We start from the raw sequence: 262,880 nt of genomic DNA, 5'->3' as shown, positions 1-262,880 counted from the left end.
TTTTCAATCCGCCGACATGCGCTGCGGTGAGTATCCGGGAGAGGCGTCTTGAACATTAGCTGGTTTATCCTCAGATCTCGCGTCTCCTTTTTCCCGATCACAAAAAATAGGAACAGAATGAACCCTTGGAACGTTGCAGTCGACACGAATAGATACGCCGCGACCACGTTACTTGCGAATAAACCGAACAGTAAATACCCAGGGCAGCCCGAACAGGAACCCCAGGTTGCAAGTCACTGAAGGCTCCGGAGCGCCTCCCCGTCGCCCCCGCTGGATCTCTGGACCTTCGAGATGAACGCGAAGTGGACTACCGGCGCCTGCAGCAGTGTGGAGATCATCGCGAGAATGACCGATATAGGCTGTCTAAACACTCAAAAGACACTAGGCCGAAGTTACGCGGCGTAATTTCCGCATGATTACGTCCGCAATGTCAAACGCATACAAAATACGGACGGAACGCGACGGAATAGTGTGTCATCGGTAATTTAAAATACATTGCAGGCGAAATCACGCGGAAATTACGCCGCGTAACTTCGGCATAGTGTGTAGACACCTAGACCGTGGGATAGCAAAAGTTTCCGGCGGGTGTCATCTGCTGGAATCGCCCCGTATACGAGAGCGGGAAGACGGACAGGAGCACTGTACCCCCACGACGACCTAGTCGGCCTATAAGTCCAGAGGAATGAGCAGTACGTCTGGGAAACTTTGTTATTATTACACAAAACAACGCAGAATAATTGGATTAAGATAAGTTTATTTTTGGTTCGCCTTCGTATTAAAATCATAAGGTTTATAAAGTCACTACACACTAGGCGACGCTCGCAACTCCGTTACGCCAAAATTCTTTTATCGCGCGGCAGCTGCACTGTATATTTTTCCGGGACAAAGAGTATCCTATGTCCTTTCTCGGGACTCAAAGTATCTCCAGACCCAGCGAAATCGGTTCAGCGGTTTGGGCGTGATGAGGTAACAGACAGACATGCAGAAAGGCAGACACACTTTCGTATTTATAATATTGTAGGTACGGTTTATTATTTTCAGCTTTCCCATCCCAAACACCTGCGAGGAGGCGTGAGGTTTGTTCCTGAGATACCTAGAAGCTCGTCGGAAAGAGCTACGAAAGATGCTGACACGGGACACCGAACAGAAAACTTTTTATAAAAGTTATGCAATTTTTTTTTATGAAATAGACAAGGAAAAGACGAGTCGCATGTTTTTTCATATTCTATCACTGACCTCCATTATACAAGTGTATAATGGAGGTCAGTGTATTCTATTGGTTGTTAAATATTCAGCTTTAAAAATTTCAGCTTATTAAAAGTATGTGATAATGTCACCTGGCCCAGAGCAGGGACAATAAAAAGAGGAAAGAGAAGAGAGAAATAAAGAAGAGAATTAAACAATTTAACAAATTTATTTAAAAAGAAGAAAGAAGAGAAACCTAGTCAGACGGAGAGCGGGTAAGGTGGGTACGAAGCCTAGTCTCAGTCTATTTCGGGGTTCTTTGAATTCACGGGTAGGGACACTACACTTATCTTGGGGATCAGTCAGCGACGTGGGGGACTCCAGCTCCTCAAGTCTCCGCGATCTACCGGACAGGCGTAGGGTCGACGGCCAGCTGTTGGTGCCGAGGTGTTTGGGACCCCGTCGGTGGCAGCTAGTTCAGTGTGCGGTAGGTGCGTCAATCAGATGGCATGAGCAGCACGTGGTCGGCTCCAGGCGACCAAACTCTGCTGCAAGATAGTAGTGGACCGTTGTCCGGGACAGAGCAGGGCAAAGTTGTCCGGGAAAGAGCAGGGCCGAGTAGAGTTGTCCGGGACAGAGCAGGGCAAAGTTGAGTTGTCCGGGACCGAGCAGGGCCGAGTAGAGTTGTCCGGGACAGAGCAGGGCAAAGTAGAGTTGTCCGGGACCGAGCACCCCTGGAATGTTCCGTACAAGAGGCTTAGGACAGGTGTTCACGCTGTTGATGACCCCCCGCAAGCACGTGTTCTCCACCCGAAGACTTCGAGCACGTGGTTGCGGAGTCCATCACAAACATCAATTTCACAAAAAAAACAAATTTTAAAAGAAACAATAAAATTTAGAAAAAGCTACAACAACAAAAGGTTAAGGAACTTTTGACAACGACAGCCATAACTAGGTCATGGCCAATTTTGTTATGACAATTAAAACATTAAATAGTATGACCACGGTAAAGAGCTTAATACAGTTAATATTTCAAATAAAATCTACTTTTACAAGGTTTAAGAGTTGAACTGATTACAAAAAGTTGAAACAAAGAAAGTTGACGAACACGTGGTCGGTCACAAGAAAAGATTTTACAATTAAGACAAAATACAATATGCTTTTCGCCAACAATTAAAACGAAATACAGAATAAAGCTGGATTACAAGAATAAAGGAATTAAAAGACAAATACCTTGGAAAATTCCACGGACACACACAAAACACTCACTCACCTATAACGGGGACCTTTAAAAAAAGGAATAAAAAGGAATATGTAGCGAGCTGGAGGGTTTTTATACCCCCGAGCTGGTATATTTTTTTAAAGTTGACAGTGCAACTGTCAAGGAACAAAGGTGGAAGGTCATTATTTTATTTAGGATATGAAAAATATATCTCAAGATAATAAAAAAAAACAATACCCTTTATTTACTTATTAAACGGTCTAATAAAAAGGAAAAATATCTGATAAAAATATCAGATATCTCAGCAGAGAATTAATCAGTCTACAACATTTGCTAAAAGATGGCGCTGCCAACCTCATTTTTTATTCAAGCGATCGCAATCGATTAGACGTAAAGGTAACAAAGGCGCCTAATAGATGTCGCTATATGACATATCCATGTCGCTATGCGACATATCCCCCCTCGCTAGCTAAGGATTTTTCATGATAAATGAAAAATCCTGAAATAGCTAAAGCTAGAAAGTGGGAAAAAGGGAAAAAAAAAAAAAATATTAAAAAAAAACAAAGGGGAAAAAAAAAAAATTGCCCTTTGGAAAAAAAAAGGAAAAAACTAAAATAATAACAGCCCTTTGGAAAAAAAAAGGCTAAAAGATCAAGAGCCCTTTGGGAGAAAAGAAACAGCTCTTTGGAAAAAAAGAGATTAACAGCCCTTCGGGAAAAAGGAAAAAAAAAATACAAACTAATAAAAGTTTGGAAAATGGGGCAAATGGGGGAAAAAAAAAAATTGCATTTGGGGAAAATGGTGAAATGGGAAAGAAAAAAAAATAATAATAATTTTGAGACAATTCTTGTGTCAGCGCGCGGATAATTTGACCAAAGATTCATAAATCACTTACATACATCAACTTTCACTTTGCAGCTCGGTCACAAAGACTGGACACGAGACGCCCTAGCACACGAGTATTATCCTACGAATACGAGAAGGACAACACCCAAAAGGTCGTAGATGGTACTGTACACAACTATAACGTTTGATTATACAAACGAAACAGCATACTAAGCAAGGCGCGAGACAGGAGGTCTTACCTAATGTAAAAAAAGAGTCAAACGAAAAAATAATTAAAATTTATAATTTTTAGATAATTTAAGGTCCTTTAAATGCCAAACGCCAAGGTCTTTACCTTGCATATCCTGCAATTCGTAAACTAAAGGAGAACGTTTACCTACAACTTTACATTTTATAAATTTAGGAGCTAATTTTTTACTAAAGTATTTATCTTTGTCGCTTAGAAAATAGGTTTTCTTAAAAACAAAATCTCCTACGTTGAATTCGGCAGGCTGGCGACGTAAGTTGTACTGCGAGGTGTTCTTAACGTGGGCTTGCCAAAGACGCATCTGTACGTTGTCAAATATGGATGACATACATCCCAGATTCTCCGCGTAGGCATCGCGAGGTGCAAAAATAAGGTCATTGGTGCTGTCGGTATCAAGATAGTGTGAACCGCAGGACACCAATTCCCTACCGAAAGTTAGAAATGACGGTGTGAATCCTGTCACCTCGTTAACCGAGTTGTTAATGGCGAATTGTATTTCTGGGATATGTACATCCCACGATCTATGATCGTCTTCCACGTAGGAAGAGATACAGGTAATAATCGTCCTATTATACCGCTCGACAGTATTAACCTGCGGAGTATAACGCGGGGTTAAATAGACTTTAGGAATGTTATATTTTTTAAAGAGCCTATTAGTTTCATTACTAATAAACTGAGGACCGTTGTCCATAATTACAGTTTGAGGAATACCGTGGACTAAGAAAACGTTTTCCTCTAAAATTCTAGTTATAATATCTGAAGTGGCACGCTTCATAGGAAAGATGAGACAAAATTTAGAAAAACAGCAAGTGACTACTAAGATAAAATTGTTACGCCTCCTAGTAACAGGTAAAGGTCCCATTATGTCCACAGAAATGACTTGAAAAGGTCGAGCACAGTCTTTAGGTCGGCCCATCTCGCCTAGGACTTTATGATTCTGGGACTTGTACTGTAGACACTTAGAGCACTGCGAAACATATGCTACTACGTCGCGATACATATTCGGCCAAAAGAAATTAAGAGCGAGCCGCCTATAAGTTTTAAAAATACCCATGTGACCAGCAGTGGGCTCATCATGGTTAGCACGAATAACATCAACACGAAACTCTTTTGGAACTACTTCTTTCCAAGAAAACTCAGAGGTTAAGTTATGTTTATTCTTAGATAGTCTAAACAGTTTATCATTTTTAATAGCAAAATTAGGGAAAGAAGTTGGCGAGCTATTACAGCCGTTAAAAATATTAAGATACCAAGTATCAGTGCCGGTATACTTAGACCAAGAGGTAGAAATAGCGTTAACCGTTACCGCGCGAGAAAGAGCGTCCGGAATAACATTGTCGCTGCCTTTACGGTGTTTAATTTCAAAATTGAATTCAGACAACCTGACGCACCAGCGAGCTAGTCTGCCAGTCGGGTTGGACAAGGACAAGAACCATTTAAGAGCACTATGGTCAGTATAGACAGTGAACTTTTTACCATTTTCTAAGTAACAGCGCCAATGTTCTAACGCTACTAAAACAGCTAACGTCTCACGCTCAGTGATGCCGTAAAGTCTCTCCTGCTTGGTGAGTGAGCGACTCATGTAGGCGACGGGGTGTTCCTTGCCATCGAACTTCTGGGTGAGCATGGCCCCTACACCGTAGCTACTGGCGTCCGTATGTACTTCGAAGGGCTCGTCGTACTTCGGACAGCGCAGTACCGGCGCGGAGACCAGGCACTCCTTCAGTTTAGTGAACGCCGCGTCAGCCTCTGAAGTCCACTCAAAAGGAGGGGCATCCTTACGCGTAGACGTAAGCTTATTTAAGGGCCCTGCCAAAGTACTGAAGTTAGGCACAAATCGTCTGTACCAAGTTGCAGTGCCAAGGAAACGTTTAACACTCTTTCTACAAGTGGGAGTAGGGAAATTAACGATCGCGGCGACCTTGTCAGGGTCAGTACGAAGACCGTTGCCGTCGATAACGTATCCTAAATATTTTAACTGCGGCCTAAAAAATTTACACTTTTCAAACTTTACAGTGAGATTTGCCTCTCTGAGAGTTTGAAGAACTCTCAGGAGCGTAGCTACATGCTCGTGAAAAGTTTCGCTAATAATGACAATGTCATCTAAGTAACAGAAGGTTTTAGGGCCAAAACTACCGAATAAGGAGTCGACCAAACGTTGTTGCGTGGCGGGTGCATTGGTCAACCCGAAAGCCATACGCTTAAATCGGAACATCCCGCGACCAGGAACGTAGAAAGCGGTCTTGTCACGGTCAGACTCCTCAATAGCCGTCTGCCAGAAGCTGTTAGAAAGATCAATTGTAGATAGATAATGGGCGTCATGTAAACTATCTAAAATTTCAGAAACATAAGGTAAACTATAGGCGTCCTTTTTAGTTACTGAGTTTAATTTTCTACTGTCTAGACAGAATCTAAATTCGCCAGACTTTTTAGGGACGACTAGAACAGGTGAACTCCACGCAGATTGACACGGTTCGATTACATCCATCGCCAACATTTCGTCAACCTGTTCAGCCAAAATCCGCTGTTTTTCAGGCGACATCCTATAATAACGTTGGCGAATGGGTAACGCATCACCGGTGTCAATCTTGTGGGTTATCAAAGAAGTTAACCCTAAACCCTTCTCTTCGAAAGAAATCGATTTAAATTGCCTAATTATATCGTCGGCAACCGAACGCTCCGAGGGGTTAAGATGTTCGTACCCATTGATAACTGGTTTAGTCACCGGATTACATGTGACGTCTTGTTCGGAAGCCGCACTAGAAATATAATTGAGGTATTTAGGGCAAGGCTTAAAAGTACGCCAAAAGTCGATACCTAAAATTAAGTTACTAGTAACCTCTGGTACTACATAAAACTTTAATATGTGAAATTGATCTTCAAAAGTGACAGGTAAGTTTATATAACCGATAGATTTCAAGTTCTGACCACCAGCTGCAAAAATTGAAATATTATTATTATCAGTGATCAGCTGATAACCTCTATTAATAATATTTAAATGAGAATTATTCCCCAGTAAAGAAATACAAGAACCGGAATCTAAAAGACCGCACATGCGAAAAGAGTCTATTAGTATATTGACATAAGGTCGAGAATCAGAGTTAATATCCCGGACCGTGTTCACTGAATAGTATTTAAAGAACATGCCTACAGTATTAAGCCATTGTTTCCAATCTTCAAGATCGGTAGAGTGGCTAGATGGCTGAACACGACCCGAACCAACTAGTTTTTTGGATTGGTAGGAGTTGGCTTCCGGCAACGAGGACAAGCAGGAAGTTTAATGCCTGGACTCCCACAGCCAAAACAAAATATCTCTGACCTATCTTTCGGACATTCTTTGAAAGTATGAGAGTTATTTTTACATCTAAGACAAAATTTAGGAACATACTGTATACTAGAAATTGATTTATTTAGATTATTATTAAAGCTATTAGAATTATTATTAGAATTTTTATTAAAATTATTAGAATTTTGCCGAAACTGTTTATTAAATTTGAAATTATTAAAAGGATTATTTGGTTTACTACTAGATTTATTTTCGCTACTACTACAAGATTTATAAGCTAGGTCCGGTGCCAAAGTCTCCGTTGTAACCTTTGGAGGTTCGTGGTACAATGTTAACCGAGACTGCACATCTTCATAACTTTTGCAGACTGACTTCAGCTTTTCAATAGAAGCAACCCCAGGAGACGAAGCTAGTATATTAGCGTAGCAAGGCTTAACATTATGGAGTAATATCTCCAACTTCTCACTCTCTTCGACCGGCTTAGTGAGACGAGAGAAGAGGCCTTCCATAATGGCTACATAAACAGTAATGTTCTCCGTTTCGCCCTGTGTACGACTACGAATCTCATTCATTAGCCTATATTCATAGCTAGGCTTATCGAAGTCAGCATATAAAAGATTTAACAGCTCCGACCAACTACCAACCTTTTGGTAGATGCTACGGTACCAATGTAAGGCATCACCAGAAAAAAGATCAAAAGCATGAGATAAGATTTTAGAATCATCAACATTATGTTGTGTACAGTACTCATTAACTCGAGAAATAAATGCACGGACACAAGACTTGCCATCAAATTTAAGTTTAAAATCTGAAAATAATTTTTTATTCTCACACTGAACTGTGATGTTCACTGGAGGTACAGTGGGAGAAGGGTTAGAGGCTGGCAAAACAGTACCGCTACTAGAATCTTTAAGTTGGTGAAGTAAACCCAAATGATTTTGAAAAGTTTCAAGGCAACTATTGTAACTATCTAGACAAAGATCGTTATTAGAAATAGAAATTCTATTAATCCTATACTCTAAATGAAGTAGGTAATTTTCCGCCCGGAGCAACGCGTTAGGAGCTGGGTGTGAGTCGAGCTGTTGTTTGACTTTATCGAGTGTTGCCTCAACTCCCAACAGGTCGTCCTGGACGGGAATAGTAGACTCTAAAATGTCCTCTGATGGGTATTCCTCGACCAGTTTTGAAATTTGTTTCCTAAGTTCAGCAACAGTAGCAGCTGGTGTATCATTACGAATAAGTACTTCATACTCCAACTCAGACTTTTGGAGTGAAATGAATTTAATTTTAGCAGACATTGTAAAAAGTTAATTTAAGAGAAGAAGAAAAAGTTTTAAGTTAATTTACCAAAGTCAAATTTAAGCAATAAAAAGAGAACCCTAATGTGAGTGAGATATTGTGTCCGTAGATTTCCAAAAAAAAAAACAAACTAATTTTGTAAAACAAAATTAAAACAAATTAAGTAAGTATAAAGTATTGTATAACCTAATACTTTACACAAAGACAATAAAGGACAAGACAAGTTACTGACTGACTGACTGTTTAAGTAAAATATAGTATTTAAATTAAAAGTTATAGCCACAAAAAAAATTAAAAGTTTTAAAAGTTAAAAGTTAATTGGCAAAGTATTTAGTAATAAACAAAGGCAAAGAGAATTTAGAATTTAGAGGTTAGATATGTTATCTTAACTTAGAATTCCTAAGTTAAGGTTAAATTAAAGCCGAAAAAAGGTAAAAGCCAAAACACATAAGTGTTACAGAAGGTAACACTGCTGTGTGCGCAAGAGAATGTATGTGTACGAGGGCTGCTATTTATGTATCCGGAATTAAAAAAAGAAACAAACATATATCATTTAATATGGTTTTATTGCTTTTCAAAATATTCGCCGCGATGATCGACACACTTTTGCATACGCTGGAACCAATTTTCATAGCACTTTTTCCATTCTGATTGAGGTATCTCCAAAACGTGCATTTTGAACGCATCAACAGCCTCTTCGCGGCTCGAAAAACGTTGACCACGTAATTTGTTCTTCGCGTATGGAAATAAAAAGAAATCGTTAGGTGCCAAATCAGGGCTGTACGGCGGATGACCAGTCAATTCGATCTTTTGACCCTCCAAAAACTGAGTTGTTTCAGCTGAGGTGTGACAGCTAGCATTGTCGTGATGTTATATGATTCTGCGTTGTCGGTTGTCCTTTCTTATTTCTTCAAAGACTTCTGGTAAACAAATGGTCGTATACCATTCAGAATTAACCGTTTTACGATTCTCTAATGGCACTGTAGCCACATGTCCATTAATTCCAAAAAAACAGGCGACCATTTGCTTCAAAGTACTTTTTGCACGAGTAACTTTTGTTGGTTTCGGCTCATCTTGGAACACCCACACCGTTGACTGTTGTTTAGTTTCGGGGTCATATGCATAGATCCAAGATTCATCACCTGTGTAGATATTATAAACGGCTTTTGACGTACCACGGTTGTATTTTTTTATCATTTTTTTGCACCAATCGACACAAGCCCGTTTTTGATCGATTGTCAAGTTGTGCGGAATCCAACGCGAACATATTTTTTTTACAGCCAAATGTTCGTGTAATATCTTATGTATGCTCGTCATACTTATGCCTAAGGACGCCTCTATCTCGCGATATGTAACATGACGATCACGCATTATTAGTTCCCGCACAGCATCTATATTTTGTGGGACAACAGCTGTTTTTGGGCGACCTTCTTTATTTTCATCCGTGAGCATAGACCGCCCACGATTAAACTCACTGTACCAGTGATAAACAGTGGTTTTTGATGGTGCTTCATCTCCAAAAGTTGCGGTGAGTTAAATAAAGCACTGTTGTTGATTTAGCCCACGCCGAAAATCGTAGTAAATCATTGCACGAAAATGTTCACGCGTTAAATCCATGGCAAATGAAGACACGCAATTTTCAAAATGACGCCACAATGGAAAAATAATTGACAGTCACATGAAACAAAATGTATTCTTCAACCAAAGAGTTCTATTTTCAAATGTTGTAATTACTTTTTAAATATTGTTCTTGTAAGTGGCCAGTTCCGGATACATAAATAGCAGCCCTCGTATGTGAGTGGGGGTGTGTAGGGGTGTGTAAATGTGTAGAGTGGTGTATAAAATATAATATATACAGTATTTAAATATTCAAAAGTAATTTGAAGGCAACAGTGCCACAAAAGTTAGGGGTATATTCCCTAATACAAAAGAGAAAAATTAACCTGTAAGAAGTTCAGGTAAATTTTTAGGAAAAGTACCTATACACCTTTTTAGCATAAAGGTATATATAAAAGAATAATATAAAAAGAATACAATAAATAAATATAATATTGTGTGCAGAGAGAGGTATCGGTTTCTGCCTCTTACACAACCTGGATACCAGCAGGATGCGGCCAATTCTTACCCCGGGCCGATACAGGGAATAGAAAAATAATTAAATAAAACAAGAAAAAAAAAAATAAATAAATAAAAAGAACTTACTCGAACAGTCAGTACAGCACGAGGACGGCACAACACACACACAAACTGAACCCGCAACCACGGAGAGACCGCGAAACGACTGAGGCTAGTTTTGGGAAAAAAAAAGAAAACCGAGTGGGCGCCAATTGTCACCTGGCCCAGAGCAGGGACAATAAAAAGAGGAAAGAGAAGAGAGAAATAAAGAAGAGAATTAAACAATTTAACAAATTTATTTAAAAAGAAGAAAGAAGAGAAACCTAGTCAGACGGAGAGCGGGTAAGGTGGGTACGAAGCCTAGTCTCAGTCTATTTCGGGGTTCTTTGAATTCACGGGTAGGGACACTACACTTATCTTGGGGATCAGTCAGCGACGTGGGGGACTCCAGCTCCTCAAGTCTCCGCGATCTACCGGACAGGCGTAGGGTCGACGGCCAGCTGTTGGTGCCGAGGTGTTTGGGACCCCGTCGGTGGCAGCTAGTTCAGTGTGCGGTAGGTGCGTCAATCAGATGGCATGAGCAGCACGTGGTCGGCTCCAGGCGACCAAACTCTGCTGCAAGATAGTAGTGGACCGTTGTCCGGGACAGAGCAGGGCAAAGTTGTCCGGGAAAGAGCAGGGCCGAGTAGAGTTGTCCGGGACAGAGCAGGGCAAAGTTGAGTTGTCCGGGACCGAGCAGGGCCGAGTAGAGTTGTCCGGGACAGAGCAGGGCAAAGTAGAGTTGTCCGGGACCGAGCACCCCTGGAATGTTCCGTACAAGAGGCTTAGGACAGGTGTTCACGCTGTTGATGACCCCCCGCAAGCACGTGTTCTCCACCCGAAGACTTCGAGCACGTGGTTGCGGAGTCCATCACAAACATCAATTTCACAAAAAAAACAAATTTTAAAAGAAACAATAAAATTTAGAAAAAGCTACAACAACAAAAGGTTAAGGAACTTTTGACAACGACAGCCATAACTAGGTCATGGCCAATTTTGTTATGACAATTAAAACATTAAATAGTATGACCACGGTAAAGAGCTTAATACAGTTAATATTTCAAATAAAATCTACTTTTACAAGGTTTAAGAGTTGAACTGATTACAAAAAGTTGAAACAAAGAAAGTTGACGAACACGTGGTCGGTCACAAGAAAAGATTTTACAATTAAGACAAAATACAATATGCTTTTCGCCAACAATTAAAACGAAATACAGAATAAAGCTGGATTACAAGAATAAAGGAATTAAAAGACAAATACCTTGGAAAATTCCACGGACACACACAAAACACTCACTCACCTATAACGGGGACCTTTAAAAAAAGGAATAAAAAGGAATATGTAGCGAGCTGGAGGGTTTTTATACCCCCGAGCTGGTATATTTTTTTAAAGTTGACAGTGCAACTGTCAAGGAACAAAGGTGGAAGGTCATTATTTTATTTAGGATATGAAAAATATATCTCAAGATAATAAAAAAAAACAATACCCTTTATTTACTTATTAAACGGTCTAATAAAAAGGAAAAATATCTGATAAAAATATCAGATATCTCAGCAGAGAATTAATCAGTCTACAACATTTGCTAAAAGATGGCGCTGCCAACCTCATTTTTTATTCAAGCGATCGCAATCGATTAGACGTAAAGGTAACAAAGGCGCCTAATAGATGTCGCTATATGACATATCCATGTCGCTATGCGACAATAATACTATTGGGTGTGTATGAGTCCCCCGTATACAGTTCACTGTGAAAGTAGCAGCGCTGAAAGAGCATATTTTTGTGATTTGTGTGGGCAAGCACCCTAGCGTCATGAGTTTTCCCATACGAAAGTTAAAAAAACTCTTTACAGGGGACTCATACACATTGTAAAGCATCACCACTTAGTTTTGTTACACCCTGTGTAAGTACTTATTATGTTAACAAAAAAATGAACCATACTTAAAAAGTATACCCCAAAACGGATACTCTTGGCCCTTAAACACGTAACAAACACGTCCAAACTTTCAAATTTCAATTCAATCGATACGGAAAATAAAACAAAATGTTACGAAATAAAAACCTGACCGAAGCTTTAGGTTACGTAAAACATTTCTCCAAAATCTGTTAAAGTGTGGACAGTCGCACGACCGCTCTGCTCGGACACTTTCGCTCGTAAATGGACATTCGGACAAAACAATTGTGAAAAAATCTGTGAAGTGAAATTGAACTAATTATAATAACATTAAATAACTGCTATGGGAGTTTGAAAGAATAACGGGCTTGGAATTTTTCTCGTAGCTATCAAAGTATCATTAGCATGTGTGCAAATAGAAGAGTCGTATTTGGTGTGATTCTGTTTATTATCAACACAAAATGCGACGATGTTGAAGTGACAAACGATAATTTGTACGACTCGAAAAACCTAGTTTCGAACAGCAATGAAGCTCTGATGAGACTGTTGAACGAAAATAAAATCACTAACGAAATATTAAAACTGAGTTCCGAGCACGATGTAGTTAATAATTACGAAGACATAACTATTTTAGACGACGATGGACACCTGAGGAATCTAAAATTTAAATCTGCCGCCAAACCAAAAATACCGGAGGAACTTAAAAAACTAGTCAACATCGGTAAAGACAGAAATATAACTGAGAAGGTGTTGAGTGCAGTGCAGACTCGAGACCACATGGAGAACTTGCAGAAATCATCGTTTTTCGCTGAACTGGGATGTAAGTATTAAATCTATGTAAACTTAAAATAAATAAATAAATATCTATGGACGCTTCACACCACGTCAGTCTGGCCCCATGCTAAGTACCTGAAGGACTTGTGATACGGGTACCAGACACCAGTCAACGGAAATATATTTACTTAATACTTTATACTATACATATTTATACTATACATACATAAGATTTTAATTATGTACCAGGAACTTTGAAAACGTTTTGTTCCGTCGTCGGCGGGATTCGAACCCGCAACCCCGGCTTGAGCTACCAACGCGCTCACCCACAGAGGTCGTCAATATAATATCTTAATCTTACTTAATGTAAAGATCGCTATTTGCGCATAATTATAATTGAAGGATCGCTGTTTGTCTGTCATGTGATTTTTCCATTTAGACAAGAAAAGCAGACCGAGTTATATATACAGTGTGTAACAAAAATAAGTGATAATAAGAAAATATTTTTTGACTTTTGTATGGAGAAACTCGTGACGCTCGGGCCCTTGCCCATACAAAAGTGAAAAAAATTTTTCGTCTTTCAGCGCTGCTACTTTCACAGTGAACTCTCTACAAGGAACACGTACACACCCTAAAGTATTATCACTTATTTTTGTAACACCCTGTATATTATATAGCTCGGTCAAATAGCTAGTAAAGAATAAATAGCCATTACTTATCAAAGAAGAATAAGAAGTAAATTATCTTTATCTAGAAATACTATATAAATAAAAATGAATTATCAATTTTGTTAATCTCGTTAGCTCGAGAACGACTGAGCCGATTTAGCTAATTTTAGTCTAAATATTCGTGGACGTCCAGGGAAGGTTTGTAAGGATGAGAATATATTATTATTATGTTAGAAGGGAAGTGATACGAAGTCCACCGGATCATCTAGAAGTAGTTAAGTGAGAGATTAAAGATTTACTCATCTAAATGTCGGGAGAGGTAAGATTTTATAGGCTCACGCTTGTACGCAGTGTAGTAACTCAGTAGCAGTATCTTCTTATCAGCTACTCTATCATTCCGCCAATTTAGATGTAAAGGCCATTTAGCCAAGACCTTTTCGTTTCGTTTCGATCGGCGATTGTTACATACGACTTTTTCGTCGTATAGAATCGCCGATCAAAATGCATGGAATTGACATAAGCGTTTGTTAATATGACGTTGACGTTCGACTCGTTTTATGTCAGTTCCATACATTTTGATCGGCAATTTTGTAAAGAAGCGATAAAGAAAATATTTTGACTCACTTGACTCACGCAAAACCGCGTTATACAACATTTGCTCCGCAAATCTAGTTAAAAGAAAGTAAGCTAATGCAAATTTTGACCTTCTTTAGACCACCGCCTGCGAATTACGCAACATTCGGCATACAAATTATACATTTACAACCGGCCATTCATAATTTGGGCTAATCATGGCATTCTTATAAGAATTAGTTCGTTATTATAAATAATTGATAACAAGGAATGCAATAGAATTGTGTAACGTTACATCGCCAGAGAAAGCTGCATCCGGCTTGCCGTTACTGTGGACACGTAATACCTACAGCTGCAGTGTATGTATGTATAGACTATAGATATACATATACATCCATACTAATATTGCAAATGCGAAAGTATGCCTGTCTGTCTGTTACCTCTTCATGTCTAAACCGCTGAACCGATTTAGCTTAAATTTGGTATGATCTTTGAGTCCCGGGAAAGGACATAGAATACTTTTTATCCCGGAAAAATGTACGGTTCCCGCGCGATAAACGAATTTAGGCGCAACGGAGTTGCGGGCGTCATCTAGTTATAACTTATACATAAGTTACAATGTATTGGATAATATTAAACATTAATTATTATTATAGGTCGGAAGATTTCGTAAAAAAGAATATGTCGTAGAGAAAAATCACATTAACTAAGAATAAGTGCCTAAAATGAAACAATGGAGTATGTAATAATATCAAGAAAACATACAAAAAAAATATTAAAATATATTATTATGTCCACATGCTGACATGACAGGAATATATTACAGCGTACATATTACAGAATAAATAAATGTTATATATTATTTTCCGCATCTAAAACAGTTTACTAGAGATGAGCCGACTATATACTCTGGCTTCGTAGTAATTAAACTACGAAGTCAGTTATAAAATAGGTTAAAGATTTATTTAAAAGACTAGGTGATGTCCCCAACCCGTTGCGCCAAAATCAAAATATTTTATTCTGAGTAAATATTTAAATAAATGTTTCTGAACGTTGATACTTAAAGGTGCCTACCACCGGTTCGGGAACTAACCCGGCGAGAAGAACCGGCGTAAGAAACTCGCACGGGGCCATCTTTTACTAAAAAGATAGAAAATTACAATTTGAACATATAATATAGTGCACCAAGGCTTTAAATGAATATGTCAATGGGCGCTGCTGGTAAAGAAGAACTGTTAAAAATGTCGTTTTTGTATGAAAACAGCGCCACGTTCAGATCGCGGGAACAGTCAATTTTTCTGGTAAAAAGTATCCTATGTCTTTTCCCGGGACTCCAAGTATCTCCATACTAAATTTCAAAATCAATTCAGCGGTTTGGGCGTGAAGAGGTAACAGGCAGACATACATAAATACTTTAGCATTTATGATAATAATAGTATGGAAGTAAAGATAAAATGAAAAACTACGGAGTCAGTAATTATAAAATTGATACAATTTATTTCACCATCACTCAATAGATATTTACATAATATGTACCTATACCTTGGGGGGTAATGCTTTATTAAATAATCCAGATTAAATTACACTATCATAATTATCTCTCTAGGCAAAATCAGAAAGCCTGAAAGTAGCACTTAGGTAACTATAAATTAGTGGTTTATTTCCTTAACGATTGCGGCGATATTTTATATCGGCTAGATTAATCCAATGCTTTACAACTTCATCCAATTAGGCCTAGGTGGAAATCGAAAACGTCAAGTTAAGATTTTATTAGTGACTTAGCCAATTTACAATAATGATCAGTTACAAAATTCCACTTTGAACTAGGACGAATTTAAACGTTGAAAAAAAATTAAGTGATCGCAACGACTTTAATACACGTACCTAGGTATTGTGTGTGTAGCTTTGGAGTTTGGCGTCATTTAACATTTTAATCGACTTCCAAAAAGGAGGAGGTTCTATGTTCGACTGTGGATATATTTTTGACAAACCTAAAAAAAATCGCGGGTATTCTGGATATCATGGTTAAGTTTGCTAAAATTTTAATATTATATTGAAATATTTATTTCTTTAATTTTTATAATGTAGCTACTAACGCTAGCCAAATAATATTTCATTGGAAATACATCAACGTCTGTAGCTAATAACATAGGTTAGATGATCAACATCAAAGTTCAATCAATACTTGTAATGATCTGTAATGTACCTGATGGTAAGTGTCAGTCTGCAGTTTCTACACGGATATTAGCCACTGACAGTTTGATATATTGTAATATCTACCAATCACCTTCTAGTTTATGGACAACTGTTTTTATTACAGCCTATCAACAGACTAACTGCCTTGATCGACAGTTTCTATCGGATAGCTTCCGATAAGTTAATACAGTATTGCTATCATGTAGCCAGTGCCGGTTTTAGCACTAGCATAATGTCTCTTTATTTTTGTTTGACTTCGGCGCCCCTTTTTATCCGGCGCCCTGGGCGGTCACCCGGTGTACCCCCACGTACATGAACATGATTGTAATGTAATATGGTGAGAGAAAGATACAACTAGACATGAATAGGCACAAAAATTAACGTATGTACGCTGCGACTAGACTATTCAATGATAAAACTAGGTATGTACAGTTACTACGTTTTTGTAGACAGAATCTCCGATTAAATAAAGACTTAAGTACTTTATAGAACCAAAGTTTTGCCTCAATAAACTACTGGATATAATATTATGCGCCTCTTCGTAAGCGGACGTTGGAATAGACCGTGTTTTTAAGTCATGCATTGGCCGACTTTTCCACCATGGTAATTCAATTTTGCGAAAATCGTTTGATAGTAAGTAGGTATTATATAACTTTTCTCTGTTTATTAGTTTTGTACACCTACACGATGTTTGCAATCTCTTTTAGACAATCCGATAAACAAAAGGTTGACTGGAAGAGATTGCTTGTTAGCAATAAGTTCGCCTTTTGTGCATCATCAGTATATGCTGTCATATGTAAAATGATTTTATTTTGTATTTTTTTGGTGTGCAATAAAGTGTTATTGTATTGTATTGTATTGTATTGTATTATAATTTCAGGGAGCCTGAGGGATTATCTAAAGCGTTTTAAGAACCCGCAACGAAATTAAACAATGAATGGATGTTGTAAATGGTCGATAGTGATGATGGACTGCATCTGCATAGGAAGTCGGGGTTAGTCTAAATATAAACAAACTAAAAAGTAACACCGCCGACAACTTTCAAGCCGCTCTCGCCTCTCTCTGGCGCCTGCAGGGCTCCACAACCTTTAACTATGATAATGAACTACTATTTAATTTCAGTGGAATGCATGAGCTCTACAATGGTGCTTTACAAAGCTTTAGGGCCTTAATTTAAAGAATTATTTTAGTATTACCGAAACAATCTTTTAATGACCAAGAAACAAGAGATGTTTACTATTTATACAATGGTATTTAAAATATGAGAAAATTGTCTGAGTGTCTGCTAGATTTAAAATAACGAACAAATATTAAGTGTTACTTCAAATTTGTGATAGAGCTCAGACATTTGCCTATGTAATATAAAAAGAAACTATACAATGGATAAATTGTAGTGCTAAAGTAATGACCTACTTAAGTATGTTTTAGTATGTTAGCGATAAGATGAAACATTCTAAATACATGGCATAATTTAACTTTTAAATAGTTGTCGTCGTTAGCTATAGGTAGGCGATAAAAAATGAAAAAATAATAAATGCTTAGTTTAAATTACGACACTTAAAAGTAGCTACAGTACCTATTAAAAACTCTACATAGTGTGTTTTATAGCTATATTATCGCTTGATCAGAAAAAATGTGACCTAGTCCTGAGTTATTGAGTTTTCTTTACTCAAAATATGTGCCTAGACATCCACGGGCATTTTCTCTCTCACTTACCGGGCGATATAAAAAATAAGAAAAAAAATTATACCTAAACATAACATAAAATGTTTGTATTCCCTGTCCTCTAGGTTATCGCCTTATCATAAGAAATCCATTAGTATCGCGATGTCGCTAAACACCTGAGCACGCGCTTACTACACAAAACATTCATTCTAAATAAGTTATTCATATTCATTCATTCAAAAATATAAAAAGATGAATAAGTAAAAACATAAAAAAAATTAATGTAAATATATTAGTGTGTTATCGGTAAGTTGTGGAAATAATAAGTTGTGGAAATCTTGCTAAAAACGTAAATGAAAAATGTAGAGTCAATCTATAGGTTTTTTTTTTGTAAAGCATTCAAGGAATTTGTATCTGTGTTAAAAAGATAGGTGACAAAAATTTTACAAAAGAAAATAAAAGTAAAATGAATTCAAAAACTTCAAAATCTGAAATAAAGTCAGAGCTTTATAGTTTTGTTGTAAAGAGTATTAGAAGCTTTATTTTTGAAGTTTCATTAACTCTCGTTTATAAATCTGTGCGTCTATAATCTCAAGAGCAGACTTTCCTTTTTCTTCCAAATTAATACGCGAGTAAATTATATCCGGTGTCTAATTCTTCTAATCGTCGCTCGATTTGCTCTATTTGGTAACCGTAAACGTTAATGAGTAATGACTGTTTAAAACAAATTGTTCAAAGTTTATTTGAACTTAGTACTTATTGCTTAACGTTCTTTTTCATTCTAGTTATGATTTGGACTTAACTAAAACGTCAAGTCTTAAACTTTGAGCTATCTTGCTAGCAGGCGCGGTCGCAGCCTGAAATATTGGGGGGAGGTCACTCAGTAGTCACCACACTATTTTTTTTTATCTGCGCCCTCAGATGGTTCTGGGTTCACAGCAGCTGTCTAAGGTCGGACGAAGTGGTGGTTAGGGGATAGCTAGACATTTCCTTTTATTATTTAGCAAGATTTTGAGATTTTTCAATTTTACCTTAGATTTTGGGGGGTCATGTCCCTCCCCTTGGGACCGCGCTGCTTGCTAGAAATTTTCCTACAAAAGCTTTTAAGTTTTAAGTATAGTAAAAATAGATGTAGCTCGTAACTGCGTTAGTGCAAAAGGAAATCTAATAGTAATCGCACCTTTCTACCGTAAATAGCAGCCTTATAATAATAATAGCTCCCACACCGGTTTCGGTGACGGTAGCCGGTTTCATTGAAACCAGGCCAGCTACGCAGGAGTCATTTTATAGTGCCCAAGTGTGTGCGCAGTACACAAGAGCACTCTCTATTCCTTTACTCTCATAACCCAGTGGGACGGAAGACCGACACGACTGGCGAGAGATCAGGCGTAGGACCGACTTTTTACATGCCCATCCGACGCATGGATCATCTTACTTGTCAGACAATCAGGTGATCAGCCTGCATTGTCCTAAAAAAACTTGGAAATAACATGTTTCCAACGCAGGAATCGAACCCACGACCTCCGAGTCAAGAGCCGCGCTTAATACCACTAGACCACGGAGGCGTTACGGTAAATAGCAGCCTTAAAAATATGCTGAAACGTGGTCAACTCTGCTCTATGTAAAATAAATCAAAATTTATCTTGTAATTTCGGAACTTTTCAATACAAGCGATCCTTGGCTGATGATCGAGTCGCAGATATTTTGTGTACGGGTACTTTTTTCCTGATGACAATCCCTTTTCTTTCTTTCGGTCCACTGGTTACAGAGCCTATGCAATTCTGCACTATTCTACAGATTTGCCAGCCGATCGACGCGGCGTCCATGGGCGGCGATAGTTGCTTTCCATAGGTGATCCGTTTGCTCGTTTGCCCCCTTATCTTATAAAAAAAACCATAACCGTTCACGAAATTGGGGTTAATTTCGTATTTTTTGCATCACGAGCGTACGGGTGATGAGAATGACGAAAACGTCGTGCGCGTTACGTTCTGTTTAACGCAAATTCTGTCCTCGTGACGATCGTGCCCTATTGCGAGATCCAGGTCTTGGGAAAGTACTTTTATTCGGGATGATTCGGCAGAGTTTAACTTTGAGTAAACTTTTACGTTGATTAAGGCTGCGTTTCCACCAGAGCTGAGCGGAGCTGTGTTGCGAGGAATGTGTTTTTGAGAACCAATAGCATCGCTGCGCTGAGCGATGTCATGGAATGTCATGTCAATGAAGCGATTTTATTGGTTTTCAAAAACACATTCCTCGCAACACAGCTCCGCTCAGCTCTGGTGGAAAGGCAGTCTTGCTCTACAGCTTGTATCCAAACTTATGTTACGTGTAAGTGTGCATGTCGATTGTTTGTCTGTTTCCTCTTAACGCTGTTAGTTGCTTGACCGATTTTGATGAAATTTTGTATAGGTCTTTATACCAATGGATGTTTTTGCGCTCGAAAAAATGTAGTGTTCTTAGGCGATACGTAGTTAAGTAGCGGGATACATCTAGTAGACTAATCATCATAATACATGCTATATTTTAAAATAAGGTAGGGTTTCTTTTCAATGCAACAAAATTTAGCAAAGTTCCGTGGAGTTTTTGAGAAGTTTTTTGATCATAGGCTCTCAACTCTCAAGACATAATAATTTTCTATCAATAATTTCCTTGAATGTTGTTTTGGAAAGCTAAAGCGAAAGTACCACGACCAGTGACTTGGTACTTGAATAATCCGTTAATACTTGATCTGACGACGCTATATTTCAATACTAAGATTCTCATGTAAACATTAGTTATAACAGGCTGTGCTTGCATTTCACCTCTACCGTTAGCAGAACATTACAAAATCACACAAAACTCAAAGCATGCCTAGTGCCTACTACATATTTCTAAAATTTCTAATTCTAAAATCTTTTACTAACACTACACTATTATAGAAAAATTAAAAACTTTAAAATATTATATTGGTATCTTTTATAAAGATACAGGGTTTTTTACGTTTTTCTTAAAATCTGTAAAAGTGGGGATAGCGACCTTTGCTTTTATACCCCTTATTTATATTGCCCTCTACAATTTGAATACATAGAGTCTCGGGAATAGGATATTGGGTAGTTTTTATCACGACAAAATGTTTCTGAGCTAGAACAAATTTGATGCGAAGTAATCGTAAATAACAAAGAAATTATAATTAAAAGTAACGTGAAACATTATTACAGTAACAGGCAATAATTATGCGCAATGTAATCGTAGAAACTTTTCGTAGATCGAAGAAGAAATGATGCAAGAAATTCCACATGATATAACCGAATTACATTAGGCCCGCAATTAGTGGGCTAACATGAATTAATGCTTATTTCAACGTACGTAATGGAGAAAATGTTACCCGAAGAGCTGTGAAAGTGAAACGGAACGTGACTTACATATACTAACGCTTACTTCCGATTTCTTTCTTCCCGCGGCCAGACGTCTCACGATAAACAAAACAAATAAAAAAAATAAAAATAAAAATGCTCTACAACAGTGTCGTGTGCCAGTGAAAATGTGTAACGTTAAAAAAATGTTCGGCGACGCGGGAATTCAAAATTTCAAAATTCGAAGAAGATTGTGTCATCTTCTGTTTATTTTCGCGCTCTTTTCTGTGTTTTCGTGTTCGGAGATCGAGAATGACGTTTTTACTTTGCAAGACGAGTTGGATTTGAGTGAGGAGCCGACGGACAGACGGAGGCCTTCCAACGGCCAGGAGAAGGACATTTTGTTGCTGGATGCCCTGGGGAGACGAAAGGGGTCGTCGTCGTACTCGAGTAGCGCTTACAGCTCCTCGCAGGAGGACAACTCGATAATGGATTTGTTGGGCAAAAGTGAGTATTTTAGTAGCCGCAGACATTGAACTTAGCAAACGTTATAAATTTAATTCCATACTAGATATTATAATATTGAAAAACGGTCAAGGCATATCAATAGAGGTTGATTTTGAATATTTTTTACAAGCTTTCTTCAATCGCAATTTGAGCTTTTCTTTGTATATTATTATTCAAATAAAAGCTTAAAATAATATCAAAATTGAAATCTTCAAGTGTGTGCAAGTTGACAAGGATTATTGAGAATGCTTTATCATTTTAAATTCACATTTTCTAAGGCTTTTCCTGTATTTCATAAATGTATAAAGTTAATCTACACCGGCAAAAAATCAAAATGATTCGATTTTATAACCTCCTCTTTAACCTACCTTGGTTTTATTCAAAATAGTTTTATACAAGGTGTAACAAAACTAAGTGATATAATAATAATTTAGGGTTTGTATGTGTCCCTCATATAGAGTTCACTGTGAAAGTGGCAGCGCTGAAAGAGCATTTTTTTTATTTGTATGTGCAAGCGTCATGAATTTTCCCATACAAAAGAAGAAAATAAAAGCTCTTTCAGCGCTGCTACTTTCACAGCGAATTCTGTATATGGGTCTCCCATACACATCCTAAAGCATAATTATTGTCACTTAGTTTTGTTCATAATGAATAATGCCCTGCCAATCCCACCACACTCACAGCATCACCTTGTTGCGAGTTAACTCGGGTTTCGCCACAGTCTGTGAAGCCTGACCGCCTTTGACCACGATCTTTTTCACACGTTCTTATCATACGTGATCCGTTTTTCATCACCAGTTATCAGCTTCTTCAAAAATGGTTCGGTTTCATTACGTCGAATAAGGAATCACAAATGAGTACACGGTTCATTAGGATTCTTTCAGTGAGCTCATAAGGCACCCAAATATCGAGCTTTTTTGTGTACCCAGCTTTTTTCAAATGCGCCAAAAACGTTTTGTGGTCAATCCCCAGTTCTTCAGCTACATGATAACTACTAATAGATATATGCCGATCTTGCTCCACTTTTTCAAAAATGACATCAGTTTTGTCCGTAACAGGGCGACCAGAGCAGAGCAACGTGCATCTTTGATATCAAAATTTCCGGATTGAAAACGCTTAAACCAAATTTGCGCTACTCTCACAGATACTGCATTAGGTTCCTAAACATCACAAAAAATTGTCTTGACTATATATTTTATCTCGTATTGTTTTATTCAAATAATAGTTTTAAAAGAATATTAATAATAATATTAGTGTTACTGTTACAAAGCCCATTCTTCCTTTTTGGTTCTTCGAACTTTAAACCTGGTTGGCAAATACCTTAAGCCTAAAGTGTGGAATCAGAAACATAAGCTTACAATACCTATCTTATTACATACTAGATGATGCCTGCATCTACGTTGCGCCAAATTTAGTTTATCGCGTGGGAACCGTACATTTTTCCGGGATAAAAAGTATCCTATGTCCTGTCCAAATTTCAGCCCAATCGGTTTAGTCGTTTAGGCGTGAAGAGGTAACAGACAGACAGACAGACAGACACACTTTCGCATTTATAATATTAGAATCTTCGATCACTAATATACATTAGAATGGATTTAAAAGTTTTTTGAATTTCTCAAATGTAATAAGGAATCTATATAATTTGTTATACTTTCATTTTAAATTCATTGATTGCTAGGTATATTTTTTTTCAGTAATAATTATTTATTTATTTTAATTGCACACTTTATATGCAAATATTCAAATCAGATTAGTAGTATAGGCAAGTAGTATAGAAATTGCTTCCAGCAGTAATACGCCATTTCAAACTGTTTTTTTTCCCTCTTTGTATCTGATTTGTTTCATTAATGGTTTGAATAAAGAGTTTTTTATTTTATTTTATAGGCATTACTGCATTACTGATATTTAGTAATTATTATATTATTGTCAAGCAAGAGCGTTAGAAGATAGACGGTGGACCTCTAAAAGCATTACCTTTTTTTACCTCAACTGTAGTTGGGTAAAATGTCCAGCAACTTTGATCTACTTCCCTCGAACACGCCTCGTAAAATCACGTCACACGGTCACTGCCTCTTACATAAATGTAATAGCGCACGCGATGATCTATAATGATCTATAGATCAATATTATGGCGGTGAACGGCCGCGGCCGATCAATTTCACTCTCCGAATCGTGCGCACTTTTACTCTTGTAATAAGATTTACTACATTATGACATGTTTGTTTATAATCTGATATTATGTAATGGACATTATTAAACTATGTTATTATGCTTATTATACTTACAGTGACTCCATTAACTTTTTAAAGTAAGTAGTTTGATTGAGTAGTTTGTAAACTGTTACATTTAATAATGGATTGTCTAAATATATTGATGAAACTCTTACTATTGTCACAGAATATATTATATTAGTAGTACTATAATTGTCGACTATACTCGTAATGTTACCAATTAAAATTTTCCGCGTAGTGAAAAAATGCAATGACAAACTAATTCGGTACAGTTCGAATTTTTGGTTAACATACTATTGTGTAATTTTTATGGTAACTGTCAACTTATGTAGGTCCATTCTGGCTATCCGTGGTATTTAATCCATACAAATACGTGCTAAAAGTATTATTCAATATGTATTTTTAATAATTAAAATGTTGATTTAATGATCGCTCGTAGCGTAGTATTTGGCGCTCGTAGCATCAGCAAATACACAAAAAATAATACCGTAAGCTTCGGTAAGGCAGCAAGACTTACAATGTGAATGACTTTAAACGTATAAGTTAATTTTACTCAGCCGTTTATGGTCAGATTTTAAAAATTCTTTTTGTGTTGTATAGGGTTTAGCTCAAATTTGGTACCATGTTCACAAAAGTGGTGATTTGAGGACGGGATCCATGAGGAATCGAGGGAACTCCTTGAAATTTGTATGGAAACATAATATAGTGATGTATTTTTTCTGAAGCATTCGAGGTACGTGCTACCAAAAAGTAAGATTTTGCACCAGGTTAAACCCTGGATCCAAAGGTGCCCAACAGAACTTTTGTAACCTTATAGATACAGGTTTGGGGATTTTGGCGTTGTTTAAACCACCGAAAGGATAAGCCAATATATCAATTTGATTAATCATTATCATCACAATTAATCTGTTCTCAGTTTTCATTGTTTTGAAGTCGGTACTGGCTAAGTTCTGTCAAGTATCTCAGTTCTGGGCTGGTACCGACTTCAAACGAATTAAAATGAGAACAGAATAATTGGTTGAGGTTTAGTCGAATTTTGAAAAAGGTGCTAATGAAGAATAAGAATTATTTCATACTTTTTAGATCATATTTTTTTGGGAATAGTGTTTTTACCTACCTAGGAAGTCGGTTTAAATTTTTTGTTACAAAATAATAATATATTTTCCTTTCAAGTATTCTGATTGCTACAGCTACGAAGTCTTATAAGTTTTTAAAAATATAACGTGTTAGTTACTTACGAGTAGTCTATACAATGTTATAAAATAATATGTCGACGTAAAAATTAATGAGATAATATAACATTATTAATATTTAGGTGCAACTGAGAAAAATGGGCCAAAACTGGATCCCTGTGGTCCTGTGTCCTTTTTACTATTTTTCGGTGGAACTTTTACTATATTAATTGATATCTACCCTATAAGTTCCAGGTTTAGGGTTCTTTTTTCTTCTAGGGTTCTTCGTTCTTAGCGTTCTTATAGTTTCGGTCTGTCAGTCCATCTGTCCGCCCGTCTGTCCGTCTGTCTGTCCGTCTGTCTGTCTGTCTGTCCGCGGTTTTGCTCAGACACTATAGGACTTACAAAGCGAAATTCGGCATGAATGCACATATTAATGGTGCCGGCAAAATGGTATATAAAATCTTTAAAAAATATTATTTTTTATGGGACCTCCCCTACACATCAAGCGGGGATGAATTTTTTTTCGCACCTATCCCACCGTGTGGGGTGTCGTTGGATAGGTTTTTAAAAAATATTACAAGTATTCTTAGATCATTTTCCGATTTAGTCATTAATTTGTGAAATATAAAGTTTTAAAGTGGCAAAAATCGTTAGAGTCCAGTGTCCTCCCCTTCTACCAGCTAAACGGTTGCTTTTGGAAATGTGAAAAAATCCACGGGAGTAGGAAATATGCTGAATTTAAAAGGAAAACTATCACGGCTAAGAGGACTTAATAAGTTATTGAGTAATAGTCGATCAACTAAAAAAAATGTATTCGTAGAAGTACTTAAAAAGGAACTTTTCGTTCACAATCCTTTGAACGTAACTGAGATGATTTTGTTTTCAGTGACCATACAAAAATTATTAAAAAAAACTAACGGTACTACGGAACCCTATAGTGCGCGTGGCACGACACACACTTGGCCGGTTTTAAAGTAATATATCAAAATGTTAAGTGCTAAGTCTTTTATGCTATAGTAGTTTAAATTCCCTATCAATATAGCGTGCTCAACACAATCAAAGGCCTTGAAAATGTCGCTAAACCCACCTAAGGCATCCAACGGCTTTATTGACCTATTTATCGTTTTTTCCAGTGATCCCGAAGACCTGCAAGTACCGGGGTCTGCGTCACTCCTGCAGTCTGAGTCTGACGTGCGTCATGGGCGGCGGCGAGCCCCTGGACCTGTGCTCTGGGGGCATGATCTGGTCGTGCTGCGTCAAGCGTGACGCGACAGAGAAGCCAGTGGAGATAGCCCCCATCGTGCATAATGCTAGTGAGTAGTGTCATTGTAGAGCCTTGTCATTGAGATCCTGACGTCCATCAAAGTCATTGTAGCATCAGCCTGATGTGTCATGTGCTGTAGAGTCAGTGTAGCTTCAACTTGTCGCGTCATGGACAGCGTCAACCTGACACCATGGGCAGCTTCTGCATAATTTGCTTTCAAGCATAGCGATTAGTTAGTTCGATTATTATCTAATCAATTAAAGGCCAGCCACAGGCTAAGTACGCCTGCTACCACATGTGGTTAGGGTGCTCTTTATATGCATTTATAATATAAACAACACAAAAATATAACGACATAAAACAGAATAGTAAAAAAACGTTTATTCCAACAATTATTGACCCTTACATAAGGACGAACTTAATATTGTCATACAGCTAACGAAATATGCATCCATTAATAACATTAGACGCATACCGTAAAGAAATCTCGACATTTTTGACTGCCACAATCACCATTGTTCTGAATTTTCGTAACGCGATAAAATGTGCGGCGTTTTTGGACCAGGTTGCGTCATTTTGACCTGGCATCTGTTGCGCCATACATTATCATACAATACACTCTCTCTGTCAGGTTCAGGCTCAATTTGCTTTCATCGAACCATGAATTAATAAATTAGTTCGGTTTCACCTTGTGATGTCACCTTACGGCTTGTTTAGTCAAGTTGACATCAAAGATCGACGCAGAGCAATAAATTTTATGATAGATTGTTTTTTGTATTGGATGGATTTTAAAGAAATAGGACAAATAATAACAGAGTAGATAGATTAACTGCTGCAATAAAAATCTGCTTCGTCCTTCCACAAAGCAGATTTTTATAGCAGCAACGAGTCGCGGTAATCACCTTTATTTGCTTGCAGCAGTTTATTTTAATTTTATGTAAGTGTAGAATGATTATTGTGGTTTGCAATCATATTAACGCGTGAGACAATTTAACAAAAGAGTGTTGCATTGCAATGGATCACCATTCCATTTAAGGACTAGGGTCCAGTATTTTAACTTTGTCGGACACGCGATAAGCGTAGCTTGCATAGTGTCGTCTCATTGTCATTATAATCAAATTGTTGGGATGACACTACGGGCCAATTGGTATGCTTTTGGGACAGCAAGTGGTCCACGGACCACGAAGATGACGAACTTACCTTGCAATCAAACCCGCAAAAAGATACGCTAACCGGACATTTTGCTGTCATGTAATTCATGCTAATATGTGTGACAGCGTGTGCATCTGATTCGGGTTTTTAGTATAATGTTAGTCTACTGTAAACTATTAATAATGTGGTGCTATAGTCACACTAGTGCATCAACAATCGCGATGTAATAGAGACTTTTACTGATGTACTTTTACATGGGTGTGTTTAGAAAGTGTATGCGATGCACGTGGCTCGGTCATAACACGTGCATATCTCAAGATATATCTTGAGATATACATTATATGTGTTTATATTGTTATAACAAGGTGGTATACGTGAGTTTGATATCAAGATTTACCTATAAGCTGTTTTGATCGTAGCACCGAGCATGACAAAACCTCAATTACATAATGTTAATAACAAATAAAAATATGTTACAAATAACAAAAATATTTAAGTATAAAATTAGATGCGAGATTCCTGCATACCATACTTGCCCTTTTTGACCGACTTCCAAAAAGGAGGAGGAGGAGTTTTTTTTTTTGGTATGTTCAAAGATTACTCAGCCGTTGGTGATCCGACTTTCAAAATTATTTTTGTGTTGTATAGGGTTTAACTCGAATTTGGTACCATGTTCACAAAAATGGTGATCTAATGATGAGATCCTTGAGGAATCGAGGGGACTCCTTGAAATTTGTATGGAAACATATAATGATTTCAATTTTTTCTGAAGTATTAGAGGCACATGCTAATAAAAAGTAAGACTTCACACCAGGTTATACCCTGGATCCGAAGGTACCCAACATAACTTATGAATCCTTATAGATACAGGTTCGGGGATTTTGGCGTTGTTTAAACCACTGAAAGCATAAGCCAATATATCAATTTGATTAATCATTACCATCACAATTATAATTATACCATGGGTCATCACATTATGACCCAATTAGTGGTAGTTTTCGTGATATTTTGCATCGAAGCTGATGTTTTTGATTATTGTTTCGCTGTTTGTGTCTATAATCTAAATTTTGTATAACAATTACGAAAGTGGTGATCTATGAGCAGTCAAGGTAAATCCTTGAAATTTATTAAAACACACATGTGTTAAGAAGTTGTTTCTAGTGACTTAAACATAATTTGTTACAAATAAGTGAAATTTCATACGAAGGTGTCCCTGGACCCAGAGACACTGAACAGAACTCCTTCCATCATTATTTAAAACTAGGTAATTTAATCGTGAGTTCAGTCAATGTCAGAATATCTGAAACTTGGGACTGGTACCGACTTCAAAGTAATGAAGACTGTAGTATGTACAGAAATAGTTGAGATTTAGACGAATTCTGAAAAAGGCAATATTAAAGAGTAAGAGTTATTTAATACTTTTTGTTAATAATAATAATTACCATACTCCGTTGCGCCAAAATTCGTTTATCGCACGGGAACCATACATTTTTCAGGGATACAAAGTATCCAATGTCCTTTCCCGGGACTTAACGTATCTACATACCAAATGTCAGCAAAATTGGTTCAGTGGTTTCGGCGTGAAGAGGTAACGGACAGACAGACAGACACACTTTTGCAATTATAATATTAGTATGTAAGTATGGATATAAATGCTTATGTTTGAACTGATATGAAACTATGATAAAAAAGGAAGAACGAAGTTTTCGACATATAAAAAAATCCGCAAAACGAATTGCGGGCGACACCTGGTATAGCCTAGTAAACGAATGCCCAAAATGGGGGTCTGCTTGGAAAAGTCGAAAGCAGAAATTTTAACTTTGGTACTTTGTATAGAGTAGTTAGGAGATATAGGGATTTCGGGATATCCCTGATATCTTCTTTTCCCTGTGACAGATGTCAAGTGTTAAGGACAAAGTTGTAGAGAATTTAATAAACTTTTATTATGTAGTAGAAGAGAATTTCGTACGAAGCACCGTTATTGATGAGTAAGCAAAAAAGCAAAAAACGGGACCTTCTTTGCCCCCCCCCCCCCCCTCCCTCTGCTTTCTGCCTAAAAAACTGCCTTATACGTGACACTTCACACTTTACAAGATGAGAATTGACTTGATTTTGGTCAAGTGTATAAACAGTGATGTTTCTGTGTCTAACGTGTAATCAGTGTCATGTCAACATTTTTTCATGACACACTTGTTATAATACCATACCATAAACGATCAATTTGAAAAACCATAATATTATTTGAAATGACTACTTAGTTATAGAGTGTGTCATAACTGCAGCGGCTTTAAACGAAATACCAACCCAACGAAATAAGGACAATGAACATATTATGTATTATTTTACAATATGTAGCCTGCATTTTGTTGTACGGAAATTCGTTTATCGAGCTGTCGCCGTACATTTTTCTGTGATAATAACTATACTAGGTCCTCTTCCAGGCCTGAAGGTATCTCCACACCAAATTTCATCTAAATCAATCCAGCCGTTTAAGCGTGAAGAGCCTAGAGACAAGTGTCAAGCGGTTATCGTAAACGCCAACAAAATGTATGGGATTTGACATTAGTATTCGCTAACGAAGTCATGACTTATGTCAAATCGCATACATTTTGTTAGCGTTTACGACAATCGCTTGCCACTTGTCTAGTAGGACAGACAGGCAGATAGTCGCACTTTGGTATTTATAATATTAGTATGGATATTAGTACCTAAATAATAAATATTAATTTCACTATATCTATACCGTCTACACATGATCAATTAGCTAGTATAATATCTAATTCATGTCTTTATTGTACAACATCATTGCTACAAAGTTTCTATTTTATCGCATTTCTGATGTCCAAGTAGTCTTTGTTTTACATTTTATAAAAATGGTGTGAAACTTACTTATTTTTTATAATAAAACAAAATAAATATATAAAAAATGTTTCGTAATACACTTTCACCGGTTCCCACGGTATAAAATAGTATTATGTTCTCACTTTAACATATTTATTGTATTTTATGCAAAATTTAAAATAATAATATGCGTACATTTTAATTCATAATATAATGCACCTTTGTAAACAAAATAATACTCGTAGTAATACTCCATCAACATATTATACAAGAAGACAAAGCTGGTAGCTCCATACATCCTATCCTACAATAATATTATAAAGGCGAAAGTTTGTTTGGATGTATGGATGTGTGGACGTATAGATGTATGGATGTATGGATGTTTGTTACTCTTTCACGCCAATGGATTTTATTAAAACTTTACAATAATTACATCAGAATAACACGTAGGCTACAATTTTAACCAACTTTCAAAATGGGGGACGAGCTATGTTCGTTTTTTTTATATTCAAAGATTACTGAAAATTTTGAAAATTGGTTCACAGACGGCGGTCTTTGGTCGGATTTTCAAAATTTTTCTTTTGGCGTTCAGAGTGTCATCCCAATTTGGTACTATACTCACAAAAGTGGTGATTTGATGAAAGCATCCATAAGTTATCGAGTGAATTCCTCAAAATGTATATGGAAATATGTGGTGACTTCGGTTTCGTGAGAAGTAGTCTTAGCATATGCTACCAACAAATAAGATTTTGCACCAAGGTATACCAATTACCATGGTTCGGAAGGCACTGAGAGAACTCCTTATTTTTTATAGATACAAGTTTGGGAGTTTCAGCGTTGTTTTAAGAACGGAAAGCATAATATGCTACTATGCAAATTACATTCATCAACATCATCATCACTACCATATTATACTATATATTATGCATGATGTATCCCATGATTATGAGCCTATTATGACCCAATTATTGGTACTTTTCATAGTTATTTTAGATTGAGATTCGATTTTGTCAAGCGATTTAAGAAATGTTTGTTTGATTGAACGCGCTAATCTCAGGAACTATTGGTCCGATTAAATAAGATCTTTCAGTGTTAGATAGCTCATTTATCAAAGAAGGCTATAGGCTATATATTACCACGCTGAAACTAATAGGACCGAAGAAATAGAGGAAAATGTGGTTAAAACGGAAAATTATTAGAAAGGGTTTATCTCACGAACTACTGAAGCAATTTTATGTTATTTGGCACAGATATAGTATAGAGCAGACTAGGTACGTGAAGATACATATTATCTATACTTTATAATATTATAAAGCGGAAGAGTTTGTTAGTTTGTTTATTTGTTTGAACGCGCTAATCTCAGGAACTACTGGTCCAATTTGAAAAAATCTTTCAGTGTTCGATAGCCCATTTATCGAGGAAGGCTATAGGCTATATTTTATCACGCTAATACTAATAGAAGCGAAGAAATAGATGAAAGTGTGGAAAAAACGGGGAAAATTATTTGAAACGGCCTTTTTGAACGCGCTGATCTCAGGAACTACTGATCCGATTTGAAAAATTATTTGAGTGTTAGATAGCCTATTTGTCGAGGAAGGCTATAGGCTATATTTTATCATGCTAAGAGTAATAGTGGCGAAGAAATAGAGGAAAATGTGGAAAAAACGGGGGAAATTATTTGAAAGGGTTTATTTGAACGCGCTCAGGAACTACTGGTCCGATTTAAAAAATTCTTTAAGTGTTAGATAGCCCATTTATCGAGAAAGGCTATAGGCTATATTTTATCATGCTAAGAGTAATAGTGGCGAAGAAATAGAGGAAAATGTGGAAAAAAACGGGGGAAATTATTTGAAAGGGCTTATTTGAACGCGCTAATCTCAGGAACTACTGGTCCGATTTGAAATATTATTTCAGTGTTAGATAGCCCATTTATCGAGAAATGCTATAGGCTATATTTTATCACGCTAAGACTAATAGGAGCGAAGAAATAGAGCAAAATGTGGGAAAAAATGGTGGAAATTATTTGAAAGGGCTCATCTCACGAACTACTGGAGCAATTTTTCTGTTATTTGGCGCAGGTAAGAAGTAGACCACGTGAAGGATCATAGGCTATTTTTTGTGGACTAATTTGTCTGTGAAATATCTAATTTACGCTGGCGAAGCCGCGCGGAACGTTATATTTCGTGTGGTCACCACGACATCACGCGTAAACGGCTGGACCCATTTTGCTGAAATTTGGTATAAAGATACTTTGAGTCCCGGAAAAGAACATAGGATACATTTTGTCCCGGAAAAATGTATGGTTACTGCACAATTTTATACTTTTATTATTTGCGCGTAAACTATTCAGTCTATTTTGATGGAATTTGGTATGGCAATACTTTCAGTCTCGGGAAAGGACAAGGAATACTTTTCGTCCCGGAAAATATACGGTTCCCGCACAAAAAACTTTTATGATTCTCGCCTAAACTATTTAATCTATTTTGATGAAATTTGGCATGTAAATTGGAGATACTCATTTGAATCTGGGACAAGGAATGTTTCTTGTCCCGGAAAAATGTGCGGTTCCCACACAATATACTTTTCTGATTTGCGCAACGATTCAATCGATGTATGGGAACAACTATTAGTAACCTATTTATTCATAGACCACTATATTTATTGTTTATAATAAACAAGTCCACGCGGACGAAGTCGCGGGCAACAGCTAGTAATACTTTAAACTATTTGTTGCGGAGAAATGTACGGTTTCCGTAAAATTCCTAATTTACGCGGGCGAAGCTAGTGGTCTATGAATAAATAGGTTACTTATAGTTTCAAAAGTAGAAGTTGCATATTAATATGTTAGAGTACGTAAATAATTTTATTATTAAGCAAACTGTTTTCTGTCGGCGCAAATGTACAGTTCCTAAGGATTATAAAAGGTATAGACAGTGCGGGAAATCTCAAGGAAATAAGATATACTCGTACCGTATACGTAACTACAATAATTGAAATCTATACCTGAACTTTGTATTCTACGAAAAATACTTTACTCTAAGTGCGTCACTGCCGGTTGCCGCTAGACAACATAATATCAGTTAATCGTCATTTAATTTAACTCTCGTTTAAGAATTAACCAGCATACACGCAATCGTTTGGGCGCAGTCCAAAGACCTTCGCAAATATCTGAGATTGAGGAGAAATTGAGTGAAAGTAACTAGTGAACCGTTGAAACAATAAGACACATGAAAAACTAATATCCGTAGAAAGCGCTGTTACGTAATGTGCAGTACTAAATTAGGTTATGTTTCAGTTAGTATTGTTTTGAGATAGTTATAAGTAGTTATTTTCTGAAGTCTCTGCGAGTTTCTTACGCCAGTTCTTCTCGGCGGGTTAGTTCCAGAACCGGTGGTAAGCCTCATGTAGACGTTCTTAAAGTGTTAACTTTGTTAACCTACATATTTAGAAATAAATATTTTGATTTTTTTTAACCTACATACACGAGGGTTTCAGATATTTGTTCGTGAAAATGTTATGATATCTCTTTTATGAAGTCAATTTAGTTAATTTTGGTTTGTTTGTTTGCTTGTCAAAACTTACGTTTAAAATTTTCGCGAATACTCAGATTTACATATCATTATGTCCATAATTTTGTTATTTTAAAATTTGCTTATCGCGGTCCGCGGAGAAGCCGTTCGTTTTTGGTTGATAAAAATTATAATATTTTTATTTCTATTTTGAATATACCATTCGCATTCACCTCTTAAGCACACCTCTTTAGGTTTTAGCCACAAAGTAAGGCATACTTTAATTAGATAGAGCCGTTAAAAAGAATAGGAGGAAAATTTGTTAAAAAAACTCGCCATGTTTATATAACACCTTTATGGTGGATAGTTTCGAGTGTACAATCTACATTTTTAGTTTGACTTAACCAAATTACTTGGGGCATTCATTTGGAAAATTAAGAGCGGAAATGCTTTCCGTTACGCGATCTTATTGTGCTGGCGAGGAAATAGATGTTAATGTTAGTCTTCTTTGAATTGATAGACATGGTTATAAATAGGTGCTCTTTCTTACAAGACTTTGAAATATAAATTGTATAGTAAATATAATATTTCTGTCTTCTTAATTTTTGTATCTTCCCAAGTAGCATTTTACTCCATTTAAGAGTTCACATTTAGTTTACACGTATACGAGTACTTTTAGCATTAATGTAGTGTTATTGTAGATCATCCGTGATGTTTATGCTGTATTATTGCGATAAATTCACCTAAACCTGTCTAAAGGATTTATATAAGACAAATTTGATACATAAAAACTACTATTGGAAATATAATAACACTATAAGTACTCCATTAGTCAACTGGCTGATTAAGAGCATAATATAGGGGCATATAATTATTTGTAGTAATATACTGTTATTAGTAATCCAACTTCTGTATAAATAAACGATTCATTTCATTTCATACATCCATTCTACATTTTGACTGTCTACCACACATTTATACAATTATTTTTACAACAGGTGACCTTATACAATTGATCGGCTCATTCCCACACGAATACGACTACCAAACAGACACAAACCAATTTGAGGACCCAATCATCATCTACACGGAGCCAAACCGGCCCAAACCGCACCGGCCGAAGCCCGACCCGGATCAGAACCGCCCGAAACCGGATTACAGCGGCCAGAACCGCCCTAAACCGGATCACGGCGGGCATAACCGGCCGAAACCGGATTGGGACCTCCAAGACTACGACCTACACTCGTTCTTTCACGTGAAACCATCGTACCACGAGAGCACACATAAACCGGACGAGTTGAAACCGGACGGTGATGATGATTATGTACCGGTGCACACGAACGCTCATTACCCGTCGAGTCACTCGAGACCTAGTTACCCTGGTGAGATATCGTAGAGACGCTTGTAGAGGTAGTGGAAGGAGATGTAAAAGGGGGCATTGAGGTATAAATCTTAAAATGAAATTACACCATACATTCTAAAAGCAATGGTACTGAAACTCAAATTGTTTTAATCAACTTCACTGAGAACGCATGGAAAACAGTAACGACGAACATAGAGTTTGTGTCATCCAAAAAATTCATTAAGAACTAAAGCGAAGGAACTTTTACATCTCCTTGTAGCAGCCCAGTTGGCGAAGGCTTATAGTTTGCACGGCGGCGTTCACGTAATCATCACGCACCTTCTGTTTGCACTCGCTTTCAGCATGAACATTTCTGTACACCTCTTTATTCATAAATCATTACTAAATATTTGAAGCAGTCCTACATGGATCTTTTGGCACTTCTATGACACTGACATGGGGCCTTGGATGCGAAACAGCTGCCAATTCTGATGATACTGACTTTGTTCGCCATGTGTAAAATGTTAACACGACAGGGTAGAATAATTATATTTTTACTGTGACTTCAATGATACTGACTGGAGGATGTGACTGTGGAATACTGACAAGGCATTTTTAAAATTGCATTTTTCAAGATGGCGGCGTAAAATTTTGGATACGTACCAAAAGATCCTTGAAGTACTGTGTCATATTATGATTTATGAATAAGGGGGTTAGTTTACATTTTTTCGGAGCATTGTACTTGTAATTTATTTAGCGATAAAACCCCATCACCTGCGAATATTAGTAGAGTATAAATTAATCGCAGTTGTTATATTGTATTGTCAGGATTTCTGTAATATTATCATCAAACCTAGTAAGCTCAAATTATTACTATTATCATATAATATACAAGTATATTTTAATTTTTCATTTGTAGTGCTTTGTCACCTGTCAACAAAGAGTTTTACACATTAGAAACAGTGGCATTACAATCGCTTTTAAATAAAGTAGAATAGTGGTGTTGGTTTTAAGAAACGTATTGTATTTTACTATTATTTTTGGTGTAATGTGTTTTATGAAGAATTATAATGTATTGAATCAGAAACAAAATCATTCACAACTACAGCATCAAAACTAAGACCAATAAACTCAAAACAAAACATTCATACAACATTTTTGTTGCAATTTTTTAATAAAAATACTGCGGTTGCCCTATGTCTTTATTCTTATTATCTTTTTGTTACTACATCTTTCTTACTGATTTCCACGAAATATAGACTCAATTTAAAGCTTACTCTGGATAATATGACTGTAATTTAAAAAATAAAATAACCAACAAGTGGCAACCCTATTTTCAGGTTGTGGTGAACACTACACTCGGTCGAACCGGATCGTCGGCGGGCACTCCACCGGTTTCGGTTCCCATCCCTGGCAGGCCGCCCTCATCAAGTCCGGGTTCCTCAGCAAGAAGCTCGCGTGTGGAGGCGCCCTTATATCCGACAGATGGGTCATCACTGCCGCGCATTGTGTTGCAACGTAAGCGTAAAAAATAATAGATGAAGATATACTTAACCTGATTTTTAGAAGTCGGTTATAAATAGACAATTCAACTCTTCTTTTATTTAAAGGATCCATCTTTACATGGAAGTAGATTTAACAGTCTATTCTTAAATAACTTCCAAGTTCCAAGGAGGAGTTCCGAGGAGTTTGCTTGGGCAATAAATCCAGTTTTCTGATTCTTTATTTACGAGAAATATGACTTAGATTGTACTCTCCTAGTTGTCGTAGCAAACCAGCAGCATTGTTTCTAGAAGCTCATCAGATGTTAAAACGTCCGTAATGTTAGCTTTTGCGGTGTCAAAGGGACAAACATAATAATATAAAACCTACCACGAGTTCCTTTGTTTGATTAATCTTTCAGAAGACCTCCGCACAAATTAACTCAAAACTGCCAACCCTACGCTTGTGAGGTTGAAGGTTTCTATCGTCAACCACAATACTGTCCATCTCTCTCACACATCTTTCTTCTCTTTCCAGTACCCCGAACTCCCAGCTCCGCGTGCGTCTCGGCGAATGGGATGTCCGCGACGCGGGAGAGCGGTACTCGCACGAGGAGTTCTCGGTACAGCGCAAGGAGGTGCACCCGTCGTACGAGCCCGCCGACTTCCGCAACGACGTGGCGCTGGTGCAGCTGGACAGGGGCGTCGTGTTCAAGCAGCACATCCTGCCGGTGAGTACAAGCTGCCAGCTGCTCGACGCGGGCGCTACTCGCACGAGGAGTTCTCGGTGCAGCGCAAGGAGGTGCACCCGTCGTACGAGCCCGCCGACTTCCGCAACGACGTGGCGCTGGTGCAGCTGGACAGGGGCGTCGTGTTCAAGCAGCACATCCTGCCGGTGAGTACAAGCTGCCAGCTGCTCGACGCGGGCGCTACTCGCACGAGGAGTTCTCGGTACAGCGCAAGGAGGTGCACCCGTCGTACGAGCCCGCCGACTTCCGCAACGACGTGGCGCTGGTGCAGCTGGACAGGGGCGTCGTGTTCAAGCAACACATCCTGCCGGTGAGTACAAGCTGCCAGCTGCTCGACGCGGGCGCTACTCGCACGAGGAGTTCTCGGTACAGCGCAAGGAGGTGCACCCGTCGTACGAGCCCGCCGACTTCCGCAACGACGTGGCGCTGGTGCAGCTGGACAGGGGCGTCGTGTTCAAGCAACACATCCTGCCGGTGAGTACAAGCTGCCAGCTGCTCGACGCGGGCGCTACTCGCACGAGGAGTTCTCGGTGCAGCGCAAGGAGGTGCACCCGTCGTACGAGCCCGCCGACTTCCGCAACGACGTGGCGCTGGTGCAGCTGGACAGGGGCGTCGTGTTCAAGCAACACATCCTGCCGGTGAGTACAAGCTGCCAGCTGCTCGACGCGGGCGCTACTCGCACGAGGAGTTCTCGGTGCAGCGCAAGGAGGTGCACCCGTCGTACGAGCCCGCCGACTTCCGCAACGACGTGGCGCTGGTGCAGCTGGACAGGGGCGTCGTGTTCAAGCAGCACATCCTGCCGGTGAGTACAGGAGTTGTTGGCTGCCAAAGTACTATCCCACCAAAAACATATCTTGTAAACTGTTGCCGAGACGACCACATAAGGCTCCCTGTGAAAAAGATATGAAATCTCATGTAGAACAAAGCTTCTGGATTTACACGGCCTAACTCTACTAACCCTAACTTAAACAAATTCTACATGTCAGTAAATATGTATGGCTCGGTTTTTGTACCGTTTTCTCCTTCGAAAGCAGGTTATTAAACAGAAGCCTTACGTCACTGTTGCGGCCCTTCGGCGGTTTTAATTCGTACCATTGGAGCAACCTTGAAATGTGCAATCATCGCCTCGAAGGAGTACCCCGTTCCAACCATTACACTAACTGAAGAGTGGTTCGAAGTAACCACAGTTGAAAAAACAAACTCTGAGTGCACTGAATAAATCATGCACTACAAATGTTAAAATCTTTCTTTCTACACCTACTGAAACTTTTGACCACCACGTCACAATAGAATAGAATACAAATCATTTATTTGCAGAAATAGGGTCCAATATGATGTTATAGTTAGGTGTTCAAGCTCTCTTATTTTACCTTTGGGTGGCGTGCAAATTTTATCCAGTCTACATATTCCACACGTTCTAACATCGTATGCTTTCCCGGAGATTTAATTGTTCATCCATAAATTATCTAAAAATGAATCCACAATAAAGTCGTTTCTATCATCGTTCCAGGTATGTCTACCGCAGAAGCAGATGAAGCTGGCGGGCAAGATGGCGACGGTGGCGGGTTGGGGCCGCACCAGGCACGGACAGAGCACCGTGCCTTCTGTGCTACAGGTATGCGTCTGTCTATCTGTTATTTCTTGACTGTTAAACCACTCATCTGATTTGGATGTTTGATATGGTGACACTTTAAACATAATTTCGAGTTATACTCATAAAGTTAATATACCTAGCGGAATAGAGAAACAAAGGCCTGAGCAAGCGAGATGTCACTATCAGTAACACTGCGTGGTAAAAAGAGACGTGACATACCTACATGACAGCAGCACTCTTTTTTTGACGTCCAGACGGCACGTGCCGCACGTTGACAATTTAATCTCATAGAATTCATGGTCAATCATGCTTGTGTAAGTATATACGTACACATATTTTTCACACAGATGAAAACCAATTTCGGTTTCGTTTGACAGCTCGAGATTGTTGCTTTATTCCGCTAGGTATATTAACTTTATGGTTATACTATAGCGTCATGACTCTCTTTATCTCGGCTTTTATAAACATTTACGATCGATTTAAATTTTTATCGGTCGTGAGGTTATTGAGAGCAACAGGAGTTCTTATCCAGTAGACACACTTAAAGCTATAAAGCTATAAAGTGCCTGGTAGGCTATCCACAACTTATCTGACAGATATAGTATATTTTATCTATCAGAAATGAATAGCCTATCCGGCTCTAAGCCGTAATCGGCCTAACAATTCCGATAAAGGAGATAACCAATTTCAAATCTACCCTACTACTAGTTGGTAGCAAGAACAGTGCGCATTTTACAAAATTGGTGTACATTCTCCCAGGAAGTGGAAGTGGAAGTGATCCCCAACGAGCGTTGTCAGCGGTGGTTCCGCGCCGCCGGCCGCCGCGAGACCATACACGACGTGTTCCTGTGCGCCGGGTACAAGGAGGTAAGCCACTATTTTTTTTATGAAATAAGAGGGGCAAACGAGCAAACGGGTCAACTGATGGAAAGCAACTTCCGTCGCCCATGGACACTCACAGCAGCTGCAGGTGCGTTGCCGGCCTTTTAAGAGGGAATAGGGTAGGGAAGGGAAGGGAATAGGGGAGGGTAGGGGATTGGGCCTTCGGTAAACTCACTCACTCGGCGAAACACAGCGCAAGCGCTGTTTCACGCCGGTTTTCTGTGAGAACGTGGTAACTCTCCGGTCGAGCCGTCCCATTCGTGCCGAAGCATGGCTCTCCCACGTTTTTACGTATACGGAACCGTAGCTCCACAAGTAGTCAGCAAACAAAGATGTGCCAAATCCCATTATTAATAATGTCCAACTACTCGTATAAGAACCAATTATTGGGTAGGGAGAATGTATTAAAGAGTGGGAATAATTGTGTAACGTAACGTTTGTACTCTCCAAGTCGCTTTCGATAACTATTGCTTCATCGATAACGAATATTTGCTTTACACCTCTTCACCCTAATAGTTTCAGTCAACGTTCACGGTCTAGAATATAAACTTTGTTTCTGTGGTCAAAAACTTACTTTTCATTTCAGAGATTTTTTAATTACTTTTCATTAAGGTGGTTCGTTTCCCATACAAAAAAAAACAATCGACATTAATTAGCTAATTTCATACTATTACTACATAAATTTATATGCAGATCTATTTATTTTGCAATACAATTCCCGCGAAATATATTTAAAACACTTTATTTCACACAGAAGTCACATTTTTATTGATTTTTTTTATAAAAAGTGACATTTGTTTACATAAGCCATGTAAACGAACCACCTTAATTTTAAGAATTTGACAGAAAATGTATGGAGTTTATGTCATAATTCTGTTTAAATTAAAATTAAGATTAAAATCATTAAATTTCCCTGAGTGTGGCCGCTAAGTGTTCACTGGTGACTAGACTAAAAACCTGTACCTAGCTTGTCTTTAATGATTCCAGGGTGGGCGCGACTCCTGTCAGGGCGACTCCGGCGGCCCCCTGACTCTCAAGCTGGAGGGGCGGAGCACCCTGATCGGGCTCGTGTCGTGGGGCATCGGCTGCGGCCGGGAGCACCTGCCCGGCGTCTACACCAACATACAGAAGTTCGTGCCCTGGATTGACAAACTCATCAACCCTTAGGCGGTGTTATTTCAGCTAGTTGCAACCTTATGTCGTCGGCGCAAAGGTCAGAATATCTCGGAATGGAATGGAGCTTTACAACCCGCAGGGCGATTCTGGATCTTGCGGTAGCATGTGGACCCCTAGACGATCAATTTTATTGTGCAATATCACGTAATGTGCAATATTATTGACCGCCTAGGGTTGATATTGAACGGACCCACCTTTCAATCTTGTTGTCAAATAAATTGTTCAATAATATTGCACAATAAAATTTATCGTCTAGGGGCCCAAACAAAACACACAAAAATTGCACAACTTCTGCTGTTTGTCACTTTCAAGGAAAAGACAAAATATTTTGTGTAGTTGATTATTATTCAAATGTTGCATTGCTGTTGCTAGACACGTTATGAATTATGACTCTGCCGGTATGGGCCATGGGCCATGGGCCATGGCTGCATTGTACTGATCATCACATCAGCCGGAATTCATGGCAACGAAATGGCTCCCAATGTGTCCCTGAAATCACATATTTTGATTCTAGGGACACATTGAGAAGAGATTTGAAAAAATAATAGTTATTTATTTAATAAGTCTATTCGAGATTATGATATTACCATGACAAATTTGATCTCCTGTGAGACTATTAAGATCTATTTAAAGATTTTTGGACATTTTGAAGTGATATATATTATAAGAAATTGTCAAAATAAAGTTTTTATTTGTAAATTCTCAAAGCACAATACTTTTTTGCAAATTGTAAGTCATACTTAAACAAGTGAAGTGATCTATGTAAATTTAATTCTGTACTTAACGGATATCAAACACTTCTCAAAATGTGTTCAGAGTAAGTAGAAAGTCCTAAATTAGGACACAGGACTACGTGGTCCGACTTCCAACTTATTTATTTTAGGTTATTTTTGATAATAATTTTTGTATTGAAATAAAATTTGTTAGTTACATTTTTACTCTTATTTACCTGAATCAACATAATATTAATAATAGCCATTTTAGCAGTGGCGCAGCTAGGTAACCGAGGACCATGGAAAAAAAAAGATAGGAACCAGGATGAAACTTCTATGGAGACGAGATCCTCTGATCAGGCGAAATAAGAAATTTGACATCCCATGCCAATTAACTTTTGCAATTTATAATCTTTTAACTGATTTAATTATGGCAAGTATATTAGATTTTATAGTATTTTTAGTGTACCTTGGAAAAAATTAATAGCTACAAAAACTATTTTATTAAAAAGAGATTGCTAGTAGGTATTTAGTACCCACTGGATTTTAGTAATTTATAATGAGATGGTTACTACAACAACTTTAACGCCATCTATGTAACTTATGACAAACTATTGTGGCAAACGCAGTGCGCACGCGGCTATTTACTTTCACTCTCCATCTGTCAAGACAGCTTTTGAAAATTTTAAAACAGATGGCGCGACAGTGTCTAAAACTTACAGCCTGCCGTGCACATTGGGCCGCGAGGGCCGCGCCACACCGGTATGGCAGCGGCAAGGCAAGGACTTTCAGTGTCTTGTGATTTTAAACTTTATCTTCATTATAATAATACATAGTATCGCTTGAGAAATCGCGGCCACCGGCGGCCGCCAGCGGCCAGGAGTCGAGCGGCCACAAGCGGCCACGGGCGGCCGTAGACTTCTCAAGCGATACTATTACAATCCATACTAATATTACAAATGCGAAAGTGTCTGTCTGTCTGTCTGTCTGTTTGCTACCTCTTCACGCCCAAACCACTGAACCGATTTTGCTGAATTTTGGTAAGGAGATACTTTGAGTATCGGGAAAGGACATAGGATACTTTTTATCCCGGAAACATGTACGGTTCCCGCGCAATAAACTAATTTTGGCGCAACGGAGTTGCGGGTGTCATCTAGTAATGAAGATAAAGTTTAAAATCGTATGTCACTGAAAGTGCTCGTCTCGCCGCTGCCATTCTGGTGTAGCGCGGCCCTTAGCGCAATGGACCAACGTGTAGAGACCTACTATAATTATTAGTGTACGGCTGTTAAGTGTTAACTCTTCATAAATGTAATAATGGCTTAAACAATAATTTTAACTAGAACAACAACACATAAAACAATAATTAACATAAATCAAAAGTAAATTTAACCGAATATGTCTATATTGTAAAAAAATAAATCGTAATTTTTTTAAGGGTAAACCCAGTTTATTTTGAAAAATATATAAGTAGGTACAACAAAAATGTCTACAGAGTTTTAACGGTAGGTAATTAAAAGATCATAAAGAAAGTGTTCTCTATTTTTTTTTTATAATATTTTGTAAAAAAAAGACGTGTACTTAAGTCAACAACCACTAAAATTAACGACCTACGCCATTATCTCTATATTATACTTAATAGGACTTAATGTTAAATTAAGAAAATTAAAACAACCCCCGATTCAAAACAGTAATATAAAGGTGCAAGTTGGAAGCCGGCTACATGAATCGGCAGTAGACGTCGCGCGGCGTGTCGTCTCGACACTACTGGTTTCTATGTAACTATTTCTATGAAATAGACTATATATATACCTATATATAGAGTGTATATAGTCTATTTCTATAGTCTATTCTATTTTGTAATAAGTGTCGCTAGAATATAACTAACGACACTTATTCATAGAAATACATAGAAACCACTAGTGTCGCGATGACACGTCGTCTGCCACCCGCTTCATGTCACCCGCCACCAACCGGCACCTAATTAGATTTTTTTCTAAGATCAAAATCAGTCCTCCGGTTGGATGTCACGATGTTACACAGGCACGTCAAACCTATAACGCCCTTTATGTGGGGGGTTAAAATGCATCGTAATAGGCATGATGACTATTTTTTTTTCTTATCGGTAATTGAAAGACAATTAAAAAATAGAAACATCGTTGAAAGAATGACTCTGATAGCTTAAAAATTCACCAAGATATGATAATTCAAATATCTCATAAAAAAGACCTGCCCGAAACGCTCCACAAAGTGCTACGAAAGTATGACGTCAGTCTTTCGTAGTTTGTACGCATCGGGAGACAACTTTGTTCGACAGGTATATTATATATTGCGTTTATGAAAGTGGTTTCATAACAAAAGTTGATTTTAATTGCATAAGTTATCGAATTGTATACAAATATTAAGAAATTTAATTGAAAAAAAAATCGACTTGAATATCCAACTTTGAAGGCGCATAACAAAAAAAATACAAATGCTATCAAGCTGAAATTTTGGGAACACTAATTTTTTACCGTGATTTCTTTATTTTATTAACAAAATTCGCTAATCTTTGACCTTGTCATCATCCCTATTCGTAACGTATAAAGTAATATAGAACAAAGCTCGTCCTTGGCATGCGCCGCGTACGCGTCGATGTCTTTTGCTCGGGCCGCGTCGCGCCGCATTCGCTACAGTTTTTTTTTGTTTTTCTCTCTCAGAAATGCAAGCTGAATGTTTTTTATTTATTGTCTGGTGAATATGTAAACTGCTGGAGTTGTCTGTACGTGGTTTGGTTTCCTGATTTTGTAACCTTTCAAAAAATCAGGAGGTATACTCACATTTTTGAACTTGTTGTGCTGAATGTAATCATTCGTTAAGTGAAAAAGCTATTAAGAATATATGGCCAAAGCAGTAATCCATGATGGTAGAGAATATCATAACATTTAAAAGTGTCCTGCGTGGGCCACTGCTTTTTAGGTTACCTTGTATATTGTATATTTAGTGTTTACGCTCTAACAACTGAACCGCCTTAAATAATTCATTAAAACTGGTCATTTAAAGTGTCATTAAAGACCCATTTGTCATATTTTGGCGCAACGAATCAAAGAATCAATCGCAATCAACAAAGTGTCAGAAAAAACAAGTCTGATGTTCTAAGTCTTCTATATATATAAAACTCAAAGGTGACTGACATGGTGATCTATCAACACACAGCCGAAACCACTGGACCGATCGGGCTGAAATTTTGCATGCAGGTAGATGTTATGACGAAGGCATCCGTTAAGAAAGGATTTTAATAAATTCCAACACCAAGGGATTAAGACAGGGGATGAAAGTTTGTATATTATAATACTTCTTAACGCGAGCAAAGCCGCGGGCAATAGCTCGGTTACTAATAGAAGAAAAGAAAAAACTTTACAACATTAGTAAATGAATGCAATTGATTGCGGTCGCAACAAAAATGCACGGGCGCTGTGGGTGTACGGCGGCCGCATGCCGGGGGACTGGTTCTCGGCTCGCGGGACACGCACCAGAAAAACCAGGGGTTAAAGAGACTGCACATAGGGGGAGGGAATCGCAAGTGCACGGGAAATTGCAATAAAAAAGCATTAAGATTTATACACACATACTTGAAAAACCAGGGGTTAGAGAGACTGTTTATAGGGGGAGAGAATCGCATGTATCGTTATAGATTGCAATTAAATACACAAACACTTTGGAGAAATATGCAGGTATGCCGCAAGCATATGCAAGGCCGGAAACGCACCTGTAGCTCTTCTGATGTTGCGAGTGTCCATGGGTGAAGGTTGTTGCTCTCCACCAGGTGACCCGTTTGCTCGTTTGCCCCCTTATTTTATAAAAAAGCATCACTAGTTTAAAGGACTATACTGAGTGGCTGAAAGTTTAGCAAGTGATATGGATTTCAGAAACAAGTTAAGGGTTGGTTGTGGAGTATGTAATTCGTCATTGCGCCTGCCAAATCCTATCCTGCCAAATGTATTTTTAGCAAATTTTAAAATTTTAGTGCCAAATGTATTTTTAGCAAATTTTAAACTTTTAAAATTTTAGGGGTATACAATAATAATAAGGTAAACAACTATTTTAGATTAATGATGGTTGGACTTATCAATAAATTAAAAATGCAGTATGGTGGCAAATCTGTATGTATGAACTAAACACTTTAATTTATTGATAAGTCCATCAATCATTCAATATCAATATCAATAAAATAGTTTATTGTCTACCCCTGAAAATTTGACTAAAAACACATACAGGATTTGGTAGACGCAACGACAGTATGTAAGTTGTAATAAGTACGAATATTCTATATAAGATCATTTGCTTTATCTTTAATTAATATAAATTTTACGATATCACAATGGTCTTTAAGCCAGCCATTTTGTATTTACATTTTTCTAAAAATACATTGTCTTCGTATGACGTATTGTACCTACAATAGTATATTATACTATCAGTAGTAAAAGTATTGTCTACTCTTGGATTATCCATTATTCAACATTGTCGTGCGATAATTTCCCCAGAGGAAAAGCACCTTTTTACCGAAGTTATTCTTAGAAGACGCGTGGACACGTTGAATTACTTTTATATTATTTTACTGGCTTTGTCCTGATCTCTATCTGGACTACAATAAAAGCTACAATCGCCTGGAACATTTTTTAATGTTCGTCTAATTATTTGCAAAAAAGGGAGACGGTAATTTAATTTAATTCAGCGTTAGAGAAATATTTTTATTGCACTTGTTTCAGAGAAGTTTTTTAATGAAGGAAAAGTTCACAAAAGCTTTAATGAGCCTTGGAGCTTTTGTGTATGTTAATATTAATAATATTATGTTTCATATTTAACTAATAATTAAATTATAAGAAAAAATATTATTTTATTTATTTCTTGTAAGTACAACTACAATTTGACGGCGTTGCGAAGCGCATATTATACAAAAACAAATCAAAGAATATTCCAAATGTTATTACTTATTAAATTAAGAATCTTATCACTACATTGTGTATCAAGGATAAGTGATTGTGTGTTTTTCTGTTCAACCCACTAGACAACACCTCGAATAAATCATCATAAAATATTGTTCACGAAGATGGCAATATTCGTCCATAAACGCCGTTACGGCGAGTCCTGACATCATCCTCTTATTTGGAACATCGATTTTTGTAAAGCAAAAAATCGATACAACCTTCTGGCTGCAAACCGGTCGGTGCGCCCGCGCAGCGCCAGTAACAGCCCGACGCTCGGCGCGGTCGCTATGTCAACGAACAAACGACAACGAACAAATTAACTGCGATTTAAAATTCGATTTTAAAATGTCACGTTTCGGTTCATCGAAAATATCGCCAAGGATGTGAACTCTTTTAAATTGCCAGTGTAGTTTCAATGTGATACTTGTTTCGATGTGCATAAGGACGTGTGTTGTGTGAACCTTGCGAGCGGAGGCGCTCGAGTCAGTTTTGTGTTTAAAATAAGGTTTTATTAAGGTGAGATGTTGTTTTGTTTTATTTCAGTGTCTTGAATCCTTGTTAAGTTTAAGTGACTTCACAGGATATTTATTATGAGAATAATAACAAATTGTAGCATATTAAATTCTAGCATTGTTAAAGTATACTGTGTTTTTGACACAAGTTTTTTCAAGGATTATTTTTGTAATTTCCGCCTTCTAATATTATAGTCAATATTCCAATAATTATAAAACATGACATTTAACATTTTGCCTACTAATAGTTAAGATGTAAGTACTTACTAAGAACCCTTCGTAGCCCTTACATAAGTCCAGGATAGAAAATCCTTTTGCATTTTGCAATATTGGCTATATATAAGACAAGTTATAAAATTATAAGTTGTCTTGTAATAAAATAATTAAGACAAATGAATCACGTGACCTCGACGATTGGCTCCGGTCACTCTTTACTCTGCTGTGGTCACCCAAATGTAGAGCTGTATTGAGGGCATTTTTAGCGAGCTGTATTGAAGTCATTTTTAGCGAGCTGGATTGAAGGCATTTCTAGCGAGCTGGATTGAAGGCATTTTTAGCGAGCTGGATTGAAGGCATTTTTAGCGAGCTGGATTGAAGGCATTTTTAGCGAGCTGGATTGAAGGCATTTTTAGTGAGCTGAATAGAAGGCATTTTTAGCGAGCTGTATTGAAGGCATTTTTAGCGAGCTGAATAGAAGGCATTTTTAGCGAGCTGTATTGAAGGCATTTTTTAGCGAGCTGTATTGAAGGCATTTTTAGCGAGCTGTATTGAAGGCATTTTTTAGCGAGCTGTATTGAAGGCATTTTAGCGAGCTGTATTGAAGGCATTTTTAGCGAGCTGTGTTGAAGGAATTTCTAGCGTATTACGAACTTGGTATCTCAGATTGGTATTATTTGCACTAGATGTGACATATGAATAGACTGGCAGTTAGCCAACTCCCTGTGAATGATCTTTTTTACATGACTCTAAAACACCTACTTGCGCCAGACTTTTTAAAGTTCACCCTGGCTAAAATATTATTGTATTTTCCTTGTTACTTATAAGCTTAAATATTTTAGGAGTTAAGACGAACCAAGTAGGTATTTTGAAATTGCTCTATAACTTCTATCTTTATTAGAAAAAAAATATCTTTATTAGAAAAAAAAATACACATATATCTTTGATCGAAGATCGACAGAAGCAAAGAACGTAAGGATTGCATTAAGACAACCTATATTGGTATAGTAAAGGAGGATATCATCATTGTGTTTACATTGATACATGTAAGTGAAATGCTCCAGCAAGATTAGCATAACAACATTAGAAACGGGAAAGAATGGACATACTGACATATTTTAGTGATAAAATGGCGGATTTCCTTTGCCTAACTGTCACTTTGTCTCTTTCGTTGACTTTGTCCCGTTCGTGACGTTCTTCCGTAGAAAGAATACCGTTTCTATTTTGACTATGCTAAGCCTGCAGGGAGAAAATCTGGTGATAGTAGCCCTGAAAATCAGCCCGTAAATATATGACCGTTCCAAGCAAACATTTAAATAATTATTACGAGGCTTGATATGAATGGACTACTATAACTATTAACTATACCACTCTCGATCAATTTCGACACATTACTCATTGTTGAATTGAAATGTCAGTACTACAAAAGTATTCGTCTAGCGGAAGTAAAGACTAATAAGGTTAAGTTAGTCGAATATCATAATAGGGATGATGACAAGGTCAAAGATTAGCAAATTTTGTTAATAAAATAAAGAAATCACGGTAAAAAATAAGTGTTCCCAAAATTTCAGCTTTTGTATTTGTATTTTTTTTGTTATGCGCCTTCAAAGTTGGATATTCAAGTCGATTTTTTTTTCAATTAAATTCCTTAATCCTACTAATATTATAAAGGCGAAAGTTTGTTTGGATGTATGGATGTTTGTTACTCTTTCACGCAAAAACTACTGAACGGATTTTAATGAAACTTTATAATAGTATAGCTTATACATCAGAATAACACATAGGCTACAATTTTAACCGACTTTCAAAATAGGGGAGGTTTCTTTTGGTATATAGGGTATCATCCCAATTTGGTATTATATTCACAAAAGTGGTGATCTGATGAAGTATCCACAAGTAATCGAGAGAACTCCTCAAAACTTATAGGGAAACATGTGGTGACTTCGGTTTCGTGAGAAGTATTCTAAGCATATACTACCAACAAGTAAGATTTTGCACCGAGTTATACCTGGTATACCGTGGTTCGGAAGGTGCTGAGAGAACTCCTGATTCTTTATAGATACAAGTTTGGGAGTTTCGGCGTTGTTTTAAGAACAGAAAGCATATGCTACTATGCAAATTACATTCATCATCATCATCATCATCATCATCATCATCATCACTACCATATTATACCATTTCATAGTCTTTTAGATCGAGACTCGAGTTTGTCAAGCGATAATTAAAAAAAATCTATACCTACCTAATATTATAAACTTAATCATCGTCTCATTAATCGTCAATCTCAGGAACTACAGGTCCGATTCAAAAACTTATCTCAGTGTTAGATAGACCATTTATCGAGTAAGACTATAGGCTATAATATAGTACAGTCTTAGCGTGATAACATAGCCGTTATATTACGCTAAGACTAATACGACCGAATAAACTCAGGAAAATGTGGGAAAAACGGGGGAAATATTTTTTATGGGAAAATGAACGGTATCTGTAAAATTCCTAATTTACGCGGGCGAAGCCGCGCGGGACATCTAGTATTTATATACAATTCGATAACTTATGCAATAAAAAGCAACTTTTGTTATGAAACCACTTTCATAAACGCAATATTTAATATACCTATCGAACAAAGTTGTCTCCCGATGCGTACAAACTACGAAAGACTGACGTCATACTTTCGTAGCACTTTGTATGAAGCGTTTCGGGCAGGTTTTTTTTATGAGATATTTGAATTGTCATATCTTGGCGAATTTTTAAGCTATCAGAGTCATTCTTTCAACGATATTTCTATTTTTTAAGTGTCTTTCAATTACCGATAAGAAAAAAAAATAGTCATCATGCCTATTCATAATGTCTATGACTCTATCACTTTTTATTAGGTAGGTACTTAATGCCACTTAAAACGAGTCATTATGTTTTAACAATTATTTTTTGTTTTATCCTCCTAGTAGTCATCAAAAGTATTGTTAATACAAAAAAAATCAAAGAAAGAAAAAAACACAAACAAAAAAACGAAAAATACGCGGTTTTCAAAGGGATGAGAACAAACTAGATTGTTTTTTTCTTTCCAAAACCCCACTGAATACTACATCCTTGTAGTGACTGTTAAGAACCGAACAACAATACACGGAAAACAAATTGTAAAATCCCAATTACGCTTGCTAACGTAACATTATTTCTTAATAAAAAAAGAAATATATTTCAATGATGGAAGGATTGTACGTAATCACTAGTAAGTACGAGATCAGTCGCAGTAATTGGCTAGTCCTAATTAACTACAGCTTGTCAGTGCTAACAGGATCAATCATTGTGCTTATCGATTTTTTATTCAATTAAACGCGAGTACTCGATGTTCATTCTACGAAGGTCACTTCGAGTGCAGGCGGTCCCAATCGCGTTCTCTGCCTAAAGCGTGAGACAGCTTGCGATCGAAGCGATATTTGAATTGAGACTCCTGCCCGTGGTACTTGATTTTTATAACTCAAGTGTCGGTTCTATTGCAAAGCCTATGTTGTAGTCTGACTATCAACGTCTCTGATAGTACATAGTATGTACTATGAGAGAAGTTGATAGACAGATCGCGGAACTACGTAATTCGGTCGCTTTATTGTCAAACCTAGCTGACGAATTATAACAAACATTGAATTAACAAAACCCGATCAATTAACGTAGATCCTCCATCTGCCTATGAATTAATTTTTTCGATGATACATATTTTTTGTCGCACGTGCGAGTGAAACATATTAAGTGGTTCGAGGAACAAGAATAAGGCCCTGCTCCTTTATAATTTCCAACGTAGCTATAGTGTAATCATTAGAGATGTGGGATGTAAGAATGATATAAGAGTCTTCCTTTAGAACGTATCTTATTTTAATTATATGATATCGGGAAAGGACTGATCAAAAGAACCGGAGCGAAAGGCGGCATGGCATAGAAGTTTTTTTACCTCGCATGAAATCGTTAATTAGTATGAAGAGGAAGACTTGTAATTTGTATCTAAAATCGTGAGAACCATTAGGTACTACTGATACTGATGTTACTGAAGTCTGGAATACAGGATCATCTGGAAAATTCAGGTAAGTATGTAATTATAATGAACATCTTATTTTGAAAAATGTTAAAAACTTTAGTATTCTAACTACAACGTCGTGATCGCAACACACTTAACTCTTTTGTGTGTTTTTTACTTCGTTACGCAAAAATTACTTCACGGATTATAACAACGGAATTTGAAATGATAGGTATTTTGTTCTGGCCAAACATAGGATATATTATAATCATCCCGAAAAATAGTCTTGGCGGGAATCCAGTCCTCATCGGTCACAGTTTTGGATGTCAGTTAAAAATAGTGCTTTTGTGTATTGCGCATAGGCACTACAAGCTCCAGCATAGCTAAACGGAAGAACTCCAAACAGACACATAGGCTGGTATAAATAGTCAGTACTCAAGATGCATCTTGGTCTCAAGACACGGTTCAGGCTCTGTGATTGCTTGGCTGTCAAAATCTGGACCAATTACAGAGCCGAACCGCGTCGTCGCATCTTAAGTACTGATAATTTATACCAGCGACCTAAACTTGCTATTTGGCTATAGCTTACCGTTTTCCAAATATTTACTAGCCCAAGTTGGGCCGGCGGGAAAAACCTAGTCTAGAATAAAAGGTAGCAATTAGCATCTGAATTCTGACATTTACAATTTGCAATACATCTTAAAAGCGTGTTACATCAGTCTATTACATTACCTTAGTCTTGCGTTTGCACATCATCTTGAATTATGAAAGTATCAAGGCTCTAGTAATACTTAACCGATATGTTTAGTATTATAATAACTGTTACCATAGATTGCATAAATGCTAATTTATAATTATGAATTAATAATTTGTAGAAATAATGATTAAAATTCCTAAATCGATTAAAAAGAATAGTGACTGAATACGTTCACCAATGTTGGCAACACTAATTTGTCATTAGGAAAAGAAATATCATGTGAGTCTTGACAAAGATTCAAAGAAACAACCGAGGTCGATTTGAAAAAATCCTCTTATTGATAAAATAGTTTTTCCTTGTCTGATCTATATATATAAAAATGGTCTTTAAATTGTGTTAGTAACGCTAAAACTCCAAAACGGCTGAACGGATTGGGCTAATTTTAGTCTTAAAATATTTGTAGAAGTCCAGGAAAGGTTTTAAAGTGACACAAAGTTCAGCGGGACAACTAGTAAGTTAATAAAATCGCTTGACAGACCGCACAAAAAAGGCCAATATATTGTAATAAGTAAAAAATCTGTATACCCAGTGAACTTAGGTTCCTTTACTTGGCTATCAAATTCAAATCTTTAAAAAAAAACTAAATGAAGTAATAGGTGTTAAAACAAAATGGCGATGTCAGCCTTCTGTGGTGGGGTGACGTCAGCCGTGGGCGGCGCGGGCGGCGAGACCTTGACTTATTCGACTGCATCACACTATGGTTTCCTGGTACTCCAATACGCTACTGCAAAAGAAGATAAATATATAACTCAATAATCGAGGAACAACAGGTTATATCAGTGTCTATTCAGACCGCAACGCAGCGCGTAGATGCATTCTAAGGGTTGATTCAGACCGCAACGCGACGCGTAGATGCATTTCTAAATTTGTATGGATTTGACAGATTTCAATTGCGTCAGACGTCTTGCGAATCTGTCAAATCCATACTAATTTAGAAATGTATCTGCGCGTCGTATTGCGGTCTGAATCAACCCTAAATGTGTACTGAATTGAAAGATTTCAATTGCGTGAGAGGTCTTGCAAATCTGTCAAATCCATACTATAGAAATGCATCTACGCGTCGCGTTTCGGTCTGAATTGACTTTTATGAGTGTTTATTCTACTTGAAACGCATTTTGTTACTGAAAGTACGCAAGGTGAAACAAAATATAACGAATGTTCATAAAGAGGAAGCCTGGGACTAAGTGTTGTTTCTATTATTGTAATACTTGGCATTTTTTTTTAAACTCTGCGCTTAAGTTTGATTTTGAAGTTCGTATGTTTAATGATTCAATATTTTTAATTGGGAGCTAAATTGAAATTGCATCTTTTTCGGAATTAGCAACAGACATAGGTGAAGTAAGTTTTCATTGAGTAGTTTAATAACTCACGTGTTTGGAAACTTGCTTTTGCTAATAATAGCTGACTCTACAATTATTTTAATATTAATTTTATACCACAATAAGATATTTTATTATATGTAATAATAATTATAAGCGTTACGTCATACAAATACTTGCAGGTATCTCCGTAGTTATTAGCTTTGTGAAGGTCGATGGAAATTACTATAATTATTTTATATGAAAATAAAAACTCATCTTATATAGTCTTACACTCAGGTAAGTATTGTTTATTTCTCATATAAATATGTTCAAATAAGATACAACACCACACTGATAATGTAAAAGATAACTTTCCGACAATAATAGTTTTACCAGATTCCTTTTATACGTCTTCCTCTTACTGACGCCTGCCTTTCAGCATGGTCCACTGAAGTTTGAAGCTTTGCCTCGATAGACGGCACTGCAGCATTGACATACTCCTTCCGAGGCTCATGACCTGTGTCTGGATTCCTGCCAATCGATAGTCAAATAATCATGACTTTTCTTTTACAATTAATACAAAAAATGATAGATCTCGATATAATTTGATCAAAGATTATCTTTAACCCTGGCGCTAGCGAACTTTTAATTAAAGCTAAGTAAAACCTAGTCTTTAGTCTCTACTCCGACCTAGTGTTACATAATTTAGTCTTTTTCAAATCTAGGTCCTACATTAAATTTGTGTCAGTAATTCCAGCGTTATCTAACGCTAGTGTCAATTTTGCAGAAGGTAAAACAACTTTTACTGGGCGTTTAACTAAAATCTATGTTACATAACGTAATTTGTCTTTGTTCTATAAATGTCAATACGAATTGAGATGTGTCAAATATGGACACAAGTGTTTCTGTGACACAAATTCTTGAAGCCTTTATGTTCTGGTGGTCTACATTTCGCTCTTAGTACTTTTACTTTAAGGAATTACTTAATAGTTACTTGGTTTAGGTTCTGCGGCTTGATAATGAATGAACGGAGCGAAATTTCTCGACTACTAGATTACTTTAATATACTTTTTATCCTGTGAATATTTGATTGAATGAAATGATATAAAATTTACTATAGATGACTCGGAGAACTTCGTATCACTTCCCTCCTTATATAAACCTCCCCGGACTTCTTCTATTCATATTTCAAGACCTAAAGAATTAGCTAGTAGAATTACCCAAATCGGTTTAACCATTCTCAATTTATAGCGATACTAACAAAATGGAATGTTTATTAAGAGGATACCACAGCGGCTAGAGAAATGAAAAAAAAGTACGTGTAATATCTATAGCTGTCTCCCTTACCTCAAGCCTATACCGCAGGACGCGATAGAGACAACTGCAGAAAATCCAGAAAAACAACGATTCGTTGTCCCCTGATTCCTTCTCCAAAACTAAACCGATTTAAGTACTTTTTTCATTAAAGATTAAAAAAAGGCTTGAGCTGTGTTCCTATGTTTTGCTTTTTTTGTATAATCTATCCAAATCTGTTTTCTGGACGTTTGAACACAGTGGAAAATCTGGCCATTTTTTTGGGTTTTTGAACGTTCATATCTTATTTAATAATTAAATTATGAAAAAAAAGAAAACATAGGGACATTGTATTAGTGGCCGTAGATATTCAGGAAAAAAATTATAACTCTACTAGCATTATCCAGGGAGGAAACAGGGGACAACGTTTGTATGGAAAAAATGGCGGTGTGGAATCCTCTTAATTAGCAGAAGTCAACATTATAAAAATATGCTAAGGAGTATCGGCAAAATGTTCCGGTCCTTAATCTTTTATTCCAAACCTTCGACAGCAAAGATAGTTATGAAAATGTATGAGGTTTTAGAAAAACGCATCAGTACCTAGTGGTAGCGCTTGCAATCCTTTAAAGTTTATGTCAATTCCATAAGTTTTTGGTATCTCAACTAAACTATATTAAACTACACACACATCATAAATTATTTATTAAATTTAGTCATTTTACAGAATAACTTTATACGTCTCCTAGATTAGATGAACAGAAAAATCTATACTATATATATATATATATATATATAAAAATCGTCAAAAAAAATTGACGATTTTTTTGAACCGGTCTAATATATATATATTAGACCGGTTCAAAAAAATCGTCAATTTTTTTTTTTTCAAAACCCGCAGTGAAATATCTTCCTAGTAATGAAAAAAGAATTAAATTGATTACATGTTGGATTTTAAACTCGAATAACTTTTGAAGGAGTGAACTTACAGAAAAAACATAAGAGACAATTTATTTAGAGCGTTCAATTTCCTTAAAAAATATGTATCGCTCATCCCGACATGTTAATTCAAAAATGAGTTGTAAAATTCCAAATTAAAAAAAATAAAATCCCCATGTTATTTAAACGTAAAATAGAAATTCACGATGAGCGACCTTTCAAAATTGATATTAAGAGCTCCCGTTTCCACAGGCTTCTTTTTTCATTACTAGGGAGATATTTCACTGCGGGTTTTGAAAAAAAAATTGTCGATTTTTTTGAACCGGTCTAATATATATATATATATATATATATATATATATATATATATATATATATATATATATATATATATATATATATATATATATATATATATATATATATATATATATATATATATATATATATATATATATATATATATATAGTAATAAATGCGAAAGTATCTCTGTCTGTCTGTCTGTCTCGCTTTCACGTCAAAACTACCGAACCGATTGTAATGAAATTTTGTACACAGATAGTCTAAAGCCTGATGCCGGCTCTCGACATAGGCGAACGCGTTGGCCAACGCGTCTGCAGACGCGTTGGCCCAATGTGTAGAACGGGCGTTCGCGCGTTGGCCGTAGGTATTTAGACGTTGGCCAACGCGCGAACGCCCGTTCTACACATTGGGCCAACGCGTCTGCAGACGCGTTGGCCAACGCGTTCGCCTATGTCGAGAGCCGCCATGAGAAAGGACATAGGCTACTTTTTAACTGGAATAAAGGGTTGTAAGGGGGTGAAAATGTGTAAATTTGTTCAAATTAAGTTACTCCAAAAAATCATAATAGATGGCGCCGTGCCGTCTCCTACATCGCGCCGACGTTTAATCAAACATCTTTCTATAAGAGGTGGTATCATCTTGCATTCGATTTTCGATTCTTTCGATTGTTACTTCTTTATTGCGTTATTAATAATTAAATAACTCAGTACTTTATCTATGCAGTGGTACGTAACCTTAAACCTATTAATGATAAATACTAAATAGTTTATGGGTAAAGTTGTGTAATTGGGGGGCTAAATTATACTTTAAAATTTGGCATAAATAAAGTTTAATTTAAAAAAATTAAATAAGTTATGTGCACACTGCACAACTGTTTTTGGGTGTTTTGATTTAAGGGGTACCAGGGTATTTTTAAAAGCTTTTGACACCAATTTTGTTGACATCGCGCGCTATAAACTGAAGTCCACGCGGACGAAATCGCGGGCAACAGCTAGTTACATATAATAGTGTGTCTGTCATGTAAATTGTCATTAGCATAGCGCAGCCTCGCGTATTAGCAATAAGAAGATAATCCATAAGCCACGTAGGCTCAGTGAAGGTTACGCCCGCGCCTGCCCTTGCCGCGCCGTACCGGGTTCGATCCCGACCTCTCTTGGCCAATTCGTCTCCTTGCATAATCTTACGTGCGATGGTCTCGTGGCTTATTTGGCGAGACACCTGTGTGATTTACGTTGAAGTTGTCAGTGTAACACTTAGGGCCCATACATGCTTCTCGTCTTAAATTAAAGGCATGCACTTTGCTTAGTGCGAGTGCAGGTGATTAGTGATTAGGAGAAAATAAAGAACTTGCATTAATCGGTCACTGTCCACACTTACTTTTTCCTGATTACTAATCACCTGCAATAATCACCTGCACTAATCAAAGTGAATTCAGGCCATAAGGGTCAGTCTCACCGAAACAAGAAAACGTGTAACTGAATATTTTAAGAGTCTTTCATTAGAAGCTCTTGCGTGGTGTCGGTATGGAACTGAAGAATGTTATTATGTAAAGATTCTTTGTCTTCAATTTAAATGTGATCGAAAGTCTATTATAGATTTTTGAAAATACAAATGTATTTTCAAAAATCTATAATGCTTTCGGAAAGATACATCAAGTTTTCAAATTGTTGCCTGTATACAAGCGTTAAGTTTTCACGTTGTTGTTGCATGTGAACTTTTCATTTTCGACTTTTGGCTAGAGATCTTTCCGCAACAGTCCAGACTTCCTGATAAAGTGCCTAATGGGCTATTCACAACGTTTTTGACAGATTCTCCATACTTGATCTGTCAAGTTAATTGGTGGATAGCCTTATCAGGAAGTGGTGAAACAGGCCCTAAGTGTGTTACAATTATCAGAAAATAAAGTCGTTTTAGAGTATATCAAAGCGATTATAGGTATAAAGGTTTAAAATACTATATATTTCGTCATTGGTACATAAATATTAAAACAGCCGAATTTGGAAATGTCAACAAACGCACAAAAAGGCATAACTAAATTAGCTGAAATCGTTAATGTTCAGAAATGAGTCATATTGTACAAGGTCTGTGTCTAATATTGGTAGAGTGGGCTCGTGGCATTGCTTGGAACAGGACTGTGTTTTAGTAGTTTTAACTAATTACGTCAGAAGGAGGATAATGTTTTCCATTGCTATAGCATAATATCGTAGAGTCTCGAAGAATAGTGCTTAAACGCCTAGTGGAATTTCAACTTGAGGGAAAATTATTTGATTTTGACCTCAAAATGAAATTGACAGCATTAAGGCAGTGAACTTCGCTTACATATTTTTTAGTATTCTTGATGTAAATTAATCTTGTTTTTCATTAGCATAAAAACTTCAAAAGTAGTTGTTATGTATTTTGCTTTATTTACTTTACCTCGATATTACTATTTGCGAACATTCAAAACATTACAAAATACACCAGCTTAAGATTAAAATTAAACCTTAATTGTTATCTTATTACCGCTTTATTTCGTTTGTCATCACAGCATCCGATTTTTTAACTCGTTCCATGCAAGATTGAACTTCGTGTCGTTAAGAATATGGTTTATTATCTTTTATCTGTTGATTTGGCCTCAGTTCACAACTAAGGTCGGACTTAATTGCTTGAATAGTTAGGCATAGTCTACATTGTTGTACATAATGTACACAAATGGGCTTTTAAATATTATTTATGATTGTCGTTTATGTATTCATGGTATTAAGTCATACCTATTTGAAGCATACATGGTTCCTAGAAAAAAAGAATTAACTTTATGTGGGTGATGCATTTTCTGCAGGATGCTAAAAAGTTTAAAAAAATCTTCAAGTTTTTATTTTGAAAACTTCCCAATAAATTGATTTACATCATAAATCTAATATCTGTTTGCCAAATATTAGATTCAGACCAGCTTAGCGAAACTGGCTTCCCTTCTTCGTAAGATTTAAGTTCCGACTATATTTTTTATACGATAAGATCGACCAGTTAGAGTTTTAGCCCTCAATAATATAATCTAGATACAATCACAGGGAAGGTTATAAAAAAGGAGTTGAAAGGCTTTTAAGATAACACACCAATTTTATTTTCTGACATTATGGAACCCAGTTTGGGATTTTTTAACGCGGTTAACTTCTTGCTACTTTGTAAATTAGAAGAACTCTTCGTAAAAACCTTAAGTTTCCTGAACTATTTTGGAAATACCGTGATCCTATAGATCAGAATAACAAACCTCATACTGCTTACCTACAGTTACAAAAATCCTAAGAAATACAATAGACATTATACATAGGACATAAATGTTTTCACGGTAGAGGCAGCACCAGCATAGAAAGTGAACAAAAAATTTTGTCCAACGTTTGACAACGTGTCAGACACAATTTTATTCTGATACGACGTTTAATGTGCAACATGTTGGATTTTGTTGGATTATTAGTTTTTTCCACACTGTGCCTTTTTCTGTTCGTCAGGGGAATGCGTTATAGCGCAGTCAACAGCGAACGTGAGGCATGCCCGCGACGCATGCTCTCTGACCGGATCCAAAAAACAAAAATGACAATGTTGGCGTTGCGTTCGTTGACGCATTCAATTATTGAATGCGCCAAGGCGAAAGTTGAATGAAAGATGACGAAAATTTAAAACGAAAGCGCATAGTGTGGACATAGCTATTTTCTGTTTTGTGTTTTGCGTAATATTCCCTATTCTTGGAATTTTGACAAGTACATAAAAAGAAAACCAATAATTGTAGATCTTTTTGTACTTCTGAGCGGATACACGTCAAAGTCTCGTTGCAATATCGGTTATATTACGTAATAGTCCTCAGTAACTCATAAACGTTCTTGTAAAGGATGTCACGGAGAATGACGTCATATCTTTGTACGATAGATGATTCGCATTTCCACGCTAGGAAAGGCCAAAAGCCTCACAAGTCTTTGGTTTTGTGTTAATTTTACAGTTATCTTTACTAATTGTTTAAGAACATGATTAAAAATTAGGATGTCTTCTAAGATTTTCGTGTTAGTTTTTACAGTTATTCTTTCAGACATCTGACGTACGAGTATTGGTTACTTTTTACGGTTATTCGTATTGTTATAACTAACACTTAGTTATAATAACTTTTATATATTGGTAGGTACACATCCATCTTTGTACAGCGCTATTTGTATATCCTAAGTAGGTAGGTTATAACTACTTATAACGACTATCTAGCTACCTATTATAATAAAATATGACTTTCATGATCTACACTGGATTAAACGTATCTTATTCGTATTTTAAGTTTTGTTACACCTAAAAATTATCCACATAGAGGCGACAATACTACATTCCTAAAACTAGTCTACAAACCACAAATTTGTCATTGGCCACCCACACAATAACACAACTACGGATGCGGGTAAACTTTATTAGAGCCAAACGTAACACTTAGCACAATCATATTCACACATTTTAACCTTACTTATGTAAGAATTATTCAATATATAAATAGGAAAACGCATACACTTGTTAAAACTTATATAATAGTTGACACGGTGAGGCCGCGGCGAGGTCTTCTAAAGGTCTTATTTTTGTACTCTCATGGTGTCTATTCTTCTTGACATTTAAAGGTGGACTTTCAAAGTGAGCGTCAGTGACGCCGCGACTGTAAAAATGTACATGTAAGTGATGTAAACTGACGTCACAGGTGCCGCGTTAGCGTCACTGCGCGCGACCTCAAACCATTTCTACATTCGTCACTATAGACGCTCGCTTCGAAAGGCTACCTTAAATATTAGTATAGCAGTGATTATAATTTGATGATTACACATGTTTAAATACCAGAGCACGGACTTATGCGAAAAAGAAGATAAGTCATTTTTTGTTGTAAGCTATGGAAAATCGACTCAATAAAAACAATCTATAATGTATAAAATTCTCGCGACCTGGTGTTTTTGCTAACCGCTGCGAAACAACAGAACCAATTTTGATGCAATTTTGCATAGGTAGGTACTTATCTGGTATGGTAGGGCCAACATCTATTTGTTTATATATCCAAAAAAAAACATTATGGCAAAGCAACGTTTGTTGTAACAACTGTTAATAATATTGCAATGGCAAAAAAATGACGAGAAGCTCTATAACTTATAAGAGCTTATTTTTAATTATTTAATGACCCACAATAGCTTAATTTTAATAATAGGTAATTGTTAGCATGTTTAGAAATGTTTATAGGTGGGAGAGCCATGCTTCGACACGAATGGGCCGGCTCGACCGGAGAAATACCACGTTCTCACAGAAAACCGGCATGAAACAGCGCTTGCGCTGTGTTTCGCCGAGTGAGTTTACCGGAGGCCCAATTCCCTTCCCTATCCTCCCCTATTCCCTTCCCTTCCCATCCCTACCCTCCCTTATTACCCTATTCCCTCTTAAAAGGCCGGCAACGCACCTGCAGCTCTTCTGATGCTGCGAGTGTCCATGGGCGATGGAAGTTGCTTTCTATCATATGACCCGTTTGCTCGTTTGCCCCCTTATTTCATAAAAAAAAGATGTTGATGATGATCCATGAAAGTAATATTTTGGCAATAAACTATTTATATCATCCCACGGTTGGACCTTAGACGAAGATCGTAACATTTAATCGACTGTTGTAAGATGAACAGTTTAATACTATGTGCAATGATGAGTAATTGATGACTATACCTACTTATTGGGTATTACTTAAGATATTTTTATACTGTTATTGTAAAATTAACCTAGTTCTTTCATTGTCCTATTCGATACAAAAAATAAAAATAAGAAAGGTCCAAATTACTGGACTTTGCTAGAAATTCAACACGTAGAGATTTTCATTCAAAATTTCGTCAAAATTGATTCAGCCGTTAAAGCGTGAAAATAGCTTTGTCGGATAGAGAGCCAAAAAGACAGACCGACTCTATAATATTTATAATATTAACTAGCTGTCCCGGTGAACTTCGTGTCACTTTAAAACCTTCCTTGGACTTCTACGAATATTTTAAGACTAAAATCAGCCCAATCCGTTCAGCCGTTTTCGAGTTTTAGCGCGACTAACACATTTGAAAATCCATTTTTCTATATAAGACTAGCTGTCCCGGTGAACTTCGTGTCACTTTAAAACCTTCCCTGGACTTCTACGAATATTTTAAGACTAAAATCAGCCCAATCCGTTCAGCCGTTTCCGAGTTTTAGCGCGACTAACACATTTGGAAATCCATTTTTATATATAAGATTAATATTGGAATGTTTAACAAAATCCGGTAGCATCAAGTTGTTATAGGTGCAGCTACACCCCAACAAAAGTTAGACAGGTGTACGTATCCTGCAGTGATGGATTAATCCTTAATCAAATTAAGCAATTGCCTAGGGCATCACGTCTGAGGGGGCACCAGAAGAAAGACAAAATCCATCCGTCCTTAGGGCCCCAGACGAAAAACAAAAAAATCGTCCTTAGGGCATCACGTCTCACGTCTCCAAAAAACTGTAACCTGTTTTTGGGTGGTAAAAGTTTAAAGACCGTTTCTAGTTTACATACGGATAGGGGGGGGGACTATACAGGCATGGATTGCTTAGGGCATCAAGTAGTCTTAATCCGTCACTGCGCACCTGTCCGTATGTTATACTCCCTATGCAAAGCACAATAGACATAACTACTGCAAAGTAAATAACTATACTGCTTTTTATTCGTCATTCAAATGATATGATGTAGGTGAACAGTGCGGCGCAATCTCTACAGGTTAAAAAGTTTTCTATCTTGTATATTGTATTTTTTACTTCATATTCCAAGTATCGTAGTTTTGCAAACATTTAATCCATCTCTGTATATATTTTTAAACTTTTTACAACTAGTTTATAAAGTCAAAACTAGTAATTTAGTTCCTTTAAACGGCCAAAAGGCCTTAACCCGGAACACTGATACGCTATAATTACATAAATTACAACGAGCGCGTGGCGAAACGATATAAGTCATAATTTCACAATATTCCCATGGTGCCTTTGTCCGTCTGTGTGAACTCCGTTTTCGCAAACGCAAGAGTAAGAATATAGTGCAAGTGTTTATTAGCATTAGCGATGTAGAGTAGGTGATTTTTATTGTTTACTAGATGACGCCCGCAATTCCGTTGCGACAAAACTCGTTTATCGCGCGGGAACCGTACATTTTTTCGGGATAAATATCCTATGTCCTTTCCCGGGACTCAAAGTATCTCCATACCAAATTTCAGCAAAATCGGTTGCGCGGTTTGGGCGTGAAGAGGTAACAGACAGACAGACACGCGTTCGCATTTATAATATTAGTACCTGGATGACCGAGCTTTGCTCGGTATAGCAAACACTCATTGACTTCGTGTTACTTAACAACGCCATCTGCTGGAATAGCTTTAGCTGTTGTTGTGTCGTTAAAGCAATTAGTTGCTCACAAAATAGTATTATTATTCGCCAATAGATGTCAGGAAGAGTCATATTTTTAGGTTTATTGATATCGATGTTTTGTGCCTGGCTTTTGAGACTATTCGACGGGAGCCTATCCCCTCAGCGGCGCTTGATTAGCTAAAGTGTCTATTTAACCTGTCTACGAAGCTTAAGTAGGTGTTTGAAATCATAATATTAATATTATTAGTTGTGTCCTTTTCCTTTCACCCAAGTACAGTCACGACTTCTCAAATAAGCCTCTACGGTCTACAGGAATGTACACGACATAATGTAAGGTAATTAATTAATGTTCTTATTGTATTTAGTCCGCAATCTGCACCATCCCCCATATTCAAGTGTTCAAGTAAGATTTTTTACATTTCGAGGTATTTTGCATTACAATCTATCGTATGAACGGAAAATGTAAATCCATTTTTTTAAATGCGAATATTTTGTTTTTACAAGGTATTTAAATGATGCATAGAACGATTTTATTGCATAGAATGTCTAAATTCTTAAGATTATTTAATTAGTTCAGAAAAATGTTCGTTCAAATAAATGCAAGTGCATTGACGTATTAAGATTTTGTTGGCACGTCATGCCAAGAATCAGTACAATATGGTGACGACTAGTCAGAATACTGAGGAATATTTCAGAACACACGCTAAGTTAATGACAGACGTGATCACGTAGCTAAGTGTCAATATGGTTGACCTCACACCGGGTGACATGGTAACGTGGTGGCGCGCGACGACCTCCGCTATGCGCCCGCACAGCCGCCGGTGCTACTGGACTTTAAATACTCATTATGTTTCATAATCTATAATACTTAGGCTGTTAATTAAAAACTCATTGTATATTTCATATTTATAACACTTAGGCTGATTAACCCATCGCACTGAAGAGTAGAGGAGCTACAGGTGCGTTGCCGGCCTTTTCAGAGGGAATACGCTCTCTTCATGAAGGTTTGCAGGTCGTATTAGTACGGAAATACTGCCGGTGACAGTTCGTTCTGGCAGAGTTTTATAGTGCGTAGCAGAAAGTTACGCGAAAGACGGACGGATGACACTCATCAGGGTGATGAGGATGATATATTTTTCGCTTGGAACGATGGCGAAAAGTTGCTGGAGGTATGATCCGAACAATTTCTCAGAGCACTCCCCGTGACACAACCGACAGAGGATGCAGAGTGAAGCTACATCTCGGCGCAATCCCAAGGGGTCCAAGTTGGCACTATGGCAGATGGGCCACAAATTGTGTAAATTTTGTATGGGAGTCCCCTTAATTTATTTTTTAAATTTTAATATTTTTATTATTAATTAAGGACCTTGTGAAAATGTCAAGTGTTGCCATTATTGATATCGAGCATGAAGTATGAATCCTAATCCTAATAAAATCCTAAATATTATTTTTATTTTGTTTTTTAGTATTAATTGTTGTAGCGGCAACAGATATACACAATTTGTGAAAATTTCAGAAGTCTAGCTATAGCAGTTCTTGAGATACAGCCTGGAGACAGACGGACAAACCGACAGTCGGACATCAAAGTCCCGTTTTTACCCTTAGCGTACAGAACCCTAAAAAGGTGGGTATAGAACTACTAATAAAAATAAAAACAAGTTTTAACCGCGCAGTAAAAGCTTACAATAGCACATTAATTTGGTCAATATCAAATTGTTATTACATTTAGTTCATTAGTCTACAGAAAATCTGATTGCTACGATCTTGTAAAATTGTTTTCATCCAATCTATCATCTACATTCTACATAGAAAAAAAACTCGTCGATTTCGACACGCAGCTTAAGCAAAAACTTGAAACAATTATCAACGTCCAATCTAAAGCTTTTAACAATAGAGGTAACGGAACTTTAAAAGCTGTGTACAGCCGAAAACGTTCGTGACGTAACACAACCTTGTGCAAGTGCGTACACTCGTGTAGAGAAGGCTTATTTAAAACTTTATTGCATGGTAATATTACTTATACATTAAGCTATATTGTTGGTAAATCAAAAAGCGTTGATTATTTTTTAATTCTCAGTCTTTAAAAGTTCGTTTAAATTTCAACATAATAATTTTAATAACGAATAATATTATGTAGGCTTTAGAAAATTAACTTCACGTTTGATTTTCAGATTATAATGTTTCGTTTGCTTAGAATTTGTTCGAGAAAGCTTAATGATATTGAGAAGAAAGCATTCGTTTTAAAATTTTAAAATAAAACCCAAGTATTTTATTGGACAAAATCATCATTATAGAGTAATAAATTATCATCAAAACCGGTTAAATCTTTATGGTTTAAAAGCTAATGCGTTTAGCATATCGTTTAGTATGTGTTTATTATGGGCGATGAGTCATTTCCGTAAAAAAACACGGAAATTTACTTAACTGGTATAACGTTTCGTTTTAAGGCTTTAATTGTCTTTAATTGTTCCTTTTTTGCTAGTTTCCATAACAAAAAATATAATATGTGCTGGCCAAATCAAGAAAATAATAATAAATTCCTCATCACTTTATTATCGTATAAATTGTAGAGTATTGACCTACGATTAATAAATAGTTTTTATTAATCATAAATCGTAGGTATTGATTTTAATATAATTTATTAGAATCATCTGTCCTCTCCGTACACGCAAATTTTGTCCAAAGTTTTAATTTTTATTTTTTATTAATAATAAAAATTTATTATGTTTCTGCAGTTTGAGATTAGAAGGGATCCGCGTGGAAGTATTCATTCTTTAGCAAAAGTATTTTTGGTTCTCTAGAGAATTTTTTTAAGTAAGTAAGTAAGTATAAAGTTTTTGTCGAAGGCTGTACGTAGTACAAACCAATATTACGTTTGCGAGCGTGTTCGCGCCGCGTACTGTAGAGACGGGAAATGTCGGTGTTGTCGATGCTAATTATTATAGTTTATTAGCTTAGTTAGCGTAATTACTGGGAACCTTAGAGCTTTTAAGCTCTTGTTTTTGTTTCACATTTTGAATATTTTGGATTAACTGAATTAGCGTCAATTATTACAGTTAAGCTTAGCTTAGTTAGCGCTATTAGAGGGTTTTGTGTTAAATTTATTTAAGTTCCATACGAAAAGGAGAGCTTGAAAGCTCTCTTAGAAATGATAATTATACACAACTTGGAACCTTAGAGTCTTTGTTTTCGTTTCTAATTTTAAATATTTACATTAAGTAATAAGATAAGAGCTTTATCAGTCGTTTCAAAATGTTTTTAAGGGAGATCGCAGACGGCACACTTTTTGTGTGATCGAGTCTGCGACGCACATACAGTTTGCATGGCCGCGCCATGCCGACTGTATGTGCGCCGCAGACTCGATCGCACAAAAAAGTGTGCCGTCTGCGATCTTCCTTAGTGTACATCTTTCCCAAAATACTTTTTTGGTTGGGAAAAACTTCATTAAAAAGCTTGACTATCAAAAATACAATTAAGACATATTTTTTATGTTAATAAGTTTAAACTTTAATTACATATTTTATTATGTCGATAGTTCACGAGCCCCTCACTAGTTGTTCTCATTACGCGGTAACATTGAATATACTTTCAGATCAGCATTACAACACTACTGTATACTTTGTATTAGTTACACTCCACTTATACAATTATTATATTATATACGCTAGTTGCATAATACCTTAAAATAACATCCGTAGACATAAATTGTGTGTGTTATAATAACACACACAATGACTAAGGGGCTGTATCAACACTTCCTGATAACTGCCGGAGAGGCTATCCACCACTTAAGTATGGAGAATCTGTCAAATAAGTGGATAGCCTATCCGGCACTTTATCAGGAAGTGGTGAAATAGGCCCTTAATCTTTTACTATACCTCTACAAAAATATTATTTGATGCATTAATATTATTAATAGTCTTCAAATGTACTGGACTGATTTCGATGAGGCTCGCACATAGTGTATGTTCGAGAAATATCTATTTTTTATATCGTTTGAGGTATAATGTGCGGCTGTAGTGTAATTTTTAGGGTTCCGTAGCCAAATGGCAAAAACGAAACCCTTATAGACTCGTCATGTCTGTCTGTCTGTCTGTCCGTCCGTATGTCACAGCCATTTTTATCCGAACCTATAAGAGCTATACTACTGAAACTTGGTAAGTAGATGTAGTCTGTGAACCACTTTAAGATTATGATCCAAAAATGGAAAAATTATTAAAAAATTTAAGGGGGGACCCTCATAGATACAACTGAAACAAAAAAAAAAACATCTAAACTATGCGTGTGGGGTATCTATGGATAGGTCTTCAAAAATCATATTGAGGTTTCTAATAAGTATCACTTTTTTCTCACCTAAATAGTTTGTGAGAGAGACTCTTCCAAAGTGGTAAAATGTGTGTCCCCCCCCTCTAATTTCTAAAGTAGGGGCATGATAAGTCTAAAAAATATATGATGTACATTACTACAAAGTCTACCAACGAAAATTGGTTCGAACGAGATCTAGCCGGTAGTTTTTTATACGTCATGAATGGTAAACCTTAATTTCATTAAATTCATTAAAAAAAAACTTTCATTAAATTAACTGAAATATGAAAATAAATCAAAAACCTATTAATTTCATAAAAATAAACCTTATTGCTGCTGCGGAACCCTTCATGGGCGAGTCCAACTCGCACTTGGCCGGTTTTTTTAGTTTGAAGCCAAAACATTATTATTTACTCCAAAGTAGGAAGAAATATAGAGCACACGTAAAAGTGTAAATTGTATATATTATACTAGATAACGCCCGCAACTCCAATGCGCCAAAATTCGATTATCGCGCGGGAACCGTACATTTTTCCGGGATAAAAAGTATCCTATGTCCTTTCCAGAGACTCAAAGAATCTCCATGCTAAATTTTATCAAAATCAGTTCAGCGGTTCGGGCGTGAAGAGGCAACAGACAGACAGACAGACACACTTTCGCATTTATAATATTAGTATCTTTATTACGCTGTGATATTAGTATGGAGGTATGGATATATTAATAAGTGCAAAACAATAAATATTAAAAAATATGAGTAATATATTGTATAGATAGTTATTAATGTATACTTTCGTAAAATAATTAGCGAGTTGGTCGCTATATTGCCGATCATCACTATAATTCGTCGACTCAAGCAATAATTCGCTAGATCCGATGTTGTTATAGGCGGTATCCTGTTTTAATAGGTTACTTCAGTTTCAGTCGGAAAAGACCTTGCTATTAGTTTGTTGTAACCGATTCTTTATAAACAACTTCGTTAATCGTTATACAGGGTGTTACAAAACAATTTGATAATACTTCAGGGTGTGTGTCCCTTGTATAGAGATCACTGTGAAAGTATTAGCGCTGAAAGAGTGTTTTTTTATAACTTTAGGGCAAATTCATGACGCTGGGGTGCTTGTTCATACAAACCACAAAAAATTGCTCTTTAAGCGCTGCTACTTTCACAGGAAACTGTACAGGGGACATATTATACACTCTAAAGCCTAAAGCATTATCACTTTGTTATACCCTGTATATGTTTTAACTATCGCCTCCGTGGTCCAGTGGTCTAGAGCGTCGCTCTTGACTCGGAGGTCGTGGGTCGATTCCCGCGTTGGAAAAATATTATTTTCAAGTTTGGTTAGGACAATGCAGGCTGATCATCTGATTGTCTGACAAGTAAGATGATCCATGCGTCGTATGGGCATGTAAAGTCGGTCCTGCGCCTCTTCTCTCGCCGGTCGTGTCGGTCTTCCGTCCCACTGGGTTATGAGAGTAAAGGAATAGAGAGTGCTCTTGTGTACTGCGCACGCATCTGGGCACTATAAAAATTACTCCTGCGTACCTGGCCTGGTTTCAATGAAACCGGCCACCGTCACCGAAACCGGTCGGGAAGCTACTATTATTATTATTACTTTGTGATTCCCTGTATATGTTTTAACCATATTTATATCCTAGGCTCTGCCTCAAGGTCTACGTTTTGGTGAAAACCCTCAATAAATCAACACCGATGCGTAAAGGACACGTTACATCAAGAGAGAAAGCGCTCTGATGAAACACCGAAGTGGGTCGCCATAAGATGGGTCTTTTTGACCATACAAAGGTCGGTTAACATTTACGCAGCCCAAAAAACCGGCCAATGGAAGGTTAATCACTAATTGTCTTATAATTTGTAGGTCACTTAAGTTAATTCGCTGCACTATTCAAGAAAAACATAATTTACCTTTATATTTGATTTCATTTTAACTCTACAGTTTGAAATAACAGTTAGGTATATTTATAAACTTTTTTATGTTGTTTTTATTAGGCCCAGACTTAGTGCGCTAGTGTAAGTAATATACGGATTAATATAAAGATAAATAAATAAATAAAATAAAAAATTCTTTATTTGCATATTAAAACATAGCTCAATACAAATATTATAAAAATAAAGGATTTGCGCAAATTGGCGCTCTTACCGCTGCTGCTTACCGCAGCTGCAACCAACAGAAATGAAAATATGACATACGATAGAAAACGTACAACCTTAAAGTCAACCTTAAAATAACCGTAACTTACTTCGGGCATTATAGGTTAATAATTGTAGATCAATGTGTAAATCAAACAAAATATACAAGGACTTAACGATTTTACATCCATGTTTTCCAATTTTTTCAGGATTTTAGTTAAATAACTTCAAGTAACTTTAAATAGCGTTATAATTACAAGTAGATAATGAGGTAAATAGCGTGAAGCAAAAGTTTTTCTGTTAGATCTATAGTTCAAGGCTGGAGCATTAATTAAATTCAAACAACAGGAAATATTTTTCGTTTAGAACAATTTTAAAATTTATTTTATTTTGTATTCTTGCATTGTTGTTTCCAACATTACTTCTTGCATTTTTGAATTATTCTTGGTTATTACTATGTACTAAAGATAAGTATATAATATGTTAGGTATATGTAAAGGCAAAAAACCCGGAAAACTTCAAGGTTCGCGGAGCGTGACTAGGTAATGATGATTCAACAGGATGCTACCAGATGCGTTAATTTGAATTCACTTAGCTAAACGTGGTTAGATACGGTTTAAAATAAATCAGACTCAAACATCCTCCTTGGAGAAATCCAATTAAATAATTTAAAGTGTATTTTTTTTAATATTGTACATTTTTTTTATTTTACATAATTATTATGTTAACTCCAAATATTACAAGAGATGATGTACTTATTACTTATCAGGTCTGGTTTGATATTGGATTTTAAAATGTATATAAAATGTTTGAACCTCTGAAAAAGAGGAACTTCAACATAAAAACTGTGCTCACAGGACACTAAACTCTTTTTTGGCGCACTCTGTCCAATCCATATAATAAAGGTCAGAGTAGACAACTTTAGCTGAACAACTTGAAACAGGAGAACTTGCTTAAGCAAGTATATCTAAAGTGCCAGGAGCCTGAGATCAAAAAAAGTACTAACAGAGTTCCATGAACAACAAAGTACGACTTTCCTTACATACTTATAATACTTAAGAGTGTATTATTACAATAAGTAGTACAGTTAATGGTTGTGTGTGTTCTGAAGCCACGCAGTTTTTATGTTGAAGTTCAACATAAAAACTGTGCTCACAGGACACTGAACTCTTTTTTGGCGCACTCTGTCCAATCCATATAATAAAGGCTTCAGAGTAAACCTCTTTAGCTGAACTTAACTTGAAACAGGAGGACTTGCTTAAGCAAGTATATCTAAAGTGTCAGGAGCCTGAGATCAAAAAAAAGTACTAACAGAGTTCCATGAACAACAAAGTACGACTTTCCTTACATACTTATAATACTTAAGAGTGTATTATTATAATAGGTAGTGTAGTTTAATGGTTGCGTGTGTTCTGAAGCCGTTGTTCTGTGATCTATCATTTTTAACCTACTTCCAAAAAACGAGGAGGTTATATATTCGGCTGTGGATATTTTTTTTTCTTTTTTATCTCAAGCTCTAGCTAAAACATTGGGTAAGTCACCAGTAGTCACGTGCATAAAGTTGGCAGTTGTCTGCAGACAACGCCTAGCAAGTGAAGGGATAAATTGTGTAAGCTGATAACCGCAGCTTTCTCTCCACTGGAAGATAAAAAAGACCCTGCAAGTGACCTGTCCTGCATAGCACAACAATGTTAGATTGGACAAAAAATAATAAATATACAGCTGTACACAAGTAGTTGGAAATGTATAAAAATATATATGTATATCGCCAAAGAAACCATACTAAACTAGATATAAATCGATTCATCGTCTTGTAAACTATGATACTCAAGGTTACATATTGTGTAATTAGAAATGTTGAATTTACAGCCGGTCGATCGTGTTAAGTACTAAATAATTTTGCTACTTAAAGTTATCTAAAATCATGTTAATGTGTGCGTGTGCATAAGGCCTATAGTAAGCATATTATCGTAGGCCATAGATAATAGAGTAGACTCTATAATATAAGTATGATAAGTATTTCGGTTGAGCTAGTTTATGGTCAGTGCGCCAGACATTCCGCTTGCAAAGGTCACTATAGCCAAACAGGTCAAAAGGTTAAGAAAGCACGGAAGTTTAAAAGACGTGTTTGAAATATGGTATCAAAATAATATTGTTATGGTATTTTTGTAAAATTATAACAATGCAGTTGTTATTTTGATGTCTACTTGGATGGCAATCAAACAACAACGAATACAATCCCTTGTTAGTTCTAAAAATATGGCAATGTAAGCCAGGAACCGAAATAAAGAAGGTTCTGAGATTGATGTACCTACGTTATAATATATTTTCTCAAAAACTACTAATAATATAAATAATAATAATATCTATGGACGTCAGTCTGCCCCGTGGTAAGTACCTGAAGGACTTGTGTTACGGGTACCAGACAACGGAAATATATTTAATAATTTTATACTACACATGTATTTAAGATTTTTATTATATGATATATATATTTAATACACGTCCATGACCCAGGAACTTTGAAAACTTTTTGTTCCGTCAGCGGGATTCGAACCCGCGACCCCCGGCTTGAGTTACCAATAGCCCACCAACTGAGCCACAGAGGTCGTTTAATAAGACCCATAATATGTTTTGCGAACCTAAGTAGTTAAAATAGTCCAGCAAATAGTTTTGTAACGTTGAACACTTGTACAAACTATTGATAGTGAACAGCCTTAACTATCGTAAGTGGAACACATATCTCCGCGCATTGCGTAACGTTTGGCTCAGTTATACTTACCTAGGGCTGGCACATTGAAGTTAAGTATATGAAAAATATTTTTTACGAGCTTTAATGAATTTATAGAAAATTATATAAGATTCGTGCCTAGGATTCAAAAGGTCTTGGAGTAGTCGTAATTATATCTAGTTTTGTATATAAAACTTGTACAGTGCTCGCAATAAACCACAGGACGTTTAAGAGCTTTAGGGTCCTTCTTCTCGTTGAGCTATGATGGATTAATCTTGATTTGCTAGCATGATTAAAAGCTATCTGTAAAGTGCAACAAAAGACAATCATAGACGAAAATGTCTTTCAAGTCTCAACGTTTGCAATTGCTTTTATTGATCCATCATGGGCCAAAGTGTAAAGGCCACATTTTATGTTTAAACAAAGCCCGTAAATTGCTCATATCCTTGGTGATTTAAGTTATTAATAAAGTTACCACCTGTGCGTGAAGATGTTTGATTGTGTGAACAATAGCTGATGTGTACACAAGATATTTAAACAGGAAGAGTTTTTGAGTGAACGATGGGTTGAAAACAGAAACACAAAAACATGACATCATTAAATAATGAAAGTTCTTTTAGATTCTACGGTTACTATTATTAAACCACTATGGTCTAAACCTCAGGAAAAGTCACACGAGAGAAACATACTTCTGTGTTGCTGAATGTCAATGTGGAATTTTCTGACTTGTCGCTTTGTATAAACCGTAGCAGTCGGCAGAATTATAACGCGGTGAATATTTTGCGAATGTTGCAGATGCATTTCAATTTATTCTATGGCTTATGCGTGATTCGCCTACAAATATTATGATGGTGGCGCCATAGAGCAAAATAATACAGTACTGGGTGGCGCTTAGAAAAAGTATGATGACAAGGTTAAAGTTTAGTAGATTTTTGAAATAAAATAAAGATATTATAATGGTAAAACATAAGTATTACCAAAATTTAAGCTTCATAACTTTTGTATTTTTTTGTTGGTAGCCTCTGTGGTCTAGTGGTATAGAGCGCGGCTCTTAAACTCGGAGGTCGTGGGTTCGATTCCCGCGTTGGAAACATGTTATTTCCAAGTTTGGTTAGGACAATGTAGGCTGATCACCTGATTGTCTGACAAGTAAGATGATCCATGCGTCGGATGGGCATGTAAAAAGTCGGTCCTGCGCCTGATCTCTCGCCAGTCGTGTCGGTCGTCCGTCCCACTGGGTTATGAGAGTAAAGGAATAGAGAGTGCTCTTGTGTACTGCGCACATACTTGGGCACTATAAAATTACTCCTGCGTAGCTGGCCTGGTTTCAATGAAACCGGCCACTGTCACCGAAACCGGTGTGGGAGCTATTATTTTTTTGTTATGAGCCTTTAAAGTTAGATAGATAAGTCGATTTTTGACATAAATTAAGATTTATTTACCATTCGATAACGTATGTAATTTAAAGCAATTTTTGTCTTGAAATTGTTTTTCATAAACGCAATATTTATTATATTATCTATCGAACAAAGTTCTCCATCGATGCGTACAAACTACAAAACCGTGACGTCATAATTTCGTAGCACTTTGTATGGAGCATTTCGGGAAAGTCTATGTTATTAGATTTTGAATTGTGATATCTTGTAAAGTTTTTAAGCTGACAAAGTAATTCTTTCACCGATGTTTCTACTTTTGAATGGTCTTTTAATTACCAAGAAGAAACAAAAATAGTCATCATGCCTAATATTAAAGTAGTATCATACCGGTCCTTTTTGTAGTCAGTTTTAACAGATAGATTTTGCATTCCATTCACCTTTATGGCGTAATTTTATCAACATTAAGTTTTCACCTACAGCTGGTGTTAAAGTTATTCGTTGACATGCCATGTTTAATCTGTCTCTGTTTTCATACTCATAAAAAGAAAAGAAAAAAAAATATTTATACTAATAAAAGCTGAAGTTATAAGATAAAAGTAGAAAAAAAAAACTTAGTAGCTACGAAGGTTGCTATGTACTTTAGTATAGTACACGACAGTACCGCTACACTAAGTGTCGACTCATGTGTACTGACTGTAAAAGATGGTCGTGAATTGCTGCAATTTGTATGATAATACAATACCACATAATCTTAGTTGTCATCGCGAAAGAAACCATGGAAAAACAAAGAAATTATTTTTGGACTCCTTGAATTTTGGATTTTCTTGGAATATTTATAAGAGAACGTTGACGTTGGAGTCAGTACAATTAAATCTTATCTATTGATGGATATATAGATGAGTTTTACAGACTGTAATGTTTTAAAATTCGATTGAAATAAAATTGCACATTAATTCAAGAAAGAGACAACCCTAGTTGGCGGGTTTAAAAACTATTTTATTACTGCGGTTTTGAAGCGGTTTTAATGGTAGTCGTGATGAACCAGAATTCTATGTATGTCTACGTTATAAATACAGATGCAAGGAAAATCTGTCAATCTAGGACTTAGGTTTGGTAATTTTGGGTAGTTTAAATTAAGTTAGTTATGACCTCCACCCTACTATTTTAGGCCATCTATGGGCTATTCGACCATAATTACAAATTTAAAATCTCTCTGAATAAACAGTATTGGCGGGATTTTTTTATTTTTATTTATTTATTTATATCAGACTACATAGGCCCATACAATATATACCTTAATGACTAACATGCATATAAATTACTTTACTTTATCACGAGTTATCGGCGACGTGACGCGCGCTTCATTCCGGAGTCTCCCCCGGAACCTTCGGTAGATTTATGATAAGATTTTCTGGAGAAGTAAACTAAAAATATTACAAGCTACATTGTAATGCAAAATTTAAAAGAATATTGTACAGAATAAAAATATTAATTACCATACAAATGCTACTTTAATGTATTCATAATTATGCTGTACGATATGTATATATGTAAATTACCCGGTCATATAATACGTACATTTAATAACTTCCTCTATGTTGTTAAGTTTAGACAATTTTGTTTACTATTGTATAATATTGTTGCTGACTGCTGACCTCTGTTACTCTGAAATAATCGGGGCAAAGCAGTTATATTTTATCCCGATAAGACGCCGAATGCACTCAGGTTTTTTTTAATGAAATAAGGGGGCAAACGAGCAAAGGGGTCACCTGATGGCAAGCAACTTCCGTCGCCCATGGCCACTCGCAGCATCAGAAGAGCTGCAGGCGCGTTGCTGGCCTTTTAAAAGGGAATAGGGTAATAGGGAAGGGTAGGGATAGGAAGGGAAGGGAATAGGGGAGGGTAGGGAAGGGATTAGAGTAGAGGATTGGGCCTCCGGTAAACTCACTCACTCGGCGAAACACAGCGCAAGCGCTGTTTCACGCCGGTTTTCTGTGAGAACGTGGTATTTATCCGGTCGAGCCGGCCCATTCGTGCCGAAGCATGGCTCTCCCACGTCAAGTATTCAAATTCTTACTAATATTAGAAATGCGTAGGGTGTATTCTGTCTGTTAGTGCTTCACGCTTAAACGGCTAAACCGATGTATAAGAAATATGCTAAAGAAATACTTGAAGAGACGCGAAAGGGCATATTACGATAGTTTTTGTTACATGAGCCGCTCCGAATTTTGGCGTAACAGAGTTGAGGGCGTCATATAGTAATTCTAGTATTGATTCTATTAGTGCATCCTAAAAGCGAATAAGTTTATAGTATAAAATATAAATCTTGGTGCGAATAGTGTATGTGTTTTATATTATCACTAGCGATCCGCCGCGGCGTCGTACGGGTATAAAATATAATATAGCCACTGAAAAAATCATTAAAATAAAATATAGCCTATAGCCTTCCTCGATAAATGGGCTATCTAACACGGAAAAAATCATCAAAATCCGTTACGTAGTTTTAAAGATTAAAGGGAACAAAGGGACATGAGAGAAAAAAGCGACTTTGTTTTATAATATGTAATAGATAATAGATTTATCATTAATGGTTGCTTCTTCTGTTTCAGACTGAAAATGTGGCATTTCATAATGTTGGCGGCGCTGTTCGCGACCGCGCGCTCCAAGCAGTTGCCCTCCAGCTCTGGTAAGTATTACCACTTTTATTTGATACTACTATTAGTGAGGGTGAGGGTATGGTTGATGGTAAGCAATTACCAATGCCTAGGTACCTAGAACACCTATAAAAATTTTAAGCAAGCAAGTTGTAAGCAAGCTTTCAAAGTTTGAAAAACTTGCAGGATTTAAGACGCTCCCCCTACGGAGATGCCGTAATTTACCGTTCTTAGAGCCTTATTAACTCATAATTTGAAAGCTACAAAATTATAATAAAAATACAGAAATAGTCTTCAGTATATGAACGTTGTTTATTATTATACTCATGATATCAGCTTCCAAAGTAATACCAATTTATTTAAATTCAAGCATACCTTCATATTTTCGTTTTATAATAGTATGCAGTTTTTAAGACCTAATAATATGTGTCCGGGTGTCCATGGTCGACGGTAGTATGCTTTCCATCAGATGACGCGTTTGCTGGTTTGCCCCCTTATTCTATAAAAAAAAAAATTCAAAGTTTATAAATAATTCTAAGATCGGTTTTGGGATCTGTTTTCGTAATCTCAGCTTAATGGAAGTTATGTGACTGATGAATTCATGAAAGGAACAGAAATACAACATAACTAATTTAAGATTATTTAGGTATCCGATTTTTTTACTCATAAACATCTCGTGTCAATTGCATTTTCGATACCACACTCAAAAGTACAGCTACAATATTCCGATGACCGTTGCGACCGGGCGGGGTGGACGACCGGGGTCACTGACCCTGCCGCCTGCGCCCGCGCAGCCTATATAATACTCAATATCTTAGGGGATATTCCTTAGGAGATGCCACCTAATATGGGATCTTTGGTACATTTTAGGTGTGGTAAGCTTATAAGGATATTTCCTTATAAACGCTAAGCTCTGCAGTTTTATGGACGCCATGATAGTGTGCCCAATAAACGATATTTTTAATTTAATTTTGTTATTTCATAACACTTTGCTGCGTTCGCTTTACAAAAAATATATATAATACAGCGTCTTCACGCTAGCCCATGATGGACCAAGCAATTACGAATGTACTACTACTCTCTACTCTACAGTGTAGAGCTTAGTAATTATTATTATGGTGACATTTGCCAATCATGGTTACCCATTTGCAGATAATTTTAGCTCTAAAAAAACAACACTATTAATAAAGTATTATATTTGGAATGGACTGGTTTTCTGAGCTTAGTTACCAACGTACTTTACCTACGTCACATTCGAAAACTCTTTCGATGCTTTTAACTACTTTGTAAAACTTTGACCTCTTGTCCTTAAGTTTTATTTACTCTCTAGAGACGATGATTATTTTAAGAACTAAAGTAATCAAGTTTTTTTTCTTTCTTCTAGCTATATCGACCACCACAATAGCAACAGCGACGGACTCGGCCGAAGACTGGCCGGCCGCGCTCGCGCCACTCGACACGCTAGCTGTCAAGTGCGAGAAGGACAACATGCATGTCACCATCTCCCTCGCACACACACAGATACATCCTAACAGGTCGGTGATGATGATTATGATTATGATGGGGATTGAGTGATTTGAATGTTAGGGCATATTTATGAGTCTAGACAATCAGTTGTCTAAGGTCTAAAATCTATTCCTTGCCTGCTCATTATAGTCACTTTTACTTCTGCATTATAAAACTCTACCTGTTGAATACACAAAATTCAATAATTATTCTAAAGTACTTACTTCAAATGATAAGCTAGTACAGCAATCACATACACGGCACACCACGTCCTACTGGGATTAAAATGCAGGCGATGGTATTTGATGGTCGGTTTGAAGTAATAAAAAGTCGCCATTATGATAATATCATTATTCATGACTTAGCTACGGTTTATGGCATTTTACTACTTTATATCCTCTTAACTTCGATGCAGGAAGTTTAAAAATGAGATAAAGAACGTATAAAATATTGCTCTAATCCTATGTAAGTATAATGTCAGTTTTTATTAGTGTAAGTAGAGATAGAATTAAAGATAAATGGCATTCACATTCTTTAACTCTATCTCCTTTCTCCACTAACACCAATAAAGAGTGTCGTTAGAAAATTAAATGAAACATAATAGTAGTAGTCTTATTTTTCATATCCATTATTCACCAGCTGTTAGATTTTTCATAATAAAAATTGTTAAGCAGTAGTGCGACAAAAACAATTTGAATAATATCTATCCGTGTATATACCTCTACAGTAACTTTAACTTATATGTTATAACTTATAACTATACTTCTGCTCAACATATTTTATTGATCCGTTTATTGAACGGGTATTCTGTTATGTTCTGGTCAGACCGGTGTCATCCTTGATACTGGAAACTGGACAGGTTCGGGATAGAAAACTACGGGACATCTTTGTAGGTACCACCGAAGAAATTGTTTCATAGGCAGTCGGCGGACCTACGTTATTTGGTTGGAATATGTCAATTTAATGTAATCCGATCTATCGGCTGGGTTTGACATAAAACGACCAAATTACATAGGTTCGCCATCTGCCTATGAATCAACTACTCTGATAGTACATTATTTTTATGGAAAAACTAAAAAGTGACAGTAGTGAGTATTTCAGACTATAGTGAGCAACGCCCAGAATAAAACTAGTTCTACCCTTTAGAAAAGGTGTCGTGTTTTGGAACAGGTGTCAAAAGACACCTTTCATAATTGGCGATCGTTAAAAAAATGCAGTCTGCCTCGTTGCCGTTCGAATCATATCATACAAGTACATGGATGCGCGAAAAGTAATTTAGGCTTTACTTCTCTGATGTCAACGCTGACCTTGAGATTTTTACCATAACCATACCTTATACCTTCCAGCATATACTACCATAATCATAAGACAGATTGAGCTTGTCCCTCGGGCACCCCAGAGATCATAATATAAAAGTTTTCGTAGTGGCAGGGGTTGCAGTGGTGGGAATCAGAGGCGGTCTTATATTTTTATGGGTATAGGAAACTTTAACTCTGCCGCCCCTATGTAGCAACTCTGCCACCATCCTTATAGGATGCAGTCGCCTCCCCTAGGACGCCATAGGACCCTGACGCCCATAGTGATTACTGCCTATACATAAATCCAAACGGAATGTGTGGTGGGCCAATTGCCCGTTAAATAACCATAACCATTTCTCTTCCCTTCTAGTATATACGACACGTTCAACGGCATCGTGTACCCGTCGGGGCTGGGTAGCAACTCCACCTGTCTGCGCGAGTACGTGTCCGCGCGGGGGGACCTCCACTACACACTACCGCTCAAGGGATGCAACACCATGTCGGTTGATAATGTGAGTATAGAAGATAGATTGTGGAGGGTGTCCTCTACTAGACAGATCCGGAACATTTTTTTTTTGCTATAGAAATTAGCCTTCGACTAAGAATTTAGTCTATAAACGACTGTCTGTTAAGATATTCATGTGGCCGTCAGTTCTTAAAGAATAAAACCGACCAAGTGCGAGTTGGACTCGCCCATGAAGGGTTCCGCAGCAGAAATAAGGTTTATTTCTATAAAATTAAAAGGTGTTTGATTTATTTTTATAATTACGTTGATTCAATGAAAGTTAAATTAAGTTTTACCATTTATGACGTATAAAAAAAACTACTTGCTAGATCTCGTTCAAACCAATTTTCGTTGGTAGTTTTTATAGTAATGTACATCATATATTTTTATTAGAATTATCATGCCCCTACTTTAGAAATTAGGGGGGGGACACATTTTACCACTTTGGAAGAGTCTCTCTCGCAAACTATTCAGGTTAGAAAAAAATGATATTAGAAACCTCAATATGATTTTTGAAGACCTATCCATAAATACCCCACACGCATAGGTTAGATGAAATTTTATTTTTGTTTCAGTATCAAAATCTTAATGCGGTTCACAGATTACATCTACTTACCAAGTTTCAATAATATAGCTCTCATAGTTTCAGCAATATATATTCTGTGGTTTTGGACAAAAATGGCTGTGACATACGGACGGACAGACAGACAGACAGACAGACAGACAGACAGACATACAGACAGACAGACAGACAGACAGACAGACAGACAGACAGACAGACAGACAGACAGACAGACAGACAGACAGACAGACAGACAGACAGACAGACAGACAGACAGACAGACAGAAAGACAGACATGACGAATCTATAAGGGTTCCGTTTTTGCCATTTAGCTACGGAACTCTAAAAAGGCTCGATAGCGGAGTTAGATGTAAATTATCGATGACACACCATGCCGAAATTACGTCGCGTTATATTGTATGCGTTTGACATTACTGACATAATCATGCCGAACTTCGGCCGCATATTTTCAGCCTAGTGTGTTTAGACACTAACTTAAATTAGAGAATGAATTTTAACTAAGCAATCAGGGCCTGTATCTAATATCGTACTTAGTTCCAACGACCACATAAGTAGACCCTTGTGGCAGCAAGAGTTAAAAAAAAGGCATTTACATCCGTTGTGGATAATTTGCATAGGCTAGCTAGACTCTAGAGTCTAGATGCTAGAGCAGCACATGTGGCCTGTGGGCAACATACCGCCCGCGAAGAATCGTTTCTGACTAACATCATAATATTGTACCTTATTTTAGCAAATAAACGGTATTTTATAGGTATTCTATTCTATTCTTACGCGACTATACTTTTATATTTATTATCTGACTATGAATTCTCCGAGCAAAATAACCTCTATTTCAACACATACTTACTTTAGATGTTAAAATAATAATAATTATAATGAAGTGGCCATCTATAACTTTGTAGGTCTCACACAAGTTATCGTCAATCTGCCCGGGGCTAAGTAACTGAAGAACTTGTGTTACTGGGACTACATAACGGGAAGATAACATAAAAGTATAAAATACCATCATGGTATAATTCTGACCTGCATAATACATAAACAAAAAGAAACCATTTTTAAATGTGTCGTATCAACCATACGTGACATTTAAATTGGTAGCATTATAATTTTTAAATGCTCTTATAGAGCTTTGTTTACGATTAATCTCAGATTTAGTTGCGCGATTCCGTAAACCTTCTGAAACTCCAAACAACACAGGCCTATATAATATCGTGTATAAGAACACTTCAAACACATCATTACCTTTCCTTCGCTGTGGTAAGATAAAAATATCCTTTCATAGCAGGCGCTAAGTGCTAACATAACTTTGACTAAGTATTTACCACATTCATGGCTAAACTTAAAACACGTTTTACCGGCAGGTAACATGGTGCTCTTGAAAAACAAATTAAAGTAAATATCTCGTATGCCTCAAGCTAAAAATAATTCTGCAATGCCTCCAATTGAATAGTAATTGTGACTGAACAAACGAACGATTAATAACATCTAGGTGTAGGTATTATAACATTCTGAAAATAAATAAAAATTCTAGCATTCAATCTATCAATTACATTTTTTAATAGCTAGCTGTGTTGCTGCAATTATTTATAGCGAGTTAACTGTGTATTGGGGAAAAAAACTGTCCTGCCATATATCAATTTTAACCGACTTCGAAAGGAGGTTATCAATTCCACGCGTATGTATGTAATATTTCCAGAACTGCCCAATTTTCATATATTATGTTAGTCTATATCAGCGTCTGAACAAATGTGCCAAATTTCAAAAGTGTATGTATGTATACTATGTTCTTATGTTTGTGTTCGCATATCTCTGGAACTACCATTCCGATTTCAGTAATTCTTTTTTGTTATAATAGGTATTGTTCAACTTAGGGAATACTGCTAGTTTCATCAAAATCAGTTCAGTAGTTTTGGAGATAGGGAGTTTTAATTCTCAATTACGTACAATTTTGAAGTCGCTTTTATCTTTTTAAAATACACATACATAAATATTATGATTTCATCATTCTCAATCGATTAAGCCGTATTAGCGAAATAAGGTAACAAACAGACTTGTCATAAAAGTGATTGATAGTCAAAAAAACACAAAGTGAACAAACTGAGCTTTTTCACGGAACTTCATGGTAATTTTGTATATCAACACAAGACGTTTTGTCTGTCCTTTTTTAACAAACTTTCTTGTATTTTTCCTTCAGCCTTGCATGTAAGGGCATCTTACAAATCAACATTCGCAGTAATGGTGCATCTACACTAATGACATGCACGTCAATCATGACAGCCATGTAAAGTGGGTGTGACGCGAGTTGCGCAGGCGCACGCAACGAGGAAATGCGTGATCTGAATCACAGAGAGCCTGTCGATCAGAACTCAGAACTAGCTGCATCTAGTTAGCCTTAAAAACTAATTAGTTTGGTGATGGTTGATAAGTCCAACATGTTAGAGTTTAGATTACCTGGCTATTAGGTACGTCTATTCTAAATTTTATCGAAATTGGTACAGTGGTTTAAGCGTGAACAGATAGACAGATAGACACTTTAGAGTTTATAATATTACTGGGTACAGATATAGGGAATTTTATACTTACAATTTTAAGTCACTTAGATACAATGTGAGGAATTTTAAGTCACTTAGTGAGAACCCATTTCTAGAGACGAGAGTCTGTGATGGTATAATATATGTACTTAAATAGCATATAAACTAACTCATTGGTTTATCTAAAGCTTTAGAACTTTAAAATGTAATCTTGTCGAAGCCTACAGTTACTGGTAGGTTCAAATTTAGTTCTCAAGTTTCAATCTATTGCAAATTGCATGTTGTAACGTAAACAATAGCGTCTATAGCAAACAGTAGCAACTAACAGTTAAATTCGATTATGTATTTAAATCACGCTAGGATCGAATGTAAATGATATTACATAAGGCTTATTGTATGTGTATGAAGGTTAACATACAAGTTTAACATTTAAAATGACGTGAATCGTGATGCGAGTGCTAAATTAACACTGGACTCACAAAATATGATGTTAAAATTGACAGTTAATCTTTATTTAAGAGTATTAGAAATAACAAGATTTTTTGAAGCTACCTTTGAGAATCATAATAAAATATGGGGCCACAAAAAACTGAAATGCTTCATGAGAAGATAACTTTCTTAACAATATAACATAGCTGTTGCCGCCCGCAACTTAGAACCGTACCGCTCTCCGGGATAAAAAGTTTTATTGTCCTTTCCCGGGACTTAAAGTATACCAAATTTCAATAAAATCGGTTTAGTGGTTTGGGCGTAAAGAGACAACAGAGAGTCAGACAGAAACACTTTCGCATTTATGGAAATATGGTTTTGTTACAGAAAAAAATCGCTGAAGATTTTTCTGTTATGTATTTTCATAAATGATAATATTATTCCTCAAAATTCATCTTATTATATTCACAAAGATGTGTGACAATAACATCACACCATAAATATATGCTTAGTGTCAAATATTAGCACCTCACAATGCCCGGCCTAAATCAACACCACTCTCACATAAAGCATTTTTTGTCATTGTTTGGAGATTAAACACCTTACTTTACCTCTAAGATATTGTTACGTTCTTAAAGTTTTTTATACAAGGTGTAACAAAATTAATTCGTGATAATACTTACGTAATACTTTTATAGAGTTCACTGTAAAAGAAGCAGCGCTGAAAGAGTAACTTTTTTTCATCTTTGAATGGAAAAAGCCATTGCCCATTGAGCGCTGCTATTTTCACAGTGAACTCTATAAAGGGGAGCCATACAAACCCTAATTCCTAAAATTTTATCACTTAGTTTTGTTACACGTCTATATTCAATGTAAGTATAATTATTTATAATGTGCTAGGATTTTTCTGTTATCTTATATATTTAAACGAGCAATTCTTGTATATATATATTCCGATATATAGCCGATACCGAGATTCCAATATATATATATATATATATATACAGGGTTAACAAAAATAAGTGATAACACTTTAGGGTGTGTACGTGTTCCTTGTAGAGAGTTAAATGTGAAAGTAGCAGCGCTGAAAGACCAAAAAATTTAATTTTTTCACTTTTGTATGGAGAAACTCGTGACGTTCTTGCCCTTGCCCATAACCAAAACTGACAAAAAATTTTTCAACCTATATATATATATATATATATATATATATATATATATATATATATATATATATATATATATATATATATATATATATACAAGAATTGCTCGTTCTCGGCTCGGAATCTCGGAATCGGCTCCAACGATTTTCATGAAATTTTGTATATAGGGGGTTTCGGGGGCGATAAATCGATCTAGCTAGGAATCGTTTTCAGAAAATGTCTTTTTATTCGTGTTTTATCGATAATCGATAAACTGAAAAATATGACTCTTCCTGACATCTATTGGCGAATAATAATACTATTTTGTTGGCAACTAATTGTTTTAACGACCAGCAGATGGCGTTATTAAGTAACACGAAGTCAATGAGTGTTTGCTATACCGAGCAAAGCTCGGTCATCCAGGTACTATTTTATTATTTAGTTTAAATGGTCGAAACCACGAGACAACAATTTTGGCATTTGATTTTGTGACTTGCTTCTTGACAATGTAAAATATCATATCAATTATTGTTTTGTCCTCAATACATCTTAACGAAACCTAAAATACAAAATTGAGATTTGAGTGGCAAATGGCAAAATTTATTTTGCAATAAACACAATAATAATATAATTTAGATGTGTCTAATATGATTGCGAGTACTTGTGTTGGCAGCTGAGCGTTTAACTACCGTTTAAATTGTCGTAACAAGTAACATTGCCATTAGAGTCACCACACACGTTCCGACATTTGACGAACTTAAAGCTCTTAAGTAAGTTAAGGCTCTAAAGTATTAAATACTGGCCAAAAATCGGGTTTTCGTCAAATCTGGTCATAAAATAATTATTATTATGCTCTGTAATATTATTAATTTGGGCCACATACTTTTGAACACTTGCAGATCACGTCACTGTCGAAATGTTACGTAGTTACTATGGTAAAATACTATGCTAGTTCTTTCATAAATACGAGGTACGAGAATAAGTAAACTAACATTTAACCCAGTGTTATCTAAGGTAATGCCTTGATAATTTGGCTGTAGCGGTATCGATATTTCTCAGCAATGACTAAAGCTAAGATATTAAAGTTCATTGTCAGCTGTATTCATCATGTCTTTGTCTTTGAATTACCCATAGCATAACACGATTGGTCAACTTTTATGACACAGAATAATCAATCAAAAAGACCTCTGTAAAAAAGGAATTCCTATTTTGCCAACAGAGGACAGTTTAAGCTTTCAAAATTTGTACATAATTAAATTGGTTCAAGCATACACTTTAATTTGCCCATAGCTTATATGAAATGTATTTATAGTTTTTAAATTACGCGACAAAAACTATTTTGTCGCTTACGCCCTTTCAATTTTTTGCTGTTCCATTACTTGTTTTCTATGAGAGGCTCTATCTAAAAAATATCCAACACGGTTTTTACTTTAACGCGGCGTCACCTTAAATCCAGACTGGCTCTAGAGAGCTTAACTTAAACTTAACACATATTGTGAAGCAAAACTGTTTGAAACTGTCGATCCGATCAAATAGCTGGAACGTGTGTGTTGCCTCTAATCATTGAATCACACGTAGTCGTTTAGAGCCCACATGGTGTGCTAAGTGCTGCCCACTCCTGCCGTTTATGTCAAAACGCAGAACTACCTTATTCGGAGTCGGTTTAATTGCGAAAGGAATTATGATGAGGTTTCCTAAGAAAACCATTCTGATTCCGCCTACGTATCGAAAGGTCGCTCTGCATACAAATAGTTTCCGCAGATTTCTGCGCATTCGTAAAATAAAGGTCTTCACTGTTAGCAAATAGCAATAGAACAAGCAATGTTATGTTGGCGTAGTGTTACGTAAGAAATATTGCTTAACTTCAAGTTTATTCAAGATTAAAACAGCGCTATTCCCCTAAAGTTTTGGTTTTATTTCTTCTACTATATTTTCTTTCTTTTCTACATAAGAAATTGACAAGATCCATATTCCAGAGAAAAGGGAGAATTTTACATCAGTAAAATACTTTTTTAGTTTACACATGGGGAATAGAGAATGACAAGCTTTGGTACAATAGCATAAAGCCTATTTTGTAGACAATTATATTAAACACACACACACAGTACATACAACCACACAGGTCTGTTATCCAATGATAATGACCTTCATTTTTCCATTCTACCAAGAACCCATGTTTTTATTGAATCTATGATAACTAATAATTAAAAATCTTATCAGCTTGTATTGTTTAGCCATCTTGTTCTCTGATGAGTATAACATTGAGTAGCTTTGATCGCTATGTAAGTGTATATTATTGTGTGGATAAATTATTATGATGTTATCATATTACCATTATATTCAGCAATTATTAAATAATATTATGCAATATTATTATTTAAAATTTTAGAGATTTTATAAAATTTCTTACCCAAAAATTTTGAATTGAATTTATTATATAATTAGACAAGATGACACCCGCAACTCCGTTGCGCCAAAACTCGCTTGTCGCGTGGGAACCGTGATTTTTTCTGGGACAAAAAGTATCCTATGTCCTTTCCCGGGACTCAAAGTATATCCATGCCAAATTTCAGCCAAATCGGTTCAGCCAAACCGCTGAACCGATTTGGCGTGAAGAGGTAACAGACAGACAGACAGACAGACAGACAGACAGACAGACAGACAGACAGACAGACAGACAGACAGACAGACAGACAGACAGACAGACAGACAGACAGGCAGACAGACGGACAGACAGACAGACACACTTTCGCATTTATAATATTAGTATGGATATTATGTACAATTATTATATCTTTTTCAAACTTAACTCAAACGAAAAAAAATGAGATCAGAATACTGACATTACTTTCAAAAAATCTTGTTTTAATTATTACTGTGCAAAGTTATTATTATGTACCACCCACACCACGTAATATTTATGAAACGGATACAATTCCAGTTTACATTAATTACTATTGAGAATAAAGATTATGGTACAGTTTATTTTACTTTACGGCGAATCCAAAATTAAAGGTTTTGGCAGTCTGTAATTAATACGTACCATCAGATAATTTTATTGTTATCCGCTTGGTCGGTTTATATAAAGGCAATAATAATAATATGCTGGTAGGTAATAACGAATTCAAGCGATTTCGGACATGTAGAGTATATAGTCGTCTATGATCACCCATCTGTGGCATGCGCGATCACGTCGATCTTCGCAATCATAGTCACAATCATGGTGGCATTCTTTGTTATCTTACAGCATACTAATACTAATAGTATAAATGCGAAAGTGTATCCGTTCGTCTGTTACCACTTACCTCTTTACGATTAAACCGATTTTGAATAAATTTGCCAGGGACCCAAAGTATGGAGATACTTTGGGTCCCGGGCAAGGACGTACCTGTAGTGCTAGCACGGCGACCAGCGGAAATGCGAAAGTATGGACAAACTGTGGAAATAAACCTAAGGTGCCGTTCCGATCTTTTTTCGTTCCGAAAAATTCAATTAAAATACCACTTTATGACAGACTATAGTCACAAACTGTGGAGATAAACTTAAGGTGCCGTTCCGATCTTTTTTAGTTCCGAATAATTCAATTAAAAAGCCACTTTATGACAGACTATAGTTCTAAAAATTCAAATAATATCCTACATTATGACATATACTATAGTGTGTCATAAAGTGGCATTTTAATTGAATTTTTCGGAACGAAAAAAGATCGGAACGGCACCTTAGGTTTTTTTCCACAGTTTGTCCATACTTTCGCATTTCCGCTGGTCGCCGTGCTAACACTACTGGATAGTTTTTGTTGCGGAAAAAACTACGTTTTCTTCGCGATCCCGTAAAGAATTTTAATAATAATTCAAATTTTAAGATACATTTCCTCATAGTTAATTCCGACTAATACTTAAACATGAGTGGCCTAGCCAAGTCATTGTTTGTCAAGCGTGTCTCACGACTGTTACAAGATCATTGTGTTGGCGACCCTCGAAGTATTATGAACTGAATCACTTGAAATGACTTCTGTGTAGCTTTCGAGTTTGTACTAGTTTGTATGATACTATTATTGCTAATTTGGACCTAGATAAAGCTATAGTCTTAGTCTTTAGCTGTCGAATTTTGATTCACAAACTTATATTATACATTTCATCGACTTTACTTCTAAGTTCTAAGGCAAATTAATTATGCATACGCACTTTGGGCTTGTTTGGTCACATTTCAAAATCTAGGTCTAAATATATTATGTATTATATAGGTATTATATCTCTACACTAATAAAACCTATTAATTGTAGTAGAATATTTCTGTAATTACGTTGAATTGTAATACTAATGTGGCATTGATTAGAAACAAACAGTATTTTAGCGATTTTAAATTTGTTAAAAGTAACTCACAGTTTTGGTTTAGTCTAATAGCTGCCATACATGCAACGGTCTATCGGAGAGGTCCACCTGTGCAGGTATGCCTGTGCAGGCAGACCGGAATAAGTGTGGGAATTTTTTGTAGACCTGTAGAGTTTTTTAAGCCTGCACAGGCGACCAGCGCAAAATCGAAAATCAATTCTTTCGAGTAACACCTGCGGAGGCATACCTGCACAGATGACTTCTCCGGTAGACCATAGCGTGTATGGCTTACATTAGAATCTCTGTGTTTACAATTTGACGGTAAACACCTAATGACGTGTGCATCAACCTTTATCATCACGCATGTATGTGACAACCTTAACATCCCAAATACGCTGCCCACAACAGTTATGAATGAATCAGTCGTCGTTTTCGGTCAAGTGACCTTTTGCCGGCCTTCGGCGTATAGAAGTGGCATATTAAGACCGCACCTTACTGTACTCGATTAATATTGCAAAACTCGTACATCCATCTAGGCCTTAAAAAATAATATGTATGTCAATCAGCGCCCTTATAAGGATATCCTACAATTTTCTCGTAATGAGAAATCTTGAATTGGTTTTGATTTATAAGTTTAACGAAATTTTGTATTGTCCCTAGGACAGTAATAAGACGAGAGACGCGCGCTTATCCACTATTTGCAACGTCTACATGTCGTACAAATGCTGGTGAACGCGCGCCTCTACATAGATTAGTTAAAATATAATATAATGATCACTTTACTAACATTTATATATTTGTAAAAGGTGAAAATGTATTTAGAAAAGAAATTAAAAAAGTTTTAATGCACTGTTAGCAATTAAGTATACTTATTTAAAATTAAGTAAGTATATTGTTTTTTTTCCCTAGTAATACTTATGTGAAAACTTAGTGGATACTATTGTTTATTTTAAGTTTTTTATGTAATTTCTTTGTATACTTGTTTGTTTTCCTAATAAATAAAATAATTACAAACATACAAGATACGCGCTAAACACATAACCCTCCAGCCTGCATAGCATATGCCAACGAGATATCTCACTCTACATGTTTTCTCGATGTTTGATGGTTTGTCTCTTCATCTCTATTGACCCTAGCATGACAAACATTTTTCTCGCGTAGATCTATCATCGAAATAACACATTTTATAGAGTTTTGTCGAGATAATGTCGAGATTTTGACATTATGAGACGAGTAGTTTTTAATTATCTCGAGACAGAGATACCTCGTTGGCGTATGCTAGGCAGGCTGGCAGTCGGGTAAAAATAAAGAAATGTATAAATGTAGAGCGTTTTAAAGAAATACTTTTTTGAAATACTAGTTTTGCACCGTTAATGCAAATCAGAGATAAATTAAGCCTTGTGATATTATGCTTTTCACAAATGGGAGGAACGAGAGTAAAAACTAATAAGTAATAACTAATAATATAATATTATTTTAACCCTGTGCTAATATTGGAACTATGGGCCAAATACATCATCAAAAAATAACCTCTACTACTTAGCACTACCCTAGTTATAGCTAACTTTTTTAAACCTTAAAACGGTCAAAATTCGTCCACAACCGTCCATAAAAAACAATTAATATCCGATTTAATGCAAAGGGGTCTCACGGTGTGACGTCACGTCCGGGAACGCTCCGGAAGGGGACGCGAGCGCGCGGAATTGTCAATGAGTGTACGCGATTGTACCGACAAGAGTGTAACGCAAAATATTTGGGAAAGTACAATCGTTGAGATAAGTGTTTCAAGGTTTATAAATTTTCTGTCTTCAATACGAGTAGAAACATTTGAAATTTCTCTCTCAAAAAAAATATGTTATGTAAAAGTCTCTCTGATTGTTTTTTTTTCGCCCCTAAAGTACTATAGTAGTATTTAAAGTATTTATATTATGTCTATCTTAATTGGTATAGTGACTATACCAATTAAAATGGACATATAAATACTTTATATTCTGTGAAAGGACATAGGATAATAATCAATTTAGTCAATCCATCTATCGGACAAGATCTAGTCATCTATATTTTGAAGTTAGTTTAATAATTTTCATGTTTTTATGTTTCAGGACGATGGTACGGTGGAGTATTTCAACAACATCATAGTGCAGCCACATCTGCGACTGGTTACCGGACAGGGGAGAGGGTAACTATTGTTTTGTATGTTATTTCTCTCAATCTTAACACTGGTCCATGATGGACAAATATTGGCGATTATGAACCTACGGAGGCCTAATTATTGTGCTGAAATTTCCCCCCACCGACGATATACTTGACGCAGCTGCGCAATCATGGTGTTAAATGACAATAATCGTTATTCATCATGTCCCAACTCCCAACGTGTAGACGTGCCTTTATCTTTTCTATAGAATTATCGCAATACTATGTTTTTCTCTAAACTTAACTTATACTACCTATACAAGCAAATTTCGGCAGTCTTGAAACTGTTAATTGTGATGGTAATTATGCATTACCACCCTATAATATTATGTCAGAAAGTCTTTTTAGTAATATAATTTTTTCAGTATATAAAAACTTTTCCTGTCTCTCTGTCTTTCTCTCTCTCTCTCTATCTTACTCACACACACAAACGCCTAATTGAAGTAAACCACCTGTTCCAGGTACCACGTGCGGTGCCGCTACCGCCGGCGCGACCTGACGCTGTACCACCTGCACAAACCGCATGCCGACAGGCTCACCAGCGGGGACGACTATAACAAGTATAATTATAACTCGTATAACAGCTATACAACATATCCGGCAACTGATGTAGCGAACGTTGTCATGGAGCCTAGCTCTGAAAAATAGTCGCGACTCAGAAGCTGCCCTGTTTGGGCTACAATGTTACTTCGGGTATCAAAAATAGATTTTGGCCGATTCTCATACCTAAAAGGGTCAATTCAGACGGCAACGCAACGCGTAGATGCATTTCTAAATTTTTATTAAATTGACAGACTTTAATCGCGTGAGTCGTCATGCAAGTCTGTTAAATCCACGCGAATTTAAAAATGAATCTACGCGTCGCGTTGCGGTCTGAATTGACCCTAACAAGGTAAGAACACCAGTGAAATTGACCTAGTTCTTTCGGAAGAAAGGAGTTTGCAAAGATAGTTTAAATATTTTTTTAAGTTTTCGACACAAATAATAAAAACTATAACGTCAGTGTTTCATTCAAAATACTGTGGGTGATTCCAGCGACGAATATGACGAGGAGTCGGGGCTGCTGCCGTCTGTCAGCATGAAGATATACAAGGGCGATCCTGAAGATAATGAGGTACTACTCTTTTGCTTTTATGACAGTCAAACTGAAACGAAGCCAGACGAGGCGCGGCCTAAAAGGTGATGTTACTGAAATATCAATAAGCGTGGGAGAGCCATGCTTTGGCACAAATGGGCCGGCTCGACCGGAGAAATACTACGTTCTCACAGAAAACCGGCGTGAAACAGCGCTTGCGCTGGTTTCGCCGAGTGAGTAACTAGTTTACCGGAGGACCAATCCCCTACCCTATTCCCTTCCCTTCCCATCCCTACACTACCCTATTCCCCCTTAAAAGGCCGGCAACGCACCTGCAGCTCTTCTGATGCTGCGAGTGTCCATGGGCGACGGAAGTTGCTTTCCATCCGGTGACCCGTTTGCTCGTTTGCCCCCTTATTTCATAAAAAAGGCTTGATATTTAACTTTTTAATATTGTATTAAGTACTTACTTTTAATTACTGCGAAGTCGCTTATCGCCCAGTCTCGTTTTGGTGTGACAGACTCTAAGCAGTGGTTAGATATTAGATGCTAAAACCAATTAAAACTTATCAGTGATGTAGAGCTCCTCAGAACCAAAAATACTTCCCGTACCTATATAAAAACTTCACACAGATAAATAAAAGCACAAACGGGCATGTTATCTCAAGTTTTAAAACATTCAAAGATACATTTCGTGCCAAGAATAATGGATCAAGGTTGAGAGTTTTAAATCTTTTGTAAACATGTATGGATTGAGAACAACAGGAAAAACAATAAATGCGAGGCCTTGAAAATCACTACTGTGCCTTGTGGGCATAACATGAGGATAATGAATAAAGAATACAATGTGCACTTGACCTTATAAGTACGTGACACATTATATTATTACTTTCAATGCTTTCTTCACAGATGTGACGTCATTGATGTACACCTAACTTTTTAAAGTATTTTTTTTCATATTGGGCTATCATGAGTATACCATTGTAGCTATCATGATTGCAAAAAAAAACCTGATCTATCGCCAGTCGTGTCGGACGTCCATCCCACTGGGTTATGAGAGTTAAGGAATAGAGAGTGCCCTCGTGACTACGCACACACTTGGGCACTGTAAAATTACTCCTGCGTAACAGGCCTGGTTTCAATGAACCGATCACCGTCAACGAAACCTGTGTGGGGGGTAATATTACATTATGTGATTGCAAAGCTTTTTATAACATGTATATTATACATGTTATAAAAAGCTTAGCAATCACTACGTATTTACACGTGGGAGAGCCATGCTTCGGCACAAATGGGCCGGCTCGACCGGAGAAATACCACGCTCTCACAGGAAACCGGCGTGAAACTGCGCTGTGTTTCGCCGAGTGAGTGAGTTTACTGGAGGCCCAATCCCCTACCCTATTCCCTTCCCTACCCTCCCCTATTACCCTATTCCCTCTTAAAAGGCCGGCAACGCACCTGCAGCTCTTCTGATGCTGCGAGTGTCCATGGGCGACGGAAGTTGCTTTCCATCAGGTGACCCGTTTGCTCGTTTGCCCCCTTATTTCATAAAAAAAAACGTCAATCATGGTCAACCACCACCACATGATTGCAATCATGCATTGGTTCAGCATAGCCTATGTAGGTAGTAGCTGCAGCCGAATTTGGGAATTTCGCCTGTCTAATCAAAGACTTCTAGAAGTGTTTGTGTCCAATATGCATAAGAATTATATAGTTCTATGTAATAGTATTTTTTTGTGATTTTTATGGGCAAGCGCTCCAGCGTCACGAGTTTTCAAATACCATAGTGAAAAAAAGGCTTTTGCAGCGCTGCTACTTCACAGTGAACTCTATACACGGGAATCATACACACCCTAAAGTATTATCACGTCATAGTTTTATTTCGATGGTATTAATCTTTCGGCTGAATTTTCAGGTCGCATCAAACGTGCGCATCGGCGACACCCTGACGCTGGTGGTGTCGCTGGAGAAGCAGAGGAACTACGGCCTGCTGGTCTCCGAGTGCTCCGTCAGGGACGGCCTGGGCTGGGCCGAGCAGAGCCTCATTGCTGATGATGGGTAGGTCACCTGTCTCAAAAGGATATAGGGGAAACTACCCTAATTATTAGTAGTAGTTATATTCAAACCTTAGATTTTTTTCAAAAGCTTCAGCTGTAGGAATACAATTTAATTTTAATCTAATTATTAATTAGTGTAATGGAAACCAAATAGTCTAAATAGTTGATACGCTTAAGTCAGTAACGTTCTTGAGTTCTAATTGTATCAGCAATATTTTTTATCCATTCATTAACATACCTAAACAGTTTAGAAATTCTGGCACCCAATCTCTTTTTCTGTGTCCTCTAGATACATGCAAATAGTTCACAAATTCTGGCAACCAATGACTTATTTCTGTTCAAGGTTTCTCCTAGATACATCCTAACAGTTTACACATGACACTCAATCACTTGTTTCATTTCCAGGTGTCCCCTGGACGGCGAGATAATGGGTTTCTTCCAGTACTCCGGCGAGAAGCAGACGGCCAAGGTGTCGTTCCCCGCGCACAAGTTCCCCTACACCGCCTCCGTGTACTACACCTGCGAAGTCAAGCTGTGTGACCTCAACCATCCCACGGATTGCGTAAGTTTGGATTCTGACTTCTGGAAAATTTGCACCTTGAAAACACTGGGAGTGAGAATAAAAAATAATTTACATCTGGTTTTCAGATTTAGCAAAGTAGAATAAAAGCTTTACCAGAAATTAAAGGAAAGCCGTAAAATACCTTGATTTAACCAGATAAAAAGTGACAAAACCGATTTGAAATAAGGCTTACGTGGTTCTTCAACGAATAAGTGACAATATTTTAGATACTAAATAGGTGACATCACTTTTGTGATGTCGCTAGTGCCCAAGCGGCGGCCATTGCTCATTTGGGTAATCTGACTGCTTGTTTCACCAGCCTGTTCAAAAATGACACTCTACAACCCCATGACGTTGTGAGCGCCATTGGTTTTGGTAAGATTTGTAACTAATTTTGCCACAAACTTAATTTCAAACTCTCTCGTCATAATATCCAAACAAAAACCCATACCACTTTCAGGAGCCATGTTCGCACAAGAAGAAGCGCACGCGTCGACAGTCGGACGAGGGCTCTCCCGCTACGGTGGAGGTGTTCTCCGGGCTGTACGTCAACGAGGCCGACTCCATTGACGCGTTAGATGACGTCACCAGTGAAAAGGTACGTAACTTTTGTTTGGAAAAAAAGAAAGTATTTTTTTTTGGTTGATAACACGAACCATCAGAACATGATAATACTTTAGTCAGAATGTAGAACTGTCTGTGTGACTGTAATTTTTTTCTTTATGTTTTCAAGTTTTAATTTATTTTTCCAAGATAACAGATGTCGAAAATCAAATAAATTTGTTATTTGATGCTCAATGTATGCTGACACGACTAAATTAACTAAATAAAAGAAGAAACCTGAAAAATTGACAAAATATCAAGTACTGAATATATTGTTTTCAAGCACGCACCTAAAAATCCTATGAACTCTAAATACGTAATAGCCAGTTTATATCAGTTTATTTCCTTTTTCATTTACAGAAAGAAGACGAAATTTGTATATCACAGAGGAACTTCGCTATCGGGATATGTATAGCGGGCGTGATTCTCATGATCTGCGTTATCGCGGCCATAGCCTTCATACTCGCCAGGAGAAGAAATCCCAAGACCTATTCTAGGACCGGTAGCTCCCTGTATAGCGGACCCTACACCAACACCGGCTACTCGCATACGAGCTAAATTCGAAATTCAAAATTTTGTGTTGCCAATCGAATTTAAAATTTTATTTTTTTTAATTTACTTTGATGAAGGATTAGGCTTTTTGAATGCAATATTTTTAATTGAATTCCATATACTGCCATCAGACTCTCTTGCTGTCGTGTGCTAGTTATTGACAATACTAAATTATTTAACAAACTTAATGTTCAGAAATAGTAGTGGTGATAACATTTTAAATGGTTTCTTTCTTATTTAGTGTTGCCGTATATAAAAGGCTGTTCTGGCGAAAGCCACAATAAAATTGTATTTATAAGTAGTCATAGTTGTGGTTTCTCACAACGATTGAGTCAAACTAGTTAAGTTATACCAATATTTTATCATAGCATATATTTTTCTACAATTAAGCGTAAGACATTCGACTATTGTTCACAATTTTGCCACGTTCAGTGATTTTTTTCTTTTTTGTTGTGGCAGCACAGTAGTTGAAGGTATTTATAATCGACAGTTATAATATGTGATATTCCGTCCATAATCCGTCCTCATAGGCTAAGTAAACGGTTGCCTTGCATTACGTATCGAATTTAGTGTGTATAAATTATTTAGCCTAGTTAGCCTAGCTTCTATGTTCGAGAAAAGGCCTAAAAACTAGCAATATTTTTGTATGTAAATAAAGGTTGTGCTGTTGAAAAAATGATGATGATGAAATCATACGCTTTTTCGGTTTAAATTAATATTTCTAACATATATTTTACTGTCATTAACTACTTATATTTTGATAAACATTTTTCGAAGTGATAGTATATTTCTTAGGTAAACCTAACCTAAGTCCTATGTTTGCTAGGTCTTTTCTATTTACTAAAGGTGGCGGGAGAATTCATTTTATTCAGGGAATAAAAAATAACTGTAAACTCACAAATGTAATGCGAACAGGTATTGTTATGGCAATGTATTTTTTAAACTTTGCTCTAAAGCAATTATATAGGTAATTTATGTATTATGGTTGCCATATTTTATTTAGGGAACTCCATAAATGTAGAGAATTGACAGAATTGTATAGCTAGAAAGAGAGCTAAATAATATTATGTCTATCTTTCTTTTGTATGTGACTTGTATAATCACAAGTCAAGAAAGGAAAGTAAGGTTCAAACATAAGGCCTCTCTTTCTACTGAAAACTTGTTTAAACATAATAGCAACCCTGTATGAACATAATATACATATAAACATGTATTGCATCCCTTTTACTAATAAAGATAAGCAGCTGTCCTTGTCTATCATGTAACTTTTGTAATGTGTGCGACAAAGATCAGAGTAGACCTTTTATAGTTTCGCTGTGTAAATATTTTTATTACTGAGGGGGTTACTTATATATTATTATGGTCTTATACCATCAGATATTGTTTGTCTGTCTGTCCGTTCTCTACATGTATGTATGCTATAGGTGCTATTCTACTAAGCCTCTAAACAACGAACATCGGTGTGAGTTTCATACCTACCCCATTGCGACTTAGTTATAACTTCACTAGTTTAAAATCAATGGGGTTCTGGAACCATATCGTTCATGTAACTTTAACAAATATACTAAATACGAAAATTTATTGGATTTTTATTTCTTTGATACCTTTAACATTTTATAAAATGTTTTAATGTACAATTGTGTCTCTCTGATAAGTTTAAAAATAAGCTAGATCTGTGCGTATTATACAGAGGGTAGGGATATTAAAATTTATAAATTTTACACTGTAATCATAATAATTTTGCTTTTGGTTGGCAAATGTACTTAATTATTATTACTGTCTAAACACAATAATATTATTATGTCTGGGCTGTAACTCTTACCAACAAAAATATTTAATCTATACTATACATAAAAATGAATTTTAAATTTTGTAGCCTCGCTCGGTTCAGGCGGTCTCGAGTTTTAACTCGAGACCGCCTGAAACGATTTGGCATTTTAGTCTTGAAATGCTCGTGGAAATCCAGGGAAACTAAATGTCCCGGCAACATTCGTATATGTAGTAGTATGCAGGTATGTGAATGGTGATGCGACGTGTGAGTAATTTATTTATTTATTTAAATCAGGCTACGTAGGCCCATACAATATATACCTTAAAGACTAACATACATAAAAAATTATATAAACTTAACAACTACACATTATCACGAATTAACGGCGACGTGACGCGTGCTTCATTCCGGAGTCTCCCCCGGAACCTTCGGTAAACCACATCAGTCGGCCAGAATTCCTCCGCTTCAAAGGTCGGGAGAAGATGCATCGGTACTCTCACCACAAAGGAGCTGAAGTTGACGGAAGGAACGGAAGTAATAATTTTGTGTGTGAGATATGTGTCACAGGATTACAAGATATAATTTATATTTAATAAACAGTTTTTATGCTGCATCCGAGTGTTTCACTCATAGATCGAGATAGAGAAAAATGATACATCGGACAGTTTCACTTGTATTCCCTGCTAGGCACCCAGTCTGTAGTCTATACTCATAGATCAGAAATAACATCTCCATTCTCATAACATTTATAATTTGCAGCATTCCCAATCGTAGAGAATTTCACATCTACCAGTACCTATAATATGCGTCAGATGGTATCTCTAATATTAGAATACCTGAGAAACGGAGCGCTATATATGCTCTGTATCCCCCCATATCTTCTCTTGCACATAAGAATATTTGCTAAAACGGCACGTGGGTACGTTTGCTAAAACGTTCAATTTTAATGTAATAATACTATTTAATTATCATCATAATAAATAAGTAATTTATTAACAGGTTTAATGCTGGTCTGTAATATTTATTGTTGTTTTATTTGCTAGTTAGTAGTTCCAGAAAGAAAGTTTATATTATACAAATGTTTTTTATACCAATTCGAATGGAATCTTAACATTTTAATGGTATTATCTCTACGGGCTCATCTGTGGTGCTCTGTTATAAAAAGTTTAATTAGTTTTTTCAGTAGTCATTACGCAGCGTCGAAACGTCTACTAAAAGGAGCTTATTTGAACATATTTTATTAATAAAACAAAATATATTTTTTACTGACAAAAGAAACAAACCTTTTATAAATGTTTACAATCTACATCTTGAACTACCACCAGCTCAAAAACAGGTATAAGTTCTATTTGCCTCTTCAATTATTTAACTAAACCAATATTCAGTAATCAGGTATTCAAAGTGTTAGCCCAGTTTCATCAAAGGCCAAGGCTGGGCCTTATTTAATTAAGGTCTGAAAATCCCTGTTGAAACAATGAGTTATGACAAGCTAGCAGTTCCGACTTTACTTTAATATTATGCTAAAATATGAGTTAAAAATTTCACGCACAAAAATTATTATCACTTAAGGGACCCATGATTAGTATAATCCATACAAATATTATCAATGTGAAGGTGTGCCTGTCTTCATGCATAAGCCGCAGAATCAATTTTGATTACATTTTGTGTGGAGAAAAGATACAAGTGCTTTTACTACGAAAAAAACACCCCCTTTCCGAAAATGGTTCTCCTTAAATAACCATTTTCGACAAAACAGACTTGTTGGCAACATCTAGTATTGTATATTTTAATGGAGGTTTTAATTGGAACTTCCTGCCATAAACTTAAAGAAAATGTTGAAACTTTCACCCCTCACCTTCTCCAGCTCCAGCTTTAGGCGATGATGATGAATATATATTGGCGTAGACGTGATAAATCTGCGTAGATTAAGGGAACTTGATTACGAGCGAAAGAAACGTATTTACAGTATTAAGATGGACTGCTGTTGTCTCCCCCGGGTGTACGTGGCATATTTGTCCGGTAAGGGCTGTGTTCCACTGAATGCTACTATGATTGTTTTCAGTACCTATTAGCTGTTACACGCGACTTCGTCTGCGTCAACAATAAAAAATATGAAGAATTTCTCCTTTTTTCCAAATTTTGCGCTGATTCTCCATTCCTATTCGTCGAAGCAGGATGTCATATAGCGTAGCACATCCATCGTGGGTATCGCAGACACAATAGATTTTCAATTGTTATGCGGCAGCCGGCTGCCGCATGGGGATTGATGGGTTAAACTTTGAAGCCTTCCTTGATAACGTATTTCCAGGATAAAAACATTCTTAAGTTCTTTCCCGGGAATGAAAGTACGTGGTACATACATATTTTTGATAATAAAATAAATAAAAGAAAATAAAAATTGGTATTATTTCTGAATAAATTTGAAAGAAATGTTCTCAGAAAGTCTACATGGTGCCTACCACCAGCTTGGGAACTAATTTCGGCGAGAAGAACCAGCATAAGAAACTCGCACGGGGACACAGCTCTTACCAAAAAAGTGGAAAATAACAATATAATATTATACAAACAAACTTTCACTCTTATAATAATATTAGTGTAACACAATTTTAGTACCTATTTCAAATTTAGGGCGTATGGTATTTAAAGACTAGATATATGACGTCATAAATTTTCAGTCGCCATTTTAAATATTACATTAGGAATATCAAATTATAGCATCCGATATCCAACGTAGGGCCGTCTAAACTCACGCCTACAGGATCCTAGATAACGGAGTTTGTAGGAAAATGGAATCAGTATGAGCATTGCTGTGATTTGGAAAATTTATGATTTATAAAAAATGATTTATAAACTGCTTGAGCAATGAGGAGTTCAATAATAGAAAATAATTCAAATATTGATGCTTTATTCATCATTAATCAATTTTTACTATGATTTCATATTTTCCAGTTCGTACTTTTCAATACCTTATTGAAATTACAAACAAATTACAATCCTTAATGAGGTAAGCAGGACTCACGCAGCTTATTTGGAAAAAATATTTCTTACTTGCAAAGGTTTATTCACAATTTTTTTCCCAAAAGTCATATGACATATCCTACTCTTCAAAGACTTAATAACTGATGTTTCTCACCTACGTCATAATATCCTATCGGAGTATCGCCTACACTGTGCACAATCTTTGTGTCCACCAATAAAACCGTTCAGCGCTCTGCACCGCTTCCAGTCGGTGACGGACGGCGGTGGTATTAGGGGTGAGTAAACGAGCAGGTAGGTCACCTGATAGTCCGAGTGGTATACACGAAGAAACCGCATAACATTTACAATGCTGTATAACATTCGCATTATTTTAATAAAAAACATATTAACCTGTTGTTAGTATTTTTTTGTATTTACTTTATTTATTGCACTTCTGATTTTAATAAATCTGTTGTATATTTTTATTTCTTTTGCAAAAATATTTAGATGATCGCTCATCAAAGTGTTAAATTAACATTTTTAACTGTAACTTTTTCTGGGAAGTTTGTAATATTATTCAAATAAGACAGTCGGTGGGATTTGAACTCCAAGCGTTAATGCCTTATTAACCACTTAGTCTTCGCCACACTTTAATTAACTTGTACAAATCTGGCGTTATCGTTTATCTGGTGTCAGTATATCGGCGGTTTCATTAAAAAGCACTTCCCACTATCTCTGAGTACCCCATTCACTGATAACACTAAATTATATTAATTTCTGTAAACTACCAAATTATGAATACATACTTTGCTGTTTTATACTTGCTTAGAATGACCACAGTAGACATACAGACAAACTGACATAATGTTTTTTGTAAATTATGTTACTATGTCTATTTTACTGAAGAAAGCAACCATTACATGAATGTAATAACATTAATTTTTAACCTGAGGAAATACTAAAAATTATAACTTTCGATCAATGATATTTTTAGTTCTGTATGGTGTCTGAATTTAGAAATGTGTAGGTAACCATTAAAAGTATTTTTCAGATCAATCAAAAAAATGAAACAAGAAAGGAACCAAAAATGATTCGAACTATCATTTTCATACTGCTTTTCAACTTTTCATTATGCAAAAATATCCATGACTTTTTCGATAAAATAAACGAAGATGTAGTTAATTTGAACGCTATAGCAGCAGAAATAGCTTGGAACAGAGGCACAGAATATTCCAGAAGAGAAGCAAAGTATCAATTACAGAATATAATATGGTACAGGAAGACTTGTGCTACGATAGGAAGACTACACCACAACTATCATTTGTTGAATAAAACGCAGGAGCGACAGGCGTATTTATTATGTAGAGGTCCCAAGTTTACTTTTTCTGAAGCCAGGTATACTTTTTTGTATTAGTATAAATAAGTAAAGTTGTTTTCAGTAGTAGTAGTTTTCAGTAGGGGGGTGGGGGGTTGTTTTGACTGTCTGTTTGCTAGATACTACCTATGAAAACTACCTTTCCAATAATAGTGTTTTCAGACGCGTCATGCATAGATAGGGAAAATTTAAGTAACAAGCCTGGGCTCGTTTCTAGTTTATTAATAAAGTGAAATTAATATTATTTGCTCCTTTAATACCTAAGCCGCTACAAAATGAGTTGGCAGATAATCTAGGTTAGCATAATGAATATTATTATTTAAGCCATAAGTCTAGTCTCCTACATTATAAAAGTGTTGTACTACGGATAGTTATTATGCCGAAAAGGGAATGAAAAATGAAAAGAAGGTAACGTAGTACAGCAGGCATATTTATTTAAACAATATATTAATCGTTCTTGATGTTTTGCAGAGGGTTCACGACAGCATACAACGAGCTACAGGAAATATACAGCAACGCAAAAATATGTATACCAGACCCAGTCTCAAATGGTATATCAGTGGAAGAAAGTATATTAAATTTTATATCATCGATCAAGAAATTTGTGGATTCAAAACAAGAGCAAACTTCTGTAAGAGTGGCTGCGAATTTTAACCATGGCTTATGCTTGGTCGGTGATGTGGATTTTGAGAAGATGATGAAGTCCAAAAATGATAAAGTTTTGGAGTGGATCTGGCTGGGCTGGCGGGAAAAATTTCGAACCATGAAGTCTCCGTTTGCAAAATTAGTAGCGATCGAAAATAAAGCTGCAGGAAATAATCGTAAGTTTTGATTTATATAGTGCTATTATCCCTTTAAACTAACTCATGTATTTTAATTCAGTAAGCCCATTTTGGTAATCAGTACAATTATCGTTTTTCATTATCTATATTCTATAGTCTATACCATAGTATGAACAAACACTGTAGAGTACTATTAGCAAATTGGTCCAGTAACTAAGTATCTTTAATATAATAATGTAGGTAATAAATTTCCAAAGAAATTCTAACGACATATTCTCAGCCTTATAATCGACAAACACTTTAATTTTTTCAGTAAATTTTGTCGGCAAAGTATCATAAAAATGTTAAACCATTTCAGTGATCGTGACTGTACATAATATAACATTTTGATTGTAATTTCAGATTACAACAACATTGGTGAGGTGTGGTGGGATGAGGTGGAAGTACCAAATCTTCGTCAATTATCTCGAGAGCTGTATGAAAGTGTGCGGCCACTGTATGAGCTGGTACATGGAGTCGTACGGTACTTCCTGAGGAAGAAGTACGGAGATATAGTGCCAGAAAGGGGACTCATACCTACCCATTTGCTTGGTAAGAAAAGCTAGAGAATACGGGATTTATTGAAATTTTTTGGTTGGCCTAGCAAAGCTACGAACGCGTAGAGGCGCTACGAAATTCATATTTTGCATGGTTTCCAATTAATTCTTCTGTTAATTATTTCAACATTAGCCCGCTCAACTTCATATGACTTTCTAACCTATTTTCTCACAGCACACACCTTCCCTGGACTTTCATGAATACTTCTCGAGTTTTATAATATAAATAAAATAAATAATAAGCTATCCCAGCTTATTATTTATTTTATTTATATTAAAGGATAGCTGATTTTTTAATACTTCTTTGTAAATATTATTTTGTTTATGTTTTTAGGAAGCCTGTGGCCACAAAATTGGGAACCTCTTGCTCAATTCATAATACACGGCATCATAGATTTGGATAGTAGGATCAAGAATTTAAACTGGACTGTTGACTACATGGTAAGCATGTTTATTGTTTAATAATAGTTAGAATATTTTAATATGATGTCGATTATTATAATTTCATAAAATTGATTAAAAGTATGAAATTAAAGGAAGGATCATATTCATTAGTTTTGTTATTCCAAGTACGAGATCTATCGTAGAGCTTAGTTTATTAATTACTGATTTTAACTTTGAAAGAGATGTAACTTATTTAAACTAACCATTACTTGACTTTGGTGATTTATTGTACTATCAGAGAAGTTGATTCCTATGCAGATGGCGGACCTAAGTAATTTGGTCGCGTTACGTCAAACCCATCCGATCGATCACAGCTAATATTGAATTGACATAAGCCGACTATATGACCTAGGTTTGTCAACTGTCTAGGAAATAATAATCAATTTCCTCGATGGTACATAATCAGGTCAATAAAAGGCTTTTTTTTCAAACTGTCGTTGTGTCTGTTGTTTAGATGGAGCGTGCAGAAGATTTTTACGTGTCACTCAGTCTGCCAGCTCTGCCGGACGAATTCTGGCAGAACTCTGTGCTATCCAGACACAATAAGTCCACAAAATGTTTGGGTGCTGCCGCGGATATGTACAACAATGATGATGTGAGGTGGGATTTTAAATTATACGAGCCATGCCCGCGGCTTCGCTCGCGTTAAGAAGTATTATTATATACAAACTTTATTCCCTATTTTAACCCCTTGGGGGTAGAATTGATCAAAATCAAAATCCTTTCTTAGCGGATGCCTACGTCATAACATCTACCTGCATGCCAAATTTCAGCCCGATCGGTCCAGTGGTTTAGGCTGTGCGTTGATAGATCACCATGTCAGTCAGTCACCTTTGAATTTTATATATTACGAGCTTTTGCCCGCGGCTTCGCTCGCGTTAAGAAGTATTATTATATACAAACTTTCATCCCGTATTTTAACCCCTTGGAGATGGAATTGATCAAAATCCTTTCTTAGCGGATGCCTACGTCATAATATCTACCTGCATGCCAAATTTCAGCCCGACCTGTCCAGTGGTTTGGGCTGTACGTTGATATATCACCATGTCAGCCAGTCACCTTTGAGTTTTATATATATAGATATAGAAGATATAGATATAGATTAACTTTAGTGATCGTAGAATTATAGCGAGCCTTATATTATATTTTTAATTTTTTGGGGGACATCAGCCCAGAGAAAGTTTATGTATTTTAAACTAGTTTGGGGCCACCTCCGATCCCATAGTATATCTATAGATATCATAGTACAGCGGTAGCTACGCCTACATTATGTTAAATTTTCTCTTCAATCACTCTATTTATATATTTATATTTAAAATATTATGTAAGAATTACATGTGGCTTCTATAATATTATATTTTATGTTACGTATGGACATTTTACATGAAAAAGCTTAGGTATGAATTTTCAATATTTTTCAGGATTTCCTATTGCTCCGGAACAGACTTTCAAGATTTCCGTGTGCTGCATCACGAACTAGGACATGTTCAGTACTTTATGGCTTACAAACGGCAGCCTGGGATATTTAGGGTAAATACTTTTACTCATATTATTACACCACATATACAAGGTATTTTTACACCAGCTGTTCACTCCTCATCCCCCCATTCTTTAGTATTCTTACGTTACAATATGTTTAAGTTTTTATCAACATTAATATTCTTTTGTAGCAAGCTAACTCTATGCTACACGAAAGCATCGGCGACGCCATTATGTATGGTGTCATGACCCCACAACATCTTAACAGGCTAAGACTGATTAATGATGCAGAGCTTTATAATAAAGAACGAGAAAATGATGACATAAACAGTAATAAAGAAATAAGTGAAAAGAGCTCGATACTAGAAGATAATAAAGAAAAAGGTGACCAAAAAGAAAACGAAGTAACTAAAGATTTTTCTAATCTATACCCAAATATATTTAATAATGATAGTCAAGAGATACAAACAGAAGAAATAGATGATATCGATGTGATGATACTTCTAAAACAGATACTATACAAGTTACCACAGATACCTTACTCGTTTCTTATTGACGAATACAGATGGCGCTACTTTGAGGGTAGTTTGAATGAAGATAAATTGAATAAGGAATTTTGGATGATGGTCAAAGATTTCATGGGAGTAGCACCTCCGGGTGACAGAAACGAGGAATATTTTGATGTTGGGGCTGAGTTGCATGTGGCTGACAATACTCCATTTTCAAGGTACCGATCCATACTTCCATACTAATATTATAAATGCGAAAGTGTGTCTGCCTGTCTGTCTGTCTGTCTATTACCTCTTCACGCCCAAATCACTGAACCGAGTTTGCTGAAATTCCTTTCAGTCCCGGGAAAGGTAATCCCCGAAAGAGGTACGGTGATTGCGCGATAAAAGAAGTTTGGCGCAATGGAGTTGCGGGCGTCATCTAGTATAATAATATAACTCCTATGCAACCTGAGCGTCCGTGGCCTAATGGGTAGACCTTCGGTTCGCACTCCTAGAGAGTGCAGGTTCGAACCCGGGTGAAGGTGTGTACCTATGAGACATTTTCTGATCTCAAGTACATAATACGGACGCTCGTACGGTGAAGGAAAACATCGTGAGGAAACCCGCACATAGTTGGTCCCAGACGTATTGACTAGTTCTTTCCTCTGGACTAGGCCGACTATGATGCGAGAATGCCGTATGCGCTTGGGCAACCATACGGACATTTAAAAATCTTGTCCCAGGCACTACAGTATTTGAGGAGTGGTTACTTCGCTCTGAAAAATACTGTATAAGTCATCCACAACGGATGTAAAGGCCTAGTTTTTTATGCAACCTATTGATAGCAGTAATCAATCAACCCTTAACTATTTTAATAATATTATGATCTTGATCGAAATTCTGGAAGACAATTTCAAGTTCTAAAGTAGGGTTATTTAATAACATGTTTTATTAAACTTTTATAAAATAAATACGAAATGATGTTTTAGGTATTTCCTTAGCAGCTTCATCCAGCATCAGATCTTCGAGAGTCTATGCAAAGCCTCCGTGTTTGGGCGAAACGATCAAAGCTACAAGTTGCCGGCTTCGATACCGCTACACAGATGCGATATTTACGGATCGAAGGTTGCTGGGAAAATGTTAAAGTAAGTTCATTTTCCTTTACAAAATATATGATAGTATCTACGTTCATGCCAATGTTACTAAACATGTTATTTTAAACTTTTTTTTATGAAATAAGGGGGCAAACGAGCAAACGGGTCACCTGATGGAAAGCAACTTTCGTCGCCCATAGATACACGCAACATAAAAAAAGCTGCAGGTACATTGCCAGCCTTTTAAGAGGGAATAGGATTACAGAGTAGGGGAGGTAAGGAAGGGAATAGGGAAGGGAAGGGTAGGGAATTGGGCCTCCGGTAAACTCGGCGAAACACAGCGCAAGCGCTGTTTCACGCCGGTTTTCTATGAGCCCGTGGTATTTCTCCGGTCAAGCCGGCCCATTCGTGCCGAAGCATAGCTCTACCGTGTTTATATCAGACATTGGCATGAGAAACGTTAAGCATGCTAGACTCAGGACATTTTTTTAGATTACAATCTTAAATTATTATCTCTTGGGCTGTCGAATTAAGGCTAATTCAAAGACCCTAGTCAGCACGTTTTCTTTATCACTTATTTATAGAATCGCTGATCTATTAAGAATTTCTTTCGATAAAACATTCTATAAATAAGTGATAAAGAGTTGTGGCTAGGGGCTCTGATTTACGTCAAGATCCACGCGATTTCCCTTCTCAAACTTGTAGTAATATTTCAGAGATCTGATGTCGCGAGGCCATTCCCAACATTGGCAAGAGATATTGAGTGAAACTATAGGAGAAGATGAAATATCTGATTCTTCTCTACAACGCTACTATCGCCCTCTGATTAGCGTTTTGTTAAGACTTGTGAAACAACATCAAATACCTCTTGGCTGGTGAACGGGTCTATATATCTTGATAAACATGTTTTGTATTTAATCAAATATTATTTGCAAAGTTCGTATTACTTTAAATCTTTTCCTTTTATTTTTCCTTATATTTTATAAATTGCATACTAAAAATGGTTATAAAATGATTATTATGAACCCACTTTCGATTTTATGTGAGACTAAAACGCAAATCAAGTTTGAACAACAAGAAAGGTTTTTACAAATGAAATTGCTACATTAATAAATACATTTATTTAACTTAACACAATTAAATAGTGCGTCTTAAATTACTTTTGTTCGATACCTTATATTATTACAGTATTATAACATTAGCTCAACAAACTAATAATTTATTAAAGCGCGTATTTACAATTAAAAATATGGTAATTGTTAACATGTAAACTTATTTAACGACTGAGTATTTACACAGTATTTACAAGCCCAAGCGCTTATTGCAATGCCAGCGAGTATTTCTTGCGAAATTCAAGACTCTATCACAATTTTTCTTCGATAAAATGATACATTCTTAAAGTTAATTAAAAATAACGACTTATTTTAAACGACTTAAATTGTATAACATGTAAGTATAAAAAGTCATTGTACTTAATCTTATTAGAAAATTAGAATTATTTGATAATAAAAAAAAGTTTTAATCTTTAATGGTTTTGTATAGCCAATATCTTTTAAATATTTTTACAGCGTCTGAAAGCGATTAATAAATATTTAATACTTTGTCATTTCGTTAGCGATAATACTATAAGTATTAATTAATGTAAGCGCTGTTTAATAATTTAAAGCATTTTAATTTCCAATCAAACGCTGTATGTTCAAAGCATTTCATAAATTAGTATAATTTATTAAATAAGATTAAATAGTAAATACCTACTCTTTTTCCAGAACTTTAGGTATGCTAAGGTTCAACAAACAGCGATAATAATGGTATATCGCGATAACAGAAATCACAGATCGCGATGAACTGATCTTTTATCGCGAAGAACAGACCCCCTAGTCAAAATGTATTCGCCATGTTTCGATAGCCAAGTTAGATGTCAAACACGTATGAGACTTGAAATAACGCATCGCCAGCACCCTGACACTTAATGTCCTTGCGATGCATTATAACCGACTTCCATTTACGACGCTTTATATATTTATATGTTTGGACTGAATGTATGTAATGAATTCTTTTATATTATATTCCGTAGTCTAATGAATTCGAAACTTTGCATACTTATAAGGAGACAATGACAGTGCAATAATTGTTAAAAAAATTAAATAAAAGCGAGATTTTTAGTTTTTTTAACCATCATCTTATTGTCACCTAACTTTGTTATTGGAACTGGCGAATGCATTTTGACTCGCTCTGATCGTATTGCGACGAACATCGGTGATTAGATAAATCAGTCTAGTCAGGCTAGCTAAAACGTTAGCTATGACAGAGTGGTAGCGTGCGATATCCAGTCCACGGTGTGGGCGACTCGGTGGTAGATGCCGGGCTGGCCGCGGCTGGCGCAGGAGTAGCCGGCGGAGACCACGCCTATGAGGTACCACCGGCCAGCTCGCTCCAGCATCAGCGGTCCACCGCTGTCCCCCTGGCAACTGTCCTTCCCCCCGCCCCGGTAGCCGGCGCATAGCATCTCAGGGTAGATCACTACGTTGATTCCTGAAATGTTTTATACAATTTTAAGTTATTTAACTTTGAATACAATTATTTATTATTTTGTTATTTTTTGGCATTGTGAAAAAAACAGGCCCTAGTATCCACAAAAAAAAAAAACAATTTTCGAACACTGTAGTGCCTGGGACTTGATTACATGTCCGTTTTATTGTACAATCATAATATTATATCAAGGTATTATTGCCACAAACTGTCCAGAGGAATGAACAGAAACTTCAGACTAACATGAGCAAGTTTTCTCGCGATGTTTTCCTTCACCTTACGAGCGTTCGTATTGGTACACGTCTCCGCCCAGAATCGAACTTGCATTCTCTCGAGAGCTAACCAAAGATCTACTCACTAGGCCACGAAAGCTCCACTCTCGGCATTGTTACTACTTCTACGAGTACCTACCATTAGCCCGATGCCAGCGCTCGCACACTCTGTTGTCCAGCACTGGCACATCGACGGCCTGCAGGGTGCGGGGTCGCAACCGGGACCCCGGCGACAGGGCTCCCCAACCTGCGGCCCAGCCGTACTGACCGAGGTACTCCGACCCCCGCTCCGGTAAGCAGATTGGTGCTGAAAAGTGAAAGAAAGTATGAAAACAATCATTTGTTAAAAAAAAAATAGAGTCGTGGACACTTCATGCCACTGCCATGCCGTTGCCTGATGCGGCAAGTATGTGACTGAGTGTAAACGCTGCAGCAGAAGTATTCAGGGCAATATTGCCGGCAGCCGAGGACCAGTAGCAGTGAGTGAATATATAAACGTCCTATTTCATTATAATGTTTAACGAAATTAAAGATATATGTGTGTTTGTGTGTATGACTTACCTATGTGTGGCATGTAGTGGACGTTTCTGTCAAGCGTCAGGACCGCGACGTCGAACCTGTCCGCCTGAGGGGTGAACTTGAATAGAGGATGCACCTGAAAATATTTACAGCTGGCATTATTGTCAAAACTTTGAGATGAGGCAGAAAATTGCATATGGACACAAATATTCCAATGTAAACTCTATGTAGGTATCACAAATTGTAAAAATGTATCCAAATTTTGGACGTTGAAAATTATAATTATTACAGAAAAGTTTAAAGCTCTAGAAACATTCCAGATAATTAATCGTTAGGTTAAATTAGGTGCAATGCTTTTCAATCAGAAGATGAAAGTACCATCAACCATATAACGAAATACAGTTATTTTTTCTTCCGTATTTCAGTACAGGCTCTACCACAAAACTACGAATTTGCATCGCATCGCATCGTATTTTTATTGTGTAGGCACCTATTTAGTTACCATTTGGTAACTACCAGTTGGTAGTTACAAAAAAGGTTACCTTAAGTCCTGACTCCTGAGGCCAAAAAGATTTACCACCTACCTTAATACTCCTAACGCCGAACGTGTAAGCGGGGAGGGGTTCTGCGGCGGAGTTGATGACGTAGTCGCCGAGCGTGACGCGGACGTGACGGGGCTGCGCGCGCGCGACGCAGTGGCCCGCCGTGACCACGTGACGACGGGATATGAGAGAGCCGCCGCACCTGCAAATGGTGGATTAGTTACTGCAGAATATTGCATTTAAGAGCTCCCATACATAACTGCGAATTCGCTTTGCATCGCAAACATTTGCAAAAAAATTCATGTTAAATATGACATTATGATGCGATGCGAATTGCGATGCGATGCCAATTCGCAGTTATGTATGTCCTAAGATTGTATTGCCTCGGAAATTCCAGTAAGCATTATGGGCCGTTTTCAGCAGGCTAGGAAGTGAGCAGGGAATTGGGCAGCGCGAGAATGTAAATACTCGCGCTGCCATGCCGCTGCCGCTGCCCGCGGTAAGTATGTAGGCTGAGTGTAAACGCTTGATAGCCTCGTTACTGCCGCAATATTCAGGGCAATATTGCCGACAGCGCGAGGGGCAGCGGCAGTGGCTGAATGTAAACGGCCCATTATGCATTTTCTGTGGGGGAATGTCTTGGGTCTTTGGTATAAAAGTGGATAAAGGAAGCAAGATTTCTACGCCGAATCACATCGTACAAAGCAGATTGATGAGACATAAAGTGAAGAAGATCGCGATGCAGAAGGTAGAAGCAGAGGGACTTCCCAGCCTATATCAGATATTGTAGGCAAATCCTATGAGAAAATCGGAGATTTGAAAGATCAGGTTGGAGCAATTACGTGTAATTAGACAGTAAGGCATCTGAAATTAAAAAATAAATTAATATGCTACTAATAGATGATATAATATTATATAGAGTCGTGTACAATGAGATGTAGATAAAATATTGCAAAGAAATAAAAAAGAAATTAAGTCGTAGATATAAGATATTTTAGGTAACTGCTCAATTATTACAAAATACAAACACACTAGAATTTCATTACAAAATATTGAAAATGAGTTATCATTATATTCGAAGGTTGTGAAAAGGCCTACACAATGAAATTGCCACAATCACATCTTGCATGAGAAATTGTAATTCATTGCAAAGTTGCGCTGAAGATGTGCTGTAAGCTTAGGGTTGCCAGCTGTTGTTTTTTATCATAAATCTATTTTTGTAGAGTTATTAAAATATATTTTAACTGTGGTTAGAAAAGCAGCAGAAATATGGAGCTATTTAGGAATAGCTGCATACTTACTTAATTCTAAGTTGCTATTTTATATTAATTGATTTAAAATAAATATCATTTATTATAATATTATAGAGTAAGGTGTGTAACGGTAGAGAAACGTGATGACTTCTTCTAGCTCAGTTCAATTAATTTAATTTACTTTATATTATATTATATTCTTGGTGAAAATAAATATTATGCAACATAATAACATACAACTTATATAGTTTAAAAAAACTTCTGGCTTAATGGCAACCCTAAATAAAAAATCGCGTGACAATTTAACGCAATAAAATGTGGGCCATGTGTTGAAAATGTTGCGGAAACCACACCGTACATGATACACTTGACTATAATAAGAGTAAAACATAAAACTAATAGTATTTCAATTTTACTCTATGTAACATTGTATTGTACGAACCTACGTCATTTGGTTGGATAATGTCAGTTCAATGAAAGTCGTAATCTCTCGGCTGGGTTTGACATAACTCAGCCAAATTTCGTAGGTCCACCATCCTTCTATGAATCATCTTCTCAGTACATCGCGATACGTTACTTGTTAGAAATAGAACTTAAATAATTACAAGAGACAATGGAAAAAAGGAAAGTACTTAATTTTTTAAGATAAAACATCCATTTAGGCATTTTAAGTAACTTGTTGTTATTTCAACTGAAAATGGTGAAAGAAAGAAAGAATACTGATTTATAGTAACAGTTATTATAAGAACGTTAATAGAGGTTAATAGGACTCCCACATACACTGGGGTCCCTAACGTAAAAAAGCGGCCAAGTGCGAGTTGGAATCGCCCATGAAGGGTTCCACAGCAGCAAATAGGCAACGTGTTTAGGAAATCAAAAAAAAAAAATATTCAATATGTACCGCACCTATTTTAATCGGCGAGGTACATATATTATTGTCGAAATTGGACAAGTAAGATGGATAGTGATGGGGATGTCCGGACCCCCAGGACACCCCCCTTATATACGCCCATGCCCACATATAACTGCGAATTCGCATCGCATCGCAAATATCTGCGACAAAACTCATATTAAAATTGACATTACGATGCAATGCGACGTGAATCCGCAGTTTTGTGGGAAAGATACACACATACATAGATAAGGAAATTGATTTATGAAATTCTCAAACTACTCAATATTATATTAGTTTTATACTTACTTCAGTATACAAATTTTATATTTCAAACCTACATAAGTCACCAAAATAAAATAAGATTTTACTAAAGACATATACGTGGGAGAGCCATGCTTCGGCACGAATGAGCCGGCTCGAACGGAGAAATACCACGTTCTCACAGAAAACCGGCGTGAAACAGCGCTTGCGCTGTGTTTCGCCGAGTGAGTGAGTTTACCGGAGGCCCAATTCCCTTCCCTATCCTCCCCTTTTCCCTCCCTTTCCCATCCCTACTCTCCCCTATCTTATTCCCTTTTAAAAGGCCGGCAACGCACCTGCAGCTCTTCTGATGCTGCGAGTGTCCATGGGCAATGGAAGTTGCTTTCCATTATGTGACCCGTTTGCTCGTTTGCCCCCTTATTTCATAAAATAAGACCCAAGAATACAAATTTTAAATACCTTGAAGTTTTTTTGTTTTTTTTTTTTTTATAAAAAGACCGAGTACTTCAATACGTAGTTAAAACTGTACAATCAACTACATGCACAATCACATGAAATAAATTCAACAAAAGGAGGAAGCCGTTGAAATAAACATGCTTACTATTCTACAGAAGAGGAATGTGCGAAAGTTTTGCTAGCAATTGAGCTAGTGAATGTAGCTAACATTTTGCTATAGCTTAAATACTGCTAAGATGCTACTGAGTTGCTAAAAGAAAAATATTACATGATCAACTATCGATTTATAAATAAGTGTAAACATTTTATTTCCTGTTAAAGCTGTTTGGGAATCACCTAAAATGAACAGAGCCCCTAGCAAGACGTTTTTATAGAATCGCCGATCACAATGCATAGGAATTGACATAACATGAGTCGAATGTTGACTTTATTTAATCGAACGCTTGAATATACGGGAGCCCTAGAACAAATTTTTACTATCATTCATTTTGATCGGTGATTCTATAAAAACATGCTGGCTAACGGCCGTTCCCAATATTTGATCTATCTCTGGTTTTGCCCTACTAGAGATAGGAATAGCTCACAATTGACATAAAATATATGTCTCTAATGTCTAATGTGAGCTATTCCTATCTCTAGTATGGCAAAACCAGAGATAGATCAAATATTGGGAATGGCCGTTAATGGCTCGTACTGCATGCTGGTTAGTTTAATAGCTACTTCCAGATACTACTTGTCATTAGGTGATTGTGAAACACTTCAAAAAAAGTTGGAGTGAAATCTCAAGGTCTCGTCATGCAGATTTCGTGTCACGAGTCCACGTGATGAGAGTCATGATTTTGGATTAACTATTAACGAAAGTTTTATTCCTAAGTCATGCTTTGTATGTTTACATTTATTTATCTGATTCGAGTATTACATTTTATTATTAACTAACTGCTCATGCATTAGAAGAGATAAAATGACGGTACAGCTATTACGATTCTACATAGTCCTATGTGGTCCTACTATTGTGATAAAACTGTCAACATGACGTCTGAAACTGTCTTCATTTTAAAATTGTTGCTGATAAACATAATATTGTATTTGACGTATTTTGAAAAAAAAGCTGAGAATCACAGTCAAATAGTTTAGCCAAGCCAACTAAAAACTTTTTTATGTTGGCGCCTTTAAGGGTCAGTGTCAATTCATACCTTTTTGTAAGTTTTGCGCTGCGTCGCATTTCAGTCAGCTTAGCTTAGCTCATAGCAATCTATGAGCTAACTCTAAAAATGTTAGCTACGATGGCAAGCTATGTTAATTTCTTAATCTGCGGTTCAAAATCCTGTAGTCACCTTTGTCAATAAAAAAATAATTAGTTTAACTGCATTTTACGACACATTCACAGAATTATCACAATCTAAGAATTTGAAAGAAGAAGAGAATCTACAAGAACGGAACTAATTTTGGAGCTACACGTGCTGTCTCTTTCGCACATTTACCTCTCTATCCAACACTGCTTCCAACCGATTAGCTCGAATATCGACATAAGCATGTTGCATCTGTAAATGTATTAGTTGGTATTAGTAAAATGTATTAGATTGTAATATACAATGTATTATTATTACAAATGGTGTGGGATGCTGGGATAATATTGAAGCGCTGAATAGTTTATCCGTAAGTTTCTTCTGAGGGTTGATTCAGACCGCAAAGCGACGCGTAGATGCATTTCTAAATTTATATGGATTTGACACATTCGCAAGATGTCTCACGCATGACGCAATTGAAATCTGTTAAATACATACAAATTTATGTCGCGCTGCGCCTCGCCTCGCCTCATCGTGTTATCGCGTTGCGGACTGAATTGACCCTAAGTCTCTGAGTATTAAGGCGTCTGGGGAGAGCTAATGCAAGAATAACACTTCTAATAGGTCAATTCAGACCGCAAGGCGACGCGTAGATGTATTTCTAGTAAATATTTTGTACTGAATTGAAATATTTCAATAATTGCGTGAGACATCTTGCTTTGTCAAACCTATACTGTACTATTAGCTCCACACTGTGCCTTTTTTGTTCATCAAGGGCATACGTTATAGCGCAGTCAACATCGCACGTGAGGCATGCCCGCGAGTCGCGACGCAATGACACTTTTCTTTCCAACGCGGGTGGATTTTGACGCATTCAATTATTGAATATGCCAAACGAAAGTTAAAAAAAAGATGATGACGAAAATTGAAGATGAAATTGCATAGTGTGGACATAGCTATAGAAATGCATCTACGCGTTGCTTTGCGGTCTGAATTGACCTTATGGCCTAGTCGTTAGTCTGCCTAGTGTAATACTAGTGCACAGACATGCACTATTCAGACAGGTTAAGTAATTAGGTACGAATACTACCAGTAGGTAGTACTCGTAGTACAATATACTTTTTACATTTGTACATCTTTTTAAAATTCGCAATCACAAACATTACTATTACATTAATATTATTACAAGACAGACATTATTTAATAAATTAATATTTTTAATTATTTTTAATTAAGTAAGTATGTTATTTTTGTTACATAATGAATATTATCCAATTGTGTTAATTTTTAATTTTATATTACATAATTGTAATTAAATTATTTTTATTAGTAGGTTAGTAAAATTAGGGCCTTTTTTAAAAATTTCACTTTTAATTAAGTATGTACAAAATTTACACAAAAATATTATATTGTATGACAGAAAATACTATCCGTATTTTAATAAATGTGGAATTCATTTAAAATTTAACTAGACGTTGCTCGCGACTTTGTGCGGAATCGTATATTATAATATTCGTTAGAATTAACGCTATTTTTGGTTAAAATATAATAAACTTTAAGTTTCCAATATCGGTACCTAAATGTAATTCAACTATAATATTGTGCTTATATAGAAATTTTCCGTCCTGGGATAACTATTTTTGAAACGGTTAGAAGTAGCATAGAACTTAGGAATTTTGCGTATTAATTATTCGCGTCTCGTCTCACAATTCTTAAAGATGATTAGAAGTTTGGTGATTGATGGGTTAATAAAATTCAAGCTATAACCTGGAGGATCCGATCCTGATGTAGGCCTGCCAAGGGAAGGTGCCGAATCCGGCGTCGTCACCGCCCACTATCCGCCGCTGCGCCGTCTGCTTGCCCGTGGCTACACCGCAGCCTGGAAATTGGAAAAATTGTATATAAGTAATGATAAAAGTCATGTAATATGTACCGTCGAAGAAATTTATTGACGACTTTGAAGAATTGAAGACCAACGTCATAATAATGGTCGAACTATGTCAACATGTAAGTCGTCATTGGTCGGCTGGATTTGACAAAAAGCAACCTAATTACGTAGGTCCGTCATCTGCCTATAGGTTCTATACAGACGGACCGCATTTCAACTGCAATCCAACCGCAAACTGCAGTTTGAATGCAGTTGACATGACTGCAATAGAACTGCAAACCAAACGCGCAGTCGGATTGCAGTTCAGTTGCAGTTGGCGTGCAGTCGTGTGAATTGCATACAGACTGCACCCAAATTGCACTGCGGGCGGGTGGGATGCCACCCGCCCGCACGCTCCGCTCTCCCGCGCATGGAATCAGTACAAACAACCTTGTTTTTCTCTCAACTTCTCTGACAGTAAAGTACAATATGATGAGTGATAGTGAATAGTTTAGAGAGAAATTATATTTTAATACCTTAGATAGAAAAGGCTCGAAACTACATAACAGGGCCGATTTAATTAAACTATTTGATACAGATATAAAATACACTAAGGGAGAAGACATTATTTTGGAAAGATATAGCCTATTTAATCAATTCTCCTCAACCACTTTTAAGTTATAACTCATAAGTCCTTTCGTAACGATCCTTCTTTTCTAACTAACATAGACAAGCAAAACAATGCTGATTACCACACTAAACTACAAAAATTATTTGCTTTCTTGGAAGTCTCGAGATTTAACTCGAGATTTATCCGTTATTATTGATGTCAAGTTCAAACTCTGTATTTACCTATTGTGATATGTTTTTAACGGTTAAGGCTATTTCGTCACAATATGTAATTTTTTCAGTGGGGTTCTCCAAATTACATTTGCAATTTTGTAATTTTTTGTGGGAATTTTTTTAATAATACGTTATTAGTTTCACTTCAATTACCAACATTTAAACGTACGTTTCTTAAGGCGTCATATCTTTCGGAAAAGTAGGTTTATTGTTCGTAATGATGAATTTATAACTGGTAAGTTACTACAGATTAATTTTATTAACAGTCCGAGAAGTGATGTTGAAAACAAATGCCCTTCATGTCTTAATACTCTTAACCGATCAAAAATTAAGAAAGAGCTAGTAGTTAGAGTTTCTGACGCACTTAGAGACTAACATTAAAAATTAAATGAAGATTTTGAGATAAGCTCTATACATTATAATATTATATCAAATTGTTTATTAAATTGAAGCTTAATCATCATTAAGCTCGGCCGCATATTATCCGAATTTCTGATCAGAAAAATTCGGACGCCCCGTCCCGCTCATACATTTGGCACGTCAGAATTCTTATAGTATGCGGGGTCCATTACAAAATATATGGACAGAGTACGCCCGCGCGCCGGCGTCCGAATTTTTCCGATCAAAATTTCGGATAATGTGCGGCCGGGCTATATGTCTATGTGCGTCCGTTAGTATTTAACATTAGTATTATAGTATCAGAAGCAGCGCTACCATCAATGAATTTCGGTACTGAACTGTCATGAAGTGCATTGAAGCACTTCACAGTGATGAACACAGTGCACATCCAGCGTTGAAATCCAGTGACGCTACAGCTGTACGATGTACCAATATTCTGTTGGTAGAATCCAACGGCCTTTTTAACCGACTTCAAAAGGTTATCAATTCGTCGCGTATGTATGTAATATTTCCAGAACTGCCCAATTTTCGTATAATAGTTTAGTCTATATCAGCGTCTGAACAAATGTGCCAAATTTCAAAAGTGTGTATTATGTACTATGTATGTATGTTTTTATGTTTGTGTTCGCAAATCTTCGGAACAAAAATTCCGATTTGAGTAATTCTTTTCTTGTTGTACTAGGTATTGTTCAACTTAGAGAATACTGCAAGTTTCATCAAAATCGGTTTAGTGGTTTTTGAGACAGAGAATTTTAACTCTCAATTACGTAAAATTATGAAGTCGGTTGTATCATTTTATAATACTATTATTGCTTCTAAATTCTACGAAACCAATAATTAATATTGCCAGTCATAATGACCTCGATACATAAACGCACTGCAGTAATATTTATCAATGCGAATCGATACTGGAAAATCGTTTCTTCATTCTTAAGAGGAGTCCACACCGCCGTTTTTCCATACAAACGCTGTCCCCTGTTTCCTGCCTGGATAATGCCGGTAGAGTTATGATTTTTTTCCTGAATATCTATGGCCACTATTAGCATGTCCCTATGTTTTTTTTTTTTCATAATTTTATTAAGATAAGAACGTCCAAAAACCCAAAAAAAAGGCAAGATTTTCCTCTGTGTTCAAACACCCAGAAAACAAAACTGGCTCAAATATACAAAAAAAATAAAACATAGAAACACAGCTCAAGCCTTGTTTTAAATCCTAATAAAAAAAGTACTTAAATCGGTTAAGTTTTGGAGAAGGAATCAGCGGACAACGAATCGAAGATTTTCTGTTCTTTTATTAGAACTTTTGTCGTGTTGTCTCTATCGCGCTCTGCGGTGGGAGACTTGAGATTAGTGAGACAGCAATACATTTTTAAATACCTATTTTCAATTTCTCTCGCCCCTGGTGTATCCTCTTAATCATCAATATTACAATCAAAATTAATAAACTCATGCATAGATATGCAAAAATATTTATTTCGATCGTATCATTTTGAAGTGCTATAATTTATTTATTTTGATTGTATCATTTTGAAGGCGGATGTGAGTTCAATTGTATTCTATTATTAAGATGAAAGCGAGTTAAGGCTCTGATCGGCGCGAGGATATTATTTACAAAGTGTAAGGCAGTGTAAATTACACTGCAATTGTTACACACAATGCAGAGTGAATTGATTGTTTCGTTACAATCGTAACCATTATTTTACTTGCGAAGTTATTTTAAACTTTTCAGCTGACAGCTAATAAAGTAGGTTAGTATAATATTCTAAACAATGAAAATGAATCGCTAAATGTGCGATTCATTCTTTTATGTTCATTAGATCGCTAAAATAAGCACTAATCTCTAGAACTAAAAAACAAAAATATATATGTAGTAAGTATAGAATTGTCATTTTAGTTTAGTTAGTTTAGTATGTGACGACATGATGTCCGTTGGGCCCACTATCTGAACATAATATATTATATATTTTAAAGATGCATAAAAACGTTAAAATAGGTATTTATTTTTTTAGTATTTTACGCTTTTCACTGAACTAAAATCTCATTCTACTTGAATTTAACGTGGGAGAGCCATGCTTCGGCACGAATGGGCCGGCTCGACCGGATAAATACCACGTTCTCACAGAAAACCGGCGTGAAACAGCGCTTGCGCTGTGTTTCGCCGAGTGAGTGAGTTTACCGGAGGCCCAATCCCCTACCCTATTCCCTTCCCTTCTCTACTCTCCCCTATTCCCTTCCCTTTCCTTCCTTACCCTCCCCTATTACCCTAATCCCTCTTTAAAGGCCGGCAACGCATTTGTAGCTCTTCTGATGCTGCGAGTGTCCATGGGCGACGGAAGTTGCTTTCCATCAGGTGACCCGTTTGCTCGTTTGCCCCTTTATTTCATTAAAAAAAAAATACTCTCTAACAAAGTGTAATTAAAAAAAACTAAAATAATTGTAGAATTCTGTAAAGGTTTAATTAGTCTAATACTCTAAATGCCATAATGTTGTTTAGTATTTAGGACTCATCGGTGTAACACTCTGAACATGACTTGCATTTCAAACAATACTGTAGGATTACGTTTGTGTTCACTCTTCGTAATGTTTCAATTAATGATGGATGGATAAAAGGAGACGTGAATAGATTGATGGATGGATTTTTGAGTATACAGAAAATAGACAAACAAGTAGTATCTGTGTAACCAGGGCTAGATCACAAGCAGACGCATCGATTTTGATTAAACTTTTCTGAATTATTTATTCATATTGAATCAGAATCATTTTATTCAGGAAATTGTTACGGTGTTATTTAATTTATAATTAACATAATTACTAAATCACAACGTCAGCCATTAAGGGCGTAGAAATATCAACAATCATATAAAATATACAAGTAGCTGGACCTCCTAATGGTAGAGTTTAGATTTCAAATGTTGAATATGAAAGCATATTAAAATGTGTAACACATTTATAATTTATTATTTATATGATAAATGAATTATAATTTGCGTATGTTCGGCTTTCTAGACTTCCACCCTCAATCCATGATGGTACTAACCGCGGTTTAGCCGCAGTCGAGAAAGTTAATACAATTGATATTATGGACGATATTATGAGTAGATACCTACTTATTTACAAGTATGTTTTAGCGTTGTTCGTGGCGGCCGAAAAGTAAGATCTTCCGACCGAGAGAGATAGCATGCTCGGTCAGGCCGAAGCCCACTGTCGTCATTTCAGATGTTGTATATATCTTGCAGTTCTCCGAAACTTCGATAGCGCGATGCAGGATTGTTAGGTGAATTATGGGTACCGCCACAATGTTAAATGGGCTTGTTTCGCCTCTTCCTGATAAAGTTCCGGATAGGCTATCCACAACTTTTTTGACAGATTCTCCATACTCTATCTGCAATCTTGATCTGCAATTTCACATTTGCCCGTGGTTGCCTGGAAGAGATTGCTACCTAGTAATAGGCCGCCATTGTATACGACACAGCAGTAGTCTGTCGCGGGCAGACACAGCGAGATGCTATAATACTGGCGACCGCTGCGGTCGCAGAAGTGGTGCGCCGCATACGCGCCCTGGGACTCGAGGTCGCCCTGGAAAAATCCGAGGCAACCTGCTTCCATGGACCGCGGAATGCGCCGCCAGTGGGTGCTGCTGTGATCGTGGGAGGTACGCGAATTGCAGTACGTCAGTCCATGACTTATTTAGGTCTTGTGTTGGACAGCCGGTGGTCTTTTAAAGAGCACTTTCGATGTTTGTCGGAGAAAGTCTCGAATACTGCCGGAGGACTTGCGAGGCTGCTCCCTAACTTGGGAGGACCCAGCCTAAAATGTCGAAACTTGTACATGGGCATAGTGCGTTCAATGTGCATGTACGGAGCACCAATATGGGCCGAACACCTAGCGTCAAAATGCAGACAGATCTTGGTCAGACTGCAACGCACACTGGCCATCAGAGCGGTAAGAGGATACCGCACGATCTCGAAAGACGCAGCATGTGTCCTCGCAGGCAGCGTCCCTTGGGACATCGAAGCCAAATCGTTGGCCGATATCTACTGGCGTTGCCAGGCTGAGCGTGAGGCAGGCTATATTCCGCCGCCAGATCACATAAGACGGTGGAGAAATCAAGCGAAAGACCACGCGTTTGAGCAGTGGCTTGCGCCTCTGAACGAGTCCACAGTTAGTGTCGACCTACTAGCTGCTATGCGTCCCGTACTGAGGGAGTGGGCTAACAGAGAAGGCGGTGCTCTAACTTACCGCCTCACACAGGTACTGACTGGACATGGGTGTTTCGGTCGGTACCTGTGCGACATCGCCAGACGTGAGCAAACAACAGCCTGCCACCATTGCGACGACGAACGGGACACGGCACAGCACACCTTGCTGGCCTGTCCCGCATGGACCGAACAAAGAGCCTCTGCAAGCCGCCGTTGGAGATGATATCTCGCTGCCAGTGATCGTACGTGCGATGCTGAGCAGCGAAAATTCCTGGAGAGCCGTCGCGACATTTGCCGAGGAGGTGATGTCAGCGAAAGAGGAGTCAGAGCGTAGGCGCGAGGCGGTGTCACTCGATCCTTGGAGGAGGCCAAGGCGTAGGCAAAGGGTCAGACATGGCCCCGACGTCCCGATTTAGCTGGGGAGCTCGAGGTGACGGCGTGGAGACGCCGTCGCCTAACATCACCGAGGCCCCGAGTTGGCCGCGATGCGCTAAGTTCCGCGCATCGCGTCATAGTGACAATGTGGACCTAACAGCCATGCACTGAAGCCTTTAGAGGCATCCGCTGGCAGAGTCGCGGTTGTGTATTCCGCGTATCCCGTGGCTCTGCCTTAAGCGGAAGAGCAGGAACACCGTTGGGGTTTTAGTGGGTATGCCCGGGCGCGGCCCTCCGCCCCCAGGGAGTCCCACATACCCCGGTAGCCCTCCCCAGACTGCCGGGGATGCGTAAACGCATTTCCCCAACGAAAAAAAAAAGGCCGTCATTGTGTCACTTGAATATTTTGCCTTTTTCTTGTATTCCTAGTCGTATCCTTATAAATGTCATCATGTCATAAATGTCAATAAAGTCATTCATTCATTCATTCGATCTGTCAAGTTAAGTGGTAGATAGCCTATCCGATTTTTATATTTTATTCGTAGCTTGATCTGTTAGAGACCAGGCCATATTGAAATCGTGTTCCACTGGTAAGACAAGTGTCCCGTATAACTAGCTAAAAGCCGAGCTTTGTGAGGGCTCGTGTCGTCACACCTTGACTGACTGATGATAACACATCTTTAACATCTAATATATAAAATTCTCGTGTCACAATGTTAGATAGCGTACTCCTCCGAAACGGCTTTACTGATTTTAACCCAATTTTATGTGCATATTCAGTGGGTCTGAAAATCGGCTACTGGGTACTTTTTATTTTGATAAGTGCATTTGTTGAATAAATAATAGGAAATTATTACAACGCGAGACTGACGGCGACCATTGTTTGTGCGACGGGATAGCGATGGACTTTGCCATGGTGACATACTTATTTAGTCACTTCAATAAAATAATGTGGGCGAAATAATTTATATGGCAATGAAAAACGTTTGCCAGGACAGCTAGTATAAATATAAATTACTTACTTATAAAGCACAAATCAATAGGCGTGATATTTTATCCGTAAATTGAACTATAAAATGTTCAGTTTGTGCAGGGATATACTAGGGCTCGCTTCGTTCGCCCTGGGCCTGTAGACAAGTGGCAAAGCACTAACGCTAACGCTAACGCTAGCGCTACAAAATGTATGCGATTTGATATAATAAGTCATCGCTTCGCTAGCGAATACTAATGTCAAATTAAAAATAAACACGTTAGCGTTTTGCGACTTGTCTACGGGGGCTGATAATGACAAGTCAAGATCGCTGGCCAGTATTGCTTAAAATATATTATGATGTGCACTGTTTACGCCTAATGTTCGCCATAACACGATGGTTACGTAGCCGCTATTGCCATATAATAACCATCTTTATCTTAAACAGCCTGAGTAGAGCATTTTTGCGTGTGTTTTGTAGAGCATCATGCGTGGAGTAATATGTATTGTCTGTTTGGTTGAGTGCGCTAAGCTCGGGAAATAAAGACAACTTGCCAGTCACTTCATTCGCACGGAAATTTGTTTGTCTCGATTAGGGAATATTATGATTCGAATATATTTGAATATTTATTTAAATATATTCGAAAATAATTATATTTATAATTACGGTCTTACCTACCTACTCTTACCACAAAAGATTAAACATCGGTTGAACAGTTGTTTTAAGACCATTATGCACTGATTTTTTTCAAATCGACTGTTCAACAGGTGTTTAAATCTTTTGTAGTAAGATCGTTAATGTTTTAAATCTTGCGTATTTACTATTTATACTCGTACTACTACCGTTCAGCGGTTTTGAAGTAAAGAGGTAACAAACAGACCTTCAGGATGAGATACAGATTAATAGAGAGACACAATTTTGTAATAAGTATTAAATAGTATTGATAGATAATCTACACTAATCTATACATATTATTATAAAACAAAGTCGCTTTTTTTCCCTCATGTCTTTGTTTCGACTTGGATCCGATTTTGCTTAAATTTAGCATGGAGATACTTTGAGTCCCGGAAACGACATAGGATACTTTTAGTCACGGAAAAAGGTACGGTTCCCGCGCGATAAACGAACTTTGGCAAAACGGAATTGCGGGCGTCATCTAGTATTGTATAAACTACTAGAGAGACTTGTATAGTAACAACGGTCGTGTTGCCGTCGCTCATCGTAATTTAACGGTAGTTGACGGTGCGTGTTACCACCAGGAAAGTTGTCACAGCAGTCACGATCACTGACATAATATATACCCTTATTAAAATACACAATATACATACTACTTACTTATATTATAGTGAGAAATGTATAAATCTGACAAAGGACTTACAATCTAAATCGGAACAGCGTTGTAAGCGTGAAAAGGGAAGAAACTTGTCACACTAATTCGCTGAAAGGATTTCGGTGACAATATGTATCTTTTCAGTTCCGGGAAAAGGATATAGGATGGTTTTGGAACGAAGTTCCTTATCGCACGTTCGGCGTAGGTAAAGGAGGCTAGACAGAACGATATTTGACCTCGACACTTTTTTATTAATACCTGCATGGTAGGGGCAGAGGGCGTTCATAGTATTCCTGTGCGTCAACTAGATGGCGTTTTTTTGAGAATAAGCAGCGACGCGTTGTTAGTATTCCTGGGCGTCAAATGGCGTTTTTTAATAATTTTTTGAGTGTTTAATATGTATAAAGGTTTTTTGAACATAAGAAATAACTTCGTTCCATTCGGGTGTCCCTTGACACCTCTCAAGTTTTTTACCCGTATGATAATTTATTTGTGCGCATTAAAAATCTGTTATGTTATTTATTTGCAAACATTCCTTAAATGTAAATCCCCAAGCGAATTGTTTATTAAATCACAGTAAAAATCGCAAAAGGAAATTATGCAGACATTAAGCCTTCCGCTGTTATATAACGTGCAATTAGTGATATTATACAGTAAATCTGTAGATTATTTAAATAAGTATTCAAAATAAGTAATGTGTTTGCTGGTGACTCCATCCGGTAGCCCACAGCGAAATTTCTCACGCTCACATAAACAAAACTGCCGACTTAATAATATGATTATTTTTATTTATTTATTTATTTAGCCTCGTTTATTCCTTAATTATTACAATATGCATACATGATAGTATTATAAAATTACAGTGTTTTATTTGTTTTAATACATTTTCTAATTAAGTATTTACGAACAATTCAAATATTATTAGGAAAAAAAAATTTAAACATTATATTATTGATTAATACTATCATTCATTAATTTATTAAATTATTAGATTATTAGTTGTTAAGGAACTCTCTACGAGAATAGGCCTCCTCCATACTTTGCCATGCATCTCTATCATTTGTCTTAAATCATCCAGTCTTTTCCGGCTATTTTTATTATATCGTCCATCCATCTTGTTCTTGGTCTTCCTTTCTTTCGTTTGTATTGTGGCCCTATCCAGTTAGTTATTTTGTATGTCCATTTCTGTTTATTCATCCGCGCTATATGTCCTGCCCATTTCCACTTTAGTTTTTGACAATGTTCTAATGCATCAATAACGTTTGTTATTTCTCTAATATCTGAGTTTCGTTTTCTGTCCCTTCTTTTTATATTTAAAATACTGCGTTCCATGGATCTTTGCCAAATTTGTATTTTATTTTTTATAGAATTATCATATATCCAGGTTTGACTACCGTACGAGATACATGGAAGTAAGCAGGAGTCTAGTACTTTCTTCTTGAGAGATATAGGCATATTTGATTTTAGAACCTCTTTGTAGCTCCAAAACTTGTTCCATGTGATGTTGATTCTTCTTGTTACTTCATCTAGCTGTCGAGACTTAGAGAAAGGTATTTGTTTTCCTAGATAGACATATTCTTGTACATAGTCCAGTTGGGTATCATTTACTCTTATCGGCAATAACTTACCCTGGTTAACTATAATATAGTTAATCAGGGTAAGTTCGGATACACCTTCGGATACCGTCTATATTATAGGCGGTCACACAAAAAGCTACAATTATAAATATGTAGAGTTTTATCTCATATTTTTACTTTTTAGACCTCAAAGTTATTTTCCTTTTTAAAAAGGCAACACCATTATGCTGACTATACTGACTTACTCTTAAAAATCTGATGAGTAACGTGATATGCTCATGGTCTGTTTTCTGAGTTACAATTACCTACGTGCAGTTGTCCTTTGTGCAACATATTTTAACTGTTTTTGTACCTTTCTAAACTCTTTGTGCATTACCGTACATTTTTAATAATACTAGCTGTCCTGGCAAACTTTTATTTGCCATTTATAGTATTTTGCCCGTATTATTTTATTGAAGTGACTAAATAAGTATGTCACCATGGCAACGTCCATCGCTATCCCGTCGCACAAACAATGGTCGCCGTCAGTCTCGAGTTGTAATAATTTACTATTATTTATTCAACAAATGCACTTATCAATATAAAAAGTACCCAGTAGCCGATTCTCAGACCCCTGAATATGCATATAAAATTTGGTTAAAATCAGTAAAGCCGTTTCGGAGGAGTACGCGGCCTAACATTGTGACACGAGAATTTTATATATTAGATGTAAAAACAATGTTTAGACAATTAAGATCAAATTTAAATTGTAAATTGCTTTGTACAAATCTGTGGGTGTGTCGGTTTGAGTAACGCTTCCTTCGCGTGATAACTGATATCAGATACCTTGGATTATTACAGGACCGTAACCTCAAAACCTATATTTTAAACCTAATAACATACCGGAAAAATATAGCAATAAGTTTATAATACTTATTTGTTTCTTATTCTAAAGATACCATTAGTCTAATAGTATCTAAAAGTTTTTTAAAGTCAGCATTAACTTAAGTTATTGCTGACTTTAAAAATATCGCTTATGAGCGATACGAAAAGTGAGCTATTATGAGAAGGTATATTATCGATTGAGGAACCTAATCAACGATTGCTTTTTGGTACTTTAAATTATTATATTGTTATGATTTTACGCACTCTTTGGACTTTTTTCCTGTAGGTACTATGTATAATGTATATACATAATTAATATATTTCATAAAATATCTATACTAATATTATAAATGCGAAAATGTGTTTGTCTGTCTGTTACCTCCTCACACTCGATTCCTAAACTGCTGAACCGATTTTGCTGAAATTTGGTATGGAGATCTTTGTCATTGAGTGTCCCAGGAACGGACATAGGATAATTGTATCCCGGAAAAATATACAATTCCTGCACGATGCACGAATTTTTTCGCAACGGAGTTCATCGACATCTAGTATACAGTATCCCTAGACTCAGGCAAAGCTTTTACAAATACTAAAGAGAAATGGACATATATGATGTATAGTATGTAAACTCATTTCCTTCGTATTTAATTGCAATATTGCTAATAAATCAACACTTGAATTCTAAAGGATATCCGTTGATTAGACCCCATCTATCCTCGCGACATTATAATATATTGTTTTGTTATGCTAAAACGAATAACACACGTAATAAAACTGATTTTATGTGTTCCTTTATATTTCCGGTGATGATACGAAAACTATTGTAAAATATCCGAAACGATGGGTAGGTAAGACCCAAGAAATTGGCATTTAAGGCCTTATCTAATACTAGATGTCCCGCGCGGCTTCGCCCGCGTAAATTAGGAATTTTACAGAAACCGTACATTTTCCCATAAAAAATATTTCCCCCGTTTTTCCCACATTTTCCTGAGTTTCTTCGGTCGTATTAGTCTTAGCGTGATAATATAATATAGCCTATAGTCTTACTCGATAAATGATCTATCTAACACTGAGATAAGTTTTTAAATCGGACCTGTAGTTCCTGAGATTGACGCGTTCAAGCAAACATACTCTTCAGGTTTATAATATTAGGTAGGTATAGATTTTTTTTAATTATCGCTTGACAAACTCGAGTCTCGATCTAAAAGACTATGAAATGGTTTAAAATATGGTAGTGATGATAATGATGATGAATGTAATTTGCATAGTAGCATATGGTTCCTGTTCTTAAAACAACGCCGAAACTCCCAAACTTGTATCTATAAAGAATCAGGAGTTCTCTCAACACCTTCCGAACCACGGTATACCAGGTATATAGGTACCGAATCTTATGTAGGTGGCTCAACTCTACTGACCCTAACTTCAACAAATTCTACATACCAGTAAATATTCGCCGTTTCTCTACTGTTGTGGAGGTGATGCGAATATTTAGTTTCTGATCTGAAGTTAGTAACGAAACAGCCGAGCTATACATATTATTTACTGATATAATTTAGACTTTGTTTAAGTCCGGGTCAGTATAGTTAGGCCGTCTACTTTCAGAAGCTTGGCTCTACATAAGATCTCGTATCTTTTTCACAGGGTAAATTACCATAATTGTATAGGTAGAGGTAAATTACCACCGAATGTGGTCTTCTCGGCAACATTTTACAAGATATGTTTTTGGTTGGATTCCAATACTTTTTGTAAGTTGGTTCTTGTAAGTACTTATTTAAAGGTTTTTTAGTTACCATCTACACTCTACAGTCCCTTGTAAACTCTTATGTCCTAATTCTTAAAATTGGTGAAAGTCACAATAATATATAAAACTCTACCCCCCATTTCAGGGTATGGCGAGCGAACATTATAAGTTTTTTTGTTGGTTGTATACTAAACTTAGTTAACATACCAAATTTCAGCTTTCTAGCATTTCAGGAAGTAGAGAAACATTTTGATGATCATCAGTGTGTCAGTGAGTCAGTATGTCAGTGACGAAATCGGTGTATTTCAGATATCAACAAAATCTACAGTATTAGAGCTATTTAATTGAGACTTTGTATGTTTAATTAACCTATTATTGACATCATAATATTCTGAGAATATGAACTATCTGTTACATCGGAAACCAACTCTATGAGGGTTCAAAAAACGACGAAACACGTCGAGAAAAGGTAGGTACACTACCGTGCACCCAGATAATTTAAATTTGATATTAAACACTCAATAATATGTAATAGTGCGTAGTGAACAATCAACAAAGGTAAGTAGGCAACACGTTACATAACATAGGAAGCCGACGTTATGCATATAAATCAATACAACTTTTTAATATTTATTCCAGGCGCCATCTTGGCCTTGACAGAACGGCCTTGAATTTTAAATAAATTAATTATTGACCTACTGATACCATTCCTCTTCTAGTATCGAAATATAATTGACGCTAGCCATAATTCAGTTTCTTCTAGTCCTAAATAAACCTAAAAGAATAACTTTGTTAGTTTGTTTTTAACGCCTTTACACATATTTACACAATTGAAAATAAATGGGGTTCTATAAAATATATTTCATACCAATTAAAATTATTAATACAGTACATAAGTTTTGTTTACATGTTGCATACCTACTAATAAATGTGAAAGTGTGTCTATCTGTCTGTCTGTTACCTCTTCACGCCCGAACCGCTGAACCGATTTTGATGTTGGTATGGAGATACTTTGAGTCCTGGGAAAGTGCATAAAATACTTTTTGTCCCGGAAAAATGTACGGTTCCCGCGCGATAAATGAATTTTGGCGCAACGGAGTTGCGGGCGTCATTTAGTTGGAAATAAATGGGGTTCTATGAAATATCTTTCACATAAAATAAAATAAATAAATTATATTTTAGTACTAAAGTTTTATTTACTTATAATTTATAATTATTGTACTTTAAATAACAAATTACAGCTACTAATGTATAGAAAAGAGAATACTAAAAGATATCTTGGACTCTTAGACTTTTCAACCACCAAAGTTTCTCCCCTACTCCATGTAACTTTACAACTTATAAGTACGAGGGTTGACCGTATAAAACCACTGAAAATCCCAGGCCGTAACCTGCATATTTACTTTCCAGATGTATGTCGTAATCTGCCAATAAGTTGGCCAAACATCTAGCTGGCCAACTTTCTACATGACATAATGTATTACATGACTTACTTAATATATTTTGTATACGCAGCACGTATATAAACACGGTGAAGTGTGTCGGTGTGTCTGTTTGTCGAGTATCAACCGTTTTAATTGGGTTAATCTCGTAACCTTGTTTTAGAACAGTTTTCGGAAATTTTAAAAAAGTTTTTTAAAACTGCATCTTTTAGCGTCATCTGGTGATCTTAGGATGAATATTGACATTTATTTATATATTTTTTTAATATAACATTTATTACATTTATTTATCATATTATAAATAGCGAATGATACAAGTTTAAAATCGTTTATGGAAAGTGCATCGAAGGAAGCAAATTTTCGCAACCTAACCTATCAACTTGATATCGATTTAATATTATTATGAAAAACTTGTGAAAAAATTGCGAAGTGAACGCGCCTTAATAAAAAAAATGTACAATTACGTCAAGAATTTAGTTTAAAAACTCATATTAATAAATAAAAATCGTGTTAATGTTAAACATGGATTTCACCAAGAATCACAACCAACCTACAGATAGCGCTGTAGTAAATACATTCTCAATAATAAAGTGACATCATATCGATAGTTATTAACATAAAACAATTAAGTCAAGAGTGAATCCCACACATCCTTCACTCTCACGACCAAAATTGAAACGAAAGCGGCCAGAATATGGCCAAACGGCCCGTGACACCTTTGGTCAATGTTTTAAGGGAAAGTCGCATATATTACACACTCAAATGGACTATCCGTATTAGGGATGAGCATTTACATGTAAATGTGTAGGAATCAATATCTAAAGTAATTCAATTTTAGATAGAGAGCTAAAAATAGAATCATTTTAAACACAGTCGTGGGTTGTCATAACTTAATTTGTTTTCTTTCACTATAGTAGCTAGTCTGTGTTATAAAAATTAGGACAAATGGTATTGAGGGTATGAAACATGATAGTGATTGATAAGACCTACAGGATATTAAGAACATACAATGAAATCGGCTTAGCAGTTTGGCTAAAAGCACAGCTACTGCTAATCAGTAAATGTAAAATGACAACATCAGTACGTAAATTCCAGGGAAATTTTATATTTTTTTAACGTAAAAGTTGTTTAATGTCTATGGACAAAGTCTTAACAGTATCAATAACATTTGACGACCATCCCTAATGTAAATACTTGAATACGTTACACGTACTTTGCGTTAGACCTGTCACATGGTCGCGGTTCACAATAATGCACACTTTCATTTTCACTGAAAAAGAGACTAACGCTCATACATGTTCAAACAATAAAATAAGTATAAGTATAAGTAAATAGTCTGGAAGCAGTAGCCCCTACTTTCTAGAGTGTGTATTTTTATTCCGTATAAGCAAGAAAAGAATTAGTAAGCAAGAAGAGACAAACCTGATAGTAGACTACATAATAATAATAATTTGTGAGTATAATAGTAATAATAATAAATACCACACACACTGGTTTCGTGGACGGTGGCCAGTTTCATTGAAACCGTGCCAGTTACGCAGGAGTAATTTTATACTGCCCAAGTGCATGCGCAGTACACAAGAGTACTCAATATTCCTATACTCGCATAGCCCTGTGGAACGGAAAACCAAACGGAAAATTGACACGACTGGCGAGAGATCAGGCGCAGGACCGACTTTTTACATGCCCATCCGACGCATGGATCATCTTACTTGTCAGACAATCAGGTGATCAGCCTGCATTGTCCTAACCAAACTTGGAAATAACATGTTTCCAACGCGGGAATCGAACCCACGACCTCCGAGTCAAGAGCCAAGCTTTAAACCACCCGCACCGGACCACGGAGGCGTTGAATAGTAATAGATAGTTAAAATGCTAGATTCATAAGAAAAGGAAAATAATAATGATGTAAAGTAGAGGTGATGGTGACAGTACTAACAGCTGATAGCCAGTTGCTATAAACTATGACCCTCTTACAGCCGTTCCCAATATTTGATCTATCTCTGGTTTTGCCCTACTAGAGATAGGAATAGCTCACATTAGACATTAGAGACATATATTTTATGTCAATTGTGAGCTATTCCTATCTCTAGTAGGCCAAAACCAGAGATAGATCAAATTTTAACGTTGTTAGTGGCGGCCGAAAAGGAAGATCTTCCGACCGAGCGAGATAGCATGATCGGTCAGGCCGAAGCCCACTGACGTCATTTCAGACGTTGTATATATCTTGCCGTTCTCCGAAACTTCGATAGCGCGATGCAGGAATGTTAGGCGAATTGTAGGTACCGCCACATCACTCCCCCCCGAAGACCTGTGGTATTCTTCGATGCGCTTGTGTTGTCAGGTGTGGGCCGAAGCTACGCGTGCAATGACCAGGAGAGGGACCCCGTGCTCTGCTTGTTGACCGGTCGTTGTAGCCTATGGCTGCCCCGTTCAAGCCAGACACGGGTTCGACCGGCGCGGAAGCCTAACGCGGCTTATGGTCGAGGCGACCCGGTTATGCTTGATGTCTGCTGACGTGGTGCGGATGGGCGGGGAGTGTTGATGATTGATGTCCAGAAGGATGCGTGTTCTTGTCGGTGGTCACCAATTTAACGTTGTTAGTGGCGGCCGAAAAGGAAGATCTTCCGACCGAGCGAGATAGCATGCTCGGTCAGGCCGAAGCCCACTGACGTCATTTCAGACGTTGTATATATCTTGCCGTTCTCCGAAACTTCGATAGCGCGATGCAGGAATGTTAGGCGAATTGTAGGTACCGCCACAAAATATAGGGAACGGCCGTTACTCGTCTTTTTACATGTCAAAATCCTCAAACTGCAAACAATTGAATAACTGCTGAGTAATATTTACATTCATACTATTCATATATTATTTAGGGGTCATACAAAGAAATAGTATATTTGATTGGCAATAATCTGGGCTTTCCATGTGACGACCCGGACCAACAATCACTGGTGCGTCATTCGATGTCGAAAGACGACCATTTGAGGTCATTGTTGTGTATAATTATGACGTCAGTAGTCGCTTTGGCACTTGGCAGATTTTGAAAAAGATTTTTATATCTAGAGCAGGGATTCCCAAAGTGGGATCCGTCGTCTCCCTGGGATTTTGGAAAAATAAATAATTAATTTACAAATATTGTTTTTAATAAGCCTAATATCTACAAAGATGTGTTCTTATCAAATAACTAGATGAGGCTCGCTATTCCGTTAAGCCAATATTCGTTTATCGCGCGGGAACCGTACATTTTTAGGGATTAAAAGAATCCTATATCCTTGCCCGGGACTAAAATTTCATCAAAATCGGTTCAACGGTTTGGGTGTGATGAGGACAGACAGATAAACTTTCACATTTATAATATTAGTACGAATAAAAGATTAAAAAAAAATCAGATCAGGCCATTTAGCCGAAACTTTTTCGTTTTCGCTTCGTTATAGAATCGCCGCGCCGGTTAAAATGTATGGAATTGACATAAGACGAGTCGAACGTCAACGTCATATTAACGAACGCTTATGTCAATTCCATACATTTTCGTCGGCGATTCTATAACGAAGCGAAAACGAAATATTTTGGCACACCCCCCCCAGGACACAGTTGGTACTCAGTACTCACTCACACTCTCACTTCGTCGACCCCTTAAGTAAATAATGTTGAAAGAGAGACTTACAAGAAAATGTTACCTGCTCATTATATTATTTACTTTCATGATAACAAGCAAAGTACCAATTAAATAGTAAATAAGAAAAAATACTTAACCGGAACCACGGCCTATGCACAAGTAATCAGCCATATTGCTAAATAAAAAAATACGGTAATTTGGGGTTTATGAGTTGGCAATGACACAGATAGACATACACAAGGGTTTCGCAACGCGTCCCGGAAGATCGGGCGGCGACCAACCGATATTAGTCGTTACTTAATGACTGTGTGGTCTAAGTTAAAAGCGTTGAGCGATGAGCCTTTATTAGCGTTAGTAGTTTTCTTTCATCATAGAATATGATATCATATTATAAGAAAACAATATAAAAAATAGCGAGCTAAAAATAGAAGAAAAAATAGAGCTCAGCTAATACCGCAAGTTAGCACTTTTTTGTTCTATTTTTATCAATTTTTGGAAAATGATCTGTTGCATAGCAAAAACCGCGAAAAATATAAATATTATATGCGTGCCACAGCCCACAAGTCACAGCATATTGCTGTGACTTGTGGGCTGTGGCACACACAAAAAAAAACACGTTAAACACGTTGTGGTTATGAATAATGCCATGGTGCGTATGCAAGCTAAAAATCGTCGGGCACATTGTTTTGCGATATAAGTCCTACTAGAGCTTCTCCAATCCCTTAAATCGCTTAGTGATTAATCATATGGATACTCAAAGTTGAGTGGAGGAAAGACATGGGATAGTTTTGTTTACGATAAAAGCAAATGCGAATAAAGTTGTGAACATCTAGAAGCTTATAACTTATACCACACGAGGTCTAGCGGTCGACGACGCGTTGTTTCCGCGCAAGCTCTTCCGATCCTTTCACTATTTACATATACTGTGTTTACTGTTTCTGCTCAAATGCTGGTTGCTGGTTGCTGCTCGCTGGTTACTGGGTTACGTAAACCGTTCCACAACAGCAGACCCACCAATAAGTGGAACAATCGAAACTTCCGGTGATAATGATTGACTGATTAGGTATTCATCAAATAAATATTCATTTAGGATCGCGTAACACTTTTGGATAATCTTCGTGAAGCTTATATTTGATAGACAGAGATTCTATAGCACTATCAGAGAAGTTGATTCATAGGCAGACCTACGTAAATTGTTCGCGCTATTTCAAACCCAGCCGACAGATCACGGCTAACATTGATGTGACTTAACCAAATGACGTAGGTCCACCATCTGCCTATGAATCAATTATTTCTTTAATGGTACTTACAAACTATAAGATTGGTTACAACTTATAAAGCCTGTTTCACCACTTCCTGATATGTGACGAATAGGCTATTCACCAATTAACTTGACAAATCAAGTATGGAGAATCTGTCAAAAAATTGTGAATAGCCTATTCGGAACTTTATCAGAAAGTGGTGAAACAGGCCCTTAAACTAAAATTTATATGAAACAAGATTCTGTTGCGCTAAAATTCTTATATCGCGTAGAAACCGTAAATTTTTCCGGGATAAAAGTATCCTATGTCCTTTTCCAGGCCTCAAATATCTTAGATACCTTTCAGCGAAATCCGTTCCGCGGCAACGGCGGAAAAAATAACAGACGGACAGACAAACTTTCGCATTTATAATTATAATAAGTAAGTATGGATTCCATATAGTATTATAATATTGTTTAGTACACTGAATCACATAATATTATGCATAATAATAAATCATAATAGTACATGAATGTAATCTAATATATCTGATGGTTATTGTACATAATATAAAATTACGAATTAGCATAATAGTATTATGTTATAGCTTCTGCCGCGTATGTAAATCACTTATGTAACAGTTATTTAATTACATAACATTAAAGTTAAGTAGGTGTATTATGTTTTTGTTGATGGCTCAGTTTTGGCAACGAAAATGTTTGTCACATACTACGAATAATAAAAACTAAGAAATCGTAACTCCCATACTATTACCGTTTTAAATTTGGTTCCTTTTGATCTGTCATGTAACGTCAGCCTAGTACCTAAATATTGCTCAAGGTCACCTAAATATTGCAAATGTATTGAAATGTGTACCTAAGGTACACTTTTTTGACAAGTTTTGTGGAGCATGTTTTTTGACGGAGTTACTTTTCCTTAGTTTTTATTATTCGTAGGTCACATACAAAAAATATTATATAATAATTATTAGCGACATATTATTGTAACTGCCAACTGATAATAATTATATCTAATAACTAGCTGCATAAAAAACTATTCTTAGGCCTATCGAATGTACATACAAAATTTCATTAAAATCAGACGGCGTTCGCGCACAAACACTGTGACACGAGAATTTTATAAATTAGCTATAATTTATGTCAACTTTGGTCTTAGGGCATTTAATTATAATATATAATTATATTTATATGTCTCAAGTATAAATATAATTATATATATATATTTCTGGCATTTCATAGTGTCTGGCATTTAATTATATTTAAATGTCTCAAGTAACTATTACTTGATACATTTAATTTTAGCCATTACTAAATTACTACGTAACTTAAGGAGTTATACTTGGTGACACTTTTGACGTAAATAACATTTATTTGATGCCAATTGCCAAAGTCTTCGTTAAACATCCACTTAAGTAATCATTAAAATGTCTCAGTGTGCACCTGTAACATAACAACTCTATTGGCTTTAATATTAATTTATTACCTAAGGCTGTTTATGAACCTTGTGGCTAAGTCTGTATATAAGAACTAATAAGGAAGTTTGTTTGGAGATTTAAATATTTTCATTGCCGATGTGATTTTAACATCTAATACTTATATAAAATTCTCATGTCAAAGTGTTTGTGCACGAGCTCCTCTAAAACGGCTCAACCGATTTTAATTAAAATTTGTATGTTCATTCGTTAGGCCTGAGAATAGCTGTTTATTTACTTTTAGTATGGATACTATAAATAATTTGTATGGCAAAACAACGTTTGCCGGCCAAGCTAGTAATATTATATTATTAGAGAAATGTAATATCAAATAGCAGTCAGGTATGACTAGCATTGACTTCACCTCAACAACAGAATCCTAACATGAATCATTTTCGCGGATAGTAAAATGCTACGAATAATAAAAACTAAGGAATCGTAACTCCCATACTATTACCGTTTTAAATTTGGTTCCTTTTGATCTGTCATGTAACGTCAGCCTAGTACCGCTCAAGGTCACCTAAATATTGCAAATGTATTGAAATTTGTGCCTAAGGTAAACTTTTTTGACAAGTTTTGTGGAGCATGTTTTTTGACGGAGTTTCTTTTCCTTAGTTTTTATTATTCGTAGGTAAAATGTGTAAATTTTTGTTGTAACGATATTTTCTTTCTTTTAATTATACCCATAATAATAATGGCTAATATTATAAATGCCAAAGTGTGTATGTCTGTCTGTTACCTCTTCGCAAACTGCTGAACCGATTTTGCTGGTCATGTAGATATTTTGAGTCCCGAGATAGGACATAGGATAGTTTTTATCCTGGAAAAATGTACTATTCCCGTACGATAAACGAATTTTGGCGCAACGGAGCGAGCGTCATCTAGTCGGTTTATAAAGCTACTAAAAAAATCTTACACTGGTAAAACCAAAAATCCTTTTTTATACAATTTACCAGTTCACACGTAAGCCGAAAAGAAATTCCAATATACAAGTTACGAAACGTGATAACACTAGAAACCTACATTCATTAAAATTTGCATTCTCGCCTTTACTCCCCTCACTTAAGCATTGTTACTTTCCACATAATTCAGTTTTATTGTGCAAACGGATATAGATCTTGTGATTCAGGCGTTACGCAACAGAACCGCTTGCATCTGGATTTTTGGTAGATCCGGCTTAAGGATTTAAGTAACTGCAAGGGACATCCTATAACTGGTTTAAAGCTTTTTATTATTCGTAGCTTAAAACTGCAGATACATATTGATACAAACGACGTTATGGTACGAATTTTACACATGTTAACAGAATATTTCGACAATGTTGACAATGTTGTTAGTTTATATTTTATATTTTGTTTTAGGTTTCACATGTATCAGTTATTAATTATTATAATGAATTGAAAAAAATAACAATTTTGTGAAAATTATAAACTTTGAAATTCTCGTAGACGTGCTACGAACTTGCCTACGCGTCGTAGCACTACCATAAAATTTACTTTTCTTGTTTTTTTTTTCTTTTTAATCTAGTATTTATTTTTAAAAGACGTGCAAAATTCTTGGCAATGATCTTCCATACATAGATAATTTGATGTAAATTATTCAAATAGTTTTTATTGGCATTGACCTGTTAATTTTATATTTGGTTGCTCGCCCAAATCAAGGTGGTTCAGTCACTTTTCCTATTTCTATGTATTTATGACAAAAATGACCTCATGTCATCCATCATGATCAGTAAGTAAAAAAAAAACCAAATTGAATTTTATTGCGATGAACGTGTTATTTTTTTAGCGGCCCCTATTGCGGGACGTCTTGTTCCCCCTTCCAAGAGGAAGAGCCAATTATTTGCATGTTTCATTTAATCATTCAAATTCGTTATATAATCATTTGTTGTCTTATTTACAATTTACTATTCTCCGTATATTGCCACATCTATTTTATAAATTATTTCAAGCTTCTCAATATATTTCTAATACAAGTTTTGTAAGTGTTAAAAAAAAACCTAAAAGTGTTACTTTTTCACTGTATCACTGACTATCCCCGTTTCAATGCATACCAACATCATATTTTACATTTGTTTCTGTCCGTCTAAGGCGAAAAACTCTCCCGTATTATATTATTATTATAAACCAACTAACATTTTTACAAATATTTTTAAAATAAGCTTTATTACAAACAAAAATATGATGAGCCAAATACTTGGCATTGATGTGACCATCAGTGTTAACTATAAAGCATTTAAAATAAAATGTTCATAGTTAAGCTCTAAGCTGTGTACATTTCAGTACCACAATTATTGTGCAATTTTAATTGCATATTTTATACTGCTCCGATAAAATGTTAATAATATAGACATCAAATCTGTAAGTACTAACGGGAAACGTATTCTGATTGGTCATAACCATTTAGTACACGTTTATTTGACATACACTAGAATACAATTTTGTACTTTAATAGAAAAAATAGTGACCAATGAACATAGCTACGTTATAATATGGTTCAAATTGCGGATTTGGGGGTACTAAGCTGTGATCTACTATCAACACGTCATATTTACGTCTTAACTACACAACTCTTTAAGAGTGATTTGCACCACAGGCGTTGTTATAGTTACAGCTGTTAAGGTTAATTTTAGCAATAACTTTAACAATGATCACAGGACTTAACAAATGTCACTTGCAACATGATTTTATTGTTAACAGTTGAAGTAAATGGGGCTGAGAGTAAAAAAGTAAATTAATTATCCGTAGAAATTAATAGGATAACATAATTTGTTATGACAACACTGGGAGCCTTATGTCAAATTGAACATTAACTATAATCGAAGAAAATTAAGCGGTTATGGATATCATTAAATATGTCACCATTTTAACCATTGTTTTTGATAATTGATTTAATATTTTGTTATAGCTCTTAAAGTAAATTGGTGTAACTCACTCTAAATACTTTGTAGTTAGATGGCAATAGTCAAGTTATTTCAATCCAACAATAACGTCAGATTAAGACATAATCGGGGTGAAGTTAAAGGCTTGTAAACATCGTACGGCCGTGACTTTAGCGAACAGCTGAGTGTTGCGTCACGCCGCTTTCACCGCCCGCGCCGCCTCACGAACTGCAGCAGAGAGCATAGGGCTGACACATTGCACTGTTTGGGCGAGTTTAGACACGGCCAAGGGCGTAATCAAGATTCTGTATAGGGGCAGATTCAGAAAATCTTATTTAGAAAGTAGATCTTACTCTAAAAGTAGATCTACTGTAAAACAGTGGAAGGAGGAATGCCCCCCTTTGCCCGTACGCACGCCCTTGGACACAGCGGGAACCGAACGTTCCCATGTTCAAACCGAGCGATTAAATTTAGTATGCGTACTATGTAAAAACGAAATTGTATTACTAAGATTTAGGTCTATCCTTCTGTGTGTCACCAAATTGTGAGAGAAATAAAATTTTCATAAATTATGGAAATCGCTGCAACAACAAATAATACTATAAGAACCGAAATTAATTTTAAAGACGGTTTCCTATACAAACATCGAAATATTTTGCCACCTTTTTTAATTTTTTACTTATTTATAGTCAACGGTACGTATTTCTTCGTGCGTAAGTCCAACTAGCACTCGGCCTTATTTCAACACAAATAGATACCAAATTGAAATTTGATTTGCTACTACTGACATTATTTCTCTCCTATCCTTTAATTAATTAATTCTCAAGTCTTTAATTACTTCATAAGACGTATAATTTTTTGACTTGTTGTATTTTTGCTTAACCTACTTGCCTACTCGTGTAAGAGAGCCTGGTTTTATCGAGATTATAGTTTTTTGTATTACACAGTTCTACTTTTGTCTATGCAGTATTTGAATTATAATAATTTATTATTTCAAACAAAAACAACAGTTTTTTTGTCATTAACGTCTACATTTATTAAATTTTAACTTTAAAATTTTGTTACAGTTAATGAAGAATCACTATGTTTTATTAACCTTATAAACTTTTAACAAACACAACAATAAATTACTTATTAAGTTATAAGGTAGCAAATAATTTTTAATGGTTTCAGGTAATTATCGTTTATAAAAGAATATAATGTGATAGCTAAGTTTCATTTTATTGATTATATATTATAATATTTTATTATTATTTGATTGTTGCACTTAATACAGTTGCATAATGCGAATCGCGTTATAATAGAACTATAATGTCCCTTTTATGGGACGGTTACGACTAAAACTGAATGTTATTAATATTATGTTAAAAGGGATAGGCATTTATAGCTAATGATTTAAATAATAGTGATTTTAGAGAACTTTCGACATAAAAGTAGAAGAAAAGCTTGTATAAGATTCGTCGTAAGACAAATAAAGATAAATCTTTCTTCCTTGCCATTTCAAGCATAACCTATAATATAAGAAGCGAGTATGGTACTTTTAAATTACGTTATATACATATCGTTTAAGAAACAAGGTACCTAACCGTTAGGACTTTAGGCAGGGCCCCCGCTACTATATTATGTGCAATGTGTGCAATGCACACGGGCGCCATCCTCTAGGGGCGCCAAATCGCCATCTTTAGTGGCAAAAACAAGGACCCAAAAATCTGCCTAAAGGGGCGCCAAAATCCTTTTTATGCACACAGGCGCCAGTAGCCCTTACGGAGGCCCTGACTTTAGGGCAACCATACACAAAGCCCCAATATGAATTGGTGCGATACGATTTCATTTTACAACTGCCCTGTTATAATAAATTAATTCATAGTAGCTTTTTTTTTTTAATTTGCATCCTGAATCCTGATGTTTTGCTTTGGTGCTTAAGCTTTTTTTAAGAGCCTATGCTGTCCCACTTCTGGGCAAAGGCCTCCCCCAAGTCCTTCCATTCATCCCGATCCATCGCAACCGTCGGCCAACCAGAGCCAGAGCTTATAGAGTTTTAATTTTCTTACTAGCTAAAAACTTTGTTGTGCCAACCCTACGCGTATAGTCTTTTAATACGCACACGTTTTGACATGTCGCGGAAATGATTATAAAAATATTATCGTGTTTACTAACATCACGTTCTCTATATTATTATAAATGACTTTTTACGACTTTCCTGCATCTATTATACTAATTACTGAGATATTTAATTAAGTTAATGTTATTATTATAGCTGTCGAGATAACACTTTCGTTATTCCTGTGATAAAATAAAGACATACATTTTCGAAACATAATGAAGAAAAGGTAAAGTTGGCACTTTAAATTAATTATTATCACCAGATAACTAAAATCCCTGTTACTAATAAAATATTTACACAGCGAATTATTTTGTCTGGTCTGTCTGAATTAGTTCTGTCTGTCTTTGTGCAACATATTGAAAAAGTCAAATGACCGACACAGTCAGCGAACATTGAATAGTTATAACTTATAACTTAACGTAAATACCTTTATTAGTACTCGTAAGATGGATTAAGTAATAGAAAAGAAGCACTTACCTGATCCCAAGAAAAAGCAAAGCGAAATATATGCGTTAATATATATACATAAGGATGTGAAGCAAGACATAGTTAGAATAGCAATAGAAATAGGTAATGCTATATACAAATTGTACCTGGTATCTCCTGGACCCGGAACAAGCTAGAGTCTATCTATGTCTTGCCATTCGACCACATCTGAGCTCTGTTAGTTTGAATCCAAATTGGTTAGGTACACTGTGACATAACTCCTGAAATAACGAAAGTACTGCCAAATAGTTCTTATAACACACGGTCACGGCCCGCCAGTTCTATGAGCTAGGACTAGACGGACGTGCCCGTATGTCTATATTAAAAAAAAATATATTTTTAATTTGAGGAAGAAATTATATATATTTTTAAATTAGCTTCTTCCCGCATTAGGTCACAGTGTAAGCCCGAACCGAACACTTACTTTCGTCGTTAATGACTGGTCCGTAATTCAATCCCTCGTATTCGAGACTATTGGAATCTTGCACGCCGAGGATGCCGGCTTTGGCTACTCTGTGGCAACAGCCTTTCAGGAGACCACCGCACGATCCCTCTAGAAGTCCACCGACCATCCAACAGTAGAAGAACACTTCACATGTACCACCTTGAGGACACTTTTTCTCGTACTGTCTATCAGTTTTCTTTTGGGTTACACTTATATCTGATGAACTCGCTTGAGCGTCCACCGCTTTGCCCTTCCTGTGACCCTGGTCACTCGGTTTGATCACGTCTTTTATTATCTCGTTTATCTTTTGCATCTGCGCGTCGGAGATCGGTTTGAACGCTGGCACATCTTCCGTTGCGTTCGGATATTCAAAGAAGTTTCTTTTCACTGTTCTAGTCTGTACGAACATCGGTTTTTCTAGCCTATACGGCGGTTTGGATTCAATTTTTTTAACTTTATACTCTGTTCTTTTCTTATGAGCTCGATGTAGGTCTTTGGCATCTGTTCAAAGGAGAAAAAATAATTGAGTGTGAAATTTTTACATGTTAGAGAAAATAGGGAAAATTTAATTCAAGCAGAGAAAAAGCATGCATTAAAATATTTATGTACAGTTGAAATGATGATGTACAGTTTAAGAATAGTCTTAGAATATTTATAGATATTTAGAATGAGTTTATACAATATTAATTATAATATTATTAAGATTTAATACAAAAATAAAAATTTAATGGCGGTTTTAAATGTGCATCACCCGTATAAGAGCACATGTAATGCATAGAGTGTCATGCATGTATTTATGCTCAAAGCAATTTTCCGAACGTTTACCAAGAATTTTGTAAGTGCGTTCGGTTTAAGTTTATTTCAAATAAACTAACCGTAGTTGGTTGGTAGCTATAGAATATTGATCAAAATTTGTTGGTGTTTAACCAAATTTTGGTGAAATAGAGATACAATGTTAAAAGTAGTGTCTGCAAAGTTGATGTATTTATAAGTATAGATGTAGGTATGTTTGACGTGGGAGACCCTACCTTCAGCACGAATGGGCCGGCTCGACAGGAGAAATACCACGGGCTCACAGAAAACCGGCCTGAAACAGCGCTTGCGCTGTGTCTCGCCGTGTGAGTGAGTATACCGGAGGCTCAATACCCAACCCTGTTCCCTTCCCTACCTTCTCTTTTTGACGACCTCTGTGGCTCAGTGGTGAGCGCGTCGGTAGCTCAAGCCGGGGGTCGCGGGTTCGAATCCCGCCGACGGAACAAAATTTTCAATGTTCCCGGGTCTGGATGTGTATTAAATATGTGTATGATATAATAAAAATCTTAAATATATGTATAGTATAATAGTATTAAATATATTTCCGTTGTCTGGTACCTGTAACACAAGTCCTTTAGGTACTTAGCACGGGGCCAGACTGACGTGGTGTGAAGCGTCCATAGATATTATTATTATTATTATTCTCCTATTTCCTTCCTTACCCTCCCCTAATTCCTTTCCTACCCTCCCCATTTCCCTCTTAAAAGGCCGGCAACGTACCTGCAGCTCTTCTGATGCTGCGAGTGTCCATGGGCGACGGAAGTTGCTTTCAATCAGGTGACCCGTTTACTCGTTTGCCTCCCTTATTTCATAAAAAAAGGTAAAAATAATAGACTTATAGCTATAATTTTTTATTCCAGTTTAGAACAACACTTATGAATGTGAAGATGGACACGTAGTTTATACTTTATGGCCATATGACAAACTGAAAATCGTAGCTAATTTGATCATTAAGTATGTTAATAAGTCGACCAGCATCACAAAGAAGTCTGCTATAAATTTGTTGTATAATACCATTATGTCGTATCTTGGACTCCAATATTACGAACGGTACCGTTTGCAACAATGTTACATATTGTTTTGGTTTTTTTTTATAAGCCTTTGCTGTCCCACTACTGGGCAAAGGCCTCCCCTAGGGACTTCCATTTTTCTCGATCGTGCGTCACCGTTTGTTTCTTTGTGTTGTTTTAGTTTAGACATAACAAAAAGTGAACAAAGAATTACGTCCCACAACAAAACTTTAAAAACAAAAAAGCCAATGTCACATAATATGTATGTGCTATAATTATAAGAAAATATCTTTTGACTCATCATTTATAAAAATCGGACCAGTAGTTTAGCCTCTACGAGAGCACATACATACATAGACTGACAACATCATTAAACTTCATCATTACACATATATACCAGTAATGTTCAAAGAGCAATAATTAACACCTGATTTTTCATAGATATATTTCAGACCTATTAAAAACCTTTAGATATTCTAGTAGTTTTTTTATGCAAGACTGGAATTAAAGGTGAACTATATATTTAGTTTTATTAACCATAATATTATGAATCTATAAGTGCGCATAATAATTTTAACCATACATACTAGTAAATAAGCCCCAAGAGGTCTGTGTTCCTGATTGCTATTATATTATAATGTTATGTATGTGTTCACGCACAAGATATATTATCTGCTATCCTGGTCTAGCTGACGTACAATACCTGTAGCAGCCCATTGGTCGTCCATCACGCGATAATTGCAGCGATTGGCCGCCGATCACGTGATACGCGGTCGAAGCTGCTGTGAGAACCCCTCATACGCACCTACATTCGATTCTGAATTCTCCATCTTGAAATACGCATTGTAACCCCTTCACATTTTCGCTAAAAATCGCTAACTACAATGGGGATTGTCGATTTTTTTTTTAATTTTGCTCATTACAAAAACATTTCGAGGAATAAGGTCAGTGATCGTTTTTCTGTATATAAACGAAAAAAATACTTATATTTTTGAACAAATACGTTTAACCTTTGTTTGACCTTCAATGGCGTTAAATTAGCAATAAATTCGACCAACATTACGTTTCGAACTTTTGGTAAGCTTCTCGTATCAGCTTTCACATAATGAGAACTTGCATTTGACGAACCAGCCATTTTAAATAAGATTGAAAGGAAATTGAAAACATATGCAGAGGTGAATTGGCGGCCGATGATGACGTCAGAACGAAACTTTAAAAATTTATTGAGAAAAAACTAGCCAATGTATTTCAAAATTATTTAATTTATATTCTTAAAATACCCTATTTTAACGAAAAAAAAAGTATATGTAATTTTTTTTGGACAATGCCCTTGTAAAAATTTGTAATAATATACGGAAGAAGTCGAACCAGCTGTTTTCTTCACTCCTCGAGTAAAAGGCCAAACCAAGCCAGCCAAAACACGCAAACAGTATGTTTATTTCTCAGAAACGCATTAAATAGGTAAAATAAAAGTTTAAAGTTACATTTATTATCTGGTACTACTGTTGTGGTATTCAAAATGGCCGTACAATGAATGAATGAAATGAATGAATGAAAATATACTTTATTGTGCACAATCAAATTACTAGACAAAGTTTAAAATATATGTATAAAAAATAAGAAAAAAGCACACAAAGGCGGCCTCATTACTAAGCAGCAATCTCTTCTAGGCAACCTTCGAAGCGAGAGGATTAGATTGCTGGATTTGATCGTCATACAATATTATGACGTTGGATACAAGTTGATTCGTCACTGGATTTTATTTATTTATTCATTTATCGCAACCAAAACTCCTTTGTGTCTTTGTATATCGCGCGGGAACCGTAAATGATTGTTCCGAGACAAAAAGTATCCTAAGTCCTGTCCCAAGACTCAGAGTATACCCATACCCATCAAAATCGGTTCAGCGGTTTGAGCGTGAAGAGGAAACAGACAGACAGACTGATTTACATTTTCTTTTATAATATTAGTAGGGATATAATGGATTTGTCAATGTTCGGAATCCGATTCGAACGAGAACTGCGAATACCGTAGCTATACAGAATTATGGAGCTATACAGAATTATTGACGACCTCTGTGGCTCAGCTGGTGGGCTGTTGGCAGCTCAAGCCGGGGGTCACGGGTTCGAATCCCGCCGACGGGACAAAAAGTTTTCAAAGTTCCTGAGTCATGGATGTGTATTAAATATGTGTATTATATAATAAAATCTGAAATATATGTATAGTATAAAAGTATTAAATATATTTCCGATGTCTGGTACCTGTAACACAAGTCCTTCAGGTACTTAGCACGGGGCCAGACTGAGGTGGTGTGAAGCGTCCATAGATATTATTATTATTACTATGGAGAGTTTTGTTGCGGTCGGTACAAGAAGCGTTTCGCTTTCACGTGCCGATCGTAATGTTATACAATTACACGTTATTTGTATTGTATGTAATATCGCCCCATCAGTGACAAACGGACAGACCCATTTTACATATACGTAACATTTTGCGGATGACTATGCATTTACACAGTGAAAATTTGGCAAATATTAAGAGTAAATCTAAGAATAAAGAAACATGATTAAAAATTGTTTTCCGTTTTTCTTTGCCATTTTTAAAATAGGCAGATATAACTTTAAAGTCCAATATAATAAAAAAAAGTTTAGTTGTATCTAGACAAATATAGTTTTATTTCAACACTGAGATATATTTTATACAAGAGTATGGGTAAACGATGTAAAAGAGTGTCATAATAAAATTTTAGTGAAGCATAGATGTAAATTGAGAATCTTATATAAGAGATTTATAATAATATGCATTTGTCACAAAAACTGGGAAGGTAAAAGGCCTTAACAAATATAATGTCAATGACACAATAATGTGGGAACAAGATGCATTATACAGGAATCCGCTGTGCGAGTGGGACAGTTATATTATGTTAGCAGTAGGGTTGCTACATCGTAGAAACTTGTTATAATATGTACTAAATGAGCAGATCATAAGCCTAATAATAATGAGATCATTATAATAACTAGCTAAAAGCCGAGCTTGTGAGGGCTGGCGTCGTCACACCTTGACTGACTGATGATAACAAATCTACATATAAATAAAAATTACTATGTTAAAGCACAAGTGTGATAGTTTTTCCGTAAAGTATACCACAAAATGTGCAGGTTGTGGGATATACTAGGGATCGCTTCGCTCGCCCGGATAATTGTTTATTAATACCACTATATAGTACCACTAGAAGTGCTCAATAACCACTTTGGGCTTCTAGTTACCTAACTTGGACTACATGGTGCAAGCAGTATTTTGCAGACAGTAAAATTTTACATTTCAATTATCGAGTCAAGTCGACCTATTTGTAAATTGTACGTTACCTGTAACTAATTTATTAAAATTCGATCAAAGGCGGCGAAACAATATACATAATATTATAATAATTCAGATACAAACATACACGGCTAAAATTACTTCCGTTTGACAAAAAATCTGTCAATTCAGTACAAAAGAAATGCATCTACGCGTCACGTTGCGTTCTCAATTAGGTAACCGTTCAACTAGAATGAACCGCGGTAAAAAGTCCCCTAAGTGACAACCCTGATTCGTAGTGTCACATGCCGACGCGCGCGACAGTGAAATCTTTAAGGGGAAGTTTTTGTTGCACAAGTTCGTAAACACGCGACTTTGTCGGAAATTGGAAACTAGATCGAGGAAAAACAGAAATGGTTCCAACCAACTCATTGTTTTTGTGAGAAAGTATACATTGTTAAAGCAAATCTGCGTGCGAAAATATTTTGTTACATTATCAAGATTATCATCAAAATCTGCTTGAGGTATCCGTCGGTAATTTTAATTATGTGCTAGTGACATAAGCAAGGCGCATGTAGGTTAGATTATTTACAAAATTATTAACGTTTACATGTAATTTAATAAGCTGAAATAATAATTATAATAAATAGGTACTTATACAAATATATATAGAGGTTAAATAATATTAAAATAGGTTGCATAAGAAGTGAAAATTCTTTCCGTAAACAAAGTAACAAAATTTTTATCTAATTTAAATAACTATGTAATCTTCATTTTATTTTTCACGGCTTAGTTGTAAAATGATATAAAGGAATTTTCTGAAACTGAAACTCTAAAAATATATACATGAATAACATTTTGGTCTTCAGTTTCAGAAGTACTCAATATTTAATATGTTTAGTGAAAAAAATATGACATAAAATTAATAATTATTAAATATAACATTAAGGCAAGCAGAAACCCTATTTTGTTATTTTTTGACTTCCGGTTTACCTAGTTCCAATACAATAACGAAATGTAAAAAAATATGAGATATAGAGCGCAATATTTAAAAGTGTTTGCTACATTCAATTATTATTACGAATCCAAATAAGTTTTTTCCATGCATAAAAATATCAAATCGAGAACAGCCAAAATCAATACAATATGATATACTCGTAGAAATTAAAGATAGACTGTATAGCACAAAAAATACTAACAGTAATATTTAATTTTTTCCAAAAAACATGTAATTTTACGATCACGACATATTTTTACATGTAAGTTGCATTAAAATTGTCGTTAAAGTAGAAATTATTAATATAGGCTTCCTCTTAACTCATATGACATCATATAAATTCTGACTTAACGGTGAAATTAAAATACAACTGGTTTAGAATAGTTCCAATGCTCTTACGAAATGTGCATACAAATGAATGGAATGGAATTCTTTTGAAGATGCAGAGATTTTATTTGAAATATTTGTTCTGTTTGTTATTTATTATGAAATAGCGATTTAACAAAAGCCCATCTATCATGGTTCTGTCTACAGATACGCTTGTTATCAAAGTTTTTAATTTTTTTTTCAATTCGTATATTTTTACAAGTAAATTTTAACCCTTAGAAGTGATTTTGTTTGAAACTACAATATTTTGGTTATATTGTTAACGCAGGTTCGTTTAGGCCCAACGTCATATGTTGTTAAACACGTGCATCGGAAATCATCTTCATAACACCTTTCCTTCCATTTAAGGAAGTCGAGCTATAAGGTCAATTGGTCAAAACAAAAGGTCTTAATAGTTGTTGCACAACTGTTATGTCAGCGTTGTGTAAGAGGCCGGCACGTTCGGAAGTCACACTTAAAAGAAGTCCATTTTTATAGGTCGTGGTAGGTAGTTAACACACTTTGACTTAGTAAGATCGTGCTACCAATCCAGTGATACAATCCAGCACTGGATTGCTACCGGAAAAACGTCAACGGCCTTATTGAATGCACTGGACTGCAATTTCAAAAAGCTCGCGCAAACCGCCGAACCAATTTTGCTGAAATTTGGTATGGGGATACTTGGAGTCCTAGGAAAGGACATAGGACACTTTTTATCCCGGAAAAATGTACGGTTCCCGGGAAATAAACGAATTTTGGCGCAACGGCTTTGCGAGCTATCTAGTGCACTAAGTAAGCATACTGTAAGATAATTTATTTATTTTAACCGACTTCCAAAAAGGAAGAGGTTATATGTTCGGCTGTGGATATTTTTTATTTTCAATATTCAGCACTGTAAAAGTAAATTATACCAAGTCGAACGCGGTGTTACTTCTACATGAAAAATAGAATTAATTCTAATAATTAACAAAAAGATTATGTATATATCTATTTTAAAACTATACTATTATAATATGTTAAACTATTTCATTTTAATTATTTTTAACAAAAAATTAAAACCGACTTCCAAGGTAAAAACAATAATAACATCCTTATGATATGAACTAAAAAGTATTAAATATTTTTTCCTATTTAGATAGGAAAAAGGCACTATTAGTAGTGCCTTTTTCCGAATTCGGCTAAACCTCTACTATTTCTGTACTCAATCTTGCTGAATCTTTAGTTCTCTGACAGAATATTTGAAACTTTTGGAACTGGCACCGACTTCAAAATTATGAAGATTGAGTACAGAAATGAGGTTTAGCCGAATTCGGAAAAAGGCACTATTAGATAGGAAAAATTATTTAATACTTTTTAGTTCATATTATAAGGATGTTATTATTGTTTTTACCTTGGAAGTCGGTTTTAATTTTTTGTTAAAAATAATAATTTCACTCTTTTTAGTTACCTACTAACCATCGCGTAAGAAAATACTTCAACCCCTCAATATTATTTTAATCTTGGTAAATGTTTACAAACCTACCCCAATTTATTTGACAAACTACTACAAAAGAAAGTCGACTTCTGGGTCTGGGTGTTGAGGTCTAAGTTCCAACCTAACCTAACCTACTTTTGGACTTTCTAGATTGTGTTTGTTTTTGTTTTGGCGGGGGTTTGTTTTTGTTTTGGCCCCCTGCCCCCCCCCCCCCCTTTGGTATCCGTGGCTGAGTAGTTAAGTAAGACCCACTCATCACAGCCTTGAGATGCCTTAAAAATACTTCGTAAACATCAGAAAACAGATGATCTTATCTGAAGATTACGAAAATCTCAAATGCGAATTTCTTCTAAACGGAGAGTTTATTGGCGGTGGAAACGGTAATTAGGAGTTTTTCTCACCCAAAACAATCCTCCTTAACCCATGTCACCAACATTTAATTGACGTAGGTTCCTAAACCTTAGCCAAATTTTTCTAAGTATTTTCGCCATACTAACAAGGGTCACATTTCGGCCTGTCATTCGACAGGGGTTGATTTTGAGAAAAGTTTATCTGAGCTTTTTTGCTTCCCTTGGCGCCCCCTATCGATTGGTATAATAAAAATTTTGACGACAAAAATACAACCCCCTATGGGTTGTATTTTTGTCGTCAAAATTTTTCGAAGTATTTTCGCCATACTAACGAGGTTCGTATATCGGCCTGTATCTGGCCGGGGGTTGATTTTTGAGAAAAGTTTATTTGAACTTTCTTACTCCCCTTGGCGCCCCCTATCGATTGGTGTAATCAAAAGGGGTGGTTATAAGAGGTTGAATTTTTTCGTCCAAATTTTTTTAAGTATTTTCTCCTTGCTAACGGGTCACATTTCGGCCTGTCTTTCGACAGGGGTTGATTTTTGAGAAAAGTTTATCTGAGCTTTTTTGCTCCCCTTGGCGCCCCCTATCGATTGGTACCTATATTCAAAAAGAGTGGTTATAAGAAGTTATTTGGACGAAAAAAATTTCTACGTATTTTTTTCATAGTGCCCCGTTTCCTTCAGTCTAACCCAAATGTGTGCCTTACACTCTGGAGTAAAGGTTGAATTTGTTACTTATGTTCAATTTTGTGTTACTTGAAATATTATGTATTTTGAAACAACATTAAGTATATTTTTTTATATTAAAATCGCTTTGAAATATACCAAATAAATAAGGACATAACGTGATGACTGATGATTTTTTATGGTGTTGTGTGTATATTGTATCCATATACAACCATGTGAGTTGTGACATTGGTGACCCTGACATGGTAGTGATGATGATGATGATGATGAATGTAATTTGCATAGTAGCATATGCTTTCAGTTCTTAAAACAGCGCCTAAACCCGCGAACTTGTATTTATAAGGAATCCGGAGTTCTCTTAGTATCTTCGGAACCATAGTATACCTCGGTGAAAAATCTTGCGTTTTGGTAGCATATGCTTAGGATACTTCTTATAAAACCAAAATCACTATATGTTTCCATACAAATTTCGAGGAGTTCCCTCGATTACTCATGGATCCCATCATCAAGTCACCACTTTTGTGAACATGGTACCAAATTGGAATGAAACCTAATACAACAAAATAAAAATTTCGAAAATCGGTTCACAAACGGCGGAGTAATCGTTGACAAATAAAAAAAAATATATCCACAGCCGAACATATAACCTCCTCCTTTTTGGAAGTCGGTTAAAAATATATTGTATCATGATATCGACGGGTGAAAGCGGAAGTGGCGTATCTCGAAAAACCCAACTTTACAGTAGAGCCAAAAAACTTTTTTTAAAATTCATAACTTCTATATTTATCAACATAGAACGTTAAAAATTGGAACGTATTTATATTATGATTACGTTTAACTTAGAAACGTCGAATCACAATGAAAGTTACAAAAAGGTGTTATAATAAAGAAATTATAAACAATGGTGCTAACATAGCTCTCACTTTGGTTGCGCCTTATAATACGAGCAAACATACTTTTTGCTGCTTGTTGTACGATAAATATTTCCTTTTCTATAATAAAGATAGTAGCTGATTGCTATACAGTAATAACAGGGTGTTATAATAAACAATTATAACACCCTGTTATCACCCTGTTGTTTTAAAGCAATAACATTATAAAATTACGAGCTTTTGCCCGCGGCTTCGCTTGCGTTAAGAAGTATTATTATATACAAACTTTCATCCCCTATTTTAACCCCTTGGGGTTGGAATTTATCAAAATCCCGCCCGCGACTCCATGCGCCAAAATTCGTTTATCGTGGGAGAACCGTACATTTTCTGGGATAAAAAGTATCCTATGTCCTTTCCCGGGACTCAAAGTGTGTCCATACCAAATTTCAGCAAAATCGGTTCAGTAGTTTAGTTGTGAAGAGGTAACAGACAGACAGACAGACAGACGGACAGACAGACAGACACACTTTATATTCCAGTATGGAAGAGCAAATAAGTGCCTATTGAGTTTTGTATTGAGTTTTGGCAGCCATGGAAAAGAGTAGTTGACTTTATTTGTGTTATGTCGCTTCAAAACATGTGTTATTGGTAGAATTTTAACATTGTACAGGATGTAACAAAACAAAAATAAACAAAACAAAAAATTCGGCATAGTGTGTTTAGACACTAAAAGGAGATTACCAGAAGCAATACTGTCAAAGCTGACGAGAAGAGAGTATGATTCAATTTAGATAAAAATGTAATTGAACAAGATGTAAAGATAGCATTGTTATTGAATATTCTATTAAGATTGTGTTGCGATTGGTGTTATTTTGATAATGTTTATGCATAAGTTTTTGGGGACGAATGACAAAATAAGTTTTACGAAAAACGGGGGGGGGGGGGGGGTAGATATGAGATACATTAAGTTCTGAGAGCTTTAGCATTAGCTTTGTCCACACTGTCAGGGGCGGATCTTGAATTTGAAGCCCTGGGCTAGTACTGCTTAGGGGCCCTACCTCATTACTCAACTAATTGCCATTTTGACAAAAAACTTTTTTCTGTAGTGATGTAGGCATATCTATACTAATCTATACTTAATATTATAATTGGGAAGAGTTTGTTTGTTTCTTTGTTTGAACGCGTTTAACTTTGTTTGAAAGCCCATTTATCGAGAAAGGCTATAGGCTATTTTTGTCACGCTAATACTAATAGGAGCGAAGAAATAGAGGAAAGTGTGGAAAACACGGGAGGAAATTATTTAAAAGGTTTTATTTGAATTTTGAACACGCTAATCTCAGGAACTATTTTGTTAGATAGTCTACTTATCGAGAAAGGCTATAGACTATATTTTATCACGCTAAGACTAATAGGAGCGAAGAAATAGAGGATAATATATAGCCTTCCTCAATAAATGGGCTATCTAACACTGAAATAATTTTTGAAATCGGACCAGTAGTTTCTAAGATTAGCACGTTCAAACTAACAAACTGCAAATTCTTTTATTTGGTCATCGCACTGTAGGTCCTTTGTTAAATCGAAATTTATCGTAAGAACTGATAATTAATGATGACATTGTTGTCCTGTATTTGTTTTCTATATACGACATCCTGGAGAAAGAACGCTCTGCTCCCCGTGTATTAAATATTTCTCTATGGCTCTGCTTCACAGCTAGTGATCCTCATCTTTAAAAATCTTTAAGATGGTATAGCAGTTTGTGGAAACACCAATAAGTTTCTTTTCATAAATTAGCCAAATATTTCACAGCAAGAGGTGTAAGACTCTGTCTTAGACTGCAGTAAGTAAAATTTTAACTGAATTCACTCATTTGCACTAAATGTTTGTCTACGGCATTTGGATAATGCGCTTTAAACCTTATAATCGGATTTTTTAAAATTCTATATAAATTTTATTATTGATAATATCGTCTATTGCATTATTCATACTTGCACCGTTTATCTTAGGTTTTGCATATATTTTATTTTACCCCATTTTGATATACACAAGATACAAAAGCTGTCCGCTACAATATCACTAAATCAAACATCCCTATTTTGTTTACCGTCTTTATGAAATACAGTGGTACTAGTTATATTAAATTAGTTGTAAGCTGACTCTAAGTAATATCAGTGAAGTTGATTCCTAGGCAGATGGGGGACCTACGTAGTTTGGTCGCGTTACGTCAAACCTAGCCGACAGATCACAATCATTGAATTGACATGATCCGACGAAATGACGTGGGTCTGTCAACTGCCTAGAAATCAATTTACTCGATGGTACATGACCTTATTGAAGTAATTGTTATGAACAGTAAAATTTTAATTGATTTTCTCCTATCCTTTAGGATGAGTAGGAAAACATTATCCTCCTGTCAGATTTCACCGGATCATAAGCCACCGGAATACGCGTTATATAAAAACGGAGACAATACGTAATATTTTCTACAGTCGTGGGAGAGAAAAGTGCGGTTTCACTGATGGCACAAAAACCGATAAAACCTGAGAAACATATTGTGTCAGGAAAGTGTAAACATCGTCATTAAAATTTGACATTGTTATCTTAGCTACGTAACCGAAATAAGATTACTTTGTGTTAGATTTTGTTATAAGTCTGATTCGATATCAATTTGATTTACCTTCATGATTCGTCATGATCCATACTCTGAATGAACTCGAATCAAAATCGACTTCGCTTTGAACAAACGCTTATTTTAAATTGAGCCACAGCACGATGCAATCGCGCGCTAGTGTAGATGTCAAGACTCAGGACCAGGAGTACTAAATCCTACTGAGATCGAGTTGATATGATTTTCTATTGTATCGGAATTCGGAAGTTAAGGGGCAGCTAGCTCATAACTGTAAAGTGTAGATATATCATTAATATTTACCTTTACTAAGAACGCAATATTATATAGAGCAAATGTGCTTAGGCCCCTAAAATATCTGTCTGATTTTGATTTTGGCACAGATTTCTTAGAGTAGATTATAGTTGGCTTCATAAGTATTCTTACAAGTCATCGTTATAAAGCATTGACTTAGGCCTTCCAAACTAGGTCATCTAAATAGGTTAGGCGTTTTTTCAGCTCTAATATTGGTGTAAAAACTTTCTAGACTCGCTTTCGATACTTGCGCAACATCCAGAGATGTTTTCTGTCATTATGACGTAATTGTGACGTAATGACCGAAATAGCAGAACGTGCGATATTTGCTCCGGCGCAGGCGCCACATATCATCATCATGGATGACCTACTTACTACTTAGAAGTAAGACCCTTAAAGAGTTAGGGTCAGTTATTATTCACGCCTTTCAATAGTTTTATTATGACGCGGACGTTACCATTTTTAAATAAGTCATTCTTTGAAACTAACAGCTTAAAACCGGGTGGCAAGTCTGTCGATGCGCATCGCCTTGCATACAGGGTGTAACAAAACTAAGTGACAATACTTTAGGGTCTGTATGAGTCCCTTGTATAGAGTTCACTCTAAAAGTACCTGCAGCGGTGAAAGAGAAATATTATTTTTTTACTTTTTTATGGGGAATCTGGGGAAACTCGTGATGCTGGGGCGCTTGCTACAAAACACAAAAAGTATTTGGTCTTTCAGCGCTGCTACTTTCACAGTTAACTCTCTATAAGGAACGCGTACACATCCTAAAGTATTACCACTTAGTTTTGTTACACCCTACATTTACTATACATAGTAAATAAAGTTCATAGCATTACGTCGCTACATCACATTGCGACGTATGACGTATGACGACGACCTTAAGATAATTTAATGTCATGTCTCAGCTCTTTACTTATTTAAGAATTATTCAGAAGGTTTGTTTCAGAGTTTTGAATTAAGGCCATTGAGGCCATTGATAATGAATTACACATTTCATTTTGCGATTAACACGCATTAAATAGGTAACCTGCATTTTCTTATATTGTATTTCAAAATGACTTTAATATGAGAATGGCCACCGCTTTCATGCAAAATAACTTTTGTTGTTACGTTGTGCTTCAGACTATACCCAGGACCCATACGAGACGTCTCTCGTCATAGCTCGACGTGACGTCATAGCCCATAGGCACAATAGACATAAGGACCAGTAGTTCGACTGCAAAGAGACGGACAGGTTTCAATATCTGTCAAATTCGTCGGGTTTCACTAGGATTATAAGCGGAATGTGCCTCGCGCTGGCTGATATACTTAATTTATTTTTAAATATTTAAAATAAAGATTCTGACAATTTTAATCGCATGTGCCAAAACACAAACAACAATACGACCAAAGAGGAACACGTCCAGCGAATATGTCATAGTTTTAAATTCGTAGGTAACAAGTTAACAACCCTAGCGACGATTTTCGTCATAATACGTTAAATTTAAAAATTTCAACATCAGTTCTAAGTCGGTATACTCTATCATTCTGTCTACTCTGCCATAGGCCTGATAATATTGCTCTTCTTTTTACTAATAATGTAGAATTGAATTGTTTATTTAATATTTTAAAGTAACAAAAATCGCTTATAATAGTTTGAATGAATTTTACTTACATTTTAGGCAACAAGCCTTTTTTAACCCCCGACAAAAACGATAACTCGTCGTGACGTCATAGCCCATAGGCCTGATAATATTGCTCTTACTCTTTATTACTATTATTATGTAGAATTTAATTGTTTGTATTCATTTTTTAAAGTAACAAAAATCGATATTTTTAAATTTTGATCTAGCTAGGAATCATTTTTAGAAAATGACATTTTATTCGTGTCCTGGTGAATAGCTAGTACGTATCAATATGAGGAATCTTTCAAGTCTAATCTTCCTTATAGGATATATTTAATTATTATGATGCTATAAGGAAGGGAATGTAATGCCCACTGCGAGGAGCGTCTACCATCAACTCGATAAAATCAAGAAGAGCGTGAAAACTCAACTCGATTTGCTTACATATTACCGGCACGCGCGTATTGAAAACGAGAGTTCCACTACGAAGTAATTTTGAATCCTATCCCCTAAAACATAGAGTTCGAAATTGCGTGTTACGTCGACTAAATTGGTTTACGAGTTTTTTTTGTGATGCTAACACTTTTCTAACGATAAACAAATGGTTAGAGAGTGAAATAACTTAGTTTATATCTTCCGTATATAAAAGGTGTTCAGAAATTATGAATATTTTACGAACACGAAACGGTAAATGCGCTTTTCTCTGTTAAAAATATGAATTTGTTATACTTTTACACCTATAGAAGGTATTAAAAGATTAAGTGGTGTTCAATTTGAATTCTCGCGTGCAAAAATAGAGTTTTTACTCCGCTTTGCCGAATCATCATCTTTTAGCAGAATCATCGAAAACTGTTTTTGTAAATAATAATTTTACTAGAATTAAAATTAACAACATATGCATTGAAATTCAATTTTCAATATTACTTAATATATTTATCGTTTGAAAATAGTAATAATTTTCTGTACTATGTAATTCGATGTGCAGAAATATTCGAGTTAATTTTGAGTAAAATTATGGAACTTGTTACATAATAAAATTGAAGTTTATATATTTTGTAGATACACTTTCAGTTTATGTTAATTCTCAGACATTTCATAATATCGTTATTTATTATTAAAAATAAATGGAATTTATAACATTAAGTTAGGACGTAAAAAAAAGCCAGGGTATCTTGCAATGTATTCGTTACGTTGACAGGAATTATTTAACATTCCTATTATTTAATATTGACTAATAATTGGATAGAATGATGCTTCAAGATAGTTACTTCCCCAATAACTTTCTGTACGTAATAAACAGTAGCTATATATTTTTATTGTGTGTGATCATTAGCAATAAACTTGATACTTTAATATCCGTGAGAAAATCATAAATTCGCCTATCTAATTACTTACAAAATTAATAATTAATAGTGCGAACAAAACCTTATTAGTAAGTACGTATATTTTTTATTTATTTATGTAAATCAATTTTATTGTGGGTCGATTACTTTTATGTAATTTTGTTTATATAATTCCAATCACTGGTATTGACTAGTAATATATTGACAAGATGTAAAAATGATAGACTATTATTGAAATTTTCAAATTAACATCATTATTTTGGCATAAACATGATAATAATATATGCATCTGCTAAGTCGGCACTACTATATCAAATTTCTTATGCATTAAATGTGTTTCTATTCCTTATAAAAATGACTGCTTTGCTATAGCGTAAATTTTTGTAAAAAAAATCAATTCGATTTTTGTAAAAATCTGCTAAGTTGGCTCTACTATATCAAATTTGTTATGTGTTAAATGTGTTTCTATCCCTAATAATGACTGCTTTGCTATAGTGTCGATCTTTGTAAAAAATATTATGGCAATGATATTGGAAACGTCGAGTAAAATGATAAGTTCGATGTAAAAGTGCGCCGACTATCGCACAGATGTTCGAAAGTGTCGACATTCATTTCCTCAAACCGCAAGCGACTCACCTCTCTCCGCGAAAGCGTCGGGCGCGCCGATGTCCTGCAGCTGCTCCTCCGCGCCGACGTCGCTCGCGCCGAAGTTCTGCTCGCGGAACACTACGTTGTCCGCGATGGGACCCGTGTGGGAGTTCGTCTGGACGGAGTTGACACTGTCCGGGGCGTAGGGGAACACGACGCGGGGGCTACGCGCCTTCCAGCCCGAGCTGGCTGCGAGCAGCCCGGCCCGCGGCGGCGCGAACGGCACTTGCCCGGGGTACGTGAACCCGAAATTAGGCGCGTACGGGCTACCGAAGTTCTGGTGCAAGTATTTCGGGTGCGCCAGCGCGCGGAACCGCGTCGCCGGCTCGTAGAACCGTTCCGTGCCCTTCTCGTCCGGCGACGTGAACTCGTAGTCGGGTCCGTCGTCGAGCTTGAGCGGCAGGTCCGTCAGGTCGATCTCCCCCCGGCCCAGAGGCTGCCGGCTCTCGTCCTCGTCGAGGAACAGCACCCGCGCTCGGCCCCGGCGCCGATAGCTCCTCGGCACGAACACGGGTACGCCGGGGGGGCTCCCGTACGCGAGGCTCAGCGCGCGACTCGGCTCGGCGGTCGCGACGGACGCCACCACGATCAGAATCACTTTCCATCTATTTTCGCTCAGCATGTTGTATCGGTCACTGCTCCGAGGGTTTCACTTTCATTTTATTTCGCCGCGTTCACGTGAGTTATTTTTTCGCGGGGGGTTTATCGCATGGTTCGGGGGGTTTCGGGTTCAGGCGGTGCGCATGGTTCGGGGACGCGTGCGGTTCGGGGAGTGAGCGCGGTCGGTGTGCGCGCGGCCCCCACTGAGCGCGGACTGACGTTACGTAAGGAATGTGTTCGGTTTACGTAACGGCGATAGCGTTGCTCGGCAACCGCGTTTTGGGGATGACGTCACGGATCCTCCTGACCTCATTGTGATGTGGGTTTCCTGGTATCGGGGGCTCGTCGAGCTATCATGGATCTCCCGGTGGAGCCATGTGACTGGATTTTCCATTATTATCTATATATAAATTATTTGCCTTTATTTCATTCTTCTGGATTAGATTCGTAAATATGATAAACATTATTAAGTACTTAGTCTTCTTCTCTCTAGTTATTAATAACGTGTGTACGAATTTTATTTATCTAGATCAGGAAAGGTATGGGTAGGTTTTTGTAGAAGTCTCTATGAATTAGATGACCCTATTGAAACCAATGGGTCTATTTATATAATGTGTGAAAGGCATCGCGGGTCCGCTCACCGAGTTAGCTTAAACCATGTAATCTAGATCTGGTTTCCTTAGCTTTTAATCCTATCTTTTCTTAAGGTATTTTTAAAGCATAGATTTGATTCTACTTTATTTTTTTGGAACTAGTGGTAAAGTTATACTAAGTTCAGTTCAAAAACAGCTAAATTATAAAATATACTTTATGTAAATTATCCTAACAAAACCAGAGATTTTATTAGCTTACGATTTTTTGAAGTAATAATTTGACTAACTTAAAATTTTCGTACATGTTAAGTTTAAAAAATATAGTATTAACATAATATTAAAAAGCACTCTCTAGCGGTGAAAAACTCATAACAAAGTAAGGCTTTCACTAGTAATGACATGCGCATACGGTTAAAAACTAAGCTAAGGTAGCTTCTAGTCCAAATGTGCGCCGGTAGATGGCGTTATTTTTAATATTAAGTTAAAATAATATAATATTTTAATTACTATTTCAACTCCAGTCCGTTACAGCTTCCAAAAAATATTCTTTCTTAACAAATTTTATAATTTCTGATTGATAAAATTATCAAAAGAAGTGCTTAAAAATATTATAAGACATAATATTTAAAACAGTTCCAAAATTACAGATAATATTACAAAATAGTAGTATTAAAAATAATTTATATTTCGGCGTAAAATTTAGTGTAGCGCCATGTAGCGCTGTAGACGAACAGAGAACGCGTTGATGTCTTTAGTAACACACTGCCCGCGCCTCGTAGACTCAGTACAAATTAATTTTATGGAATAATCAAGTTTAAATATAACAAGAATTTTTAAATTTATTTTTGTTTATTACAACATATTAAAATAATCAAATTATATAACAAGAATTGTTTATGATATCATTAAAATAATGTCATATTTTCTAATATGTATTATAAACTACAAGCTGTTGCCCGTAATTCTGTCCGCGTGGACTTCATTATACAGCACGCGGTGGTTCTCGTTTCTGTGGAAATGCCGGGATAAAAATCTATGTAATAAACATAATTGATCTAAAATTTAATGCTTCGTAAAACTTTTGACTGACGTACACATTCGCATATTAGTAAACATGTTAGATTTAAACTATCGATATTTTTAACCAAATATTGACCAAAAACAGCCTCATTTAATATGCAAATCCACCCTTGGTTACATAAGCGGCGCCATGCAGAAAGCTGGTGGCGGGAGAAACTCGTAATGACGTCAATTACAAACACATCACCGACCGACTTCCGGTGCTCGTTAGAAAACACTCAAATTTTAACTGACAGTTTATATTGGTGCACCACTCTCGGTCAGCTCTGGATTTATTTATAGGCAGTATGGCCTATGGGCTGCATCGTCCCAGGGGGGAGGCGGCAGTGGCCTATTTACATCCATATTTCCATACTAATATTATAAATGCGAAGGTATATATTTATAAAGTTTTAATATAATTACTTAATATTATCTATATATATAAAACTCAAAGGTGACTAACTGACTGATTGACATAGTGCTCTATCAACGCACACAAATTTGGCAAGCAGGTAGATGTTATGAGTAGGCATCCGCTAAGAAAGGATTTTGATAAATTCCAACCCCAAGGGGTTCAAATAGGGGATGAAAGTTTGTATATAATAATACTTCTTAACGCGAGCGAAGCCGCGGGCAAAAGCTCGTAACTTTATAAGCATGAAAGTCTGTTCGTCTGTCTGTCTATTACCTCTTCATGACCAAACTACTGAACCGATTTGGCTGAAAGGACAAAGGAGGGACATACCAAAGTTCAGCAAAATCGATTTAGCGGTTCGGGCGTGAAGAGGCAACAGACAGACAAATACACTTTCGCATTTTTTATATTAGTATGGACATTATTTTGGTTATTATATTATAGTCCAGTGTGTATCTTTAAAAGGCCGGCAACGCACCTGCAGCTCTTCTGAAGCTGCGAGTGTCCATGGGTGACGGAAGTTGCTTTCCATCAGGTGACACGTCTGCTCGTTTGCCCCCTAATTTTATAAAAAAATAAACAAGATGTTAGTGTAAACACCGTTATACTTGAAACCATCAAAATATGAGCCCGTCAAAATGAACAACTTTTTCTATAAGAGCAATGCTGGGAACTCCGTATGAAGACGACATTTTTTTTTTGATTTTTCTCATAGAAAAAGGTGTTCATTTTAACGGGCTCATTTGATGGTTTCAAGGATAACGGTGTTTACACTAACACACTGTATAACACACAGTATATTATATCTCTCTCTTCATTTTCTCTCAGAACCCAGTGGGATATCCGTATATTATGACTAGCAACATAGCGCAGGATCAACTTTTTACAAACCCGTATCTGACGCATGCATCTTTCTTGTCACACCATTAGGTGATCAACCTGTATCGCCCTAACCAGGAAACAACATGTTTTAACGAGACGATCAAATCCCTGTACTCAAAGTCAAGAACCACGCTCAACCACTGAACCCCAGGGGCGTTAAGTTGATTTTAGTGACTACTTTTATAACATAAAGGTACTGTATATAATGGTGGGTTTATAACAACTTTTTTTATCGATTTCTTATAAGCTTTCGACACCGTTTATCCAGTCTCATTCGGTTTAATTGCCGGAGCGCCACAAGGATGTATGTTAAGTCCGCTTCTCTATATTATTGTGTATGTTGAGTAAAATTTTTCTTGAAAACGCTGACTCACACGAAAAGTGGGACATATTTGTTGTGAACGTGAAAGGCGTTTTATCAAAGCCTTGATTCGGATAAAGCGTGAATAATTTAACGCCATTTTTATAATTAGTGGCACGAAAGTTAGAGCGCTTACAGATGAACGGCACGTGCCGGCGGCACGCGTCGGCGGCAGTCGACGGCAGGTGACGGCACGTGTCGGCGGCAGTCGACGACAGTTGGCAGCACATGTTGGCGGCAGTCAACGGCAGTCGACGGTATCCGTTGACAGTTTATCACGCTTGCAGTTGTGAAGTACCGCGTAAGGGTAAGCGTCCACAGGTCGGTATCATCTCGCATCAAACGGATAATTTTTTCACAGTACTTCCACTGTATCGGCAGCGTACGAATTACCGACTAGCCACTAGCCAGTATGTTTATCTCCTAATAAGTCCAAATAAAATTCCTAAGTCAAAATTTCTGCTTTCAAATTTTCCATCCACACCCCCCTTTCGAGCATTCATTTACTAATCTAGTCGGTAATCCGTACGCTGCCGATAGAGTGAACGTACTGTGAAAAAAATATCAGTTTGATGCGAGACGTCCGTTGCGTACGATACCAACCTGTGGACGCTTACCTTTAGGCGATACGTCACAACTGAGGGCCTACCACCACCTCTACCAAGCAACACCGTTTGACAGATGAACAATATAACTAGAGATCTTAAAAAAGTTGATATTTCACAGCGGATTTAACAATATTTTGCATTTTTTAATGATTTTAGTAAAATTATATTTGAATATAACATAGAAATTTTCGTAATTTTTCGGCAACGATCGTATTTCCCGAGCGTCGGAAGACGTCGCTGCAAGTGCTGATTTAAAATTAACTGTAAGAAAAACAGCGCTTTGCAGCAACGTAGAGGCGCCTGATGTTGCTTGGACGTTACCACGGTAACGCCGCGATGGCTTCCCGGTGTGTGAGGCACTTATTGACGGACCGGCGACAGCGGACAGCCACCGGCTATATGATATTTACTTCTATTTCCTTTGAACAAGGTGAAAAATGCAAGTTCATTGTTTGGGGCTCTTAGTTTCATAGATTCAGGTGTTTTCGTGAGTACGACAATTAGCGAAGATTTCCATACGCATTATTAATTTGGGAGTACTGTACGGTAATGTTATTGTAATCTTACAACAAAGTGTTCTGGAAACATGATAGTTTTTGGAAATGTCGTGATAGTCCCCTGCAAGCGTCATAAACTGTCGATGGCTGCTGTTGACTGCCGTCGACTGCCGCCAACTCGTGCCGCCGACTGCCGTCGACTTCCGCCGACACGTGCCGCTGACTGCCGTTGACTTCCGCCAACACGTGCCGCCGATTGTCGTCGACTGCCGCCGACGCGTGCCGTTCGTCCGTAAGAAGCCTCAATAGCCTCGTACAGACTAGGCTTTTAAATTGTATAGTCGTGCGTTGTATTATATTTTGCTATAGCGCGGTTTGTGTGCCAAAGTGCCAAAAATAATTACACTATATTTTAATTATTAGTGTCTAAACACACCATGCCGAAGTTACGCGGCGGAAGTTCGGCATGATTACGTCAGCAATTTCAAACGCATTTAATACAACGCGACGTTATTTCGGCATGGTGTGTCATTGGTAATTTAAAATACATTGCAGGCTTAATCATGCCAAACTTCGGCCGCGTTTCTTCGGCCTAGTGTGTTTAGACACTTAGGGTTCCGCACACCAAGTAGAACTCTATTACTGAAACACAGTTTGCTTATCCGTATCGTATGTCATTATTCACTAGACTGTATGTCCGTAACCCTCATCGCTAGACATTGTTAGAGTTAAAATTTAGGTATTCTTTAGGGATCTGTTTGTTTGTGTTTTGTTTCATACATAACATTGTTATTTACAAACCAGTGTCCTTATATTGTTTGAATTTTGTATCATAATATTATTTACAATTTTAATATCATTTACAGTAGAGGTTTACTATCATAAATAGAAAATATTGCTTTCTTCGATATCCGTTCGACCATTTCACGACAGATCTCCAAAGCCATTCAATTAAGCTTATCATTAAAATTTTCCATAAAAGCATACTTTCCGATACGCAGCACGAAACTACCGGAGCGGCGAGTGTGAAACCGGCCTTACGGGTTCCGAGAAAACCGACCAGTCGACTGCCAAACGTCGAGGCCGACGGTACGCGAAAAAAAATCTAACTGTCAAATTTAGAACCGTATTCTATATTCGAAATCAAAACAAATTACCGCATGTTTCAATTACCGATGTTTTATATGTGAAAGTGGTTTGATAAGTGAAAGGCGCTGCAAGTGAGTACAGCCTGATTCTGGCTAGCTTTGAAGATTGCACTCCGTGACCCAGATCTGATATCAATAAGGCTTTCCTTGATCGTGAAATTCGCGGCTCGAATTTGTCAAGTCTTGCCATCGAAATACCCATACTATGGAAGTGTCTATTCGTGTCACAAAATACATGACGCCTTGTGTGTGAATTAGTAGTAGAGTTGTGTGTACTGTGTAAATTGAAAAACTTGGATTAGTCATACAATTTTCGTTGCTCTTATTATGATAGTACAAAAGCCATATTATTTTAATTATTAAGGTGTATCAGAGTTATAATCATTCTATAGGTACTGTATGTATTTCGATCAGTTTGGGTCATAATAATTCATATAAAATTAGGTAGTAAACTGGCCTGCAAAAGGTATAAACTCTAAATATTTGAAAGTAAAAGTTTGATAACAAAACTTTCTTTAAATCTGCAACTTGTAAAAATTATTGTAAGAATAACAGGGAAGGTTTTGATAAAGTTTATATTATATCAATTTTATCAAGCTCAAATATAGACTTAAATTTTGCAGGCCAGTATGTGATTCCCGAGATGGTTGTGATACACGATGTACTCCTGTGTATCGCGACATTAAAAGCAATGGCTTATGAGGCCTCTGTTCGGCCGTGGAAGGCCCTTGGGCCACACAGAGAAGAGCCTGCAGGAGCAGGCACTCGTCGACGTAGCCGTGGTGTAAGCTCACGTGCGAAGTGTGGAAGGGGCTGCGTCCACTACCATCTTTCGGGCGCAGTAGAGACCCACATACTTGCGGGCAGGACCCTCATCCCCCGAAAGATGCTTAAAAGCATTTTCTCGGCGATAAAAAAAAATAAAAAAATAGGCCAGTATGTAATTACGCCTACAAATTATTAATCAATGAAGCCTACAACAAGTCGTATATGAAACGTCAAAATATAAAACTTACACGCTACGAATAATAAAAACTAAGGAAAAGTAACTCCGTCAAAAAACATGCTCCACAATACTTGTCAAAAAAGTGTACCTTAGGTACACATTTCAATACATTTGCAATATTTAGGTGACCTTGAGCGGTACTAGGCTGACGTTACATGACAGATCAAAAGGAACCAAATTTAAAACGGTAATAGTATGGGAGTTACGATTCCTTAGTTTTTATTATTCGTAGCTTACACGTTATAAAAGCTGAACCGAAAATAGACGTAAAAGAAATGGAGGGAACTAGGCCTCAACGAAAGTCTATTCAAGTCGCTTAAATAGGCTTTCCCAGTCTCGCCGGGTATATATTTCTAGCTATACATAGAAACATAATATAATATGTTGCAGTAAGAAGTAGAACTAATCTATAATATTTGATTAGAAAAGAATAATCCATACAGTGACATCTATGTTCAGGGTGTATACAAACGAGTCATTACTACTCGTTTAGTTTTGTATTCAAAATTTCACGGGAACCGTACTTGTCCCGCAAAAATTTATAGTTGTTTAGTCTATATCTATGAAAAGTCACGTAAAAATCACTTCAGTAGCGCTGGAAACTAGCATTATATAGCTTAAAGAATCCCTGTTTTTTTTGATGCGCAGGGGAAACCCATCATGGGTGCCCCGGGTTGAGGATGTGCCTAAGTTAGCTGAAGCACCCCGGGGGTATGTGAGACTCTTACTCACTAAAACCACCTGCAGTTCGCCTTCAGCCATATAAAGGAAGCCTAAAGCCTCCCTGGCGCAGTCGCATCTAATTATGCGAAGTTCAATCGTTTGTGATACGAGTCTCGTAATAATCGCGTTAAAGTATTTTTAAGACTCTTAGTACAAACACAATTTTTTAGGGTGAATCCAAATGAATTTTGTGAGTCGTAAGTCGCAGAATTTCGGTCGCGTTAATTATTTTTCATACTAATTATCCGCCGTACTCAGAGACATTCAATTACGATTAACCTTTAATTTAATGAAGAGTTTGACAGATAATGTATAGGGCATATGTCAAAATTTTGAATTAATTGCATTTAAGTACTTAGGCCGGTATAAATAGTCAGTACCTACTCAAGATGCATCTCGGTCTCAAGACGCGGTTCGGCTCCATGATTGGTCCAAATTTTGACAGCCAACCAATCACAGAGCCTTGAGCCTAGGGCGAAAACGTTTTGAGACTCAAACAATCGGACGAGAATGCCGCGTCCTGCTCTAACAACGTCATTTCACGTTTGTTAGAGAAGGACGCAACATTCTCGTACGATTGTTTGAGATCCAAAACCGTTTCGTGGTACGGGCTCTGAACCGTGTCTTGAGACCGAGATGCATCTTGATTCTTGAGTACTGACTATTTATACCGGCCTAAATGTTCCACTCGGAGTGCTGCAGTATGACTCATAAAATTATGCTAGTGTGAATGAAGTAGGAATTATCTATGAAACTGAATTCAGCAGAATTTCTGCCAACCGAAATTCTGCTACTTTAGATTCACAAAATTACGCTCGTTTGGCTTTACCCTTAGTGTCTAAACACACTAGGCCAAAAATACGCAGCCGAATTTCGGCATGATTATGAATGTAATGTGTTTTAAATGACTGATAAGACACCATGCCGAAATTACATCGCGTCATAGCGTATGCGTAGCGCATTGAAAGGCGTAATCATGCCGATCTTCAGCCACGTATTTTCGGCCTAGTGTGTTTAGACACTAAGGCCCGTACCGTATTTTTGGTCAGTACTTAAGAAGCGCCTCGGCCTCAAGGCGCGGTTCGCCTCTGTGATTGGTCCAAATTTTGACAGCCAACCAATCACAGAGCCTGAAATGTGTCTTGAGGCCGAGGCGCTTCTTAAGTACTGGCCAAAAATACGGACCTTAGACTACCTGAAACATATGTCGATATTATCTCGACATATTTTGTGATGTTGATTTGGTACGCTGTAGTGTGTTAATATTGTATTGGGGTTTATAACCTTCAGTTTTATAAAGTTATAAGTTGTTAAAACATGCGGAGCCATACTTTAAAATTACCCCAGGTGGAAAAAATTACCACCTGATGATGATGGAAGCATGGCTTGATTCGTGTGTAGACACGAATCATTAGAATTAGAAATGAAAGCAAAACTTGTACGTAATTACTACGTTACAACTTACCAACTACAACACTTTTCTCTTGGTATTCTAATGACAGCTCTCATAGTAGAATCTAATGTTAAGATCTATACTAAGGTTGGATTAATATGCGTCTACCCGAACGCGCAGGGCGGTTACCGCGAGATATTAAGCAATTAATGTAGGTATGTACAGTGCTCCCAAAATGATAATGCGCATAGAAATTTTCGTAATTTTTCGGCAACGATCGTATTTCCCGAGCGTCGGAAGACGTTGCTGCAAGCGCTGTTTTAAACTTAACTTTAAGAAAAACACCGCTTTGCAGCGACGTCGTAGGCGCCTGACGTTGCTTGGACGTTACCATGGTAACGCCGCGATGGCTTCCCGGTGAGTTAGCGACAGCGGACAGCCACCGGCTATATGATACCTATATATACGAGTATAAAAATGGATTTTCAAATGTGTTAGTCGCGCTAAAACTCGAAAACGGCTGGACGGATTGGGCTGATTTTAGTCTTAAAATATTCGTAGAAGTCCAGGGGTGGTTTTAAAGTGACACGAAGCTCACTGGGACAGCTAATATACTTCTATTTCCTTTGAAAAAGGTTCGAAATGCAAGTTCATTGTTTGGGGCTCTTACGTTCCATAGATTCGGGTGTTTCGCGACCGCGCCGCCATTTCAATAAATCGTAACATACTATTTGCTTGTGATTTTGCGGTATAGCGGTTATATCAAACCGTGCTATCGCGCCGCCGCATATTAATCCAGTCTCATTGTTCGACTGTATGTTTGTTTGTTTAGACGCGCATATCTCAGGAACTCATTATAATATTATAAGCTACGTTTTTGGGGGAAATGTGCTTACGTATCCCTTGCACTCCAGGGAGGGGCTAGCAAGCTAGGGGCTGGCAGTCTAGGGAGGGGCTCCCCAGTCCCCAGGGGCCGGTGGAGATCGCGCCCGGGCATATCTACTAAAAACAACGGAGTTCCTCCTTTTCTGCTTTTGACCAAGCCATGGGATACGCGGGATACATAATCACAAGATCACCTTTAGTAATAATAACTCCCCTCACCGGTTTTTTTTTATGAAATAAGGGGGCAAACGAGCAAACGGGTCACCTGATGGAAAGCAACTTCCAGCTGCCGGTGCGTTGCCAGCCTTTTAAGAGGGAATAGGGTAATAGGGGAAGGTAGGGATGGAAAGGGAACGGAATAAGGGAGGATAGGAAAGGGAATAGGGTAGGGGGTTGGGCCTCCGGTAAACTCACTCACTCGGTTTCGGTGACGATGGTCGGTTCCATTGAAACCGAGGCCTGTTACGCAGGAGTATTGTTTATAGTGCCCAAGTGTGTGCTCTGTACACAAGAGCACTCTCTATATTTTCTTTGCTCTAACAATCTAGTGTGACGGAAGACCGAAACAACTGGCGAGAGATCAGATGCAGGGCCAACTTTTTCATGGTTCCAGGTGATCAGCCTACATTATCTTAAGCAAACTTGGAAATAATAATATGTTTCCATCGCGGGAATCGAACCCACAACCTCCGAGTCAAACGCCACGCTCTAAACCAAACAATTTAACATGTTTCCAACGCGGGAATCAAACCCACGGCCTCCGAGTAAATAGCCACGCTCTAATACCACTGGATCACGGCGGCGATAAACAATTGACAGTACATAATATCCTATTTCATGTTCCACTCAGTGGATAACTAATATTTTATAATATAAGGACAATAATTACTAATTTTTTCCCCCAGAATTTGTACGAACCTTGTAACTTATCTACTACGACCTACGTCATCTGGCTAATATATCTGGCTATACATAAAATCCATTTTTTTTTCAAATCATATCGCGATCCCAAAAACTCCGTTAATGCAAATAAACCAACTTTTTTAAATTGTTAGTTTCCTAATTTTTTTTATGAAATAAGGGGGCAAACGAGCAAACGGGTCACCTGATGGAAAGCAACATCCATCGCCCATGGACACACGCAGCATCAGAAGAGCTGCAAGTGCGTTGCCGGCCTTTTAAGAGGGAATAGGGTAATAGGGGAGGGTAGGGAAGGGAAGGGAATAGGGGAAGGTAGGGAAGGGAAGGGAATAGGGGAGGGCAGGGAAGGGAATAGGGTAGGGGATTGGGCCTCCGGTAAACTCACTCACTCGGCGAAACACAGCGCAAGCGCTATTTCACGCCAGGTTTCTGTGAGAACGTGGTATTTCTCCGGTCGAGCCGGCCCATTCGTGCCGAAGCATGACTCTCCCACGTATATAATTTCGTATATAATTCATCCCCTTACGTCTTCATTTATCTCTCCAAAAAGTTTAATGCCTATCTTGAGCACAGAAACTAACAGTCACAAAAACTAAACAGTCTATGTATTGTAAGAACGCACGTGTACGGAGTCATAACAAGAACATTTGCATATGAAATAAATCGAAAATATTCTTGTTATTGTTTCATATACCTACTACTTTCTTTAGTATTTTTTTGTTTTTGGGAAAGTGTTTTTTACCTTGTAATTGGAAAGTGGAGTGAATTTTATTGTTCTGAAGACACGATATGGTCGTGTAGTCTAATGACCTTAGAATGACTGAGAATAATGTTAAGTCATTCATTATTTTGATGCTTACTAGCTTTAGAGCCCCCGCAGACCATATACTTTTTGTCGGCCAATAGCTATGTCCACACTATCCACTTTCGTCTTCAATTATTTTAGTCATCTTCTTTCATTCAACTTTAAAGCGCATTCAATTATTGAATGTGCCAACGAACGTAACGCCAACATTGTATTTTTAGTTCAGTTGCAGTGTCTGTCTATTGTAACATGTGCGATGGGAACATTTTACTGGGTGGAATAATATGTGCGGCTTATTTGGTCATAAGAAATGCCAGAAAAAAGACAAAGCGAAAGTTTTGGATACGGTCAGAGGGCATGCGTCGCGGGCATGCCTAACGTGCCCTGTTGACTGCATTATAACGCATGCCCTTGATGACCAAAAAAAAGGCACAGTGTGGACATAGCTAATGGTTCAGTCCCGTAGTATTCAAACATTTTAGTAGCCGGAACCATTTAGGAAAGCAAAATTTTCCACGGAACCTTAAAATAAAAGAAAATGTAATACACTCAAACATAATGAAATTCGTTGTTTAATGGACATTAAATATTTGATTGCAGAAGTGTGTTTATAAATCCTTATTATAAATTAGTGTCCAAGTTCCTTTGTAGAGGCTCTACAAAAATCTCATAAAGGCTCCTACAAAGGCTTTGAACAGTCAGTGACTGGTTAGTTGTAAACAGTAAACGTAGGAAATTACAATTGAACGTTGAATCTACATTTTTTTTATTTGTGCAGGTCCTATATTATGAGTAAGGACTGTAATAAACTAGGACTCACAGGCCACAGCTTACTACTTACTAACGTATCGGCAAAAATTTCTAAGCACCTTATGGTTCAGCGCAAACAACATAAGTTACCATTTTGCCTAACTGTAGTAAAATATGGATGATATTATAAAAAAAATCTAATATAACGTTACAATTTCTCGAAATCTAACCATCCTCTATATAAAATAGTTACGTATTATTATTATTTACAGTATTCAGCAATATACAGTTGACAAGGAAATATTGTCTCTTGATAAAACGTACCCATATTGTAACTCGTTGACGTTGTGAAACTGCAATCGGACTTACCTGTAATCTTAATGTGACATCTAGCCAAGTATTTAATTAAAATGAAAGCGACAAGCTACAGTGCTTTTTGAGGACAGCACTGCAACTGTGAGAGTAAAAATAATCACATTAGTTATACAATTATAATGTCACTTGTCGAGGACAGAACTTTTTGCCAAGTAGTATTTGGTAGAACTTTTGTAGCGGTAGTGGTAAATTATGACACAGTTAAACAATTTTCACTTATAATACCACAAGAGCTTTACCAGAGAAAATTTTCAAAAAATTATCAGTATAATACCATGTAGGTTGTACCACGTGACGTCGAATGGTGCAATTCTATTGGTCGATATTTGGGTCGGAAAAATAATCACTAATATTAGTCAGTCAGTTTTATACTGCTTGAACTCCGAGAATAGCTTCGATCTTTATGTCCAAATTGACGTTAGGGCTCTATCACATTGTACCATCGAACAAATTGATTCCTAGGCAGTTGACGGGCCTACGTCATTTGGTCCGATTATGTCAATTCAATATTAGTCTGCTGGGTTTGACGTAACGCAACCAAATTACTTAAGTCCGCCATCTGCATATGAATCAACCTCTCTGATAGTACATTATATATTAGGCACTAGATGTCCCGCGCAGCTTCGCCCGCGATAATTAGGAATTTTACGGAAACCGTATATTTTCCCATAAAAAATAGCTCCCTTCACGTGGTCTACTCTATATCTGTGGCAAATGTTGCCATAAAAATTGCTCCAGTAGTTCGTGAGATAAACCCTTTCTAATATTTCCCCCGTTTTTCCCACATTTTCCTGAGTTTCTTTGGTCGTATTAGTATTAGCGTGATAATATATAGCCTATAGCCTTACTCGATAAATGAGCTATCTAACACTGAAGTAAGTTTTTAAATCGGACCTGTAGTTTCTGAGATTAACGTGTTCAAGCAAACATACTCTTCAGATTTATAATATTAGGTAGGTATAGATTTTTTGTAATTATATATCACTTGACAAACTCGAGTCTCGATCTAAAAGTCTATGAAAAGTACCAATAACAGGGTCATTATAGGCTCATATTAGTCATAACCATGGGACGATGCATAATATAATATGGTACTGATGATGATGATGATGAATGTAATTTGCATAGTAGCATATGCTTTCCGTTCTTAAAACAACGCCGAAACTCCCAAACTTGTGTCTATAAAGAATCAGGAGTTTTCTCAGCACCTTCCGAACCACTCAAAGTATTAAGTAAAGAAATCTTTCAAATGTCAATGTATACGCCTATACAATAAAATCCCAGAAAACGTCCAAAATCTTTCAATTAATAAATATAAAAAAGTTGTTAAAGAACGTTTGTGTGCTAAAGCTTATTATAAGGTAACTGATTTTCTGAATGACAGCACACCTTGGGAAAAATAAGCTGACAAACCATAGGCCGCTTCTATAATATAATTAATGGTACTACATTTTTACATTTAGTGTAATTTAGCTTAAGCTATTATTGTTATTTTCCACCTTTTTGGTAAAAGGTGCGAGTGCGAGTTTCTTACGCCGGTTCTTCTCGGCGGGGTAGTTCCCGAACCGGTGGTAGGACTCATGTAGGCACGACGTTCTAAAAGTGTCAACTTTGTTAACCTACTTAGAAATAAATATTTTTCATTTCATTTCATTTCCACGGTATACCAGGTATACCTCAGTGCACAATCTTACTTGTTGATAGTATATGCTTAGAATACTTCTCACGAAACCGAAGTCATCACATGTTTTCCTATAAATGTTGAGGAGTTCCCTCGATTACTTATGGATCCTTCATCAGATCATCACTTTTGTGAATGTAATACCAAATTGAGATAATACCCTATATACCAAAAGAAAAATTTTGAAAATCGGTCAACAAACGGCGGAGTAATCGTTGAACATAAAAAAACGAACATAACACCTCCCCCATTTTGAAAGTCGGTTAAAATTGTAGCCTATGTATTATTCTGATGTATAAGTTATATTATTGTAAGTTTCATTAAAATCCTTTCAGTAGTTTTTGCGTGAAAGAGTAACAAACATCCATACATCCAAACAAACTTTCTCCATTATAATATTAGTAGAATTAGTAGGATGTAGACGAAAATCAAATCGTCTACTTATAGTAATTACTAATTTATAGTAATCTAATAAATATTATGATCATCGAGCAATCGCCAGTGCGAAGACTTTTAACGTATGTAATTTATGTAGGTATGCATGTAATTACTAAGCAGTATATGCTTATTTCAATTTTTTTTTCACAGGGTAACTATCAAGTCGATATGTCACAATTCGACAATAATCTACGAACACGATGAGGTCGGTGGAACATGGACCATGGGACACCACAGATTGTCCTTCACAGAACAAATATCCCACAAGACTCGAAGAAAGAAAAAATATTTGTCCTACACAAAATCCAAAATACGACAAACAAACAGAAAGTACAAATGAGGATAACAAAGTTATAAATATAAGACACAGAAAGTCATTCTCAAAATGGCTTTCGTCAATATGGCGTAGCGACATAAAATGGCGGAATACAAAATGGTGGTACGACACAAGATGGCGGGTGCATTTACGAATGCTGCTAACGTTGATTATACTGAGCGTCACTGGAAAAGCTGATGCTGAAGGTAAAATTAATAACTACATGTTGCCCGCTACTCCGTTGCGCCAAAACGAGTTTATCGCGCCGGAACCGTACATTTATCCAGAACTAAACGAGAGGCATTCAATCCCAGTTCGCTCGCTTATACTGTTTTTAATTTTTACATCACCTTCATAACTATTGTGCATAGTTATATACACATAATATTTTGTTAAAAATCACGAATTCGAAGTCTAGCATTTTCTTTATTTGACCCCCCCCCCCCATATAAAAACCTGGCTACGTTCATGCCTATGTTCTTTCCCGGTTCGGTTCACGGTTCAGTGGTTTCAACGTGAAGAGTGACAGAAGAGTGTGAGAAGTGACAGACCTACTTACGCATATTTTATAATATAACTTATAAGTATTGATAATGACAATAATTAAATCTTCCCTATGCTAGACCATGAAGAATTACTATGATTGTAAAGCATCTTTAACAATACGAGTGTACCCCTTATGCGCGTTCTTGACTTCTTGTAGGTATTGGCCCAACATGAGCCAACGTGTAGAGGTCGTATAGGGTCAATTGAGACCGCGTAGATGCATTTCTAAATTTGTACTGAATTTACAGATTTTGTTAGCGTGAGACGTGTTGCAAATCTGTCAAATCCATACAAATTTAAAAAGCATTTAAGGTCTATACAGATGGACCGTATTTCAACTGCAATCCAACTGCAAATTGCAGTTCAAGTGCAGTTTGAATGCAGTTGTCACGACTGCAATAGAACTGCAAACTAAACAGTTTACACGACTGCACGCCAACTGCAACTGAACTGCAATCCGACTGCCTGTTTGGTTTGCAGTTCTATTGCAGTCGTGTCAACTGCATTCAAACTGCACTTGAACTGCAATTTGCGGTTCGATTGCAGTTGAAATGGGGCCGTCTGTATAGGCCCTAACTGGTCGCGTTGTACCTAGGTAAATATCGTCAGCTGGCTTTTAATACGTATAATATTGTAAAATGAGCTTTGAGGAAAATAATTCTCAACTTTCTTCAGTCCTAAAAATTTAATTAAAATGTGAAATTCAAAATATCTGTTCAAATTAAAACTCAGCAATAAATCTTACTATGCCGATTAGCGCCTAGGAGGAGTTACAATTTATGGCTCTATCTTCGAAATTTACTGGTATTTTATAAAATATGCCAATAAAATTCATTGGTCTATACTCTAGACTATTAATTAATAATATAGGTAGTTGAATATGTCAGTCTGTCTATCACTTTTTACGTTGAAAAAAGCTGTAACGTTTTTCGATACTTTAATCCCGGGAAAGGACATGGCCTATAATAAGTTTTTCTAAAGGGCAACTTTCACGGGCGTAGCCAGGCGGAGAGTTTTGGGGGTTCAAACCCCAAGGGTTATTTTATGTACTTTTATTCCTTTTATTTTCTTGAAGCAATTTTTGTTATTTGCATGGGCAAGCGCCGCCGTATACTATTTTTTTCATACATAAGTAAAAAAAGTTACTCTTTCAGCGCTGCCACTTTCTCAGCGAACTTGATGTAGGGTAACCATAAATAATTAATTAGTTTTGTCACACAGTATACTAATAATTGTAGTTTATCAAATCCAGGCATAACGAGCAGGGTTCTGGCATCGTTTTTCGGGTACCCGTCTACATGCAGCATTGGGGCGGAGGTCCGAACGTGTACCCTATCGATAACCTGCTGGCTGCAGGGTGGAACGAGGGTCAGAGGGTGCGGGAGCAGCTGGCTGTTCTCATGCTGCATAGCCCCGGAACCTGGGAGAAACGACTTTGATAATAAGTAAGTAAACCTTAAGCGCTAAGAAGAGAGCGTATTTCCTCTCAAGAGGCTGGCAACGCACCTGCACTCTGCAGTCTTCTAATGTTGCGAGTGTCCATGGGCGACGGTAGTTGCTTTTCATCAGGTGACCCGTTTGCTCATTTGCCCCTTATTTTATTAAAAAAGTATACTTTTCTAAAGTACTTAATGGAGTTTGCACCGGGGAAGTTAAGGACTTATCAGAGAGAGAGCGGTCACGCGGGCAAGCGTTCAAGCGGTCAGTTTTGCGTTCTTTGTGTTGTATTACGATTATATAGATATACTCACACAGGGGGCGTTCTGACCGCGTCAGAATTCCTCCTGAACTGACCGCTCGAACGCAGAACGCTTGACCGTGTGACCGCTCTCTGTCTGACAGATCGCTCAGTAATTTTACCGGGTTATCTCAAATGCCAACGGATCATAACCAATATTGAATTGATATGATCCGACCAAACGACATGGGTCTGTCGTGGGCCTATGGATCATTTTCCTCGATGGTACTCCCAAAGTGATAATGCGCATAGAAATTTTCGTAATTTTTCGGCAACGATCATATTTCCCGAGCTACGGAAGATGTCGCTGCAAGCGCTCTTTTTAAACTTAACTTTTAGAAAATCACCGCTTTGCGGCGACGTAGAGGCGTCTGACGTTGCTTGGACGTTACCACGGTAACGCCGCGATGGCTTCCCGGTGAGTTATAGCACTTATTGACGGATCGGCGACAGCGGACAGCCACCGGCTATATGATATTTACTTCTATTTCCTTTGAACAAGGTGTAAAATGCAAGTGCATTGCTTGGGGCTCTTACGTTCTTAGATTAGCGAAGATTTGCATGCGCATTATTAATTTGGGAGTACTGTACTATGTTGATGGACCAATATTGGTTTCAGGATACCAACATCGGAGTGGAGGTACAAGGTGGTGCCGCCGAAGCTGCGACAGGTCCCGCAGAGGAGCGTCGTGCCCACCAACGTCTTCCGAAGACGGGTGGATGATGATGTTAACCAGGTTAGTAATTTTAGGAGTGTTATTTAGCTACTAAAGAATAATATAGTAATTTGCCACTTAGAGGACTATATATTTGAAAGAAAATATACCTTGCAATGAACCATATTACAACCGTACACAGCAATGAACCATACAACCAAACCAAACTATGCAATTGAGGCTTTTATCGAAGTGATTCCATTGATGTCATCAGACTTCAGAGATGTCGCTACGTAGTATCAACTCAAAACTGTTATTAACGATCTTAACCAAGCGGTTAAAATTGATTTTTTTCTGTGTTAACCGGTAATTAACCTATTTTCTACGGTTAATTAACTGAGTGACTTGAAATAATTATTTATCGTAAGTTGCACCACAATGCAATTATTAAAAATAATAATATTTAAAAAAATATTATGTAAAATGTTCGTATTGTGATTTAGTAGTTCCCAGGTAGGCAAGATTTGAAATAAATAAAATATTTAAATTGTGATTATGTATGTTTATTAATTACCACGTAATCAAAACAAAAGGTTTTTCTATTATAATAAAAAAGTATTTAAGTATATTAGGCAAAGGGGTCGTATTCAGCGATCTCGCATTCGATATCACTGCAATCAGTGCTGTCTGGGTCTGATTCAGAATTTGTTACATTATCTATGCTTTCTCTCCGGAACAAGTTTAAATTGGCCCAAACGGACATTAACTTCACGGTTCTAGGATTACGTAGCTGGTCCCTAATTTTGGTGTGATTGTTTAAAGAAAGGCTCAAATTATGTTCCGAAGCAGGAATAGATGGGGGCACACTCAGAATTTTGATCGCTATTTTAGCAATGTTTAAGCTAGAAGCAAAAGTTTTCCACCATATTCTGGGTTCCAACTCTTTGACTGGAGTCCATATCGCTTTGGTTTCGTCAAAAAAGTTCTCTTTTGCCCTAAATTCCGCCATTTCTTTAAGTATTGTAGAAGCTTCAATGCCCGACGACTTAGAAACTTGTTGCAAATATTCTGCAGCCGTACATATCTCGTCGTCACTCAAACAAACCCCGCAATATTGTGGATCAAGTAGGTGTGCAGCGTAGTGAATAGGCTTCACGCAAAATTCTTTAATTTTTTGCATAATTGACAATATCACATATTTGTCCGGTTCGCTTAAAAACGCTGCCGTTTCCAATTTAGTGGGTAATTCTTGGCTCAATGAATTGAAAATGAAAGGCACATCTGAAAGTAGGGCATTGCTTTTTTCAGACATCAAAATTGACTTCGTAATTGGTTCAAGAACTTTAAGCACCTCGTCAACTTTTTTCCATAACTGGCAGTCAAAAATAATAGTCTGTATTTGCGATTCCACGATGGTTTCATGACATAGCAACTCGAGGGCCTTTCTATTATCCTTAAAGGACTTAAGCGTATTAAATGCCCTGCTCCATCTCGTCTTTGAAAATAATTTAAGACTTGCTCTCGTTCGACCGTATTTTTTAGTTTGAAACTTTTCAAATGATGCCAGTATAACGTGTGACTTTTTTATGTATCGGATAACTGTGATCGTTTGACGGAGGACCTCCTCAAAAACAGTTTGCTTAAAAATATCTCTACACGCTAAATTTAAAGCATGACTTACGCATCCTACGCACGTAATACGAGGGTATTTAGCTTTTACATTTACCCAAGCTGATTTCATATTAGCGGAATTATCAGTTACTACGGCAACGAATTTCTCGGGGCCGACTTCTTTAATAATTCGGATTATTTTTTCACTCAAAAAATTATCTGTTTCTTGGTAAGTTTCAGGGTACATGGCATCATAAAAAATTTGTTTCGGCGTTGTAATCATAAATTTTATCACTCCTTTCCCAATAACTTTTGTCCAACCATCACAAATTAGACATAGAGATACAGCTTTGGTGAGCATATTACCAATTTCGTTTTGAACTCGCGTGAACTCAGTTTCCAAAAGTGGATTACTTAAATTATGAGTGGACGGCACTCTATAAGATGGTATTAAAACTTTGAAAACATCTTTCCAATATTCATCTTCTAAGAGCGACAACGGAACTCCACTAGCATAAATAGCTCTCGCAATAATAGCATCAATTTCTACCTGATTAACAGATGAAACATCGTTTGTCATCTCGAAATCGCATGGTGACGATGTTTTTTCTACGGCATAAGTGACTGTATTTGTTGTCGTCTCCGAATCGCATGGCGTCGATATTTTTTCTATGGCGTAAGTGATTGCATCTGATGTACTCGCTGACAATGATTCCGTCGGTGACGGCGATCTTGATGCTGGTGACATAGCCGGAGTTGGTTTAATACTATCGCGTTTACCACTTTTTTCAGCACCATACAGTTTTTTCACCTCGGATGGACAATTTTTACATTTTAATATATGGTCTCTTAGTCTCGTTGCCTGGGCTGACTTATATTCCAAGTTACAGTAGTTACAAGTAACATGTTTTTTATTACCACTCACAGACACTGTTAAATAATGTTCCCAAATAGTACCAGTATTCCGCGGCATATTTAATTCACAAAACATAAAACATACACCATAAACAAACGTTGTTATACGTTCATTGCAAGCGCCAGACTAAAATATACCGAACACTCGTCACTCCGACGGCCGACCTCCGTCGCCGCGTGCCTTGTGCGCGGCGCGCCTCTCTCCCGCTCAGACGCGACGTTGCCTCTTCGCTCGATCGGAGCGGCAACGTCGCGACTTGCGTGACGCGTCGCATCGTACATAGTTATTAAGCAAGATAAGCTGTTGTATAAGCTAGTACTACTGTTGTGTAAACTTGTACTTACATATTTAAATTTTAAATCTAACTTCATCATTTAGAGTTTAGACAATGATTTTAATATTTTTGCAAGTGGTTAACTACTTACAAAATATATTTTTTTGTTGTCGCAGTCGGATAATTAACGGTTAAATAACTGCATTTAATCGGTAACCACGTAGGTTAAAACCGGTTGCTGATGAGTTTTTTGACGACTACTTCTAGTCAAAACACTGTCAGAGTGCGGCGCGGCGGCGATCGAAAGTAACTCATTAATAAAGATTAAATGTCTTATAATAAAGCTTATTATTATTAGAGTCTGGCTAGCGAAAGATGAGACTGGAAAAAGGCGGCAAATTCAAAAAATCGACGCATAACAACCCTGTCTATAGGCGGCATTATAGTTTTGTTCTACGAACTACGAAAAATAAAAACTAAGAAACCTTAATATTCGTAGTTCTTAGATCAAAACTATAATTCCGGCTATAGACAGGGTTGTTATACGTTGATTTTTTGAATTTGCCGCCTTTTTCCAGTCTCATCTTTCGCTAGCCAGACTCTATTATATTGATGTTTGATGACATTATCGGTCATTGCCCTATAAATTATTTTTCACTGCACAGTGCACACTCGAAAATACTAGCTGTAATGTTAATAATTTTTAGTTTAAACTAGTAATTTTTAAGAATAGTAATCTTAAGGTGACGCCTTGATTGACTTGATGACGGCAGCGGGGCTAAAATGGTCGTTTTGAAGAACCATGATATGAATCATAAAATTATTCATTTTTCTAAAATCGCAAAATGCAACTCTGCTTGCAATTCATTTTTGTATTTTTGTAATGATTTGACATTTGTCAGTTTGACAGTTTTGACAATTCATTTGCTGAATTGATTGAGAGGAATTGCTAAATGTGACCATTTTAGCCCCGCTGTAGCGATATCGATTTTTCTCAGGAATGACTAAAGCTAAGAAATTAAAGTTCATTGTCAGTATTCATCATGTATTTGTCTTTGAATTAACCAAAGCTAAACACGATTGGTCAACTTTTATAACACAGAATAATCAATCAAAAAGACCCCTCCAAAAAATTCCTATTTTGCCCAACAGAGGAGAGTGATTTAAGCTTCCATTTGTACATAGATTGTTTCAAGCATACACGTTTTTAATTTGCCCATAGCTTATATGAAATGTATTTATGGTTTTTAAATTACGCGACAAAATTAATTTTGTCGCTTACGACCTTTCCATTTTTTGCTATTTTATAGATTGCTTGTTTTCTATGAGAGGCCGGGCCAGCCTCTCATAGAAAACAAGCATCTAAAACATATCCAACACGGTTTTTTACTTTAACGCGGCGTCACTTTAAATACGTATAGGACATAGGTACTTGTTTTGAAATGTAAAGTTCGACAACTTCTGTGGCTCAACATCGTCTGTTCGAATCCCACCGAGACGGAAAAAAAAGTTTTCTGTGTTCCTGGGTCATAGATGTGTATTAAATATAATATTATTGTGTATATTATAATAAAAATCTGAAATGTAATTGTTTAATATAAAAGTATTAAATAATATATTTCCGTTGTCTGGTATCCGTAACAAAAGTCCTTCACGTACTCTATAATATATTATTATAAGATTTGGGGACACGGTAGTGCCCCCGCCAAGTCGAGCATTGTATTATCTATGGGTACTTAGCACGGGGCCAGACTGACGTGTTCCATAGATATATAATTATTACTTATTTAAAAAAAATAACATTTAAGTAGTCAATCCTAATCAATATTACTGTGTTCTTTTCAGGTCGACTGCGGTCTTCCACTGTCCAGGATACTGCAGAAGAGAATCATCGGTGGAAGAGAAGCGAGGTTCGCGGAGTTCCCCTGGCAGGCACACGTCAGGATATCGGAGTACCAGTGCGGAGGAGTACTAAGTAAGAGATGAATTTCAGTTTCACTATCCTGATGCCATGCCACACGACGCGGTTCGGCACCGCACCGGTGTCCGTCTCACCGGACTACCGGCCACACGGTCAGTGCGGCACCGCAACGTTTTGCAGTACTGTAGCAGCTACGGACTCGAGCTCCCGGCGTCCCCGCCTCATCTCGATTCCGGTGCGCGTGCGGTGCAGCGCCGCGCCGGAGCGCACCGGACGCGCGGCGCCGAGTGCCATACCCACGGAGCTAATACTAAGACCACACCATCCATTTTTATAATGAAAACCGGCGTGAAACAGCGCTTGCGCTGTGTTTCGCCGAGTGAGTGAGTTTACCGGAGGCCCAATCCCCTAACCCCTACCCTATTCCCTTCCCTACCCTCAACTATTCCCTTCCCTTCCCTTCCCTACCCTCCCCTATTACCCTATTCCCTCTGAAAATGCCGGCAACGCACTTGCAGCTCTTCTGATGCTGCGAGTGTCCATGGGCGACGGAAGTTGCTTTCCATCAGGTGACCCGTTTGCTCGTTTGCCCCCTTATTTCATAAAAAAAAAAAAAAAAAATTTAGGACACCATGTATTTCTATGAATAAAATTCGTTAGCTTCATCACAGAACTAGTAGGACGATTTATATAATTATAATAATAGTGGGTAAATTAAAAATATCTTTAACCACTTTGTTTTAACCACTAAATTGGACTTTTTAAATTAATAATTGTTTAATGTTTTGAAGACTAGTTTACACTTTCCTCGCTAGATGGCGCTTTATCTCATCTAAAACTAGTAAAATTAGTTCGGTTAAAATTAAGAACATTGGAATGCAGGTCGAATTTTGTTTCATTTTAATTCACCAGTCACTTACTAGAGTGATTTGAAGCAGCTGATTTATAACGAATCATATTAACAAAAGCTTTATTATCTCTTTGAAAAATATCCATTGTACTCTCAGAGAAGTCGATTCCTAGGCAGATGGCGGACCTACATAATTAGGTCATGTTATGTCATACACATAACACAGCCGACAGATTACGACTCATATTGGATTGACATAACCCGGCCAAACGACGTGGGACCGACCGCCATCTGCCTGATTAAACTTGTCTGATAGTACCAATCTCTCAAAATGTGAAACTCTGACAGTTTCCAGGAGATACGTGGCTACAGCCGCCCACTGCGTGTCGCGAGCTCGGCCGCGGGACATCGCCGTGTGGTTGGGGGCGTTGGACACCACCGCTGGGTCACACACTGCGAGGAAACTGGGGTTAGCTCCATAGCATTATTGTTTTAGGACAAGGACTTTAATTATCCGCAAATTCGTTGTCAATAAGGATTTTTGATATTTCATTTGCCACCAGATGCCACTATGTAGCCTTAGGGTCTATCGTGTATAACTGCTGTCATATGTCACGATAGTTGTGTCTATTTGACACGATAGACCCAGGCTACATAGCGGCATCTGGTGGTAAATACCAAATAGAATAGCAAACACCCTCATTTAACTCAATTAGCTAAACTATAGAGTTTAAGACAGTGCAGAGAAATGTTGTCTTGTTTCTCATACTCGTATTTTATAATAAAGACCTGTCAGGTTAGAAACGGGGCTCTAAAAAGACAAAACTTACCAATTTTTTTAAAGTTTAATGAAAGAATTAAAAGACAATTATTTCTTTTTCGTTCAGTCGTTGCAGTCACCCTCAAATATTTTGAGGCGTCCTTGTTCAAAAGCAACCTTGTTGATATTTTCGTTCTTACTTTATACTGTCTCACTGCTGGGAACTTAAAACCTAACCAGGGTCTTCCATGACACAAATGGACCAGCGTAGCTGATTACGGTCCAACCCCCACCCCCTTAATATTATGTCGACACTGTAACACGTATCATAGAATATTTTTAAACAACTTACTATTTTTTACAGGGTGGTCCAGAAAATCCTCCATCCCCTCTTCCAGTTTCGTATGACTCAGCCCGACAGATACGACATAGCGCTGCTGAGGCTGTCTCGACCCGTCATCTACACTAGTCACATCCTACCGATCTGTCTGCCGGAGTTGGACCTGGAGCTGCGAGGGAAGTCGGGGGTGATCGCTGGGTGGGGCAAAACCGACACCAGTACAGGTCACACTGGTACCAACCTGTTGAGATCTGCCACTGTTCCTATTTTAAGTAAGTGTATAGTAAAGTAAATATAAATAGGAGCAAAGCTTTATAGATTTGCGTTACATCGTCGGAACAACACATTTTGTGCTGCATCTGCGTTGCGAAGATACGCTGCAAAACGATACAAGGTTCAAACACTTACGGATTTTGTCGCGGAGCACTTTGATTAATCCCGACGTTTCGGCTACTTTACAGCAGCCATGGTCACGGGTGGACTGAGGTGACAGGCGTCCAATTTATTGAAGTTCTTAACTACCCGAAGATTCATTAATTTTTGTTTGCGTTCCGATCTACGCAGAACGAACTCACAGTGTCATGTAGCCGAGGTTTCCTAGATTTGTGCTTTAGCTTATTTATCACTGGATCCCAACTAGATCTTAGGGTAGTTGAAGAACTTCAATAAATTGGACGCCTGTCACCTCAGTCCACCCGTGACCATGGCTGCTGTAAAGTAGCCGAAACGTCGGGATTAATCAAAGTGCTCCGCGACAAAATCCGTAAGTGTTTAAACCTTGTAATAATATAATGAGTGATACTCGCGTAAACTTAAGAAATCATTATGAAAACAATACAAGTTAGAGTCAGCGTAGTTAGGTAATCTTCTTCTACTACAGCTGTACCAGCACATCCGATGATGCAAAGCATCAATAAAACGTTGCCAGAAACCATTGCTGCGTCTTTATACTACACTGCAACGGAGCAATGTGTCCTAAACACAATATCAAAATATGCAATGCTGCAAATCTTTAAGAGATGACTTCTTAAAGTATTAACCGTCGTTCGTATATTATTTTTTAGGTACAGAACAATGCATCGCTTGGCACAAGAGCAAGCAGATATCTGTGGAGATACACTCGGAGATGATCTGCGCGGGACACTCTGATGGCCACCAGGACGCCTGTCTTGGTAACGTTTTAACTGATTTGTTCAAAAAAGTTAGATTATCCATTTAATGTAAAATAAGCGCAAGCTTTCTTACCATATTGGCATATTGCTTAAACACCGTACATACTTGCTGCAACTTGTTTAACTTTTTACTCTTACTTAAGTCCTAAGAATGTTTAAAAGAAAGAAAGGGATTAAAAAGGACAAAAGCGCTTCAATTTTTAGAATCTATAATAGGGTTTTTCTGATGGATGGACTTGGAAACAACAAACTTGATAATTCCACTACCCACTTTTCTTCCGTTATATTATGCGTTGTGACTTTCTTAATTCTACTTATCTTCTTTACAGGTGACTCCGGAGGCCCTCTTATAGTATTGGATAATGGGAGATACTATCTAGTAGGGATCACATCTGCGGGATTCGGCTGTGGCGTGGATCACCAACCAGGGATCTACCACAACGTCAAAATAACCACTAACTGGATCAAAGATATCATATCTCCTATTGCCAATTATATCGACTTTTGAGATGTTGAAAAAGTATTAGATTGTGATGGAGCGTGACGAAATAGAATTTGGGGTGACATGGAAATTATGGTTAAGATCACAATAAGATGTAGAGCTCTTGACTAAAAAACCTTCTCACCAATCGTGTCAGTTATTGGCCCCCTGGGGTATGCCGTATGGGAGTATAGATCTTGCAATCTACGAGCGCGCGGCACCCTTAGTTGTGTGAGTGACCATATCTACACACGCATACATGGCTCGCTCGCTACTGACTGCTCCGTCAGGTAAGCACACTTACGAAAATGTCTATATTACAATTACAACTACAAATAAAGGCTACGCGCATTCGTAGATTGCAACAACTATAACAGAACGAGAGAGTGCTCTTTTGTATGTAGATTTGTGTACAATGTACTATCAAAGTTGATTCTTAGACAGACGGGGGACCTACGTAGTTTGGTCGCGTTACGTCAAACCTAACCGACAGATCACAAACATTGAATTGATATGACCCGATCAAAATATGACGTTGGTATGTCAACTGGCTATGAATCAATTTCCTCGATGATATTATCAGAGAAGTGCAGACCTGCGTAATTTGGTTGCGTTATGTCAAACTCCGCTCACCAGACCGCGACTGATATTGAATTTAAATAAAGTATAAACCAACCGAATGACGTAGGTCCGTCAACTGGCTATGAATAATAGTAATGCGAGTATCCATGGGCGACGGAAGTTGCTTTCCATCAGGTGACCCGTTTGCTCGTTTGCCCCTTATTTCATTAAAAAAAAAATCTTCGGTGGTACATTGAAATTACACTTGGGCACCGACCACTGTAAAATCACTCCTACGTAGCTGGCCTTCAATATGGGAACCATCACCGAAACCAGCGAGGGAGTATTATCATACCTTTGTTCCTATTGCAATAGTTTTATGACCCGTCTTGTCCTACAAGACATGTCGATGATCTGATTAATGTATTAGACAACAATATGATCTGAAATTAAAGTTGATTTGTTCAAACTCAGTACAAAATCCATTTTCCACGACATTATTATTTATCCTTATTATACTATTTAGTACCTTGATCTGTCTTACCTGATTCGTTTTTTTCATGTCACCTAATTTCTATTATACTGACTTGAAGAGATTATTTTTAAAATAATATTTATTAATTGTAAATATTCTATTTATTCCTAGCTAAGTGTAGTGTAGTCAGTCATTAGGATCTGTAGTCGCTTTCACGAAATCTCACTTTTGTTCGACTTGCCATTTCTGTCTGTTTGTCCATTTGATCTCCTATTTTGTTTTGAGAATTAAAATTGGGTGTGATTGTTTTGTTTTTTTTTTGTTATTTCTTCCTATTTCCTTTGGCCTCTTATTCATTTGGAGCGTTCTAAACTAATATTTTATCTATCTTCATAATTAAAAGTTCAACCGCGCCTTTATTGAATCAGCTTCTTATAAAAAAAAAAAAAGTATATCGAGACTATCTTAAGTAATTTGTAAATATCGTTTTATTCTTGACGCCACACTATTTTTAAAACAAGAAATTTTTAAATGCTCCAATTTGTGTCGGAAAAATTTCAAGGCCAACAAAATTACCATAATATTGAGTCATTTGTTCATTTGAACCCTCCGCTTGTGACTCAGAGGGTCAGCAACTTTAAGTAGAGCTTTTGTTGAAGCTTTTGAATTTTTAGGGCTTTTGGGTTTATAAGGCTTAAGGCCTGTTTCACCACTCCTTGCTAAAGTGCCGAATAGGCTATCCACAACTTTTTTGACAGATTCTCCATACTCTATCTGTCAAGTTAAGTGGTGGATAGCCTATTCGGCACTCATCGGGAAGTGGTGAAACAGGCCCTTAGAATGAAGAAATCATATTCTAAGCATTTTGTTCTGTTAAAGGTAAAATAACTCTGAATGAATTGAATGAACGACTTCCCAACTTTCCTTTTCTACGATGTTAACGGACTCTACGTAGAGTATACAGAAAATTAATAAACGTTATCAAGCATTTGAGTTACTAATTTCTAATATTATTATTATCATATTTTGATGCTACAAAGACGGCGAATAATACAAAATAATATTTTAATTATTAACGACAAATATCTTACAAGAACTGGTAAAATAACTTTCGACATTAGTGTCCATATTACAAAACGACTTCATATTACGTGATACTTTCATTCAAATTTAAACTCTAACGCTGTGTGATAAGGTCTTCATTACATGAAACACGGCGAATAAAAAAATAAACCGGTAAAATTGGTTTACAGTCCCAATTTGCACCTTAACACAGAGTAATAAGATACATTTTTGGTATGAACGTAAAATGTAAGACTCGAAGCGTGCCGTAAATGTCAAACAACAGTCGGAGGAATGGCGCGCTGGAGCGACTGCGTATTCCATATTCGAATTTTAATTTCTTTTTAAATTCAAATCGTGAGTGATATTGGCCACCGATAAAAATGGCGGCAAAATGGTGTTTATTCTTTTCAATTGTGGCTATGGCATCAGTTTTGGATGGACAGACCTTGGATAGTGGTAAGTGAAAGGCGTTTTACTGAGTTTATAAGGCACACGTTTATTTAGTTAATACAGCAAAAACTAAGGATTAATATTTTTGCATAAGTTTTGCAGTTTTTTTTTATACCAAGTCATAGCTTTATCATTTATTAAGTTATTTAAGTTACATCGAAATAAAAATATTGTAAGTTGCGACCGACCAATTATTATTATTTGGCAATTCGTAACCCTTCGTCCGTTACATGTCGCCATCCTTCTTCATTCATATCGCTGTCTTTTATTCACATTAAATGTATCAGCTCGCAAGGTCAACTTAAATTGTGATAAACTTACGAAATCCGCTTTACGAATTTCCCATATTATGGAATGAACCGTATACGGTATACCCACGGGAACTCTACATTTTGAGGGGACACGCAGGTGTTACGCAGAACCCAGCGGCACTCTTTGTTTGACTAAGCTCTATCATCAATTCTAGGTCTGAAAACTTAGCTAATACCTATGATTCGGCTAGAACACCTTTCCGAAATTTGGCTTTCCATCGACATTTTGAAGATACACAACAAAAAAGTGGAACACCTGAATATTAATTATTCTCTACATTTAAGTTACTCTACATTTTCCTAGTCGGCATATTTGCAAAAGTAGGTAGGTAATGTGCAATAAATCTGACGTAGCCGGCAGGTGTTTGTATTCCTACAATATTCGTTTTGTTATTAAAGATATACAATACTAGACGTTCCGCGCGGCTTCGCCCGCGTACAGCATAAATTAAATATTTAACAGACAAATTAGTCCACAAAAATAGCCTATGATCCTTTACGTGGTCTACTTCTTCTCTGTGCTAAATAACATAAAAATTGCTCCAGTAGTTCGTACTTCGTGACATAAGCCCTTTCAATTATTTTTTCCCGTTTTTTCCACATTTTCCTCTATTTCTTCGCTCTTATTAGTCTAAGCGTGATAAAGTATAGCATAATGTAGCCTCCCACAATAAATGGACTATCTAACACTGAAATAATTTATCAAATAGGACCAGTAGTTCCTGACATTAGCGCGTTCAAATAAGCCCTTTCAAATAATTTCCCCCGTTTTTTCCACATTTTCCTCTATTGTTTTCGCTCCTATTAGTCTTAGCGTGATAAAATATAACCCTAAGCCTTCCTCGATAAATGGGCTAACTAACACTGAAAGATTTTTTTTAAATCGGACCAGTAGTTCCTGAGATTAGCGCGTTCAAACAAACAAACTCTTCAGAATTATAATATTAGTCTAGATGGAATACAAAATACTACTTACTTGATATAACATACTACTTTGTAATTAGTCTGCCATTTATATTTTCGAATACAGGTGGTCAAAATTACATTTTAATTTAGATTAATGATAATATTATGTTCTCTTGAGCCATCATAAATTCCACAAACAACCCCATATTATAATAAAAATTAAAAAATACCTTCAGCTTGCCGTGTGAAAAAAACAACAAAGCGTTTTCTTCACAATTTTAAAATAATGTAGAGTAAGGTAACAATAAAATAACAGCTCATTATCTCAGAAAATTCAAAGGAAACGGAGCAAATACCTATAGTATGTGTTATCATTTATTGTGTTCATATTGTGATTTTCTTACAAAACCTATCCGAGCCGTAATAATATAAAATCAACTTATCCTCAAGGTGAACTTCAATTATTTAAGGAAAACAACGTCTTTGTAAACTTTACAAATTAGCACTCTGTAATCCCCGAAAAAACTAATAAATCCTGTATTTTAACAAGGTCAAAATACAGGATTTATCATAACAAAATGTTTGTACTTATACCTAAGGATGACTAACTTCATTATCGCCAAAATTATCTAGTTTTTTGCAGAAAATCTACTTCTCTAACTTATCTATATCTATAAAAAATTACTATCGTATATCGGTCCCCCGCACTATGCATTTTTTTTACTAAAAAACTTTTTTTGCTTACCAAAGTAGCAAATACAACTTTTGCTTACCATACATTGGTAAGCAAAAGTTAAAATAAAAAACAAACAAATTTTAGTTTTTTTAAATTAAGCAAAAAAACTAAAATTTGTTTATTTTTTTATCTAGAAAAAACCGGCCAAGTGCGTGTCGGGCCACGCGCAATATAGGGTTCCGTAGTACCGCTAGTTTTTGATAATTTTTGTATAGTTAATGAATTCACATATTTTATAACAACGTTACGTTCAAAGGAATTTGAACGCAAATTTCCTTTATACTTCTCCGAATACAATTTTTTTAGTTGATCGACTATTACTCAATAACTTATATGTAGTCTTCTTAGCCGTGATAATTTTCCTTTTAAATTCAGCATATTTCCTACCAAAGTGAATTTTTCACATTTCCAGAAGCACCCGTTTAGCTGGTAGAAGGGCACACTGGACACCAACGATTTTTTCCACTTTAAAACTTTATATTTCAAAAATGGATCCCTTAATCGGAAAATGATCTTCGAATACTCATAATATTTAAAAAAAAACCCATCCAACGGCACCCCACACGGTAGGGTGGATGCCGAAAAAATAAATCACCCCGCTTGATATGTAGGTACACTAAAATTATTATTTTTTAAGATTTATATACCATTTTGTCGGCATCATTAAGATGAATACCGAATTCCAGCTTTGTAGGCTTTATAGTCTCTGAGACATACCGCGGATAGGTAGATCAGACAGACAGACGGACGGACAGACCGAAACTATAAGGTTAATAATTCCTTGTTAACTAAGGAACCCTAAAAAGCCACGACTCAGATACGAGTTCGAATTAAAAAATGTATTTTTGTGATGGATTTATATCACACTCTAACCAATAGAAGCGAAGAATCAAAATATGGAAATTGTGGAAATGCAAAAAAATAATCCTTCTTTTTAAATAGAATACCTATTAAAGCGGACGACAGCAGCGTAAATAAACTTGATTATTAATTATTATGTTTTATCACTAAAACTAGTAAATAAAATTGACATTGGTCTGAACAGGTTCGTTAAGTTGACCAAGTTGTATAATATTATATAACGCTGTCGTTATCTTTTATATAAAATTCTCGTATCACAATGTTAGGCCGCGTACTACTCCGAAACGGCTTTACTGATTTTAACCAAATTTTATATGCATATTCACTGGGTCTGAGAATCGGCTACTGGGTACTTATTATATGGATAAGTGCATTTGTTAAATAAAGAATAGTAAATTATTACAACTCGAGACTGACGGCGACCAAATTGTACTTTGTGAGGTGGAATAGCGATGGACGTTGCCATGGTGCCATACTTATATTTAGTCCATAAAGTTAATATTACCAATCGGAATAGAGAAACAATCCCGAGCTGGCAAACGTAACAAAAATTGATTTATAATTATAAACACAGATGTGTTTACAATTATATTTACGTGTGCGTGTTAGTGATGTACTGTATACATCTTGTAATTCGACAAAATATCGATCATGGAATAATAATTGTAAGATTGTAAAAATAATAAATGTGGGTTAAAAAAAACTGCATAGAATAATAATAATATTGTAATTTTGGAGAAAAATATTACTTTTATCATTAAACATTTTTGTAGCAAAAAAACAAAGATATACTTATTTATAAATAACTCATTTATTTATTCATGCTAATATTATAAATGCGAAAGTAACTCTGTCTGTCTATCAGTCCGTCTTTCACGGCTCTACCTCTGAAATAGCAGCTGCTATTTCTTAGAAGTCACGTACAGTCACGTACGACTACAGTGTACGCGACTTTTAATTAGTATCCTACCTAATCCAAAAATGTGCCATCGTTTATAAAATCATTGACTTTATAGGATAACTATAGGATTTGGCACACAAACTTTCTATGACTACTTTTGTAAATTTATTAATGGAAAGATTTTGAACGTTTTCTGGGATGTTATCGTAAAGGCGTATACATTGACCTGTAAAAGATTTACTGACTTTACTAAACCTGCGGCAAATCTAGCTTGCGCTTATTTCTGGTGTTCCTACAGTGAATGTCACTTTTAGCTTTAAATTTACTTACATTGACATCTAAAAGATTTACTGACTTTACTAAGTCTGATCACCGGCAAATCTATCTTGTGCTTATTTCTGGTGTTCCTACAGTGAATGTCACTTTTAGATTTAAATTTACTTACATTGACATCTAAAAGATTTACTGACTTTACTAAGTCTGATCACCGGCAAATCTAGCTTGTGCTTATTTCTGGTGTTCCTACAGTGAATGTCACTTTTAGCTTTAAATTTAGTAAGTTTATCCTGTAACTTAGTGCATTTGGATATAAGCTTCTTTTCTTTTGATATAAATTCTAGTTGAAAGGAGGTCGATTGTGAAGACAGTTGTGGCAGCGTTGGCGAGGACGTAGAATGTGATGACGACGACGGTATAGGTACATATTGTGGCTAACTCTGGTGGTACGATATCTCTGTAAACGTAGGATGACAGAGTGCGCCTAGGCTTTATCTTGATCTATAACAAAAAATGGCTGTTACTGTTACTTACTACTTAGCATTTATCATACTTTTTTAATTTAAATCAATATTGTATGTATAATTGTGTATCTGCAATACACAATATAAAAACAGACAAACTAAAAAACTTGTCTAAAATTTTAAACGATTTTTGTTTTGTAAAACCATAACTATGATTCATGGCATAGTACAATCATAAAGTTAATATACCTAGCGGAATAGAGAAACAAAGGCCTGAGCAAGAGAGATGTCACTATCAGTAACACTGCTTGGTAAAAAGAGACGTGTGATACATGACAGCAGCACTCTTTTTTGACGTCCAGTCGGCACGTGCCGCAAGTTGACAATTTAATCTCATAGAATTCATGTTCAATCATGCTTGTGTAAGTGTCATGCGTACACATATTTTTCACACAGATGAAAACTAATTTCGGTTTCGTTTGACAGCTCGAGATTGTTGCTCTATTCCGCTAGGTATATTAACTTTATGAGTACAATATAAGGCAAACAAATCGGTTCGTTTATTCATACAAATATTTATGATGTGTGGAAGAATATCTAGCTTATTTACTGACGATGCCCTTCACCGAGCTCATCTTCTATTGAATTAATGATCTGATACCTGATCTAGTGAATATGCCATAGCCATATTGGATGTAGAAAGACATTACATCTGTGGAAATTTCAGAAGTCTATTACTATAGCGGTTCTTGAGATACAGCCTGGAGACCCGAGACAGACAGACGGACGGACGGACAGACGGACAGACGTACAGATGGGCAGACGGACGGAGGACGGACAGACGGACAGGCAACGAAGTCTTAGTAGTAGGGTCCCGTTTTACCCCTTGGGTACGGAACCCTAAAAACGATAAATAATGTATGAAAGTATAATAATATAAACTAATAATAAAGTACGGATCAGTTACGTTATCAATTATCATGTCAATTTTCCTAGATAATTAGTATAACTAAAAAAATATTATATTCATATCGATACTACTTATCGATAACCTGTTGCAGCCCTAGTGTAAAATAGATGAAAATTGTTTACACAAAATATCCTTAAATTGTGCACCATGGCTAGTCAAGTTATGTTTTCCATATAAATAAGCATATATAGAAGTGAATTATCAAAATCAATACCAATAACTCGAAGGGAATTGGTAAAAATAAACTTAAAATTAGGTCCTGTCGATGTAAAGTAATTCACCTGTGAAATGAATATTTGTCCGGGTTTTTTCGATGTGTTGTACCACAATCGGTGACCAAACAAGTTACCATATTGTTGCGAAAGCAGTATTACATAAAATTATTCACTTTAACACATAAAATCTCAATTTTTCTGAGAGCCCAAATTGACAACGTGCCGACCGGATCAGACAGATTGTCAAACAACAAAAACAGATGAAAAAGTGGTATACCACCTCAAATCACGCTTCTCTTTCTACCACGCAGTGTTACTGATAATGACATCTCGCTTGCTCAGGCCTTTGTTTCTCTATTACCGATAGGTAATATTAACTCTATGATTTAGTCACTTCAATAAAATAATAATATGGGTGAAATACTTTATATTATGGCAATACAATGTTTGCTGGGACAGCTAGTAATTTTTTTTTTTTTAATGATATAAGGGGGCAAACGAGCAAACGGGTCACCTGATGGAAAGCAACTTCCGTCGCCCATAGACACTCGCAGCATCAGAAGAGCTGCAGGTGCGTTGCCGGCCTTTTAATAGGGAATAGGGAAATATGAGAGGGTAGGGAAGGGAAGGGAATAGGGGAGGGTATGGAAGGGAATAGGGTTGGGGATTGGGCCTCCGGTAAACTCACTCACTCGGCGAAACACAGCGCAAGCGCTGTTTCACGCCGGTTTTCTGTGAGGACGTGGTATTTCTCCGGTCGAGCCGGCCCATTCGTGCCGAAGCATGGCTCTCCCACGTACAAATATATAATACTGGATATTGATAACGACTATGTGACTTCATTCGCTCAGAAATTCTATAATCGCACCTGAAATTTTTATTGGGAGGAAACCTAAGTAATGTAATTTTCCAAGGTTAAAGTTTAACCTATATAGATATCTAATTTTTAATAATTATACTACTGCTGAACCTTTATATAGATAGATTAAACTTTGACTCCTTGAAAAGGCTATATTATTATATCAGTTATTTTATCTGAAAAATAATATACGTCGCTATACATTTCCGCCGTAAAGTTGCCGGCCACTAATTAATGTTGAACAAAATAAAATAATTATGAATATTATTAAAATATTTAAAATGGTAAAACTCCTAAAATCTAAACACATAAAATTAAGGTTATTTAAATGGATGAGGGCGTTTGGACTGGTTTTAATTTATTTTTGCCCATATAAAGAGTTCTGTTAAAAATGCGATAAAAACAGGAAGTCGGTTAAAATTTGCATGATTCCTTAAAAGATTTCGTTACTAGATACTACGAAGTTGTCGCAGTCAAAAAAAAATATATTTGTCAACTCTAGCTATCACCGTTCTTGAGATTACAGCCTGGAGACAAACAGATAGACAGACGAACAGACAGACGGACAGACGTCGAAGTCTTAGTAACAGAGACCCATTTCTACCCTTTGGGTACGGAACCCTTAAAACAATTGTAGGGGGTTTATCAAAGTTTAAAATAAATAAAATAAAATACGTTTATTTCTTGAGCTTTTTAACCCATATTTTGTTAGTAAACAAGAAACTTAAAAACTATGTTAGTAATAGTTACAGAAAAATAAATTAGTTTAAGTATTTGCCACCTTCTGGCGCTCCGGGCACATGCACCTGTGTAATGTGTATGGAAGCAGTGCCCCAGAAGGGGGATGTCCAGCTTGACGCTGAGCACTTTCAGGATGCTGTAAAACATTAACGGCCGCCCAATATTTGATCTATCTCTGGTTTTGCCCTATTCGAGATAGGAATAGCTCACAATTGACATAAAATATATGTCTCTAATGTCTAATGTGAGCTATTCCTATCTCTAGTATGGCAAAACCAGAGATAGATCAAATATTGGGAACGGCCGTAAAACGAAGTATATACAGATACATTCTATGTTCCATCTTCTTCTTCTTTTTTATTATGGCTCCTTGGTGAGTTGCCAATGTCAGAGTGAGTGGCGACTGGCTAGACTCTGTGTTGAAGAAGGTTTTTATGTGGTTTCTATGTACCATCGACCGTCCGTCCGGAATCCAGTCCCATGGTTAACTTAATATTATGTCAATTCAATGTTGGTCGTAATCTTTAGGCTGGGTTTGGCATAACATGACCAATTTAACTTGGTCCGCCATCTGCCTATGAATCAACTTCTCTGATAGTACATAGATATAATTTCTTGGCAGATCTACCAAGGTATTTAGAGACACTTGGAGTAATGTCACGCCTCTTGGAGTTTTCCACCCGGCCGCTTTGGGGTCAATTGACTTGATACCGTATAATGTTGCCCTAATAATCCTACTATACACAATATCTTGATCTGATATTGTCAAGAACAGATGCTTTTTGATAAAAAAATCTGAAAAATATTGCGCATAATAATATGGTACCCTTAAAACTGTTTTCAGGAAATGTGTTTCTTTTTTGCAATGAATCGAAGCATAATATTATACAGTGTTAATTTAGATTTTAGAGCCTGCTTAAAACTTTAAATCATGCCGAATTGTGATTTTGGCTACACCTATCATATCATCAAATAAAAGATAATCTTGAATTAAAGCTAAGATTACTCTTTATTGTGTCAGTCAAATAAAAACATTTAGATCAAAATCGGTCAATCGGAAGGTGGGATGTACACAAACTTAAAATACACCAAAATTATTTTTTTTACCCTGATGAAAAGTTAAGTGATGTTTTTGGCGGGTTAAAAGTGTAATTGTTAATTTTTTCTTTATTTTTTTGGAAAACTAGATGTCCCGCGCGGCTTCGCCCACGTAAATTAGAAATTTTACCGACAAATTAGACCACAAAAATAGCCTATGAATTCTTCACGTGATCTACCTTTTTATCTGTGCCAAGTAACATAAAAATTGCTACAGTAGTTCGTGGGATAAGCCCTTTCAAATAATTTTCCCCGTTTTTTCCACATTTTACTCTGTTTCTTCACTCCTATAAGTCTTAGCGTGATACTATATTATAGCCTTCCTCGATAAATGAGCTATCTAACACTGAAAGAATTTTTCAAATCGGACCAGCTGTAGGTCTTGAGGTTCAAACAAACTCTTCAGCGTTATAATATTTGTATAGATGTAGATTGATTATGATAATGATAATGATTATGATGATGATGATGATTATCATAATTGATAACTATAGATAAGGATTACATTAAGGTGCTTCAGGTGCGGTAAGCCGGTAACTGTTACAAAGCAGACACTCGTATTTGACACTTTCGGTTAATATTATTTTATCTGTATTAATAAAGTAGTAAACACTCGACTTTAATTTCTTTAAGTGCTCTACTTCACTCATACAATATTTAACTGTTATAGGCCTTACAGGATGTAAGTGTTCCTTCAGGCTAACCATGATCAGCGGACTAAAGTCAAGTAAAGCGTGACAATATAGAGGATAGTGTCTAAACACACTAGGCCGAAATTACGCGGCGTAAATTCCGCATGATTACGCCTGCGATGTATCTTAAATTACCGATGACACACTATTCCGTCGCGTTCCGTCCGTATTTTGTATGCGTTTGACATTGTGGACGTAATCATGCGGAATTTACGCCGCGTAACTTCGGCCTAGTGTGTTGAGACACATAGACTGTCGCGACTCCGTTCAGCGCGGAAGGAAGAACATGGACGGGTTTTAGCTGCGGCTACTTCATCTCACTGGCATGGGCGCCGGCAGGGGAGTGCCAAGGGTTGCACTTGCACCCCTTGGGAATCTCGGTATCAACAGGAATTATTGAAATAAAAAGCATTTTGTAACCCTATTACCATGCCACACAAGGATATTTCGTAATGTTTCGGCACTATTGACGTAAATAGACAGTCACTGTTGTTCGTAAAAAGTGAAAAGAAAAGAACAGAAAGAAAACTAAAATCTGCACTTCTTGGAAATTATTTCTGCCGGCGCCCATGCTCACTGGCTGTAGCGAGTCCCATGCACATACCCCGGTGGTCCTTCACCAAAGCTTTTAGGGATAAAATAACAGATTCTTAACGTATTGAATATTTCTATTTTCTACTCTTTCCTTGGCCAAGCGTTCTGTAGGAAATCCATAATATTATAAAATATTATTGTTTTATGTATTTCGGAATTGCTTTGGATTTGGTCACGTAGATACTGAAGATTCACGTACAGGAAGAAAGGTGAACATCCATAAATTAAAATATGCTTCAAGTTTCAATCAAATCTTTCTTCGCTCCTTGCGTTAGGGTTGAAAAACAATCATCACTTAGGCTTCTTTCAGCCTTATTAAATACTATTTTTTAGGGTTACGTGCCCAAAGAGGAAAAACGGGACAATGTTACTAAGACTTCTCTTCTTTTTCCAGGACCTCCGCACAACAAGGTGGTAGTATGCTACGTGGCGACATGGGCGGCGTATCGCAAGGACGACGGCAAGTTCGAGCTGTCCAACCTCGACCCTTCGCTCTGCACACATCTCGTGTACTCGTTCGCTGGGTTGGATGAGGCGACGAATAATATTAAGAGCTTGGGTACGTTACTTGCTGCTAATAAATTGTTATGTTATTATGACTTACTACATAGTAAGTTATGATGAAGATTTTTTTTGTGTCTCTTTGTGTAGGTACATGGCCCATCTATGACAAATACATATAAGTTTTGCTGGAAGAGATCTCTTAAAGAGATAAGTACGCCGTTGCATTATTATAACTTTTAAATGTATCATTGTAACTCTGTGCATAAAGAATAAATAAATTAATAAGACGGCACGTAGTCAGAGCTTGTTGTGCGCACGGGATTTTAGCTCCACTTATATAGGACTTGTATCCATGTCCTATAGTCTACAAGTCAACTAAAAGTATCATCATCATCATCAGCCTATTGTCATCCACTGCTGAACGTAGGTCTCCGCAATGAGCGCCAACCATCCCCATCTAAAAGTATATAAAGAAGCAAGACGTGAAAGCATCCGAAGCAACATGCGAGACCAACACAGGACAGTGACACGTAAAGAAACTAGGCGCGAAGACGTCTTGATTATACAATCGTAATTGTTAACACAGAGTTTGCGGTTAAGTAACCAAATATTAAATCTACTGGCACTGACCTGACAACTTTGATTTTAAATTTTTACAACTTAACTATGAGAATTTAAATAATATTCGAATTAATATTACAGCCCGCTCATTATATTTTAAAAGAGTATACTTACATTACAGAGGATATAAGTAATACAATGTTTTTTTTTAATATTGTGCTGCCCTTGATAAATGTGTTAGAAAGCTTGACAGAAGAAGACAATACATTTTTAAAATGAATTTTCTTTTAAAAGTATTTATAAAATTACAATTTTACTTTTTAAATTCATTTAAGAAGTTGACAAGTTAATTTCCAACTAACGATGTTTTGACTTTATTGAGAAACATCCTATTTACAGATCCATGGCAAGATCTTGAAAAGGACTACGGCAAAGCGGGCTACAAGAATATGGTAGAGCTGAAAGAGAGATACCCTCACCTCAAGGTCACAGTCGCTATCGGCGGCTGGAACGAGGGTTCCACCAAGTATTCCAAGATGGCCGCCGACGCAGAGTCCAGAGCCAAATTCGTGCAGAGTGCTTTAATGTTTTTGGAGTAAGATTTTAAATATTATGCTACGAAAGAAGGTTCTACGTACAAACTTTGTTATGTATTGCAAAAAATATATAAATGCTTATTGTTTGATCTTTTTTTAGCGAACACAAATTTGATGGATTGGATTTGGACTGGGAATATCCCACTAAGAGAGGAGGAAGTCCCGAAGACAAAGCCAACTATGTTACTTTGGTCAAGGTAAATTTTCATGATTTGGCTTATAATTTATGTGCGACATTTATGACGTCAGAAAAATTATGAATTAGGTAGATTTTACTTCTGTTTCTTTAGTTTTCTTTAGCTTTCACTCTTAAATTCGTGTTCTTTTTCTCAGATCAAGGGTGATTCTCGTAACTCCAGTCTCGCTTCAATTTTTCCATATTGTAAGATAATATCTTGTTAAGTAATAATTCTAAATTCCAGATGCTGAAAGAGGCATTTGAAAGTCGCGGCTACATACTGACCGCGGCCTTGGGTGCTGGCAAGGAGACCATGGAGTCAGCGTATAACCTGGCCAAGCTGAGTCGCTACCTGGACTTCATACACATGATGTGTTACGACTACCACGGCACCTGGGATAGAGTGGTGGGGGCCAATGCACCCCTGCGCGGATATAATAATGAGGATGTGCTTAGCTTGGTAAGTTTTCTTTTGAATACCTGTTATCTTACCATCATATTTGGAAGGAATATTTCTGCATTGGTCTGTGATATTGCAAATTTGCAATGTCTACACTGTGTAGAAATATGTAGGTGCAACATTTCAGTTGTTGAGGTAAAATAATGTATAGTGTCACAAGACTAATCGTATGTCACAGCACTATGCTGGACTATTTAATGGTAACTTAATATTAAATAAAGGCAGTCTTAATTTAGCATCGACTGGATTTCTCCCGATCCACCACCTTATACAGTCTCAAGATAGTATTTAAATGTCTACCTGTCAAACCTGATCACTGATGCTGTATTTTGTCGTTGCCAATAGCATGGCAAATAACGCCACTACTTAGCGTTTTATGGACAATTCTGTTATTATTAGGTACTTACTATCAGAGAAGTTGGCTCATAGGCAGATGTGTCATTGCTTAATAATAATTATTTTTCCAGGAATACACAATCAAATACATGCTTGCTCACGGTGTAAGTCCCTACAAGATGGTGCTTGGTCTGCCGTTGTATGGACGCACCTTCGTGCTAGAAGATCCGGACACGAAGGAAGTTGAGTTCGGAGTTACCAAAGCTAAGGCATCTGGATTCGCCGGACCTTTGACAAAGGAAAATGGCTTCATGGGTTACAATGAGGTGAGTTTTCTTTACCACTTCACTTAAAGTTTTGAAGAGTCTTTAAGCTCAATACACACCGGAATCACGCTCGTGGCCTCTGGCGGCCGCCGGCGGCGGCGATTTCTCAAGCGATACTATGTATTATAATAATGAAGATAAAGTTTAAAATCATATGACACTGAAACTGCTCGCCTCGCCTCTGCCACTCCGGTGTAGATCGGCCCTTAAAGTCCTCAGTTGTGTATCCTATATCACGTTGTCCGGTTTCTGAACAAAAATTTTCAGTAGTTGGCTCGACACAAATTGGCTACTAATTAACTTTAATTATCAATTGCTGATACCGCAAGATTCGATTTTTTCGGTTCGGTTCCATACTAAGCCAGCAAAAGCTGTACGAATTACCAGTTTTAACCAAAAACTAAACAATATTTCCAGATCTGCGTAGAGCTGAACAATCAGAATTCGACATGGAGCTACAACTGGCACGAGCAGTCAGCTACCCCCTACCTTCGGGATGGAGATAAAGTCATCACTTACGACAACGCTCGCTCTATTGCTATTAAAGTGCAGTAAGTTATAGATGATGCTAATGCTATAAGCTTTATCACGCTAACAAAGAAAAGAAAAGTTTACGACTGTAGGATTACCTATAATAATAATAATATAATAATAATTTCCAAAGTTGCGGGCTTGTGGCCAATATGGCCACAAGCCCGCAACTTTGGAACAAACCCTTACAAAGGAGAATAGAAAACTCTATACAATATCAATAATAATAATAATAAAGCTTTATTAATTCCACAATGTAAATTAAGTACTTACTATGAAACAGTTTTGTAATTATTTATCTAGATGTGGACCCCCTCAGGGTAAAAGCCTCCTCCAAATTATTCCATTGTTCTCTATCTTTTGCAGTGACAAGCCAATTTCTTCCTGCGCTGGCCACAATCTCGTCCTGCCACCGGGCGCACGGGCGGCCTCTCTTTCTCACGCCATGCGGTCCTTTCCATTTTGTGGTGTTGACAGTCCATCGATTATCATCGTATCTGGCGAGATGACCAGCCCACTTCCATTTGAGTCTTTGAGCGAACTGCAGAGCATCTTTTATTTTTGTTCTTTTACGTATTTCTGTGTTCCTCACTCTATCTTTTAATTTTATGTTTAAACAACTTCTTTCTATTGCTCTTTGAGTGGTCTGGATTTTTTGCCTTGCCTTCTATCGGTATAGTGCTATAAAACTCTTAACGGACCAGTGGCGGATTTACCAATAGGCTAAGTAGGCTGGAGCCTAGGGCGGCAGATTTAGAGGGGCGGCAAATTTAGTCCCATTTTTTTGTTATCTTACAGAAATAAAAAATCCCACCAAAAACATTTCTTGTAAAATATTGCCGAGACGACCACATATTAGGTTTACGGTTTACCCTGTGAAAAAGATAATTGATCTCATGTAGAGCCAAGCTTCCGAATCTACACGGCCTAACTCTACCGACCCTAACTTAAACAAATTCTACTTACCAGTAAATATGTATGGCATCGCCGTTTCGCTACCGCACAGGATGAAACCTTGTGTGGTCGTCTCAGCAAAAATTTTCAAAAAATGTTTTTGGTGGGATATGATTGTGAACTAAACTAACGTACTTATTGAATTACAAAGGTAAGTTATAGGGGCGGCAAAAATTTAATAGCCTACAGGCGGCAAATTTGTATATCCGCCACTGTAACGGACCAAGGTAGTCTGTTGAAAATTACTACATTCCCGAGTTTTATGGAGCGCATTGCTATTTCGTATCATAACTATAAACTACAATAATAAAGGTACAATGCTGAAGATACTTTACATGATAGATAGTTGCTCTGCAGTCTTCCGTCTTGCCAAGTTTCCTCTGATTTTTGTGAACATTTTTAAACTGTAAAATTCTAGAATTAACTATCTCCAGCAGCAATTTCCGGGCCTTCAATAATAGAGCGTATTCCCTCTTGAAAGGCCGGCAACGTACTTGCAGCTCTTTGAAATGTTGCGAGTATCCATGGCCGACGGTAGTTGCTTTCCATAAGGTTACCCGTTTGCTCGTTTGTCCCCTTATTTAGAAAAAAAAAATGTTGCTAGAATACTTTCCAAAAGTAACAGCTACACATAATATACGAGTACTTATTTTCCATCTCCATTTCAGGATGGCGATGGACTACAATCTCGGCGGCCTGATGGTGTGGAGTATCGACACCGACGACTTCCGCGGGCGGTGCGCGCCGGAGAAGGACGCGTACGTGGACTTCATGGAGCGATACCATAAGCTGGCTCACGAGCCCGTCATGGCTGAGGCACTGAAGGTGTTGAAACTCCCTGATGGTAAGTGATACATTCTCAATAAAGCGGTGTAGCAAGATGGAATGAGAATATAACACGTCATAAGCTTTTGTTGACAAAGCGATAATAATCATGCTTTAAAATATTATCCTTAGATACATCTTTCTCCACCAGCAGTCGGACGAACACACTACAGTCTTCAACACTTTATTGGTTTAATTTGCTGACTATAGCCATTCAATTATGTACTATCACAGAAGTTAATTCATAGACAGATGGCGGATCTACGTAAATTGGTTGCGTTGTGCAGATGACGAATAACATTGAATTGTCTATCAACTGCATAACATGAATAAATTTCTTCGATTTCTTCTTTCTACCTTTTCAAGCTTTAGAACTTCATCAACTCCAGTTCTAACTTATTTTCTATTCTTCCAGCCAAACGCGTAGAAAACCTTAGCAGGCGAACAGCCTACGTGGTCTCTGATGGCCAGCTCTACCTTCGGCTGCCAGAGCCGGAATACTCCAACTATAACCTGATGAGGACCCTCAACGAAGCCACCACCATTGCTCTAGAAGAGAAGAAGATCCTCACTGTCATAGACAAGTTGGAACAGGAGAATGAGATAGAGCATAAGGATGTTACTAAAGGATCTTCAGCTATCAGCATTGGTTACTTCCTTATGGCATTCTCCATTTTGCTTTCTTTTAGGTTCTAGATTAGGCTAGAATAGGCTTAGATATAGCTTGGAAGGTTAGCTGGATATTTAAAAAATGTAGGAGTTGCTAGATGAATTTATTGCTGAAAACGTTTGTCTTTGGTTAGTAGTTAATTGAGGTTCCAATTGTCAACGATTAAAATTCTTATTTTATTACACTGCCATCATTAACACTTACTAATTTTTAAGATTAAGGGCCTGTTTCACCACTTTCTGACAAAGTGCCAAATAGACTATTCACAGCTTTTTTTGACAGATTCTCTATACTTGATCTATCAAGTTAAGTGGTGAATAGCCTATTCGGCACTTATCAGGAAATGGTGAAACAGGCCCAAATCTATTTCCCTCAAAATTGCGTACTGCTATGTTTTATTGACTTTATATGTATTTGACTACTGTGGGTTTTATAGTATTGCCTGCTATGGTTAAAACCACGAAAATTAAAATTCTGTAATATTATTTTTTAACAGTATCTTGGTTGATCATAAATAAACATGATTATTTATATGATTATTATTTTTCAAAAATAAGGTACCTATCATAATGCATGTAGTTAGGCAGATTTGTTGACTGCAGTAATTATAGATACCTACAATGAGCTTTAAGCGACCCTTTTATTACCTACATACCTAATATTATTGTGGGCATTCAAAAACAAGTTGATATTGATCATTATTGTACATAACAATACGTAGTTAATATTTAGAACTTTTATAAATGTTTTTTTATACATTCGGGTCTAGAATATTGTGTTAAAATATTCATAATTTGTACATTTTGTCGATCTTGTGATATACTTACATTTCAATAAACAATTTTTAAAGAATTTTCTTTTCATTGTACACCTTATTATTAAGTGGTATAAATAATATGTAGGTAGCTCAGTAATCCATCCTGAATATTCGGTACAGATCATAAAATATAAGATATATTCTATCTAGCTTCAATATTTTAATAAATAAAAGCTTTTAATAATTACTCTTAATTCAAAATTAACAGAAGGTAAGGAAATAATTTCCTATTTCAATACTACAAGTCTTCATAGGGAGATCCACAACGGACGTTGTAAAAGTGGTCGCACACCTGAAAATAAAGAGTATTTCATTAAGGGTCAATTCAAACCGCAACGCGACGCGTAGATGCATTTCGGACCAACGGGCCCACCTATCTAAACATTTGGTTTGATTTGGTGGGCCCGTTCTTGAGTTATAAACTATCAACGAGAAGTGGCATTGATTTTTGATTTTTTATATACCTACTTATAAAAATTAAAGTCATCGCTTACTTGAAATTGTTCGTTAAAGAGAGTTCCATTAGAACAGAGATCCGTGCTGACGAGTTGCTGGCGCCAGCAGAAGTGGTATGCCTGGAAATCAAAATTTCTGCATTAAACGACAGCCAGCCTGCCTTCCCACAAGCCAATACAGTAAGTATATTAAAAATAACTATTTTAAATACAACCTAAATACGTAAAATATTGAAATTAGTTAGATTTTGGCCTATGTTTTCCACCAAGTGCAAAATTTTGCATTATGCACACATTATATTAAAATTGTATGTAGTTTTGACCCTACGGTGGAACAAACAAGCATATTATTGCCTTTCAAATACAAAATATACGTAGGAGAGTCATGCTTCGGCACGAATGGGCCGGCTCGACCGGAGAAATACCACGTTCTCACAGAAAGCCGGCGTGAAACAGCGCTTGCGCTGTGTTTCGCCGAGTGAGTGAGTTTACCGGAGGCCCAATCCCCTACCCTATTCCTTTCCCTACCCTCGCCTATTCCCTTCCCTTCCCTACCCTCCTCTATTACCCTATTCCCTCTTAAAAGGCCGGCAACGCACTTGCAGCTCTTCTGATGCTCCGAGTGTCCATGGGCGACGGAAGTTGCTTTCCATCAGGTGACCCGTTTGCTCGTTTGCCCCCTTATTTCATAAAAAAAAAGTGTTATCCGCGTCCCTTTGAAGCCTTTCAGTAGTAAGTCTTCATTGATCTGTCACTTGACTCTCCTTCCGTAGAAAAAAACATTCTTGGTAGTGGCCCTGCTAAACTGAACTGTAGCTATGTGTCAGGTGCAGCAAGTTAAGACTGCAAAGTCCTGGAGAGCTGGGAGACAGCACTATACCTGGCAGCCAGACTTCACGTCAGCGTAGTAGCGCGGGGGTGCTACGCTCACGCTATATCTACTGTCGGCCGGCGCAGCTGAACCGGGTGGGCGGGGGGCTCGCGAGCGCGGGATGCAGCGGGGGGGCCATGTGTCAGGTGCAGCAGGTGGTACACTGCCTCCACAAGCAGACTATACCTGGCAGCCAGACTCCACGTCAGCGTAGTACCCCCTCTGTCGGCCGGCGCAGCTGAACCGGGTGGTCGGGGGGCTCGCGAGCGCGGGATGTAGCGGAGGGTCATGTGTCAAGTGCAGCAGGTGGTAGACTGCGAAGTCCTGGGGGCGCTGAGAGAGGACCACCAGCACTGAAATGAATATTTATCTATAGGTACTGCTACTATTTGTTTGTAGTGAATGAGACAGGAAATTGATAAAATACGTCACAAACAGTAGACTACGAGATAGGATATCTAAGATAGATCTTGGCCCAGGAAAATCAAGTGATGAAAAAAAACAAAGTGAAGTGAAATACTTTAGGACTTGTACGAGTCCCCTTTATAGAGTTAACTGTGAAAGTAGCAGCGCTGTAAGAGTAACTTTTTTTTAACTTTTATAATGGACAAATTCATGACGTTGGGGCGCTTGCCCATCACAAATCACAAAAAAAATTAGCCACACCCCAAATTATTATTGTAACTTAGTTTCGTTACATCCCGTACATCTCTATTAAAGATAATACCATTTATAGAAAATAGCAAATGATGTAAAAGTAAACTTAAATAATAATATATTATAATAATTGTTACATTCTTGTGTGGTTTCCAGTGTACCATCAACCTATTACCTGCTACTAAATTTAAAAAGTTTAAAATTCTAATAGGCTTTCAAAATAACGAATAGTCATTTCTATAAAAAATTAAAATTTAATACAAACTTACCCAAACTTAATAAAACTAAACACTTAATCATTGTTACTAATTAAATAATAATAAATAATTAAATAAATATTAATTACTAGTCTGCGCGTGCGCACGCGTGCAGTGCGCTGGCGATTAAGGCTTAAGAGGATTACCTTTATGATTTAGAATGTGATCCAAAAAGCACACACCAGATCAGTGGTCGATGTATGCGAGGTAGAACCAGTTAAAAATATTTTTCTCTTTAGTACCTAATCCTATAATATCCTGAAATTAGGTATGTTTCTTGTCTTCTCTCATTGTGGAATGAGCTTTTAGCAAAATCTCATATTATTTTGATGACTCGAAAAGTTAAGTAAGGGTGAAGCTTTTTGGCTTCACCCTTACTCGCGAGCGTAATTTTGTGAGTCGTGACTCGTGAGTCGCAGAATTTCAGTCGCGTAAATTATTTTTCATACTAAGTAATCATAACTCACATAATTACGTTCGTGTGAATGTTGTGGGAATTTTCTATGAAACTGAACAAACAGCAGAATTTCTGCCAACCGAAATTCTGCGACTCACGACTCACAAAATTACGCTCGTTTGGCTTTACCCTAAGAGATCGATCGATGAATCCTGCGATCCTTGCGTCTCAACCACTCTAAACCACTCCGTCAAAGGGGTCGTCGTGTAATGTAAAAACTCCCTAAACATAACTACTGGTCTAATTCTAGATTCTTACTACCTTTTCTTATTTATCTTGGCTCTTACTTTTATTTTCTTAATGAAAGTTTAAAAGGAACCATACGTTACTGGATGTATACGTTTCGTATAGCACCGTCCCTGATATTGATAAATCGCTACAGCCTTAACATATCAGGTATCAATAGAACATTAGATCCCGGTAGCATTTTAAGGAATTTGATACTGCCGCAATCATCAACCCCATGCGGCTTAGTGCAAATATTTCTAAGAGTTAATAGCCGTGTCGTTGCCCAGCGACTCCAAAAAGAATTGGATCTAAATGTTTGTATTGTATGTTTGTAACTTAATCCTCCGTACAAACATTATTTCACTTATTTTTTTTTATTTAAGTATTTAAATATCTTGGCCTATATACATGTATTATATATTATACCTTATAGACTAACATACATTACATTTATACCAAAACTAACACTAAGCACTAAACACGTATTGTCTGCGACGTGGGGCGCGACGTGTTCGGAAGTCGTCCTCGGAACCTCCTGTAGACGACTCCAATCGGCCAGAACTCTTCCTTCTCGAAGGTCGGTAGATGATGACCCTCACCACAACGGAGCTAAAATTGACTTTAAGAGTTATAGCCGTGTCGTTGCCCAGCGACTCCAAAAGGAATTGGAACTAAATGATTGTATTGTAACTTAATCCTCCGTAGAAAGTTTCACTCAAGTCAATAAATTCGGAAAATGGACCCGGGTTATTTAGGATGCAAGAAGCAATTTAAAAACCACAGTACCTACTTAATTAATAGAATTGACAGGGTCGGATTAACCATACAGCATGAGTGGCACTGCTACGGGCCGGGCCCTGCGCTTGGGGGTCCTGCGCTCCAACGTCAGTCTTTCTCACCGCTGTCCGACATGGTTCGGAGGCTGAATCTCCAAAATGTTGTTAACGTTTCTAGTTAGTTACAAAAACTCAAAAATAGGTTTCTGTTGAAGCTTAGTCTTTAACTTGAGACTAGAGTGAAACAAAAGGGCCCCAGCGCTATATTAATGTTCTATGGGCCCGTTTCCATCTGAATGCGTCACTGAGGCAGAAATTAATCAGATCATTACTCGAAGCCGTAGTTTCACTAGAGGTAAACGGGTGCGACTAAAATGCCTATAAACGTAAAAAGATAAGGCCTATCTAAAGTTTAAAGTGGTCAGCCTTAATTTAATACCTTATTCATCATCATCATTACTTGATACTTCATGCACGAGAAGAACGTATCTTACTAGGCAAGTACAGCTGCTAGAGGGCTATTTAATATAGTTTATTGAATGTATGAAATAAAGTGCCCTACACTAATAAAAAAATATTCGGTACTGGCCACTGACAAGCAGTGTTACCTTATTTCCCCGCTTTGTATATGGGGAGGGAAATTGGAATTTCTCCTACTCCTCCTATTTTCTTCTGATTACTTTCGTTGCAGATCCCAAGACAGTTTTAGCATGTCCCTCGGGCTCCCTGAGGTCATATCAAAGGGTTCTTGTGATTGGATACCGCTGTCGATCCTAACGACACAGGAGATACAGGAGATACAGCTGTGGTGGGAATGTGTAGTGGGCCAACGCCCGTTTAAAAAAAAAGGGTTACCTTATGTATATAAGCCATACACGCTCGCTACGGTCTACCGGAGAGGTCCACCTGTGCACTGTGCAGGTATGCCCGCGCACGTAGACCGGAATACGTGTGGAAATTAGACCTGCTTATTTGCACCTGCGCAGGCGACCGGCGCAAAATCGAAAATCAATTCTTTCGACTGACCCTGCACACAGCGCAGACATACCTGCACATTGCACAGGTGACCTCTTCGGTAGACCGTAGCGTGTATGGCAGCCATTAGATGTAGCATTTATTAATATTGCTATCAAACTGTTATCTAAAAGAAATATTTTGTAGCACCTTGAGGTGTCCGGTGCTGGCAGGTCGGTAATGTGAATATTTGACTGACGGATGTGGCAATGAAAATATTGTGATATCTGAGTAGTACTGGAGTAGTACCTATATCACTTATATATATTATTATTGTTTTTTTTAACTTATCGCCTCCGTGGTCTAGTAGTCAGAGCGTGGCTCTCGACTTCGGAGGTCGCGGGTTCGATTCCCGAGTTGGAAACATGTTATGTCTGACAAATAAGATGATCCATGCGTCGGATGGGCAAGTAAAAAGTCGCTCCTGCGCTTTATCTCTCGTCGGTCTTCCATCCCACTGGGTTAAGAGAGTAAAGGAATAGAGAGCGCTCTTGTGTGTGCGCACACACTTAAGCACTATAAAATTACTCCTGCGTAACTGGCCCGGTTTCAATTAAGGCCACGCCGTCACCGAAACCGGTGTTGGAGTTATTATTAAGTACTTATTGTTTTTACCCGACTGCCCCAAATGGAGAGTTAATATTTTTCGGGACCATGACCCGTTGGGCTTTGGCTAGGGTTGATAACTTGTTACCTACGAATTTAAAACTATGACATATTCGCTGGACGTGTTCCTCTTTGGTCGTATTGTTGTTTGTGTTTTGGCACATGTGATTAAAATTGTCGGAATCCAATTTTGAAATTTTTATTTTAAATATTTAAAAATAAATTATATCAGCCAGCGCGAGGCACATTCCGTTCATAATCCTAGTGAAACCCGACGAATTTGACAGATGTTGAAACCTGTCCGTCTCTTTGCAGTCGAACTACTGGTCGTTATGTCTATTGTGATAACAGTATTATATTATGTATTACCTAATATCTTTATTTCAATCGCGTGCTCTTCGTCGGATGACTGGTGATAGGGAGTGTGATACCTTCCAACCCCACTTACCAGTGGCGTAACTATAACATCCGGCCCGGATGATCCGGAACCCGTGGCAAATTGATGGGGCCCTATCAGTAAAAATCGTTACGTTAATAATAAAACAATATTGTATAAAAAAATCTGACTTCACGATCTCTTGGGCCGGGGCCCTGTTGGGTCGGGGGCCCGTGGCATTTTACCAGCCCTGCCACCCTATAGCTTTGTCCACACTGTGCCTTTTTCTGTTCGTCAAGGGCATGCGTTATAACGCAGTCAACAGCGAACGTGAGGCATGCCCGCGACGCATGCCTTCTGACCGTATCCAAAACTTCAAAAATGACAATACTGGCGTTGCGTTCCTTGACGTTGATGACGAAAATTGAAGATGACAGTGCACAGTGTGGACATAGCTTTTAGTTACGATACTGCCACTTACCCTATATAATTATTTTACTCTAAATAAAACATACGCGCGTTGTTTTGCGTCGATTTTCCGAGAGATTGTGGTCAAAGCAATAAGCATTACCTACTCTCCCTTTTGAAATAACAGCAGGTTTCAAAGTCTGTTCCATACCTAATATTATTATCTACTTATATGATATTATAATATTATATTGTACTCGCTGACCCGGCAAACGTTGATTTGCCATATAAATTATGAAGGGTGAACAACCCTTATTCTACTTAGGGGTATGAAAAATAGATGTTGGCCGATTCTCAGACCTACTTTATATGCTTACAAAATTTCATGAGAATCGGTCAAGCCGTTTCGGAGGAGTATGGGAACGAACATTGTGACACGAGAATTTTATATATAAGACTAGCGACCCGCCCCGGCTTCGCACGGGTAAAAATATATAGCCTATGTCACTCACTGAATAAATTGTTAAAATCGGTTTAGTAGTTTTTAATCTATACTAATATTATAAAGAGGTAAACTTTGTTTACTCATAGATCTACTACGACTACTCGACTAAGAGCTGGCGACCAAATCGGTCATGTGGCTTCAGCTGTGTTAAAACTCCGTTAGCTACTTCCCTGAACAACCCTTTCTGATAATCTGCGTGCTGGCTGGCCATGGCCCGTGGGCGGTGGGTGTGGGTGTAGTGCGGTGGGGGAAAAAAATGTCGGTTCAGCTTTATTAAAACTCCGTTAGCTACTTCCCTGAACAACCATTTCTGATAATCTGCGTGCTGGCAGGCCGTGGGCGGTGGGTGTGGGAGTGGTGGGGTGGGTTAATGAAAAATTAATGAAAAAAAATAATGTTTTTTTTCGTCTGTCCGTCTGCCCGTCTGTCCGCTGTTTCTCTAGGACCGCTATAGATAGACTTCTGATCACAGATTATGTATGTCTGTTGCCGCTATAAGACCAATACTAAAAACAAAATAAAATTAATATCAAAGGGGGGCCCCATATAGTAAACGTGATTTTTTTGGCTTTTTTGGCCTTTTTTGCTCGTAATCAATATTGGTAACAGCTAGGTAATAGGTATAGTAAAAAGTGGCAACATCGTCGTGTCATCCCTTTCAAATTAATCTAAGAAAAAAGGGATGACACTACGATGTTGCCACTTTTTAATTTCTTCACTTTCTTGACAGACTGTACTTACTTAATTTTTTTACACAATCCTTAATTATATTTGTATCTTAATAATTAATAACAAAATTAAAATAAAGTTAATATTTAAGGGGAGCTCCCATACAAAAAGCACAATTTTTTGTCTATACCAGTACGGAACCCTACGTGCGTGAGTCCGTCTCGAACTTGGCCGATTATTCATTATTATTTATTATCTATGTGAAAAAATTATAAATTTACATTAATTTATCATCGCAAACACTATTAAGTCGCTGAAACTACATTTTTCCCAATTTTTACCCAACCCTACTACTCCCACACCCACCGCCCACGACCTGCCAGCACGCAGAGTATCAGACAGGGACCAGGGTTGTTTAGGGAAGTAGGTAGTTAACGGAGTTTTAATACAGCTGAAGCTACATGACTGATTTGGTCGTCAGCTCTCCGTCGATACTACTGATAGATATATTATTACTACTCAATAGTCAATAGTTCAATACTCATAGATTTAAACTCCGCTCCCACGAGCGCACCCCCGCCTTGGTAGCGCCCACTTCGAAACGGGCGTAAATCGCAATATTTTAATTTCGCCATAACTTCTAAACCAAATGTCCAATTTTAATCATTCAAAGACCAAATATTGTCTACATAAACTGTACTTAGAGATGAAATAATTTATTTTGATAAGGGTTATTAGCATGAGTAAAATAAATGCGTTTAAATGTAGTCCAAAAGAAATCAAGATTTTTTAAAAAAAATATGGTTGTTGTGCCTCATTTGACATAGATAGGTATAGTGTGTCGCGGACATTTTTGTAGATATTTATAAGATCTACATTTACTTAGAACATTGTATGGTTCTATCTTTGATAGTTTAGGCAGCGTACGCAAAATAAGTAAATTTTCTGGTTATTTCGGAAAAACTGAAATATCTTACGGAACCCTATATTTTCCAAAATAAAAAGTAGCCTGTGTTATTACTCGTAAATAATGTAGCTTTCGAATGGTGAAAGAATTTTTAAAATCGGTCCAGTACTTTTTGAGCCTACTCATTACAATTAAACAAACAAACAAACAAAGTTTACCTCTTTATAATATTAGTATAGATTATCTATTGTCTGATCTAATAGATATCAGTGACTACCTAATTGCCAACAAAATAATGCTTGAATAATGGGCCAATCATTTGCAGGTATCTTTTAAATCAGATTATGAGGTCAAGTGTAAGTATGCGGTCCCATTTTGTTTGGCGCCAACGCATTCAACAATTAATCAATCAAGATTCAGGGTCGCCTAAAAACTTTTAAAAGTTATTGTCATGCGCGACTCTACCTGTTGGTCTTACTTAATTAAATACCGGCCAAGTGCGTGTTGGGCCACGCGCAATATAGGGTTCCGTTAAGGCTAGTATATGATAATATATTTTCATAAGAAAATAAGATATTTTCCCATGGAAATAAGATAATATACCTAACTAGATTGATAACTAGCTAACAGCCGAGCTTTGATAACACATAATGTAATTCTACTTATTAAAAAAACCGGCCAAGTGCGAGTTAGACTCGCCCATGAAGGGTTCCGCAGCAGCAAGAAGGTTTATTTTTATGGAATTAAAAGGTTTTTGATTTATTTTTATATTTTAGTTGATATTTTAATGTACCTAAGTTAATTTAAGGTTTACCATTTATAACGTACCTACTTATAAAAAAAATACTTGCTAGATCTCGTTCAAACCAATTTTCGTTGGTAGTTTTTATAGTAATGTACATCATAATGTAGAGCGGGGGGGGCACATTTTACCACTTTGGAAGAATTTCACTCGTAAATTATTGTTAGAAAAAAATTATATTAGGAACCTCAATATGATTTTTAAAGACCTATCCATAAATACCCCACACCCCTAAAATTTTTAATAATTTTTCCATTTTTGTATCAAAATCTTAGTGCGGTTTACAGACTATAATATTATCTACTTACCAAGTTTCAATAGTATAGCTCTTATAGTTTCGGAGAAAAGTGGCTGTGACATACGGACGCACAGACAGACATGACGAATCTATAAGGGTTCCGTTTTTTGCCATTTGGCTGCAGAACTCTAAAAACCTTGACTGACTGATGAGTGATGACTGATGATTAAAACTTTGAAACACATAATATACCTAGATTATAAAAATTACTATGTTAAAGAATCATGTCTCTGGTTAAAGCACAAATCAATAGCTGGCGTGATGATTTAACATCCTCCCATGGAATAGCCAGCCACTTTACTTTATAAATTAAAAAAAATAAAGTCATCTGTCATTAGGACATTTGGCGTGCCGTCAGCTGTTGACGTCAGTTGTCAAAAATTTGACAGTGTTGCTACCTTAGTAGTTTTTTTACGTCTTCGGTAGGTACCTATATTATGTAAATATTAATAAAGTGTTAAAAAAATTTAGTACAACGTATCATAGCTCCCGTCATCCTTAACCTGTCAAGAAAGTCATGATAGGCGGAAAAATTTTCTAAATGCTTAAGGTGTATTTCTTTCTTTGTATTTTCACAGAGAACGCTTATTACATTTTAAATATTGTCACCTTGCACATTTTTATCTCGAATTAATAAAGTTCTCATATTTATTATTTCATTTAAAAATTTTCCCGCCTGTCATGAATTTGTTGACAGACTATTATAAGTTTCTTGTTTTTTTTGAAGATTTGAATTTTGAATTTTACTGTAACTTTTTAGTAGGAAAAGAGGGCTTAGCAGTTTCGCAATAAAGGAACTGGCAACATTTTTTTATTTACTAATTTTTCGATGAAGGAGAAGAAGTAAACTGTAATGTTGTTGTAATATGGGAAAAACTTTGTAATTAGGTATTTATAAATGCGAAAGCAATCAAAGAATTTAAAACATTGTCTTGGCTACTTGAAGCTTTCTTTATTTCATTAATGCACTATATTGCTGAATAAATCAAAATGAGTAACATTTATATACAAGAACCGCCTGCACTAGGCAAGGTAAATATGAAAATATTTTTAAATTTTCTGAAATTCACAGTATGTAAGTACTTATTTCATATTTATTACATCTTAATTGAAAATGCGTTTTAGGTTTTGCTTAAAACAACTGCAGGAGACATAGATATTGAGTTGTGGACTAAAGAAACGCCCAAGGCATCAAGGAATTTTATACAGCTATGTTTAGAGGGATATTACAATGGTAAATTATTTATTATTCTTCATATTATATTATGTAAATAACTAATTATAGTATACATACTTACTCTATTTCATTCTAGATACTAGACCTAACAAAGACGTCAGTAAAGTATATTTTGTAGAGTTCTTCTTTGCTTTAAAATCATAACAAAAGCTGATGATAAATTTTCAACATAAAACACATTAACCCATCAAGCCCCATAAGCTCACGGGTTAGCGAGACACAATAGAATAACAATAGATTTTCAAGAATCCAAGATCAAAGGATTAATCAGCTTAGCCTTGTACAGTAGTATTTCAAGTCTTTCACTACTATTTTTTTTACTGGTATGCTTAGCATGACCACCATAGAAAGGTTTATTTTTATGGTAAAGTAGACAAAGTGATGGATTTACAAAGGAAATCTGTCAGTTTATCCGCAAAAACTGTCAGCGATTCTATTCTTTTGCATTTCTATTGTGGCCGTGCAAGCCTGCAGTTCAACCAATATTTTTCCTAATCTATTTTTACAGGCACAATATTCCACCGAGTGGTCCCAGGGTTCATTGTACAGGGCGGTGACCCAAATGGTGACGGAACTGGTGGTGACTCAATATATGGAGCTCCTTTCAAGGTAAAATAAAATATTATAATATTATAAAGTAAAATAAAATACTACTTTTTTAGTTTTTGATAAAGTTCTTAAATACCCCGAAGCTTAGAGTATCCTTTTATATCACTTTGTAAAACATTATAATTGTAAGAAATATGTATTAAAGTGGAATAACTGCAAGAAAAGTCTATAATTATTGCTGTAAAACATGAATTTCCACCAAGAATTTATAGCACATTCAATAGTGTTCCTACTACTTTTTTCCCTGGCAAAACATCTAGAATATTCTCCTTATGACTATTTTGAGTGTAGGAAAATGACAACTGAGTGCCTATTTATCTCTACAATTAGTTTAAAATTTTTTTTTATTTTTTTTAGTATGAGTCATTGAAGCTGTTGAAATTCTGATATTCCTATTGTCTCTTTTGAAAATATTGCTATAACACAATATGATAATCTATACTAATATTATAAATGCGAAGGTGTGTCTGTCTGTCTGTCTCTCTGTCTGTTACCTCTTCACGCCCAAACCGCTGAACCGATTTTGCTGAAATTTGGCATGGAGATACTTTGAGTCCCAGGAAAGGACATAGGATACTTTTTATCCCGGTAAAATGTACGGTTCCCGCGCGATAAACGAGTTTTGACGCAACGGAGTTGCGGGCGTCATCTAGTTACACTCTAATGCAGTCTTTCCCAAAGTGGGCGATAACGCCCCCTTGTGGGCACTGAAGGTCTAAAGGGTGTGGTCCTAGAAAAAAAATGGGGGTGTTGTGTAGAGGCTTGCTGGGTGATTTATTTCATCTGGATGCATTTTAAATTGAAACAACAGGGGTGCTAAAACATAATTTGTTCTCAAAGTGGACGGTAGACAAAATAAATTTGGGAACCCCTGCTCTAATGCATGCAATGCAAAACGAGATAAGTAATTTAAATAAATCAAATCTTTTTACAGGATGAGTTCCATTCTAGGCTCCGTTTCAACCGCCGAGGGTTGGTGGCCATGGCCAATGCTGGCAAAGACGACAATGGATCTCAGTTCTTTTTCACATTAGGTGCCACACCTGAATTGCAAAACAAACATACAATATTTGGAAAAGTAATTGGTAAGTTTGAAAAAGTAAGAGCTCACAGAATAAATATTTAAACTAGTTGACAAACTAAACACAACATACAGGAAAACATGCATACTGTGGATTTAAATTGTTGCTTTTCCAATGCTTTATCCTTTATGTTATTGTATGATGATTTTTTTCTCTAAATCTTTGACTCTGTAGCCTATTAATTACCATAATACAACTTTTATACACAATTTATAAACCTGTTTCTTTCCAGGTGACTCGATCTACAATGTCCTCAAACTGACAGAGGGTCTGATTGGGCCGGATGATAGACCAGAGCACCCTCACAAGATCACCAGCACTGAGGTCCTCATCAACCCATTTACAGACATTGTTCCAAGGGTCACACAGGTGGTACAGGAGGAGCAGCCAAAGAAAAAAAAGAAGGAAAGACAGGGTGTTAAGTAAGAATTCATTAGCTAATCACCAACAAAATGTGTTTTTTTTGCACTTTTTAATCAAGCACAAAATGTTGCTTAAAAATGTTCACTATAACTAACCACACGCCATCTGATTCATTACACATTTTGAGAGTTTGTATGTTTGAACTGATCACACATGTTTTATTATAGAAAGCTACAACTCTTACTAATAATCATTTGATTCTCGATCATCGATCATACCTGTAACAAATAGCTTTCGATGTGTAGATACTATACATTTTGTAAACTCCAAAAACACCTTTCTAACTACTCCAGAAACTTCGGCCTCCTGTCGTTCGGCTCGGAGGCGGAGGAGGACGAGGGCGAGGCGCTGGAGTACCGTGGCAAGCCCAAGTCCACGCACGACCTGTTGCAGGACCCCAAGCTTAGCAACAAGACGGCCGCCGGTAATTACACTCCTGCTATACTATACACAGTTCTAGAAACTTTGGCTTCCTGTCGTTCGGCTGAGACGATGAGGAGGACGAGGGCGAGGCGCTGGAGTACCGGCGGCAAGCCCAAGTCCACGCACGACCTGCTGTAGGATTCCAAATTTCGGTGCGATAGTTTGAGTCCGTCCGTCCGTCCCACTGTGCAATATTCATTTTTGGTTTAATAGACACACATACTTAATATTTTATTTTGAAAAACCCTCCATTGTCTTATCATGAAAATATATTTACAGAATTAGAATTAGAACAGCAGAATATTGATAATGAGACGTTAAGCAAAGAGGACCAAGAGAAGAAAGAACAGACTGCAGCAGCAGTCAGTAGTATACGAGATAAGTTGAGCGGTAGAAAAAGAGACAAGAGTCCGGAAGAGGACAGAGAAGACACTAAAAAGAAGAAAGAGGATAGTGAGTCAGAAGAAGAATACTATTTAGGGAAAGAAAGAGATATACAACGACAGAAAGAGAGGTAAATATTATATTTTAAGTATGAATTTAGATTTAACAAATTTTGCGAATTTCATTCTATTAAGACATTCATATTAAGTCATATCTTATAACCTAAGTTATACAGTCACACCTTAAAATAAATTCATTTACTCTGTACTCTTTAGAAGCTTGCGCATCGTTTCCAGGATATTATTCAGTCATTTCACTTTTTGTTTTTGCAGAGATCGCATTAGAAATGAAATAAAACAATTGAAGAGAGAAATGAAAGGCAACAAAGAAGCTGCTCAGGAGGAAGAGGAAAAAGAAGAGAACAGCGGGACCAAGAAGTTGGAAGAAGAGAACGAGATGTATAAAGCGTTTGTCGAAGAACAAGAAAAGTATAAGAAGATGAAAGAGAAGATACCGAAGAAAGGAGCAGCCAGGTTAGTTTTGCTTACGATTTTCTAAAAGTTTCTGTATTCTATATATTATAATAATTATTATGGTTGTTTGTATGCTGTTTTGATTCATTTAATTGTAACAAAAATTTGCTATTTTGGGTGGTGCAATCCTACCAATTTAAATGTCTTTCACATTTCATCCACCGCTTTATAAAGAAGAATTATAATGGCACATTTATTTTTTCGAGTTTCAATTTTTGTTCATGATTAGCGGCCATTAGTAGTGGTTTTAGGCATTAGATTAATACAAGCAAGTACTTAAATTTAAATAGTGTTTTGAGGTGACTACTAAACCAACTCAAGCAATTTATTGTGTGCTTAGAAATGTTGCTTTGGGTCGTATCAACAAAAACATGAAAATACAATAGTCAATTAGAAACGGTAAAAACGGAAAACATAAGATGTCTATTATTTCCTGGCTCCCATCATAAAAGCGGTACAGTTAGAAGATCTCTCAAGAGGCCATCCTTTTCAGAAGGCGAAGGTTCACACGTCAACCGCCGAAAAGGAAACCGTGGGTCAAGAATTTGTACGAAAACAGAGAGTATCCAGACAATTACACCGATTCCAAGTTTCTAGAAGACTTGAGAAAGAATCTGTTTGTTGAAAAAGTGACCTTAACTGAGGCGATACAAGGATCATTTCGGGTTGTGCTGCGGCTTTGTCTGTGTGTGTTATACGCTGTGCTATTCGTGTACATGTACAACGAGTGGGTGCACACATACACTGTGATTTATAGTACTATTGGTGTCACCAGTGTGTGCTATGGTTTATATGTGTGCGTGGAGAGCAACGAGTTCGACCATTTCAAAATAGTCCTTGTGTATTTGGTGATAGGGTACATTTTGTCGCCGATACTACACACACTTACAGACACAGTGAGCACAGACACAATATACGCTTGGGCGGTTATTATGATGTTGATACATTTGATGTTTTTCGACTATGATGTGCCCGCAGCATTTGTGTCAAAATCTTTATCGATCAATGCGGCTATTTTTGCGTCTGTATGTCTAGTTTCCAGATTATCTTCACCCTTCGATGCGTTTATATTACTAACTATATCTGTCATATTCTTTGTGCTAAGTCCACAGCTATTCCAAGTGTTTTTACGTACAAAACTCTTCTATGTTCTATTTTTTGTAACTCTATTTTTGACTGTGGCATCCCTGTACACCGTTTCCCGTATCCTGCTAGTCTATTTTTTATTGTCTGTGGTTATTTTGAGTGTGTATTGTCCAGTGATGTTTGTGAGATGGCAGAGCCATAAGGCGAATATCTATGGGCCGTGGGATGAGGCAGTCATAGACAATTCTGACGATATAGATGAGCTGCTCTGATAAGCTAATGGTATATTGTTAGGATGTTTATTAGCTTAATTAAGGTCAAATTTGATGTAATTAAAACGGGCTTACCGTAGGGGTACGGGTCAGTATTAGGAATTTTGTATAGTCTGTGAAAATGTCACAAATTTTTTTACCTGTTACTTACTTAGAATTTAATATTTTTTTTAAAACTGTACTGTAGAGATTAACTTTTAAAATGTTTATTTAATTTATATGTGAACAAATAAATATTTTGTTATACTTTAGAAATATCAAAATTTTTGATTTACTGAGAAAAGACTAACCAAAATGATAATTGCATTTATTAACTCTATTATTATAGATATGTTAATTTAATAATAATTTACTTAAGCATTTATTATTACTTATAAGAAAAATAGAACAAACATAAATAAACTTTGTATGTGAACAATTTACTGGTTTTTGTTGTTACAATGATGTCATTCCTAAAATAAGTGTTAGCTAACAATGGGTCTGTTTGATTTTAGTGTTTGAAATCAGGTCTTGGATTTTAACTAAGGTAGAAAAAAACAAAAATGTACTTAGGGTTAGTTCACATTGAGACACAACGCGGCAGTGGTACAAAATTTAAGATTGTAATTATTTAAGTTTGATTTTTACATTTATTATATAGCGAACCCGACAGACGTTGTCCTGCAGCGCCATCTGCGGCATTGATTTGTAATTTTAAATTTAAACGCCACCCAAATGCATATTAAATATTAAAATGTTTAAATCACATTATTTCTGATATTTTTTTCAAATACATTTGAATGCAAATATTTTTAAGTGAAAATAACTATAAAAAAATATTATTGCTATTTTAGAGAAGACTTCACACTACAACTGCTGGCTAAATTCAAGAACAAATTGCACGCTATAAAGGAGAAGAAGGAGAACCAAGATGGCGCCGAAGCCGAAGCTGACAAGAAGGATGATGATGATGATGACGACGTCAATAACGACAATTGGTAAGTACAACTCGGCAAATCTTTAAATAAACGTGGCGAAAAAAGGAACTAACGCTGCCATCATACAAAAACGACATTTTTGACAGTTCTTCTTTACCAGCAGCGCCCCCGCCCACGTTCATTTAAAGCTTGTCTCGTCCTATTCGAGGTTTTACTAGATGACGCCCGCAACTCCTTTGCGACAAATACGTTTATTTGCAAGAACCGTACATTTTTCCTGGATTAAAAGAATTCTATGTCCTTTCCCGGGACTCAAAGTATATCTATACCTAATTTCAGCAAAATCAAGCAGAAGATGTAACAGACAGACAGACACACTTTCGCATTCATAATATTAGTATGGATAGTATATGGATTATTCAACAAAACGCTCATACAGTCCGGTCTCAGAACAAGTAGAATTTTGTACATTCACTATGTGTCTCTTTTAAGGGTGTTAGGATACATAACTATCGCGCTTATGCATGTACGCTATACGACTTATGAGCTTTATAGCAATGTATTCCTGTTCCGCAACGGAGCTTTAGTTACGTAAAGGCCGCTCATAGCTTGTAATTTCATTGTTTAGGTACTTATGTCGTGTTAGTATTAAGCATGTACGCAATTGTTTGTTGTCCCAAATAAAATAAAATAAAAGAAGTCGCTTGGCAAAAGTTGAAAGGTGTAGTGTTCGAATTTAAGATATCATTGGTAGGGGCCACTAACCAGAAAAAAAAAACTTCGACGATCAAAAATTTTTATTCGTTTGTTGCAATTAAATGTCTATTGTAAAAGTTATATTATACTGTAGTTTACAAGTTTTCATAAGGGTTATAAATATTATTTTATTGTTTTTCTATTCTAAAGGTTGGGTCACACTCTCCGCTTCGAAGACAAAGGCGCAGTCCTGGCTAAGGACGCGTCGACGAAGGGCGACGACTGGTTCGACATATACGACCCGCGGAACCCCATCAATAAGAGAAAGAGAGAGAAGTCCAGTAAGAGTAATAAGAAATAAAAGTTAAGTGATACTTTTCTTTTTTTTTTGACAGCCTTCATTTAGTAGAAAATCGCCTAAGTGCGTGTTGGATTTGCACACGAAGGGTTCCGTACCGTTATAGAGAAATAATTGGCCAAGTGCGAGTCGGACTCGCGCACCAAGGGTTCCGTACCGTTATAGAGAAATAACCGGCCAAATGCGAGTCGGACTCGCGCACCAAGGGTTACGTACCGTTATAGAGAAATAATCGGCCAAGTGCGAGTTGAACTCGCGCACCAAGGGTTCCGTACCGTTATAGAGAAAAAATAGGCCCAAAAGTTGTGTTTTTGTATGAGAGCCGCCCTTGATTTTTTTTTAATTTTATTATTAATTATTAAAGTACACATATAATTGAGGATTCTGTGAAAATTTCAGCTTCCTGCCTGTTGTCATTATTGATATCGAGCAAAAAAGGCCAAAAAATCACGTTTGTTGTATGAGAGCCGCCCTTAAATATTTATTTTATTTTGTTTTCAGTATTTTTTGTTATAGCGGCCACAGATGTACACAATCTCTGAAAATTTTAGAACTCTAGCTATAGCGGTTCTTGAGATACAGCCTGGAGACAGACAGACGGACAGACAACGAAGTTTTAGTAATAGGGTCCCGTTTTTACCCTTTGGATACGGAACCCTAAAAAAATGTTGATAGCAACTTCGTTACCTAGAAATTTATATATCTCTCTTGGTAACCGTACATTTTACTAGTGACAAGCTATACCTAGTCCTTTTCCGGAAAAAGGAAAAACATTACCACACACAATTTTAGTAACATCGGTTCAATGGTTTAGGCATAAAGGGGCAGCAGATAAGTAGCTTAAAAAACTTGTAAAAAAGTGTGCTTTGTTGTCGAATTGACCTGTTTTTTTATGAAATAAGGGGGCAAACGAGCAAACGGGTCACCTGATAGAAAGCAACTTCCGTCGCCCATGGACACTCGCAGCATCAGAAGAGCTGCAGGTGCGTTGCCGGCCTTTTAAGAGGGAATAGGGAAGGGATAGGGAAGGGAATAGGGTAGGGGATTGGGCCTCCGGTAAGCTCACTCACTCGGCGAAACACAGCGCAAGCTGTTTTTCTGTTTCACGCCGGTTTTCTGTGAGCCCGTGGTATTTCTCCGGTCGAGCCGGCCCATTCGTGCCGAAGCATGGCTCTACCACGTAAAACGAATGTGTAGCGTTTGTAGTGTAGTTAATTAGAATATTAGTTTTTGCTTAGATTTTTTTGTAATTTAAAGGAAATAGCAAAGTAATGTATCGTCTGAGTAGTTTTAATCGTATGTATTTAATTATCAGAACGTAATAATTACGGCATTGTTAGATCTACGTTAAGCAGTGCGTTGACCTCTAAAACGATAATCCCATCGTCCGCGAAAAATCTACGAAGCCTTCAAAGTTCTAGACTTCGCACAGATCGTCCGAGACCTGTTATAATATGCATTCATTTTATATTAATTTCGAAATAATCACAATTATTATCACTTGCTTTGGTTACACTCTGTATAAGGGACACGTACATACACTGATGTATTATCACGTTACTTTAGCTTGTAGATTACGTGCAAATGAAGGGACGGTCAAGTTCATGGTTCACTTGGGTAATTATGCGGCCTTTGTCTGCAGACGGTCAGCACTCAGCAGTACACAATGCTTTAGTTAACTTTGGTACACTGCACAAAATATTTTGGCTAACTTAGGTTGGGTTGCACCAACTAACTTTAACTTTAACTACAATGCAAAATGTCAAATATTTGGTTAAAGTTAAAAATGGACGCCATCAAGACGCCATATTTAACCATAATCATAGAGCTCGACAAGGTTTTAAATGCATGTGGCGAAAAAAGGAACTAACGCTGTCATCATACATAACGCCATTTTTTGACCTTTACCAGCAGCGCCTCCGCCCACGTTAATTTATAACCTTGTTGGACCAGCTGTCATCTGTCAATTTCTCTGGTCAAAGTTAAGGTTAAAGTTAAAGTTAAATTTAGCCTTAACTATAACCATAACTTTAACCACGCCTCTGGTGCAACCCAACCTAACTATTTTTTTTTTACATATTTAAGTATTGTTATGCTATACAGTTTTGCTGCCCTTATCGGTGAAGACTTTTTCCAAGGTACAATTTTATTGGTGAATTAACGGTCTACGCTGAATTTTCTATAGAGCATTGATTTAATATCCTCGATTTTTTTAAGGTGACGTTTTTTTCAAAGCCAGATTTCGCTATAAGTTATAACGATAGGTCCATCCTTATTCCTTTTTAGTCACATGTAGGAATATTTTGGTTTACAAAGCCTAATATATCATACCAAAATGATACGTTTCAGTTCCATTCTGAGAACCCCTGTTCTGATTAAGTGCGGGGTATCACACGGCCCATCTTGTGAATTATTTAACCCAAGGACCGTGAAGCTACATACTGCTGTTTTAATTATGGAGTCAGTGCTCGGGTACAAAAAATCGTCTTTGTTTTTAGGAGATAAACGATACCTGTTAAGTGCTAACTAAAGTTTGAAAAGGAGTTAACGTTTCTTTGAACTTGGGCACTTTTCTTCTCTTGACTTCATCTCTGTTTGTGAATGAGACAAGAAACGTTAGGCCTGAGGTTGGTACAAACACCAAGTTTATGAAGATCGTGTACAGGCGAAATCTGAAAAAGAAAAAAAAACTAGGCCTTTACATCCGTTGTGGATGATTTATACAGTATTTTCAGAGCGAAGTAACCACTCCTCAAATACTGTAGTGCCTGGGACAAGATTTTTAAATGTCCGTATGATTGCCCAAGCGCATACGGCATTCTCGCATCATAGTTGGCCTAGTCCAGAGGAAAGAACTAGTCAATATGTGGGACTGGGACCAACTATGTGCGAGTTTCCTCACGATGTTTTCCTTCACGATGTTTTTTGAGATCAGAAAATGTCTCATAGGTACACGCCTCCACCCGGGTCCGAACCTGCACCCTCTAGGAGTGCGAACCGAAGGTGTACCCATTAGGCCACGGACGCTCTTCTGAAAAAGACACAAATAAAAAATAAGAGTTATTACCTAAGTAAATATACTTTATAGTTCATTAAGTAGATTTCTATTGTTTTTACCTTAGAAGTTGGTTTCATTTTTGGTAAAAAGTAATTCATTAACTATTTTCAAATCTTAATTATTTAATTAAGGGCCTGTTTCACCACTTTCTGATAAACTTGCCTAATAGGCTATTCACAACTTTTTTGACAGATTCTCCATACTTGATCTGTCAAGTTAATTGGTGGATAGCCTTATCAGGAAGTGGTGAAACAGGCCCTAAGAATCAAATGTAGCTACTCAGCTTCTTCAATTAGAAGCCGCATTTATAACTTACACTTTCAAATCACCGTTCGTTAAACATTACTTATTTTATCTCAATTTCGGTACCTCAAAATTAACCTAATTAAAAAACCGCTACTAGTTCACTGACATTTCAATTTTAAAATCAAACGTTTGGAATATTTGTGCGTACCGAGTAGGCCGTAATTAAAGAATAGTTCGCACGGCTCTTTGAAATTGTATTGTGAGGTGTAACTTTTCCGCATTGCAGCATCAGACCCTTAAAAAAGTCGAGACTTTGTAGATCTTATTTAAATATCATCATAAAAATAATATCAGAACGATTCGATTTTTTTCAGGTGACCACCTCTTTTGGCCACCACTTTCTTTCAAGTGACGTTTTAAAAGCATTGCAGGATATACAGGGTGTAACAAAACTAAGTGTTAATACTTTACGGTGTGTACATGTTCCTTGTAGAGAGTTCACTGTGAAAGTAGCAGCGCTGATGGACCAATTTTTTTTCACTTTTGTATGGCGTAACAAGTTTCCTTATACAAAACTGAAAAAAAATGGGTCTCTATATCTCTATACTTAGACTTAGTCTTGAAATATTTGTGGTAGTCCAGGGAAGGTTAATGTTAGCAGGGAAGTGATATGAAGTTCATCAGGTCACCTGGTACCTAAAATATATTTATTTATGTCTATGTCGCAGCCAACTGGTTAAAATAGCTGTTCAATCAAACAGCTAGCCCTTTGACTGAACAACGCCATCTAATCTACTTCACTAAAACTTCTAGCTTTGGACTGCGATACTCGTATCTACACAATATCAAAACTGTTGGCCTTGGTGTTCAGGATAAACCTTCCTAGAAGCTATGCCTTTTAATTTGTCTTCGTGATGTGTCAATCACCATATCATTTATTTGTGAATATCTGACACGATGATTATAGTTTGAAGGCTTGATTAAAATGGATATGATTTGTATTCTGTATATCGAGGATATCGATTCAAATCATTAAAAAAATTAAAACTAGACGGTGTCCGCAGTGACCGCAGTACATATTTGCGGGATAAAGATTATCCTATGTCCATTCCCGGGATTCAAAGTATCTCCATACCAAATTTCAGCAAAATCGGTTCAGCAGTTTGGGCGTGAAGAGGTAAGAGACAGACAGAGAAATATTAAGTATGGATAAAGTATAAAAAAAGTTTACATAGGAAGTTTCCCTTAATAATAATAAAAAAAAATAAGTACCTAAATATTCTAATGGATGTACCTTTCTTCAGTTTCAGAGGTTTCAACTTAAAAGTTTTACAGTCTATAGGCGACCAATCAAGCTGAAACTGAATTTAATGTCGCACTTGGGATAACGATTAATTTCATAACTGAAATTAAATAAAGATTTTGACAGATAATATATGGGACTTATGCTAAAATCTTCATTTCATTACAGTTAACTGTCAAGTGATTAATATTTGTCTCTAAGTACTGCAGCAAACTGAAAATCCAAGTGCAAATCTGCAAGATCGCCGTGCAAGCTCGCTGGAATTTCACAATAAAAAATTCTATCCTAAACACCTGTTCCGATGAGCCAACATGGAGTATGTTTAGCTCACATCAGAGGTTTAAAGAATAATGATCCTTATGTAGTTACCCTATAAGTCATGTCAAAGGTAAAATAACTTGAAACTCACACGCTAAGGAAGTGATCGTTGGACCGAGGCGCAGGTCGCACCCATTTGCGCCACAAGATCCACACAACCAAAACCGAATAGACGTGTTTCCTTAGCCTTGGGATCGAAAAACCTTGGCGGGAAAACCTTACGTCACTTTTGAAAATAGAATTCTGTTGAAGTTTATTTTTTTGATTTTATATTTTGTTGCAAGGGGTTGTAATGTGGAGACAAACATGAATATATGCCTGAACATGTTGTACATACTAGTTCTGTGCCCGGTGCTCCTCGCGTCCCCAGTTTTGACGCTAACCATTGATTCTCAACTGGGAACTTCGGTTGAAGGTAAGCTATTTGAATTTAGTTTGCATTACTATTGTTTAAACAAGGTGTAACAAAACTAAGTGATAATACTTTAGGGTGTGTACGTGTTCCTTGTGGAGAGTTCACTGTGAAAGTAGCAGCGCTGAAAGACCTTTTTCACTTTTGTATGGACAAGGGCCCGAGCGTCACGAGTTTCCCCATACAAAAGTGAAAAAAAAAAATTGGTGTTTCAGCGCCGCTACTTTCGCAGTGAACTCTATACAAGGAACACGTACACACCCTAAAGTATTATCACTTAGTTTTGTTACACCCTGTATGTGTATAAGGATTTTATAAAAATGATTCTTATGTCACAGGAATTAAAATATGATCAAAAGGTAAAATGACTGAATGGTATTTCAGAAGCCTGCAAGAAACCGTCATGTAAACGTTCCAAAAGTTTAAAGACAACTGTATTCGTAACTGTAACTTTATAGAATGAAAATTGTACAAAAGTCGTAACAACGCAAATTTCAGTAGGTATCTGAACGTTGCGAAGTGCTTTAGTTTGTAATAATTATTGTTAATGTCTGTATTAGTTTTCTTACTTGCATCGCTTACATCTCTTTGAAAGAATTTAAATGTTTGTGCTCGTAACAATACTGAGAATTCTGCTTCCTGATTGGTCAATATAACTTCGTATTGGCCAATAACATTGTCTTGTTTTACGAGTTTCGACTGTTATAGGACACGGATTTTGCAAGATACGTGTAGTTTTTAGTAAACTTTGGCTGCAGCACTGCAGCCTGAAAATAGAGATAGGAAATAGAAAAAGCATTATATAGAAATCTGGAATATGAAATAACAACTATTTCATTTTATTTTTTCATAGTGATTCGTTGATTGTTTACCTATGTAGGTACCTAATGAACTCCGCTGCGCTTAAGATTTCATTACATCCATACTTCCATGCTTACTATACTTACTTACTAAACTTACTAATATTATAAATGCGAAAGTGTGTCTGTCTGTCTGTCTGTTATCTCTTCACGCTCAAACCGCTGAACCGATTTTGCTGAAATTTAGCATGGAGATACTTTGAGCCCGGTTCCCGCGCGATATACTTAATTAAAATCCTAGTCTTGATTGCCTTTTAAAGTACCATTAAATAATCTTTAATCTTTAGGTTTTTATTAACATAAGATACACGTGTAGATTTATGATCACGTTGCTATTAAGATTAAACGTTTACTCTAAGTGCACATCAGGGTCAAGTTAAGAAGATGTACAATAAGGATAATAATGTGATTATAATTAATTAACTGAAATAAACCTTATTTTGATATTCAGCTAAGTAAAAAATATTAAAAAGTAAGCACTCCAAAGCTTTTAATATTTAAGTACTTAATGCTTAAAAATCAAAATAAGAAATGCCCTCCGAGGTCGAGTGTGTATCGATTCTTTGCCAAAATTTTATCAAAATTGGTCTAGGAGACATACTGACGGACAGACAGACAGACATGACGAATCTATAAGGGTTCCGTTTTTTGCCATTTGGCTACGGAACCCTAAAAAACGCAGTGAGTCATTAAAATCTTAATAACCATTGTTATAAGATTTAATTTACAACGAGGTGACTACAATGAGTAAGGGCACAAAAAATCTGAACCAAATGATTCACATTTAATTGATGTGTGGAGATTTAATTTTGAGCTACTAAATGGTTCATAAATTTTCGGTTGCTATTGTCTTAGTTTAGTTAAGGCTGAAATATACCTAGTACCTATTATATTATTATTTATTATGTAGTTTTTTTTTATTTATTTAATTCGGGGCTGTCTATGGGCTCTGCGCCATATCCTTTTTTTGCTATCTTTGTATTGTTTTTCGCACCAAGGATACTTAATTGAAATAGTATTATTAATTGTAATATGTAGTTTATTAGCCTAATGACTATTTTTGGTCATAAATACTATTACTATAATGAAAACTTTACACTTAATGATTTTATTCTATACTTCTACTTACATTTTTTTATAAATAATAATTAACATTTACAGTCGCACACAGGCAAATGATTAATGATTACCCAACTTTAATTTAATAGAGAGTTTGTCATAAATTGTAAGGATTTATGACAAAGCATCGAATTAATCTACCTGAAAGCCAAGTAACATGAGATAACACTGCTGAGCATAATACGATAGTAAAGTAGATTTAACATGCAGGCAGTTATAACAATTTATTAAGCGAAGATTTCTGGCACAAGTTTACACTTAACTAGACGTCGCCCGCAACTCCGTTGCGCCAAAATTCTATTATCGCGCGGGAACCGTTCCTTTTTTCTGGGATAAAAAGTAGGTATACTATGTCCCTTCCCGGGACTCAAAATAAACCTTTCAGTAAAATTGTTTCAGCCGTTTGGGCGTGAAGAGGTAACAGACAGACGCATTTTAATATTAGTAAGGATATCTACCATTGTTTGTAAAAGTAAATTTTTGTGGATTAATAAATGTAACTAGTTATTTAATTAAACATTAAAATATAATTTCAGATTGTTTCGAACGAGTGTCGATCGGCGAGCAGCTATGTGTTGACGCCATCTACCGGAACGCGCCGGAACTGGGCACAAAGGAGTGCGAGCAACTCTGCAAGCAAGACACACAGTGCCAGACCTACGATTATGGGTCAGTTGTGAGTTGTGACGCTAGATGGCACTGCATAAGGCAATAAAGCGCTAGATGGCACTTATTTAAGTCAAGGCGTTTAGACTAGAGCTATTTTAGCTGTTTGGTTCGTTGTTAATCGTTTGGCTATGTAGAATATCTCCTGTGTCATAAAAAATAGAGCGACAACATAATATTTGATACACGATTGACTTAAACTTAGACTTAGGCCGGTATAAATTAAGATGCGATCCGGTCTCAAGACGCGGTTCGAATCTGTGATTGGTCCAAATTTTGACAGCCAACCAATCACAGAGCCTGAACCGTGTCTTGACACCGAGATGCATCTTGAGTACTGACTATTTATACCGGCCTTAGACGGGCGCAAGCAGCATACCTACTCAAACTTTTTTCAAAGTTCCATTCCATTCCGTCAGTCTGCTATGTTAATGTGCTTATGCTTATAACTAAATAAATAACTTATTCTTTTCAGAGTCGGCGCAAAAGGCAACGCATCGTGTAATCTAAGCAAGATGAATCTTACGGAACTCCGTGACGGTAAAATGCTTCAGAAGCACTCTGACTACGACGTCTACGTACGGCAAGTTCAGTGCGATCATAAACCACTACTAACAAACCAGCAACAGACAGACAACCCTCAAAACCGTCCGATGGGAACAGAGGATGCGGAAAGGAAACCACTGGCAGACGATCTTAACCCACACGAAACAACAGGGCCAGCTAGTGCCAGACCATTCCCGTCAAATACGAGACCTGGTTACGATAGCGAAAGACCAGACGATTACGACAGCTACAAACCATCATTCGATGGGCCACCGTCATACGGAATGCACCGTCCTCAAGAGATACCTTATCGACCTGAAACCACCAGTTTTCACCGACCAACCCAAAACGACGAGATGAATTTCCAGTCCCGACCGAGTTGGAGACCACCTCGACCGAACGATAAGATACCAGATATTTATAGACCCAACCCGTACCCTGAGTACGTTCCTGAAGTACCCCAATATGTCTACATCGAGAGGCCTCATAGGCGTCAACAAAAGCCTTCAAGTTGCAGCCAGAATAAACCGCAGGAATCTCTATCTGATCCTGCAAATTCTGATCGACCTATCAGACCTGAAACACCAGATAGGCCAACCAGACCGTATCAACCAAGTTATGAAAAACCTATAGGACCACCAGAACGACCAGCTAGACCAAGCAGGCCGTATCAACCGAGTTACTCAGGCCAATACGCCAGCAACTATGGTTCATCTCATGATAACTCCATATACCTTGAAATCATCGATCCACCGAGACCAATCAGACCTATAGTAGACGAAAATCCTCAAAGGCCGCCTAATTACTACTATAATCACGACTCTGGATATGGCCAGGAAGGTTTTGATTATTCGAGTCAAAACTACCAAGCACAACAAAGTGATTCCCAGGACTATTGGAATAGTGGCTACCAGTATAAACCTGCAAGGCCATACAGAAACCCATCTTTAGATCATGGCCCGAACTACGAGTATGACGAAAGATATCGACCTGCTCGACCTATTAGACCAATAGAGTATGGCCATGATTACAACCAAGCCTCGTACAGCGAAAGCCATTCTAGTCAGAACTACGCTAGCAGCCATGGTTACTATGGTGGAAATTATGGTGAGGAGTATAACCGCCGTCCCGGCCAACAAGTCAATAAAAACCAAAGTAATGTCGATAGACTGTCAGACGTGAGTCAAGGTCACACATACAGTCAAGGAGGCTATGGATCACAGAACGGTAATCGCTATTCTGACTACGGAGGCCAATCGGTAGAAGAAATAAACAAATATAACTACGAGCATGGTATATACGGCACCCATCTTGGGTATGGCACGCATCATTTGTATGGCATCACTCCGGGGATGTATGGACCGACTTATGTTAATGACAGAAATGATAGGCCAATGAATGATAGACCCTATGGGGGGCGGCCTTACCAAGACTACGACAGGCGTCCGTACGGACAAGGAACCGAATTGAAACCTAGACCAGTAGAAAATCCGGATCGGAAACCTAGTAATCCAATAGATAATAGAAACCATACGAATAGTTCTGTACATAATAATTCTAGCAGACCAGACGTGAGGCCTGTGTATGAGCAAGACGGAGATAGGCCATACAACGTCCCTAGCTATTTAGTCACTTCTAACGGGAATGTGGTAACTTCAAAGCCGGTGGCAGTCGCTGACTTCGGCTCGCGGCCAGGGTATAGGCAAGAAGAGGCAACATACGAAGGTAAGTTTAATAGTTTTCGATATTCTTTTGCCCCTGGCAGACCATAGTGACGAAGCACAAAGGCTTTGTGGTTAACCGATTCAATGCGGCGCAAGTTTTTGAAGACTTTCAGTCGTGGCGGCATACAATTTTCTCGTGACACGTGAGCCGTGTCATACGCCATAGAAGTAGATGACACGGCTACCGTGTCACCCGCCACGCTCAAATAGGTTTATTGTTTTTCTTGGGTTTTACGTGTTTATTAACTTAATTTATTTAATTGAACCCAAACCATTGTTGTTAACGAAAGGCTACGTTGTTTTGAGTTGATTTCGAGTAGTTTTACTAAGTTTTAACCTGAAGATGGCAGGTAAGCGATTTTTTTATTCAGGTGTTGCAAACCTTTTGTAGGTTTGAAAGTTAGAAAAATGAGTATAATAAATAGATCTGGGTTTACGATTTAAATTAAACGTTCGTAGATAAAAAAGAAGTTCGTTGTTAAGTTTTTTTAACCAACTTCCAAAAGGGAGGAGGATATACGTTCGGCTGTGGACATTTTTTGTGTGTTAAATGATTACTCCGCTGCTTAGAAACCGATTTTCAAAAATAGTGTATTTGTAATAATTTGATGTCAACGCAAGTATTTTTGTTTAAAAAAATTGCGAGAACTTGAAAGTCTAAAATAATATAGAATAATATGGGCTTCCAATATTACTTCTTTATTTTCTTAAAAGTTTACTACTAAAAAGCCCGGCCGCATATTATCCAAATTTCTGATCAGAAAATACATTTTGACACGTCAGAATTCTGATAGCATGCGGGGTCCACAACAATATGTATGAACAGAGTGCGTTCCGGCGGGGGTGTGGGCGTACGGCCGGGCTAAAAAAGAAGACAGCCCCTACTGTTTTCAATTCACAGAATATTCAGAAACGAAGCCTATAATATATAGGCTTGTTTTATTACGTGGAAAATTAAGATGATTTTGTTCAGAGTAGAACCTTCTAAAGTGTAATTTGAGGGAAATACAAGCGTTTTTTAAATGACACGGCTCACGTGTCATACGCCACACGTTAAAAACATGTATGACACGGCTCCCGTGTCATCCGCACTGAATCGGTTAAAACTCATAAGGATTTTTAAATACTTTTAAATTACCAGGTGGATGTATATCAATGGGTTTTTTGTTTGTCACTATTTTATACAGAAACCACCCATGAGGTGTGGGAGAGATTCAAGATGATAGATATTCAAGATATAAACATCAATCTGATGTTTATGCAGGTGTATGCTTTTCGGGTGTAGAAATTGTAGTCATTATTTTTAAAACAATCGCTTAGCCAAATTCCTGGCGGACATAAAACTCAAATCTGCTCTTTAGACAATAACTACCCTATTATATCGCAAATTCATTAATATGGCATTAACCGAAAAACATGACATCAGATTGGGTTAGAACAATAGTATCAGATCAAACAGTGACCCTGGCAGCTAAAATTCAGGTAAACTCTGACTAATAGTTAGGTTATTTTAATGGAATAGGAAGCAAATGAGTAAGCGAAACCTTCAACAGGTGAACTTTTTCCCTTTCAAGAGCCCGACAATGCATTTGCAATTTCTCTCATATTGCGGGTGTCCATATGAGACGGTAGACGGCACCACAACAAAAGTGACTGCTTTTCATTGCTTATTTCTAGTCTTAATAAAGGAAACTATACTCGCCTGAAGAATATAAGTTACAAGTAGTCGGCTTATCTAAATGATATTAAGCGCTGTTTATGAAAGTTGTGTCAGCTGTGAGCTGTGTGGACCACTGGTGACATGTAAAAGGTGATTGCAAAACATTGCAATTAAAGTCACTAAAAGCTACGTAGAGCAGCTGTTCATTTCTCAAAACACCCAAGACAAAACCCCACAATAATAACAGCAAGATATAATATCTTTGCTACTTCGGTTCTGAGGCTTCAGTTTGGAATACAAAATTCCAAATGCAATGCATATCTTATATGGTGCAATAAATTTGTAATCCCGTATGACATACAATTTAACTCCAAGTTGGTATACCAGAGAACACTTTTAGCGCTTTATGATAATAATATATGTCTTTAAGATTATTAATTCCCTACGAGGAGTAGGGAAATCACTGACTGAGTGACCTATTAAAAAACCGAACATAAATTACCTACTAAAGAGTTTTAAAAAATCTCTACAAGGCCAATTTGCTTTAAAATATTTTTATACATAACTTCAAATACAATAGCCACTTTAATAGAGGAAATGCTGGTAAAATTATGTCATTTACACGTCGAAACTGCGCAGGCGTGAATGTCATTTGTTTTTGGCCGATGGTTAAAATTCAAGGTACAGTCAAGGTGACTGCGCTTCAGATTCGTCCTCTAAAATTCCCTTTTTGGAATGAAATCCCGCTGGTTTTATGATAGACAAATACTGAAAGCAGTAGGTATATAAATATTACTATACTTTAAATCTTCTCCCGTATGTAGGTACTAATGAGTAAAGCGCCCTGTTAACGATCAAATTGTTTGTCAAATTTTACGTGTTTGTCCAACAATTTACTATCAAATTGTTGGACAAACATGTAGTTTTTTTTTTTAATGAAATAAGGGGGCAAACGAGCAAACGGGTCACCTGATGGAAAGCATCTTCCGTCGCCCATGGACACTCGCAGCATCAGAAGAGCTGCAGGTGCGTTGCCGGCCTTTTAAGAGGGAATAGGGTAATAGGGGAGGGTAGGGATGGGAAGGGAAGGGAATAGGGGTGGGTAGAGAAGGAAATAGGGTAGGGGATTGGGCCTCCGGTAAACTCACTCACTCGGCGAAACACAGCGCAAGCGCTGTTTCACGCCGGTTTTCTGTGAGAACGTGGTATTTCTCCGGTCGAGCCGGCCCATTCGTGCCGAAGCATGGCTCTCCCACGTAGTACAGCTTTGTTTGAAGCGTTTATCAAACAATCTACAATGAAAACGTGAATTTCATCAAACAAATTTGATCCTTTATAGGGCGCTTAATGACTAGGGTTTAGGTATAATGTAACGTAGTTGGCTTTCATAATAATATTATGTGCACTCTTATGTCGGCACTACATATAGGCGAACGCGTTGGCCGACGCGTTGGCCGGCGCGCTGGCCCAATGTGTAGAACGGGCGTTAGCGCGTTGGCGGTAGGTATTTCGCCTGTTCTACACATTGGGCCAGCGCGCCAGCCAACGCGTCGGCCAACGCGTTCGCCTATATGTAGTTCCGACTTTAGGCGAAGACTGGTCCATTTATGGGTAGTATTAATAGGTTAGGCTCGCTTTGTTACCTACTAATACATGAGAAATGTAAGAGATAAGGGGGGCCGATACAAATGTAGTCACAAGAATCCTACGCCGATGATAATTATGAACCATAATGACTTACTCCAAAGCAAAAAATTACAATATTTGTGCGATCAAAACACTAAGGACCTTCGTATAAAATGATCATTCAAACCGTTCCCCATTTATCTAAGGTTTTTCTTCACCTTACATAATGGAAGGTCTCAGCAATTTGAGCTGTGCTTACAGCTTGTAATTTGTTATTTATTATACGACACAAGTTATAAACAGAGTTTTAGTTTGAGTCACAATAAAAATAGGGATTCTATTTTGATTAGTAATTACTATTTCCCTATTTTTAAAAGAAGTTGGAGTTTTATTTATTTCTGCCTAGACCATGCAGTAAAATAATAATATTTTGCGATTTATTGGACTTCATTGATTTATTTAAACTTATATTTTTCTTTCTTTATGTCTGTTGGTGAATCTTTAAAATAAACTCAATTCTTATTGCAGCTTTAAACTAATAAGCTGTTTTAATGGACTTATAACCATAAAGTTAATATAAGTACCTAGCGTATATTAACTTTATGCTTATAACCTAATAGAACAGTCGTAACATAATAAACATTCTTTTTATATAGTTTTTTGTTACATTTCCTAGCTCGGACAGTATGAGATCTATGCAAAATGAATTAATGTGTTAGTCGTGTTGGTCGTGTTATTTGTTAAAAGTTATAATAATATCTTAATATAGTGGAAAAAGTGCAAGAAAAGTGTGTTTTATTAGTGTATAAGGTGTTAGTGTCACAGATTATTAATATAATAGAGAAAATATATTTATTTAAAACTTCATCAGTAGCTCATGCACCACGCTAAAGCTTCTAACTTGGACCACACGCAGACTTAGATAGTGATCTAGTAGGAATCTTTTCGTGTACGAAACTTATTGTTCACGTAATATAACCCATGTCCTTCGCCATTGTTAATTCTTTGTTATTAAATATTGTTCATACTCGTTAATATTCACTGACCTCTTAATGTTCAAAGGGCCGGATGTTAAAACTGTAAAAAGACAAAAATGATAGATAATGATTATTTGTAAATTCAAAGGAGATTATATAAGCATTATTCTAGCTGTAAAAACATGTAACTTACAGGACTAATTAAATTTCGGAGGGCAGTAGAAAAATTATGAGTGACACATAAGTATTGGTGAAAATATTATTATTGAGATATTACATAATCTCAAAAACTGCTAGGGTAGCCCCCTAGGACCTAGCCACAGTATAGCAATATTAGTTAGGGATATGTCATATTGCTATACTGTGCCCTAGCTGTCTCTAGATATTATATACTAGCTCCCTCAGTGCTACACTAGGGAGCTAGGGACGTCAGAGAGCAGTACGTTATGTTTCAAACGGTATGCGTTTGATAGAAAAATATTGTATAAACTATAAGTTATTTCTCCTGAAAAATATTTAAGTACTAAGGGCTCAGCTAAGAAGTTCAGCAATTTTTAGGTGGAATGCACATTATCCAAATAATTAATAAATAGGAAGTGACTTCTTCAGTAAACACCGAAGTTTTTACAGTAATTTGTCCGAGTCGACCTTGTGTCTATGGAGATTAAGAGTAATAGCTACGGAAACGATTACTGTGATTTACGTTAAAATACATTAGTTAGGCAGGTAGGAAATGCGTTGTTGTGTCTAAACACACTAGACCGAAGTTACGCGGCGTAAATTCCGCATGATTACGTCCGCAATGTCGCAAACGCATACAGAATACGGACGGAACGCGACGGAATAGTGTGTCATTCATCATGGTAATTTAAAATACATTGCGGGTACATAATAGAATGGGTTTTAAAGTTTAACTGAATAATGTAGGATGTATTGCCACAGTTCTAAAATAATAATTTATTATTAGCAATTAAGGCACTACTCACACACACACATACACATACACAAACACACACATGAATAGATATAGTCATTACAACAAACAATTAATGAAATGTGTTATCGAAACTCGAAAGTCTTCGCTTCATCGGGCTACGCCAATACGTTTCTTATGCTACGAAGAGTGCTACGAAATATTGTTTAGTCGTAACTCGTAGGCCGTAGCAATGACGCAGAAACATTATAATAATAGTTAATAATATTATTGATATTGTAACCGGAACCTCTAAAATTCTTCGTTATAATAATAATATTATTTTGATAAGAACTATACATTAGTATCTTATTTGTCTTATATAATCAAATTTAGTGTGAGATGGTTTAGTGAACAGAAGCCCAGTTTTATAGAAAATCGGCGTCAAAGGAGGCGTTATATTTTACTGTACCACTATTTTGCTAACCAACAGGCAATCGACTACTTGACTCTTCAATTTTAAGAAAAATAACTTAATATCTATGTTAAAAGGTGCCTCAAACGTGCAAGTAGTTAATGCGTCATAGTGTTTCGTTGGTTAATTAATATGATTGGTGTATATGTCTGTATGTGTGTCCGTCAGCACTACAATGTGCGGATATATGAAGCTTTTTGTTCTCAATTTTGAAAGACAATAGAGCCAGCGGCGATTTTATCAGATCTAATCAGACACGTTGGATTTGTATGGACATGACGTCTCGTTTTGGTGTTTTTGCTAAAATACCAAGTATTTCATGGAAATGGAAATTCCATGGAAGCTGTTTATTTTATTGTAATAAAAATAGTATATCTTTCCGCGTGGTCAACTCTACATAATACATATTGTGAGCCTATTCTATATCATTAGTTTATTTTCTCTTGATAATATTATACTTAAATATTATTATTAGCACACATAAAATTACTATTTAAGATATTAAAATATTAATTTCACATGTATTTTAGAACTTGCGCATGGGGTTAATATTATAATGGTTTAAACATTCTTTTCATTTTTCTCACAACGTTTTTCTCGTCGTCAGATTTTCATTTTATTTTAATTTTACATTTGGACGAGCTTTTGCCCGCGGCTTCGCTCGTGTTAAGAAGTACTATTATATACAAACTTTCATCCCCTGTTATAATCCCTTGGGGTTGGAATTTATCAAAATCCTTTCTTAGCGGATGCCTACGTCATAACATCTACCTGCATGCCAAATTTCAGCCCGATCCGTCCAGTGGTTTGGGCTGTGCGTTGATACATCACCATGTCAGTCAGTCACCTTTGAGTTTTATAATAGATGATATTATGATTGAATGCTTGCCTTAACTAAATAATATAAATGCTGCTACTTTATGCAGTTCTGCGACTATTGCGTTTATGTTATCATGGTCATGTCCACACAAATCCATCGAGTATATCGCACCTGCATATAAGGCTATGTCGAACAATGCCTCTGTTCAGTCGGCGTCGCGGTACCCTATGACCTACATTCGCGTTTTTTTAATCGAGTAATAATCGCAATGTATCGATAAATCGGAATTTTGTGGATTTGTGTTTTTTGCGCATTTTTGGTGTTTTTTGGCAATGCGCAAAAATCGGTGATGCGGTACTATGAGGGTGTGTGTTAGTTTGGTGTTGAGTTTTATAGTGCAAGTGTTTGGGACACGGGTGATTCTTGTGGAGAATGCGCCAAGTATGTATTCGTTGTACTTAAACTTATATTATAGGATCTTATTGATATCACTAGGACATAAAATTGACAGATGGACATTTACACTTTCCTCTCTGCTAATACCAAACATGAGTAAATGAGTAACGGCTGCACTCAGAGACATTTAATGATGATTAAACTCCAATTTAATGAAGAGTTTCACAGATAATGTATGGGACTTATGTCAAAATATTCATTTAATTACAGTTAATTGATATTCGTCTCTGTGTATGGCAATAAATTTCGAGGCTTTCGGGGATTAAAAATTTAAACTAATAATTAAAACCGTTACTTTGGTAGCCCCGGTTTAAAATATTGCACTAAGATGCTATTGTGCACTCAATCTGTGCTCGCGACTGTAATAATTCTACATATTGGAACACAGTGTTTTTTTTTTTGGAATTATAATATTATGTCTGCTATTTGCATAATATACTACAAACAGTTTATTCGATAATGTAGATCACTAAACTAAACTATCTACTACTAAACTACCGCTAGACACCATAGACTCTTCATTAATTCGAATTCGAATGTATATGTTTATGTAATTATTAGGCATATATTATATAATATTATTAGAATTTTAGTTAGTTGTTAAGTTTCAATACTTATAGTTTTTATTAGAGCACAGTATACCCTAAGTTAATTGTTATTGTACTCCTATAGATACCAAAGGTCGCTTGGAAGAAATTGCTTAATAGCAATAAAGCCACCTTTGCGTTCTTGTATCTTTGCTGAATGTATTTTATGTGTGTACAATATCTTGAACGCAATAAAGTATATTCTATTCTATTCTAATAAGAGAGAGTCCTACTCCCATTTGTTGAGTATTAAATTAACCAGAGTAGGTACCTATGGGTAATATTATTATAAAAAAATATGGTTATATGTGAGACGTAATAAAACTTATTATTATCCCTACGTAAAAAGCCGCTTTTCTGCCTCAGTGGAAAATAATATAATATCTTAGTTATTTCTGAATATTATTTGATACTCCGTGATATAGTTAGGTTTAGTTATCCTGAATTATCAGTAATAATGTGACGTAACTACTTTTTGTGCCACCTTGAGTCATCCTCTATTTAAAGTATCAGATGTGAATGAATCAGTTTATAATTATTGCCTGCTCTAGTATTTGAACAAAAAATTCTAAGTAAATTTATAACGTTTTTTGTTTCATTAGACTTTAAAAGCTTCTTAGAATTAGAAGTTAGAAGTTACATAATAATGTTACTTTTGTGTTCTTTAATCCCGGTATAATCTTATCACAACATGTTAAAATTTCACATTTGAATGTTTTCAGTGTTGATATTTCTATTCATAAATGTACTAGAGTACACGTAAAACATTGTTGAATATTCATATTTATTTAAGAATTTATTGCTGATTTACTATTTGAGAAGTAGTTATATACAAACCCTTTGAACAAACTGCGGCGCAAAAGCCCTTTCGTTACCTTTTACTTTTATTACTTTTGCGTTAACAAATATTATTGTGCATGTACAAGCAACAAAATTCCTGTATTTTGCGTGAAAAAGATTTTAGTAAAATCATTAGCATAAACAAGGAAAAAAAGTAGAGGTATTATGCGTCCTTGAGGGACACCCATCCTGATCGCTCTTATCGCTGTCGCTGTAGGGTTACCTATAATATGACGTTTTTAAAATCGAATAATCTATTGTTTCAGCATGCTTTCGTCGAGTCCTGGCCGGTAAAAGGGCTCTTAGAAGTCACGTCAGAAGAGTCATAGACTGTGAAAGGCTTGAAGATTGTAGAAGAGAGTGCGCCACTGAAAAAAGGTTTCCATGCGAAAGCTTTAACTACAGGTAAATTAAAGTATATTTGATTGTTCGCTTAGTAAGCGATTATTAAGTAAGAATATATTTTTATTATTGTAGTTATGAGATGTACAAATGTTAAAAGCATCTTTACTGCATTGTTTTTAAGATTGTTGAATTATGTACTTACAAACGAAAAGCTGTGTCGTAAACAACAAAAGTACCTCGTGATAATTCGTAGTGTAATAGTAATTAGTCGAGTTACAAGATTAATAATTGCTGTATAAGTATAACAACAGTGAGGCCTACTGGTTCCCACTATTGTCTGTTTATTCATTGAGATCATTGAAGTATTGTGTCTAACTTCTGTAGGCGAGAGAACTAAGTATTTCAAACGTATTCTGGTATGAAGTCAGTTGGAAAATTGCTACTATAAATAAGAAGCCAATAGTCTAGGTTACGTAAGCCATAGCATGAGCAATATCCCTTATGATTTAGTGCTTATTAAATAAATCCATAAGAGATGGTAACCTGAAATATACACAAGATTGTAGATTGAATGAATGATGCATGAATCTACCAACAATGCCACTGTGGTCTAAAATTATAGAGCTTGCCTTTTTATTTCATGGCCCGAAAATTGCGAGTTCGTTTTCCGCCTAAGAACAACAAACTAGTACCATCAAGGTTTAAGACAATTAAGGCTATTGTCTGACGAGAATTATGACCCCTGTACTGGATGCAAAATTTGGTTATAATAATGTCCATCCTGCGCCTAAACCCTCGTCTGTTGTGATTATGGACTTAAGATAGAGTATTCTAAAAGACTTATGAATCTGCCAATGTTTATGTATTTGTAATGTACCTGATAGAACATTACAAGTACATATATCTCAAGTATATATACTCATATGACTTTTGACCTCGGCTCGCTGAAATCAGCTCCGTGCATCAGCATTGTTACAACTACCGTCACCTTGCGTACAGCACAGGGCCGGACTGCCAGGTCCGCCAATGGATCATAAAAGAACTGTGATAATGGCTGCTAATGAAGGCTAATAAAAATCATGAAAGCTTTAAGAGATATGCTATAAAGTTAAGCATGAAAAAAAGAAGATGAAAATAAGGTTAGAAATTATCATCTTAAAAATGTAAGTGCTTCAAATTAAAATATGAATAAAACAATCACCCTTTACACTTCCAAAAATTTGGTAGTTGGTTCCGTGCTAAGTTCTTGTTATGAAAACTTTTTGCTTTTTCACCGGGATCCAAATTCGTAACGCCCGCGCCACAGCAACAGAGATGCACAATAAAAAAACGTTATCCGAAAATAGTACAAAAAGTGACATCGTGGAAAATAGTTGTCCAAAATAAACTGTTCAGTAATTACCTTGTTCGCACAAGTACTACCTATTGGCCTTTACCCATAATCACCCCATTAAATACGTCCCTGTAAAAATACAATAATTTGCATAGAGTTTATCTGTTGCGTCCTCATTCGTGATATGCGAACGGTGCAATTGGGCTACACTCAAGGCCACGCATTGTGTACTATGGGAATACGTCATCAGATACGGCCGTTTTGTAACCCATTCATGACTACTTATAAATACTTGTAACGTAAAAGTTTCAAATATAAACTGACTATAAAAATTAAATAGTAGGCTGGTACTTGTGGCACTTTTAGGAATCAATTCAGTAGCTTAGACCCTCCGCCATAAGCCTAGCTTAAACTTTAGGCTACGGTGGAACGAATCTAAGGGTATCCTACTGTAATAGGTTAAAGGATATGTGTTCGTTTCACAAACCATCAAAGGGAGAGCTTTTAGTTTTGAAACAATTTTGTCATGTCGGCATATTTTTGAATCGATGCAAACGCAAGAATCATAAGAAATACCTCTGGAAATACATTAGCTTCCGGCAATTTTGGAAATTGATGCAAAAGTTGTGACAAAAAGCGATAATCCGGTGCTTTAAACCTCATCTACAATTATTACTGTGATTAAATTAATCCCCCAAAATATTTTTACGTGTGGCTATTGTTTTCGTAGTACTGACCGTGGACACTCTAAATGTAACCTAGAACTTGCGTGGTTTTGGGGTCGTTTGGCTATGTCGTAGTATTTTATGCTCAATGCGTTCAGTGCTTACTCATATTTTCATATTAGACATGATACCGTGACATGACAGCGTAATGACGCTAAAAAGTTAAAGAAACGCTCTTTGTTTATGTTTTAATTTTATTTCTTTTGCGTTAAAAATATTATTAGTATTGGTTATTATATAATATAACAATGTTACTTTATTTTCTTTAAACGTCTAAATCGGATTTGAATAAAATCATTAACATAAACAAGGAAAAGGAGCAGATGTAGCATACGTCCTTGAGGGACACCCATTCTGTTCTTTTATTCTTCTATCTGTGATGCTGTTTATGGCTTTTTTAAGTATGTCAGTGTTTCTATTCTTGCGCATATCCACTGTGGCCCTGCCATACATTGATCTGACTATTTTGCCAACGACATAAGTGTAATTGTCAAAGATAAAACATTTTTAAATAATTGCGATGATTTTGTCTGATCATTATCTGGCACAATCTTTGGTCGGATATCCTGTGATTGTTTACCCAAAACTCTTAAATTACATCCGACATGCAATCGTCTTGGAAGAATGCATCCCTTATTATTTTTATCCGATTGCGCTAGGAGAGTTATGTGTTAAAGTGTACGCTCAAAATTCCAGAGTTTATTATTTTAAATCTTGGTATTTTTTAATTCGTCTTCGTTGAAAGTAATACTGGATATCAAAGCATCGGTGTTATTTTTTAAATTGTTATATCAATACCTCTAATATACTTTTATAATGCCAAAGTGTGTATATTAATTTCCATCTGAAATTCCTTAATTTGAGTACTGAAAATAAACATAGACGTTTCATCCCGAAAACAAATATACGATTCATCCGCTGTAGACGAATTTCGTCGCAATGAAGTTGCCGCAACATCTAGTTTGGTAATGTTATGCTGTATGGCTAAAATTATTAATTTTAAGACGTTTGTTATAGATTGGACCCGTCGTTTCGGGGGAAAGGTCTCTGCGAGTTGATGACAAAGCCGATAGAAGCTTTCGATCTTCGCACAGATTTCGTCGACGACAAAGATTACGATTTCTACGAACTCGACCGTAACAGCTTGGAACCTTACTGCCCCAATACGCTAAGAGGCCCGGGGCTCTTGCACTCTGGCTACCTGTCTTCCAAACCTGAGAAAGGATCGTATAAGAACGACTATGGAGATAGAAGTTGGAGTAGCGAGTATGACCAAAGTAGCTATAGGGGGTACAAAAGGCGTTACGACAACCAAATCATACCATACCAAATCGGTAAGTATTCTAGATAGTTTAAGTATTTGTAAGTGGTTTTTTAATAAATGTATCTCACAGAAGCTTATTTTTAATTCCTTTTCTTTAATCCCATCCCGTAAACACGACATCCTAATATGAATGGAGCACTCCTGTGATGCATGTGGTAGCAAAAATTGCAGTCATAACATTTTAATATTAGATTATTTTTTGTCAATTTTGAATAATAACAAATAAACAGCCTGGAGGCCGCGAATAATAAGAAATTGAATCTAGGAAAAAAAGGAAGTACAGTCCGCAAGTAAAGTATTTGAGGCTAAATATGTATTTCATTGCCTACCCAGCACTACAGCCTATAAAATATATACGAGCTATTAATTAATCGAAGAGAAATATACAAACCTATTATGTTTACTGAATGCTGTAAAAATACATGAAATGCTAAGAAATAATAAGTAATTACAATAATAAGTAAAATTTCTTGAGTTTATTGTTATGAAAACCATAATTTTATCTTTATTGTAAAAAAATACTGGGCTAAAAAAATTGAGACAAGATTAAATAAGTTCAAGATTCAATAAATTATTTTTATTACTGTATTTATCTACTATCAGGATAATATCTAATTTATAAGCCTGCAAGCTGTGATTTGTATATTATGTAGAACTGAGAACAGCTTAGCTATTGCAAATTCTACTTAATTATTTTAAATCACTAAAAATAAAAACAATATTATTACTTAATGTAAACGATACATTCTTCTCTAAAGTAAGGCAAAACAAATGCAACCGCATAATATTATATTATGTACAGTGACGGATTAACCCTTAACAAAATTAGGCAATTGCCTAGGGCATCAGGTCTGAGGGGGCACCAGAGGGAGCACAAAAAATATGGCCTTAGGGCACGTTCACGTCTCACTCTCCAAAACCACATCAAACAAAATTTCTAGGAAAAAACTATCTGTACTAGTTGACACAGGCATGGATTGCTTAGGGCATCAAGTAGCCTTAATCCGTCACTGATTATTGTTCAATATTATTATTATGTTGTAACGCCTACCTAAATACTTTAGCAAATATTTAATATCATGTTAGTCTACTAAGGCTCAAATTTATTTCATACATGGATGTACTAAATTATCATAAAGTTAATTGCTCTATCATGAGAAGTTTAGGTCCATTCAAATAGGCATGCGTAATTATTCTTAGTTTATTCATGCCATTAAACTTTAATCATTGTGACTTTAACACGTCAGCAGTAACGTAGGTATCAATTATCAACAGTAGGCTGCATTTCCACCAGAGCTGAGCGGAGCTGTGTTGCGAGGAATGTGTTTATGAGAACCAATAGCATCGCCGCGCTGAGCGATGTGAAGGCAAAGTCATGTCAATGAAGCGATTCTATTGGTTTTCAAAAATACATTATTAGTTAAGGGATTAGCGTCTACGGTTGGTAGAAATGGGAATTAGATTCATATTCTAAACTCAAATATATTCCAGGCATACCAAACGAACGCGATAGGACTAAATACAGCGACTACGGTAGCTACGGCGGCTATAACAGCTACTACAAGGATAGAAACGACTACCACAAATCTATGAACTACTGGAGCATTGAAGAAGACAGGCCCTACTATGGAGTGAAACCGTATACTGAGGCTCAGGACTTCGACTATTATAGTTTAGGCAAGAAGAATTGGAGGAACCATGAGTATGGCTACGGAACGTGGAATGCTTGGAACAATTCGGAGTACGCTTCGAGCTACGATCGAGTTGGTACTCGACCGAGTTACGATCGACCATATTATGAGGCGCCGTACTATGTTGAAGCTGAGGGCAGAAGCGATGAGCCTGATGAAGGTATGTACTATTAGAGAAGTTGATTCCTAGGCAGATGGCGCAGCTAACATTGAATTGACATAAGCCGACCACATAACATAGGTCCGTCAACTGCCTAGGAATCAATTTCCTCGATGGTACTTTTAAATTGTTATTAGGCTTGGAAAAACTTTGCATTGGATCATGTTTGAGCTATGATTCTAACACGTACAAAGGTACGTCAGTGTTAATTGTGATGTGTCGGCTGTGTTTCGCATAACCCTACCAAATTACATAGCTCCTCCATCTGCCTATAAATACATTTCTCTGATGAAGTAAATTGGCCTTTCGTTACTTAAATCTCTTTCACTACTTCACGAAAGATTGCTTTTGAGTTTCAATGACAGCGTTATAGCAATAAATTCTTTTAAAAATATAAGAGCGAGATAGCATTGAAGTGTGCGAGCAAAAGAATCCCAAACTAGACTTTATAGGGAGTAACAGTTGTGCTATTAACTTTTTTTTCATTTTCAGACTGCCTTTCCCGTCGGCACGCGGGCATGTCTCTAGGAGTGGCGGCTATCAAGCGGGCGCTGCACGTCCACAATGTGCTTGGGTGTGAAGCCGCCTGCTTCTCGGAGACCAGCTTCAAATGCGTCTCTTATAGCTTCAAGTTAGTGACAATGAAAGTTCCAAACAAAACAGTAGAACGGTTCGAATATATGTGTGAGTGTCGGGTGCTTATTCATTCTCACACGCAAAACAGTGCGAAACATGCTAAGACTTGTGGAATCGAATGGCGTGATCCGACCGGTGCTAGCATTGGTGCTAGCTCCAAATAGACAACTTGAGGGGGAGAAGGCGCTCATGAGGCTGATGTCTCGAAACCAGCTGCAGGCAGCGGGGTGGGAGACAATGTATAGATGTATATTATTAAGCCGTCTATTACGCCGCGCGCCGTTTGGTTTTCGGGGCTTGTCCATATAAATCTATACATTGTCACGCGCCGCTCATACCCCGCTGCCCGCTGGTTCGAGACTTCAGCCTGAGAAATTTATGGGCGGTGCACTGCCCTCACAAGCCGAGACATCCCTTACAATTTCTCACAATTCTCCTATTAATCATTAATGTTTACTTACTTGAAGTGTCTATCAAGTATCAAGTGATACTGCAAGATGGTGGTACCAGCCCCGGATTCATAAATAGGCCGTTATAGGCCTCGCTCTAGGGGCGACAGCGTCCTGGAGGGCGGCAGCGTCCATAGAGGCCCTACCTAGTTCGTACATGGGGCGGCAGAAATAAAGTACTCTCATAAAAAATATTAATTCGTCACTGGGCACACACCTATTATTTTTGTCAACTACAAGATCCTCGTAGCTCTGATCGTCGACATCTCCCACAGGTATTCTACCCCCGTCGGCGCCGACAACTGCTTCCTCAGCGAGCGGCCATACACCGGGCTGGTGATGTCGGCTGACAGCGCGTCTGACGTGTATGCGATGCCGGAACATATTTGTAGCGCTGTCAGCACCAAGCCTTGGGTTGAGAGTGGTAAGTACGCTGAAGGTCTGGTGATGTCGGGATCGGACTCATTTTAGTCTTGGTTTACGATTAAAAGCGGATAAAATGTTATGTTATCTAAAGTCTGGTAGCTAGATATAGTGAAATCTGACTATTGGTCTCTTGTTGCTAGTCTATTTTACTAGCACAAAAGAATATTAAGTATCTTGTTCACTCTCGTGTGTGTTGTGTAAATGTAAGTTTTACGTAAGCTGGAAACCACATGCGCGTGTGAAAGAGAGAGCTGTATGTCCCCCACCCTTTTTTTTCTTCATTCCGCGATAATCGAATTTCTGCGCACTGGAGTTGCGGGTGATAAATAGATTTAAATAACTTTATTTTCCCAGAATGCTTCTGGCACGTCCGCTCCGGTACGGCCGTAGCCGGTTACGCTGTGAAGGCGGCGCTTACCGTGACAGGCCTCGGCGCGTGCGAGGCGGAATGTATCAGAGCTGCCGGCTTCTTCTGTCGAGGGTTTAGTTTTAGGTATAACAATATTTTTAGTATTTTAAGTTCTGGATAAACAGAGTGTAACAAAACAAAGTTATACAGGTTGTAACAGAACTAAGTGATAATACTTTAGGGTGTATATTATGTGTTCCTTGTATAGAGTTCACTGTGTACAAGTAGCAGCGCTGAAAGACCATTTTTTTGTGATTTGTCATACGTTAAAAAAAATCAATAGAAAATAGAAATTCGAACAATGTGAACTCTATACACGGGACTCATACACAACCTAAAGTATTACTCATACACAGCTTAAAGTATTTAGGTTGTGTATATTGAGTAATACTCATTTAACACGCCCCTTTGTGGGCGCTGAAGATCTAAAGGGGGGCGTTGTGTAGAGGCTTGGGGGTGATTTATTTCATCAGGTTGCAGTTTGAATTGAAACATTGGGCGCTAAAACAGCAGTAGACAAAATAAGTTTGAGAACCCCTGCTTTAGGGTGTGTATGTTGGGACGTTTCTCATAGAAACAGAAGTACAACCCTTTTAGCGCTGCACCTTTACAGAGAACTCTTTCAGCACCTCGTCCGTTGTACTAGTAGTTTGAAACATCTGTTTTGAATTGTAAATCCATAATGTTCTCTTGAAATAATGATACCAGTTAAGCACCTAACATACACCCCAAATAATTTTCTCCTTTAGATTCGACAGCCCAACAATTGGTGACGACCTAGAGAACTGCCTTCTAACATCAACACCGCCTACGTCACTGGAGACGGGCAGCGGTCTCCGGCCTAACGCAGGGCACGAGTTGTACGCGCGAGGCAACTATGGCCGCGGCTGCGAACCCGTGTACGACGATATGAGCAGGAAAGAGTCTGGTAAGCTACTATTTACACTAACTTTTTTTTTTCTTGATTTGCTACTCAGGATACTAAAGTAGGGCGACAAACTCATCGACTTTACAGAGCGTCGTTGAAGTGCTACGCGTCATTTTTTGGCTATTTTGATATTTTGATGCCATTCACTAGAAAAAGACGCATCGTATTAGCCAATCAGGAACACGTATCGCTAAAAAAATCTTCTAAAATAGTTAAATAGTAGACCTGCTTTAGTATGGTATCTACACAAAATTATGGAATAATTGTTTTCTCTCTCCTGAAAAGTTGCTATTTTTGACTTATGCGGTGTTAGTACTTAAACGACGAGAGGTACTTTTAGATTAAACCATCACCTCTTTCAAACTATGCCAATATCATATTTTTAAAAGAAAAAAAATAACACTACCTAGAAAAAAGTCGGACCTGTACCTGCTCCTGATCTCTCGCCAGTTATGTCGGTATTCCGCTCCATTGGGTTATGAGAGTAAAGGATACTGCTCTTGTGTATTGTGCACACACTTGGGCACTATAAAATTACTCCTGCGTATAACTGGCCTGGATTCATTGAAACCAGAGTGCTCTTGTGTATTGCGCACACACTTGAGCACTATAAAATTACTCCTGCGTAACTGGCCTGCAGGTTTCATTGAAACCAGAGTGCTCTGTATATTGCGCACACATTTGGGCACTATAAAATAACTCCTGCGTAACTGGCCTGGTTTCATTGAAACCAGAGTGCTCTTGTGTATTGCGCACACACTTGGGCACTATAAAAATAACTCCTGCGTAACTGGCCTGGTTTCATTGAAACCAGAGTGCTCTTGTGTATTGCGCACATACTTGGGCGCTATAAAATTACTCCTGCATAACTGGACTGGTTTCAGAACGCGTCGTGGCCGTTTTCGTAAGGGCCACAACACGAATTAGCGTCGTGGCTGTTTTTAAATGCTCAGAACGCGCCATGGCTTTTCTCGATTACCACAACACGTTGTGGTCGAATAGCACGTCAGCCACGACACGAATTTCGCTATGTGGTATTTTCTGTGATTACCAGAACGCGTCGTGGCCGTTTCACCATGACCACAACGCGTTATGAGCCATTTTTTCGCTCACTGAGCGTTTTCGGTCTTTGAGCGTAACATATACATTACATACTCATGTCATATTTTGTCCGCAAAATGCTACATAGTAACTATTTAGTAATCTGTGATGCTACGTTCAGTGCGCCCCTAGTATTACAAATACCACATTTTGCTTGCAGAATGCTACCTGCAATACGACAGCTCGGCGCGTCTACGTACGGGTGCGGTATCGGGGCGGGCGCGCACACACTCCCGCGCGGACTGCGCCGCCGCCTGTGCGGGCGCGCCATTCCACTGCCGCAGTTTCAGCTACAGGTAGGTGTGGCGAGGAAATTGTCGCTGTAATAACGTTAAACGCAAGAGAGGCAGACATAGCTGATCATGAAAAACTATAATCATAATTATACTCATCAGAGTAAATATTTTTAAATGCAAAAATTCCATAGATTAGTTTTCATATCAAAATATATTGTAGGTTTAAATTAAATTACAGGCTTGAAAATATTCCTAGTAACTTTCAGCCTGCATAAATTAAAAGATGTTATAATGCGTCTGAAATGTTGGTACGTTTTCTTTTCACTTTCAGTGAAAAGACGCCACCAGCTTTGGACAACTGTCTTCTGTCTCAAATTCGCCTATCGGATCTACAAAAAGGAGTCGACTATGAATACTTCAGAGGCTCTCTGCTGTTTTCTTTCGACATATTTAATGGGCGATGTATGAAGAAAATTCATCCAAAAGGATTCAGGTATGTGTAAACTTTTTTATCAATTGTTTTAAAAATAAATAAAGTTTTAATAACTATATTTTTATTACGTACGGTATCAATAATATTCGTATTAATTGACCAAACGTTTTTATAATCTCCAATGAATTGCGCAAATAGATAAGCAGATTCATTGTATTCTTATATCAACTGTCGAATATTTATTTTTGAAAATTTCAGACCTTCAGTACCGATACCCGAAATTCCGCATCCACCTCTGGACTCTCCTTACGAAATCACGTACCCAGGCACCGGACCTGAAGATGAACCGCCTCCCTCAGGTAAAACCAACATAATGTTCCCTTTTATGATAGCTATAAGTTTTAATAAAGAGGTAACATCTGAGAGAGATTTTTAAAATATCAAATTCGCATTTTACTTACTTCGTAAAAAACAATTAACATTTTATTCTATGAGTTTGAATGCATTGCATTGCGTTGCAAAGCGGCTTCACTCGTACAGAAACATGTGTTTGAATATGTAATTGCCTAAGTAATAATACAGGACGTGTAGTGTATTTCGAAATATTTTGAGGTCTATCATTAATATGCTTTCTTTGCAGAAGTATACATATCTGGTCCACCGAGCGGCCCAACCGGCGTTGAGTATCCACCCGTCCTCAGATCTAGACCAAGCTACCCTAAACCGAGCACTATATTAAGACCTGTTTATGTTGAGGAATATCCCAGTGGTCCTCCCAGCGGTCCTCCCAGCGGACCAATCGGCCCAAGTGGAGGAGGACCAGTCATATACGATGACGTGGAGCCCAGTGGTCCTATAGGACCGCCAGTCGGTCCTTCGAGCTATGCTGGTCCTTCGAGCTATGTTGGTTCTTCGAGCTACCCCGGTATACCTTCGGATATCAGGCATAGGAATTCTGGTTATTTACCATCTCCAGATTACGATACGGGCTTCAAACCCAGTTTCCCTCCCAAGGTCAGGCCGAGTTATGGACCCTACCCGAACGATATTGATCATGGGTATAAGCCAGGGTATGCCGGCCAGTCCTCGTACAGCCCGAGACCATACGGAAAGTATGATTATGGTTCCTACAGGCCGACCAAACCAAAAACTCCAGTGTACGAAGATGACGAAACATGTGAGTAAAAATATTATACAAAATTCTAATATTGTGACATTTAGTTTATTTGAAGTCATGGAATTGGAAAATGATCAAGCTATAGGTATAACTAAAACTCAACTTATTCGAAGAATAGTTGTGATATATCGCTTGAGCTTGACAAAACTCAACCAAATTATGTAGGTCCACCATCTGCCTATGAATTCAATTTCCTGAAGCAGATGTCATTAAATAGCGCTGCGCGCTTGCTTAGTTCTATCTTATAGCCTTTCGTATGTTTCACATATTATTTTATGAATATTTTCAGTGGTATCTTGGCAGCACTACACAGTATCCGGATTTCCGTGCAGGAAAGGAACAGTTTGCGCCCAAAACGTTATCACCAAGCATTGGGCGTGCGAGCCGGAAGGCGGAGAAATTGGTAGGAAACTAATTATTTTCAATAATTTTCAATAAGAAAAAAAGGTTTTTTCAAGATCGTTAGATTCCTAGGCCTGGCCATTAAGCCAAGACCTTCATTTTCGCTTCGTAATAGAATCGCCGATCAAAATGTATGCAATTGACATAAGCTTTCGTTAATATGACGTTGACGTTTGAGTCGTCTTATGTCAATTCCTTACATTTTGATCGGCGATTCTATAAAGAAAAAATCTTGGCTCACCCCCCAGGTTCCTAAGACACGCACACACACATTGTAGCTAATTATAGCAATAATTGCAGGTGCTTGGGACTACTGTTGCGCGCCCTCCCACCGCTGCGGCTACAGTGAAGGGTTTCAGAAGCCTTGGTAAGATATTATCACTTACATAGAAATAATATTTTTGCCAAACGAATTATAGCGAGACTGTTTCTATTGTGTATGTATCAATATATCGATACTTGCATATTAAATACGAATAGTAATAATAAATTCGAAAGTGTGTCCGTCCATCTATATAACCAACATGTTCAGGTGCTACGTCGGTTCTACCAAGGAGCAATGGCGGCCGTGCAGCGAAAAGTATTACCCATACCATCGCTCCATCGCGCCGGCACAGCAATATGACAGAGGTAAAAACCTATATTCATATCAATATTTTCAATGCTTAAACTGTTATTGTACCGATTTAGATGTTTGGAATTGAGCTACTTTTATTTCCGGGATGGGAGCCCAACTAGCAATTTTCTCCGAATAAGCTGATTTAAGCTTTATGCTTACACCACTGCACAGATTTTATTTCCCCTAAGCATCTAATGGATAATAAGATGTTTGTGGCAAAATGCACGCACTAGGAAATTAGGAAATTATGCGCGAACAAAAATACAGGTAGCATAATTTTAATAGGGATTCAATAAATGGCCTAGGAATAGTTGTGGGAATAAGCGTGGAGGCCAAAGGAAGATCTTGCGACCGAGTCAGGTGGTATGCTCGGTCAGGCCGGAGCCCACGTGATACATTTCAGCTGTGTGTACCGACGCGCTTAGAAAACTTCGATAGGGCGATGTAGGAATGTTAGGCGAATTGTGGGTACCGCCCACCACATAGTCAATGTATAATATTTAAATTAAATTTTCCAGAGGCAATTCGCCCTCGGCCAGACCAACCCAGTGACAAGAATAGCTACGTCTCCGACGCTACTACTAGATACCAGTCGTACCTTCCCGAAGCCGATAAGAAGTATTGGGATGATCTCTATGAAAACGGCCCCAGAGCATACTATGACGCTTATGGAAATCCTTTACCAGGTAATGTAACTTTACACATGAATTTTATAGGGTGCAACAAAAATAAAGTGATAGTTATTTACGGTGTGTATTTGTTTCTATATAGAAGTCACTGTGAAAGTAGCTTCGCTGAAAGAGCAAATTTTTTTGGAACGAAGTTCCTTATCGCGCATTGCGAAAGAGGACTAGACAGAAAAAATTAAGACCAAAAAGTTGTACACCTCTCAAGTTATATTTGTGATTTGTATAGGCAAGCATCACAGCGTCACGAATTTTCCCATACAAATCACAAAAAATATTTGCTCTCTCAGCGCTGCTACTTTCACAATGAACTCTATAATTATAAGGAACACATACACACCCTACACACCTCAGAATCACAAATCAGATTTTTTTTACCAGAACCTAAGTACTTTGCCCCCCCCCCCCCCCCCCCTGGCCCAGAACCTGGGTACGCCCATGAATGTCATCTATTTTAAACATTTACACACCAATTGCCAATTAAAAACATAACAAAAATATATTGATGTTTACTTTACAGGTTATTCTCGCGTTCCAATGGAAGAGACTTCTCATGTAAAGTATCAGAGGAATACACCCAGACCTAATTCCGGAAATTGGGTCAAAGTGGAGCAAGAAGATGATATTCCACAGAAAGGATTGGGAGCCCCCAGGTAATTACAATTTTCAATAATAGGTAACATTTTTTATTGGATCACTATATGACGCCCGCAAATTCTTTGCGGCAATATTCGTTTGCGCTGGAACCGTACATTTTTCCTATGTCCTTTCCCGAGATTCAAAGTATCTACATACCAAATTTCAAAAAAATCGGTTTAGCGTGAGGAAGTAACAGACAGACAGACACACTTTCGCATTTAATGTTAAATAATATTAGTATGGGTAAGGGAGACAACAAAACTTCCAAAGGTTGTCTTTTTATGTGGAAAATAATAGTGATTCTAATATACTATTGTTAAATTTTCCTACAGGTACTGGCCTGTGGCATACCTACATAAAGGCCCACCACCCAACATGACCTACTTTAAATACAATGAAACGACAACAACTGAAAAATATCTTCCAACTCCTGTCCACACCGAAAGCGTTAGAATTGAAAGAACAACGGAAAATTATTCCGAGTCTAGAACTTATGCTAGAGTTGATAACGAACAAGATTTGAGGAAGGATGAACAGATAAATAAACAAGATAATAAATATATTTATGTCAATAACGCATCACAAAGCACTCACAAGCCAACTACAACATCACGTCCCAATGAAACAATACTAACAGAAAATTCAAATGATGAAAATAATTCAAGTACAATAAAAAATGTGTACATTTCTCCCGAACAATTCCGAGCAAACAATGATAACTCAAAAGGCATAGACGACAAACTAATTGACTTCTCGAAATCCATAGAAGTAGTAGATTTGAACGATCGAAAGAATTACAAAACCTTGGAAGCTGAAGAGAAGCAAATCGAAGCCATAGGAAGGCTTCTCGCATCGAGGAGAGCGACCAAGCTAGTTATACATAAGAGATCACAAAACGACTTGGAATCTAGAAACGTTGTTGCTGACAAGAACACGGATTTTAACTTTAGAAATCGTTTCCCGACATCCAATGCTGAAAGAAAAGGAGTGATACAAAAAATCACCAAAGAAGAAATAGAAAAAGAAAAACTATTGAAGGACAAAAGTTTAGAAGTCAGCGAAACGACTTACGTGAGACCACCGAGAGTGTTGAGTACGACAGAAAATATACGTAAAGCAATCATTAACGGTAAAGTATATTATGACGCAACAATAAGAGATCAAAGAGATCTGTTTTTGAATTCGACAAGGAAACCAAAAAATATCAGTCTCAATAACAACAAAGCGCCGTCTATTATACCTAATGTTAGCTTGAAGAAGAATATCAGAACTAGAAGTCCTAATCCAGTGAGACGAGTAAAAAGAGTGTACAAGAAGAGATATAACCCAGAAGAAGTAAGAAGAAGGCTGCTAGAGCGAGAAAGGAATAAGCAAAACGTAACAGATGAAGAGAGCTAAAATCCGATTTTAAATACATAAGTAATTAATAGTTTTGATACTGCTCTATAGTGTATAAGTTTTACATTGTCAATTCGACTAAAAAAACTTTTGGTCGATTTGACGATGAAGTAGTATTTTAAATTACTCTAAATTATTTTAAGTTCTGTTTAATGATTTAGAAAATATTATGTTGATTTAAAACTTAAAATTTTAGTGCTGCTTTTAAAAACTGACCTTGAGGTGTTTTTGACAATAATTAAAAAAAACAAGTATAGATGTTGACACATTTGCCGCCTTTGCGTTTTTAGCAAACCCGAGTTACCATTTATATTATTTTACAATGTTTTGGATATATTTTATACATTTTGAATTATGTGTTAATTTAAAAGTTAATAAATTTTAAATGCAATAATTTTAGTTTATCTTTGTGTATTTTTCTTGATGTTTTCAATTACTAAAGATGTCAGCGACAAACAGACAAGAAACATCTTAATTATTCTATAAACTTATCTACTGAAAAGAAAAAGCATAAACTACATCAGAGATTTTCAACACTTCAAATTGATAAGACTTTTGTTACTAATGAGTAAAGACACAAAATAATATAAATAATAGTACCTACTGCTAATGAGTGCTAATGACGTGATGGATCTTACAACGACTTCAAGGCCTCAGAGAGATCGATAGTAATTAGATGGAGTGTAAATGAATTTTTAACAGACAATGCATAATAAACTAGCTAAAAGCCGAGCTTTGTGAGGGCTTGCGTCGTCACGGCTTGACTGATTGGTGATAACTGATAAGGCTTTACTAATATTCATGTAAGACTGTTTGAAGACCCCAATATACGAAAATAAAATATAATAAAATAAGGCTTCTTACAGATGAACGGCACGTGTTGGCGGCACGCGTCGGCGGTGGTCGACGGCGGTTGACGGCAGTCGACGGCAACCATTGACAGTTTATGACGCTTATAGGGGGCCTACCACGACCTTTTCTAAAACTATCATGTTTCCAGAACACTTTTTTGTAACATTACAATAACATAATCATTATCGTACTCACTTTTCAAATATAATTTTACTAAAAAATAGTAAAAAATATAAAACATTGTTAAATCCGCTGTGAAATATGAACTTTTTTAAGATCGCTAGTTTGACATTAAAGTAATAATACTGCTCATCTGTCAAACGGTGTCGCTTAGTAGAGGTGGTGGTAGGCCCCCGGTTGTGACGTACCGCCTAAAGGTAAGCGTCAACAGGTCGGTATCGTACGCAACGGACGTCTCACATCAAACGGATATTTTTTTCACGTCCACTATATCGGCAGCGTACGGATTACCCACTAACCTAGTAAATGAATGCTCAAAAGAGGATGTGGATGGAAAAGTCGAAAGCAGAAATTTTGACTTAGGAACTTTGTTTGGACTAATTAGGAGATAAACATACTGCAGGCTAGTCAATACAGTAGAATATGTACTGTGAAAAAACTATCAGTTTGATGCGAGACGTCCGTTGCGTACGTTACCGACCTGTGGATACCTTTAGGCGGTACGTCACAACTGCAAGCGTGATAAACTGTCGGCGGCTGCCGTCGACTGCCGCCAACACGTGCCGTCGACTGCCGCCAACACGTGCCGTCGACTGCCGCCGACACGTGCCGTCGACATATGCCGTTCGTCTGTAAGCGCTTGACTGATTGATGATAACATACTACATATTAATAAAAATTACTATGTTAAAGCAAAAATCAATAGGCGTGATAGTTTTTTTCCGTAAAGTGTATTACAATATGTAAAAATTGTGGGATTACACTTCGCTCGCCCTGATAAATGTCACTACATAGATTATTAATATACAAAATGTAACATTTTGCTTTACAATGTAGCAGGTAAATTAAAAAGATTTTTTCTATAACAATGATAAGATATAAACATTGCATTGACCTAAAATATTTTCGAATGGTCAAGCGCGTTCTTGTGAAAATAAAATAGAGTACCTACCTTTGTTAACCCTCCGTGCACCACGTGAATAAAAGTTACACCATGCACCACGTGGGGTTTGTCAAACCCCAAGACTTATCTGAGCAAGGAATTAGTAAAATGAGTAATTTGTATTTATTTGTTCATTTTATTTCAAATAACTGTTTTTTGTCTATTTAATTTTAATATAAAACGATACTTACTGAGATAACTCCCATTTTTAATCCTACGAGTATACATCCAAAAAAGAAAATTTAGTAATCTTTTACCAAGTAAAACATAGACTCTTTTTTGGTGAGCTCCCACAATTGAAAAGTTACCTTTTATTTACCGTAGGTACTGCTTTAAAATTTTAAAACTAACTATATAAGGAATACAAAATTAATAACATTAATTTAATATAATCAGTCTACACGATATTCAGGCAAGTTGAAATCAGTACATTTTTTACAATGAAAGTGGGCACGGTATGTGTAAGCAAATATATCTATTATTGTGCTCACAACCGTATTTGAGTTTAAAATATATCTTCCTGATACAATCTGAATACTTCTTTATTGATCTTGATAATTTTTCTGGTGGTCCAGGGACTGCTTTGCTAAGAAATTGGTGAAACCGCTTCAATAACCTCTTAGTATCTATGGTTTATATCTTTGCGATTTTTTAAATCTTCTATGAAAGTCATACTTAATTTGTTCATAAACCTTTCCACGAATGCTTATAAAATCGAAATGAATTCAAATATGCGAGAAAAATAGATTTTGTTCACATTTGACAATACTCTGTCTATACAACTTTTTAACGACGTCCTGACGTGGGGTTTGTGGGACCCCAGCACATTTTGGGTACGTCTGATCGTTGCATTGGTGAATAAAGTCCTAAACTACTGCCGCCGAACGGTAAGGCAATGTCTTAACTCCAGCTACATAGAGCGTCAAAAATATCACACGATTATTAAAAAAGTTATGAAAATTTTTGTACGTCTGGGGTTTGTCAGACCCCACGTGGTGCACGGAGGGTTAAACAAAATATAGAACCAAAGAAATTATAACAGTATTAAAAGAAGCCAATGCACATTCTTCTCGCTAACCGCAACTTAGAAAAATATTTTGTAACCTCTACGATCTAAAAATACATAATATCATTATTGAGATTTGAGGTAATGTTGAACTCTAAAATGTTGCACACCCTAACATGTTGAAAATCAATGCTTACAAAGATACGTTAAAACCACACATTGCTTGGTCGCACATAAACGTTGACGTGCCTGAAATAATTAAAATAAAAATCTATCCTCACAATGAACGAAGTCAACTTAAACTTATGGATATGTATTTACTTACTGGTCTTCCAAGATTTCGGTCTCCCACATTCGATGTCAAAAGCTAAAAAAATCTCTCTGAAAATAATAACATTCGTCATAAACGTAATGATGATCATCTCGGCGATTCTCTGCGTATACTCCGACATCTTGAGTGCCCTCTTAATTTACATGCCGCACTCAATCAAAATTGCTATAATTTTTGTCACTCCTTATAAATATAGCGTATTCTGTTTTCTGAATAAAATCAATAAAATAATTTTAAAACTAGGAGGTAACTTTAACAAATTGTCATTCAGAATTAGTTTTTGCTGTATTCTTACCCTTATTATCAAATTGTTGACAGTGAAAATGGGAATTGCGGATTATAAATATTCTCTTATTAATATAAATGCACCACCAGAAAACCAATTCCTTTGCGGCTGTATTTTCTATTACACTTTCTTTTTACTTGAATATTTATCGCATCTTATGTCAGTGTTGTATTCTTGTCTTTTTTACGCTTCGCACTATACGCTTAGTATTTTAAAGCAGCAAATGAAGGAATATTATGTGGAAAAAACTAACGATGATATCGACGCTTTGTATATTTTGACCATGCAGAAACACTACAAGAGTATTGTTGATACTCTTGACAATGTTAAGAAATCATTCGACTACTTGGTATGTCATTATAATTTTATTATTATGTTTCATCGCTTAACTTTACGATTTGCAATCCTGTGACTCTTGCAAAGCCTGAATTTACTAAATTAAACTTTCTAATTTAAGAGCCACTTGAGGGGCTGCAGTAGCTAGAAGTGTGTAGAGTCAGTGGACGGGGCTTTAGCAGGCCGGGCTCGGTGGGCGCGGCCAGTGGGCGTGGCCAAGACCAAAGTGGGCGGAGCTTGGCCCCCCTAATAGGTGTGGCCTCCGCAGCTCGTTACGCCCTTTTCCTGAAATTCCCCTTGAAGTCCTCTCTCGGGGTCAATGGCATCTCCAAATCCCACTTCTGACACCAGTTGTTACGTGCTAGGGTTCGAAGGATTTGGAGAGAAAGACCTGCTGACTCTCTTGAAGACTTTATTCACTAGCACTAGGTCTAACACAAAACACTAGGTCCAAACACTAAGCACTCACAATGTCGTAGGTCATAGCCAAGTCGTAGGTTTCACTGATTTAATTTTTGATCACTTATTTTCACTCCGAAGTCGCCTCGAAGATCGCTCAAACTGAACTGATCGACTGGCTCTATTTATATGGGCGGAGACGAGTTCCGGAAAGTACCTTTCTAGAATATACCTGACTCGTGTAAACATGGGTTGAACGTTTCTAGAATATACGCGCATGTAATTGTACACCTAACTTTTTAAAATTATTTTGTATTTTAGTACTTTGTCTCAGTTGTCGAAGCAGTGCCTTTGTTGACAAGCTTCATATATTATTTAGTATCATCTAAAGCTTCAATAATCGAGGTAAGGACTTCCAAATGACTATCTATAGTTATAAAACCAACACAATCATAATTTGCAGCATTAGGCTTTGATACTTCCCCTTTATAAAAATAGTTACGCGTCTTCTGCCCTTCTGTCTTTTCTGCTGGTAAAAGACAAATAGTTCTGTATTCGCCATGATTAATTTTTTGTAACTTAAGATGTTAGTTCTTATAAATCTTAATTTGACGTCCATACATTTCATACAGCGCTAGAAATAATTTCAGAGTATAAACTATTGGTCCGTGTCGAGAACGTTGAAGATATTGTCAACGCTGCTGACGCTTGTGCCTCCTCTGGTAGCCGGCGTCGTCGAAAAAGATGCTGATGACATCAAAATCACGCTCTTCAATGGACTATTTCAATCCAAAGGTACTTTCAATTATTTGTTACCAGCTAACCCACTCAAAGCAGCTGGAAAACTTAAAGAAAAAAAATACGTGTGGATCACGGAGACTGCCGCGGTAAAGCTGTTGCATAGCATTTTTTATTAACTTATGCAATTATATAATTCTAGTAATATAATTCTAGTCGCACGCCGCTGGCAACCCGCGTGACTGGTGATTGGCGGGTGTTAGATTTTTACGGAATTTCTTGATTCGCTCGTCGCGCAAAAATCCCGCAATAAAAGCTATGCAATATCTTAACAAAGCTTAGGTAATTAAGGTTTGAATTATTCTAGGTTCACATGTCGACAAAATGTACACACAATTCATATCTTACATCGAAACTCGACCACTGAAGTACAAAGTGCTGTCCATAATACCAATGAATGCGACGTTCATACCAATGGTGCTGAGTTTCGTCGCTACCTACACGATAGTTCTGTTGCAGTTTACGCAAAGTTATTGATTGTTTATGAAATTGACAATGATGATGATTATGACGGAAGTAATAGCTACGACGATGATGTTTTGATTGGCATTGGCGAAGAGCTGAAATATAATGCACTTGTGTTAGGCTTTATAATGTTATCACTGCAGGTTTTGTATTATATATTCCTACAATTATATAGGCCAGCTATTGGCCATGATTCTGTCTTGTGTGTTTTAATACATTATACGAGTAGAACTAGCTTATAATAATTAGAGCGAAAATGTAAAGAAATTCTTTGAAAATGATTGTGAATTTTGTTTTATGTTGATAACTCGTCTGTATCAAAACAAAATATGTAAGAACAAGAATAATTGTTCTCGTAGTGATCTTGTTCTAAGTAGTAATCTGACCGGACTGAAGCAATTATTAGCTTATAAAATATATGTTTTATACACCATTCAAGCGTCTTTGATTATATCTTTCTAGGTTACTTGACCACTTATCATTATATCTCATTGATCTAAACCATTAACCAATGAGCAAATTCGGGCTTGATACTTTTAACAAAGCAAGCAATTTCAAGATGTCAGGCAGCAATCTTTTCAGCCATCATTCCAGAAATGAATGTTCTAGTTAAATAGCATTAATACCACGGCCACACGGCAAACCGGCAATAAACGATGATTACAACAAAAAAAATATTTGGTGCACCACAAGGTTCATGCCTAGATCCTACTTCTCTTCTAGAACATGACGTAATTAAAGCAGCAACTAAAATCCTTCTTTGAATACATTTTAACCCTTCAGTAAGTGCCAAAATCTTTGCAAAAATGTAGGGTACGTGGTTTGCAAAAAAAAAATGGCGCTCGGCCTACCCTCTTTGTACATATAATGTAATAACCTTACATCTAATCCATATTTTATGTTTGTGTGAAAAATATTATAATATATGTTAAATTTTCTATCTATCAAGCCATCATAATATAGTATTTAGTCAGATGTGATATTTGTCTCATCACTGTAAACTTTGAAATCTATGTTTCTAACTATTTCGCAACAAATATATTAATACATTATTATAATCTCAATAACACAGAGCTATACAAACTGTTTATGTAAACAATTCTTTGAAACAACTTAACTTGT

The 262,880-nt window shown here is 36.9% G+C and overlaps 8 protein-coding genes and 1 long non-coding RNA gene across 15 annotated transcripts; 7 read left to right on the top strand and 2 right to left on the bottom strand.

The window, feature by feature from the left end:
* Positions 1-21,297: 21,297 nt before the first annotated feature.
* On the top strand, positions 21,298-41,379 carry LOC121735029 (serine proteinase stubble). 2 transcript variants are annotated; one of them, XM_042125699.1, is made up of 8 exons: positions 21,298-21,846; positions 26,386-26,565; positions 35,017-35,400; positions 36,701-36,878; positions 37,380-37,572; positions 39,101-39,205; positions 39,944-40,051; positions 41,054-41,379. In XM_042125699.1, exons 1-8 carry the CDS (start codon positions 21,528-21,530, stop codon positions 41,231-41,233), a joined length of 1,647 nt encoding a protein of 548 aa, XP_041981633.1. In that variant the 5' UTR covers positions 21,298-21,527; the 3' UTR covers positions 41,234-41,379. The 2 variants fall into 2 exon arrangements, with proteins under 2 accessions (XP_041981633.1, XP_041981639.1); XM_042125705.1 differs by lacking the exon at positions 35,017-35,400.
* A 5,789-nt stretch (positions 41,380-47,168) lies between these two features.
* On the top strand, positions 47,169-97,793 carry LOC121735022. Its single transcript, XM_042125692.1, has 11 exons — positions 47,169-47,438; positions 76,798-76,874; positions 78,227-78,377; positions 80,017-80,158; positions 91,273-91,349; positions 91,825-91,923; positions 92,399-92,477; positions 94,354-94,496; positions 94,901-95,057; positions 95,518-95,655; positions 96,021-97,793. Exons 2-11 carry the CDS (start codon positions 76,805-76,807, stop codon positions 96,216-96,218), a joined length of 1,254 nt encoding a protein of 417 aa, XP_041981626.1. The 5' UTR covers positions 47,169-47,438; positions 76,798-76,804; the 3' UTR covers positions 96,219-97,793.
* Positions 97,794-101,216: 3,423 nt separating this feature from the next.
* Positions 101,217-108,087, top strand: LOC121739574 (angiotensin-converting enzyme-like). 2 transcript variants are annotated; one of them, XM_042132064.1, is made up of 10 exons: positions 101,217-101,253; positions 101,993-102,336; positions 102,788-103,137; positions 103,501-103,689; positions 104,029-104,135; positions 104,593-104,738; positions 105,560-105,668; positions 105,809-106,344; positions 107,098-107,253; positions 107,919-108,087. In XM_042132064.1, exons 2-10 carry the CDS (start codon positions 102,029-102,031, stop codon positions 108,079-108,081), a joined length of 2,064 nt encoding a protein of 687 aa, XP_041987998.1. In that variant the 5' UTR covers positions 101,217-101,253; positions 101,993-102,028; the 3' UTR covers positions 108,082-108,087. The 2 variants fall into 2 exon arrangements, with proteins under 2 accessions (XP_041987998.1, XP_041987996.1); XM_042132062.1 differs by having other exon boundaries at positions 101,227-101,237.
* Positions 108,088-109,416: 1,329 nt separating this feature from the next.
* Positions 109,417-160,272, bottom strand: LOC121739777 (serine protease 33). Of its 2 annotated transcripts, XM_042132340.1 has the most exons (7): positions 159,465-160,272; positions 143,070-143,591; positions 116,983-117,094; positions 111,107-111,266; positions 110,565-110,658; positions 110,143-110,310; positions 109,417-109,734 (listed from the first exon to the last, which is right to left on the bottom strand). In XM_042132340.1, the coding sequence occupies exons 1-7, from the start codon at positions 160,096-160,098 to the stop codon at positions 109,502-109,504; spliced, it is 1,923 nt and encodes a 640-aa protein (XP_041988274.1). In that variant the 5' UTR covers positions 160,099-160,272; the 3' UTR covers positions 109,417-109,501. The 2 variants fall into 2 exon arrangements, with proteins under 2 accessions (XP_041988274.1, XP_041988275.1); XM_042132341.1 differs by lacking the exon at positions 143,070-143,591.
* A 5,305-nt stretch (positions 160,273-165,577) lies between these two features.
* LOC121739778 (plasminogen) lies at positions 165,578-186,350 on the top strand. 2 transcript variants are annotated; one of them, XM_042132343.1, is made up of 10 exons: positions 165,578-165,714; positions 167,043-167,044; positions 174,770-175,141; positions 176,734-176,926; positions 177,839-177,947; positions 182,522-182,651; positions 183,796-183,916; positions 184,572-184,819; positions 185,612-185,719; positions 186,049-186,350. In XM_042132343.1, the coding sequence occupies exons 3-10, from the start codon at positions 174,820-174,822 to the stop codon at positions 186,225-186,227; spliced, it is 1,410 nt and encodes a 469-aa protein (XP_041988277.1). In that variant the 5' UTR covers positions 165,578-165,714; positions 167,043-167,044; positions 174,770-174,819; the 3' UTR covers positions 186,228-186,350. The 2 variants fall into 2 exon arrangements, with proteins under 2 accessions (XP_041988277.1, XP_041988276.1); XM_042132342.1 differs by having other exon boundaries at positions 177,839-177,956.
* Positions 172,618-186,606, top strand: LOC121739779. Its single transcript, XR_006037492.1, has 3 exons — positions 172,618-172,628; positions 173,109-173,110; positions 186,390-186,606. It is a non-coding gene; the product is annotated as an uncharacterized LOC121739779 (long non-coding RNA).
* A 1,989-nt stretch (positions 186,607-188,595) lies between these two features.
* LOC121737734 (probable chitinase 2) lies at positions 188,596-223,264 on the top strand. 2 transcript variants are annotated; one of them, XR_006037184.1, is made up of 11 exons: positions 188,596-188,757; positions 198,770-198,934; positions 199,840-200,035; positions 200,137-200,233; positions 200,459-200,674; positions 201,142-201,336; positions 201,754-201,887; positions 203,490-203,665; positions 204,062-204,437; positions 209,566-209,578; positions 223,254-223,264. XR_006037184.1 is itself a non-coding variant. In XM_042129425.1 (9 exons), exons 1-9 carry the CDS (start codon positions 188,682-188,684, stop codon positions 204,340-204,342), a joined length of 1,536 nt encoding a protein of 511 aa, XP_041985359.1. In that variant the 5' UTR covers positions 188,596-188,681; the 3' UTR covers positions 204,343-204,563. The 2 variants fall into 2 exon arrangements, 1 of the variants encoding a protein (XP_041985359.1); XM_042129425.1 differs by lacking the exons at positions 209,566-209,578; positions 223,254-223,264 and having other exon boundaries at positions 204,062-204,563.
* LOC121736300 (U-scoloptoxin(01)-Er1a-like) lies at positions 205,282-208,970 on the bottom strand. The gene is made up of 4 exons (XM_042127398.1): positions 208,958-208,970; positions 206,646-206,812; positions 205,628-205,708; positions 205,282-205,425 (listed from the first exon to the last, which is right to left on the bottom strand). Exons 1-4 carry the CDS (start codon positions 208,968-208,970, stop codon positions 205,372-205,374), a joined length of 315 nt encoding a protein of 104 aa, XP_041983332.1. The 3' UTR covers positions 205,282-205,371.
* Positions 215,263-256,313, top strand: LOC121737717. 2 transcript variants are annotated; one of them, XM_042129414.1, is made up of 30 exons: positions 215,263-215,451; positions 215,545-215,653; positions 216,165-216,265; positions 217,200-217,350; positions 217,580-217,769; positions 218,064-218,194; positions 218,473-218,707; positions 218,910-219,110; positions 221,302-221,445; positions 222,292-222,428; positions 226,237-226,239; positions 230,292-230,424; positions 230,897-232,692; positions 241,312-241,450; positions 244,466-244,782; positions 246,264-246,623; positions 247,116-247,254; positions 247,984-248,132; positions 248,489-248,627; positions 249,293-249,471; positions 250,733-250,868; positions 251,140-251,301; positions 251,500-251,600; positions 251,882-252,418; positions 252,708-252,821; positions 253,121-253,187; positions 253,353-253,450; positions 253,958-254,125; positions 254,646-254,778; positions 255,097-256,311. In XM_042129414.1, exons 1-30 carry the CDS (start codon positions 215,410-215,412, stop codon positions 256,160-256,162), a joined length of 7,377 nt encoding a protein of 2,458 aa, XP_041985348.1. In that variant the 5' UTR covers positions 215,263-215,409; the 3' UTR covers positions 256,163-256,311. The 2 variants fall into 2 exon arrangements, with proteins under 2 accessions (XP_041985348.1, XP_041985340.1); XM_042129406.1 differs by lacking the exons at positions 215,263-215,451; positions 215,545-215,653; positions 216,165-216,265; ... (6 more) ...; positions 222,292-222,428; positions 226,237-226,239 and adding an exon at positions 227,029-227,779 and having other exon boundaries at positions 255,097-256,313.
* The last annotated feature ends 6,567 nt before the right edge of the window (positions 256,314-262,880 follow it).

Source organism: Aricia agestis, chromosome 2, assembly GCF_905147365.1.
Source record: "Aricia agestis chromosome 2, ilAriAges1.1, whole genome shotgun sequence".
NCBI classification, from domain to species: Eukaryota; Metazoa; Arthropoda; class Insecta; order Lepidoptera; family Lycaenidae; genus Aricia; species Aricia agestis.
The sequence above is the reverse complement of the archived record's forward strand: the minus strand, read 5'-3'. Positions and strand labels throughout refer to the sequence as shown.

What these genes read in the sequence shown, in the direction of transcription:
- LOC121735029 (XM_042125699.1), top strand. Translation starts at nt 21,528, where the DNA reads ATGTGTAACGTTAAAAAAATGTTCGGCGACGCGGGAATTCAAAATTTC. An exon ending in GCCGCGCATTGTGTTGCAAC is followed by an intron (nt 36,879 to 37,379) that starts GTAAGCGTAAAA and finishes TTCTCTTTCCAG; the next exon opens with TACCCCGAACTCCCAGCTCC. An exon ending in TCAAGCAGCACATCCTGCCG is followed by an intron (nt 37,573 to 39,100) that starts GTGAGTACAAGC and finishes TCATCGTTCCAG; the next exon opens with GTATGTCTACCGCAGAAGCA.
- LOC121735022 (XM_042125692.1), top strand. Translation starts at nt 76,805, where the DNA reads ATGTGGCATTTCATAATGTTGGCGGCGCTGTTCGCGACCGCGCGCTCC. An exon ending in AGCGGGGACGACTATAACAA is followed by an intron (nt 91,924 to 92,398) that starts GTATAATTATAA and finishes GGGTGATTCCAG; the next exon opens with CGACGAATATGACGAGGAGT. An exon ending in ATGACGTCACCAGTGAAAAG is followed by an intron (nt 95,656 to 96,020) that starts GTACGTAACTTT and finishes TTTCATTTACAG; the next exon opens with AAAGAAGACGAAATTTGTAT.
- LOC121739574 (XM_042132064.1), top strand. Translation starts at nt 102,029, where the DNA reads ATGATTCGAACTATCATTTTCATACTGCTTTTCAACTTTTCATTATGC. An exon ending in TTTACTTTTTCTGAAGCCAG is followed by an intron (nt 102,337 to 102,787) that starts GTATACTTTTTT and finishes GATGTTTTGCAG; the next exon opens with AGGGTTCACGACAGCATACA. An exon ending in GGCAGCCTGGGATATTTAGG is followed by an intron (nt 105,669 to 105,808) that starts GTAAATACTTTT and finishes ATTCTTTTGTAG; the next exon opens with CAAGCTAACTCTATGCTACA.
- LOC121739777 (XM_042132340.1), bottom strand. Translation starts at nt 160,098, where the DNA reads ATGCTGAGCGAAAATAGATGGAAAGTGATTCTGATCGTGGTGGCGTCC. An exon ending in CGACGCTTTCGCGGAGAGAG is followed by an intron (nt 143,592 to 159,464) that starts GTGAGTCGCTTG and finishes TCCTTTGAACAG; the next exon opens with ATGCCAAAGACCTACATCGA. An exon ending in ATCAGGATCGGATCCTCCAG is followed by an intron (nt 111,267 to 116,982) that starts GTTATAGCTTGA and finishes CACCATTTGCAG; the next exon opens with GTGCGGCGGCTCTCTCATAT.
- LOC121739778 (XM_042132342.1), top strand. Translation starts at nt 174,820, where the DNA reads ATGAGGTCGGTGGAACATGGACCATGGGACACCACAGATTGTCCTTCA. An exon ending in CACACTGCGAGGAAACTGGG is followed by an intron (nt 183,917 to 184,571) that starts GTTAGCTCCATA and finishes TATTTTTTACAG; the next exon opens with GGTGGTCCAGAAAATCCTCC. An exon ending in TGCCACTGTTCCTATTTTAA is followed by an intron (nt 184,820 to 185,611) that starts GTAAGTGTATAG and finishes ATTATTTTTTAG; the next exon opens with GTACAGAACAATGCATCGCT.
- LOC121737734 (XM_042129425.1), top strand. Translation starts at nt 188,682, where the DNA reads ATGGCGGCAAAATGGTGTTTATTCTTTTCAATTGTGGCTATGGCATCA. An exon ending in TGGACAGACCTTGGATAGTG is followed by an intron (nt 188,758 to 198,769) that starts GTAAGTGAAAGG and finishes TTCTTTTTCCAG; the next exon opens with GACCTCCGCACAACAAGGTG. An exon ending in GAATAATATTAAGAGCTTGG is followed by an intron (nt 198,935 to 199,839) that starts GTACGTTACTTG and finishes TCCTATTTACAG; the next exon opens with ATCCATGGCAAGATCTTGAA.
- LOC121736300 (XM_042127398.1), bottom strand. An exon ending in ACGTGGAGTCTGGCTGCCAG is followed by an intron (nt 205,709 to 206,645) that starts GTATAGTCTGCT and finishes TTTGATTTCCAG; the next exon opens with GCATACCACTTCTGCTGGCG. An exon ending in TCTTTAACGAACAATTTCAA is followed by an intron (nt 205,426 to 205,627) that starts GTAAGCGATGAC and finishes CTTTATTTTCAG; the next exon opens with GTGTGCGACCACTTTTACAA.
- LOC121737717 (XM_042129414.1), top strand. Translation starts at nt 215,410, where the DNA reads ATGAGTAACATTTATATACAAGAACCGCCTGCACTAGGCAAG. An exon ending in TATATGGAGCTCCTTTCAAG is followed by an intron (nt 216,266 to 217,199) that starts GTAAAATAAAAT and finishes ATCTTTTTACAG; the next exon opens with GATGAGTTCCATTCTAGGCT. An exon ending in AAAGGATTGGGAGCCCCCAG is followed by an intron (nt 254,779 to 255,096) that starts GTAATTACAATT and finishes ATTTTCCTACAG; the next exon opens with GTACTGGCCTGTGGCATACC.